Source organism: Pelodiscus sinensis, chromosome 15, assembly GCF_049634645.1.
Source record: "Pelodiscus sinensis isolate JC-2024 chromosome 15, ASM4963464v1, whole genome shotgun sequence".
In the NCBI taxonomy this organism is placed as follows: Eukaryota; Metazoa; Chordata; order Testudines; family Trionychidae; genus Pelodiscus; species Pelodiscus sinensis.
In genome coordinates this window covers 29,431,413-29,633,798 of record NC_134725.1, presented here as the reverse complement: position 1 = coordinate 29,633,798, position 202,386 = coordinate 29,431,413, and the positions used below count along the sequence as shown (strand labels likewise).

General features: G+C 45.2%; 4 protein-coding genes, 1 long non-coding RNA gene and 5 other non-coding genes across 13 annotated transcripts; 3 read left to right on the top strand and 7 right to left on the bottom strand.

The window, feature by feature from the left end:
* Positions 1-4,179: 4,179 nt before the first annotated feature.
* Positions 4,180-5,976, bottom strand: UBB (ubiquitin B). The gene is made up of 2 exons (XM_006134649.4): positions 5,838-5,976; positions 4,180-5,171 (listed from the first exon to the last, which is right to left on the bottom strand). Exon 2 carries the CDS (start codon positions 5,164-5,166, stop codon positions 4,249-4,251), a length of 918 nt encoding a protein of 305 aa, XP_006134711.2. The 5' UTR covers positions 5,167-5,171; positions 5,838-5,976; the 3' UTR covers positions 4,180-4,248.
* A 117-nt stretch (positions 5,977-6,093) lies between these two features.
* On the top strand, positions 6,094-19,611 carry LOC142818503 (uncharacterized). The gene is made up of 4 exons (XR_012895998.1): positions 6,094-6,220; positions 6,989-7,060; positions 18,808-18,933; positions 19,232-19,611. It is a non-coding gene; the product is annotated as an uncharacterized LOC142818503 (long non-coding RNA).
* A 4,016-nt stretch (positions 19,612-23,627) lies between these two features.
* TRNAA-UGC (transfer RNA alanine (anticodon UGC)) lies at positions 23,628-23,699 on the bottom strand. The gene has a single exon. It is a non-coding gene; the product is annotated as a tRNA-Ala (tRNA).
* A 417-nt stretch (positions 23,700-24,116) lies between these two features.
* Positions 24,117-24,188, bottom strand: TRNAD-GUC (transfer RNA aspartic acid (anticodon GUC)). The gene has a single exon. It is a non-coding gene; the product is annotated as a tRNA-Asp (tRNA).
* A 482-nt stretch (positions 24,189-24,670) lies between these two features.
* TRNAF-GAA (transfer RNA phenylalanine (anticodon GAA)) lies at positions 24,671-24,743 on the bottom strand. Its single transcript has one exon. It is a non-coding gene; the product is annotated as a tRNA-Phe (tRNA).
* Positions 24,744-37,228: 12,485 nt separating this feature from the next.
* On the bottom strand, positions 37,229-37,300 carry TRNAD-GUC (transfer RNA aspartic acid (anticodon GUC)). Its single transcript has one exon. It is a non-coding gene; the product is annotated as a tRNA-Asp (tRNA).
* A 710-nt stretch (positions 37,301-38,010) lies between these two features.
* Positions 38,011-38,082, top strand: TRNAG-UCC (transfer RNA glycine (anticodon UCC)). The gene has a single exon. It is a non-coding gene; the product is annotated as a tRNA-Gly (tRNA).
* A 1,888-nt stretch (positions 38,083-39,970) lies between these two features.
* DHX37 (DEAH-box helicase 37) lies at positions 39,971-84,264 on the bottom strand. Of its 3 annotated transcripts, none has more exons than XM_075898476.1 (27): positions 84,135-84,264; positions 75,594-75,763; positions 73,903-74,015; positions 73,287-73,614; positions 71,117-71,265; positions 69,811-69,903; positions 67,791-67,887; positions 66,383-66,496; positions 62,758-62,859; positions 60,772-60,886; positions 60,311-60,406; positions 59,648-59,718; positions 58,301-58,445; positions 57,903-57,979; positions 57,333-57,565; positions 54,583-54,694; positions 53,670-53,776; positions 51,971-52,159; positions 50,023-50,147; positions 49,584-49,700; positions 49,132-49,304; positions 48,584-48,698; positions 46,291-46,428; positions 45,784-45,878; positions 45,615-45,688; positions 42,192-42,289; positions 39,971-41,118 (listed from the first exon to the last, which is right to left on the bottom strand). In XM_075898476.1, exons 3-27 carry the CDS (start codon positions 73,962-73,964, stop codon positions 41,036-41,038), a joined length of 3,108 nt encoding a protein of 1,035 aa, XP_075754591.1. In that variant the 5' UTR covers positions 73,965-74,015; positions 75,594-75,763; positions 84,135-84,264; the 3' UTR covers positions 39,971-41,035. The 3 variants fall into 3 exon arrangements, with proteins under 3 accessions (XP_075754591.1, XP_075754590.1, XP_075754589.1); XM_075898475.1 differs by lacking the exon at positions 84,135-84,264 and adding an exon at positions 79,693-79,959; XM_075898474.1 differs by lacking the exon at positions 84,135-84,264 and adding an exon at positions 78,094-78,318.
* Positions 84,265-86,688: 2,424 nt separating this feature from the next.
* BRI3BP (BRI3 binding protein) lies at positions 86,689-97,379 on the bottom strand. The gene is made up of 3 exons (XM_075898477.1): positions 96,993-97,379; positions 94,562-94,664; positions 86,689-91,538 (listed from the first exon to the last, which is right to left on the bottom strand). The coding sequence occupies exons 1-3, from the start codon at positions 97,167-97,169 to the stop codon at positions 91,120-91,122; spliced, it is 699 nt and encodes a 232-aa protein (XP_075754592.1). The 5' UTR covers positions 97,170-97,379; the 3' UTR covers positions 86,689-91,119.
* A 10,372-nt stretch (positions 97,380-107,751) lies between these two features.
* On the top strand, positions 107,752-201,654 carry AACS (acetoacetyl-CoA synthetase). 2 transcript variants are annotated; one of them, XM_075898473.1, is made up of 18 exons: positions 107,752-108,238; positions 118,554-118,657; positions 126,858-126,978; positions 130,830-130,943; positions 145,110-145,207; positions 147,517-147,631; positions 149,046-149,127; positions 151,966-152,113; positions 159,023-159,103; positions 162,447-162,571; positions 168,252-168,316; positions 168,477-168,599; positions 170,439-170,552; positions 171,434-171,559; positions 177,325-177,394; positions 181,398-181,456; positions 185,142-185,344; positions 186,393-186,425. In XM_075898473.1, exons 1-18 carry the CDS (start codon positions 108,121-108,123, stop codon positions 186,408-186,410), a joined length of 1,884 nt encoding a protein of 627 aa, XP_075754588.1. In that variant the 5' UTR covers positions 107,752-108,120; the 3' UTR covers positions 186,411-186,425. The 2 variants fall into 2 exon arrangements, with proteins under 2 accessions (XP_075754588.1, XP_075754587.1); XM_075898472.1 differs by lacking the exon at positions 186,393-186,425 and adding an exon at positions 200,041-201,654 and having other exon boundaries at positions 107,758-108,238.
* Positions 201,655-202,386: the final 732 nt, after the last annotated feature.

The following is a 202,386-nucleotide window of genomic DNA, read 5'->3' as shown; positions in this document are numbered from 1 at the left end:
CCTGTCTACACCGGCGGGGAGTTCTTGCGCAAGAATGCTGACGTTCTAATGTGTGAAATCAGTGCTTCTTGCACAAGAACTATGATGCTCCCGCTCAGGAAAAAGCCCTCTTGCGCAACTGTTCTTGCGCAGGAGGCCAGTGTAGACAGGCAACATAAATTTCTTGCACAAGAAAGCCTGATGGCTAAAATGGCATCTACATTGGCACAGATGCCTTTGCACAAAAGCACATGCCAGTGTAGACTCTCTCTTGCGCAAATACATTAACGCAAAAAATCTTGCATTAAAAGTATTTGCGCAAAATCTTGCCAATGTAGACATAGTTGAAATTACAGCTAAAAATCACTGAAATGTGTTTCAGTTGGTTAATGTTATAAACCTGCAACCTCTTTGTGGCCATTGCTTATCTGGGGAATCATTCAATAGGAGCCAGGACCAAAAGCAGCAAGTTCACTGGACTAGCTGCCACCTGGAATCCACCAGGACACTCCTGGTCTTTCATCATCTTAATTCTGAATAATGGTCTACCCACAAGGCCAGTAAGCAGAAGCTCAGATGACATCACCATTATCACTAGCATTTGCCTAAATTACTTGTGGACACTACAGAATTGACATATAGTCATTTTAATAATTAAAGCAGTGGTTCTCATATACACTTGTTCCTTCTGTCCATGATGCACGTCCTCATCAGGAGCACTTCCTCAGACTGAAATATTGTGGGACAGTGACATTAGAAATCTGATAGCCTCAGCTGTAAGCATGGGGCTCACAACTGCTGTTCTACCCAGCTATCAGCCCAGTGCCTGAGAATTTGGTAGGGGCAGGGTGGGGCAGATCTCAACTGTGAGCCTAACATCTGGCTGATAGCTATCAGCCCCATCTGATGCTTAGTCAACAAGTAATTTAAGTAGCAGACTCCACGCAGGCACTGTATCACCATAACTACATTAACATAAGCACTAGTATGTTAATATGTTGGTGTAGTGCATCACTTACATTGGTTTATTAAGGGCTTTTATTCAATAAAAATACATTTTAAGCAGTTATTTTTAGTTAATTTTACTTACAAATCATGAACAAAATTTTATTACAGATTGGACCTGCTTGGTCCAGCACAGTTCACCAGGCCAGGAAAGGTCAATTCCAGCCCTTCTGCTGAGCTTCAGAGGTATTTACAGGCCAATTTGGCTGGGCTCTCCTTGTGGCTGCTGGGCTCTGCTGACCTTAGCTGCACTGACCCCAGGTCACTACCTTGCTCTGCTGCCAATGTGGGCCACTGGACTCCCTTCCCAGCTTTGCTCCCAGCTCTCACTCCCATCAGCTGGGACTCTCTGGACAGAGGTTGCTGGATCAGAGAAGTTCAACTTGTAGTAAACAATCAATATATCATTCATCATTTTCTAACAATGAAAAAACATACATAACAATTCAAAAAATATTAAACTATAATTGCTTAAATGTAGTGTTCCCTCCCAGAAAGCAAAAATAGGTGCCAAATCTAGTGTAAAGGCTTTATTTAGTTTAAAATCGGTATGTTCTAATGCTCACAATGAGAATCCACCTCTAAACATAATTTAAATACAAATGAAAAAATCTGGGTTTATTGGATTTAAATATTTAAATCAATATCCTGATTCTTAGTAAAGTTTTTTATGTTTAAAGCATTGTAATACATTAGCATATCATGCAACTAATCTTAATCACATCAGAGGTGCTATTAGAAAGCACTGCTTTGAAGAATGGCACAAACCCCATATGCTGCTTAGGGCAGGAGTTATGAAAGAGTTTTAATTATGTAGTTATTTTATGTAAGCTGAACTGAGCCAGATGACCTTACCTAGCCTTTTTTCAAGGTTCTCCCCCCTCCCCTCCCCAAGCATATTCCCCCCTGTGGTCAGGACACTATTTACCCATTTATTCAAATCATAATTCTCTGATTTCCTCCAGGCATCACCATCAGCACGATAACAGAAGGAAAGGTTGTATTTTGAATAATGCAGATCCCAAAAGACCTTAGGGATTTTTGCTTACAAGCTAAACAGCAGGGTCCTGACTCCTGCACAGAAGAGGAACAGTAAACAATGTAGTCACCATAATCTCATTAAGCAACTTTGTAAGTTATGCATACTCTGTTCACTGACAAGTCAAAGTGGGATCCATGAACAGTCAAAACTATGTTCCACATGAATCACTACCACTGATTAAAGTGAAATCAGAATTTGATGCATGTTAAGGCCTGAACCTATTTTAAAACATTTACATTGAAATATGCTGACTCCATGCCTCTTATGGAAAAACTAAAAGGTTTTTTCCTAAAGAATGAATCAGGGAAGAAAAATCCAACATTTGGATTATAAACATGTCACAAAACCTGTAACATATCCCCACAAAAGAGCAGATAATCTATGAAGAGGCAAAAAGATAATCACCATGGCCAGCAGTATTCACATTGCATGTATCCATAAGGAGCTTAGTAGCTACTGCAGTGCAATTGGGACTGGTGAGCTCAGTGTGATCTTATAAAACTAAATAGGAAGTAGAATTTATTTTGTAATAGTTTGTGATTGAACATTGACTTGGATTTTTTTTTTAAATGTAAAAGGCTACTTGATCTTATGCCTGTTATGTAAGATCACTGTTTTAAACATGCACCTCCTGAAAAGCACAGAAAGCTAGAAGGTGCTATTGGATATATAAAAGTATACTGCAGAATTAAAGTTGATTGTTAGAAAAGTGTGGGTCTACATACTTATCTGTACAGGGCTACTAGTACTACCAAAAAAAAAAAGGCAGTTCCTTCAAGGAGGTTGCTTTTCAATAGATGGCTTGGTGAAGCAGCATCTTTCTTTATAGGCTAATACTTGGATCAGATTGTAAGAAACTGTTTTCTACAACACCTACTGTTTAAGATACTTTGCAGTACATGTAGGATGGCACATCAGTTTTCACTGTCATGGCTTGTATTTGAGGAGACAAAATTTAAGCCAGTATTCCAGCTGTACTATTATTCAGAGTAATATACTGCATTTAACTGGAAAAATGCCACAAAATGCAGTTATTTCATGAATGCCTTTACCTTTCAATTCTCACCTAAGCATCACTGGAATTCCAGTGATGCTTATCAAACCCTGATTGTAATCAAGCCTGGGAAGTAAGACTGTTAAACCAATTAACTGATAAGCATCAACTTTTCAGTTATGGTATCAGTTAAACTCTGCAGGCTTCCCTGGGAGCCAGGAGGGCAGGAGCTAGTAGCTCCACTCCTGAGTGAGGCTTCACTGTGGGCTCTGCAGTATGAAGCACAACTTAATACTGCCAAGCCTGCAGCATGTGTAATCCTAATATAGTGAATATATTGTTGTCCTATTAAACTATTTCACATCCCTACTGAGAACCAGTGTAATTTACATCCCTGTACAAAGATTTCAAATTAAGCTTCCTCAAAGAGAATAACTTGCCTTAACGTGCACATTTTATAATTAGAAAAGGGGATTGAAACAGCAACCTTTAATAGTCTATTAAAATGTACCTGCTCAATCACAACAAAGTGGCTGTGTTTAGACTGACATGTTGCTTTTGCGGAAAAGCAGTTGCTTTTGCGGAAAAGCTTGCCAGCTATCTACACTGCCTGCTTGAATTTCTGCAAGAACACTGATGATCTCATGTAAGAAATCAGTACTTCTTGCAGAAATACTATGCTGCTCCCATTTGGGCAAAAGTCCTTTTGCACAAAGCTTTTGCGCAAAAGGGCCAGTGTGGACAGCTCATATGTTTTGCGCAAAAAAGCCCCAATCGCGAAAATGGCAATCGGGACTTTTTTGCGGAAAAGCACGTCTAGATTGGCATGGACACTTTTCTGCAAAAAGTGCTTTTGCGGAAAAGCGTCCATGCCAATCTAGACACTTTTCCGCAAATGCTTTCAACGGAAAACATTTCCGTTGAAAGCATTTGTGGAAAATCATGCCAGTCTAGACATAGCCAGTATGTTACCAAATCTCAGCATCTCAAAAGTACCTTGAGATTTAGTGGTCATTTTTAACTCTTACCAGTTCAAGCTTACCAGCTAGTAATGGAATAAAAGGTCTCATATACTAAGGGAGTCAGTTAAATAATCCTAGCTCAATGAATGAAATCAAACTAAAGTAGTGTACCTATACATTAAAGACAAACAAGGAACTTGTGAATGCAACAATTTTATTGGAACAAGGTGAAATGAAATTTTATTCAGATGCTGGTAGGAGCAAGTTCAGTTACCACCCCGGAGGCGTAGGACCAAGTGCAGAGTGGATTCTTTCTGGATGTTGTAGTCTGACAGGGTGCGCCCGTCTTCCAGCTGCTTCCCAGCAAAGATCAACCTCTGCTGATCTGGAGGAATGCCTTCTTTGTCCTGGATTTTGGCTTTGACATTCTCAATGGTGTCACTGGGCTCTACTTCTAGGGTGATGGTCTTGCCTGTCAAGGTTTTCACAAAGATCTGCATACCACCCCGGAGGCGCAGGACCAGGTGCAGAGTGGATTCTTTCTGGATGTTGTAGTCTGACAGGGTGCGCCCGTCTTCCAGCTGCTTCCCAGCAAAGATCAACCTCTGCTGATCTGGAGGAATGCCTTCTTTGTCCTGGATTTTAGCTTTGACATTCTCAATGGTGTCACTGGGCTCTACTTCTAGGGTGATGGTCTTGCCTGTCAAGGTTTTCACAAAGATCTGCATACCACCCCGGAGGCGCAGGACCAGGTGCAGAGTGGATTCTTTCTGGATGTTGTAGTCTGACAGGGTGCGCCCGTCTTCCAGCTGCTTCCCAGCAAAGATCAACCTCTGCTGATCTGGAGGAATGCCTTCTTTGTCCTGGATTTTGGCCTTGACATTCTCAATGGTGTCACTGGGCTCTACTTCTAGGGTGATGGTCTTGCCTGTCAAGGTTTTCACAAAGATCTGCATACCACCCCGGAGGCGCAGGACCAGGTGCAGAGTGGATTCTTTCTGGATGTTGTAGTCTGACAGGGTGCGCCCGTCTTCCAGCTGCTTCCCAGCAAAGATCAACCTCTGCTGATCTGGAGGAATGCCTTCTTTGTCCTGGATTTTGGCCTTGACATTCTCAATGGTGTCACTGGGCTCTACTTCTAGGGTGATGGTCTTGCCTGTCAAGGTTTTCACAAAGATCTGCATTTTCTCTATAAAAACAAACAAACATTTTAAATACCAAAACACTCTTACACCACTGAAAGTCTGAAAACCATTATTGGGCCTTTTTACTTAATTATTATTAGCCACAGCAGACTAACACCAGCACTCAGTTTGAACTGCAGCTCCACCACTTCCCACGTAGGCCCTGTGCTCCTGACAAAGCTCACACCAGGGCTCTGCTTGGAGCTGGAGCGCAGGAGAGCACCAGCGCCACATGTCAGTGGCGCCCCATTGGCTCGCACAGCCCCTTCCAGCCAACGCAGCTTGCGGCCGCGCGCCCGGCGGTCCCTCGCCCCGCCCCCAGTCGCGCATCAACGGCAGCGCGCGCGGGAACCGCCTCTTCTGGCCTCTCGCGCCCTGCGCGCCGTTATAAGGCAGCACGCCCCGCCCCCACCAGGGAGCCGCCATGCCCCGCGCCCAACGGACCGAGCCGTTTCCCTCAGGCGCGCCTCTCTCTTATGTGGGTGACCGCCCAGGGCGGCCTCCTCGCCTCGCCGGCCCCCAACGTGACCCCCAGCCAACCCCCTCAGGAGAGTCCGGGCCGAACGTGCCTTGGGCAGGCTCGCTAGCCAGCTTCGGAGCCGCTTTTCCCTCATCACGGGTTCGCCCCCACTCCCGCCCCCCCAGCAAGCCAGGCCCGTGCCCCTACTCACCGCAGCGGCGATGCTCCAAACAGACAGCACACAAACAACCACTAGATATCTAGCTGAACTAACTGCGTCACATAACGCACGGGCGGCCCTTATATAGTCTTCCTTCCCCCCTCCCCGCCTCCTCGCTGAGATCCCTCCGCTGCGGACTATTTGTCTGCGCATTTGGCGCGCACACCCTGTGTTGCGGTAGGCAAGGCGGAGGAATCAGCGGGACGCTGTGGGAGTGACTTGAAATGATGACGCAGCAGGCAAAGGCCCGAATCGTGCGGCGTGGACTAAAACCAGGAGTGAGGAGTTATGCCTGGGACGGGGTCTCAGCTCTCAGCCGGGTTCCATGAGCAGGGAACGGACGTAGAGGACAGGAGTGTGTGACTGTGAGCTGGGTCCGTGTGTCTCCTCGTGTGTTTTCTTCTGGAACGTGTCTGGCTTGTTGCGTATCTCTGCATGGGTTAGGTTCAGTGTGTAGTTGTGTGTCATCAGGTGTGAGGGAAGAGTGTGTGCATGCATGTGATTTGTGTGTGTGTGCATGTCTAGATTTGGGGAGTGGGATAGCTCAGTGGTTTGAGCATTGGCTTGCTAAACCCAGGGTTATGAGTTCAATCCTTGCGGAGGCCATTTGGGGCAAAAATTTCCTCCAAAATCCTCACTTTCACCAGGCTGGGACAGGAGGTTGGGGTGCAGCTGCAGGCTCTGGGCTTGGGCCAAGGAGGTTGGAGAGTGGGAGGGGTTCCTGGCTTAGCCCAGCCTGGGAGGTTGAGATCCATGAGGGGTTTCAGGATGCAAGCTCTGGGAAAGAATTTGGGTGCAGGGGGATTCATGTCTGGGGCAGGAGGTTGGGTGTAGGAGGAGGTTCAGGGCTGGGATGGGTTCAGGAAGCAGGCTCTGGATGGGCACCATTTAACTGAGACAGCTTCCAGGTGGTGGAGCAGTGGGATTAAGGCAGGCTTACCCCTGCCCTGGCCCTGGACCACTCCTGAAAGCAGCTAGTATGTACAGCAGTGACTCCATGGCGTTATGTGTTGCCCCTCATCTACAGGCACTGAGCCCACAGCTACTATGGGCCATGGTTCCCTGTTATTGATCAAGGGGAGCATCTGGAGTGGTGTGTGCAGGCAAGGACAGCATGAGATTTCCTGCTCTGTCTTTCTCAGGGGCTGCAGGGACATGCCAGCCACTTCAAGGAGCAGCAATTACCATCAGGATTTTTACTCTAGCCACGACAGGTTAAGCATTTGAGACCTCACTACTAAAATAATTAAATTTAAGCTTAAGAGAGAAATGAAAATTATGAAATGCACAGCCCAGTCACAAACCAAAACTAACCCACTTTGCAAGCAGTAAAAGAAGTAACAACAATTCCCCACATTTGGGTGGGATTGGAAGATGAGAGTGAAGAACAGTGTGACTACGTCTACACTGGCCCCTTTTCCGGAAGGGGCATGTTAATTTCACAGGTCATAATAGAGAAATCCACGGGGGATTTAAATATCCCCCGCGGCATTTAAATAAAAATGTCCGCCGCTTTTTTCCGGCTTTTAGAAAAGCTGGAAAAGAGCGTCTACACTGGCCCCGATCCTCCGGAAAAAAAGCCCTTTTCCGGAGGATCTTATTCCTACTTCAAACCAGTCAGGATCACCTGTCAGAGGTTCTAGATCTACTGGTTGGTGACCACTGGTGTAAGGTGTCTTGCATGAGACCATGAAGATTGGAGCATAGATCCAGATCGGCAGAAGCCCAGCTCCACTCTCCTCATCTAACTCACCTGGCCAGTGAAGTTAGGGGGAGCAATTAGTTGGTAACAACAAGACGGAGTGTGTGTGTGTGTGTGTGTGTGTGTGTGTGTGTGTGAATGCAGTTTTTTATGCACTACATTTTGGTGGAGAATTATGAAAGAGGGAAGGATATCATAAGTATTTACTGAGTAATAAACCATAAATATTGAGAAGTGTGGAAAAGTCATCATAAAACTTCAGAAAAATATTGGAAAGTGACTGATTAATCAGTTGTGCAGACCACCAGCTGTAGAATTCACTGGTTAGGAAGAAGGATTAGAGTCCTTGCTTCCCCCTCACTGGGTGAGGGTACTAAGAGAAATTGGTAAAGAAATTGTTTCTAGGTATCTGTACCTTCAGCCATGGGAGTCCCAAGAATTGAGGAGGTTTAGGATCCCTTCCCCAGCCCACGAATGGGTGTAGTAAATTGGTACAATATACCCTCGGCCATAGAGTGCTAATACAAGAACAGGGCTTAAGTGATACAGTCATATTATGGATTTACAGCACTGTGTGTTAGAGATACTTCACTGTGTGTTGGGAATATTTACTTTATAACATTGTGGGCACATTATGGGAGGCTTTGCAACATTATGGGAGGCTTTGTAACAAGATGGGTTGCTTGTAACATTGTGGGTGGCTTTATATACTGTGGGATACTTTGCAACAGTATGTGCTGGGCATATTCTTAATGTTTAGAAAAAGGGAGTCAGGGTAAGGGAGAGTGTTGTAACCCCTAAAAGAGCAGGAAGAATTAAATTATATAAAAGAAAAGACACCTTTTAAAGAAACCCTACATAAATTTGGGCATAACCTATGGATGGAGCAGACTCTTGCTGACAATCGGCACTATTTAAGGTTGCCAGGTGTCCAGTATTCTACTGGACAGTCTGGTTTTTACGCCCTCTGTCCGGTAAAAATATGCAGAAAATACCAGACACGTGCAATGTCTGGTATTTTTTGTTTTTCCATCTGGGCACCAGACGGAAGCCTGGTGGAGGCGGAGGAGTGGCTGGGAAGCAGGGCCGCGATCGGCACTGGGAGCCTGTGGTAGCATGCAAAAGCCACTCCCCCCGCCTGACTTCTGCATACAACCACAGGCTCCCAGTGCTGATCGTGGCCCCGCCTCCAGCTGGGAGCCTGTGGTTGCGTGCAGAAGTTGGGCGGGGGGAGTGGTTGGAAGTTCCAGCCACTCCCCTCGCCAGACAACTGCACGCAATCAGAGGGAGTCCCAGGCTGGGAGGTGGGGCTGCGATCGGTGCTGGGAGCCTTTGGTTGCATGCAGAAGCCGGGTGGCGGCGGGGGGAGTGGTTGGGAGGCGAGGCGCAATCGGCACTGGGAGCCCTCAGCTGATTGCATCTGAGGAGGAGTGATGCCTTGAGGAAGAGGAGAAGCCCTGTCCCTGCTCCTGAGCTCTGTTCAAGCGTGTTGTGGTGCGAAGCCCGCAGGTGCTGTGTAGTTACGTTTAGGTGCTTTTCATGGGCTTTCAGCCAAAACTGACTGGGGTGGAATTTCTGCTTCTTTGCACTGGGTCACCCAAAGACCTGGCTATTGGGGAGTCATCTTCCTACCCATGATTGCCCCACCCCCGCTGCCCTGCCATTTTCTGGCCCCGGGGTCTGCCTCTCTCTGCTTTTGGTAGCAGGTGGTTGCTTTGCAGAGCAGTCTCCCCTGCCTTCCCCCTTGTTCCCAGCTTGGTGGCTCTTGGTAGTAGCCACACATGTGTGTTTGGTATGGGTGGGGCTTTTTGTTTTTGCTCAACAAATTTTTAGCCTGTGTGTTCAGTATTTTTTGGGAAACCATTTGGCAACCTTAGCTACCAATACCAATTTACCTTCCTCATTCTTTTTTTGGGTAGAGTAGCTGCCAATGCTAGATTGTTGCTAATCTGATTACAAATGATTGTGACTGGTCTGGGAATTGAGGAGCAGGGGCCATCAGGGCCTTTTGTCTAAGCCAGTGGTCCCTAACTTTTTGGGACTGCCGGGTGCCCAGGGGCAGGGTCGCTCATGCACCGGGCGTGCAGGGGTGGGGCTGCACAGGCGCTGTGCACCCAGGGGCAGGGCTGCCCATGTGCCACATGCCCGGGGCTGGCACCACGCATGTGCTGTGCGCCTGGGGCAGAGGCCATGCACGTACCGTGCTCCCGGGGCTGGCGCTAACCATGCGCTACGCGCCTGGGGCCGGCACCACACATATGCCGCACGCCCAGGGCGGGGGCTGCCCATGCGCCCGGGACTGGCACTGCGCATGCGCCATGCACCGGGGGCAGGGCCGGCCCAGATCATTTGCAGGCTCACATAAATACCCTGGTGGGTGCCATGGCACCCACAGGCACCACATTGGGGACCACTGGCAAAGCCTTTTCTTGCTCTGCTCTCTGCTGCCATTGTGCCTTTTTCTTTAGCAGTTTCCATAAGGGCAATGTAATTTCAGCATATTTGTAAATATGAGGTCTCAGAAAATTAAACCCTCCCAGCAGGACTCTTACTTTCTGTTGATCTACCTGCCCCCCTTCCTTTCTTATAACAATGTCTAGGTGAGTCATTTGAGATTGGACCAATTGGGCTTTTTCTAAGCTAACCTTAAAACCAGTCTCTTGAATCAGAGCCAAAACATTCTCAGTTAACTGTTGTACCCGTGCCTCAGTTTCCCCGAACTTAAAATATCACCTACATAGGAAAAGACAAAGGGCTGGTCTTATGGCTAAAATATTCTAGCATATCAATAACATGTTTATCAGCTATAGCAGAACTATTATGAAAGCCTTGGGGCAAACATTGAAATGTCCACTGTTGCTCATTTATAGTGAAGGCAAATCTATCCTGTGAGGTTGGGTGAAATGGAATGGGAAAGAAACAATTAGCAAAATCAATGTCCGAGAACTATTTTGAAGTCATTTGCACCTTTTCAATTACTTGTGTCATTGAGCTATAGGGGCCATAGGGATTGTGCCTTTAGTAATACGCCTGTAGTCAATAGTTACATGCCAGGACTTGCCATCTGCTTTAAGAACTGGCCATATGGGAGAATTAAAAGAGGAATTAGCTTTTTGAAGGTCATTCCCCCCTCCCATCTTTCTAAGTTCTGGATTATTTGTTGTAACTGTGTTTCAGCCTCCTTAAGATGGGGCATTGCTTTTGAGGGCGTACCAAATCCCCAACAATTTTTACACACCCATGTATTTTCCTACATTATGTCTTTTGTTTAGTCCAGATCGCAGGAAACTTAGAATTCCCCTCCCTTATCTGTAATTCAGTGAGTGCTGCCACTGTCCCTCCTCTCCTTTTTGTTAACTTAATGTCTGGGGAAGATCTGCCAGAGTGTGGTAACAGCAGCTCCAGCTTCCATAAAGAATAGGCATATCAATGATAATGTTATTTTTAAATAGCCAATCTGGTCCCAAAATAATTTCATCAATCATGTTTGGGGTTTGAATAAGATTCTCTTCTGTTTTCCAGTCTCGTACTAAAAAGGGGACCCTGACCCATTCCCCTCCTACACTAGCCTTCCCCTGGAATGACTGTAAGATGACTGGTTTTGCTTCCCCCCCTACTTTAGGTGTATGTTTAATGAGGGATACTGCTGCTTCTGTGTCAATTAGATCTTTAGTTGGAGATCTCTGCTGGACACTTCATGCAAGATCTCCCTCCTGAATACCAGGAGACTTTGCTGATGAACTTCCAATATTGTGTTCCCATTGAAAGTGTTTCATCATCCAATGGGCACCCCAATTCATTATTGGAGAATAGCAGAGGGTCCAAAGAGGGGGTTAGACCAGCCACCTCCTTTGGTGGATACAGTAATTGTATGGCTTCCCTTTGGTAGGAGCCTTATCCCACTGTCTATGGTTTGCCCCATGTTGCATTAGGGTCCTCAAAGCCCATTTTCTAGCCTTTCTGTCATTAGAAGGTCTGTCTTCCCCTCTTGCTTGTGTGCTGGGGTGAGAGTAAGTTTTCTGGGTATCAGGGTACAACCTCTCTCCTGTTCTATTCCATTGTCTACCACAGTTCCAGGATCCTTTTTGACTCCCACCCTGTGCTCTGGAGATTCCCTAGCTGCCACTTTCATTAGAATAGGTAACAGTGGTTCCAGTGCCACAATATTATGCTGCTTTTTCCTTGCTTAATAGTGGGAAACTGTAATGATTTACCTCACCATGCCCCATAATTCTCTTAAGGAAGTGGGGTCATCTTGTCACATGCCTCATTTTCTGGCATAAAATGGAGTAAAGCCAGTGGCAGTTTGCCACAGGGATTCTACTGAAAAAGGGATATCATCAATAGTATTCATAGCCCTGGAAGGGACAAGGCCAAAAATAATCCGCATGGCTACATCTACATTGGCCGCCTATTGCGGAATAGGCATGCTAATGTAGAACTTTGGAAGAGGCAAATGCACGGGGGATTTAAATATCCCCCGCGGCATTTGCATTTTCATGGCTGCCGCTTTTTTCCGGCTTGGAGATAAGCCGGAGAAAAGCGCCCAGACTGGCATGATCCTCCGGAATAAAGCCCTATTCCGGAGGATCTCTTATTCCTTGCAAGTAGGAATAAGACTGGCGGAGCGCCCATCCAGTGCCCAGCTGGAAAAACAGAAAATACCAGATATTGCACATGTCCGGTATTTTCTGAATTTTTTTACCGGAGAGAGGGCACAAAAACCAGTCTGTTCAGTAGAATACTGGACACCTGGCAACCCTACTGGTAGCCTATGAATCCCCGAAATTACAAGGACCAGAAATAAATTTTGATCCATGATTACGTTGCTAATAGAAGCCTGAAGATGGCGCCCAAGGCACGGAGCACTTGAATTCCAATAACTTTGATGGTGTTTCATGCACTGAAAACAGAACAATGACTGGATGGGGAATTCAGTGGCATAATTGAACCAGTTGGAACACACAGTACAGGAGACACCAGTGTTCAACAATACACTGCAGGAAATCTTTATACTCATATCAGTCCAAGTCTGGGTAAATATGACCCCTGGTGAATATGGATGCATCTATGCCATGTCTGCTCCAGAAGATTCTCGGGGGCACTCCAACCCCTCCTGCTAACCTGGTCAGCCTGGAACCCAAACCAAACCCTTTTAAACAAGAGCCAACAGAAACTAGAACAATAATGATCTGGGTGAATGAAACAATTTTTGGGGGAGGGGTAACCTTTTTAATTATGAATGGCCCAGATCCAGAAACTGTGAAATTCCCCCATTTACTCTGGAGATAACCCTGTATTCAGGTGCAAGTGACTCCCATGATTTCTACTCTACATGTCACAATGAGTTGGAATAAGAACAGCCTGGCTGTGGCTAATCCCAAGTGCACCCCAACAGTGCTTCCATATTTGATGTATCGGTCATTATTGCAAGAACATTCGAAAAAAAGGATGGCTCGAAGTATAGCAGATACTATATTTTGAGGACAGGAACAGGGACTGGTATTCTGAACTCCATAGACTTTGAAGCAAATACAGAAAATGACCAATCAGGAATTGTTCTTGACAAGTCTATATATATATAATTCCCTAAGAATAATAAAGGTAAAGAAAATGTCTTTTTACTTGATTGCCCTGTTGAATGTATGAGATGTGAATGAATAAGACAAGCACCTCTGAACAGCTGCTACAGTTGGAGAGGGGAATAGACCAGATCCAAGGACAATAAAACCAATCAAATGGACCCATTGAGAAAGATCAAACATATTGATGGCCTTGGGAGTCAGAACCAAGCACCTTCTTTGGAAGAAAAAACAGGACTGTGTAGCACTTTAAAGACTAACAAGATGGTTTAATAGGTGATGAGCTTTCGTAGGCCAGACCCACTTCCCCAGATCAAATAGTGGAAGAAAATTGTCACAACCATATATACCAAAGGATACAATTTAAAAAAATGAACACATATGAAAAGGACAAATCAAATTTCAGAACAGAAACGGGATGGGGGGGGGAGACGGGGAGGTAAATGTCTGTGATCTAATGATATTAGAGGTGATAATTGGGGAAGCTATCTTTATAATGGGTAAGATAATTAGCGTCTTTATTCAAATTTGCATATAAAGTGTCGAATTTAAGCATGAATGACAGTTCAGAGGATTCTCTTTGAAGTGAAGTCTTAAAAGGCCTTTGAAGCAGGATGCAGGTGACCAAGTCATTGAGACAATGTCCTTTCTGGTTGAAATGGCAAGAAACTGTTTTTTCTTTGTGATCCTGTCTAATGTCTGTTTTGTGGGCATTGATCCTTTGACAAAGTGTCTGGGACGTTTGTCCAATGTACATAGCGGATGGACACTTTCGGCACATGATAGCATAGATTATATTTCTTTGGAAGCACTTTTAAAAACCCTCTTTCAAGATGAATGTGGCAGCATTGAGGATAACACTCAGAAGAAGGTGCCAAATGACTAACTGACACAGCTGGAGTGCATAGATTTGCATAAGATGACTAACAGATTTGCATGAGAGGGAAGCTACTATAAATGTAAGGTGTCTTGCAGGGGACCCCAGGTCTCCTCTTGTCAGCCTTGATCTGGATTGGCAAAAGCTTGGCTGCATCCCTCCCCCATCTAATTCTCCTGGCCAGTGAAGTTGAAGGAGTAACTAGTTGGTAACAACAAGACAAAGGCTACATCTGCACTGACATGAATTTCCGAAAATGCTTTTAACGGAAAAGTTTTCCGTTAAAGCATTTTCAGAAAAGCGCATCTAGATTGGCAGGACGCTTTTCCGGAAAAGTGCTTTTTGCAGAAAAGCGTCCGTGACCAATCTAGATGTACTTTTTCGCAAAAAAGCCCCGATTGCCATTTTCGCGATTGGGGCTTTTTTTCGGAAAACAGAACTATGCTGTTTACACTGGCCCTTTTGGGAAAAAGTCTTTCAGAAAGAGATTTTTGCCCGAATGGGAGCAGCATAGTTTTTCCGGAAAAGCACTGATGATTTTATATTAGATCGTCAGTGCTTTTCCGGAAATTCAAGCGGCCAGTGTAGACAGCTGGCAAGTTTTTCCGGAAAATCAGATGATTTTCCGGAAAAACTTGCCAGTGTAGGCACAGCCAAAGTGTGCTTGTGTATGTGTGAGTGCAGTTTTTTAAGCACAACATTCAGGCAGGACTGATTTTAAAATAATCAAATCTAAACACTTAAGAACAGTCTTATTTTATTGCAAGAGGGAGTTTCACAGAATGATTAGATAAATCAGCTGTGGCCAACCTGAGGCTCTCGAGCCTCATGCAGCTCTTCTTCCATCCCCCCCCCCCCCCCCACCGGCTCAAAAGCTGCCCCCAAAAATTACCCTCTTCTCCCGGCTCCTTGTGCTGACCTGGGCAGGGGAGCTGTCCGGCACAGCCATGAAAGCTGCAGAAATAAAGATGGTGGCAGGCAGCAGGAGCCTGCCGTGGCCAAAAAGCCTCAAAACCCATTTAAATGTGGTTTCTTAAAAGGGCAGATCCTCTTTTAAGAGGGTTTTATTTTATTTTATTTTTTTGTTTTGTTTTGCTTTGTTTTTGCTCAACCAAACGCGACTGGGGGCTCCTTTTAAAGGGGCAAAAGGGGCAGTCATTTTTGGTTTTTTGCTCAACAACTTTGCCCCAGCCCTTCGTGGTGGATCCACTGCTATCTTGGCTCTTTGCCCAGAATGGGTTGGCCACCCCTGAGATAGATAATTGGTATCTGCCTAATTTTCATGCTCTACATGCTGTCTATAGGGCTTGGTGCCTGGCCCTATGACTGAATTTCTCCCTACATCCTGACTTGAGCAGTCCAGTGTTGGGGGTTCCTCACTGGTGAAGGGATTTGTAATAGAGGTTTTCAGACTGTGGGAAGGGACCCCAAGTTGGTTACAACATTAGAACTGACTTAGACTTGTTGGGACCCAGGACCAAAGCCTGACCCCCCCTGCCCTGGGCTGAAGTTGCAGCCCTTTTTGACAGTATTCAGCTTACAAGTCCTTTCCCTGGGGCTGACGCCTTTGGGTTTCTGGTTTGCCCCCAGACACCCTGGGTAGTGAGGCTTGAGCTAGGGTTGCCAGCTGTCCATTTTTCGACTGGAATGCCTTGTCAGAAAGGGACCCTGACAGTTCTGATTGGCACCACTGACGGGCCATTAAAAGTCTAGTTGGTGGTTGTGATGTAGTGTTGGTACCTTGCTGGTTGCTATGCTGGGTGGTGGGCTGTGGGTGACCTCCGCTGGCTGCTGTTTGTAGCACGGCCCAGCAGGACAGAGGATGAGTCATTATGCAAGGGGCTTCCAACCTGTCGGACCAGTTGCCTTCCAGGGAGAGAAACAAAGGAAGAGGGGAGGCCAGCCCCTTGCTGGGGGGCAGGGCTGGAAGGGACTTTTTTTAGTTTTCTGTCTGGTATCATGAAGGAAGCAGCCGAGGCAACGGGCTGGGATTTAGGGGCCCAGTCTCCCCCATCTCAAGGGGGGCTGAGGCATCCTAGGCCTGCCCTGTAACCAGATTACATCTATGCTGTGCTGTATCCTGGAGAAGCAATAAACTCCCTATATTCTACTGGCTGGTAGAGTCTGTTTGTGCCACTACAGGGGTGCAGGAGGTGGGTGAACCCCGACGCGCTGCCACAGTGGTGCAGCAGGGGCCCAGGGCTAAGGGAGGATCCTTATCTATCCTGGCTCCACACTGTTCCTGGAAGCAACTGCCTGGTCCCTACAGCCCCTTGACACTGAACAGGGAGGCTCTGCGCACTGGTCCTTCCCTGAGTGCTGGCTCTGCAGCCCTCATTGTCTGGGAATCATGACCAAAGGGAGATGCGGGGTGCAGTGGCTGCAGAAGTGAGGGCAGCGCAAAGAGCCTTTGGGCCTCCCTAGCCACCCATGGTCTTAGGGACTCCAGAGACTTGGCAGCCTCTTCCTGGGAGCATGATAAGTGCTGCTAGGATGCCACACTCTGAACCCTTTGCACCAATCTGGAGTCCCATCCCGCACACCAAATCCCATATCCAGAGCCCACACCCCTAGACAGAACCTGCACCCCCCCGCCTGCAATCCAAACCCCTCATCCCTATCTCTACCTCAGATCCCCACCGCCAGAGCCCTCTTCCCCTCTGGCACCCTAAACCCCTCATTTCTGGCCACACACACAGATTGTATTCCCAGTCCAAAGCCCATACTCCCTCCTGCGTCCCAACCTCTTGCACAGCTGGGTGAAAGTGAGTGAGGATGGGGAAGAGCAAGACCCAGAGGGAGGGAGAATGAAGTGAGCAGGGGATGGGGCCTCAGAGAAGGAGTGGGGCACGTGCGTGTTTCATTTTGTGTTTTTAGAAATTAACAGCCACACAAGGCAGTGGTTCTTAGGCAGATTCAGGCTTCCGTCCTTCCTCCTGATGTTTGATAGTAATTTTTGTCAGATGGGAGTTACTGTGCAGTGGATTTTGAGAACTCAGATTGCAGGTCAGAGACCTTAATCCAGTGGTAGTACGCAGACCTCAGACCAAATCTTGACTCCCAGACACTTTTGAATGGACCTGGACATCTTTTTATTTGCATATTATTATATCATTGTTGTTATCAGTATGTTCTCCGGAGTCTATCTTTGATTATACGTTGTTAACTAAGGAATTTGAACATTAGCAAACAGTAATTGATTGCCCCGCCTTAAACTCTGAATCAGAAAAGCACTTAAACTGATAGGTGCTGGAACTATTTGTAGCGTGGGGGTGTTAGGAGTTTTTGAAGCAAACTGTAAATCCTGTATTTGATGGAAACCACTTCAAGCCAGGGGCTGCCGCCCGGCTAGCTTACCTAGTTCTAGCACCTGTGATTAAATATGTACTTTGGGATACATCTGAAACTAAGATTTGGGACTTGTTAGAGCAGGCTTAGTTGTAAAGCATTTTTGACACCATACAATTATGACTCAATAGTACATAAGACCAATTCTTACCATGTAGAAATATCATGTTAAGGCTTTGTCTATATGTGCATGTTGGTATGGCACACCAAAAGAAGAAGTTACTCACCTTTGTGCAGTACGATGTTTCTTCAAGATGTGTCCCTATGGGTGCTCCACTGTAGGTATTGGGCTCGTCCCACCGCTGCAGGTCAGAGATTTTCAGTAGCCATAGTCAGCCGGACTGCGCATGCGCAATCAGCGTCTTGCACCGTTCGCGCCCTTTGTTCATCACGTGCAGTCCAGCTCCCACCAGTTCCTCTCACTGCTCGGTTATCTGTAACAAAAAAGAGACAAAGCTCCAGAGCAGGGAGGAGGGTGGGACTTGGAGCACCCCCGGGGACACATCTTGAAGAAACATTATTAATGCACAAAGGTGAGTAACTTTTTCTTCTTCTTCAAGTGGTCCCCAGGGGTGCTCCACTGTGGGTGACTATACAGCAGTACTCAGAATGTGCTCCAGAGTTAAGGTTTATCCATAATCGAAAGTACTGCTGAGGCAACAATGGAATCAGCGGCCAACCATTGTACGATTGCATAATGGTCTCTGAATGTAGCGTTTGATGATCAGATAGCCACTCAACAAATATCACTCAATGGGACTCCTCGCATGAAGGCTGTAGAAGTAGCTACTGCTCTGGTAGAGTGGGCTTTTGGTTGTAATTGGAGAGGTTTATTGCGAATGGCATAGCAGGTGGTAATTCATGTCACTATAACCTTGCAATACGTTGGTTGGATAAGGCGTTTCCTTTGGATTGTTCTACAATTGATACTACCAGCCAATCTGTTCTACACCATTCTTGGGTTCTGTCAGTATAAAAGGAAAGTGCTCGACGTACGTCGAGTGTATGGAGCAGAGCTTCTTTTGGAGAAGAGTGAGGTTTCGGATAAAAAGAAGGTATCAGTATGGGTTCACTGATATGAAAATTAGAACAAACTTTGGGAATAAAAGCAGGGTGTAGACATACTATGACTGAATCTTTGGTAAATGATGTGAATGGTGGTATTGACTTTACAGTGGCCAACTCGCTGACTCTGCATGCAGATGTGATTGTCAACAGCAAAACCAACTTCATTGTAAGCATTTGGAGAAATGTCATGGCTAACGGTTCAAACGGAGGATACATTAGAGTATCCAATACTAAGTCTAGGTTCCAGGAGGGTGGTGGTGGTCTACATGGGGGGTTAAGGTACATCAGACCTTTTATGAATCTTTTAGTGATTGGGTGAGCAAATACCAATACCCCTTCTATGGGATGATGAAAAGCACTGATAGCTGCCAAATGTACTTTCAGGGATGAGCTAAAAAGCCCTGTTCATTGAAGGTGAAGGACGTAATTGAGGATCTGGTGGAGGAGCAACATATCGGGGTTGATCTGATTGTCGGAGCACCAGAGCGCAAATCTTTGCCATTTCACAAGGTAAGTTCGAATAGACTTCTTTCTGCTATGCATTAAGACAGCTTTTACTTGCTCTGAGCAGAGCTGCTCAGCTGCCTTGAACCAGTCAGGAGCCAGGCTATTAAATGCAGAGTCTGGCGTGGAATGGAGGAGAGAGCCACGATTCTGAGAAAGAAGGTCTGGCATGGGAGGAAGAGGGTAAGATTGCTGCACCGACATTAGGCAGAGGAACGAGTACCACAGTTGTCTCACCCATGCCGGAGCTATGAGTATTACTCGTGCCAAATCCATGTTGATTTTCTCTAGTATTCCTTTCCAGTGCCCACCCTGGAGCAAAAGTGCTGGCATTTTGTGTTGTTGGCAGTGGCAAATAAATCTATTCGAGGAGTTCCCCACAAGCAGAAAATGCATCAAAGGATGTCTGCACATATTTCCCATGCGTGATCGTGAGGAAAATGTCTGCTCAGAGAGTCTGCAATACCATTGTTGGTGCCAGGTAAGTAGGATGCTATTAAGGTGATGCATACAGGGACCGTGAACGTGCTCCTCCCTGCCGAGTGATGTAATACATCGTGGCAATGTTGTCGGTCAATATTCTGATGATTGTTCCAGATATATGAACATTGAAATGTCTGCATGCATGAAAGACAGCTCTGAGCTCTAGAAAATTTATGTGAAGAGCCCCTTTGGAAGCTGACCACCTGTCCTGGACCTTCATGCCATTCATATGTTCACCCCAGCCAGTAAGGGAGGTGTCTGTAGTTAGCTGGTTGGTAGGTTGAGGGCGATGGAACGGGATACCTGCCATGAGGTTGTGCAGGTTCATCCACCATGACCGGGAGCTGTGGACGTAGGTTGGAGGAGCTACTGACTTTTGAATGCTGTGCTTTGTGGGAACATATACCAAAGCCAGCCAATGCTGAAGGCAACAGAAGTGTAGTCGCACATGATGTACTACAAATGTGGTAGTGTCCCATCATTTGCAGGAAAGTGAATACCAATATCGTAGGGGTGTGTACGAGGATGGTTACTAGATCTTCGAATCGGTCTACCAGTAAATACTCCCATGCCGAGAAAGAAGCGAGACTGGCGCCTATGAAGTTCATGGTCTGTGTCAGCTCCACCGTGGACTTCATTGATTATGAGGCCCAGGAAGTCGAAGGTCTGTCTGACTAACATGACCATGTGGGACGTCTCCTGTCGTGATCTGCCCTTTATGAGACAGTCCCCCAGGTAAGGGAATATAATGATGTCTCTGTGGTGCAGATATGCTGCCACCATGGAAAGCGTTTTCAAGAAAACCCTGAGAGCAGATGCCAGAGCAAATGATTGTATGTGATGTTGAAAATGATCGTCGCTGATTACAAAACGAAGGAATTGCCTGTGTGCTGGATGAATGGCAATGTGGAAATAAGCATCCTGGTCCGTTGTTCAGTGATGGTATTATGGTAGTAAGAGTCACCATTTTGAACCGTTGCTTCTGGAGGTGGCAATTCAACTTCTGCAGATCGAGAATGGGCCTCCATCCTCCCATTTTCTTCTGAGTAAGGAAATAATGACAGTATAAGCCTCTTCCTCTGAAGGGAGTTGGGATCTTCTCTTTAGTCCTGATGGAGAGAAGGCGATGAACCTCTTGTATTAAGAGATCCTAATGAGATGGGACAGGATTGGTAGGATGGTGGGAGGAATGGAGGTAACCAGGATTGTGAATCTGGATGCCACAAGTTCTAGATGTTATACTGGCCCAATGATGGTAAAATGGCCATAAGCAGTGGTGAAACAAGAGAGGGATCTGATGTTGATTCTCAACAACGTAAGCTGTCTGCACGCCCTTCCCCTCGACACAGGAGTCAAACCTGCTGCTTTGTGGCTGGCTGATTGGTCGCGTGGACTGCTTAAGTGCATCTGCACTGAGGACGCTGTTTCAGGCAAGACTGGTTGTATGGGCGATGTTGATGCCTTTGATACTGATAATTGTATTTCCTCTGGTACGGGTAATATCTTTTGCATCTAAAGGGAGAGGTATACATCCCTACAGTACACAAGGTTGTGCATGAATTCTTCCCCAAGTGAAGGACCTCATCAGTCTTATCTGCAAACAGTTTCTATTTATCAAACAGAAGATCTTCTTCTTTGCTCTGCAGTTCTTTGGGGACTCCAGCTATGGCCAACCAGAATGATCTCTTCATAGATATGGTTGTAGCCATAGAACGTGCTGCTGTATCCCCCACATCCAGGGCAATTTGTAGCCCTGCCCTGGACGATGTGTAGCTCTCCTGTACAATGGATTTGAAGAATGGTTTCTTGGAATCCGGAAGGTATTGGGCGAGCTCCGTCAATTTTGAATAATTATTGAAATTATGATTAGAAAGTAGGGCGGCATAGTTTGCAATGCGCAGAAGTAGAGTGGCTGATGAATATACCTTCCTGCCAAAGATGTCTAATTTTTTTGTGTCTTTGTCTGCCCCGGTGTTTCTATACTGTGGCATTTTGGACCTGTGCTGGGCCGTATCCACCACCAGAGAATTCGGCTATAGGTGAGTGAATAAAAACTCCTTAGAGAGGACAAAATACTTTTTGTCAGCCCATTTGCTTGTTGGTGCTGTAAAGGCTGGAGTCTTCCAAATTTCCTCTGAAGCCTCCATAATCTCTTTGTCGATCGAAAAAGCAATTTTCAAGCACTGTTGAGGGTGGAGATTTTTGAGCAGACGGTATTGTTTGGTGTGCACCTCTGCAAACTATACATCCTGAGACTTGGCAGCTTGCTTAAAAAGTTCCTGAAATTGTTTCAGGTCGAGAGGGGACATGTCCCCTGGAAAAACAGCCTCATCAGGGGAGGATGAAGACTGGTCAGTTGACGGAGTATCAAGTGATTGATCCTCACTCTCGGATAATTGACCTTCCTCTAGCTCGGACTGCTGAGGTTGTGTTGGAGGATTGAGTGACGGTGGGGCTGGAAGGTACTCCTTCTGCTGTGTACGTGTCACTCCTGGGACATGGTGATAGTCAGGAGAGTGACAGCAGCATGTAGATTGGCCATAGGAACGAGACCTGTAATAATGTTGTGGTCTATAGTAGAAGTCATAGTAGCGCTTGGAGCGGGTTGGTAATAATTGCCTGGATGATGTTACACTGCCATGTTTTCTGTAATAGATTGAGTACGGAGAGTGCGCCAGCGAGCGAGGTAAACGAGGCGAGCACCTGGCGGATGGTGGAGGAGAAAGTGGGCTGTGCCTATGAAAGTGTGTCACATGCTCTCATGGTGGCTCTCAATATGGTGATCTAGGGCTGTATTGAGGCGAGTAAGAGAGGCGGCTATCCTGGTACCAAGGATCACTCTGTATGGGGAATGACACATAGGAGGTGAGAGAGATGGTGCCAGTGAGAAGACTGAAGATGGGGAAATAGAGCTCCAACGAGTGCCTGTCTTATGAGTGGCTTTTCTTGGTGCCGATGCGGTGTCGCTGTCGGAAGCTATCCCTTCACCTCCATTGTCCACCAACATCGGTGCCAGTGCTTGCTGCGGTTCCTCCATTTGCAATGCTGGAAAGTATGGCAACAGTGCTGATGCTGAGTGCCCCGGTGCTAACAGCGCAGGAGATGCAGATGGCACGGAAAATGCCAACAGTGCCGATGGTCATGTCGACACCAGTGCTGAGGAAGGTTTCTGAGTGGTTCTCGGTGCCAGTATTGCCTTTGGTGCTGGCGGTGCGCTGCCACTTAGTGCCGGGGTTGACAGCTTTTTGGATTTGGCAGCCAAAGATGTCTTTGAGGCCCCAGGGGCAGTTCTGGATGTACCAGGTTTATCCCCTCTGCTGACTCTGATGCTCGATTCAGCAGGTAAAGAGTGTGTGAGGGACATTCTAACTTTCTTTTCTGCGTTCACCCCTGGGGATGAAGCTCTTCACTTCTGCTCCACACCCACCTCTGAAGTCAGCGGTGGGGTGTTGGCTGAAGGCTGTAGGACCTTATCAAACAAGATCATCTTCAGGCACATCTCTCTATCCCTGCACGCCCTGGCCATTAAGTTGGAGCACTACCCACACTTCTGTGGGATATGTGCCTCCCCCAGGCAACAGATACAGGCCAAATGGCCGTCTGACATTGGCATGGCTTCCCGGCAAAGGGAGCACTTTTTGAAACCTGATGAACCAGGCATTATGAGGTTCGACCAAGGTATTATGCTGAACCTAAAGCAAAAGTATTTTTCTTTTTTTTTTCTTTTTTTTCTTTTTTTGAGGTAATGCCACTAACAGTTGAACAAAGGTTTTTTTTTTTGTAACTAACAACTACTCTAACAAGATACAACTATTAAACTAACTACTATATAATTAACTATTGACGGGAAACTCTGACTAGACAAAGAGAAGAGGGGAGCTCCATCTGCAACCGAGGATGGTTGAGAGGCACTGGCAGGAGCCGGATCACGCGCAACAATCAAAGAACACGAATGGCGCGAGACACTGACCATGCATGTGCGGTCCGGCTGACTACAGCTACTGAAAATCTCCGACTTGCAGCACCGGGACGAGCCTGACACCTACAGTGGAGTATCCACGGGAACTACTAGGAGAAGAGGCAAAGGTTTATGCCATTGGATGCTGTTACACTACACTCACTTTTCGCAACGTTTCAACCTTTGCCTGTTTAAGAGTTAAAGCCAAATCCTTAGTAAAAGAAACACAAAATATCTGGAGTGGAGGAGGGAAAAGAAATGGAGATGCCGGGGATTGAACCCGGGGCCTCATACATGCAAAGCATGCGCTCTACCACTGAGCTACATCCCCCTCTTGTTCCTTTCTTCTTCAATGAATTAAATATACTTTCTCCTGGCAGTGGCAAGAGCAATAAGAAGGGGCAGACAAAGATGAAAAGTAATGCAGGAAGAAAGACACTGGGAAGTGCAATACTAAGCTGACTACGCCTAGCTGTGACACAGAGGGAAGCATAACCCCATGCAAAGGCATGTCCGATTGATGGATTTTGTAGCCATGTTTGCAGGGGAGTTTCTGACTTTGCACGGCTCTGTGCCATGCTGGTTTTGGTGGACACAGAATAAAGTTGCATACAGCTTGATAAGACCCCCCCCAATGGAGGGCACTCAACTCATGTGGGATCACTGTGGGGGGGATTGGGTTGCCTTTGCCTTTTTTTTCTGCCTAAACATTTCTCAAAGTACTAGCATGTGTTAAAAGTTAAGTAGCCTCCCCGTCGGGGAATCGAACCCCGGTCTCCCGCGTGACAGGCGGGGATACTTACCACTATACTAACGAGGATGAGCTATAAGTTTTGTTCCTAGGAAGGCTTTTTGAAAGTTGCCAGACCTGCTAGCCTCAGCAGGGTGTAGTTGTTTCTGTGTGTACATTGGCAACAGCCTACATGGAGACCCTTATGGCTGCCCAGCTGCGCAATGCAAACGGGCACGCTCCAGGCTTCAGTGATGAGCTTTGGGGGGAATGCAAGGGAGCCAAAAGCCCTGATGTCTTGTGTGCACTGCCCGTGGCAGCCCATAAACAAACACCAGTTTTGTTAGGCAACATGATTACAAAGCTCCAGCAATGCCAGTGCAAGGAGCTCTCTTCCCTGGCCAACCCAGAAGCTAAACGTCACAAAATATAATAGCCCATAAAACTGAATCAGAGGTGGGCAGCTGCCCTTTTCTGCACAACCAGGGCATGCTATAAGGGGCACTCTCACCATGCCACTTAACAAACTAAACAGAAGACCTTCACCTGCTTCTGAAAAAGAGAACCTAATTTGCCGAAACCCGGGATTGAACCAGGGACCTTTAGATCTTCAGTCTAACGCTCTCCCAACTGAGCTATTTCGGCAGGCATAGAAAAGGCTGGCTGCTTGTGAACAGCACCCTGCTGAATAATGTATTCACATGTTTTTGGTTCATTTTTCTGTCCTTTTTCTTCCACCTTACTCCAACTCTAACTACAATCTTCTTTGAACACACTTTGAAATGCTCTTTTCCCTTGTACAATAAAAGAGTTTGAAGGATGCCAGCTGTAAAGGATATGGATGATTTATTATTATGATGATTTATGAATTACTTCAGCATGATGATTTGTTATATTAAGCACATTATGTTCTGTTGCAGTCTTATTCTTTTGTTGTGGGTTGTTTCATTGTGTTCCCTCATGGCTACATCCCAGAAAAGAGAAGTTCCTTAGTTCTGTGGTCTCCGGTCCTAACAGGAGTAGAGGTAGAGAGCAGCTGCATCTAGGGCAGTGGTCACCAACCAGTAGATCTTGGAGCCTCTGACAGGTGATCCTGACTGGTTTGCCCAGAAGCTATCAAGTGCTGGCACTTCATCTGCCCCTCCACCCACTATCATGCTGCTTCTGCCTCTGCCTTAGAGCTGCCCCCCTGCTTGGTGTGGAAGGGAAGAGGGGGGCACTGATGTCAGGCTGTCTGCCCTGCCCCCACCTCCAAACAGAGAGAAGGGGATGGAGGAAGCTTGGCAGTGCAAATCTCCAGCACTCTCACACAATCTGTCTGTCTGGCATTCTCACAAACACACACTGTCCTTCCTTTTCATCTCCAGACCCAACATGTACATGGGTCAGAGAGACCTTTATCCTGCTTTCCTAATGCAGGAGCCAGATCCATCCCTGGGGAAACTGGTGTTGGTTGCCAGGCTGCTGCCTGAACAGGTGGAGTGGGAGCTGGCAGGGTCTCGAGTCACCACCCCATGCTCCAGACACTGATGTCCTATCTGCTAGGCCACTCCAGAACCCACACCACCACCATCTCTTCAGCAGGTCCCTTATCCTGCTTTCCTAATGTGGGAGCCACCTCCATCCCTCCCTGGGGCAGCCTATGTTGCCTGTCCAGCCACTCCCAAGGCTGGTGGAGTGTGGGGAGGGACTCAAGCCTCCAACCCGGTGCTCCCCAAGCAAATGCCCTAGGCCTCTCCAGAACTCACCCCAGCTCCCTACCTTCAAGGTGTCACCTCTCACACTCTGAACCCCTTGGCCAGTAGTAGAGGGTCACCCTTCTCCTCACTAGTGGCAACAGGAAGTCAAGAGACCTGGCCCCAGCCCACTGTATCACCCCAACTACCAGCCACGTTGCTGGGGGAAAGGTGTTTGGGGAAGAGATGGGGCTGCTTCCCACACTTACTGAAGCAATGTGTCTGGGTGCCAGGGGAGTCGAGTGGGCTGGGTTGCTCTGCTCTCCCACCCACCCCCAATCACTGGTGAGTTACATGGGGGATACCCTGATCCTTGCTGCCAGTGCCTGGTGCCCCCCAGCACTAATGACCGACCTTGCCAGCATTATTCAGGGGGAAGAGCCTTGGGGGAAGAGGTGAAGGCAGAGCAGGGCAGGAAGAGGCAGGGCCCTCTTCTAGGCTAGAGTGGTGCAAAGGAGGAGTCATGTATCAGGTGGCCAGTGGCCTCCTTGTGTCCCTCCCTCGCAGTCACCACTGCCCACCAATGTTACTGTCCAGAGATACTGACTTAACTCCACTTCCACAATGTCTACTGGTACTAGCCCACAATGTCCTATTGACAGTACAATTGATACAAGTGCACTGGGGGAGGATGTACACCACTGTCACAATGAGCAAAGTGTAGATATGCACAAGCAATGTAATTACTGCCATACCTATATGCCGACATACATTAGGTTGACTAATTCTGTAGTGTAGACAAGCCCCTTTGTTTTTGTAGAATTAGTGTTTAACATTGCAGACCTTATTTAACATTAATTTTTTTTTTTCCTAGGGAACTTTGTTCAAAGAAGCTAGCACTTTATTTTCAAAAATATCAAACTGATCATATAACTTCAGAGTAATATTTAATAGTCAGCAGAGTTTGGCATTTCAGTGACTAACCCAGTGTTCCATGCTCTAGTTGTTCTAATAATTCCCACTAATGAGACAGTTACACAAGGCCTAGGTAATCAGATAACAAACAATACATTCACTGATGAAATATTGCAGCATGCCCTGTGCCAGTAATTATAAATGTATAGATGATGAGGGACTTTTATGACATACCCCTGCTTTGATATGTTCATACGTTTTCTAGATAACTTTGTAATGGTTGGAATTCTTGCTCTTTGTCCAAAGGAGCATTTTGTGTATGTGCAGAGCAATAATTGTTTAAAGTTATTATTATTATTATTAGTAGTATTATTATTAGTAGTATTATTATTATTAATAATAATAATAATAATAAAGCAGCTTGACATGATCAGGTACAGATCTACTGTGTTTAGCTATGCCATTCAAGAAACCCACCCTCATAAAGATTGCAGTCTAAAAACTTGATAATTTATGATACTTCTGCAATAGAAACCAAATAAAAGACCTGATACTGTAAATTCTCTATGCAAAGAGAGCCTATGATTTTAATGGATGCTCCTAATGCATATACCTTGCAGAATTGAATATTGATATAATATAGAATAGAACAGCGTTTCCCAAAAAATACCGGGCCTCAGCATGCCTGGTGGCTGCCAGCAGGGCCGATTCGGGCCCACGCCCCTGAACCCGGAAGTGCCGGCAAGTTACAGAGCCGGGGGCTCTGCTCCACCAATACGTGGAGCTGGGTCTCTCCCCCAGCTCTGCCTGGAGCGGGCTGGCCCCCCCATGTGTCCTCCCCGGGCGCGGCTCCTCTGCACCGCCTGCTGCTGCCCATGCGCGGCGTTGCACATGGGCAGGGAGGACGCCCGGGCGTGACGTGATGTCACGGCCCGGGATTTTAAAACTCTTCGGAGGCACGTGGCGGGGCCACGCTGGCTCTGGGTTCGGCCTCCGGGGCCTGAGCGCGGCCTCCGGCCCTGCAATGTGGAAGGCAGAAGGTAGGGAACAGGCTTGGGTGGCGAGGTGAAGGCGGGCTTGGGCTTGGGTGGAAGGAGAAGGGGCACCGGGGAGGGGGGGGGAGGCACCAAGGGACAGGGTGCAGGAGGGAGAGACAAATGCCAGGGGGCCAAGTGCAGACAATGAGGGAAAGGGCAGGAGGGGAGGTGTCAGTGGGAGGGGGGACAGGGTGATGCTGGGAGAGGAGAGGAAAGGGGAAGGGCATTGGTGGCTGGAGGGGGAGGTGCTGGGAGAAGGCTTGAAAGAAGGGGTGGGCATGAGGAAGGCCAGGATGGAGCAAGTCATGTGTGAGGGCACAGAGGGGCAGGAGGGGAATGGGGAAGAGAGTGGTGAGGGGGTGGGTATCAGGGAAAAAGAGGGCAAAGGGGCCAGAGGCAGTAAGGGAAGGGGAAGGCACCAGGAGGGTGCAGGGCTAAGGGAAGGTGCAGGTGCCAGGGGATTCTGGGGTGAGGAGGAGGGGAGAGCTGGCCACCGGAAGCAGCACTGGATGGGGGAATCAGGGCAGGCTGGGGAGATTGGGGGGCCGGTGGAAGCAGGGCTGCCAGGGGATGTGAGGTTGGGGGCAGGGAGCTGGCCGGGGAAGATGTGGAGGGGGTGGGAGAAGCGGGCGCGGGAAGGAGGGCTGGACAAAGGAGATTGGGAGGAGAAGCGGGGGAGAACTGGCAGCCCGGGAGGGGGTTGGAAGTGGGGCTGGCCGGAGGCACAGCGAGGGGAGCAGGGGGAGGAATGAATCAGCCTGCAGGGAGTGGGACTGACCCGGCCATATGTAGATTCTCATAGACTCATAGACTCATAGACTTTAAAGTCAGAAGGGACCAATATGATCATCTAGTCTGACCCCCTGCACAGTGCAGGCCACAGAATCTCGCCCACCCCTCTTAGAATAATCCTCTCACCTATGTCTCAGATACTGAAGCCTTCAAATACTTTGAAGGCCCCAACATGCAGAGAGTCCTTCAGCTGTGATCTGTGCCCAATGCTACAGAGGAAGGCGAAAAACCTCCAGGGCCTCTGCCAATCTACCCTGGAGGAAAATTCCTTCCTGACCCCAAATATGGCGATCAGCTAAACCCTGAGCATGTGGGTAAGACTCACCAGCCAGACACCCAGAAAGTTCCCTATAATGAATGGTCAATTAGTTACCAAGATCATGTTATTTCATCCAACCATGTTATTTCATCCAACCATCCTCTTATCATAGAATCATAGAACTGGAAGAGACCTCAGAAGGTCGTCAAGTCCAGCCCTCCGCTCTAGGCAGGACCAATCCCATCTAAATCAACCCGGCCAGGGCTTCGTCAAGCCGAGACTTAAACACCTCTAGGGATGGAGACTCCACTACTTCCCTAGGTAACCCATTGCAGTGCTTCACTACCCTCCTAGTAAAATAGTTTTTCCTAATATCCAATCTGGACCTCTCCCACCACAACTTGAGACCATTGCTCATTGTTCTGCCATCTGTCACTACTGAGAACAGCCTCTCTCCATCCTCTTTGGAATCTCCCTTCAGGAAGTTGAAGGCTGCTATCAAGTCCCCCCTCACTCTTCACTTCTGCAGACTAAACAGACCCAAGTCCCTCAGCCTCTCCTCGTAGGTCATATGCTCCAGACCCCTAATCATTTTGGTTGCCCTCCGCGGGACCCTCTCCAATGCGTCCGCATCCTTTTTGTAGTGGGGGGCCCAGAACTGGACACAGTACTCCAGATGTGGCCTCACCAAAGCCGAATAAAGGGGAATGATGACATCTCTGGATCTGCTGGCAATGCTCCTCTTAATGCATCCTAATATGCCATTAGCCTTCTTGGCTACAAGGGCACACTGTTGACTCATATCTAGCTTCTCATCCACTGTAACCCCCAGGTCCTTTTCTGCAGAACTACTACTTAACTGGTTGGTCCCCAGCCTGTAACTATGCTTAGGATTCTTCCGTCCCAAGTGCAGGACTCTACACTTGTCTTTGTTGAATCTCATGAGATTTCTAGTGGCCCAATCCTCCAATTTGTCTAAGTCACTCTGGACCCTATCTCTGCCCTTAAGCGTATCTACCTCTCCCCCTAGCTTAGTGTCATCTGCAAACTTGCTGAGGGTGCAATCTATCCCCTCATCCAGGTCATTAATAAAGATATTGAACAAAACTGGTCCTAGAACCGAACCTTGGGGCACTCCACTAGAAACCGACCGCCATCCTGACATCGAGCCATTGATCACTACCCGCTGGGCCCGGCCTTCTAGCCATCTTTCTATCCATCTTACCGTCCATTTATCCAATCCGCATTCCCTTAACTTGCTGGCAACAATATTGTGGGAGACCGTATCAAAAGCCTTGCTAAAGTCAAGGTATATAACATCCACTGACTTCCCCATGTCCACTGAGCCAGTTACCTCATCATAGAAGCTAATCAGATTGGTCAAGCACGACTTGCCCTTTGTGAATCCATGCTGACTATTCCTGATCACTTTTCTCTCATTCAAGTGTCTCAAAATGGATTCCTTTAGGATCCCTTCCATGATTTTTCCAGGAACCGAGGTAAGACTGACCGGCCTATAGTTCCCTGGATCGTCCTTCTTCCCTTTTTTGAAGATGGGCACTACATTTGCCTTTTTCCAATCATCCGGGATTTCGCCCGATCTCCACGACTTTTCAAAGATAATGGCCAAAGGCTCCTCAATGACATTTGCCAACTCCTTCAGTACCCTTGGGTGCATTAAGTCTGGACCCATGGATTTGTGTAAGTTTAGTTTTTCTAAATATTTCCTAACCTGTTCTTTACCCACCAAGGGCTGTCCATCTTCTTCCCATCTTGCGTCGCTTAGCACAGAAGTCCAGGAGCCGACCTTGTCCGTGAATACAGAGGCAAAGAAAGCATTGAGTACTTCAGCTTTCCCCACATCCTCTGTCACTAGGTTACCTCCTTCATCCATTAGGGACTGCACACCCTCTCTGGTCACCTTCTTCTTGTTGACATGCCTGTAGAAACCTTTCTTGTTATCCTTTACATCCTTAGCTAGTCGCAACTCCATTTGCGCTTTCGCCTTCCTCATAACCCCCCGGCATTCTCGAGCTATACATTTAAACTCCTCCCTAGTCATTTGTCCAAGTTTCCACTTTCTGTAAGCTTCCTTTTTGTGCTTAAGTACACCAAGGATTTCCCCTGTAAGCCAATCCGGTCTCCTACCAGGTTTGCCTCTCTTGCTACACATCGGGATGGTTTCTTTCTGTGCCTTCAATAAGGCTTCTTTAAAATACTGCCAGCTGTCCTGGACTCCTTTCCCCTTCATGTTAACATCCCAGGGGATTCTTTCCATCAGATCTCTGAGGGAGTCAAAATCTGCTTTTTTGAAGTCCAAGGTGTGTATTTTACTACTCTCTTTCCTTCCTTTGGTCAGGATCCTGAAATCTACCATCTCATGATCACTGCTTCCCAGGTTGTCACCCACCTCTACGTCCCTATTAGTTCCTCCCTGTTTGTGAGGAGAAGGTCAAGCTGTGCACGGCCCCTGGTCGGATCCTTCAGCACTTGTACCAAGAAGTTATCCCCAAGATCTTGGGGCCTGCCCCCATTCCCTCCCTCCTCCCCACAAAGGATGAGTTAGTCCGGCCCGGGGATTCTATTGTTGCCCCCAAACACACACCCTCGAGTAGTTGCGAACTGGCTGGCTGGTAGACACACTCATGCAACCTGAGCACATTTACCAGCCAGGCAGTTCGAAACTACAAACTGACACATCTAGTAATAATACAACTTACCTAATGAGAAAATACCAGACATGTTATATGTCTGGTATTTTCTCAGTTTGTTTTTTATGTGTTTATATTTTTGGGCTGCAAAAAGCTGTACTGAAAAAAAAGGGTTCCAATTAAAGTAAAACGTTTGGGAAACCCTGGTCTAACCAGCTTTCTGTCTTACAGCCCATTTATCCAATCCATATTTCTTAACTTGCTGGCAAGAATATTGTGGGTGACCATATCAGAAGCTTTGCTAAAGCTGGCACTGGGGGTTTTGGGAGGACCAGAAACAACTTATTTGAATATTCATCATTTGATTAATGAATATGCAAATATGCAAATGAACATTACAGGTCCTCCAAAAGTTTGTGAATGGATTTGCTGGTCCCCGTGTCAAAAAGTTTGGGAACCCCAGGAATAGAACATATCTCAGTGTACAGTAGCTGAAATATGGGAGTGTTCAGAAGTTTTTGAAGGGCAGGAGAAAGCTTATTGCCTTTTAAAGAGTTTGGTGATGTTCAACTTGTCGGAGCTTAACAACAGTGGGTTTTTTATGTGTGTGTTTAAGTAACTGAAAAAATGCTTCCAGTTTAACACTTTAAGCACTGCATAGCATATGCATAAACTTCAGTGAGGACTGCAACTCTGTTAAAGCAAACATGATTAAGAAATCAAGAAGCTGTGAACAAGAGGAAACGGAGCTTCTCACCATACAGTTTTTCTTAGGCTATATCTACACTGGGAAGGTTTGTCAAGGAAAGTACTGTTGACATGCAAAAGTTGTTAAAAGTGAACACTTGTTAAACCATTTTTTCTGCTCCCCATTGTTGACATTTCATGGCCATATTGCTAGCACCCTGTTAACAGAAAAAGCAACGCAAGTGGATAAGTGTCCCAGAGTGCCTGGTGTTACCTTCAGTCACTAAGCACTATTGCAGCGGTTCTCAAACTTTTTGGTCCATGGACCATCTGGCTCAATATAAACCTTTCTGTGGACCACCAGTTGCTAATAGAAACACACCATTAATTACATAATTATGCCTGAGCCATTTGCTAGTGCTGCAGCTAGGGAGACTGGTTTAATTTAAATTATTAACCAGATTAAGCACTTTACCTTTCTCATGTTAGTTTATCAAACTTAATTTTAAATAAAGTAAAATATTAATTTATGTCCAACATGAAAGGTTTCAATGTTTTCTTTATTTATAGCAGGGGTGGCTTTTTATGGCCCCCAATGGAGGCACCTCACTCCTCTGGCACACCAGGGGAAGGGAACGGACAGGGAGGACTGAGGTTCAGGGCTTCCCATAGACCAGATTTACTTTTCTGGGGTTCCGGAGTTTGTGAATTTTATGGACCCCCCCTTAGGCTCTGGGGTGGGGGCAAAAATGAGGAGTTCAGTGTGCAGGACAGGGCTGCTAGCGAATGGGATAGGGATGGGGTGCTGGATCTGGCAGGGAGATGGGGTGCAGAAGGGGGTAAGGGTACAAGGTCAGGGTAGGGGTAAGGTGCAGGCTGGGAACAGGGTATCTGGCCAGGAGAGAGGGTGCAGGGTCTGGCCAGAAGGGAGGGTGCAGAAGCTGACTGGGCATAGGGTGTCTGGCCAGGGGCAGGATATGAGGGAGGGAGTCCCTGAGGCTAAAACTGGGGAGATCAGAGTGGCTGAGGGGGTTTTGGGAAGATGGAGGGCAGGGCGCCCCTGGGAATAGGGCTGGGGTCAAAGTGGTTTGGGAGTATTCAGGAAAATAGGGGCAGGGAGGCTGGAGGGCAGGGCGTGGAGCAGCAAGGTGGGGGTGGGCAGGTAAGTGACCTTGGAGTGTCCAGCCCTGCAGGGGGTGGAGACCCGCAGGGCTCCAGTCTATGGTGTCCTCTTCCCAGATTGAGTCCCTGTGGGTGCAAAGCCCCAAAGGGCCCCGAGTCCCCACCTGCCTCCTGCAAGTGCAGGGACCTCAGCTGCAGCGTCACCTCCCCCCACCATCGCCAGACCCTGAGCAGCCAAACTTGCCATTGGGGAGTGGGGCACTGGCTGCTTGCACACCATGAGAGCCCAGCTGAGCCCTGTGCAGCCTAACCTGCTGCCAGGAAAGGGGAGGTGCCAGCCACTTGCGCACCATGAGAGCCCACCGCACCAGGCTGAGCTCTACGCAGCTAATCTGCTGCCTGCACCGTGGGACTAACCGAGGGATGTGCTGCTCTTCCCATGGCGGCAGCACTCTTCCATGTGTAGCTCCATGGCTTGCATAGGAGAGGGAAGGGGGAGTTTGCTTTCTTCACTTCCCTGCCTGCCAGCTAGAGCTGGTGCTGCAGCTTCCCAGCTGCGTGCCGACCACGAAGTTGCAGCAGCAGTGCGGGCAGGGGCGGCAGGTTTGTATAATTTTTGGTTGTGCCCCATTAGCCACACCCTCTGACCCCTGTTAACCCCGCCCTCTGATCCCCATTAACCACGTCCCCTGACTCCCATTAACCAGGCCTCTGGAGGTAACACACTCGCGGCAAGATGGACACATGACCAGAAGTAAAAGGTGTCATGTCACCCCTCTCGAAAGGCTTTTCCCACCATCCTCCTACCAACAGGGATTAGTTTGGCCCCCACTAAACCCCCTTCATGCAACTATCCTGCAATTGCATTTGCCCAATGTGTGTGACATTAACTCAGGGGTAGAGAGGCTGGGGCAAGTGTTCCCTCTAACGCTATGTCTACACTCGTGGCTTCTTGCGCAAGTACAGCCGTTCTTCTGCAAGAACCCACAGAGCATCCACACTGCCCGCCAGCTCTTGCACAAGGAAATTTACAGTACGGCGTGGTAAGAGAGGGTGTCTTGCGCAAGAGCTATGCTCTTTTCTAACAGGTGTAAGCTCTCTTGCGCAAGAGGGCAGTATTGATGCTCGGCAGGAATTTCTTGCACAAGAGTCCCCTATGCTAAAATGGCCATCGGAGCTTTCTTGCACAAGAGAGCGTCCACACTGCCATGGATGCTCTTGCGCAAAAGCACAGCGCGCACATGGCAGTGTGGATGTGTTCTTGCGCAAGAAGCCGCCAGTGTAGACATAGCCTAAGAGTTTCCTCCCATGAGCAAAATGAATTTTGTGTTGTGCACCAGTACAGAGTTCATGTGGCTTGTTTGGATGTGCCACTGTGGCACCCAAGTTATTAATAAATATTTTATAAACCTTTACCTTTTCTCTCTGCTGCCATGTCTCCTCCCCTTGCTCCATCAGCTCCCCTGGTGCCTGCTGCCCCCCAACTCCTCACTCTCCTCTGCTGTCCTGACTCCTGCCCTTCTCACTGCCCTCAGCCCTCCTGCGACCTGCCCCCTTCCACCAGCCTTCTCTGCCCCATGCCTGCTCCTCCAGTAGCCCCACTCTGATCATGTGAGCTACCTCTCCTCATCCCCTCTTCCAACACCTCTCTCTACACACCTGCCCTGCCTCTCTCCTCTGGTGCTGGTCTCTCCCCTGCAGGTGTCTGCCCTTCTGTTTCACCCCCAGAGTCACCTGGCACCTGCACCTTTCCTTACCCTTGCATCCTCCTGGTGCCCCACATTTCCTTACTACTCCTGCCCCCTTTGCCCTCTTTTTCCCTGATGCCCACCCCCTTCACCACTCTCTGCCCCCATTCTCCTCATGGCCCTCTCTGCCCTCACACATGACTTGCTCCATCCCCACCTTTCTCATGCCCACCCCTTCTTTCAAGCCTTCTCCCAGCACCTCCACCTTGTCCCTCTAGCCCCCAATGCCCTTTGCCTCTCCTCTCCCAGCATCACCCTGTCCCCCCTCCCACTGACACCTTCCTTCCTGCCCTTTCCCTCATTGTCTGCACTTGGCCCCCTGACATTTGTCTCTCCTCCACACTGTCCCTTGGTGCCTTCCCCTTTCTTTCCCTTCCCCCTCCCCCTCCACACAAGCCCCTTCCTCTCCCACCCTTCCCCTATTTTCTCCCTCCCCCTCCACACAAGCCCCTTCCTCTCCTACTCCTTCCCCTATTTTCCCCCTCCTCCTCCGCACAAGCCCTTTCCTCCCCCTCTCCTTACCTTTCCCCTTACCTTACTTTACCTTCTGCCTTCCACTTTGCAGGGCTGGAGTCTGCGCTCAGGCCCCAGAAGTCCCCGGACTCTGAATCCGGAGCTAGGCCACGTGGTGCAATGCCGCACCAAGCAGTTTTAAAGTCCCGGGCCTTGACGTCACATCAAGCCCAGGCATTTCCCTGCTTACCTGTAAACGCTGCACATGGCAACAGCAGCCAGCAGCGTGTGCGGGCAAGGGTGAGCCGGACTGAAAGTTGCGCACAGCAGGGATGGTACGGGATGGGGGGGACACTCTGGGGCCGGGGTGGGAGGATGCACGGGGGGGCCAGCAGGTGGGGGCTGGGGCCTGCTCCAGGCAGGACCAGGGGAGAGAGCCAGCTCCAAATATTGGTGGAGCAGGCTCTGAATATTGCTGGAGCATGGGCACCATGAGCCCATATAACTCACCACCCATGAGTGCGGGCTCCCCACGCATAGGAGGCAGGGGGAAGGGGGAGCTCTCGCCGTGGACCACCTGGAAAGCAGCTGTGGATCGCACCTTGAGAACCACTGCACTATGGGAACGCACAATGTAGCACTATGCATTTTGGGAATGTGAGAAAATGTCCTATCAGCCATCTCATTGCTTTGCAGCCCTACTAAAGCTTTTGGCCTACTTTCACACCAATTGAACGACTGCGCTTGCTGCACATGCCAGTATCTGCTGTGAGAATCATGGATTCCACAATTCTCTCCTATGCTGTGGTCAGTGTGCTTAGGACATTACGCCATGAGTAGAACTACTTCTGGTTTTGAAAGCTGACAACAATTTGAATGAAGGCAACAATGCTAGGAGAGACACTGATGAATTGGTAGTGTATTGGACTGCCACAGATCACTTGTTTCTATTGATCACTGTTTTTGAGCAAGGGAAATCAGTACTGAGTGGTGGGATTGCATTGTTATGCAGGTGTGGCATGAAGACCAATGTCTACACACATGTTGGATGTATAAAGCAACCTTTCTGGAACTGTGTAATGAGCTGTTCCTTGAACTGAGTCGCAAGGACATCCCAATGAGAGCTGCTCACTCAGTAGAGAAGCATGTTGAAATTGCCTTGGGGAAGCTGGCGACTCAGGGTTGGTACCGTCCAATTGCAAATCAGTTTGGAGTGGGAAGTCTACCATCAGTGGGTCCAGCGGAGCTATAATAATGCTTATCTTACATCCCTAGTTATTAAGTTTCTAAATGGTACCTCACAAAGCACATTTTGTACAAAGATTATTACAACAGCCTAGGAGGTGTGACTCCACCCTGTCACATCCCCTCCAGTTTATTACTCCATTAATTTTAAAGCTGTTGCAGGCCTTATATAGTTTCTATTTCTCTAATGTGTCATCCAGGACTTATATAGATAGTTCAGTTATCTCTACATCAAAGCAGAATTATGGTTTTAATGGAGTTGCATCTCTGTCACTGCAGCAATGTGGCTTGCAATAAATGACACAAGGAATCCATTTCTGGCTTGATCCGACTAAGAGGATATAATTTTTAGCTATATTTCATTAAAACAACATAATTTCAGAGCAACAATTAAACATGTTATTGGCCCAAGATGTTTCTGTGCTGAGAGTGCCTGGCATGTTGCAATGCCAACACGTTTCAGGAAGAGTTTGATTTTAACTCCCCAGTATCAAAGCAAAATGCCCCCCTTGGAAAGATTAAATTAAGAAAAAAAATTATGTTATCTCCCCGTCGGGGAATCGAACCCCGGTCTCCCGCGTGACAGGCGGGGATACTTACCACTATACTAACGAGGAGCTACCTGTGAAAAAGCTTTTCCACAAGTGGTGCTATACCTGCGCTAGCAGTGATATGGGCTGTATCTTTGGCGCTTTTCCTGAACACACTGTGGAACCATCAGCGGGCTTGCGCCTGTTTCACTTCTTAGACTCTCGATCACTTCCTTCTATTGCATGCACCGAGCAGCCGCTCCCACTCTTGGGGCGCACAGTCCGGAAGCCCCCCCATAAACACCAGCTGCAAAGCCCAACGCGCCCCGGGGCCAGCCAGTGCTGGAGGGAAGGTTCGGACAGCCTGGGCAGCGCTGCTGGCGCTCAGGTGGCACCGGCGCTGGCCTCTTTGCAGCGCTGATCTGCGAAGGGCGGCTCAGGAAAGGTGAGGCGGGAGCCACGAGGCTGTGTAGGGAAAGCTACGGGCTGGTGGGGTGCTGAGCGTACTTGCTAGACCCTGCGCAATGCGGGGGCGCCGCTAAGCTGTGCATGTGCATAGGGATCAGGAAGCACAGAGCCTTGGGCGAGAAAGCTGCTAGGTGCAGTCTGGCTAAGAGCGGAGGGAGCTAGCGCCCTGCTGCACAGAAAGCAGGGCAGAGCTGCTGCCTGGGGAAGGCGTTGAATGAAAACCAGCAGAGCAGCAGCAGCACCACCTTCCTAACAAGACTTAGTGCTTTGGAGAACAGGCGCCTCTTGCATCGCTGAATTTGCTGTGTGCGGAAACTCTCCTAAATGGGGGGCGGTAAGCTCAGTGGTAGAGCGCATGCTTTCCATGTATGAGGCCACGGGTTCAATCCCCGTTATGTCCACTTTTAGGACCACCAAAAAACAAGTAAAATCCGACTCACTCTGTCGGGTTTGGCCGTAAGTAAGCCGCTCGGGGTAGGAGAGCTGATGCAACGCGATTGCAACAAGGTCTGACTCCTATTCCCCGCGAGGGAGCGGTGCCACTCTGGCCCCCACTGACTGGACTCAGTATAACAACCAGTGTAGAAAACCAATTAGGGGTTCCCTTAGGACACGTCTTTTTAGTTTCAGTCTCACCATGAAGTCATGTCAGTTAAATCCTACAAGCCAAGTGTGACCAGAGATGATGGCTTTTGTTTTTGGTGTCTCCCATCTCAGTCAACCTTAGTCACCTTCTTGCATAGCATATTGTGCAAATGTTAATTGCCCAGGGATCTGCAGGTGAGCCTACATCACACAGACATGAACACATTTTGGTCACTGACTGCTTTCTTTGCTCATGCTTCCCTTTGGCCTTGTTCTGAAACTTTAAGTGGCTTTAGAGCAGCAGCAATTCTGACCTGTGGCCATAGCATGCCATTACATGGTTTTCATTGACCTCCCACCATCTACACTTCCATTTTGAACTGTACACATCCTATGGTTTGGGGATATATTGTGCCATAACCAGGAGATGACCAATCCAGTGAAGCTTCCAGGGACTGGGTGCTAATCATGCAGCAATGGTCAGGACTTCTAAGTTTTTACAGATGAGATAGCATGTGAAAATTATAGAATTGCTTCAAGTGCCCAATGGCAATATATCACAGGCAAACTAGGCAGTGATGATGTCAAGACTGTGCAGGCAGGGGTGCCGGCCTCAGGCCACTCCTGAACACAGGCATTAGGGAAAAGTGTGCATGACAGCACAGAAGACACCAATATTAGTGTGAAGTCAAATGTCTTAGGCAGAACTAGACTTAGAAATGCACATTGTGATTGTGGCATTATTCAAGTGCTGCTAAGCTAGCACTGTTTTTTAACTGCATTTATACCAGCTTTTGTAGATTCAGACTAACACAGCTACCTCCTTTGATACTATTTATCAGTATGTCATCAATTGCAATTTCAGGGGCAGAATACCCTTTTTCATGGAGCAGGCTAGGAAACCACATTCATTTTCGTGAGGCTTAGGGTGTGTCTAGATTATAGGGATTTTTCAAAAAAAAGTAGTGATTTTTTGAAAAAACTTCACTGCATCTAGACTGCAGCCACATTCTTTCAAAAGTAACTCAAAGAACGCGCAGTTTTTTCGATCGCGGTAAACCTCATTTTACGAAGAATAATACCTTTTTAGAAAGTATTCTTTCAAAAAAGGTGCTATTGAATGCAAACTGCTTTTTCGAAAAAGAGCGTCTAGACTTTTGAAAAAGCGGCTCGCTTTTTTGAAAAATCTGTTTGTAGTCTAGATGCTCTCTTTCGAAAGAGGCTTTTTTTGAAAGATTTTTTCGAAAAAGGCTTGTAATCTAGACGTGCCTAAGAGTCTAAATCACTTTGCCTGTCCAAAAAAGTAATTGATTAGATGTTGCATGCATTGGATGGTATATGCTAGGAATGAACAGCTGGGCTTTTAGCTGAAGTTGACCTATCTTATTTGTATATTTTGATATGACATTGAAAATTTGTGTTAACTTACAACATTTTAGCTTTTTAAATTTAAACATTTGCTGTCAATCACTGGCAACCATGATTTCTCACAATTGAGAATTTAAATTGATAAATAAAATGTTTAGAACCAATGATTTTGCAAAACTTCAAAAATTTAAATTCTGAGGGACCATTTAATTTGTCATTGGCAATAATAAAGAAGGGACTCTTTGGAATTAGCCAAATTTGTATCCTGCTTTGCCAGTGTGTGTAATAATGGCGTGCAAACCCTGTTACAAAGAATTTGAAAAATTAGCCAGCAAATATTAAAGACAACAGTTTAATTCATATAATCCCCTTCCAAAATATAAACATTTTTTATAATGTATAAACAATTTCTAATAGCTATATATAGTCATATTTCAATAACTGAAGGTCCACAGTCTTTAAGGATAAAAGCATCTATTTTATATACAATAGCTAGCCACATTTCTAGAAATGCATACTAAACAGTCAGAGCCCAAACAAACATCAGCTTTTCCCACACTTAAATATAACTCTGGTTTAGTGTGGGATGCTGACTTGTCTATGCAAGGAAATCAAAATGCCCTTTTATGATGTTTTAATCAAGTTTACTTTCTATATTAAATATTAGATTATTTTACAGAAATAAGGCACCTCTTGCATATTCTTCCCTCCCTTGCCGTACTATTATTCAAAAGGAGTTTTGCACTATATAAATTGACAATGCAAATAATCCTACAACATTTGTCGACCAAATGAAATATGACCAGCAACTGGATTTTTGGCAAGACACGGTGTGTTGGTTAGCAGTAGACAGTCGTCTCGGAACTTCTTCTCCACTGGGGCTAAATGCGGGCGGGGTGCAGAGGCTCATTGCAGAAAAAAAAACAAAAAACAAAAAAAAAAACCCCCACTGTTGAACAATGGGACAGGAAGGGAATTTCAAAAAAGAAAGAAGTGGCTTGAAGGTGTGCAGTTTATGGCTATCCTGGTTCTGTGGTGAACTGTCTTGTATTCAGGTGTGCATACAAATTGTCCATTCTGGATGGCAAGAACACTAGAGAGATTTTTTCTTTTTTTTAAGCTGCCACATATAGGCCCCTTATTTGCCCAAGACATGTACTCTATTTATCTGCTGTAGTCTGATTGACTAATATAGTCGAAAAAGAAACTAAAAACAAATTAAGTACAACAAATAAAGTTACCCAAAAGATAATAAATACTGCAAAACATTCTAACAAAACAGATGTAAAACAGTCTCTTCTCTCCAAAATATGTACTTTCCTTTTTATTCCGAGTCTTTCTAGAAAAAATGAAATTTTAAGCGATGTCTTCTACATATATATGTAAAACAGAAATCTTAATTCATGTTGTCACTGGTGGCCAACGTTTGGCTACGTCATCATGCATAACTTCAGGAAGCCACTGACAATATGCAGAGAGCAAGTCTGAAACAAAGATATGTATCATCAGAAGGCGACACAAGTCAAAAACAGCTAACAGTGGAAGAAGGTGTCCTAGTGCTTCCAGAGAATATGTATAAGAAGCAGACTGCTTACATACAGTGAAATAAAAATACAGTTAATGGAAACCTAGATTTCAATTTTACTCTTGCACTGTGTCTTCCCATGGAAGACTAAAGAAGAAACTCCTTTGCAAATATTCATTCCAAAATAAACCTAAGTGTTCAGGGCCATAAATTTGAGAGAGAATTTTTCTCCTTGGGAAAGTTGGAGTTTTGGGGCATCTCTATTTTTTGTGTGCTAAAGAAAATTATCTTTTAATAATCAATGAGTCCAATGTAAGGCCCTGATCCAATAGAATTCTTATACGTGGGCGTAAGGGTGGGGTTTAAAAGTGAACATGAGTACAGTACATACAAGAGGTACAGGATTGGAAACCAAAAACTACTGCTCTCTCTAAGACCTTAGAGAGGCCCATTAACCTCTGCCTCAGCTTTCCCACCAGTAAAAATAGGAAAATATTTGTCTGACAATTAACACTTGTAAAGTGTTTTAATGATCTAAAAGTATGAAAAAGAATGAAAGAATTATTGCTCAAGTTAGTACTGGGAATCCTATAAAAAACGATGTGTTACTCCTTGCAGCATCTGGTATAAAGGTCAGATTATTTGATATGCTTACAACTATCAAAATAAAATTTAATTGGTACAGGATTCTTTTTACAACACAGCCACCTTGTGACAGAGCTGCTGTAAATCTGCTTTTCATCCATCAATCCAGACAAATGTACTTTGGAGAGAATTACAAGAAAAAAATCTTTCAAATATTAATTTTTCTAAAATGACAATTTTAGAAATTCTCTCAATAATCTTGCTGAAAGACTGAAATCACAATACAAACTACCCCAATGGGAAGACGCTGAAAATGATTGTTGCTTTATCTGGTATAGTATTGTCTATTCCTTTATTAAAGTTTGAAAGACCAGGTCTGCTTGAAATCAGATAAGAACTCCATGCTGTAATGGTTAATAACCACCACCCAGCAAATGGAACACTTACACTTGGGATTTTTTTTCCACGCGGACAGCAAAGCATCATGACTATCCACACTTTCTGAAACAAGAGCCTTCAGCAGGATTTCCGTTCGGGGTTGAAGCCTGAGTGAATTCCAAAATGAAAGGGGATCAAATATATATGTGGGCTTAGTTCCTTTATCTAACTGTATCATGGATACATCTCTACTTTAGTGCTTACAGTCTAGCATTCTGCTTTTGTTTTATAACAATATTGATTAGATGTAGACATAAAACATCTAACCCCTGAATAAAGGACAGTTAACTTGAAAATCTACCACTGTTATATGCAGGACTGCTGTAGCCATGTTGCTCCTAGGACGGGGTGGGAAAAAGGGCCTCCTTGGCCCAGATCCAGACCACCAAGTGAGTTGATCCAGCCCACAGAGGCCCTGCCACTCCCCCTATCCCCCCGCCAATCAGGGCCTGGGGGTGGGAGGAAGCACACATGGTCTCCTCCCACCCTGCAAGGAGTGCATGGCACTTAGAAACACCATGTACTCCTGGAAGGGCGGGAGGAAACTTTGCATGCTCTACCTACCCACAAGACCTGACTGGCTTGGGAGTGGGGGTGAGCGCACACAGTCTCCTCCTGCCCTGCGAGAGATGTGGCGCTTCTAAGCACCGCACGCTCCTTGCAGGAGGGGGGCAGGGTGTTAAGAGATTTCAAGTGCTCCTTGTGCCCCCAGGCCAATCAGGACTTGGGGAGTGTGTGAAGTCTCCTCTTACCCTGCAAGGGGCAAGCACTAAAAATCAACTGCCAGCTGCTGCTCAGCTGGTGGTTGACTAAGCACAGAACTCCCTTGAAGGGCAGAGGTAGGGAGCAAGAGACTTCATGTACTCCCCCTTCCCGAGCCCTGATTGACCTGGGGACAGCAGTGGGAATCATGCAAAGTCTCTTCCCACCACCAGAATCATGGGCACCTAGAGGGAACCACCAGCTGTTCAGAACATCTGGCAGTACTCTCTGGGGGGAAGACTTCGCGTACTCCTCCACCCCCAGACCAATCAGGGTCTGTGGGTGGAGAAGCATGGAAGTATCCTGGCCCTGCCCCTTACACCTGAGGCCTTGCCCCTTCTGGGGCAGCCCAGGGCCACTTCAGACCCAGGTCAAAAATTATTGCCCATCCAGGTCCTAAGATATTAGAGAAATAAGCTGGAGAGGGAATATCTTTTATTGGACCAATTTCTGATGGGGTGACAATTTTTTCAAGCTACAGAGCTCTTCTTTCAGTCTAGGAAAGGAACTCAGAGTATCACAGATAAATACAAGATTGAACAGGGAGTTTAGCATAAAGCAGTTAGCAAATATTCTTAAGGGATATAAGGTGAAATAGGCGGTTAACATCCCCATTGTCATCACATAAAAGGGGACTTGTTCCAGATTCTTGTAATAAGCCATACATCTGGTGTTTTTATAGTTTTTAAATGTCTTGCAAAGTTATGAACTGAAATTGCCATACTTTCAACAGATGAACCTGGGAGTCTCCTTTGGAATGAGGTCTGATAGGTCAGTTACAGAGCGATTGCTCTGTGAAGTGTTTGTCCACAGGTACTAAGGTGTTTCTGTCTTTTATCAGTCTCCTGTGTGAGTTCATTCTTGAGTGCAGAAATAGTTACCCACATAGTTGTTAATGGGGCATTTAGTGCACTGGAGGATATACACAATCTTGAAAAACTTAAACAACAAATAGTCTAGTACATGGGTTCCCAAACTGGGGTGTGTGAAGAAATTCCAGGGGGGCATGAGGCAACCCAGCCCCCCCCCCCCCCCATCAAGTTTTGATGCCCTATTCAGTTCCTTTTTTCTTGGTTCAACAAGTTTTGCTGCTATTTTGGGGGGGCCATGAGTATTTTTCAAAAATCAAAAAGGGGGGGGGCGTGATGCCAAAAAGTTTGGGAGCCACTGGCATGTTAAAGACTAACAAAACATATATATGGTATCATGTGCTTTTGTGGGCACAACCCACTTCTTTAGATGACCGGAGTATTAAGAGCCCAGATTCAAGAATAAATAAGGGAGAAGGGGAAAAGAAAAGTAGAAAAAAGACAATGAAGAGTTTGTTCAAGTTACAAGAGACTGATAAGAACAATTAGCACTTCCGTTGTTTGGTTGATTGGTAAAGTCATTATGACAATGGACACCAACCAGTAGATCTTGGAGCCTCTGACAGGTGATCCTGACCGGTTTGGCCAGGAAGCTATAAAGTGCTGGCACTTCAGTTGCCCCTCTACCCATTGTCATGCTTCTCCTGCCCTCTGCCTTGGAGCTGTCCCCCTGGAAGCCTCCTGCTTGCTGTACAGGGTATGTAAGGGAGAAGGGGAAGGGGCGCTAATGTCAGGGTGTCCCTCCTCCCCCCACTTCTGTGCCCCATCTCCACACAAAGAGAAGGGGATGAACAGAGCTTCAGAAGAAGTTGTGAGTGAGGACAAAGTCGCAGAGCTCTGTAACCAGGCATGCAGTGCTGTCATCAGGGATGGTGTTCTTGACAGCCTGTAATCATTCTTCATATGGAATGTTGGTGTAAAGAGCTTCTATGTCCGGTTGTTTTCAAGAAGATTATTGATGTTTTGTAGTTTCCTCAGGAACTCGGTGGTGTCTCAAAGATAGCTAGGAATGCTGGTAGCATAGGGTTTGAGGAGAGAGTCAATATAGCTGGATAATCCTGTTGTAAGTGTGCCAATGCTTGAGATGATGGGTCGTCCAGGATTTCCAGGTTTCTGTATCTTGGGTACCAGATAGAAAATTCCTGGTCGGGGACTAACAGGGGTGTTGGTGTAAATTTGGTCCTGAGCAGCATCAGGGAGCTTCATGAGCAGTTGTTTTAGGGTTTTTCTGTAGTCTTTAGTGGGATCAGAGAGAAGCTTGTAGAATCTGGTGTTGGTGAACTGTCTGGTTGATTCCTGTTCATAATCTGTTCTGTTCATGATGACTACAGGCCCCCTTGCTGTTAGGTGGGGAAGTGATCATGGATCATTGTACTTCTACAATGTCATTGCCTCAACAGGCAAAACCAGGTGAAAGAAGGTACAAAGAAGTTTGTCTATTTCATTATATGACCAAAAATGGTTTAGTTGGCTAAGCTGTGAAGGCTATTAAATGGGAAAGTCTGATTCTGCAAAAAGTTATGCACAAGTAATTTTACTGATACAAATAATCCCAGGGAAACCAGTGTAACTACTCAGATAACCAAGTGTTTACAGGAGCCTTACAATTCAACAGCTTGATAAAGGCTATTGACCTTAGATTTGGTGAGATAATTTTTCTTCTCTTACCCCTTAACAACTGAGGGTAAATACTTGCATAATATTTCCAGTTAGGAAGTTCCTCTCTTTTCAGAAGGCTCAAGTGATTGGCACCACTGTTGGGCGGCATGGCATCTGTTTAATCAGTGTTTTAACAACTTACTTGGACCATGTCTTCAGCATTGTGAGTGGACTGGACAGCAAACATCGCTTGTAAAAGCCCAGCTGTTTGATGATCTAAAATAAATAATAGCCTTCATTAGATACTTGCCATAAAGTAAATGGATGCTCTAAAATGTATGTGGAAACCATGCAAGTTGTAATATGCTTACCTTTCCTTCCAGTAAAAATTTGGCAAAGTATTTGTAACGATCAATACCCTCAGGGTAATCTACCTCCACTGCAGGAAGCTGCCAGCCTACTCGATCTGAAAATACAGGTTATATTATGTCTTCTATTTAATCCTCAAAGTGGACTTTGTCAGTTTGCGTTCTGCAAACTTATACAGACATTGCTGGCATTTAGAGAAACACACAGCTTGTAACAGTAACATCAGAAATCCTCCAGCATAGGATAGGATGCAACAAACATCACAGCAATAGTGGGACCAAGAGGTTGGCAGCCCAGCAGCTCTATACTAACTCTAGAGAACCCAATGGAGCTATATAAACCATGACAAGGTATGCACGATATTAAAAGTTATAGGGTTCAGTCCTTTTGGACATACAAAGTTTTTATTCCATGACCTTATAGATGATGAATCAATGCAAAGCAGTTTTCAGGTGAATGTGATATTCATCAGAGTTACACTACAACATACAATGCTTCAAGAAACTTACAGAAGACACTTGGTCTGTGGCATCTTATTCTGCCTGTTTCAGGGCAATAAAATGGAGGAGGAATTGCCAAAGGTTTCTCAAAGTGACAGTAGGGCGGCAGCAGGATTGGGATCCATTCAGATTCAACAGCTGAAACACCTTCAGAATGGAAACACATAATACAAAATGAAATATGTTTGATCTGAGAACAATTAGTTCAGTACTATTTATGTACATGTAATGTTCAGTAAAACTCACACCCCTTGGAAGTGAGCTCCTCAAATGGATCGCCTCAGGCTCCCCATAGATTCCAGAGTTTTGACTGACCTACAGCAGTGGTGGGTAACCTGGGGCCCATGGGCATTCTATGTGTGGCCTTCCAGACATTTTGTTTACCGTTGCTCATGCTCAGGGATGCCAGTTACCACTGATGTCTGCCCATGCTGTTTTTTCTTATCAGTATTACTAGCGTACATGTAAAGCAAGGACATGGATAGTGAGGTGCGTGCTGATTGCATACATTAACTATGAGAGCCATGCATTCCCTCTGCACCCAATCAAAGTGCTGCAATGGCTCATTAGGCACACCCTGCAATTCTAGGTACACAAGCACAGTTAGTCTTAGTTATGACAGTTTTGTGCCCCACTGGAATGAAGGAGGGCTACACATGTGGCCCACTCACTAACCTAGGTTGCCCATCACTGCCCTAGAATCAAAAAGTCAACGCAGCAAGGAAAGCGAAGGGGAACTCTAAGCCCTTGTTTCAGAGTCCAAGCCTCACTCTCTTTCCCCATTTTGCAAGATCTAAGGGCACAATTGGAGTTGGCCAGGGCCCATTTCTCATAGCCTGGTCCCTGGAAAGCAGCTGCTAGTGTTGGGGCTTCAAGCTCCTCTGTTGGTCACATGGCTTCTTTGAGAGTCTTTTTTTGACAGTCAATTGGGAATGGGAAGAGAATGACCCAAGCAGTAGGAGAGGACACAATGTATATCAGGATGTCATTTCCAAAGCCAATCCAGCTCTGCATTTAGGAAGGGAAAGACTACAAGGAGCCTGGGAGGATGGTCTGGAATATAGCTGCACAAGAAGGAAATCATCAGTAATTTCTATGGCTGCCTCAGGAGGCCCAAAGCCACTAAGGCAGTGGTCATCAACCAGTAGATCAGGATCTTCTGGTAGATTCTAGAGCCTCTGACAGGTGATCCTGACTGGTTTGGCCAGAAAGCTACCTAGTGCTGGTACCACAGCTGCGCCTCCCTCCACTGCTCTGCTTCTTCTGCCCTCTGCCTCGGACCTGCTTTCTGGGGCCTCCTGCTTGATGGGCAGGGTGGGGGAGACAGAGGAGGGGGATGCTGAGATGTTAGAGCAAGGGTGCGCAAAAGGGTCTGGGGGCTAAAGAGCACATGAAGGGTCCTCCTGCCCTACCAGGAGCACATGGAGCTTTGAAGCACCGTGAGCTGCTCATGGGGCGGGAGACTTCATGCGCTCCCCTGCCCCTAGGCCCTGATTGGCCTTATGCTCACGCAGGGCAGGGGCAGGGCGAAGCCTCCTTCCGCCCTGCAAGGTGAGCAGAAGTGCTACATGCTCCTGGCGGCAAGGAAATGGAGGGGAAGTACGGCGGGAGGAGGCTTCGTGCACTCCCCCGCCCACAAGCCATGATTGGACTGGGGGTGGAGGAGCATGTGAAGCCTCTTTCCATCCTGCCTGGGGTATGGGTGCCTAGTGGGAAGGGGGAGCAAAAGGGCTCCCCCATCCCCCAGACCAATCATGGTCTGGGGAAGCCCAGAATCATCCTCTCCCCGCCCCTTCCAGTTTAGGCCCCATCCCTTCCAGGACGGCTCAGGGCCACTTCAAAAATGTTTGAAGTAGCCCCTGGCCAAAAATTATTGCTCACTCCTGTGTTAGAGTGTCCCCTTTCCCCCACCCCTGCACCCCACTGCCACAAAATGAGCAGAGTGGGACCTCAGAGAAGGGGTGTGACAGGGACAGGACCTCAGGGAAGGAGGTGGGGCAAGGCTGTTGGGGTTTGAAGTAGATCCTGGATTGACTTAAATTCAAAAAGTGATCTTGGGCTTAAAAGGGTTGGAGACCACTGCATTAAGGGCTGGCAGCTCCTGAGATTGTTTCCAAATGGGCACAGCTCAGTGCTAGGGATAAATGCCAAGTCAATGAGAAATGAGACGTTGCTCTCTATGGATCCCCATCCCTGGCCAGCACCAAAAGGACTTGTGCTGTGAGCAAGTGAAATACTCTTCTGATTCCATAGTGAACTGCTGAACAGATGTGAAGAGGGAGCAGAAGCTGAGCAAGCTTACCTTTCATGTACATTTTAGTAGTTTCAATAATTTCTTGATACACCACAAACTCTGGGAATTGTTTGAACAGGGCAGAATTTGGGTGGATAAAGACTGGGTCATCCAGCAAAGGAGTCTTAAAAAAAGCACAAAGGGCTTGCAGTGAATAACAGCATGGAAGGAGACAGTGATTATTAGCAATTAGGTCTTTGCGAGTACCTAGTTTAAATTCTTCTACAATTTACCATCTATATTCTCTGGAGACTGAGATTCCCTTGTTTTCTGCATCCCCTTCCTTCTACGGACCTCACTGCACTCTGTTAATAGCCATTCATTCAGTTTCTCAACATCTTTATGAGATACAACAGAAAATAATCATCCTACACTGAGTGGGGGTTACTCTAGCATAGAAGAGTTAACTTCTTATAGTGATACTGATGCAGGCCTGAGAACAAAGCCTTAGTCCTGTATTTGGGCCATCAGACCAAGCTCCGCATACAGCTCTATTTCTAGGTCAGTGTTACAGAACGACAGTGATAAACAAATTGACCCATGTCACTAATCTTTACCTTGTAGGCATTTTTCCATTTCTCATCCAGAAGTTCCTCTGCTTGGATCCTTCGAGCAATATGATCACCTAGTCCTGCCAACACTATCTGTCTCAAATAGATCACCTGGGTCTCCGATGGGGGCTTCATTTTTGGATCAACGAAGAGGCCAGCATCAGGACAAATTGAATTCACTGAAGAAAAGAGTAGTTAAGATTCTCACCAAGTTGGAAAGAAATGGGCATGACTAGAGGATTCCTGTCAATTTACACAGTATGTGAAGATAGGTAAATATTAGCGCTCTCTTTCTCTAAAGCCATGGCCATTTGCCATGGAGACTTAATCTTTAGTTAAAATGACTTATCAAAAATACCACTTATGACACACAGAATACAGGCTACATTGATGGCAATCTAAAAGGCTGTATGTGCTGAGCAGAGAAAACTGAGTAATATCTACTGCTAAAATTTTACCTGCTGTTGTCAGCTGCCCTCGTAAGCGCCTGATTTCCAACATAGCTTTGTATCGCAACCCATTCACTTCACAGAATTTAGGAGTACACCCTGCATACTCACAAGCCCCAACGGCTCCTGGAAGAGAATATTTATTCAGCAGAGAAAGAACAGAGAGCCTTAAAAAAAGCCCATTATCTTCCCAGAGGTGAAATTCATTAGGCTGCAGAGCATTTTCCTCGAGGGGGTAGCGAATCTCAGTTTTATCTATTCAGGTTTGCTTATCGGCTGGAAGGATGCACTGGTAAATATATTAGAGAACATTTTCTTCTGGTGGACAAGAGTTAGACTATATGATCTGACTTCTATGAAAAGAAAGTAATCCTGGTTATATTGCACTGACCGAAATAAACCACCTCCCCACAATAAGCAGCATGTTCAAGTTTTTGGCAGTAAATACCTAACATCACCATGAGGTCTCCTAGCTTTTGAGAAGCTCCTTGTCCAGCCCAGATCCTTTGCATCTGTATAACTCTTGCTTTCTTTCCCTTGAGCTTTTCTGTCTCTTCTTCGCTTACAGCTGGTCTAAACCAAAAGCACAATCAATATAATTTATAGCTTTCTAGTAACCACAATAAGCCATGTCATCAAAGTAGCTCTGTATATTCCCATCTAGTAATACTAAACAGCAAACTGATATCAAATTGGTACCAAAAGCCTGTATAAAATTGGAAGATAAAAAGAAAACCCAGGGATCGGTCAGTTCATCTTCTGAGGCTAATCCAAAATAGATAAAATTAGGTGACTAGGAGAAGAAAGTTCTGTCCCCACACTCCAGTGGCTGTCCTACGACATGGAGGAATGAAATGTGAATTCACGTCTGGTACTCCATCCCTAGTGGGTATTAAGAGGCTATAATACAGTGGTCCCCAACCTTTTGGGGTTGCCGGGCGCCAGGGGGCGTGGCCGTTCGCCCGCCGGGCGCCGGGGGGGGCGGAAGGGGAGGTGGGGGCGGGCCCCCCCATAGTCAGGGGCGGGCCCCCCCCATAGCCGCATTCCGGGGGCTGGCGCTCTCCCATCAAGCGCCGCGCACCCGGGGCCGGCGCTCTCTCACCCCCTCCCCCAAGCGCCGCGCGCCGGCGCTGGCGCTCTTTACCCCCTCCCTCCTCCCAAGCGCCACGCACCCGGGCCGGCGCTCTTTCCCCCCTCTCTCCCCCAAGCGCCGCGCGCCCGGACCGGCGCTCTTTCCCCCCTCCCTCCCCCAAGCGCCGCACGCCCGAGCCGGTGCTAGCGTTTCCTGCCCCCGCAAGCGCCACGCGCCCGGCGCTCTCTCCCCCCCATGCGCCGCAAGGGGTGAATCCGCGGCGCCCCTGGGGCCGGCGCTCACTGTGCGCCACGCGCCCGGGGCAGCTCCGGCACCGCACATGCGCCATGTGCCCGGGACCAGGCCAGCCCTGAGCACTTGGCGGGCGCAGAGAAATGCCCCCGCGGGCGCCACGCCCGCGGGCACCGTGTTGGGGACCACGGCTATAATATAAGAGCAGGGACACTGTGACTGGTGGAGCCAGTACTGCATCCTATCAGAGAGGTATATGTCTGAACAGAGTGTTGAAGAAATCCTGGCACTAGAGACTCAGGGTACGTCTACACTAGCCCCCTAGTTTGAACTAGGGAGGATAATGAGGGTGACCAAAATTGCAAATGAAGCACGGGATTTAAATATCCCGTGCTTCATTACCATGTTCCCGGGTGGTCGCCATTTTGGAAACTGACTAGCCCGGAATAAGGTGTAACAGCTAATTCAAGTTAGGGGTTTACTTAGAACTCCCGTTTCACTGCCACGTGTAGACGCGGGCAGTTATTCTGGGCTAGTTAGTTTCCAAAATGGCAATTGCTCAGGAACATGCTAATGATATTTAAATCCCGCGCTTCATTTGCAATTTCGGTCGCCCTCATTAGCCTCGCTAGTTCAAAGTAGGGGGCTAGTGTAGACATACCCTCAGAATTCACTAGATATGAACTTGATTCCTGGTCCAGCAAGTGGGACTGGACAACAAAACACAAACATGCTAATTATATTTAAATCCCGTGCTTCATTTGCAATTTCGGTCACCCTCATTATCCTCCCCAGTTCAAACTAGGGGGCTAGTGTAGATGTACCCTGAGTCTCTAGTGCCTGAGAGACCCTGAGAGTTTTTATAAAGGTAAACTGTTGGTGGCAAACAGACAGACAGACGTGCATCATGCTGGTCATATTTAACAGTATCTTGCCTTGCACTCATTTCATGGGGTTACCATTAGAGATGTGGTACGTTTTGGCTGATATTTCAGAAAGCAATACCCAGGCCCTCTTTTAATAGTATCTGGTGCTAAGGGAACCTATTTTTGCTCCAGATTAAGCCACTCACCTCTCAAACTCTTCAAAGAGCTCTCGAACGGTCATTGCAGACACTATGGTAATGGCATATGGCAGGCAGCCGTGCTGTTTACTTAGAGCAAGCATCTTTGCGTAGCGTGGGGCCACAGGAAAGGATGCCATGGTTATTCCCAAGGAACTAATTGGACAGCTCAGCTTTGCTACCTGAAGCTCTTTCAGTCTGGAAGAAGGGAAATCCATCATGCAATAACAGCATTTTGCACCTTTATCACAAGATTGTTCTGTAAATTTTGACTAAGCCATCTCTTTGTTGCACATTTGTACTTTTCTCTAATTGCACATGTGACTTTCATAGTGATGAAAGACTCCAAATTCAGTACAAATTCCTCTCTTCCCGACATTGCATCCATTCATCCCTGAAGGAACCAATTCCAACTATCGGGAAGATTCATTCTGATTGATGAGGCTCTCAAGGTGTAAGCAAGGATACCTGCTGTGAGGGTGGTTTCTCTCCCACTGGCAGCAGGAGTCAGTCCGGCTGAAACACCAATTCATTTCACAGAACAAGAATCACATGGTGACAGTTTCTGATCCTTAGCAACCTGACCTGCATTTGAAATGGTCATTATGGGCTGATTTATCCAAATTCACAGCAAAGGAAACTGTATTGGCTTTAATTCATCCTTTTAGCTATTTCACTGCCAGTCTGCATGCAAACACTCATTTCAGAATAAAATTTTGATGTAGCTTAAAATATGTTGGGTGATTTAAGTGAATATGAAAAAGGGCACTAATTCCAGGATGGTCATGTAGAGACTTGTGACAAACAACAAAAGGGGTGAATTAAAACTGATCATGCAGCAAATTGGTGGGTTAGCTAAGGCTTCAGAAATTAAAAACGTCATATTCCATTATCATTACACTAAGGGCAAGTCTACACAACAGGACTAAAGCTGAAATAATCTGCGCAATTTGAGCTATGTGAATTGTGTAGCTGAAGATGAAATAGCTTATATTGGCTTTTGGAGCTGTCTACACAGCAAGAAGTCCGAGTTAGAGCACTCTCCTTCCAGCTTCCCTTATTCTTCACAGAAAGAGGGTTACAGAAATCGGAGTAAGAAGTTCTCCAGCATTATTTCAACATTATTTCAAAATAAATGCCTGCTGTGTACGAGGACTATGTTATTTCAGAACAAATGACATTATTCCAAAATAATGCATCTATGTAGACATACGCTAAGTTATTGGGCTCTCTGTTTCACCTTTATAGTTATCGGCACAAACATTACAAAGCTTGGAAAGGCCCTCTGAACATTAACAACCAATATTTCAGAGGCACATGAAATGTTCCTCACCTGTAGGGTTTATACAGTGCTTCAAAAACTGTCTGGATTCAAGGTGAAATGGAAATACAACGGAGTAGGAAGAAAAAATAAGCCAGTGAAGTCTCAGTCAGTCTCAACTTGGTTGATTTAAAACACCAGTTTGATGACAGACTATGAAGTGCAACGGATTCTGGGAAGCGGGCCAGCTGACAAATCTGATATAGCATCGATACCAAGGGAACGGTCAAAAAACCAGCATAGTAGGGAGACTGGCAAAACTCTGCCTCCCTATCATATAAGAGATGATATAGGGGAAAAAAACCACTTATTGCTGTCTATAGCCATTGCTCTAATTCTCAAGTCATCACTGTGGAGAAACTTGTGAGAGTCCTGAAATACTCTTACCTTCCTGTCTTTGGTGGTTTCTGTAGGGCTCCGAGTGCTATGAGCAGCTCTTCAGCAGCTGCAAGTGCCTCTGTTGGAGGTGGGGTTGGAAAAGGGAAGTTGATTACCTAAGAACACATGAAGAAATGAACATATAACTGACACTGCAATTGCTGAACAGGAGAGTTTAGATGTAGTTCATCAATAACAAGTCCTTTTTGGTTCCAGAAGCCAACAGAACTCCCTAGCACAAAAAGAAACAGGCACATGGAAGGGAGTGGCTAGAGCACACAATTAGGAATTGGGAAATAGGGAATTTAATCCCATTACTGAATGAAAGCATTGCCTTTGACAAACTTCTTGAAAGCCTTTTCAGAAGTGCTAAGCACCCAGAACTCTCCATATAAGGCAATGGGAGTCTGCGAGTACTCAATGCCTCTAAAAAAAAGTAGTCTGTGTTGCTCAGAAGGCTCCTCTGTAAAATGGAGATATTGCCCCTCACCGGGGAGGCAAGAGACTTAGAGGACACTAGTAAAGCTAACATACACAAAAATGTAAATGTAGGCTTTACTGGTCCTTATTTATGGACATAACCTCAATTCTTTTAAGGAACAAAAGATTTCATTATTTTCCTCCCTCCATTTTTTAAATCTTAGGTCTGTGCTTTGCTAGCTGTATTAATGAAAATGATGATGAAAATATCACAGTTCATGCAGAAGTGGAGATGAGGCTTTAAAGCCCATTGAGGAGGCCTGATGCAATGCACTGCAAGACCAGAGCCGAATGTAAACCAAGCCCCGCTAGCAACATAGCATTCAGCTCCCTCTCTCAAATGTTTCCTCAAACAGGCAATGGTCGGGCAATTTATGCTTATTTCTGGCTACCATCAGACATTTAAAGAGTGCTATAATGCAAAGCTGGATTTTTGGTTCACCTTTTCAATGTTTAAAGCTTTCATCTGCAGAACCAAATCTTCTACAGGTCGCCTTGTAATTTCTGGTGGAGAAAATTTCTCAAAGTCACTGAAAACTGCAGATGAATAGAGCCTAAAGAAAGAAGTGCTATTTAGAGACTTACATGAATCCACAATATACACTTCAAAGATGAAAACGAAAGCAAATAATTTTTTGTTATTGTTTTCTGCTTCGGATTTAAAAAAAGTGAATTTTTAAACTTTTAATATTCAGATTTTAAAGCATCTTAACCACATTTGTATCTAAAACACAGACACAAAGACGAATCTATTGTGGGCTGCATCAACCACCAACAAAGTTGGAGCTGCATGGGTGAACAAAAATTCAACCCCTTCAGTAGTAACATAATATTTTCTGTCAGCTCTTTTTGACACTGAAGAGATGGAAACTGGCATTAGCCACAAGATTTCTGCAGGGTCCAATATGGTCTCATTAACTGGCAGGGCTATTTTCTAGGAAGGTGAGGCATGCAGGATGTTAGTAAGTTTGTGCTGAATCTCAGGCAGCTTAACTAAAAAGATGTCCAAAGTATTGGCCACTCGCTTGCATAAGTCTTGAAAATACCTGAAGTCATCCCAGTCATTGGTGGGGTGCGTGTGAGGGCATTATCGACTCATCCAGAGAAGATGATAATATGTGCGAAGGAGGCACTGCATCTTCCTCCTGTGAGTCATCCAGATCTTATAGACACAGGTGGCCTGGGGACCATTGTCTGAGACAAAGGTGGGCAATAATTTTGATGGGGAGGGGGCACTTCACAGATTTTGGAAGTGGCCGTGGGCTGACCCAGAAGGGGTGGGGCCTCAGGCGGAAGGCATAGGGTTGAGAGCTACCTTGCTGGGAGCTTTGCTTGGTCCGGGGTCCCTACCTCCTGGCCAATGGAAGGGACCTGGAGCAGAGGGGAGCGTGCTGGGGACTAGACTCCTCCCAGAGTTGTCTGGAGTGAAGGCTTAGAATTCACATAACATGGCTGACAGCTCCTGGCCCTGCTGCTAACCTGTTGCCTGGCAGCCGCCCACCAGGCACAAGCCTCACTCAGAGGCTTTTGCCCACCCCTGGTCTGGGGTCTAGGTGGTGCCAGTAACTGTGGTGTTGGTGCTTGATCTTTTGTTGAACTCCATGGATCCCATCCCTGCTAGAGTTGTAGGAGTGGAATGGGGGAGAGCCAAGGAAAAGGCTGCCACATCAGGGTTGAGTCATCTGTTGTTGTAGCTAAGTGTCTGGTTTTGGAGAAGAGGGTTGTGGGGTGGGGAGAAGGTGATCTCCTTGTCCTCTTTACTGTCACTTGAGAAGGGAGGGGCTATGCATGATGGCGTTGCAAGCCTGCTTGGTCCCTCTAATGTTGGTGTGGCATTGGTACCAAACAACAGTGTGAGATCCTGATGAGTAGTCAGCGGCCTTGGTGGAGTGAAGATCAGTACCGCCAGTGTGGAGGGCTGTCTTCGCTGTGCTACCGTGTCCCTCCATACACTCGATGCAGTAGGTACAGGGGAAACTTTGGTACTTGGAGTCGGTACCGACTTTGTCAGTGACTGTACCATTGGCTCCAATCAGCTGTTGACAGCACTGTGATGCGGTCATTTGGGCACCAGTTTCATCGATGCTGATGAGGTTGGTACTGATGGCACAGTAGCAGTTTTCTTTGGTTTGGGTTCCGAGACCATAAGTCATGTGTCTTTAGCATACAAGGTCCCTCAGGTTTGTCTGTACCAGTCTTCCCCGGTACCTGTGCATCCCCTGAAACTGGTACCTTGGGTGAGGAAGGCTTTCACTGAAGGGATATTCTCTTTGATAGTCTTTCCACCAAGGGTGAGGTATGCTTTTTCTTGGCCGTCATTCTGGCTGAAGCTTCCTTTGGTGGGGATGGCCCTTGGTTGGAAGCCATTGTTGGTGAGTTCTGGGTTGGAGAGGTGTGCAATGCCAGTTCCTAAGCTGGCCTCTACCTTCTTTATAGTAAGGAGCTTTAACTGTAGCTCCCTTGTCTTCAAGGATCTCAATGAGAGCTTCTTGCAATGGTGGCAAGTCTTCGGCACGTGGACCTGGCCCAGATAAGAAATACATTGGGCATGCCCACTGACGATGGGGACAGACATTCTGCATGTCAGGCACCATTTGAATCCGGGTGAGCCTGGCATGCCTACTCTATACTAACAGCTATGAACAGAGAGAAGGTTTTTTTTTTTTTCAAACTAATAAACAAATAACCACGAGGAAACCTTGAACAGGAATAAGATATAAACTATGAATACTAAATACTACTATAAATATATTGTCTAAGATCTATTACAGAGTGCTGTTGTGTTCTGACCAAAACAGGAGCGGTAGAGAAGGAACTGAGGGACAGCTGACAGCGCACACGCGCTGGCACATTTGTCCTGGCATGGGCAGTGCTGCACGTGTGCACTGGCACCCACGGGGATACCGCAGCTAAAAAGTTCCAATTTCAAGCACAGGTGTGCCAAGACACCTACAGAGGAGTGCCCGCAGGAACACTCCTCTAATAATACCTAGTTACAGCACTGCTTGAATACCTTGAGAGAGGAGCATTCTAAATAAGTTAGCTGCATGAAATGAGAACCAGGGGAACTGTCCAATACACAGCAACAAGTTTTGGTATTTTCCTTTCATTTGGCTGATCAACAAACAGAAAATGATTTTCAGACACTGAAGTCTCCTTAACACAACGTCAATAGAGAAGAAAATGGCTAACCTGTAACAGTGCCCTGGCTCTGTGCGGCCAGCTCGTCCTGCCCGCTGGTTTGCAGATGCTTGAGATGTCCAGGTGACTCTGAAAGATGAAACCCCGGTAACTTTATCATAGAAGCGTTTCTTGACTTTCCCGCAGTCAACCACGTATTTAATGTTGGGGATAGTCAGAGACGTCTCAGCCACATTGGTTGCAACCACACACAGTCTTGTTCCAAGAGGAGGAGGTCGGAACACCTGCAGCAAACAGAGTTTGGAAGATAAAAATTTATTGCCTGCAAAATATATTAGTAAGGTCACTCACATGAGCTAGAAAGACAGAAGCGATCACAATGAGTGTGGCTTCACATCATGTCTCCTGGGATGTGAACTGAACACACAAGAAGCAACACAGGTCAACAGAGGCCTGCTTTCTCTCCTACCTGAATCTCCCATTGGAGATTTACCCCTTCACACCTGCCCACTGCAGGTTATTTTGAGATGCTAATTAAGCACACACACAAAGAGCTGCTGCATATATTCTAAAGTCAGGTATTCAGAACAATCACTTATTCCTGTGCAAATAAACCTTTACCTTGGCTTGCTTTTCTGATGCTAGTAAAGAGTAGAGTGGGAGCACATAGAGTGGAAGGGAAGAGTCAGACTTCTCACCTGTCAACAAACAACATTTCTTAAAAATATGGCAAGCAAACACTAGGTGTTTCATTCCCAACAACATTCTTGCAAAATAAACCTTTATTCACATTTCAACATAAAAAAGTCAACATTTTGTAAATCTCTTCTTTTAAAATTGCCATCAGAAAACTGCTATAAGAAACCTGTCCTTTATAAATAACGGTTTACACTATACACTCCAAAATACTAACACACATTTAGAAACAAAGCAAACAGGACAGGTATCCAGTAACAATTTAATGTGTTGGTAAGTGAGATTGAAATGAAAATCACATATGTAAAACCAAAGTGTCAAACCTTCTTCTAGTCCATCATCCCCCAAATCTAGGTCAAGGTCAGAGCCCACAGCATCCTCCTCATCATCCATTTCAGCTTCTCTGTCCTCATCACCTTCATCCACTGGCAAAACGGAGTAATTGTTCAGATCGATTTTGGGTAGTGGCTAAGGCCAAGAAAAAGGGGAACTATTAAACCTTTCTAGATTTAATATTAACAACTGTGCAAATGGTCAGTAAAAGCAAGTAATAAATACCACTGTAGGGTTCCAATCCTGAACTTTTATTGGCCTCAAGATACATAGGTCTTGGGCCCTAAATGTTTTTATTTGTACTACATAGTAGGAGCATTAAATCAGTAATTGATAACCAATGGGATCAGGAAAGACACACCAACTAATTTTTTTAAGTACATTCTGTACAGAAATTAGAGATGACAACATGTAGTCAAGTACACGATTAACTGATAAGCCTGGGTTTATTGGCTACTCTTACTGACTACATGCATTACCACTTTGCTGTCTGTGTATCTATGGTAGCAAGAATGGGGGAGTGGGAGCTAGTGCTGTGGGGAAGGGTGAAGAAAGGGATGCAGGGTCTGGGAGAGAGATGTGGCCTGGAGGAAGAGGGGTGCAGAGAGTTTGGGTTGTGGCTTGGGGCAGCAGGGGGTAGTGGCTTGGGGCAGGGAGTTATAGAGAGGGAGGGGTTAGGGTGCAGAAGAGGCTCTGAATGGAAAACGCTTACCTAGGAGGCTCCTGCCTAGCAGCTCTGCAGGACCCCAAGGCAGGCTCCCTGCTTGCCACAGCCCCAAGCTGCTCAAAGTGGCTAGGAAATGGGAGCCGAGAGATTTTGCTAAGAGGCAGAGACAGCACGCAATGCCACCTCCTTTCCCCTGAGCACTGAGCCACAGGAAAAGTGGCTGGTTGCTCTGTGCCTGAGGTCCTGGCAGGGCGACCCAGATCTGGTAGTGTGGGCAGGCCATATCTTGCCTGCCCCTGATTTATACACTAAGCAGTGAAACACCAGCTTTCCTCACAAAGGAGTCCTGGAGCTACCAAGTCCAGTGCTCCTATTCTTAAAGTGCTAATTTATTAGTGGTTATTAGCAGATATTCATCTCCTTTCCTCTTAGTGCCCATGGATGCAATCAAGGCCCTCTCTCTTAAACACTCATTTAATGCAGCAGCTAACAAATACAGATCCAAGTGGGATGGAATTCGTCAGTAAAGGGACAGCCAGACAACTACAAGTTTCTTATAAATCAGACTAAAGTTTAAAAAAAAAAAAATCTGAAATCTAGATCCCTGCTCTTTTGCAAAAATTATCCACTGACCCAAGAGCCAGTTCTATTCAAGTTTAAAAGATATTACCATAGTTTTCTTCTGTTTAGATTTCTTAAATTTCTTTGTTTCTTCAACAGACTCTTCATTCTCTTCGCCTCCTACGAAGAAGCATATGGGATTATCAGAGCTGAAAGCTGTCTCAGCTGAGCAGAGTATAACATTGCCCCTGTCCTAAAGGAAAAAACAGCAAGTGACCAAGTTGGTGAGGGGGCCTCAGGAGCATTTTTGTTTTGTTAAGGAATCACAGCATACCAGTGCCTGAGAACTGGCAGAATGCTGCAAAGTGGTGCATTTTAAGGAGGACTCTGAAGCAGAGGCTTAGCCAGCTGCACCTGGAAAGGATATGAAAGTGATCTTCCATTTTGGGAAAGTGCACCATTCCTTCCAAGAGCCAAATATCCTCTTGTGGCTTCTGTCACCCACTCCTATAACCAATGCAAGGCTGAAACAGTGGTGAAATGCAGTGGAGCTGACGGGAATTGGGGGGGGGGGGGGGGGGAGAAATCACACGCAAAGATCTGTTTTCTCAAAAGTTATTTAGCTGAAGCTGAGTTCTCAGCATGTCTCAATAGGACTTTTCCCAAGTTTATTTCTGGAACACTCATTGCTTAAATTATTAAAGGTAAACTCATGTCTCCATATGATGGAACAGTTCAAAGCTAGCATTCCCTTGAGTCTTTCTGGAGTTACCTTCAGTTTTATTTTTATGGAATGGAAAGGCTTTTCTGAGTCTTCTACAGAGTGAGTGAACTTCTGCTTGACCTGTTAAGAACACCAAAATCCCTCCTGCAAAAGAACAGATCACTGTAAATCAGAAGATCGCTTGTTTCAAAAGGGGAATCACAGAACTAGTGCTCACTCTTCAAAAGGGATGTCAAATATACCACAACTGTGGAGCATGCAGTGTGACTCATTGCATAACTTCTTAGTAACACACGTGAAAAGGCATGCAGAATACCACAGCATATTTAGGTAAAGGCTAATTCCCCCAACAAAATCTCTTGCAGGAAATAAAGTACAAGAGACAGGACTGCTGGCTTGTATGGCTTTTTTTTTCCCCTATTAAAATATTTTTTAGTTCCTGAAAGCAGTTAGATGCTTCTGGCAAACATTTTAAGTGTAAAGAATTTGAGATGCTGAAGAGTTCTCACCTGCTGGTAGCATTCGATGGATTTTACAGACCTTTCTGAAACACTCCCCACTGTAGTCATCTACTGGAGTTTTCTTATTAAAATGAACAGTCACAGGGAACTGCCTTGCATCTACCTAAAATAAAACAGGAAACAAGCCCCTTTTTATGATTACAGCAGAAGTGAGTTTTATGTATTGTAATTCAGGGAGAATCAGAAAGCTCATTAAAGCCTTGATAAGGTATCCTCTCACACAGCTAAACAAACATTTTATCACGCTTCACAAAGTAAGTATTCTATCTGAAGCCCCAGAGTCGAGTGTATATCTAGGTTGAGACCCTGAGGACTGGAAGCTCACTACAGTCAATTTGTGTGGCTTTTCTCTAAGGACATAATAGTATTTTTCATACTACAAAGACATTTCCAATTATTCTTTACTTTCAATTAACCAGAATTACCTCTTTGAATGGAGATCTCTCTTTCCGGTATAACTTTCTAAACACTCTGGGGTTTAAGATTTCTTATATCTAGCTTGCTGTCCACAAAAATGCAGCTGTACTATTTAGTGCAGCAAACAGACTCATCCCTAACAACTTGCTCTTCTACTAAAGGTTAAACCTTTAAACTGGGACTCTCTGGTCTGGCAACACACCACGGATGCTGCATGGCCAAAAAGTCCCAGTGGAGGGCTGCCTGATGGTGTTGGGAGTCCAGCATGGCGGCAGCAAGGCTGGTGGCAGGCTCCGGCTGGCAGCCAGGCCAGGACTGGGCGGTAGCAGAGGGGCCAGAGATGACTTTCCCTAATCTGGCAAAATGCCTCATCCGGGACGTGGGGTTGCCAGACCTGGGAGGCCCAACCTGTAAACACAAACAGCACTTCTGGCACTAAATAAACGTAAGTGACTTCAGACTTCAAAGTAAGAAGGAAGGCTGCTTATGTGCCTTCTCAATGCCTTTCACCTTCTGTGCATTGACAATGTCTTCACAGCTCTGAATACAGGCAGTCCCCAGGTTACGTACAAGATAGGGACTGTAGGTTTGTTCTTAAGTTGAATTTGTATGTAAGTCGGAACTGGCGTCCAGATTCAGCCGCTGTTGAAACTGACCAGCGGCTGACTACAGGAAGCCCGAGGCAGAGCTGCTCTGCCCCGGGCCTCCTGGAATCAGCCACTGATCAGTTTCAATAGCGGCTGAATCTGGACGCCTGAGACAAAGCAGCTGGGGTGCTGCCGGGTAGGTCCCCGCAGCGCCGCACCTTGGCGCTGCAGGGACCAACCCAGCAGCATCCCAGCTGCTCTACCCCAGGCGTTCCCAAGTCAGCCGCTGCTGAAACTGACCAGCGGCTGACTACAGGAAGCCTGAGCAGCTCTGCCTCTGGCTTCCTGTAGTCAGCCGCTGGTCAGTTTCAGCAGCGGCTGACTTGGGGATGCCTGGGGCATAGCAGCTGGCGTGCTGCCGGGTTGGTCCAGTAGCGCCGTCCCTGGTCGGATCCACGTAACTCGGGGACTGCCTGTACTATGTTAACTGCTATAGCAGAGCCAGAATGTTGTACATTACCAAAAAATAGCTGGCATTTCTCCAGCCCTTACCACACAAATTAATGACAAGTCAGTAAACTCAGAGCCCAAAGAGAGCTACTTAGAATCCAAAAGGATTTTTAAAAGTATTATTTAGTGTCAAAACGTGAGGGATTCCACTCTATGAAAAGTAAAACTCCACTTGAATCATTTTCTAAACAGTACAACCTTCAGTGTTTGACACCACTTTCTTCAGTAGGTGCTGGAATTCTTAAAATAGAAACCTTAATATACATAGCTCAAAACAAATTACAAGCAGGATAACTGTTTGCAGAACCATCACAGAGATTACTGCAATGCTGGCTAATAGGACATAACAGACAGCAAAAGGAAAACACCTCTACAGGCAGCCAGCTTTATAAAGGAAACCCAATCTGGACCCCATTCATTAAACCATTGGCAGCAGACCCCCACCAGCATGAACCATTACCTGTATAGCAGGAGGAACAGTAGGGAACAGTTTCTTGTTATCAGTGAAGTCTTCAACACGAAGGGTGGCAGACATAATGATTAGCTTCATAGGCTGCCCTTTCTGTGGAAGTGCAAATGTACAGTGTTACACTGCAGTCTGACCACTTGTAATCATTGATATAGCACTAGACATGTGCAAATGCATTGTTGTAATAGATACCAATGAACAAAACAGGTAATCATCAAGTGATCCCTCCACTGTCACCCATTCCCAGCTTCTGTCACCCATTCCCAGCTTCTGGCAAACAGAGGCTAGGGACACCATCCCTGTTCCAACCTGGCTAGTAGACATTGATGGATCTATCCTCCTTGAACTTACCAAACTCTTTTTTGAGTCCTGTTGCAGTATTTGCCTTCACAACATCTTTTGGCAAGGAATTCCACAGGTTATCTGTGTATTGTGTGAAAAAATACTGCCTTTTGTTTGTCTTAAACCTACTGCCTATTAATTTCATTTGGTGATCCCTAGTTCTTGTGTCATTTCCTAATTTACATTTGCCACCCCAGTTATGATTTTAGACCTCTATCATATTCCCCCTTAATCATCTCTTTTTCAAACTGAAAAATCTCAGTTTTATTAATCTCTCCTCATGGCAGCTGTTCCACACCCCTAATCAATCTGTATCATCTGCAAATTTTACCACCTCATTGTTTAATCTTTTTTCCATACTATTTATGAATATGTTAAGTAGGAGTGGTTCTTATGCAGACTACTGAGATCACTATTATTTATCTCTCTCCACTCTGAAAAATGACCATTTAGTCTTACTCTCTGTACTATATTTTAACTAGTTACCAGTCCCCGAGAGGACCTTCCCTCTTATTCCATGATAGTTAAAATTGCTTAAGAGCCTGAGGTAAGGGACTTTGTAAAAGACTTTCTGAAAAATCTAAGTCATAAGACAGATGTGCTCTAACAGGATGTGAGTGTTGGGAAGAAAGCCCACACCTCTGATTGTCCTTGTTAAGGGTGTATTAGTCTAGGCGAGTAACCGATAAGCAAAAGTTTATAGGTTAATGCTATAGACTACACGGATTTCCCCACCAAAAATTTTTTTCCCAGCAGCCTGTCTCAGTCCCAGCTGGTGCCAGGTCCAGGAACTTGGATCTGTGGATAGGAGCTGCTGCCACTCCTTGTTACTGCCTCTGTATCAGAGGTAGCAGCATGGGGTGGCAAGCAGCCGGTCCACATTGGGAGCTGGTTTTTAAACTGACTCCCCTTGTTGACAAACTCCCGCCTGGTACCACGCACTTCTGCTTCTGATAGAGAGGCAGCAGCATGGAGTGGCAGGGGGCTCCCCAGGAGTGGGGCTGGAGCACATTGGTTGCCAGCCCCACCTCCGGGGACTATAGAATAGTCAACTAACCAATAAGAATTCAGGAGGTTAATCAACTATTCAATTAACTGATATTTAACATCCCTAGTTCTCACAGCAGCTATAAATGGTGGTCAAAGAGAACTCCTTATTGATAGAGAAGAGCAAGAACAATGCCCCAGGGGAGAGAGGCATGTGGACGTCTGAGCTGCAATGCTGTACTCAGTGACAAGTTGTGGTAATCATGAGAACACACAGCAGAACAGTGGTGGCCAGAGGAAACTCCATGAGATCTTGAGGAGCTTAGTGTCAATGGAGGGGTCATCAATACTGGTGGATAGATTTGTGGTTGCAGGCTTGGTGAACAAGGAAATGGCTCAACAGATTTTGACTTCACTTTTGCTAGCACCACAGTCTTATCTGCCATTGGTATCTCTGGCGCTGCTGGTGTTGAGGACCTATTCAGTTCCTTGCCACTTGCCTTTTTTGGTGCGGGTGGTGGTGGTACAGTTTTCTGGATGGTGCACAGCTTCCGGTCCATTACCATCACAGCACGGGGCGTCCAGTACCGGAGATGCCCAGCTGATATCCCATACTCACTCTCAAAGGTAGGGAGCGGACTGGCGAAACCCTTTTCTTTGTGGACTTGGGTCTGAGGAGCAGGAGCGGCTCAAGGAGAGCTGCCGGCAACTGGCACCCTAGGCGGAATGTGCGATTGGTGCCCCTGCCGTCATAGCCCTCAATGGTGTGACGTCATCATTGGGTGCCGCGTTAGACGCGGCACCCTAGGCAACTGCAGAGGTTGCCTACATCCATGGGCTGCCCCTGGTGAGGAGCCAAGTCTTTAGCCTGCCTACTAGTCCTGTCAGCCTGGCTGCATTTGTCTCCACTGGTTTGGGGCTCTAGAGCCTTATCGAAAAGCAGCATATGCAGCCTCAGCTCCTTGGGCTCTGGTGGTGAGGCTGCAGCAGTGAACACATTTCTGGGGAACATTGGCTTCAACCAGACAATGTATGCAAGACCCACGGCCATCTGAGGAAAACACTGGGTCATGGCATTTTTCACATTTTCTTGAAGCCTGGGGACCCGGATATGACATCTGCAAGCCTTTGTCTTCTGCCTTCTTTTCTTTTTCGTACTGCTCTGTGAGAGATGGGGTTTTTTTTAAATTCGGTATGAATCAAAGTTGGTTCAGAGGGTTTTAATTTTGACTTCTTATTTACTATTCTCTACTTATCCTTCTACTCTATTTTTATTTTATTTTTTTAAACAAAGGTCTGAGGGGGCCACTGGCCAGAGACTAATGGGCAGCCATCTGAGAAATGTTGAGGCAACAATTTACAGGAAATTTTTTTTTGGGGGGGGGGGGGGGGGAATAACTAAACTAAGTAGTAATAACAATTGGAAACCATTTTAAAAACTAGCTCTAACTAAACTCTTGTCTCTAGGAATCACAAGAGTGGAGAGGACTCAAGCTCCATCTGTGACTGAGGTTGGTAATGAAGAAACTGAAGACATGTGGATTGTGTGCATGAACTCCAAAGGCATAAACGGCATGCAACCTATGCCTAGCCACGCATGCACGGCCCAGCCAGACATGGCTAGAAAAGTCTCTGATCTGCAGTGCCAGGACGAGCTAGACACCAACAATGGAGCACCCACAGGGACATCACTCAAAGAACCACTAGTGGATCCCCCTTGTTTACATGCTTGTTGGTGCCTCAAAGAATTCTAGTAGATTGGTGAAGCATGGTTTCCCTTTACAAAAACCATGGTATGAAGTAGGTGCAAGATTCCCATAGGCCTAGGGGAAGTTTCTTCCTAATTGTTGGCTTCTACCTTGAAAGATGAGGCTTTAAATCCGAATGTAATAGTGAAAGTCCTCACTTTCTCTATAAATGTTGAATTTTAAATCCCACTCAGTTCTTGGACTTGATGTCTTGTGGTAGAGTTTACACAAGTTAAATGGGTATTGTGTAAAAATGTTGTATCATTTTTATCAGTGTTTAAGTATATTACCTGTCAGTTTCACAGCACATCCTCCAGTTCTTGCAATATAAGAAAAGACAAAAGGGCTCTTTACCTCACTTTATTTGCTATGAACTATTTAATCTAAATGAATTTCTCTCTCATTTCTGAGCAAAAGACTTAATTTTTCCACTCTCTCCTCACAAAGAAGCCTTTCTATGCATTTCCCCATTTCTGTCCCCCATTTTTTAACACATATGCGTTCCAGATAAAAAGCACAACCACCTCTGCTTTTCTTACCTTTCCACGAAGAGGGACGATGCGAGATAGGAGGCCAATCAGGATATCTGTGTACACACTTCTTTCATGGGCTTCATCAATAATGATCACTTTGTACTTCAAAAGCAAGAAGTCCTGGAAATAAAAGAGGGAAGCTGAGAAATCTCTTCACATCAAGCCAAGCCCTAAGCAGATCTGTCTCTATCTTAATGTTGGGTCAGTAATCTCAGTCTTCATTTAGTAGCTATGTAGCTTTATATGATTCTCCCCATTACTGTGGTATCTGAGAACATCACAGTCTTTAGTGTACTGCAGTGAATTGTCTTGAAACTGGTTGTGCCTCATGGGGGTAAGAGGCAAGGTTGGTGGCACAAATTAGGGATCATATGTCCTCCTAACAAGACTGTGAAGTAAGGAAGTGCTATTATCCCCATTTTACAGGTGAGAAGCAGATGTACATCCATAGCCTAGCCATAGTTCATAGTCTAAATGACTTGCCTAAGGTTATACAGGAAGCCAGTGACAACGGGTTTTCCAAGATGCAGGTCGGTGCCTTAATCCTTGGACCAGCCTGAGGGCTTGTCTAAACTAGTGGTTGCCAACTTTTTTTATACTGTGTCCTGGCAAGCCCATTCACAATTTTTTGGCAGACTGGTAACATTTTATTTTGCATATTTATTATACCAGTTGCGACCTCCAGAGCCGCCGCAAAAAGCTGGTTTCAGCTCCAGCTCCTGGTCACTATACAGCAGCTCAGAGGGCTCGGGTATACTCTGTCCCCAGCCCCCAGAGACGCCACAGCCAGCTGGCTTCAACTGCAGCAGCAGCTGTGGCCTGGCAGTCAGCGGTTTGTGGCCCAGCACCAGTCTGCTGATTGGCAGTTAGGAACTATTGGTCTAAACTATGGGCTGAATAGACAGTGCAGTGGATCAATCCAGCGGGATTTGATTATCACATCTGGTATAAACACAATAAATCAACTACCCATCCATCTCCCATTGGGAGTACTCCACTTCAACGAGAAGTACAAGGGGAATTTATGGAAGAGTGTCTCCAATCAACACACCGCTGCAAAGACACTGGGTACATAGATCAGGTATGTTGACTTCAACTATGCTGTTCAGCTATGCTATTCACTTAGCTGAAGTTGCTTAACTTAAACTGGTCTCCCACCTATACTGTAGACGATGTGATAAAGAAATCCCCATACCTATCATGGTTAATGCAGCAGCTGAAACAGGAAGTATACCTCCAACAAGCATAAAAAGAATGATCATAATCATCTAGTCCTCAAAAATACAACTGCTGAAAGGGGTTTTGTTTTAGAAAGAAATGCTTGTTCTCATGGCAAGTCCTACCAAGAATGTGTGGAATTTCTCTCTAAAGACATTAAATCCCTTCTGTTTTTTCATTGCAGAAAGCAATTTACCTTCTGAATTTCTTTGAGTAGCACACCATCCGTCATGAACTTAATTTTGGTTTCATCTGTAACATTTCCTTCATAACGTATTTGATATGAAACAGTCCTGTAGAGAAAAATGCATCTGTATTACACAAAGCAACACTCTAATTAAAAAAAAAAAGCATTATAGACCAAAGGTTAAAAACTGGGAAAGGAAGGAAAGTCAGAGTTCAGGTTAGAACTAGGGATGCCAATGCTAAAAATCTTACTAGTTACATACACTGTGAGATCTGCAATATAAAGCTTAAAAAAGTTGTAAACTGCATAGTCCACAGCAAAGCCTCCCTGGGAGTGGGGCAGACAAGGGCTACCAGGCTCCACTCCTGGTAAGGAGGCTTTCCTGCTGCATCAAAGCTACCTCTCCAGGAGTGGGTCCAGCTGGCCCCCCTGCCCTACTCCCAGGAAGGCTTTGCTGCAGGCTCCATAGCTGGCTGCCTAGGAGCAAGGTCAGCTGTCCCTGTTGGCCCCACTCCTGGGAAGCTAGCGTGTAACCTACAGGGGAATCAGGTGGGCCCACTATGGACAGGGACTGGGCCAGAGCAGTCCCTGCCTGCCACAGGCCCCACGGGGCTGAAGAGTCCCCTTCATAAGAAGCTGCTCCAATCACCACCAGGCTTAGCCATTAATCATTTACTTCCCTCGTTAGAACGTTGTCTTCAACATAATTCAGCTATGTCTTGATACCACAGCATAAAGTACATGGCAGATCACAGACTGCCTGAGTCCCAACTCCCCAGGCTCTAGCACAGAGCTGGGCAAAATATTGCCCGGGAGCTGGATCTGGCCCACAATGCCACAGGATCTCATCCACGGACCACGCAGCTGCTTTAGTATAAAACACAGTCCATGTGGCTCTCTACTCTGTATGGAGTGGGAGGCTTTGTGCTATCTCCCCTCTCCCAGTCCAATCCTCAGCTCCGAATGGCCAGAAACAACTGGCCAATAAGAACAACCTCAGCCAATCTCTCAGCTCATATTGGCTGGAAACAGCCAACCAATCAGAGCGGAGATTTTGGCCTGAGAAACTGGGTCAGCACAAGCCTCTTTCCGCACCCAGAGTTGAGAGCCAGGTGGAGAAAGCAGCCTGTATTTTCAGCGCTGTGGGGCTGCACCAGGCACAGAAAGTCTAACCTGCTTTGGGGATGCTGCAGTCTGCTGGCCAGGAAACACTTAGGTAAACTCCTCCCAGCCCGCACCTGCCTCTGGCTCCCCAACCCTGCTGCACCCCAATTCCCTCCCCCAGGTCACCATCCAAACCCTCTGCACCCCATATCCCAGGTGACAACTCCCTCCCAGATTCTGTAGCCCTTTCTCCACCTCTCCCCCATGCCAGTATCCTTTCCTGTACCCAAAACCTCCCTCCCTATACCCCAATTCCCTGACCCAGATCTCAACACCTTCTCCACCCAAACACCCTTTCAGACCCCACACCATCTCTTGCACCCCCAGTCCCTTACCTCCTTGTGCCTTTCTGCACCCAACCTCCAACCTAGACCCTCCACAGAAAAGTGTGGCCCTTGACGACTTACCAAAATCTTGGTGTGGCTCTCCCAACAAAAATTATTGCACACCCCTGCTCTAGCACATGCAGGATGCTACTGTCCTATATAATATCTTTTCCCTTTAAGGAATCAGGATACAGAAAAGCTTCTTTTAAACTAGCCCAATGTTATGGCACACTTGCTTTCACCCATACACAGCATAGCTACATCTCCTTCCCCATCTCCTCAACAATTCACTGATGCCCCTATAAGGGCTCATGAACTTCAAAACCACTACAGGATTTTCTAGGCAGCAGCAGAGCTGAGTTCACAAAAACTACCTATGATTCCTCTGTGGAAAGGCTAGCAAAACAGGCTGCAGCTAATCTGACACCAAGATAACATCTCTCTAACTTCTCCCACTCAGCAGAAGATTTATACTAACAATAGGCTGCATTTTATTGGTTGTGACTTTCCTAGTTAGCTAATGATCTTTCAGCCCTTACCTGTGTGATAAATTCATTTCCTTAGCAACCCGATGAGACATAGATACTGCGGCCACACGCCGTGGTTCTGTGATTCCGATGATGCCATTGGAACTAAACCAGAAGAAAAAAAGCTTTTACAAACAAATGTAGGCAAGAGGATAGGAGGATTTCCTCTGGGTGGATTTTGAATAGGGATGTCAATGTAGTCAATACATAATTAACCAATTAGTCTGCGCTTATTGGTTAATCCTATCGACTACACTCACTCCCCCACACCCTCACCATGCTGTCTCTGATACAGAGGCAGCAAAGAGGAAGCAGGAGGCGGTGCCTGTGGGGAGTTAGCTTTTAAATCAGCTCCCCACGAGCACTGGACCCTATGGAGCTGCCTGCCTCCATCCACCCCTGTGCTACTGCCTCAAAGAGAGGCAGCAGCGCAGAGGGCAAGGAGGACAGACAGGAGCCAGTACACATGGAAAGTGGCTATCAAGCTGGCTACCCACACATTTTGGCTTGCCCTCACACAGTGGCAGTGGCGTGGGGGTGACACAGGGAAGACTGCTGCAGAGCAGCCTTTGTCTGTAGTGGACCCAGGCTTGCTGTGGACAGAAGCTGTTTCATGGGATGCTGGCACAGCCTCTGTCTGCGGGGAGCTTTAGCTTCCCCCTGGATATGGGCTGCTGCTACTCTGCGCTGCTGCCTCTGGGGGCATGGTTTATCAGGTTTTCCTTGGTGGTTGGGAGGACCAGGCGATCCCTATCAATCTGGCTTCTCTGGGGAAGATACTAGTGCTGGAGAGGCAATACTGCAGAAGTGGTATGTTTACTGGAACTAAATGGGACTGAGCTGCAGCATCTTGGCTGCACTATCTAAAACTGTAAAAGGGGCCAACGCACACGGCAAGCTTTTGATGGTTTTTCACTATGTATTATGGAGTTTATTTCAATTTTGCAGTAAACCTAGGTAGAGTGTCTTGGAGACAGCTTTCCCCCTTTCCTACTTTCATGCTTAATGGCAATTACGACAGCCTTACTGTGACAAATAAACCAGTCATGTTTAAAACAAGGCAATAGTTTAAAAGCTCAAAAATAAATTATCTGGAGAGATTTTTGTGCAAATTAAGGCCTGCCCATATGGTTGTTTCCTAGATTTTTCTCCTTCAAGTTCATTTCAGCACCATCTAATGTAGGTACTACTATTGCTCTTAGCAGATACGGCATGAACAAAGAAGTCTGAAGCAGAAACAAAATTCTAAAACCAGAAAGGGATGGAACTTAAGTAAAAACAACACATCAATTTTTAGTATAAAAGAGCAGAATCCTACCTGGCATAGCCTGCTTCATACAGAAACTGAGGTACTTGAGTGGTTTTACCACTCCCAGTTTCTCCGCATATGATCACAACAGGATTCTCATTAATGGCTTCCATGATAACTTGTTCTTCAGCAAGGATAGGAAGTTTTAATCTTGCTTCCTATTGAAAACAAAACAGAAACTTTATTTCAGTTTGTGTCTCTTGATCCCTCTTTCTGCTTGGCCTTTTTAATGGGTCAAGTTCAGTTTTAAAAAAAGCTTTATGAAAAGTCAAAGAGTAAACGATTTTCCACCCAAAGTCATGAATGATATTTACTCATACAGTCCAATAATGTAGAAACAGAAGCAGCTGTACACCACTTTGTGATAATTCTTTCCCAATGCTTTATGAAAACTGGCTTATGACTATCAATATGCGTAACTCAGATATGCTTTTCAGAAAATACCTCATGTAATATGTCAATTTTAATGTAACAATCGGCTGGATCTGTATATCCTATTTTAGTGCAGGTATCATGTATGAGAGGTTAGAAATATGAGCATGAGACTGTTTATAGTTTTAAATATGCTAGTGAGTGCCATTAATGGTGCTCCCTTTTCCCCCAAAAAGCTTTAATGTGACCAACTTAACTTGTAAACAGCTTTGTTTGTCCTGTAAGACAAAAGGTGATTGGACTAGTAAAACATGTGACTATACCATATGGTACTGGGATTACACTTTGACCATATTATTTTTCTGTGGAAGGGGTATGTAAACGAAAAGATTTCCACCTTCGGGGAAAGTCCATTTAAGCAATGCAAAGCTACCAGGCCTTTGTCTTGGGCTGGCTTGACACACTTCAAGGGAATACAAAGAGGGCTGGAGACCCAAGATGGAGTAAAAGTTTGTCTCTGACTTGAAGACTATGCCTGAAATAAGAACTTCTCTTTAGAATAAGAAACTGCTTGCCATAAGTATCTTAATGAATTAGAACTATCTATGAGTTTTCTTTTCATTTTAATATAGTAACTTACTTGAGCTGACTGATTTTACTTGCAACCACTTAAATCTTACAGTTTGTACTCAATAAAAAACACTTTTGTTTACTATGAAGCCCAGTGTAAATAATTGTCTCTCTCTTTTATTGATAAAGAGGGTGAACATCCTCATGAACTTTCCCCGTGTAGAACTTTTACACAAAGAAATGTGGATTTATTTGGGAAATTTTGGTCCCATATGGGGGTTGGTTTCCTGGGCACTATGCCCTAGAATTGCATCCTCCCAGAGCTGAAGTGGTTCAGTGTCTGCACTGATCTGTAGGAGGATGGTAATCCCAACACTGTGCCTTATCTGGGGGAGATCAGAGGATCTGGCCCAGCACACCAGGATGGAGGGGAGCCTCAGTGACCAATGCGGCAGGTGTTAATGGCAAGATCAACATATTGGGGAACAATCCCATGGGGACTTTCATGTCCGCACCCCAACACACCCTTATATCTAGCATATTCTGGTAATATTCTATCCTCTTCAAAACCTGAAAGGTTTTACAATGAACGGTAAAACACTGCCAGACCAACCAAGAACTAGGGTCAGCAAAATATTCCATCCTGACTTCTCAAAAGGTAGCTTGCAAGCATGCAACTAAACCAATGCTCTTATTAATGCCATGTAGTTATCTAAGATTCAATTGAGTTTAACATTTCAGACATCCAGTATTTCACATGAAAACGTGTTCCATAAGCCACTGTTATATACCTGCTCAATGATAAGTGGACCCTTTCAAAGTTCTGCAGAATGAAATCTATCCAATACTACAGTTAGCATAATGGAGAATGAAACCCAGTTTAAGAAGGAAGATTTTCAATTCATTACATCAGAAGGTTTAAGATTCAGATCATTAACAGATTACATATTCAGAATTAGTAACAAATAGGTATGTTTTAAAACAAAATTTAAAGTCCTTTCCTTCTTTACTCGCTTGCCAAGTTCAAAGACCAATGTTACATACATGTCTAACCAGCAACAGCTAGTATCAATAACACTTAAAGCACTGCTAGAAATGCACTCTGCACTGTTGACTAATGCAGATGAATCCCAAAAGTCTGCTGTCAAGTATTTGCCTGCATTAGTCTGATGGCAAATACTCTGATTTTTCCTCCTTGAAGAATGTTTATTGTGATGAATCACTAACAAACACTGACCTGTATCTCAGGAGACCTGTCCACTGGGATGAAAACTGCAGGCTTGGAAGATGGCTTATGAGCAGCTTTTTGATGAGCTGGCATGTTAGGAAAAGCCTGATCACTATTCAATGGTTTCTTAATGCATTCTTCCACCTTTCCAAAGTTATAGCTGTGTGTGGCTATCTTTTCAATTGCTTCTTTAATCTCTTCCTCCTCATCAGAACTATCAGAAGATTCAGACTTTTTCTCAGCCACCAGTTCCAGATCTAGTCTGCGCCTTTTTTTATTTGCACCACTGACACTATTAATCTTCTCTGGAAATGTGGCACTTGCTTCTTGTATTGTCCTAAAACAGAATGTTTACACAACATGGGTTTTTGCCAATATAGTCAGTGTTTTCACACTTCAGATCAGATACACCCTACTCCTCCAAAAGTACATTAGGTTGTAATAAGTCTAATTTTCCTTCTCTCACCACAACTGCCCAACTATTTTAACTTTAAATAACTTACAATCAAGCAAAAGGAAGGGAATGAGGGAGGAAGGAAAGAAGGAAGGACCTATGTGCAAAACCAGAGACTGAGAAAGCAGTAATATGCCTCAGTCACAACAGCAGCAACAGATCGAAGTTTACCGTTTGGTCTGGTATATGCGCTCTCCAATACCCAACTTGGAAGTGGTATATAGAAGTTTCATTTCAGCCTCAGAAGCCTGGACCTCATTTAACTTACTAAGCAATTCGGCACGCTACAGAAAAAAATATATAATCACTGTTAGAACTGTTGTACTGACAAAAAAAGATTTAAGTTCTATCTTTTTCAGCTACCAAATCAACTGGAGTTTAGCTGAAGTAAACACAAGAGGGCCAGAACATACTATATTTGCAGGCTGGGAAAAACCACAATAAGTTAAAAAGGGTGCTATGGAGGTGTCAGCAGTGAAATCACGAGCAAGGTTGGTCAAGAATCACCATCCTACTTATTTCTCTACATTTTAATTAATGGAATTTTATCTCATATTTTGGTACAATAGGGGTATTGGAGCTTTTCACTCCACTACTCATCTTGAAAAGGCAATGTATGCCCAATTTTCTCTCTTTCTCTATTTAAAAAAAACTTTCTCTGTGGGATGACAGAGTGACATCACCACATTAGTCTATGTCCCACCTGCCTCCACCTTCCCCAGTGCTTGCCTGCTGCTTGGGGAGGTCCCAGAGCAGCCCCCTTGCATGGTGCTCCGGGGTGGACAGAGCCATGCAGTTCCTCTCCCATTCTCCCTGGTGCTCAGGGGGGCCCCAAGCCAGGAGCTGTATGGCCTTTCCTCTCCCCTCTCCTCCAATGCTCTGGGAGGGGGGGCTGAAGCCATGCAGCCCAGGAGCCACACGGCTTTTGCCCTCCCCGATGCTCCCAAGCTCATGCTCAAGGTGAAGTAAGCCACAAGTCATGAGGCCCTGGGAGCCACATGGCTTCTCTCCTCCTCCTGCCCCACTGTTGGATGGGCGGAAGCTGCAAGCTATGAAGCTTCACTCCACCCCCACCTCTGTACTCCTGGGCCTCCCCCTTCCCCACTCTGGTGATCTGGGGGGAGGGAGCCGCACACCTTTCCTGCTCACCAGCCCCCCCTAACACACACACCCAACGTTGGGGGGAGGCAGAAGAGAACCAGACCAACCTTGCCCCAAGGGCCCTCCCTGGCAGCTGAAGGGAGGAAAGAGCCAAGGCTTGAGGGTGGAGGGAAGCAGCTGGGCAGGGGCAGAGGATGTGTGGAGAGCAGAGGCAGCCTCAGATCTAGGGGGCAAAGAGCCAGGCCTGGGGTGGGCTTGGTCTCTCCCTGAGGGGAAGAGTCTTGGTCCGGCCCAACCCCCAATGGCCAGAGGGAGAAAGCCAGGACACCTTTGGCCTGGTCCAACCCACTAGCAGCCCGAGGGAGAGAGCCAGGCTTGGCCCAACCCTGCCAGTGGTCGGGAGTGGGGAGAGAGACGCAACTGGACTGGCCTGGCCTCAGGGGAGCCCACCAGCCAGGGAGGAAGAGCCGAGACAGGCTGCAGTGGCAATGTGGACTCCCTACTGCATGGGGAGGAGGGTGAACTCCCACCACGAGGAGCCACCTGGGAAGCGGCTGTAGACAGCACTTGGAGAACCACTGGTCAAGAGACACTTCTCTGCTCACTCAAGCTGGTGATAGGCAATGCTATAAAGGAGAAAATACTTGCTTATATTCCCAGAGAAGCTACTCTGGAATCCTATTGACAACAATCCTACTCAAACACTTGTTTTCTTTATCACTTCCTCAACCATTACTGAGCAAAGCCAAAATGCAACATACCTGGGTTTTCTTTTCTTTCTGCTCTAAAACTTTTTGTAAGATTTTCCTCTGCCTTTTGCTCAAAGGCTTCTTCTCTTGTTTTGTATCACAAGCTACTTTTTTCGTCTTTGTCTTTTTAGATGGCAGGACCAGGGCATTACTTTCATCCACTCCTTTTAACTTCACATCATCTGAAAGTATCAGTTTTTGTCAGTCACAAGGCCTAAACAGCTTATTCTTAACAGAATTCTTGCAAAGCTTGCTGATTTTAAATAAAAGAGCAATAACAACAATTATATTACTGATTAAGCCATTATGATGGCTGCACAGGGAAACAATGCTCCTCCTTTCCTTATGCATGCTTTCATGATAAAATCTGTTTCATTTTTTAAAGGAATATCACCATGAAAAAGGCTGAGTTTTCATAATCAAAACATTGGACTAAATAATCCTTCCATGGGAAGTGAATACTACATTGATTTCCATAATTAAGAGATGGTACAAACTAGGGCTATTAGCATGTAGTTGTTAACATGATTGACCGATAAGCCCTGGCTTATCAGTTAATACTAACAACTACACACAGCTACTCCCTTGCTGCCTCTATATCGGAAGCAGCAAGGGCAGGGGAGGCAGGGGCACCCGTTCTTCACATGTGCCGGCTCCCACAGAGCAGCCTGCCCTTCCTACCACTTTCCACAGAGGCAGCAGGGGGGTAGGAGGTGGAAGTCAGTGCTTGGGGGAAGCCAGCTTAAAAGTATCAGCTCCGGTGCAGTTGTCTGTCCCCCCCCCCCCCCCCACCATCAGAGGCAGCAGCATTGGCAGGTGCAGGGGGAGAGTGCAGGTAGAAGCCAATACACCTTGGAAGTGGCTTTCAAGCGGGCTCCCTGAAAGTATCAACTCCTGTGGAGCTGCCTGCCCCCACATTGCTGCTTCTTTATCAAAGGTTTAAGCACCCTGCCTGCCCCTCCACCCACATGCAAACGTTTAACAGCTAAAATTTCCAGCAGTTACAAGTTTGCACAATACCTGTTAATTAACCTCACTAATACAAACTAGAGATGTTAAAAATAGTTTAATAGGGTAAAAGCTGAGCATGGTTACCTAGGTTGTGGGCTCTGCAGTATAAACATTAGCTTTATACTGAAGAGCTCATGGTGAAGCCTTCCTGGGAGTAGGGCCAATAGTCCCTGCTGACCCAGCTTCCAGGGAGGAGGCTCTGCTGCCGCAAAACACATTTTGAATACAACCTCTAAAATAAAAGGGAGATAGGATAAACTGACATGGGACCACATAGCTGTTATCAGCCAAGATGTCAGTACAAGCTGCAATTATCCAATCACTGAGAGTTTTACTGTTTCACCCCGAAAACAAGGCAAGGGAGACCAGGTCTGTTCTCCTGATGGAACTTGTTGCTGCAATTCGGGGCCCCCAACAAGAGAGACAGGTGTGGGGGAAGAGAGAGGAAAGTAGAGATGTTAGATAGCATGTAATGGAATAACTGAATTCAATTAAAAATTTCAGCATCACATTTTAGCAGTCACATGACTATTTGATAGTCCCTGGGGGCGAATCCAACAGCCCCATTCCCAAGGAGCCTCGTGCAACCCCGCACTACTGCCTCTCTATCAGAGGTAGCGGCACAGAGTGGCAGGCAGGAGTCAGTGCGCAGACCAGCTCACCTGCTGCCCCCACATTGCTGCCTCTGTCCCAGGGTACCTGATCTTCCTTGCAGACAGAGGCTGCCTTGTGGCAGCAGCCCCAGCCTGTGGTAGGCCCAGGCCCAGAGGCAGCAGCATGAAGGGTGAGGGGAGGAGGCAGAAGCCAATACATGCAGGGAGCTGGCTTTTAAGCTGACTCTCCATGTGTGCTGGCTCTCTCGACCTGTCTGCCCACTCCCCTTACTGCCTCCTACAGAGGTAGGGGTGAAGGGCCACCTTCCCTCCCCTGCCTCCATGCTACTGCCTCTTTTAGAGGCATTGGGAAGGGGTGGGGGGTGGAGAAATGCAGGCTGCAGTGAAGCAGCATCTGTCAGCAGGGGCTCTGAGGTCCCACAGACAGGGGCTGCTTCCCAGCAGCAGCACGAAGATGGGTAAGCCAGCAGATGTGGTGCTCATGGGGAGTGTGCTTAAAGCACTGGCTCCCTCCTCTGCATGGGAATGCGAGCAGTCAACAGGATTAACTGATAAACCTAGGCTTATCGTTAATTGTATAGTTGTCTACATACTGGCATCCCTAGAGGAAAGAGGCAACAATTCATTCCCAACCCAATGGTAAAGGCAATTCAACCTCTCAACAAGGTCATTCTTTTCCAAAAAGGAGACATTAGGGTCCAGCTTGAGTGTCTTAGTGTACAAAGCGTTCACCCATTCGGGAAGGAGTGAACGTGCATGGGGCGCCTACTAAGGAGAGAGTGCCCGGAGATGAGGATACAAGCCTGCGCTCAATCTGGTGTGCACGGCGGGAAGTGGTGCGCATTCCAGCCCCTCTTTCCCGTCGCGGTCAACGGCGCCGGACTCACCTCCGAGCTCTAGCTGCACAGGCTCAGTAGTGGGCGGCGGCTGTAGCTGCCCACCGCTACCCGCCGGCAGCCGCGCTTTCCAGTTGTGCCTCTTGCGAGCTTTGACCATGGCGGAGGTGGACAAGCAGCGCCAACAGGAAGGTACCTGTCCGAAGCTGGGACAGGGCTGCCAGCCTGGCCGGTACCCACGTGCGCTACGAGGAGCAAACACTTCCGGGGTCGCAGAGCCAGATTACGTCACGCGACAGCGACAGGGTCAGATTATCAGGGGGCGGGGGGAAAGGAAAGAGTAGGGTGGCATGGTGCGTGGGAAGGGGGAGGAATGATCCAGAGGGGTATGAGAGGAGAATGGATGGACGGAGTGACAACGAGCAGGAGGAAGAGGGAAGGATTTAGGGAGAGTGTAGGAATGGAGGCAGGCGGCAATGGGCAGAGGTAGGGCTGCAATAACTGTTCCTGGGTTTCCTTTCCTCTCGGTTGTATATACCTATTTCCCCTATATTCTTGAAAAAAAAACTGGCTTTTTCATCTCTTGGAGAAAATACAGCTACAGGGAAATACCCTCCACATAAATGTGTGTTTATTGCCAACAGAACTGTAGTGTTCCCTTTAATCTTTTCCTTCCGTGTGTGGAATAAATTTTGTCATGTGTACCAAGGCATGTGCAGTTGTGCACCACCAGTAGAAACACATATTTCTGGTTCTGGGCACAGTGGGCACTCTGCTAAACAGCTAGATGGCATTTAATCTTTCCTGGGGGCCAGCACAAGCACTCAGCTTACAGAGAACACTGGTTTTATTATGGCATCTTGGAGTAGGATGTGAATGAGTAGTTAACTAGAAGATTAACTGATATGCCTAGGCTTATTGGTTAATCTAGTCAACTACTCGCATTCCCCACCTTGCTGCTGCTGTATCGTAGGCAGCAAACGGGGAAGCAGGAGCCAGTGCTGGGGGGAGCGAGCTTAAAAGCCAGTTCCTCCCAACACCGACTACATGGTGCCACCTGCCCTCCCTCCCTGTGCTGCTGCCTCTGCCAGAGGCAGCAGCACAGTGGGTGGGGAGGGAAGGCTACTGTGAAGCAGCCCCTGTCTGCGCGGGCCCAAGCTCTCTGTGGACAGGGGCTGCTGCTGGAAAAGCCTCAGTCTGCAAGGAGCTCGGATCTCCCCTGCAGACAGAGGCTGCTGCTATCCCATGCTGTTGCCTCTGTATCAGAGGCAGCAGTGTGGGGTGGCAGGCAGCTGGTCTGCGTGGGGAGCTGGTTTTTAAACTGGCTCCCCTCATGGACCAGCTCCATATGGCTCCCTACACTGCTGCCTCTTATACAGAGGCAGCAGCTCAGCGCAGCAGGGGCCAGAGTGCCCTGGCTGCCATCCCATCCCTGGGGACTATGCAATAGTCAACTAACCACTAAGAATCCATGCGTTTAGTTGACTATTCTATTACCCACTAACATCCCTACCTTAGAGACTAACATATATATTAGAAGGATCGTGAGCTTTAGTGGATAAAGCACACTTCATGAGATGAATTGCAGTGGAAATTACAGAATTCAGGATATATATAACAGCAAAATCAGTTACTTATCAATTGTAGTACCAGTACTTATGAAGCTAATTAAGTCAGGCTGGATATGTCCCATAAATACCATTTGATGTGGAAATGCAAATATCAAATGCAGAGGAAATTTCCTTTTTAGTGATAAGCTGGAAGGGTTTCAGCCAGTGGCTGTAGGTGAAGACTGGCGGTGTTCTCTTATTTTCCTTGTTGGCCTGTCTTGAAGTAGGTGAAATAGGTGGCTACTTGTTTGGATCTGTTTCTTCACTTCCTCTGGTAGATATGTAAGTTTTAAGAATGTTTTGTAAAGATCTTGTAAGTGTGAGGAAACAGACTGAAAAGGCCACAAATCAGACATCAGGAATGGTAACACATAAACCTGTAGGGCAGTGGTCTTCAACCTTTTTACACCCAAGATCACTTTTAAATCCTTCCCCAAGAACCCACCCCTTCCTTGAGGCCCCACCCTCTCTGTTCCTCTCCATCATTTGCTGTCCCCAGCCCTTACTCACTCTCACTGGGTTGAGACAGGAGGTGCGGGCTCTGGAGTGGGAATGAGAGATTTGGGTGTGGAAAGGAGTGAGAGGTGCAAGCTCTGGGAGGGAATTTAGGTGCAGCAGAAGGTGGAGAAGGGGATGCTGGCTCAGGGAGGGGGCTCTAGAATGGAAAGTGTTGGGGTCAGGTGGAGGGTTGGGGTGCTGAGCCAGCTACAGGCTTGTGGATGTGAGGGTGCAGGAGTATGGGTTGGGATAGATGAGGGGCTCAGGGCACAGGTTTGCGGTGTGTGGATGGTACAGAAGTGTTGTGGCACAAGACTGGGGATGTGGGGGTGCAGGAGTTTGGGGATGTGAGAGGCTATGGACAGGAGGTTCCAGTATATGATAGGCTCAGATTTGGGGTTTATGGGGGGTGCAGGACTAATTGGGGACAAGCCCCATCTGGCTGCAGCATCATAACACTTGTGGAAGAATTATGATGCTGCAGCCAGATGGGGCTTGTCCCCAAATGGGGGCCTGTTGGCCAGGCTTCATTTTTAAATAAAATATTATGTCAAACACAAAATGTTTCAGCATTGTCTTTATTTATCAGAGGGGCGGGGAACCTGTTTTGAGTCACAGATTACTGACCCACAGAAAAGTCAGTTGGGGCCACACAAGTAAGATTCAACCCGTCCAAAAAAACCCAAGACTCACTAATGTAGCCCCAACTGAGACACTTCACTCCCGTGGCATTCCAGCCTCAGGCCAGATTAATTCTTCTGGGGTTCCAGGCTTAGTGGAATTTTTGAGCCTCTTTACACTCTGAAGTGGGGCCAAAAATGAGAGCTGTAGTGTGTAGGACAGGGCTGCCAGTGAGTGGGATAGTAATGGGGGTGCAGAATCTGGGTGGAAAATAGGGTACAGGAACAAGCTGGGGGTAGGTGTCTGGCCAGGAGGGAGGAGACAGGAGCAGGGTGCTGATGGGTGTCTGGCCAGGAGACAGGTGGTGGTGGAAGTCTGGCCAGAGGGCAGGGGCAAGATGCTGGTGGGTGTCTGGCCAGGAGGCTGGAGCAGGGTGTTGGTACAGGTCTGGCCAGGGTGCTGGTAGGGGCCTGGGCAGGGGGCAGGTGGGAGTTTGGCCAGTGAGCAGGGTGCTGGTGGAGGTTTGGTCAGGGGGCAGGGTGTTGGTGAGAGTTGGGGCAGGAGGCAAGATTCTGTTGCGGGCTGGGGCAGTGTTTCCGGGTTCTGGAGCTGGAGACAGGGTGCTGAGGCAGGAGGCAGGGTGCTGGTGGGTGCTGGGGCAGGATGCTGGGGGCATGGTGTTGGGGCAAGATGCTGGGGCTAGAGGCAGGGTGCTGGTGGGGGTTTGGCCTGAGGGAATGGACAAGGACAGCTTGGTCGGTACCTGGGGATCCCGCAGCTGCACACCAGGTCCGGTGTCTCAGGAAGAAATGCAGGCTGCTCTTCCTTCTCCCAAACAGCCAGGTCTGTTGTGCCACTGGGAACTTCCTTCCCCCTGCTGTGTTCCTGTGCGTGGGTGGGAGTAGGAGTCCCGGGACTTTGCACCAGCTCCAACTTCTCAGGAAGTTGGCTGTTGTGGGGAGCGGAGGAAGACAGCACGCTTCCTGAGAAGTTGGAGCTGACGTGCAGTCCCGGACTCCTACTACCTCCCCTCTTCCCTGCGCATGCAGGAAGGCAGCAGGGGGAAGGAAGTTCCTGGCTGCATGACAGACCAGGCATTTCAGGAAGCATACCATCTGTTTGGGGGAGGGGAAGAGCAGCCCACGTGCTTCCTGAGACCTGGACCTGGTGCGCAGTTGTGGGACTTCCCCCCCATGCCGCAGGAAGCCAGTGCTACTTCCATTTTTGCAGGAGGTAGGGTCAGCACGGGCTCCTTCTTGGGGTGGGAGGGAATGGGGGGCCAGAACGCCTCATGATCAACTGGTCATTCCACCACAATCGACCAGTTGATCATGATCGATGGTTTGGTGATCACGGTTCATGGGGAACATTTTAACCTCCTGGCATTTAATAATAATGGACTTAAAAGTAGCCATTCTTCTACTAAGTTATTTTATCACCCTATTATGGGAGACAATTGAACTGGAGTTCATTTACAACAGGGGTGGTGAGCCTTTCTTGGATGGACGCAGCTGACTCATGGAAAAATCAGTCAGGGGCCGCACACAAGTGAGAAAAAAACTTCACTGATGTGGCGACTAGTTGACTATCTTGTCGACTCTCTGATAAGCATTTGCTTATTGGATAGTTGGCTAGTCAACTAGTCCTTTACATCCCTACACCTCATATGGATTTTTTTTAACTAGCAGCATCTGTTGGGGTTTTTACCAACAGAAGTTGATCCAATAAAAGATATTACCATACCCACCTTATCTCTCTGATATCCTGGGAGCCATGCGGCCATAACCGCATAGCAAACTAAAAATTGTATGTGTGAACTCAAATGCAATCATGTCTAGCATGGAAACAAACTGGCATACTACTGTGCAAGAGGTAAAGACTGCCCTTACTTGAATGATCTAAGTATAACACAAGAAACCATGGATATAAATGGGGACAGTAAAAACCCAATAAGACAAAACAGTTCATTCTAGAAAGTAAGCAGAAAGTAAGTCTTTGTCCTCACATATCTATGTCTCACTGCCAACACCAAGTGTTAAAAAATCACAAGTCAGACACCTTCAATAAGCATGAGAATTTATTTAAAAATAAATTTGGGGTTCATTTTATTTGGCTTCTGTTTTTTTGAAGCTTTATAGTGCATGAAGGTCACATTTTTAAGCTTTTCTCCACAACCATGAGTACTAGAAACCTACTGAAGGTGTTAGCTAAGAACTGACAATCTCAGATCTGGGGACCAGGTTAGGGTCACATATACTGTATGTTTGTTTTGCTTAAAATAGGTATTTGTGTTATAAAAAAGCATATAGTGTTTTGACTCTGTGACATGCTTGTAAATTGCTACAAGCCTCAATCTCATTTGTGTATCTGTATTCTATGCAATAAGAACATATGTAAATGTTGCTTCATAGCTTTACAAATGTGTGCTCTAAACTTGTGAATTTAGGAACGGGAATCATCCCTCTTCAGAGGGCCAGGCCAGGGGATGCTATCAGAAAGTGTGGACCTGCAGGGCGCCCCTCAGCAGCCTGGCCTCCCTGGGCAACTCTTACTATTGTCTGGCTCAGGCTTCCAGCCTTAGAAGAAAAGGATAAAGAAGGAGCAGGGCCTCAGCAGAAGGGCAGAGTGGAGCTCCTGCATGTTTGCTTACTTTAATCTGTAAATAAACTCGTTTATTTTTCTTAGTTAATAAAACTTTAGATATTATTACCAGATTGGCTATGGATGTTGTCTTTAGTGGAAGATCTATAAACCAAAGGAACTCCAAAATACAGCTTTTATAGCCTAAGGGTATTGGTACCACTGGTTGAGAAACACTCATATAGGGTACCAAATGATCTGGAAGAAAGTGACTGGCTTCTTTGGGCCTGGGAACAACCTGATTATGATGTGATTTTTTTATGTCAGTGACCATTTGTCATTCAGTCCAGTTTGTTTGGTTGGCAGACAAAGGCAGTTGTGACTCCATGTAGGAGTGTTTGAATGACACAGGAGTTCACATTTTTATTGGCTTGATGAAAACTAGTGATATGACACCCCACCCGTTTGGCATGTTTGCTCTATTTTTGACTGTCCTGAGCCTGACAGTGTGATGGGGTGGAGGCTTTAATATAACCAACATTGAGAGATAGTAAAAGAATTAGGAACACTGCTGTTCCTAGGTGTTGCTTCATTGGGAAGGCTCTGTTGCAATGTTTCCTCTAATTTTTTCCAGCCATGTGCAGAATACTTTCTTCTTTGTGCCTTGAGGCATGTGGGAATGTGCGTTGCCCATAGAAACACAGAACCTAGCAGAAGGACTCTGTCAATGTGTTGCTAGCATTGTAATCTCTCCTGAGAGGGCTGCACAAGCCCCCAGCTTACAGGGATGGCTGCTTTGGATGGAGCAGCTTTCCCTCTTTCCTGGGGCACGCTGCTCTAAAACAGCAGAAGGCTTCCCTAAGCCCCATTTCAATCACTTCACCCCGCAGTCCTCCCGTCCACACAGCAAGCCCGAAGGATTCGCATTGGCTTCCCTCCCCGCTTCAGACGTTAATCCCCCGGGGGGCGGGGGTCGGGGCAGCTCGCGGGGAAACGGTTTGAAACTCGCGCTCGCAGCCGCGACAGTTGGAGGCTCGCGCGCCGCGCCTTCTACCTGCGCGGGAAGCGGCTGCTATCGGCCCGGACTTTGGCACCAGGTCGGCTCTGGAGCGGGCAGCAGCGGCGCTGGGTGCGGCGGAGTACTTGGGCCTGGCGGGGGATGGGAGGGAGCCGCAGCGAGTCTCCGGCCCTGGAGTCCCCGTTTGCGGCGCTGTTGACGGGGAGCCACGAGGCCGCGTCCCCTGTTCTTCCAACGCCCGGCAGCTGCTCTCCGCCCCGCGGCCGTTTAGCCGGGCAGCCCGCGTAACCCACCGACCGCGGGCCAATGCCACCCCTCCCCCCCACAGGGAGCCAAGTGTCAGCCAGGGCCCGTCTAGCCCAGCCCGCGCTCACTGCTGTAAGCCTGGCGGTGGCAGAGTGAACCAGAGGCGGCCAGCCCGACACTACTCGGGCGTGGGGAACATCGCTCTCTCCACAGAGACGCAACGTGCACGGGATTGGTGCTATTGCATGGACACGAGCAAGCACCTGGTGGCATGGAATCGTGCTTAGAAAGGAACAGGCGCTGAAGAAAGCGTTAGTACTGCAACATGGGTATAGGAGGCAGCGATCCAGTTTCAGTTTTATGTGGCCAGTCCACAGACTATGTACTAATCCTATGTACACAGTCTGGTCACTTAGTCTATGCACTGTAGGGGTGGGGAACCTAAGGCTTAGGTGCCAGTTGCATCACACAAAATCTGCTAGTCTGGGCTCCCTTAGATTCTGGTGTGGGAGGGAAATGTGGGGAGGGTCTTTCACCTTTTCAGTCAGGGGCTAGTGAGGATTTTTTGTTTGCCAGTTGCCCCTAATCCAAGAAAGGTTCCCTATGCTGTTTTACAGACCCTGTGGCTACATCTAGACTGGCATGATTTTCCGCAAATGCTTTTAACGCACTTTATGCGGAAAAGCGTCCGTGCCAATCTAGACGTGGTTTTGCACAAGAAAGCCCCGATTGCCATTTTCGCCATCATGGCTTTTTTTGTGCAAAAGTTTTTAGCTGTCTACACTGACCCTCTTGCACAAAAACATTTCCTGAAAAGGGCTTTTGCCCAAACAGGAATGTCAAAGCATTTGCACAAGAAGCACTGATTTCGGACAGTAGAACGTCAGTGCTTTTGCGCAAAATCAAGCGGCCAGTGTAGACAGCTGGCAAGTTTTTGCACAAAAGCGTCCACTTTTGCGGGAAAAACTTGCCAGTCTAGACGCAACCTGTGGGTATAGCTGATTGTCAACAAAGCTATATGCAATTACCAAAGGACAGAAGTTCCCAACAACTTTTATTGCTAAACAAGTGTCTGCTTCCTTTAAATGATTTTAAGGTGGAGGGTTATCATTACATGATGTGTGATGCATATTTTCTCTAATTTAGACAAAAAGGCAGGTGCATTATACCTTTCTCAAATACAGACTGGCCCTCCCTGATTCAGCAGAATGAGGGAATTTGCTGATCCAGAGGAAGTCCCCCTACCACCAGCCCCTCAGCCCACCAACCCTCCCCACTGCTGGCTCCACTTCTAGCTAGGGATGTTAAATATCGCTTAACTGAATAGTTGAATAACCTCATGAATTCTTATTGGTTAATTGACTATTCTATAGTCTGCAGGGCCAAGCCCAGCAGCTAGTGCACTCCAGCCTTATTCCTGAGGAGTCCCTTGCCACTCTGCACTGCTGTCTCTGTATCAGAGGCAGCAGGACAGGGTGGCAGGTGGGAGCTGGTCCACAAAGGGAGCTAGTTTAAAAACCACCTCCCCTCTTCAACAGGCCACCTGTCACCCTGTGCTGCTACCCCTGATAGACAGCAAGCCCTTGTCAGGCGTATGTGTGTTTGAGCTCCCGGACCCTGTGTGAGCTGCAACTGAGACAAATTCTTTGCCCACCAGGATCCTAATATACTTTAAATGCAGAGCTGCAGTGGGGGTAGGTCCTGGACCCAGTGTGAGTCAGGACTGAGCCAAGGTCCTGGCCAGCCTGCTAAAAAAATTACTGGCTGCGGAGGGAGGCAGGGATGTGTGTAGTGTATAGATTAACCTATAAGCTTTTGCTTATCATTTAATTGACTACACTATTACATCCCTACTTCTGGTCCAGCTGGCCTACGTGCCTCTGACCCAGTTTGGTGGCTAGCCTCAGTCCTGTAGCCCGCTGCCACTGAACTCCTGGTGTGTGTTTCTCTGCCACACCAGAGTCCCAGTTTAGGGAGGTATAAGTGGTAGTACAACCAGAGTTCCAGGCAGTTACTTTCCTCCAACAGATGATTTGCAACAAATTAGTCGTAAGTGTAGTTCAAGTCTCAGTGCAAAGTTTCAGTAAACATTTATTTTTACCATACTATAATTCATTTGTGAAATCACTACAAATATTTAACTATATAATATACTGATCAGGTGGTCACAAAAGTAATAAATAAAGACATGTAATAGCTCTGTAAAAATAAGTTTGATACTCATAACGACCTAAAATATCAGCAAATCTAGTATTTCCTTAAAGGTCACATGTAAAAAGAATACATACACCATTTTCTTCAGAACAAATCATTTTACATAACACCATTTGCACAAACTTATAATGTGATTTAAACTTTAAATCTCATATACAAAACAGGATGTGAAATTAAATGATTGACATCAGTGCTGATAACTAGTGCTATAATAGCAAATATAATTACTTCCTTGTTAAAAAGATCAATTTTTAATGTGCTAATTGTAATCACAGTTCAATGGAATTATTCAAAAGTTTAAAATACATGCAGATACAATAAAATCTTTAGTCTCAAAACAGACAATTAGAACTTATGATCAATAACATCATTAGCTGCCCAATATGGATTATCAGTATGTGAGGCAAATCACATTAAAAACATTTTACATAATCAAAAAGCTAAAGTTGGTACTGAGTCTATTATCCACACTAACTATGCAACAAGTCTTTAAAAGCAAATGTAGAACGCACTATTAAGTACCAAGCTACACTAGATTTTGTACATTATACTCTGACATTCAATACCACTTTTGAAAGCATTACATTCTGAATACAAAACAGTTAACTATAGGTGAGATGTGTACTTGTAGAGAAATTGCTACTAATGTAAAGCTATGCAGAATGCTAATGTATTGAAATACACACAGTAGTTTCAGACATTAGATCCTAAGCATGACAAACACTTAAGACCTTAGTGGAATGTCTTGTAAAGCTAGACAGCTTTAGGTCCATCATAAACTATAGTCAATTGATAAAGTAAGATGACATTTTTCTAAATAACTGCTGAAGACAGGACAATAAAAAGGCACAGTTCAATATTACTAGCCTCTAGAACCGATGACAGGGTTTGTTAAACTATGCCAAAGAATGCAAAGATACTACTGCCCATCTCAGAATGAACCATTTAGTGATTAGAACAAAGTACTGGAAGTCATGAGATCTCAAGTTTTATTCTGATCTCTGATAGGAGTTGCAGTTCAATCTTGGGCAAATCACTCAAACTCTGTGCTTCAGTTTGTCCATTTATAAAATGGGGCAATTATACATCTTTGTAAAGTTACCTGAAGCCCTCAGATAACTGGCAACATTAACACACTCACTGCCTATGGAATGAACTATGAAAAATGGAGTAGAAGAATTTAGTAGGAAAATGGCATATAATTTTGTATGGAAAAATATTTGTAAAATGTGTTTACAAAAGTAACTTGAGACAACTTAAATACATCATCAGATAAGCCTCCTGCCTACTACTGTGCACCTTAAATTCAGAGCATTTTCAAGTACAATCATTGAATTTTTGTTTGTGCTCTTTCAAAATAGCTTTTAAAGTTAGCAGACTATACACTGAGATATAACTGAGTACTGAGAAACAATACTGATTAAAATAGCCAATTTTAAATAAATGCCTAAGCATATATGTCTTGTTTGCTTATAATATTGTAAATTTTTCTACTGTGCTTAAAATAAAATATTGAATTGTACATGGGATGTAAGTAAATACAAAAATATATTTTCCTGGATACAGAAGGTTGGGCAAGTTTGGGAGAAGAGTGTTGATACAAAAGGGCTGGTTTTACCTGAAACTAAAAAAGTGACAAAGACATGGGAACAATATGAATATAATCCAAAATTAAATTTTATGGCGGTATTTTAATGTAAATTGATAATATGCAACTCTTTATTCTTATATTAATCTTTGTGTTTTTATCTTCAATAGTAAATATGATTTATATTTTGCATAATGTTTGTATTTTAGGTAATCTATAATAATAGGAAAGAAAACAGACATGAATGTACAGACATCGGGTGACAGTACATTCCTTATTTAGAACACGATTATATAGAACTGACCCATGAGGATCAACTCCTCTATGAATTGTCCCATTGAAAACAATGAAACTCTACGCTCTTGTAAGGTTTGCAGGCTTCAGTCCTTAGATCCCAAATTCACAAAGCATTTTGCTAAATTGGGGCTTTAATATCTAAGTTGAGTCTACTTTGTACTCAGATCTTAAGCACTACTGAGGGAAGTGAGTTTTACTATGAATAGCTCCACTGATGTTAACAGCACTACATCTATTAGAATTCACAGGGCTAACCTGTCCTTTAAGTCTTAAGAAAGAAGAAATGAGTTACACAAAATAGTATCTTACAGTTTAAATATGGCATTATTAAACTGGAAGCCTCGCACATACATTTATTTTTTATAGGCATGTGTATTTAATTTTGTTGTTAAATCAGATACTTGTGCAATTTTCAACAAATATTTCGTAAGGATTCAGGATGCTTGCATTTGCATAGGTGGCCACTCATAGCATGAAAGATGAAAATGGCTCACACAATATACTGTCTATTGCACGTTATACCAATTAACTAAGTTTTAAGTGATCACTTGACACGAAGTTAGTGCCAAAGGTCAAAACCCATACATTTTAAAATGTCCATAAACATGGATTTAAAAATAAATCATAGTGCGATAAGTTTAATATGGCAGACCAAAAGAGATTAGGCAAGTAACATGCATTTTTAAAATAATCTTGTATGCTTCAGCGTTAAAAATTAAAAGAAAATTTGCAAAAATATTTATTAAATGAAATTAAAATCCTATTTAAACCCAAACCCAGAAAGTTGAAGACAGAATGTCAAATTATGCTCAGGTGGATATATGCAACTCCTCTGAAGAAAACAGGGATACTCACGTGAAATAGATTTTGGCTCAGCACCAAATTTTACTTTAATACAGTTTTTTAAAAATATTAGGAATAGATTCTTCTGTAATGAGGGTGCTTTTATCTATTTTGGTATTTATATTGTGTCATCACTATGACATAAAGGCTTTCCAATCACACATCCCCATAACTTGCTTGAAAGCACTGCATTACAAAAGTTAAATGATTTCTCAGACTTTCTTCCCTGAGGTTACTTTGTCTCAACACACTTCAACAAATCTTACAGTCAGTGTCATCATTATCTATCTTGTTAGCATGATGAGGGTACAAATATATACACCCACCAAAATATAGTTGCTTCAAAGCACTCTAACATCACTTTTAAATAATCCCCTAGTTTATATACTCCTCATAATATGACTGACCTCCCCAAAGATCCACTGGGGACAAGAACTTCAAGCAAAAAGCACCTGTAAGACTATTAAAATTTTAGAAAAAATCCAGATCTTCCTCAAAATAGATTATTGCTGCTTATTGGTCCTGAGAAAGCTTTAAGCAGCAATATATTTGCAAGTATTTTATCTGCTGCATGTTTTGATCTGAGGAAGCATGTGGGTCCTGAGATTTTTTTTAAAAAAATCATATTTCTTCCTACGCACTCCCTTGTGGAAAGTATTTTACTACGAAGATCAAATATAAACTTCTCTGCCACTGAAAATTTGCCAGCACACTGCATTTCTTATCCTCAGGCCAATTTTTGTTTTTTAAAATGCACTTAAAGAAAAACAGTGAGGCAAAGTCCGTAATATGAAAAACTAAGAAAAAAACCCCACATACCTGTAGAGAGTTACGGGTTCTTCAATTTGGAATAGCTTTAAAGGGCTTCTGATTTATGAAGTAGCCCCTTTCTTGCCAATAAAAGAATGATATTTTTGGCCTGAATGTGAGAAAATTCTTCATTCTATATGTAAAGGCAATTTAAGGCAATGAACTAAGTCAACAGTAAATTAGGATGATCACAGCTTTGCAAAAAATAAAACTTGGACCCACAATCACTACTTCTCAAGAAAATCATTTGGTAAGTTTTTTTTATGTCAAATTTGCATAATGCTCACCTTAGCTTCAGTATTTTAAATAGATTACTCAATTTGCTTCTATAAAAACTACAAAAAGATGTGTTTAAATGCCTGTAAAAGTAAGCGCTTATTCACTGATAAAATTCTAGTCATGGACAAAATTCTCTAAATATATGGAAGTGGGTTGTGCCCACAAAAACTCATGATATCATCTACATTTTTTGTTAGTCTCTAAGGTGCTGCATGACTGTTCGCTATTTTTTAAGTTTTTTCAGTTACAGACTAACATGGATACCCCTCTAAAAAAACCTTGTATCTTATTTTACAAATGTAAAGATTCTGAGTATATAGTCTAGATAAATTACTCTTATTCTTAACACATGATCTAAAGTTTTAAAATTGCACATTTTTACCATGTGATGTTTTGTTGCTTATTAACTTTCAATAAGATAGTGCTTAGTAACCTTCTAGTGAGCTGGTATAAAGTGATCTATAGGTTTTATTTCATTGGTCATTGGCTCTGTCCATGTTTTCAATTACCCTAGTAAGACGTATGTTCAGAAGTCTAACTTGACTGTCAATATGGTCAATCTTCTCTTCCAAGCTGTTGCTGCTATTTCTCCTCCAGTAAAATCCAACTGGTCCTGTCATGAAGTAAACGGCTACAACAAAGCACAGCGGCAAGACTGCATGCTCTGGTTCTCCTTCATACTTCTGGAGAATGTACACACATGAGAGGGCAAAAAGAGCAACTCTTACAATCCAGAAGAAGCGACCAAACAGCATATGTAAAAGACAGAAGAAGAATCCAAGGAAGACAGACAAAAACCAATAGGCAAGTAAAACAGCACCAATAAGCAGAAGAACACGGGTAGGATTGTTGGCAACTGCTGCAGGGCTGAAATAATGAGTCAGGTTGGAAGCTGAAAAATAAAAACAAATTTATGAGAAATTAAAAGATAGTTGAATTCTGTAAGGCAAAGACAGTAAGTGATAAACTGTGAGCCTAGCTAGTGAAGGGCCATATATCTGCAGAAGTTTCAATGCTATGCTTATTAAAAAGGGAAGGGGGAATGACTAAGGATAGTGAACCAATGGCTCAGGGGCCAGATCCGGCCCTCAGGCTGCCTGGATCTGGCCCCTGAGGTTCAGCCTTCCTCCTCCCCTGTGGAGTTGCTCCAGTCCTGTGGTCCCCCTTCTGCCTAGACCCTGCCTAGACCCCTCAGTCTGATCCTACACTCTACCTCCTGTCCAGCCCTGCCACCCTCAACCCATTCCAGCACCTTTCCTCCCAGCGATTCCACATCCCAAACCAGCTTTCCTGCAACCCCCTCCCACATACTGAACTCCAGAGACCGTAGAGGGGCCCACAAAATCTACTAGTCTGGACAACCTTAGGCTCTGCTGTGCAAGGGGAATGTGGAGAGTGTCTTTCTGCTTCTCAGACAGTTTTTTTTTCTTTTTGCTTCTCACTTTTGAGAGACTGATTTTTCTGTGGATCAGTGGTCCCCAGAACCCAACCCAAAAAAGGTTTCCCACTATGGTTCCCCGTAAGGTGTGCACCTGTGCTGGCACACACCAAAAATTTCGGTCCCACCCAACCCCCTCAGCAGAGCCACAGTGCTCCTGTGGGTGAGGCTGCATGACCAGTGACTGCCCTGCTTGGAGCAGCTGGGCAGCCACTGCCAGAGCTGGAGCCTGGGCCACAGTACTAAAAATAGCACAGCAGCCCTGGCTCCAGGCTCAGTACACAGAGCAGCCACCTGCCATGCAGTCCCACCCTGGTGAGCAGCGGCTGCTGGGACCATAGTACTAACAATAGCACCACAGCCCTAGCTTGCATCCTGGCACACAGGATGTGCTGTTTCTGAAACTGCCCCATTTCTGAAGGTCTTCTCCCAGCTCTGCAGTGACCATCTGCGCCTGCTTTGCAGCAGGGCCAGCTGAGGGCTGAGCTGTTGTCAGGACAAGCTAGTTTCCCTTTGGATTACGACTGGTGGTATGTAAAGAGCTGCTCCACATCAGATGGTGCTTGACCCTACATCGCGTCTTCCCCAGCTAGTGCTTGTGCCAGGCTCCATGAGGATCAAACCGCTCGAGCAAGGAATGGGGAGCTGGCACTGATTGGTTAGCACTGTAGTGACAACATAACCATGTCGCCTCACAGGAGGGAGAAGCATGTGGTGTGAGCAGGTTGGACACACAGCAGTGCTTTGGACATGTTTCAGGCAGCCCATCAGTCAGCAATCTGGGGCCTGGCTGTCTCAGAAGCACTCTGAGAGATTTGCTTGGCTCTGCATTGCAAGGGAGCACTGAGCCTTTCCTCTCAAGGTTCCCTGTTCCAACCTGGCCAGAGATCCTGTCTAACAGCCATCTACAGACCTATCCTCTATGAATTTATCTAGTTCTTTTTTGAACCCCGTTTAAGTCCTGGTCTTCACAATGTCCTCTGGCAAAGATTCCCACAGGTTGACTGTACATTGCATAAATAGTTCCCTTATTTGATAAGAGCCCTTATAGACTAATCAAATAGTAGATGCAAACTGCACTGATTATTCAATTAGTGAAATAATAGAAATTTTACATCCCTGCTTCTTACTCTCCTTGATTGTTCCTTTAGCATATTGACCATTTGTGATACCACTGGTTGTTTAATAGGCTTCCTGCTTAATTTTTTTCATATAATTTTTTGAATATTTGTTGGTCAGCTTTCTTCAAATTCCTTTTTAGCCTTCCTGATTATATTTATACATCTTATTTGACAGAGTTTATGCTCTTTTTTATTTTCCTCACTAGGATTTAATTTCCACTTTTAAACAATGCCTTTTTATCTGTCACTGCTTCTTTTATTTGGTTGTTAAGCTATGGTGGCATTTTTTTGGTTCTCTTACTATATTTTTTATTTTGGAGTATATGTTTAAGGTGAGCCTCTATTATGGTGTATTTGAAAAGTTTCCATGCAACTTGCAAGGATTTTACTTTTGGCACTGTACTTTTTAATTTCTATTTAACTAACCTTCTCATTTTTGTATAGTTCCCCATTTTGAAATTAAGTGTTGGGCTGCTTTAATGTTTCTCTCACCACAAAGATGTTAAATTTAAATACATTATGGTCACTATTTCCAAGTGGCCCAGCTGTAGTAACCTCTTGGACCAAATCCTGCAGTCCATTTAGGACTAAATCAAGAATTGTCTCTTCTCTTATGGATTCCACAAGTGATTAAGCTACACAAACCCTTTGAAAGTTTTATTACCCAGACTCCTGTCCAGAGAATTTAAGCATTCAGTCCTGTTTACAGAAGAGATATAGCAGCAGTGCAAAGCTTTTCTCATACTGCTTTACCAATATACTTCACCCATTTGTTGTGAGGAGAATTAGGATAGATGGAATTTGGGAGATAATATTATAAGAAAAGGAGAAACAAACTAGAGGTAGGAAATAGTCCCCATCAATGTACTGGAAGGGTTAGCTGCCTAAACAAGTCTTCCCAGTTGCATACTAGGTACTCTGGAAACTGTCCTCTCCATTTTTTTTTAGTTGATGACATCAAATCACAAGTCTCAAAACACTTGCTGAAGAACAAAGATTAACCTCTCCAGATTTAGAAAGATGTGCATGACATCTCTGTGCCCAGATTTTCAACTCAGGGGATTTTTAAATCAGATCTCTTTCCATTCTCTGCTTTAAAGCTACAGAATGCATATTTGCAGGATTGTATTACTTCTTTTGTTTGGAAGTATTAATGGCAAAATGTAAACTGTAGGAAGTGCTCCCAGAAACTGCAGTAATGGATGATTTGTAATGAATATAATAAACAGGTATGAAAGGTAATACAAAAGCAAAGATAATACATAATTTATTAATATTCTCCACCCTCAACATACATGTAAACACATCCATATAGATTAACTACATAATTCTGGGTTTAATAAGATTCATGCTTACCATCAATTCCAAGAACATCCAGCACATCAGTCCATATTCTCCAGAATGTGTCTACTAATACATCTACACTGTAAACAAATCTTTCTGTCAGCCTAGAGAAAAACTGTAAAATAAAATAAAATGCTGCTGTAAAGAATGACCATTGGAAACCAAGTTTGAGGAGTTTATACAGTTTACTAAATTTTCAGTCTATCAGAAAATATTCCTCAGTGATCAATCAAGATACATATATATTTTCTATTACCATAGTATCTGGGGGCCTCCAAAGATTTAAAAATAAATGTAGCAACGCTCTCTTCCCTTTCAGATCACAGGAAAATCTGACTTACAGTTTTTTGTTCACCTGCTTGTTCATATTTGGATGTTATTTGCAAAAAGTTCTTAACTGGTTGTGAAAAACACTCTTTCAATGCAATTCTCAGATATTTACTGAAAACCTGACATGTCTAAAATCAGTATCTACACAAAACTTTACTGACAGTGCAAATTATACTCATTCAATTCAGTAAATTAACATACCATTATGTTACTATGATACAGAGGGAGTTAAGGTTGGGAATTGTGAATTTAGAAGACTGAATGAGAAAATGAATTCACATAAAGGCTGGTTTGGTTTCCTTTGGGAACAACCTAATCTAAATTTGTTTTCAAGATTACAATACTTGATAGTCTTATTTCAGTTCTTGCTTGTACCCCTACAGAATAGCAGTTCTTGAGGCATGAATCTCTGAGAAGGGTCACACAACACTGTGGAAAAAACACCTGCACCATCTCAATGCTATTGCCTTCACTGTACAAGGTATACTGTGGCTGTCTACACTATGAGTTTTCTTGACAAAAAATATGCTAATGAGGGACTCATTTGCATGAGTTGCAATCTCATTTGAATATTTTCTGTGGACCCGTTTTTGCACAAAAACAAGCAGCATGGACATTTTCTTTTTGTGCAAAAACCCCTTTTTCTGCATAATCCTTATGCCCCCAAAAAGGAGGTACACTGATCTTGCGGGAATAGGGGTTTTTGCTCATAAAGAAAATGTCCACACTGCTTGTGTTTGCACAAAAACCCTAGCACAAAAACAGATCAGAAAATATGCAAATGAGATTGATGCATGCAAATGAGTCCCTCATTAGCATATTTTTTGGCCCAGAAAACTAGTAGTATAGACCATAGGATTTCAAAGGTCCAAATTTTGCCAACATACTAACAACCTCCAGAAGACTGCCACTATAAACTTCCGAACAAAAAGCTATCAAGGTTATAGTTGAGAAATACAGATATTAGCCTGTTTTGTTCCTGTAATCTAGCAACTGTATATTCCATGCTGCTTCCTAACATAACTGTCAGCTATTATGCAAGAAACTTCTTCTGGCCTGCTAATAACATCCCACTCTCTCCTCCCTCCCTCACTATTTCAATAATCTTATCTGAACATATTTTATTCTCTTCCATCCTGATGTGTCTTGATTCTTTCCCTCTGATACAGAAATGCATTCAATACAATAAAGTAACTGTATTTGAAAAAGCACTGTGACAAAACTGAAATATATTCTCTATAAAAACTGTCTACTATTACTTCTAATTTACTCTTTCAGCACCAGTTTAATAATTCATCCACACTTCTATTTGGGATAGAAAGAACGAGGAAGCAAAAGAGTTTTCATTCATTTGTTGATTGAGATGGAAGTTTTCCTTTGCTTTAGAATACTAGAGGTCAGAGGGACCTCTGCATTACTACCATTAAAATAGCTGACTTCTGTGAAAACATTAAAAACACTTGCTCTAAACTAATCACATGCTCTAAAATGGCCACATTTAATCAAACTGCAGCTGGAAAGTAAACAAGACACAGATGCGGCCCACTGACTTTGACCACTGCTTCAATAAGCAGTACGATCCTGGTGGATGAGAGATGCAGTGTGGCCACCCTCAGCGGGAGCCAGGCAGCTCATCGCTCGCAATGCCCTGCCCGTCCAACCCCGCGGTGGTATTTCTGAAAGCTTTTTTCTTGTGTTTAATCCTTACGACCGGGTTCAGATTAAGGTTTTTATTCGGGGAAGGTGAGAAATGAGCGGACGGGAGGGGGAGCTTTCTTTGCTCATAAAGCACATGGAAAAGTGCACGCGCCAGACCTCCCTCTTTCCAGCCTTGACACATGCAACCAACCCAGAGACGCTTCGGGGTATGCAAGCCACGAAGTGGAAGCTGCCCCCGGACAGCTTTAGGCGCGGCCGGTGGTCTACACACACCGGCTCCGAGCAGCGCAAGGACGGCGAGGAGCGCCCGAAGGCGGGAACAGGGCGGGCGCCGACCGGAAGGGTCATTGGGCGGGGCTGGGATGTCCCGCAAGGCCCGCGAGCTTTCTGCGGTCCGCTAGCGGGTGCTCCTACGGCAGGGGAGGGGGCTCGCTGGAGGGGGGGGGGTTCTTACCTTCTGCAGGGCCCGCACGTTCTCCTCTCCGAACAGGCTGCTCACCCCCTGGTAGACGCCGCTGGCCGCCCGGCGCAGGCTGTTCTGCTTGTCACCGCCGCGGCTCCGGGCCGCCCAGGTGCCGGGTCCCAGCAGCAGCAGCAGCAGCAGGAGCCGCCCCCTGCCTCCCAGCGCCATGTCGCTCAGCCCAGCCAGGAGCACCTAACGCCGCCCGCCGCCGCCGCCGACCCGCGCGGAGTCTGGAATCGCCGTTCCCAGCATCCTCCTGCCAAGCGGCGGCTGCAGCGCCCCCTGCGGGAGGGAGGCGGCGTGCGTGAGACACCCTCCCTCCCAGGCGCAGTGGGGAGCCCGGCCCCCGGCTTCCCCATCACGGGGCGCCTCGCCTGGCCGAGTGACGGGTCCTTCAGCGCAACACACACACTGAGCTCACCTCACAACACACACACACGCACTGCGCACCTCACCATATATACACTGTGCACCCTGCACTAGACTTACACGTTGTTCAACCCTCACCACACCCACATTGCACAGCCCACGCTATACACATGCTGTGCATCCCTCGCCTCACCACATACTGCACATCCTGCATGTCACCACATACTGCACATGTCTCTACTGCAGTGTTTCTCAACTTTTTTTAATAAAGTACCCCTTTAAATATATATATATATATATATATATATATATATATATATATATATATATATATATATATATATATATATATATATATATATATATATATATATATCCCCAGTACCTCTAGTTTTCAGACACACATTTTTTTCTACCATTGCAACACATTTGTTTAAACAACTTAATCATAGCTGGGCTGGGGGGATGACATTTTGGATGTAAAAAGTACAAAAATAATAAAGCGCTGTAAAACCTAAAACAAAAATTCAGTTTTCTCTAAATTTCAGTGGTGTTTAGGTACCCCCCAACCCCAACTTCTCTCAAGTACCTCTATAGAGGTACTTGTACCACTAGTTGATAAACTCAGCTCTAGTATATGTTATGCTTATGTTTGTGCATCTGTCTGTGAGTATGTTTCTTCAGAAACTCCTCCTAAATGGTAAGAGCTACAACCACCAAATTTGGTATGCAGTTTCCTGTTATCCTAACTTAAAGCAAGGCCAGAGGTTAGTTGTGGTAGGAAAATGGGGTGTGTCTGGAATTCAATTGTTTTCCATAACATAAAAAGGGAGGAGGCTGAGCAGAGAAATGCTATACTCAGACTCCCTGCCCTTAGTGGTGATTAACAGTTATATTGCTGTGATCACTGGGACAGCTGCACCACCAAAGGAGTGGCCAACTGAGGATGGGGTTTGCCATCTTGTCTGTCACCAGCCCAGGTAAATGGCCCCCCTGCTCCAAACCTCTGCTCCCTGGCCTTTGGCCAGAGTGCTGGACTGGGGGAGGGGAGAAGCCCCACCAATCCCATCGTGTAGTCCCCCCTGGGAGTACTACCAGGGCTAAGTAGTGCAGCCCTGGCCCCTGCCATAGCAGCTTCAGCCCGCTCTCCCCCAGCACTGCTAGGCCACTCAGGCCACTCAGCACAGTGTCTGGCCAGTCTGAGCAGCCCCTTCTGTCTTGCCCTGGGCCAGGTCAATGGCGCACCAATGTGAGGCCTACATGGACCTCTTGCCTCCCTGTGTGCTGCCCTCCAACCCTGGGCCAGACCTCCGGGGTCAGGCCCACATTACCTACCTCTGAGCTGGGCTTGGGTAACGCCAATGGGAGGCCTTCATGGAATCACCCTCCTTCCCCGCTCCCAGACTAGACTCAGGCAACACTGGATAAGTCTTCTAGTTTATTCATATGAAAAAGATAATTTCCCCTTATTTATGGTATAAAAAATTCTCTCTTGTTTTCCTGTGACAACATAAAGCTTTCGTGTTTGTATATTCAATGTCCTTTACAAATAATAAACTTTTTTTATTTACTGTATGGAGCCTCTTATTCTACTCTAGACATAGTTTAGGGCCTTAGAATGTCATAATTCAGCATTGTTGCACATCCTCCCCTCACAGCACAACACTATACTCAACAACACTATACACAACAACAAGGGTGCTATGTTTTGAGAAGAATATAGTGGTTATACTCTTTTCAAAGCACACCACGCTTGTTGTTACCACTCTTTCCAGAGCAATACACACCCATGTCACCTCATCCCTCACAGCACAATTTACATCTATCCTTTTCAAGAACAAACACACCTCAGAGAGAGACAAGCATCTGGACAGTTGGAGCAGACTGATACATAACACACATTTCCACTCTTGTATGCTTCTCCTCTGACCCCAGCACTAAGCAGCCATGGCTAGGGGAGAAGTACGCTCCTCCACCACCAGGAGGGAGCTGCCATTGCTGAGCGAGAGGGGCCCTCTGGCAGCTCTGTGTACAGTAGCTCCGTGCCTCTGTGTGGGGCTTATTAAGCAGCTGCACAGACATGTGGCTGTACAGTTTAGAAGGAATCCTGCTGGGAAACTCACTTTTCTCTCTATATAAGTGACATAATAGAGGATACAGACAGTTTGAGACTAAGGCTACGTCTAGACTGGCATGATTTTCCACAAATGCTTTTAACGGAAAAGTTTTCCGTTAAAAGCATTTGCGGAAAAGAGCATCTAGTTTGGCACAGACGCTTTTCCACAAAAGCACTTTTTGCAGAAAAGTGTCCGTGCCAATCTAGACACGCTTTTCCACAAAAAAGCCCTGATCACCATTTTCGTGATCGGGGCGTTTTTGTGCAAAACAAATCTGAGCTGTCTACACTGGCCCTTTTGCGCAAAAACTTTGCACAAAAGGACTTTTGCCCAAACGGGAGCAGCATAATATTTCTACAAGAAGCACTGATTTCAGACAGTAGGAAGTCAGTGTTCTTGGGGAAATTCAAGCAGCCAGTATAGACAGCTGGCAAGTTTTTCCGCAAAAGCACTTGCTTTTGCGGAAAAACTTGCCAGTCTAGACACAGCCTAAGGGTATATCTAGACTAGGTTTTTTTCAAAAGGAGATATGAAAATTAATGCCAAATTTGCATATCTTCTTCTGATCACATTTTCAAAAATGGGTCTTTCGAAAGTGAAAGTAGTCTGGATGTGGGTTTTTTTGGGGAAAAAACCCTTTTTCGAATAAAACCCGCTCTTCCTAAAAAAAGGAGGTTTACACGGTTTTTCAAAAAAGGTTTTTTTCCCAAAAAACCATGTCCAGACTACTTTCACTTTCAAAAGACCTGCTTTTGAAAATGCAATCAGAAAAAGATATGCAAATTAGCACCAAATTTGCATAGCTCCTTTCAAAAAACAAAAACAAAATTAATCTAGATGTACCCTTACTGTAAAACAGCTTAAATACTGTGAAATAGGCAGACCATTTACTGTACTTCTCTGGCTCAGAAAAATTGATTATCTTTCCCACTCTACAGTTTTTTTTATAGAGAAACAAGCTGATTATATGTTTATGATGAAAACATTTAAGTGTTTGCCATATATCTGAACCACTGAAGAGCTTCTACTTAAGAGATACTGCTGCAGGCCTGCATGAAATCTCCAGGTATGCAGAGAGTAAATATTAGTTTTCAAAAATTAATATACAGGCCTGGAAAATTTCTGCTCAGTGTTCTTGGGGTATCACAGACTTTTGGTATTCCAATTATATGAATGTTGTTTGCACTCTGATTTACAAAATTATATTAAAAAAATAAAAAAAAAGCTAAGTTTACAAAGTCAAGCATTCAGATATTAAGAAATACCTGAATTAAGGTTGTTACGGAGATCAAATTAAGATTACCCGGTGCATATGTATTATGATGCAATCTTAATTACATGATCATAATTATTTTTCCATAGGACCCCTGCTTCATTCAGTGCCCTGAAGAAGAGTCAAAATAGTTATCATTAGGGATCTTTAGGTCCATCACACAGTCTTTTGTCACTTGAACTAAGAATAACTGGTAGTTGCAGATGATTATTATCGGGGGGGGGGGGGGGGGGGGTTGGGACCTTCCATTAGAGATAGTGAAGATACACATTTTGCCATAGCTATTTTCTAGAGAGCAAAGGAATGTTGAGACTTCTGAATAAAAGTCAATTCCAGCAATGTTTCCAACAAAATTGTGCTGGTACAGTCATAAGCCTCCCACAGCCACAAGCAGGTACAGTATTTTTCAGTGCAAGTGGCTATGCTATCACTGGTGGAGTTCCAATAGGGAGTAAGGATATTAAAATGTGTTTATTTAGGTAAACATGTAACGGCTGAAAATTTCAGCCGTTACATGTTTACATGTGGAGTGAGGGGGTGAGGCAGCTCCAAGGGAGCTGGTATGCATGGGCATTGTGAACATGGCCTTCTGCCTGACACCTGTATCAGAAAAAAAAAATGGTCTGGTAGCACTTTATAGACTAACAAAACATGTAGATGATATCATGGACTTTCATGGGCACAGCCCACTTCTTCAGATGACTGGAGTTTTGAGTTTAGGATGTGCAGACCCAAAATAAATAGGAGAGAAGGGGCGGGGGGAGGGGATAGGGATAGGTGAGAGACAGGAAGATAGAGGGAATCAGTAAGTATCTGAATAGTGATAGAAATGTAGCCGTGTTAGTCTGGTGTAGCTGAAACAAAATACAGGACTATGTAGCACTTTAAAGACTAACAAGATGGTTTATTAGATGATGAGCTTTCGTGGGCCAGACCCACTTCCTCAGATCAAATAGTGGAAGAAAATAGTCACAACCATAAATACCAAAGGATACAGTTAAAAAATGAACACATATGAAAAGGACAAATCACATTTCAGAACAGAAGGGGGATGCAGGGCGGGGTGGGGAGGGGGAGGGAGGAAGGTAAATGCCTGTGAGTTAATGATATTAGAGGTGGGGAAGGGGAGATGTCTGTGAGTCAATGGTATTAGAGGTGATAATTGGGGAAGCTTGGGATACTTGGGGTAGAGGAAAGAAAAGATATAAGCAGGGCTGGAATTACTGTAAATGTTGAAAATATGTGTCAAGATTGCATTAGAACATATGATCAAATTAAAAAACTGCTCCCTTCTCTTTGATCATCGTGTGTAAACGGGATCACTTTCTTTTCAATTAAAATCCTCTGCAACTCAATAAAAATTACACTGTTTGTTCCTCAGTCATTTTGTACTGGTATTATTCAAGTATGGGCTGCTTTCCGGTGGAGAAAGGGAGATACAGTTTCTTTTTTGTTATTTGTAATGGTGTATAGATTTAATGATCCGCTGGTATGGCTAGACTACAGCGTAGGCTAGAAATTCTCTTTAGGTCACTGTCTTGCTGAACTCAGATAGATGCTGTCTGCACGAGCACCAAGCTAAGAGCTTTCCTCTCTGATTGGGCACACCTCCATCCCATTCTTCTGCTCATTGGTTCACAGAACATTAGTTTTTTTAAAAGCTATTAGGCAATTAGTCTGTCCTTGTGTCAGTTTCTTCATTGTCTGGCTAGCCTCACATGAGGTGGGTTCTGGGCTGATGCGAGACCAGCCAATCATAGTTAAATCTGATTGTGGTGCGCTGCCGCAGGGAATCAGTCCGCGGTACACAGCTCCGATACTTGGAACACATGGGACAGGTGCTATTTAAAGAAAAATCAGCTGTTTTAAAAGGGAATTACAGGATTTTAAAAAATATATATATTTCCTCTTCTACGCACAAAGCATGTCTGGGGTACTTTTTTCTTGCCGGATGAATAATAGAAAGTAAAGAGACTATTGATCATTCTGCAAAACTGATTAATTAGAATAATTGTAACACATACAATGCAAGAAAGCTTCACTTGAAGAGAAAGAGAAAAGTACTTTCAAAATTGACTAAAAAATCTTTCAAAGTGAGAGTGATATATGGCAGCTCTGATTAGAAGCATGCTAAGATACATGCAGTAAACTATTTGCCAGACATTTACAACAGTTTAGTTATATGACAAGCAGCATGTCTTAGAAGTAGGAAATAGCATAAATAAATAAATTAAATAACAAAAAAAATGTTTGCAAAATACTTACAACCTGATCTGGACACTGGAGAGAAAAATAGTGTGACCTGTTGGAAAAAGGTAAAATTCTCATTTAATGAGAGATTAAAATTATGATTTCCTTAGAATACTGCTAAAACTGATTTGCTTTGTTGCTTAACTACTCCTGTACCAGCAGCAGCAGAGAGGGAAATTATCTATGAGCTTCCACTAACTGAAGCTGGAAGCTAAGGTTTTGTTGTTCTGTCTGATTTTATTTAGGAAGTACTGTATTGGGGTTTCATACACTTATTTATGGATTAAAGAAAATTAAAGAGGTAATAACGCCCCCATCTTAAACTTATATATATATTTTCATGTGCATTATGAAAGTCATAAAATAGATAGTGCAGACCCTGTTCAGAGATACTGTTTCTGTGCCAAATGTAGCTATCTTTACATTTGTTTACATTTGGTCAGATTTTTAAAATTATCTTCACACTAGAAGGCCAAGAGACTCAGAGCCAGATTATCTGCTTTCTACTTTGAAAAGCGGTGGGAAGAGATTTATAGGGAATCTCCAAAAAAAGACTACCCCTACTACAAGCCCTGGACCCCAAATCTAACAGAACCCACAGGCCTTATAGGAGGCCAAGAACATCCAAATGGACGCCATGTAACTGCACTACTTTGTCCCTGTCCCCTGGGATCCCAATATGGTTTATCTGGAACTGAGTCACCAGTAGCCCTCTTGGTCCGTAGTGTTCCCAGGACAGGAAGGGATCTGCAGAAAAGGTAATATAGCCTTTCATTGCACCCTTTCTTTGTCCCATTGTGCCCTCCCCTCCTAGTGTGATCCAGTCCATGGAAAGGATCTTTTTGGTTTGTATTTTAAAAGCAGGATTTCAAAAATATTGGTAGGGGCAAAAGGAGAATTACAACATTATTCCAAATGTTTTCTACCAACCTTCAAACTTTCTAAAAAATGGGTATATTCTAGTCTCAAAATATCTTCTAGAGTTGATATCAAAGTTATATTCTGTGATTTCTATTCTACTCTTCATTAGGAGACAAAGTGGGTGAGGTAATATAGTATCTTTTACTCTTTCTGTTTGTGAGAGAGACAAGCTTTCAAATTATACAAAGCTAGGAAATGTACTCAAAGGTATATCTATACTGCAGACACCCTGGCTGATCAGTGCCAGCTGACTCAGGCTCTTTGAGACTGGGGTTAAGAGGCTATTTAATTTTGGGGGAGGCATAGGGCAGTGGCAGCCCATCAGCGTGGTGGTGGCCCTCTAGACATTTTGTTTACCATTGCTCATGTGCAGGGTTGCCAATTACCACTGGTTTCTGTCCATGTTATTTTTTCCTACTGATATTAGTAAAGTGACATGCATGTAAAACAAAAGCATGTGAAGTGAGGTGCATGCTTTTTGCTCATAACATTGACTGTGAAAGCCATGTGCTCCTTCTGCATCCAATCAAAGTCCTCCTATGATTCAGTCAGCACACCCCACAAATTCTAGGTACACAAGCAGTTAGTAAAACCATCTATCCTGGGAGACTATCTTGGTTATGACAGTTTTGTGGCCCTCTGAGATGAAGGAGAGCTACTCATGAAGCCCCACTCACTAGGCTAGATTGCCCTTTGCTGGGATAGGGTCTGTTTAGGCTGCAGCCTGAGTTCTGGGATCCTCCTAATAGTGCAGGGTCCTAGAGTCTGGGCTGTAGCTGTAGCCAGACCAGCTACTCTGCAATCAAATGTCATATGTCTGAGGTCAGCTGGTGCCGGCTAGCATTAATTGCAGATACCCAGGTGTTTTCAGTAAAACCAATTGCATAGCCCAGGGGTTTTCTACCCTTTTCACTTAAAAAATTGTTAATAGTAGTACTGATGCCTGTGGAAATTTTAGCCAGAGTCGGCAGATCCCCCAAGTTCCATGGACCACTGATTTAGCATAAGCGGTTAACACATACTTCAAAGAACCATTCATGGTTCAGTGCCCCAGGACACCTTTCTAGTCAGGGGTAGTGTTCCCTCTAAGCCCGTGGTCACCAACCGGTTGATTGCAAGGCATTCGGGTCCCCCACCCTCCATTTTCCCCCACCCCCGAGAAGCCCCACTACCTACCTCCAGTATAGTGCCGACTTCCCAAGGGATGGACAGAAGTCCTGCCTGCAGCTTCACGCCACTTCCAGGGGTTCTGGAAGTGCACTGGCTGCTCCCCTCCCACAGCTCTGTGGTGTGCTGGGTGCACTGTGGGAGGGGGCGTTGGCCCCGGAGGAGGAACATGGCAGCTTCCCTGCACCACAGGAGGGGTGAGTTGAGCACAGGGGTTTCCCTGCACCGCGGGAGAAGGGGTTGGCCCCGGGGTTTGGCCCTGAGGCAGCGCGAGTGGGGGTTTGGCTGTGCCATGGGAGGGGGGTTTGGTCCCAGGGCAGGTGCGTGTGGGGGTTTGGCCCCAGGGCAGGCAAGCGCAGGGATTTGGCTGTGCTGTGGGAGGGGGGTTTGGCCCTGGGACAGGCAAGTGCGGGGGTTTGACCTCAGGGCAAGCGCGCATGGGGGTTTGGCTGTGCTGTAGGACAGGGGTTTGGCTTCAGGGCAGGCATGCACAGGGGTTTGGTCCTGGGGCAGGCACGTGCGGGAGTGTGGCTGCACCATGGGAGGTGAGTTGGGCCCTGGGGCAGAAAAACACCTCCTCTCCAAATGCATCAAGTTACAATGCTGTAAAACGCTGCTGTGAAGCAGGTCTCAGGACTGTTAGCTACTCCCATTGCAAAGGAGGTTTAAATAGAGCACGTGGAAAGCTCTCAGTGCTCATGCCATGACCACACTGTTCAGTTTAAGGCACTGCTGTGGCTGCGCTTTACATTTTTAAGTGTACCAGAGCATTTACGTCCACCCATCTACCTCCTCCTCTCCCTGTTCTGTGGCTGCTGTGCATGGTGAGTCTTCTTCTGGAGATGAGCTAATTAACTTAAAAGTGAAACACCCTTCTAACAGGTTGACTAGCAGAACATTGAAACTGAAAAAGTCATTCAAGTAGAGCCCTGTGCAGATACACAATTTTGTATCTGAATCCACATCCATGGATGCGGATACCCATGGATATAAAGCAGATTCCGCAAATTTGCAGGGTTTTAGATACAAAATTTGTATTCACATCTGCATCCATATCTGCATAAATGAGCTGTAGGTGTCCGCATTGACATTTATGGATGTGGATACCTATGTATATAAAGTAGATATTTGCGCATCTGCCAGACTCTACATGCAAGTAGTAACAAAGCCGATTAAAAGGTATGTATTTTCAGTTTCTGAATTTACTGTGTTAGAGGACCTTAGATTAAAATTTGCTTTAGAAATACTAAGGAGCAGTGCCCCCTGCTTATTATACTCACCAACCCTTCCCCCATCTTTGGGGATAGGCAAGGCCTGTTTTCCCCCTGGCAGCCAGGGGCTGTGCCAGATCTGACCCTACTGACAGCTGCGTGCATGCTTCTCTGCAAGCTGCCTCTGGCACAGAGCCTCTGGGTTTTTTCCTTCCCTCACTCCTCTGCAGGAAGCTGGCACTGGCAGGCTAATCTTGCGGGTGTAGGGGCAGGGTTCCAGGTGGAAGCAGTAGGTATGCAGCAGTTCCAAAGGACCTGAACTGAGCATCTGGAGGTGGCTGTACCCTGCTGGGTCCTGGAGGGTCAGGGCCCTCAGCGCAGTGAGGAGTGAGTTCAGATGCCCCCTGACCCTCCTTCAGGGGAGACAGGTGCCAGCGGGGAGCCCAATGTGCCCATCCAAAGGGGGGGTAAGAGAACTCTGAGCCATGACCACCTCTTCCCCTTCTGGGGACTCTGCTGTTGAGGCTGTGGGACAGGGTGATGTAGAGTGACGTGATGTTGTCATTCTGTTGCCCCTCAGGAAAAACTTTCTTTAATACATTCATAGAGATTAGTGTATTGCTGAAGATTTAAAAATCATGACATCTCCTCGTAGACTGCCATTTGGCATACAGTTGCCAGTTAAATAGTATTGCATAGGGTCCCCATAAATACTTCAGATGGCCCTGTTTGGAGCAAAGGCTTAGGGTGGTATTGCTTCCTATTGTGACTACATCACTGATGATGATTATTGGTGGCAATAGTAGATGCCTGTTCTCCATTAAATTATCACTGATTGCTTCTCTCCATTAACTATGTTCAGTGCTTTCTTTGCCTATGTATAGAATATGCAGCTGCATAGGACACCTGAACATTTGGCTCACCATTAGGTCTTAATGTCCACATGCCCTCCTTTTCTTATCCCTGTTCTGTGGCCCTGCTTCTCCCTTTAAAACTGTGAAAATCCACCAGAGCTATTAGCAGAACACTGACCCTGTGCAAGAACTACTCAAGTGGCAAAGAAAGCCATTAACAGGCATTTGCCAACCCCAGGGACAGGGGCAGTTTCTGAATTTACTGTGTGAGCTGATAGGATCTGAATTTAAATATTTTTAAAGCATATTTTAATTTTGTGTTGCTGAAGATTAAACAATCACAGCTCTAAAAAAATCATCCACCTCTCTCCACCCCCCCCCCCCAGTGGAGGCATATCTAGGGTTGCCAGATGGTTTCATCAAAAATACCAGACACACTTGGCATGACATCACAATAGACATTACATTTTATTTAGAAAACACCTGACATATATATGTTCTCAATTTATTTCCTGAACAGAAAGCTCAAATACTGGACTGTCCAGTTCGAAACCGGACACCTGGCAAGCCTAGGCATATCCGCTCCAATGGAATGGTACTGGTGTTAAATAGCACCCTACTGTACTGTTTCTCATTCGATGCTGAGCGCTCAGGCTGCTGCGGACCCTGCTCTGCATCTGCCCCAGCTTTCTGCTTGCTTGGTGGTGCTGCGGCTGTGCGAGAGCCGCTGGACGCAAACCTGCCGCGAACCCCGCAAGGCAGGCGGGTGGGGCGCGCTGCTCTCTCAGTCCCTGGCGGCTGGGGGCCGGGCCCGCCGCACTCCTTTTTCCTGCCTGCCCGGCGGAAGGTTACATCAGGGGAGCAGCGACTCTAAAGGCCGGGCCGCGAGGCGGAGCCTTGCAGTGCCGGCTGAGCCGCCGCCGAGCGTGGAGCGGGAGCCCTGCCGCCGCCACCGCCATGTCCCGCGAGCCGGAGATCCTGGAGTCCCGCGTGATGTGGGAGCCCGACTCCAAGCGCAACACGCAGATGGACCGGTTCCGGGCCGCGCTGGCCGGCGCCTGCGGGCTCCGCCTGGGTGAGCGGGGCGCGCCTCGAGGGCAAGGTGGTCCCGGTGGGAGGGGGCGCCGGGCGGGGGCGGGGCCCTGCTTGGGCCCACGCCCGTGGGGGGGGGGCGGGACGCGTCAGGGCTGCAGCACATCAGGAGGGGGCTGGGCTGGGGTAACCCCTCTGGGTACAGTCCGGTCAGTGGGGGTGGGCAACCTGTTGGGTACCACCCCATGAGTGGGGGCGGGGACAGGGCTGGGGTAACCCCTCTGGGTACAGTCCGGTCAGTGGGGGTGGGCAACCTGTTGGGTACCACCCCATGAGTGGGGGTGGGGACAGGGCTGGGGTAACCCCTCTGGGCACAGTCCGGTCAGTGGGGGTGGGCAACCTGTTGGGTACCACCCCATGAGTGGGGGTGGGGACAGGGCTGGGGTAACCCATCTGGGCACAGTCCGGTCAGTGGGGGTGGGCAACCTGTTGGGTACCACCCCATGAGTGGGGGCGGGGACAGGGCTGGGGTAACCCATCTGGGTACAGTCCGGTCAGTGGGGGTGGGCAACCTGTTGGGTACCACCCCATGAGTGGGGGTGGGGACAGGGCTGGGGTAACCCCTCTGGGTACAGTCCGGTCAGTGGGGGTGGGCAACCTGTTGGGTACCACCCCATGAGTGGGGGTGGGGACAGGGCTGGGGTAACCCCTCTGGGCACAGTCCGGTCAGTGGGAGTGGGACAGGCGCTGGACTGGCCTGTTGGGGTATGGTCTAGGGATGTAAGGGACTAGTCCACTATCTGATAAGCTGACAGAAAAGCCTGCTAGTCACTTTCCACCTCTCCTTGCTGCCTCAGTCCGACAGAAGCAGCAAGGGGGAGTGAGAAGACCAGGGGTACTTAAAATCAGCAGTGCTGCACAGAGCCTGGGTTCCATGGCGCTGCCCCTTGGAAATGCCGCTGCGGTGTTTAAAAGGAGCAGCGCTGCTCTATCGAAGAGTTGATGCAAAAATGCATCAACTATTCGATTAAGTAGCATGTAATTGACAAATGGTCCTGTCAATGGTGAGTGGGAGCAATGGCTGGGTCGGGGCAACCCATTGTATGGCTTCGTGTGGGGGGCATGGCAGGGTGTGAGAAATCAGTTGGGGTATGTCCCTGTCATCGGGGTGGGAGTAGTGGCTGGGGGCCATCTGCTGGGCTGGGACAACTTGCTAGGGCTGCAGCATATCAGTGAAGGGTGGCAGTGGCTGGCGGGGGAGGGCTGTGGGAGGTGGTAAGAACCAGGAAGTGTCACTGAAGTGAGCATACTAAGGAGCTTCCAAGGAATAGCAGGCTGCCCTACCCCGCCCCTGCTCTGCCCCACCCCTACACGTGTGCTGCTGCTCCGCTTGCCCCAGTTCCACCAGCATGAAGGGAAATTGGGGGAAGGAAGCAATGAGGTGGGGAAGTCCTACCCCGCACAGAGCTGTGGGATTGAGGTCCTGCCCCTGCATGTGTGCTGCTCCTGCTCTGCTTGCCCCAGCCCTGCTCCTGGGGCCTGGTTGGGACGGTCCCTGAGCAGCTGCCACCATGAAAGATAGGTAGGGGGATCAGGAGTGTTGAGGGTTGGGGTGTGATGAGGCAGTGGAGGTACTAGGGAAGAAGAAAGCATTGGGGTCTGCCCCCTTGTGCCCTCAATATCCAACTCTGCTCCCCGCCTGTGCCACCACGAGTGGAACAGGGAACCCGTGCAGAACTGTAACCCCCACCCCTGAGGGAGGGGTGAAGGGCTGGGGAAGCGGGGCCTGGATGAGCAGGCAATGGGGAAATTGGGGACTTGACTGTCATGAGGTTATGCCCAGAGACTATAGGACCTGGGGGCACATGGTAAAGTGTGACCCCCTCCCCACAGGCAAGGCTGTGCAAAGAGCAGACCCCAGGGACTGCTCACAGCTTGACCCAAGCCAGGGAGCAGGGTGCAGACAGAGCGATAGAGTACATCGATGCACGGGGAGAGCAGCCCTGGCCTGCTTTCAGGAAGGACAAGGATGCCCAGGTCAGTCCGTTGCTCTGAAATCAACCCCGACACAACTGGGGACAGAACATCGATCCTTTTAGCATCACATCAGGGAACTGAGGCCAGCATCAACCAGCAACAGTACTTCCTGAAACCCTCTGAACAGCTATGCAGTGATGCTTTTACACAGCTTCCCCCCAGAGGTGTCTGCATTGCAGCACTGAGCATCCCTACTTGTTTAGGATCCCTGCCTAAACAATTCCCCTAACAACAACTCCTGTATCAGCCCTAGTGTCAATGGTGCATAGTCTCTGGCTGTCTTGTAGCCTGTGATGTGAGAGTCTGTTGCTATGGGGGGATACTGGGAGCCAACATCTCTGGCACGATAAATGAACTGGAAAGTCATGAGTGTATGGGAGCCCAGGAGCTACTCACTCTCCAGGAGGGAGCTGAGCTTTCTCCCTTTCCTCAACTTGCTGGGGAAAGGGCAGGGCAGCGATGTGCTGTCCAGAGGCTTTCCCCGCTGCAATGGAGCATAAAGCCAGGTAAGCATCTCCCTTCTTGCCCAGATCCCCATGCCCCCCTCTCCGCCCGCCTGCCAAAACCCCACACCACCAGCTTGCTCCTGCACCCTCCCTCCTGGCCATACACTGCACCCTCCCTTTCTCTTGTACCCTCCCACTTGGCCAGACACCCTATTCCCACCTGCTTCTGTACCCTGCTTTCCACCCAAACCTCGCACCCTCACCCCCTCCGGTATCCCACCTCCCACCCAGATCCTGCACCCCATCCCTATTCCACTCACTGATAGTCCTGTCATGCACACGGAACCCTTCATTTTTGTCCCCACCCGCAGAGCCGGAGGGGGGGGAGGGTCCACAAAATCCTCTAACTCTGGTACCCCTGAAAAATAAATCTGGCCTATGGGAAACCCTGAACCACAGTCATTTCTGTCCCTTCCCCTTGCCTTGTGAGGCTGGAGCACCAGAGGAGTCTCAGCTGGGGGGGCTCATCAGTGAGGATGTGGGGTTTTTGGAGGAGTCTTTTTGTGGTCCGCAACTGATTTTTTTTTTCCGGTGGGTCAATGGCCTTTGCCCCAAAAAAAGTTCCCCATCTCTGCCATAGAGAAAGAAAACATTGAAACCTTTTGTGTTGGACATAAATTAATATTTTACTTTATTTAAAATGAAGTTTGATAAGCATTTTAGTTTTCTCATGTTAGTTTAAATCTGTTTAATTTCGTAAATTAAACCAGTTTCCCTAGCTGCAACTCTAGCAAAATGACTCAGGTATAATTATGTAATTAATGGTGAGATTCCACTAGCAATTGGTGGCCTGTGGAAATGATTGAATTCAGCCAGGTGGTCTACAGACCAAAAAGTTTATGAACCACTGGTCTAGAGAGTCACCCAGCCTGAGAACAGTCTCTGGTGCCTTGACAGTGCCTAATACATGTGGAGGCTTCAAAATACAGCATTGTGTTCTCTTAGTGTGTGTCTAAATTACACCCCTCTGCCGACAGAGGGATGTAGATTAGGCACTTTGAAAGTGTAAATGAGCCTGGGATTTAACTATCCTGGGCTTCATTTGCATACTCACGTTTGGGCGCTGTGCCGATCACACACCTTTTCGAAAGTGCAAGTAAAGTCTAGCCGCGGCTCTGCCCACAGAGGGGAGCTTTTTTGGCAGAACCTGTACTCAAAAAATGAGTATTCATTGGATCAACTGGAGGAATAAAAGATGAGAAGAAAGGTATAGATCAGAGAGGTGTAGGCTGGAATGATGTAAGATGTCTTGAGTCAGCTCTTTTCAGTTCCAATGTTCAATTTTGTATAGAGCTCTTTAGAGCCCTACAAATTCATGGTTACCAGCTTTATATGTAGATGTGGATATCCACAGCTAAATTTTGTGGATATAAAATGTTGTATCCTCGCTAAGGATGTGAACATGTACCCATATACAGTTAACTGATGTGCCTGGGCTCATCAGTTAACCTTCACGGTGGAGATGTTAGATTCTATGTAATTGAATAATCAGTGCAACTGCATTGAATTTTAGTGGTTATGCAACTATTTGATAGTTCCCTGGGGCAGAGACTCAATGGGATCCAGTGCTTGGCCGGAGCCTGCTTAAAAGCTGGCTCCTCATGGGCACCAGCTCCTGCACTCCCCCCTGCTACCTCTGTATAGGCAGCAAGGGGAGGAGATAGTGAGCAGTTGACAGGATTAACCAGTAAACACAGGTTTATCAGTTAATCATGTAGTTGACTGCACACTGACATCCCTACTTCATGGTTATACGCAGCTGCCCCCTCCCCCCCCCACACCGCGCTGCTGCCTGTGATACAGAGGCAGCAGCCAGGGTGGGGGGGAGGGGGCAGCTGCGTATAACCATGAAGTAGGGATGTCAGTGTGCAGTCAACTACATGATTAACTGATAAACCTGTGTTTACTGGTTAATCCTGTCAACTGCTCACTATCTCCTCCCCTTGCTACCTATACAGAGGTAGGGAACAGGATTTTAAGCCCGATACAGAGGCAGTTGATACATGCAGGGAGCCAGCTTTCATGCTGCCTCCCCACGCTTACTGGCTCCTGCATAGCCATCACCTCCCACCCCCCACCCTGCTGCCTTTGTATAGAGGTAGCAGTGTGCGGAGGAGCAGACAGGAGCTGGTGCTCATGGGGAGCTGACATTTGAGCTGGCTCCTCATGTAAACCATGCCATCCCCATGTTTAAATGTGTAACCTCTAAATTTTTCAGTGGTTACATGTTTATCTAAATAAATACATTTTAACATCTCTAATGCACATGGGACTCGAGAGACCTTTAACAATTGCTGATAGGATTTGGCAATGGCCTGGGTATGAGGAAAGAGTGAAAGTCATATGATCTTCATGTGCGTCTATCAGTCAATTTGATATTTCCATAGTATGTTATGCAGTTGAAACCCTCAATTAGAAAAATTGACAGTTATTTCCCAGCCAATGGCATCAAAACAAGAACTAAACGATTGTAGCACTTCCAGCTCTGTCGAACAGCGACAATGTGGTGGTAACTGCTTCTTCCTAGGTAACTGCTTCTTTCGAAGAAGCTTATGATGATGATACTTAAAATTTTTATTCTGTTTCAAAGTGCTTTGCAAAGATGGACAACTATCTTTTTTATTTACAGATGGTGAAACAGAAACTCTGAGGCTGAGATCCAAATTTCAAGAGTAATTAATAAATGTGGGTTCCTCAAATGTTGGGTGCCAAGCTTGAAATAACTGGGACCTGACTTTCAGGGGTGCTAAGGATTCTGCTCCATTTGAAGCCATCAAGGGCTGAATGTTCTCTGTTGTGGAGGAAAGTAGAACTAGCTCATTAACAAGCAGAACATGTTGTTCTTTAAAGTCTGTTGATGCATCCTATTCAAGTGGCTTGACAAAGGAGGGGGCTTAAAATCTGTTCTGAATAAACAAATACATATTTTACAGTACATTAGTTAATAGCTTGTAGAGCACTCAGGTGAGCTGAAAACATCTGTTACTAATGTTCTTCCTTCACTAGAAGCACTACAGTGGCGCATGTTCAATGGTACGGATGTGGGACTGTAGCACTTCTTGTGCAGATACTCGACAGCTGATGGGAGAGAGCTCTCCTATCAACTTTAATTACTCCAGCTCCTGCAAGTGGTGGTAGCTGGTGTTGGTGGGAGATACTCTTCTAGTGAGTATCTCTAGTGAGAGAGTGCTGTCCCCCCTGGTGTTCAGGTTCGATGATTTATTAATACCAAGTTACATAAGTTATACTAAAGTAGACACTTAGTCTATTGTCCATATGGGTCAATCGTGTTGAAGTCATGTACTCAGGTGATACCATTATGCATCCAAAATAAACAGCCATTACTCTATTAGGGGTACAACTTACTATGCAGAAACTTGCCAGTGTAAGATACAGTAGTGCTTGGAGAGCACTGAAGGAAAACTGCTGTTGTGTATTCTATCAGCTGCTTGAGTAATAATGTGTTCACGCTTGCATCTGCATTTGACGTGGTGCACTTTGGACACCTATCTCGCAAAGAATCTCTTCCTCTTCTGCTGCTAAGTGTTGTGGGAAGATGATGGGAGGCCTGGGCGTCCTGGGTCCTGTCCCAGTGTCCCATGATGCTTAGGGTTTCCATCCCAGCAATTCCTGTGTTTGTCTGCATGTGATGGGGGTGTGTGCACTGTGCCTCAGATCAGTGAGCAGGAATGGGTCCTATATTGCTGGCCGATACAATGCTTGAACTCACTGGCATGTCAGGAGTGGCAGTGGAATTATTTCGTAAACTACAAAGGCAAGAGGTATCAGACATTGATCTTGTCATATGCAGTATGTAAGACGTGAGTGATTGTGGCACTCATGGAGGTGCTGACCACAGTGGAACACTGCTTTTGGAGATAAGTATGGAGTATTGGGATCACATCATTCTGCATGTGTGGATAATCAACCATAACTACAGAGCTTTCAGATGAGGAAAGCCGCTTTTATGGAACTGCGTGGTGAGCTCACCCCCAGCCCTGCTGCACAAGGACACTAGAATGAGAGCTGCACGTGATGATTGCACTGTGGAAGCTGGCTACTCCTGACTGCTGTCGGTCATTTGCGGAGTGGGAAAGTTGACTATTGGACTTCTGTTAACAGAGTGCATCCTGCTGCAAAAGACCATAACTCTAAGCGATGTGAATGAAGTTGTAAGTGGCTTGGCACAAATGCCCTTCCCTAACTACAAACAGGTGATAGTAGGGGTGTGAATGATAACCACTTTCTGGTTACAATGGAGTCTGCTCCTGCCAGGCAGGGGGGCAGCTCCAGCATGGTAGGAGCAATGTGTGGTGGCAGAGGCCACTCCAGTCTTCAGGGTGTCCTTTATTCCGTCTTTCCCCTTGCTGGAGCGGGCTCCAGTTCTGTCCGTCCAGAACGCACCATCCTGCGCACCCTAGGCCAATGCCATATCCGCTAAGCCCCCTTTTATCTGCTCCTGTTAAATGGTTAACAAGTTAAATGTAATGTTTAACCTGTTAACTGATTAAATGTGATTGTACATCTCTAGGTGATAGATGATGCATATATTCCAATTCTGGAACCAGACCATCTAGACACCCAGGACATGAATTGGAAGGGGTGCTTCTCCAATTTGTGGATCTCTGTAGGTCTTTCACAGACATTAACATAGGTTGGTCTGGAAAGGTGAATGATGCACACATCTTTAGGAACATTGGCCTGTCTAGGAAGTTCCCAAACCAAAAGATCACTGTAGGGGACGTTAAAATGCCCATTTTGATCCTGGGAGACCTCACCTACCCCTTAATGCAATGGTCCCTCAGTGACTGGATGCAGTCTGCCCCCTCTTCTGTCCCCCACCTGATCCACCCTGCGCCCTTTCTTCCCTCCCAGCCAAAACCGATCCCCCTCCCCACTGGCCCCAGTCTGCTCTCCTCTCCCTCACCCCCTCCTCCGCTGACCGAACTCCGTCTCCTTTCCCTCTCCCTGCCAAACCCTCGGGTCCCCTCCCCGCAGCACGCACGGAAATGTCGGAGCGCCCTGGGGGAGGGGTGAAAGTGGCACAGGTCCCCCTGGGGATGCGTGCAGACACAGCTGGGAAACATAAAGGGCAAGGCCAGGGACACCTCTCTCCCTTCTTCCCTCCCACCCCCCAAATCTCTGAGCTGGGGCAGGTGAGGCCTCCTCCAGCGGCTCCTTGCTGCCAGACCAACCAGATTGGGCTGCAAAGTACTTCTCCCCTCCCCCTAGTCTAGGCACCTCTGCTTGAATCATCCTGGCCCAGGCAGGGCCTTCCTTCTGCCCGGCACCGCCAAGGCTGCAGCTCTCCTCTCCCTCCGCGACCAGCACTGAGGCAGAGAAAAGGGGGAGAGAGTTGCTCCCCATTTGCCAATGTGCGCTAACCCCTCCTCCCTCACACACTCCTGCAAACTTCTTGGCCAAGGGTGCCCGCTCCAGCTGGAGGGGTCACTAGTAAGCGCAAGGCAGCCGGAGAGATGACCAAAGGCACCTGGCTTACAGCGTGGTCCCTGGCTGCAGTGACCCGGGCTGCCCCTTGCCCGTCCCTGGATTGCTCTGTGCAGCCTGCCCCGCACAGCCCAGGGAGAGCTGCTTGCCCACCAGGGCTGTAGCAGTCCGGCGCCGCTGCTGTTCTCAAAGCCCATGGTGCGCCTCCCTGCACGTTGGGCCACACTGGCTGGCAGACTATTCCCGGGCGCTGGAGTCTGCTTCATGGATAGGAGGCTCCCTCAGGCATTTCCCGCTCCGCGGCCGCTGGGTGCTGGGCAGCAGCAGCTGTGCCAGAAAGGCGACTAGAGTGGCGTGTGGCCAGTGCCCCTGCTGGAGCTGCCCCACCGCGATGCCCTCTCATGCTAACCAGAGGAAGCACTTTTCTCCCTGGTGCCGAGGGAAGGCAGCGAGGCAGCTCCAGAACCATGATGTCATGGCACCTCAGCCAGTCAGGGCGGGGCTGCTAGCGTGACTTGCCCCACGCACCCCTCCTGGCGAGGGTGGCTTGCTGCTGGCCCATCGCACGCTCCGCTGCTCCTCTTATTGCTTTGGGCGGCCACACGGAGGCCTACATCGGGTGGTAAGGATTAGGAGTTCAGGAGTTCTCTGGCCAGTGTCTCACTAGTGGCCGGAATGCCACCCCTGGCAATGTGCCACCTCAAGCACGTGCTTGGTTGGCTGGTGCCTAGAGCCGGCACTTGGCGGGCGCACATAAGTTCCCCGGCAGGTGCCATGGCACCCACGGGCACCGCGTTGGGGACCAATGCCTTAATGCATTTGGCTTATGAAGCCATATACGAGGCACCTAAACAGCAGCAAGGTGTGTTGTCTGCCTCTGTGTCCTCCTCCCTCTTCCTCCTCATTGAGTCAGGAGGAGGAAATCCTATACAGTCCACTCTTGACTGGCTCCTAGATCTCCAAAATATCCATGGTGGTCTTTGCAGTGAAGATGGGGTTGCCACTGAGTATTGCATCCAGTTCTTTGTAGAAACAGAAGTTCATGAGTGGTGGTTTACCTCCTGAGCTTTGTGGTAGGTGTTCTGCATCTTTCACTTGGACCCTGCACTGCATTGTGTCATGATCATGACTCCTTTCCACCATGAAGTGTGATACCTGTCCATAGATATCATAATTCCCATGGCTCGAGAGAAGCTGAGAGTGGACAGCTACCTTTTATCAAATATTAATGAGGTCCCACAATTTGGAATTTTTCCAAGAGAGCAGAATTACTTGATGCATGGAGCAGCCAAGACACCTGGAAAGATGCATTGAGATCATTGCTGAGCAAACCAGAATGGCACTTCACATTCTTAGCCAATTTTGAAAGGGTGGCAAGTGGGGGTGGTGATCAGCTGAGGTTAGGGCAGTAGAATTCAAACAGATTAGAGAGATGAGAACAGGCATTGTGTGATACTTTGGAGGGACAGTTGCAATACTGTAATAGACCAGGGTGCCTACACTGGCACTGCAGCACTGTAACCATGGCACAGAAACCTGTATGCTCCCTCTTCCTCCTCATTGAGTCATTTCAAGAAAGATGTGGAGAAATTGGAAAGGGTACAGAGAAGAGCGACAAGAATGATTAAAGGTTTAGAGAACATGACCTATGAAACCAGGCTTCATGAACTGGGCTTGTTTAGTTTGGAAAAAAGAAGATTAAGGGGGGACATGATAGCGGTTTTCAAATATCTAAAAGGGTGTCACAAGGAGGAAGGAGAAAATTTGTTCCTCTTGGTCTCTGAGGACAGGACAAGGAGTAATGGGCTTAAAGTGCAGCAGGGGAGGTTTAGATTGGACATTAGGAAAAAATTCCTAACTGTCAGGGTGGTCAAATATTGGAATAAATTGCCAAGGGAGGTGGTGGAATCTCCCTCTCTGGAGATATTTAAGAACAGGTTAGATAGACATCTGTCAGGGATGGTGCAGACGGAGCTTGGTCCTGCCTTGAGGGCGGAGGGCTGGACTCGATGACCTCTTGAGGTCCCTTCCAGTCCTATGATTTTATGATTCTCATCTGGGTGGGTTTTTTTACAGTGCTGCAGGTATGCAGTTGCTGCACTAAGTTCTTGGCAGCATGTAACCTCTGCAGTTGGAGCCCAAAAGCGTTGCTTTACTGTGCTGATACTTACCTGTGTAGACATACCCACTTCAGATTGTAACTTGTTAAACTTATTTATGTATATTCATAATCAATCTTCTCTTTCCATTTATTCCACTTAAAAAGTCAATGGATATTGGTTGATAATACTACTGAGGGTATGTTTTAAAAATATTTACTTTTTTGTAATTCTAGATAAGTTCACTAATATCAATTTTTACTTTTAGTTAACTACAACGAGTTGTATCAGTGGTCTGTGGAGTCCTACTCAGATTTCTGGGCAGAATTTTGGAAGTTCAGTGGAATTGTGTACTCTCGTCTATATGATGAGGTAAGTCAGTGCTTAGTTAATTTTTGATGGCATTTAACTTGGATTTAATAACCATTATAGGTTTTGTAAAAGTAGATAGATGTAAAGTAGATATTTATGAAGGTATTTTACTACCGAATTAGTTTAGGAAGTGATCCTTTCTTTAGATGAAAATTGTAAATTAACAGGAAAATAACTTGGTTCCATTAGTGACAAAATAATAGGGGACTGAATCCAAATTGAAATAACTCTGGTTAGTTCTTTTAGTATAAACAGAATATGAGCATGTAGTCAGAGAACTGTTTAAAACCAGGAGTCCATCCTAGTGAATGGTCTACTCCTAGTGCCAGGTGATGAAATACTTACTACAACATCTCCTTTCTCCATGGGATAGGACCAGGGGGCATACATTGAAGATATGATAGTTAATTAAGAAATGTATATCCAGCGGCTGGACCCCCCCCCCCAGCAGACCAGGGGGACAGGAGCAAAGCCGCCCAGGCGGCGGGGGTCCCGCTGCCTGGGCGGCTTTGCTCCCGGGCAAACGAGCAAAGCCGCCCAGGCGGCGGCTTTGCTCAGGTGTCCCTGGTCTGCTGGGGGGGGTCCAGTGGCTTTGCTGGACCCCCCCCAGCAGACCAGGGAGACCGGGAGAAGCTTTTCTCACCCCGGAGGACATGGGCGGCGACCTGCCGCCTGTGAGCTCCAGGGCGAGAAAAGCCCCGTTCGTAAGTGCGGATCCGACATAAGTCGGATCCGCGTAAGTCGGGGACTGCCTGTAGCTTAGTATCATCTGCAAATTTTGCCACCTCACTGTTTACCACTTTCTCTAGATTTATAAAGAAGTTGAATAGGATAGATCCCATGACAGACCTTGGACACCTCTCTCCATTCTGAAAACTTGCCACTTATTAGACAATCTTTCTATTAAGTAATCGCCATTCTTGTCTGTCTTTCATGGGATTTTTAACTTGCCCTTCCTGCTCATGTATCGGCTGCATCCGTCAGCTCTTGCAGCAGCTCCTGCAGGCATGCACATGTGTGCTCCACCATCTGGCTCCCCTGACGAGGCAGGCCGCCCCTACAAGATTCGACTCCTGGCACCTCCTCTGCAGCAGGCCCTGCAGCTTCTGAAGGCAGCCCTATCTGCCTCCGTGCCAGCAGCTCAAGGTCCCAGCCCCCCCAGCAGGCCGCTGAGAAGGCAGGCAGCCCCTGCGAGCTCCAATCCTAAGCCGCATGTGTGTGTGATCACTGAGGCACACTACATTTAAGACCAAAAAGACAATGTAGGAGATGGCTAACAGATAGCAAGTACCTTAATTCATACTTAACCATCCAATCTTTCTCCTACGTTGCTAGCTGCAAACTTTATTTTTAGTCTTTTGCTGCGCTTTTAGAGTTTTTTTTAACATTTTTTATGCATTTTTTTCTTACATTTGCTTCCTGTCTTTTAACCAGTTATCGATCCATGAAAGTGCCTTCATTCTTATCCTATGACAACTTACTTAAGAGCCTTTGGTGAGGAACCTTGTCAAAGACTTTCTGGAACTCTAAGTACATTATATCCGCTGGATCCCCCTTGTCCACATGTTTGTTGATCCTCTCCAAGAATTCTAGTAGACTAGTAAGGCATGACCTCACATTACATAAATCATGTTGACTTTCCCTATTTGATTAGTCACTAGGGTGCCTCTGTCTTTGAAGTGTAGCAACACTTCAGGCTGTTGCTACACTTCAATGGGAAAGTGCTGTGTGGAGCCAGGGGTCAGTTGGGAACTCCCCCGCTGATCCTGGTCTTGCAGTGCTGCCTCTTTGAAATGCTCCATGCAGCCTGACGCTCGGCTCGTCATGGCATTTTAAAGCGGCAGTACTGCATGGAGCCTGGGGTCAACTGGGGAGTCCCCAGCTGATTCTCATAGACTCATAGACTTTAAGGTCAGAAGGGACCATTATGATCATCTAGTCTGACCCCCTGCACAATGCAGGCCACAGAATCTCGCCCACCCCTCTTAGAATAATCCTCTCACCTATGTCTCAGATATTGAAGCCTTCCAATACTTTGAAGGCCCCAACATGCAGAGAGTCCTTCAGCTGTGATCTGTGCCCAATGCTACAGAGGAAGGCGAAAAACCTCCAGGGCCTCTGCCAATCTACCCTGGAGGAAAATTCCTTCCTGACCCCAAATATGGCGATCAGCTAAACCCTGAGCATGTGGGCAAGACTCACCAGCCAGACACCCAGAAAGTTCCCTATAGCAACTCCTATCATCCCTCCATTGACCTATTTCCAACTGGAAATGAATGGTCAATTAGTTACCAAGATCATGTTATTTCATCCAACCATCCCCTTATCATAGAATCAGAACTGGAAGAGACCTCAGAAGGTCGTCAAGTCCAGCCCTCCGCTCTAGGCAGGACCAATCCCATCTAAATCAACCCGGCCAGGGCTTTGTCAAGCCGAGACTTAAACACCTCTAGGGATGGAGACTCCACTACTTCCCTAGGTAACCCATTCCAATGCTTCACTACCCTCCTAGTAAAATAGTTTTTCCTAATATCCAATCTGGACCTCTCCCACCACAACTTGAGACCATTGCTCCTTGTTCTGCCATCTGTCACTACTGAGAACAGCCTCTCTCCATCCTCTTTGGAACCTCCCTTCAGGAAGTTGAAGGCTGCTATCAAGTCCCCCCTCACTCTTCGCTTCTGCAGACTAAACAGACCCAAGTCCCTCAGCCTCTCCTCGTAGGTCATATGCTCCAGACCCCTAATCATTTTGGTTGCCCTCCGCTGGACCCTCTCCAATGCGTCCGCATCCTTTTTGTAGTGGGGGGCCCAGAACTGGACACAGTACTCCAGATGTGGCCTCACCAAAGCCGAATAAAGGGGAATAATGACATCTCTGGATCTGCTGGCAATGCTCCTCTTAATGCATCCTAATATGCCATTAGCTTTCTTGGCTACAAGGGCACACTGTTGACTCATATCTAGCTTCTCATCCACTGTAACCCCCAGGTCCTTTTCTGCAGAACTACTACTTAACTGGTTGGTCCCCAGCCTGTAACTATGCTTGGGATTCTTCCGTCCCAAGTGCAGGACTCTACACTTGTCTTTGTTGAATCTCATGAGATTTCTAGTGGCCCAATCCTCCAATTTGTCCAAGTCACTCTGGACCCTATCTCTGCCCTTAAGCGTATCTACCTCTCCCCCTAGCTTAGTGTCATCTGCAAACTTGCTGAGGGTGCAATCTATCCCCTCATCCAGGTCATTAATAAAGATATTGAACAAAACCGGTCCTAGAACCGAACCTTGGGGCACTCCACTAGAAACCGACCTCCATCCTGACATCGAACCGTTGATCACTACCCGCTGGGCCCGGCCTTCTAGCCATCTTTCTATCCATCTTACCGTCCATTTATCCAATCCGCATTCCCTTAACTTGCTGGCAAGAATATTGTGGGAGACCGTATCAAAAGCCTTGCTAAAGTCAAGGTATATAACATCCACTGACTTTCCCATGTCCACTGAGCCAGTTACCTCATCATAGAAGCTAATCAGATTGGTCAAGCACGACTTGCCCTTTGTGAATCCATGCTGACTATTCCTGATCACTTTCCTCTCATTCAAGTGTCTCAAAATAGACTCCTTTATGATCCCTTCCATGATTTTTCCAGGAACCGAGGTAAGACTGACCGGCCTATAGTTCCCTGGATCGTCCTTCTTCCCTTTTTTGAAGATGGGCACTACATTTGCCTTTTTCCAATCATCCGGGATTTCGCCCGATCTCCACGACTTTTCAAAGATAATGGCCAAAGGCTCCTCAATGACATTTGCCAACTCCTTCAGTACCCTTGGGTGCATTAAGTCTGGACCCATGGATTTGTGTACGTTTAGTTTTTCTAAATAGTTCCTAACCTGTTCTTTACCCACCAAGGGCTGTCCATCTTCTTCCCATCTTGCGTCGCTTAGCACAGAAGTCCAGGAGCCGACCTTGTCCGTGAATACAGAGGCAAAGAAAGCATTGAGTACTTCAGCTTTCCCCACATCCTCTGTCACTAGGTTACCTCCTTCATCCATTAGGGACTGCACACCCTCTCTGATCACCTTCTTCTTGTTGACATGCCTGTAGAAACCTTTCTTGTTATCCTTCACATCCTTAGCCAGTCGCAACTCCATTTGCGCTTTCGCCTTCCTGATAACCCCCCGGCATTCTCGAACTATACATTTAAGCTCCTCCCTAGTCATTTGTCCAAGTTTCCACTTTCTGTAAGCTTCCTTTTTGTGCTTAAGTACACCAAGGATTTCCCCTGTAAGCCAATCTGGTCTCCTACCAGGTTTGCCTCTCTTGCTACGTGTCGGGATGGTTTCTTTTTGTGCCTTCAATAAGGCTTCTTTAAAATACTGCCAGCTGTCCTGGACTCCTTTCCCCTTCATGTTAACATCCCAGGGGATTCTTTCCATCAGATCTCTGAGGGAGTCAAAATCTGCTTTTTTGAAGTCCAAGGTGTGTATTTTACTACTCTCTTTCCTTCCTTTGGTCAGGATCCTGAAATCTACCATCTCATGATCACTGCTTCCCAGGTTGTCACCCACCTCTACGTCCCCTATTAGTTCCTCCCTGTTTGTGAGGAGAAGGTCAAGCTGTGCACGGCCCCTGGGCTTCACATGATGCTGCCACTTTGAAGTGCCGTGTGCAGCCTGGGGATACCCAGCTGACTCGGGTGCATTTGGCTTTTCAAAGTGTGGAGCCTGGGCTTTGGCCCCAGACTTCAAGGGGCACTGCTGCTTTGAAGTACCCTCTTTTTCCCCCCTCTCCCTTGCTGCCTCTGTCTGATATAGACGCGGGGTGGGGGTGGAGGTTGCGGAGAGAGCGACTAGTTGACTATCTGATAAGTAAATCCTTACTGGATAATTGAGTAGTGGATAATTGACATCCCTAGTGTAGGACTGGAAGCATTTCAGAAAATACTACCATAGAGGGTCTGGATTTCAGTCTCTTTCCTAGCAGCCTAAATTTGGCCTCCAGAACTTCTCTCCTACTCTTCCCTATGTCATTGGTACCTACATGTACAACAACCACTGGCTCCTCCCTAGCACTACTCAAGTTTATCTAGATATCTCAAGAGAGCTGCAACCTTGGCATCAAGCAAAGTCACCATACAGTTTTCCTGGTCATCCCAAACCCAGCTATTTTAAGTTTCTAATGATTGAATCCCTCATTACTAATGCCTGCCTTTTCCTAACTACTGGAGTGCCCTCCGCCGGAGAAGCGAGAGGATATGATAAAGTCATTGGAAGGAGGGTCCCAACTATGGGATGGTTTCTTTCTGCTCGTGTTGAATGTTTTACTTCCCTGAGCCTTTCATTCTCCTTAACAGCACAGGGGCTGTCTGACTAGAGGTGGGACAGTCCTACAGTGTTCCAGAAGACCTCATCTATGTACCTCTCTGCCTCCTTTAGCTACTCCTATTCGCCATCCTGGCCTCCAAAACCCGTATGTGTTCTGAGGGCCAGGAGCTCCTTGCATCGAGTGCACACCTGCGCAACCTGTCCATTGGGCAGGTAATTATGCATGCTATATTGGGTGCAATGACAGGATAGCCCCCATTCTGCTGCTAGTCTTCTGCCTGCATTCTCCCTTTCAGACAATTTGATTATCAATAGGGTTTTTATTTAAATCAGGTAGTTTTGGTTTTCGTTTAGTTTAAAAGTTTTAAAGAATACCAATTGTACCTAACTCCCTTCCAACACCCCCTCTAAATTCCCTCTCAAAACTTAGAGTTAGCTGCCCCTGTATGCAAAGCTACTGTTGGGGCTTTTGTTGCTTCAGGAGAGGAATTGTGCCTCTTGAAACACAGCTGGTCACCACCTCATTCTTAATTTATGTAGTACAATCCATTATATGCAAATGAAATACCTACTTTTTTTTCCTGCAAATTAGCTGGTCAGTTGTCTAAATGCTAGCATATTGCTTGCTGCTAATTACAAGCACAGAAACTTGGGCACAGGTGAGGCTTCTTTCAAACCTGTGGCCCCAAATACAGAGAAAAAATTGGATGCCAAGTTTGTAGCTGGCTTGTAACATACACATGCTTAGTAGTTACAACTATAGTCTTTTTTTGAAAAAAGCCCCATAGCTGAAATCTTATCTAGCCTTTCTTTTTCTTCTTACTGCAGTACCTGTACTGTCCATGTGATAGGACTTGGGGGCATAAATTGAAGCTCTTAAAAAGAGAACATTATAGAGTCATGAGAACATTTTAACTTGGAAAAATAACTAATATGTACCCTGCATGCAGCTTGAATCAAAACGATGGAACCATTGAGAAACCTTGAAGTAAAACTAAGCATCTCTCTTCCTCTTCCTCTTCCTCTTCCTCTTCCTCTTCCTCTTCCTCTTCCTCTTCCTCTTCCTAGGAATTAGAGAGATTCCTAAAGTGTGTCCTTATTGTAAAATAGTCAGGGGAAAAATTGTGAGATGGGAGTTTGAATAATTCTTTGAACTGAGAATTAGTTCAGCATGTTGCATGGGATAAGTGTTTCTGTAGCACTTTTTTTTGAGGATGACTTCTTTCTATTGGAAAAGCACAATTTCATAGGGGGTCTTACATACGTTGGTGAATAGTCTTTGGTGTGGAGTTGCTTAATGAAAACTCCCTTTGCAGATGCATGAGCAAATGATAGATGATGCAAGTATTTACTTATATACATAGGGCCCTATTGTGCCTTAATAATTGAAGCCAAGAGAGAAAATTACCTTTGCAACCTCACCTTAACAGTGCCCCTACTTGAAAATTTTATTTGATGGCCAGTAAGACCTTCTCAAAATAATTATTTAGTTAAAACTGATGCAACTTAAACAATTTAAAATACCCTACTGTGTGTGTGTGTGTGTGTGGGGTGGGGGGGGCAAGCCCTAAATTTAACATCTGTACTTGGATTTATCCCTGAAGTGCAGTTAATACCTACTTCTTGTCAAGCGGCTTGAGATCTACAAATATCTAGTGCTTCTTCTGGATTTCATAAGCAGAGCTAGGGGTGTTAGACATCACTTTGCTTCAGCCCTTTGCTTTGGTGGCACTTGAGCTTTGCCTTCTGGCGGGTAGGACAGCATCCCATCACTTGGGTAGTAGGCTAGATTACTCCTGTGAAAGAAACACTGCACTCAGTTCGGGTGCATCTACACTGCATCTTTACCTCAAAATAAGCTACACAATTTGCATAATGCAAGTTGCGTCGCTTATTTCAAGGTAATTTTGAAATAAGCTATCCAAAACTTCTCTTAACCCTTGTGGAATGAGGCTTACGGGGAAGTTGGAATAGCAGGCCCGTTATTTCAGAATAATGGGCACACTCAACTGATGTGGAATCACAATTTCGGGATACTTTTGGTATCCCAAAATAACTCCGCAGTATAGCTGTAGCCGTAAGGCTAGAGGTAAATCTTTGTTGAATTCAGTGGGGGAGGGGAAACCCAGGGCACAAAATGTAAATACAAGTTTGCTTTGCTATGTGTTTCCACCTTTTTTTAAAATTTGAAGAGTAAAAAGCATGCTTTTTAGAAAGACTTTAGTTGTATACAGTCCAAGAAGTCTCACAAACTAGTCATAACTCATACTAAACCAATTAGCCATATGAACCTCAATCAATCTAGAACTCCAGACTGGCAGACAAACATTTTGAGTTCTGACCTTGGCTTGAACCCTGATTCTAGACTATGGCAGTGGGCAGGTGACTAAACTTCTGTGGCTGATGTAGCCTGTTTGCTCCTCTGGAGATTAGAGATGTAAGGGACTTGTCGAAGTCGACTATCTGATAAGCAAGCCTAGGCTTGAGTAGAGTCACTACTGAACTAGATGCTTCCCCCGCCCCCTTTGCTGCCTCTGTATCAGGGGAGTAGGGACCGGTGCTGGGTGGGGTGCTGGCTTAAAAGCCCACTCCCCCAGCGCTGTCTCCACGGCAGGGTGGAGAGGCAGAGGTGCAGTAGGGGACCCAGAGGTTGTGCCGGGTCCCAGAGCAGATCCACAGCAAACCCCATTATTAACTAATAGGTTAGCGTACTACCTGCTATTGAACATCCCCTATTGGAGACTGGGAGTAATGATGCTTGACTGTTGCAAAGAGGTATTAGAATGATTTCACTAGCTAATGCCTGTAAAGTCCTCTGAAGATGAGGAGCTGCATGTTTTCCTAGTTTCCAAAGATGTCTGCTATTATTACTGCAGGTAGTTGATCCATCTAAGGGAATTGCCGATGTTCCAGAGTGGTTTAAAGGCAGTCGACTCAACTATGCAGAGAACCTTCTGAAGCATAAGGAAAAAGAAAAAATTGCTCTCTATGCAGCAAGTAAGTATTTAATTGTGATTTTATCTATTCTTCATTTGTGATAAAGTGAATTTGGCCAACTAAAATGAGCTTGCTGCTTTTTTTTTTTTTTTTTTTTTTAAACTTGTGCTCCGCTGTGTCTCGATTAAACCTTGGGGTAAAGTTGACTTTGATAAAGGGGCAGGCAGAGAGAAATTCAGCCAGCATCTGCCCATATTTCCTACCGTGGACGAAGGTGAGATGTCTCAGAGGGGTAGCCGTGTTCATCTGTAACTTTAAAAACAAGTAGTTCTGTGGCACCTTAGAAATTAACAAAAATAGATATCAGGCATTTCCTGGGTAAAACCCACTTCATCAGATGATGAATCAGCTGTTTGTGGCATTCCAGCTCAGGTACTTGTAGTGCATGGGGCACAGACAGGTGGTTAATAGGGCTGAAGGTGGAACCCCAGTGGGCCACGGGCTACTGCGGATCATTGAGGTGAAGGAGGGCTACTTATTTGGCCCATTCCTGATGGCTCCTCCCTGCCCTAGGGACTGCTCAAGCTTTGCTGAACCAGGAATATGGTGGTGTTTTACTGTTTTTGGTTAGCACCATCAACCCTTTCATTTAATTGTCTCCTTCCAGCATGGTTGGGATTGCTATTATAAGTACTAGGATCTTTCTGATACCCTGATCTACTACCTTAGATATGGTCAGATTTGGGGAGTTTAAAATAATTTTTTGGTATTACAGAAAGAAAGGATTGGGGGGGAGGAGAACTCCAAACTTCAATGTGCAGGAACATTAAAGCTCAGTACTGATAAATCTTCCCCATTGTAACAGGGTACATTTTCAAGAAAATCAAAGTTTCAGGATAATGGATGGAATCCTTTATTAAGGGATGTTTATTTCTCTATTCATAAAATTGAGGTTTAGTTGTGATTTTTACAAAAATGCTGAACCAATGCTTGCTGCTTTTTAAGTCTTTAAATCACTAATAAACATCAAAGTGAATTATATGAACTGAGCTAGGGCAGGGAGAGTCCACCAGGAATGGGCCACAAGTAGCCCTCTTTCACCTCAGTGGGCCGCAGCAGCCCATAGGCCAGTGGGGTTCCACCTGCAGCCCTATTAACCACCTGTCTGTGCCTCATGCACTGCACTTACCTGTTCCTCCCCCCACCTGCCCAGAGCTGGAATGCCAGAAACAGCTGGAATGCAGCAGCTCCTATACATTTGAATGGGAACCGGCACTAGTGGAGTGCAAAGCAGTCCCCACTAGCATGAGTTCCCCTCTGGGAACTCCAGCTGATCCTGGGCTCCTGTGGTGTTGCCCCTTTGAAACACACAATTAATCGCGATTAATTTTTTAATCGCTTGATAGCCTTAATATATACAAAACAAACTGAATAGTGCAGTTCACTTTTTTCCTTTAAAAAGCTCTAACCCCTTCTAGTCCCTCATGTATATCAGGTTTGTATCTTATTTTATCTCCTTCCCTCGCAATTTTTCGTACACATACCTGATAAGGAGATAATCTAATTCAGTGGCTCTTAACCTGGGGTGCACACATGCCCTTTCTGGGGGTGCGAGACATGGCAGATTTTTATCTTAGGTTTAAAACTGACCTACTTCAATGATTTTTAATAAGGGGTGAGAACATATTTTGAAAACCAAAGGGGGGTGCAGGCTGCAGTAAGGTTAAGAACCACTGATCTAATTTTAGGTGTGTGGTAGCTCCTTACTGAATTGTATTCTCAACTCTCTCTGTAGCGTTAGTCAGACCTAATCCTTCTACTGAGGACTGGCTGAGACACATGCGCCTTTAATTGCTTAATAATAATCAAAGACCCTGAACGCTTCAGTTATACAAAATACAATTTAAATTGTAGACTTGTTATTGGAATTGTAGAGTCTGGGTGGCATTCTTCTATTTTTGAATATGAACAATTATTTTTTTCCCCTTTAGATATATTGCTGATTACAATAAGTTAAAGCACAGACGAACCATCTGCAGTATGTATGCTAATTCAAAAGGACTAGTATTAGCAGCTGCCTTTAGTTTCTTCATTTAATTAAAACAAATATCTATAAAATCTATGCTGAGCTGAGAGAGTGGCAACATCTATAACCTGGTTAAGCTGCAACAAGAAGCTGTCTGGTAAAGTGTGATTAAAAATGAGACTTTTGTGTAGTTGAATATTCAGAAATCAACTCATCACTTAGATTTTTGCTTAAGAGCTTTAGAAATATTTTCCATGTATTAAAAAATATGCAGTTGTTTTCAAACTCTCTGCAATGGCTGCAAGGCAAACAGCAGTAGGTAAATCTGTGAAATCGACTTGACTCTCGTCTCAGTGAAAAAGTTAAGCAAAATGGTGTAATTAGTGAAAGGAAAATAACTTCTAAAATTCTTTCAGCTCTAACAATATAAGCAATTACTAGTTGGTTAACATATGATGTCACTTATGTAGTGATTAGCTTTGTTTGTTCTGTTAGGTGTATCACTTTGCTTAGCTTAACTCCATGAAACGTCAGCAGAGAAAATATTTCCTGGATGTCAGGATAGTTTTCTAAAACATCGTTATAAATCTACACTATTATTGATTTTCATCATGGACAAGTACTGTGTGAATGCCATGAGTATCAGTACTGGGAGTATTGAGTTGCAGCTGCATCTCTATTCCAGACCATTTTCTGTGTATAATCCTTTTAAGTAGTCTTAAATCAGTATATTTGAACTTCTCACTGCTGTGTCAGAATGGAGCTTTGGGAATGTGGTGGTTTTTAGCAGTCACTGGTGGTAATCTTGTAGAATGACAGATTATTAAATGCAACTTTTATTAATGTCTGCCCTTCTATACAGACCTTTAATTTGGATTGTATCTTGGCTCTGGTAAGATTTCACACATTTGGCTGTGTGCTTTTCTTCCTCTTGCAAGGTTAGCTGCTGATGGACTCTACTTCAGTAGTCTATGGGCAGCTAAACTTGCCAAAAAAAAAAAAAAAAGCAAATATACTCTACTATAGCAGTTACACTGAGTAAAGCCAGTTTTCTAGTATACACACTATAAGACTCAACATCATTAGTGCAATTTAATTGCCCCAATCCTGGCCTTGTTTATATTTGTTAAGAATTCTAGGCCTTTGATACAGACGGGGGAGCCAAGAGAAGACAATTACAATTCATAACTTAGACATTTAGTTATATTATTTAGCCAATTTATTAAGGCCTTTTGTAACACCTGGCCTTGAATATAAAAAAATTAAAACTCCTGACAGTTTCTCTTGTGAGATTAAACCTGGTCCAGATTAACATAATTGCATTGGAGATGTGCCAAGAAGAAAATTCTGCTGTATTTTTGGGGATCCTAAAATGCTAGGTGTCCCAAAGTAGATCCTAACTGAAACATAAATAACAGTATCAGACATTTCTTTCATCACACAATGACAGGAAAATTTAAATAAAATTTAACTTTAACAAACACCTGATTTTTTGTTTGTTTTGTTTTTTGTTGTTTGTTAGCTTTAAGAAAATCGGACAGCAGACTTTTCTAGGTCAGAATGGCACGGGAAAGTTTATGCTAGAAATTTTACACAAATGCTCTCTGACTCTTGCCTAGCTACAATCAACAATTTACAGTTATACAATCCTGCCCTGCAGGGAGTGAATCCTATCCATTAATACAGAGGCCTTATTACAACAGGCTTTGCCCAGGATAAGAATATTGTTCAAGGCTAGTGTTAACAATAGTCAGAGCTTTTTCCTCAAAATAGCATTTTAATCTCTGTTTCCCTCAGGATGAATACTTTGCAGTGTACCGCAGTGATTCTTAGATTGCAGTGTACCGTTTCTAATTGATTTCTGTTGTAAACCTTGTTTCTTCAGAGGAAGGCAAAGAAGAAATCTTGAAAGTCACTTTTGAAGAACTAAGACAGGACGTTGCTTTGTATGCTTCAGCCATGAGGAAAATGGGAGTGAAAATAGGAGACAGAGTTGTTGGTAAGTAAACTTTTGGACAGGGCTGGTGAGGAAATATCCCTGAAGTAAAAGAAGTGAGTTGTTGGACATACAAATATAGGAGAAGCACACCAAAGAAAAGACCCTTGTGCTGGTTCATTTATATTGCTATGAATTATGGTTCTGGAGGGATGGAAACTGGTTCAGCCTCATGTTTTTGGTCTCAAGAGGAAAAAGTAAATGATTTTATTCATAACTTTATACTGAGGGCTGTTTCACAACTTAATAAGCCCTCTGTTGAAGTCAAAAGTGAGCAAGATGTAAACAGCCAACTGGTGATTCTGTTAGCAATTGGAGCATGTTAATATTCTCATTGAACTCTCTGCTATTATGTCTTTATTTTGTACCTTTTTTGTCTCATGAACAAAATTTTGGCAAGTGTTATGCAAGCTTCTCTTGTTCCACTGTCAGCATACCTCATTGGTGATTTTTTTTTTTTTTTTGCATTCAGTTTTCTGATCTGTATAGTATGTCTGAAATATGAGTTTGATCTTTGAATTGTGGAACCCTACCTCTGTTAACACATTGCATGTCATGCTAACTATACAGGCAGTCCCCGAGTTACGCGGATCCGACTTATGTCGGATCCGCGGTTACGAACGGGGCCCTCCCTCTCCCTGGTCTCCAGCAGACCAGGGAGAGGAAGCAAAGCGGCGGAACACGCGGACAGCCCAGACGCGTCTGTGCTGTCCGCGTGTTTCGCCGCTTTGCTCCCTGTCCCCCTGGTCTGCAGACCAGGGGGACGGGGAGCAAAGCAGAGCAAAGCCGCGGAGCCTGGGGTTCTTAAGTTGAATCTGTATGTAAGTCAGAACTGGCGTCCAGATTCAGCCACTGTTGAAACTGATCAGTTTCAGCAGCGGCTGAATCTGGACCCCAGTTCCGACTTACATACAGATTCAACTTAAGAACAAACATACAGTCCCTATCTTGTACGTAACCCAGGGACTGCCTGTACTTGCAAAAATGATGCACAGTTCTTTCATCTTAGAAGATCTGGGTTCAAATTCTTGCATGTGCTCCACTGCCCATCACCATGCACATCTTAACATTCAATGTACTGTTATGCCACCGCTGCCATCACTCCCAATTCTGAGATGTCTCTTGAGCAGTACTGGAGAACTATGATAAACTTGCATGTTGGTCTTGGGGAGAGGAGTCATAAGTGAGAGTGAGTTTAATTAGTTAAGTGAGCATCAAACCCAGATCTTCAGATAATATTTATCATTATTTACATTGCACTAATGGTAATTCCAAAATCTATAAATGGAAGTAGAGATGAGATCCATGCCTCAAACCTTTTAACTCTAAATGGAACATATACTGTAATATAGGTCAGATAACTGGACCTTCAACTGATGTATCAGCCTCTCCCGTAGTGAGAGGGAAGGGCCCTTATTTAATAATACAAGAAAAAATACTAAGGCCTTAGTTGTATGAAAAGCCTGTCAAATTCATTGGAACTTTTGCATGATTAAGATTTTACATTTACATTTTACATGATTTACATTTTATCCTGGTGGTGTCAGGTGCACTTGCATCTGTATGGTTACCATTCCACCATTTATTTGGGGCATAGAATATCTAACAAGCACAGGCCACGTATGAACTCAGTTCAGGCTTTCCTCTTGCTACTGATTATCACTCCTGCAACTAGTCAAGTCAGTAAAAGTAACAGGAACCTAAACTAATAAAACATGGTTAACTCCAAGCATTAGTGTCCCAATCCTGCAGTCCTAGCATGAGACTCTTCTCATTGGCTTCATCTAGAGGCTTGAATCTTAAGAACTATGACAGGAGGCATATATTGGAATTTCTTTTCTTGTGTTTCGAAAGTAGGAAAAATAGCAAATAAAATTGAAAATTTTAGGAAGAAATACTTGAGTAATCGTGGAAAGAGCAAAATGTTTAATTTCAAGACAGTTTTATTTTTGATACAGATGAATTAATAATTTATCTTCACCTTACTGGGGTCATTCTGTTTACATGTTTTATTCCTTTCTCTTCATAAACCCACTTTTTAATAGCCGTTCAAATTATCTCTCAAGCTATTTCTGCCAACTTAAATTGATCTTCAAAATCAGCACAAAGGGAGTGTCTCTTCCATTATACTGGCTACATTTTTGATGTAAAGATCTTAGATGCACCAAAAAACCCAATTTTTTTCCTCAAGACTATGCAAAACACTAACAGAGGTTCCTATATGAAGAACAGGTATTTCAAGGGAAACTACATAGGAATCAGTGTCATACATGCTTCCTTATTGCAACCCTAAGAAAAATGGTCCTTTTAGTGATTTATGGCCTGACTTCAAATCCTGAGCATCTAGGAGTTCGTGTCTGACCTTTAATTTTGGGCATCTTATTACATGTGTTTTTTTCAAAATGCCTTTTCCAAATAATAAGGTCAGTTGGATTCAGATTCCAGAACAACAACAAAATAGGAATGGGCTGGGTCAGAACTCTTATGGGAGACCTTCAAAGAGAATCCTAATGTACTGAAGGAAGTGGTGGTGATGCAACTGAATGCAGTCTACTAAGTTAGTACAGAGCCAGTGACCTGCTGCAGTGTTAGGGTGCATTGGTGAAATGAGAGCCTGATATGTACTTTCCAAAGATGAGCTGAGTTTTCACAGAAATAGGGAAGTTAAATAACTACATGGCCTTGGTCAAATTCCAATTGGTATCTAAGTCTTGGAAAGCATCTTCCTTTTTGATAGATGTGTGGAGGGGAGAATTAGATGTCAGTTAATATTTAAAACTACATGTACTCTACTACTACCTTTATAATCAGCTTGGACCTTTGATTGCCTAGCTTCATGTGTTACCCCAGCAATTTATAAAGTGTTACAATTCCTGTCGTAAAATGATATTAGATAGTGGTCTGTTAAACAGCAGTGCACTTCATTGGCATGGTGAGTGATGTGTATGTGTGAATTAGTTAGATGAAAGCTCATCCAGAAAGCTGAGCTCTTAAACCAGAGAACACGATCTATTATCCTATAAAGATGTGCTATGAAGCAAATAATTAATTGCTCTCCATGATGTACAAAAGCAACTTCAAAATAACTCAAAGTATTATATTTTTAATTTTTATATTAGAAAAGGAAGTCTGGTCTTGGCCCTTTCCCTCCCTCCCCTCAAGAATTTTGGCAATCTGTGGAGGGACTGAATTATGACATGAGTGCTGGAGGCTGAAATGAAGGTGGCAGCTGTCCAAATTCTCACTAGAAGATGAGGAGGTATTGAGTATGAATCTGGGAAAGCTGCAGCTCAGATGTTCACACCCACGTGCAATATCCTGTCCACGTCCTCCCAAAGATTGCCACAGTCCACCAAGACCTAACCTGTTTCAAATATTAAAAATAGCATGTAGAAAACCTTTAGTTTGGCCAACCAGCTTTCTATGTTTAAGAACAGCAGTAATGGGCATATTTTTTTTCCCCTCTTAGCTATTGTTTCAGATGGGAAGAAGTGCTTTCTGAATGAATGTTAATTAATGCTTTCAATCACCCTCCTGTGATTTGGATGTCATTCTGTGATTTGGATGTCATTCTGGCTCCAGACTCCCTCTTGATCTGCAACCACAGTAGCACAGTTTTGGAGTGTTAGAATTGTAATTGCTTGGAAGCCTAATCTATGAGAGAGTAACCAGCCCATCCAGTTGACATGTTTTTGTAAATGTTTTATTTTTGCCTAGTTGTATCTTGGACTTCAAGCTCTTCAGCATAGGTAAAATGCTCTAAGTACAATGAACACTTGCATCACTACAATAATAAACATGAAGATGGGTGAAAAAAGGCAGCACTCTCAGGGCTTTCTCCTTCAGTTTCTGATCATTATTGATCAATAAGGATGTGAAGTCCTGTTCAGTTGGTTAACTGATTAAACAAGGGTGGGCAGGGTTGGAGTGGCCCCACCTCCCCGGCCGCAGGCTGCTCAGGGTCACCTGGAGTGGCCCCAACAGATTAGCTGTAACCAGTAAGAATGCTTATTGGTTAACTATATACATCTCTATTGCTGGATGTACTTAAAAGCTTAGTTGTGAGGAAAAGACACTTGCAAGCAAGCATTGCTTACCACTGGCTGTGGTAACATCTACCTTTTTTGTCTGGGGATGTTTTGCAGGCCTACTGGGATCTTAAAGGAGGTCATGGAAGCTACCATTAGTACATACAGCATGAAAATAAACTGAGGGTCCCACCTGACTAATTCTGATTATACTGATCTTGTGTTAACCCATGGTCCTTCTGCCACTTGAGTACCACTATTAATGTAGAGCAGGAAATAGCTCTAGCTGGCAAATAATTATGATATCAGGAATAAAATAATGTCCAATTTATTTTTATTTCTTAACTCTGAGTAAATTACTTTTACTGTGCTCCTGTAGAAGGTCTTATCAACCAACAAACTCTCAACTGTATTCAACAAAAGAGCGTTGCATTATATTGTTTAAAGCTAGTACAAGTTGCTAGGGCTAATACAATGTTTAATAGTCTTCACAACAGTAATTGGTGAAGTACTACATTTTGCAGCATTTGCACTGAATGAATTTTACAGGTCAACTTAAGTCCATTTCAAGGCAAAATGAATTTTACAAGCTAATTGTAAACTTCACTGTATCCTTGAAATTGACTAAGATTGCTTTTTGTATTTAAAGACTTTAGAGACTTTAAGTAAATTAAAATCCATTGTGTGGGGCATTTTCACTCTCTCCCCACAGTCATGGGTCCTCAGCTACAGATGGAGACTGAATGACAGGGACAGACTTTCCTCTTGCTTCTAGCAGCAAGGGTAGTTTCCTCCTTGCCTACTGACTTCAGCTGTGTGGTAGGAGAAGGCAGGAAATGTGGTAGGAGCATGCAAGCTGGCTCACTAAACATGCTGGACATTTCATGGTAGTAGAAGAGTGACCTGGTTAGTTTAACCAATATCTCTCTCATCTGGGTTCTACCATGTAAGAAGTGTTACCTTCCCAGGCATAGCAGAGTTTCAGTTCTCCTGCCAACTGAATCTCTGTGGCAAGACCCCCAAAGCTTGTAGCATGTGGGCCAGCTCCTACGTCCTCTCTACCCAGAGTACCTGGGGTAGCTTGCTTGGGATGAACTTATGGAAAGGATTAAGTAATACAGTTGCCTGAGATAGCAGGGGATTGGATTTGATCCAGGCTGTCCTTGACAGTTGTGTATTCTTTAGCTTCTTAGGTTTTTCCAACCTACATAGGTTATAAATATGGTATTAAACCATGAGACATGAGAAAATAATACTGTTGCTCATGCTGAGTTTTGTTTTCCATCACTATCAAGTGAGTTCACCAGAACCTGATTTCACATAGTTCTTTGTGTAGTGCAGTTACAGGAAAAAGGGACATTAGTCTGAAATTTCCTCTTGGCTGCTCAGGATTTGTTTAGATGGATCTGCACTCTTTCCCTAATGTCATCTTCAGTGCTTACTCTCCTCAAAATCAAATGGAGTGAAGTGACTACCTTTTTGTGAATCTGGCCCTACTTAGGTGATTGTAAAAATGCTACTTTCTCTCTCAACAGATTGGCCCTTTTTTTTAAACTTAGCCTTGCAGATCCAGTACAGCTGATTCTGTTCTTTTCTGGGTATCAGTAAAAACTGTCTGACCAGGTATCAGTCACTTACAACTGTGCAAACCTTCTAAAAAAGCATGAGGGAATTCAAAGGACATTAAGGAGCTCATGATTTGAAAGCAGTAAGTTGCACAGATGTGGCCCTGCAGGATCTTTTACTGATGGTGATTTGAAAGCCAGGGTGTTTCTACTAAAACCCCCGCAACTCAAGGTGAACCTGTTTATACAAGCCTTTTTCCAAGCACTTGATTTTGAAACTGCGACATAGCTAACATAAGGCTAGATGGTACTGTGTTTGGAGAGTGATGTATCAATGTGGAGCCGCACTTTAAATTCAGAGCCATTCTGCAATATAGGAGGGGTGGGGAAAGCCCAACAAGTTGATCAGACTTTACTCCTCTGATACAAGGAGGGGAGCCACACAGATTGGGCTGCATAATTTGTGTTAAACGTATTGGCAATTTAGTCTGGCATCCAATCAAAAGAACAGTCTAAGATGAAAGGTTTGATTGCAGCCTCCCTGCCAATTTACAGCTGCAAATAAAAAAAATTAAGTATTTAAGAAAAGCCTTATATGTAGGTCCTGTTGAGACACTTTCACTGAAAACAATGGGAGGAGAAAGTGTATGTTGTATAATAGACTTTCAAGCTATATTGTATGGTGGGCCCTTGAGTGTGTTGAGGTGTTCTATGGAGCAGCATCTGGTGCTGCTGAAATATCTGTGTTTTCAGACATGTCTAGTTTGCTGTGATGGTATCTAATGTGCATTTGTGTAGATGTGTAACTGCTGGATTTATTTTAGTGATTACATGTTGGGGAGGTCAGGTAGAAGTCGGTGCTTGTGGAGAGTCAGCTTCCCCCTGAGCATGAGGTCCCTTCTCTCGCCCCCACCCTTGGTCTGTGGGGAGAGAGGGGCAGGCAGCTCTGTGGAAGCCAGCACATGCATAGCAGCTCCCTTTGCCCCCCCGCACTGCTCCCTCCTATGGGAAGCAGTAGTGCAGAGTAAAGGCAGGTGGTTCGATGGGGGCAGATACACGCAGAGTGCTGGCTTGAAAGCTGGCTTCCCACATGTACAGTCTCCCGCCTGCACCCCTCCGTGCGCTGTTGCCTCTCTATCATGCTGCAGCGCACAGGGGCAGGTGGCTCTATGGGGAGCTGGAGTTTAAGACCCCTTTCCTCCTTTCCACATGAGCACCGGTTCCCACCTGCTCCCCTCCCCCTGCTTCTACTTTTGATACAGAGGCAGCAAGAGGTGGGATATGTGTAGTCATTAAAATTAACTGATAAGGCCAGGCTTATCAGTTAATTATGTAAATGCTAACATCCCTAGTGTCTTAAAACTCTTTGGGATTGTGGAGCACAATTTGTTACTGATAAACATAAAAATATACCATACAGAATGAGTGGGCAGGCATGAGAATCAATGTTTACTCTGTTTTCTATCCATTTGTAGAATAAAACTTGCTTTGTGCAGAGATGTGAGGATGTGTCTCACCAGTAGAAACACATCTTCCTGGCTGTTGGTGTTCTGGGTGCTCTGCTAATCAGCTAGGTGGCCTCTGAATCTCTCATCAGTGGCTGCCCAAGCTTATAGGGAACCCTGTGGGAAAGAGCAGACAGGTGTTAGCTCCTTATACTGAGAATTTTGGGCAGTCTTCTTAATTCTCTGGCATGTAACCAAATGGTGGCATTGCTGTAAGGAAGATTTGGGCTTGGGAAGGAGAGAGCCAAGTAGATTTCTAACTTTTAAAAAGTAGTTCTGCTATATGAGCACCTTTTGAAAGTATGGTAAGACTCAGTGTTCCTTAGCCCTGATCCCAAGGGCAAGAGCATGAGTCTATTAAATGAGCCTTTATGCCTTTGAGCATGTGACTTGTAATATGAATAATCAAAGTCAAACATGGTAGAAACCAATGAAAACTTTATGTAGGCCAGTGTGAAGAGATTCAGTTTTGATGTATTCTCTGAGACTTGTAGCAACAGTCCAGAACTCCCTGTGTCAAGGCGCATAATCTCTGATCAAGCAGTAAACGTGATGTTCCTTAACTAATGGCAAAAAGCACAATTATCCATAAATTACTGGTCAAGTCTGTTTAACATGGCACACTGCTGTGATATGAAGGGTGATGCAGAAACATCTGTCTGTATCAGACACTTCATGCTTTCCCTTCCAAGCAAATTTAAATCACACAAGCTAGAAACAGACAATAAAACAAACAACTTCATCCTAGTGTATGCCTAAAATTACCAATACCAATAAGTATTAGTTAAAGTTTAAAAACACACACATTTTTGGGGCTGTGTTTTCAGAAATCCCACAGAGCAAGGATTGCTCTCCTCTCTTTTGTAAAGTGGTTCATTTCACTTGTTAAGAAATGGTAGTTTACTGCATTGTAAATTGAACCCATCAAAATGAATGGAAGCTGCAGGTACTTGGCATCTTTGAAAACCTGATCCTCTAAAGAGCATTTTTGTAATTATATGTAGAGTTGTACCAAATTCATGATCCATTTTTGTAAATTTCAGTTGTAGCATTTAAAAAAAAATGTCATGGAGTTGTACCAAAGCGTGAATATATTTTGCCATTATTCAATAAACATGGAAAGCCCTTAAATCAGCATTTATCAAACTGGGATTCCTGACCCAAATGGACTGGAAAACTATTGGGGTAGCAATACTGAGAACTGGGTAGCTGGGGCTGGGCAGCTGCTGGACTAATACTAAACCAGGGATGGGCAAAAGGACCTCTGTGGGCTGGATCCATGGAGGCCCTGTTGCTCCTCTGCCCCCAGGCCCTGATTGATCTGGGGGTGGAGAAGTGTGCCAAGCCTCTTCCAGGGCATGGATGCCTAGTGGGAAGGAGGGGCAAAGGGGCTCCCCCATCCTTTCACCAATCATGGTCTGGAGGTGGGGTAACCTTGCCCCTCCTGTTTAGGGATGACCCCTTCTGGGGTGGCCTGGGGCTATTTCAAAAATGTTTCAAGTGGCCCCCGGGCAAAAATTATTGCCCTCTCCGTACTAAACTCTGAAGGTAGCACTGCTACCAAGAGCAGTGCAGCCTTCACAGCTGGATTCCTGGACATCAGCTGCTGCTCTCCGACCACCCAGCTTTGTCAGAAGCACAGAAGTAAGGGGGGCAATACTCCAATCCCTTTACTAGAGGCTTGAAGGCCTCCTTTTGGGTCAGGACTTTCAGTTCGAGAAACGCTTTATACATACTTTAACCCTATAATATAAAAGTACACAAGACTATATTTCTATGAGTTTTTCATAGCTGTGCATTTGTTAGGGCCCTAGATGTATACATATGCTGTATTTTAAACTTTAGGGTACCTAATAACATGCCCATTCTGCATTTGAGCATTGTTGCTTACTTGAATGTCATTTAGCTCTTTAAAACAGACAAATGTACAAAGCCAGGTTTGGTACCCTAATTTAGATTTCAGGTAGAAATCTGTGCTTTTAGTCTCTGGGCTCAAAACTGATAATTCAAGAATAAAGCTCAACCTTCCAATTGACTTTGGTGGTGGCAGGGTCAGCCTTTTGAAAATCTACCTCTTCTGGCTCTTCGTCTTGTCAGAATATATGACAAAGGGTATCTGTGTTTTTAAATCTCAGTTGTGTTGCAAGCTGATGCTTGTATTTCAGGTTTTGAAAGCTAATGTATTTTGAATGACAAGTGGAAAAAATGCATACTTTTCAAGCAGGAATGCAGCATGTATGTACACAGAATATATCACCTTAGGATCTGTTGTATACTTTCTCATATAGGAGGGATTTGGCTTTAAGGTATTGCGATATGCTGTGCCTTTAAGGACACAGTCCTGGGAAATAGGAACAAAAATCCTGCAAAAAGATCTGCCCCAAACAGGGCTGGATTGACATCTTTGGGCCCAGTGCCAAACATTTTTATGAGTCCCCATGTAGTCATTATCAGTAGAGCCCTGTGCGGATACAAAATTTGTATCCACATCTGAATTTGCAAAAATGACCTGGAAATATCTGTATCCACATTTGTGGATGTAGATATCCACGGATTTGCAGAGCTCTACTTAACAGCCACTTCTGAGTGTGGGCCTGGTGTGGCAGTGCTGTAGTATACCCTGTACTAAGTCTCAAACATTTATTCATTTTGATCATACGCTGCTCCGATATTGTATGCACTGCTATGCACATTCCTCAACCCCTCTGTTTTTCTCAAATTGAGCCGTATACCCATGTGAACAGAAATATCCACAGTGAACAGAAATTTCCTAGTGATCAAAGGAAGCATCCCATAGATTTCTCTTCCTCAACCAAGTGTTCTGTGGCCACATCTCCAGGATCATTCTGTTTCCTCGGTGATTGTATGTAGTCCTGATCTCAGGTTAATAAAGTTCCAGAGCAATCAGTTGTGACAGATCCCTTCCCCAGCACCAAGTAAAGTGGAACAATTTTCAGTTTGTGTGTTGGAGCGTATCTGGATCCCTAGTGTAAGACTCTCCCATGTAATGAGGAAAAGTTGAGGTGCCCATTTCTGCTTTCATGGCTGTAGAAATAGTAAATTCTTTATGTGTGTCTGATATTGTACCTAAAGTTGCATAGGCCCTCTAGTAGAACCTTCCTCCCGCCTTTTACTAACTTTAATCTCTGCTGGTGGAGTCCGCATACCTCCCTTATAGACCAAGCACTGTCTATATCATCCCTGATAGGTGTCTGTTTAACCTGCTCCTAAATATCTCCAGTGATGGAGATTCCACAACCTCCCTGGGCAATTTATTCCAGTGTTTAACCACCCTGACAGTTAGGAAGTTTTTCCTAATGTCCACCCTAAACCTCCCTTGCTGCAATTTAAGCCCATTGCTTCTTGTCCTATCACCAGAGGCGAAGGAGAACAATTTCCCCCTCCTCCCTGTGACACTCTTTTAGATACTTGAATACTGTTACCATGCTCCCTTCTCAGGTACGTCTACACTGTAGCTTGCAATAAGCTGTGTAATTTGAGCTACACAAGTTATTTTTGAAATAGCTTATTTTGAAATTTGGCACTGTCTATATACAGCACTTATTTTGAAATAAATTACTATTCCGAAATGTCCCTTACTCCTCTGGAATGAGGTTTACAGGGACGTTGGAATAGTGAGCCTGTGGTATTTTGAAATAACTGGTGCGCTTTAAAGACATGGAATAGCTATTTTGGGATATCTCTGGTATCCCAAAATAATGTTGCAGTGTAGATGTAGCCTTAGTCGTCTCTTTTCTAAACTAAATAAGCTCAGTTCTTTCAGTCTTCCCTCATAGGTCATGTTTTTTAGATGTTTAACTATTTTTGTTTCTCTTCTCTGGACCCTCTCGAATTTCTCCACATCTTTCTTGAAATGTGGTGCCCAGAACTGGACACAATACTCCAACTAAGGCCTAATCAGTGCAGAGTAGAGCAGAAGAATGACTTCTCGTGTCTTGCTTACAACACTCTAGTTAATGCATTCCAGAATCACATTTGCGTGCTTTTTTTTTTTTTTTTTTTTTTTTTTGCCAAGTGTCACACTGACTCATATTAGGCTTGCTAGGATTCAGACAGAGGTGCATTGTCCGTTCAGTTCACACCAATTCCTTCTTTGGGGGCAATGAACCAAGGCCACTGGCATCCCCTAATCCAGTCTAGGGAAGGCTTTGTAGGATGAGATTTAAGCCAAAGCTGCCTACTTCTCATGGGTGGTAGGTGAAGGTAGGGCTGAGGGAAGCAAGCCCCCAGCTCCACCCCTTCTGCCCAGGCCCTCCCCATGATGGGAGCCAAGCCCCACCCTCAGGACCATAGGGAGGATAGGTAGTGCATGGCCCTAGCCTCCCTGGCCCTGGAACATGGGGGGGCGGAGAAGCTCTCGGTGGGAGGGCGGGGGCAGCAACACTCTTCCCCCAGTGTGCCTGCAGTAGGCATTCTGGGGCGGAGGGGAGTATGGGTGGGCGCAGGCTGGAGGTTTGGGAAGGTATACTCACCAGTCTCTTCTAGTAACCAGCTCTCCATTCCCAACATGGGTCACTGCTTCCCCCACTTCTTCCTCCTCTCTTTCCTGTTGCTACTGGCCAACGGAATGCTGGAAAATGTAGTCCCTTCCCTGTTCCAGGCTAGCTTTCAAGGCAGGGAGCTGGCCAATGAACTACAGCTCCCAGAGTACCTTGGCTTCCCATCGTTAAATGGTGGCCCTTCTGGGCTTTGGCCTGGGGCCAGGGAACAGTTTGCCCAATGGGAAATCCGCTGCTAGCTGCACACCTTACTTTTGCAAAAACTGCAGTAGGCTTAACGCCTCTGGGCTGACTCTTATCACTTCTGCCCCTCTCTAAGACATGGTGAGGGGGATCCAGGAATAAAGGGCCTGTATCCGATTCTTAACCTCATTTCCTATGCCCAGGTCCTAATTTTGCCTCTGGGTCCCTTTCCTTCACGTGCCTCTAGCTGTTGGACACTCCTGTGCATTCAATTTGATTTCTGCTCATCCTTCACTTCTCATTTGCCCCTTTTTGCCTCTAAAGGAATAGCTAGGAGCTCTTTGTCAATCCAAACAGGTGCCATGTGAAGGAAGGGGTGATATTGTCAGATCTTAATGAGCATCCTCTCTTCACACCAGCAAGGGCAGTGCATAGTAACATTATGCTGACTCCTATATATTACCACCCATATCATGTCACACTCTCTTTCTTCAGCACTTCCTGGTAACAACGGGAGCAGGTCGCCAGCATTCTTGGGCAGAGGGCAGGAAGTCACAGCTAGCTCAGCTGGGAGCAGCCTAGGGCAAATCCATCTTCCTGCAGCCAGGGTGTAACCAAGCGGCTCTGTGAGCTGTGGTGTGGGAACATACATAAGTATGGAGGTGCTGACATCCCTCGCCCTACCCCAGCTGAGGCTGGGATCAAAGCTCTGACATGTGGGACAGTGGCTGGCAGTATAGCTCCTAGTGTGCAGGGCTGAAGTAGATCCTGTGTCATGCAGGACTGGCACCTGGCACACCAGGCCTAGAGCCCATGCAGCACAGAGTGGTAGCTGGGTCCCCCCAGATACAGGGCTAGCAGCAGATTCTGTGGCATATGGGAAGTCAGCTTGGACCGTAAGTGCTAGACTGGTAGCCCTGGGTTACTGTAGCACCATCCTGTACCTCTAGTTCTTGTATCTGTCTGTGAGGTGGGAATGGGAAGGTCTCTTAACTTCCCTCCAAGCAGTGCACTCCTTGGAGCAGAGGACTGGGTCCCAGGAAGGGGTGTCCTGGGCAGGGTGGGCTCTCTATACTGGGAGAGTATCCTGGGGAGTAACAGGACTGTTGCTCTTTAATATTAACCTCTTTTGGCTGCAGCAACACTCTGGGGACCCCAGCAGCAACCGTGAGGTTTGGGGATCTTGCAAGGGACAAGTGCAATTGATTTCCTGCTTCCACTGGGACTCTGCATGCTAGGTTCCTGGAGGGGCTTGGATGTAACTCTGGGAGTGATCACTGGGTCTCAGTTGCGTGATCTATAGCCAGCTTGTGCTACACTGTGCCTTTTGGGGGTTCCACATTCTCTGGATACAGGGATGATTCACAGCTGAAGCCCTTTATTGCAGGTGTTGGGGCTCAGACTCCCACGGTCTCACTTTCAGAGCTGGATGGGCGGGGGGGTGGGGGAGGAGGCTCCTGCTGTCAGCCTTAATGTTGACTGAAAGTGAGAGTCCTCCAGCGATTTGTAATTTAACTTAATGCAGACTCATGCCCTGACATGAGAGTTCTTTTGTGAGATCATGAGTCAGGCTTAATTTCACTTACAAATTATCACTCGAGTTACATTAGCGAGAGTTGGCATGTCTGACCCTGACTCACTTATTGATTAATATTAGGAGACTGGAGCCAGAAAGAAGTCTGCTAACTGATGGGAGATGAGTCTTGTCAGTTCTGCGTATGTATGTAGTGTAATATTGCTTCTGGCCTGGTAACTGGCTTTTGCGCAGAAGTTAAGTTAGCAAGGGTGGGTTGGGAGACGTGATCCGCATAGAGACCATTTCTTCTTTCTTCCACATGCCCTGACATGCATGTGTGGAGAGGGATGCTGGTAACTGAATTTGCCTTACAATGGAATACAGGGCATTTTGTAATCCCACCCTCTAGACAGGTTTGTTTTCCAGTACTACTTCTATGTGTTGGGTAGCCTTTGGTTCTGGCTAATCCTATGCTTTCAGTAGAACACATTTATGTTGGCTATTAAATTACTCTTCCTGTCCTCCTACAAATCAGAGCTCTCTCTCCCCCCTCGCTCTTCAGGTTTTGTTTAATAAAGATCTGGATCTTTGTGATTGCAGTGTAATTTGGAAGGCACTCTATGGATATCAACTTTGGAGTAATTTTTGTTAGTGCAGTTACAGCCAACTTTCCCCAATGTCTATGGTCACTGTGATCAATGTCTATGGAGGGGAGGCATTTGGAGGTGTAGTAACGTTTCTGAAAAGACATTTTGTTTGTTTTGCTTGCACATCTATATAAACTGACTACAGTTTTAAGATGTGCAGATTTTAGGTCTCTTCCATCTTTAAATATTTAAATCCTGTTTGTAGGTTATCTACCTAATAGTATTCATGCAGTGGAAGCAATGCTGGCTGCTGCGAGTATTGGTGCTATTTGGAGTTCAACTTCACCTGATTTTGGAATTAACGTAAGTAGTCTCTGTATTACCTATTGCAGGGAAGTTATGAGCCTGCCTAGTGTAGATGGTGATTAGGTCTGGGAGCTACATGTTTAACGTTGTTGACATATGTTTGTTTTACTTCTACTGCCATCTTGTGGCAAACCTCCTGAAAAGCTAGGTTTCCTTCCAAAATTTAGAGGAAACTGTTTAGTGGAGACTTTTGTACCTGCCTTAGGACCTGGAAGCCCAATTATCTTTAATTTAATAAAACTAGGTGTCCAAGTCCATGAGAAGGCTTTGAAAGTCTCAGCCTTAAATTGCTTATTTCCAAATAAAGCCTGGTTTAGTAGTCAATAGCTAGCAACAGCTATTACACACTTCTTCCTTCTTGTATTAAAAGAATCAGTGAATAATTCACTCTATAAAGGACAGCTCTCACACAAAATCGGTTAATACTGAGGGCACTCATGTTGACAGGCCAAGGATTGAATAGGTCATGGAAACTGACAGTCTTTGTGGTGTCAGGATGGCCTCTCCAGAATATGGCTCCAGCTTTTCAACACTGAAAGAATGGACTATAGATGGTATGAGACTCCTTCCTTTCCTCCTCTCACAATCCTTTCATGGCCCAAAACATTCAGATCAATAACCCTTATTCTAGCTAGGGTAACTTAGAACTAAGGATGTAAAATCCCATTTTAATCAGTTAATAGCTTAAACATTATCCACTTAACTAGGACAGACAGGGGGGCTGCTTCTGCCTGGCTGGGCCACCAGGTAATTGGTAAGCATCACCTGATAAGGGTGATATTTACTGATTAACCATTTGCATCCCTACTTACAACTGTGGAAGCTATTTCTAGTCATAGGTTTAATCCTCTTGAATTATACTGAGGTGTTTACCTGCAATATGCACTACCACAGGATGGTTTTGAAGGTGTTATACATATGACACAAGAAAAAAACCTTCTTCTGATAGTTGGGATCAGTGCTGCAGAGACTGATGCATTGGAGGTTGATTTTTAGCAGATCTAGTGGAGACCTGCAAAATTGACTGTAGATTGCTGTGCAGTTGATTCCAGAAATATACCCCAAAATGAGAAAAGTAAGGTAAGTCTCGTTGATCCAGCACAGTGTAGACTTAAGCAAAGTTGACTTCAGTTACATTGTTCACTTTGTTGGAGTTGCGTACCTTAGATCGATTGAATGATTTAGTGTAGATGTAGCCCTGACTATAAATCACAATGGTAATTTTGAATTATCATTGAATACTGAATCCTTGTTCATTCTTACAAGATATTTAGTTTGTGTTTTGGGGTAAGGATTGTTATGTTTGTATTGTAGAAATCATAAGTCAATATAAATATTTAGTAATAATGAGGCACTGCAGATTGTAAAAGTATCAAAGTGCTATGCACAAGGAGGATTAGAGAGCATCATAATTCCATTTTCTTGCACAAAAGTATTTTTTTCAACAGTACAGTGATTTTTTTGAAGGGCTCTGTGCTTTGTAATGACAGAGTTTCCTTTGCAGTATGATTTAATCCTTCATCGGGGAAGATTGATTATTTTATTTGTATTACAGCTTATTTCTCTCCATCCCAATGGGCTATATTCAGTGCCCAGTTTTAATTGTTTGAGCTTTTAAACCATGCTTAACTTTGGGGTCTCTTTAGACATCAGTATCACATATATGCCTTCTATTGGTTTAAAGGCTGGTTTGGCTTAAATTCAAATCAGTCTGAAGCCTTGTGATGTGTAGGGAAGTGGCAATATCCATTTCCATCCTAAGGGTCGATCTTGCCCCTTCCATGCATTCATATAACTCCCACCAACACAATTAAAGTTTGCATACCTGCATTTTGGGGTGCAAATATGCAAATATGCCTAAATGGATTAGGGACCTAATGATCATTGTTTGTAAAGGAAATAGGTGCATATCTAGCACGAGGCATCTAGCTTCTTTATAAGCAATGATTATTAGGTCCCTAATCCACTTAGGCATATTTGCACTTAGTTGCATTGTTGGCACCTGAATACCTTTTGTAAATCTGGTCCTATATCTAGTAGTGTTGCTATATTCTGGATAATTAGTCTAAGACACAGTAGTGCTTTTTGAGATATGCATTGGGATTATTGGCTCATACATACTATGTGTTCCTTTAAAATGTTGGGGGTAGATGGAGAAAACTGAAGTAGCTTGGTCTCTTAACATTATACCTGTGTGCTGCCATAATTGTTCTCTTTCTTACATGGCTTGGACCAATCAACCAGTGGCTTTTTCATCTTTGCAGTGTTGATGGTTGTATTGCTTGTTCTTTTTCTTTTCTACCCAGGGTGTGCTGGACAGGTTTTCCCAAATTCAGCCCAAGCTGATCTTCTCTGTGGAAGCTGTCATATACAATGGCAAAGAGCATAATCACATGGAAAAACTGCATAATGTAGTAAAAGGTACTTAACATCATACCATATTACCTCACATGGAACACTTGGGACATGGAACATGTGGGACACTTCAAAACAGTTTATAAATGAGGAGGAAATCAAATCTTATTTAGGCAAAACTATTTATCCTACTTTTTAATTTTTTTAAATGGAAAATCAGCAACTAAGAATCCTTCTCTCTTGTTGAGAATATTTCTGTAGGGTTGGAGGTAAAGAGCATATTGCTGATCTGACTTCTTCCTCCCACTACTTGTTCCTTACTCAATCGCATGGGATTTGGGCGTTTCTTTACTCTAACAAGTAGACAGAGCATGGAACATTTAAATACTTGTGAGGAAAAACATGTACTTGTGCTGAACAGATGAAGCAGTGTTTGCTAGTGAATAGAGCACTGGACTCAAACCTGTATTACTGCAGTCCCTGCTGGTTGACCTTGGGCAAATCACTTCACCTCTCTGTGCCTCAGGTTTCTATCTGTAAAATGGGTAGGGGGCGATGCTTTGAGGCGGAGGCACAAGGGAACTTGCCCCTTAAATGCCATGGGCAAGAGAGGCAAGGGTCCAGCCAGCAGCTACAGGTCCAGAGCTTCTGGTGTACTACAGAGCTAAAGGGGGCCTGTGGCCAGACTCCTGTTGCAGTGGTGGGGGAAGCAGTGCAATGCAGTCCCAGTTTGTTCTGCTCTGCTCTCCTGTGGTGTTGCTTGGAGTGGAGATAGGACACCTCTCTCACTTTCTGGCAGGAAATGGAACAGTGTGTGTAAGGGGGCCATGTTGCTCCACTTACCCTGCTGCTGAGTGCAGGGTGGGGGGCTGGAGCCCCCATAGCTGGTGCTGGACTCCTGGCTCTTGTAGTTCCTCAGGCTTCGTTGCTTAGGGGAGAGGGGTGCAGGGGAAGAGGCTGGTTCTGGGTGTTATCCTGGCCTTTCCCTGAGGTGGGGGAGGGTCATGTGTCTCTCCTCCCCCATGCCGTCACCCAGCCATGCCTGAATGGATATAATGATACTGAATTTTTGTTAAAGTATTTTGAGCTCTCCTTATGACCAGCAGTCTATAACATCTGGGTATTGCTATATATTTTCATATGACCAAACTGGGCTCTCATGTAAGGTCATGAAACCTGTGACTCACTGGTGTTGTGTGGATTTTTCTAATGAAAAACTTGGTCTGGGGGACCAGTTCTGTTCTTCCCTGTGTTGATATTACACTGTATTTACATCCACGTTTCAAACTCTTATTGCTGGTACTGTTTCTGTGACCTAACAGAAAGATGGAAGTTGCAAAAAGATTGAATTGTTTCCATTACTCAGTATGTACACTACACAAACTAACCAAACCGAAGAGGCCTTTTATTTATGTAACTTCAAATAAATAGAAAAAAATTGTTCCTTTTTCCTCTCTTTTTCTTCTCCTCCTCCCCCCAGGACTTCCAGACTTAAGAAAAGTGGTGGTGATTCCATATGTGTCATCGAGAGAAACAATAGATATTTCTAAAATACCAAACAGGTAATGGGACAATTCATGATTTGGGCACATGTTGTTGTCTATCAACTAGAGATGGGACAGATCCAGAATTCCCCGTGGATTTTTTTTCCTCATCGGTGCATTCCTGAATGTTGGGAAATTTTAGTATTTGATTGTTAGCTTAGTTACAAGCTTTATATTCTCATCTGGGAATAACCTGTGAGGATCAGGTTCCTTTTATGTATATGGATCCTTAGGCATGCAGCAATACAAATCTCCTGGAGAAGAGAATGGACACCGGATATAACACACACAGCTCTTGTCTTAAATTTGTGGGATAATGTTGACAAGATACTGTAAAACCATATTTTTATAGGTTATTTTCTTAATCGATTAGATTTTAAATTTCTTTTCATTTTAGCTTGTTTCACTTGATTTTCTGTTAAGGATATTAAGAGGTGGGTAACTTGCTAATTGTGTAGTTGATAGAAGTTTTGACTGTATAATTAGTTGCTAAGGGAAGAAGCACTCAGTCCCATTTTGCATCAAGTCCAGGACCTACCTCTGCTGTGGCTCTGCAGTTTAAATTTAGTGAAAGACAGGCGGGCAGCCTGGCTCCTACTATATTTGAATTGCAGTGGGGGTAGGTCCCAAACCCGGTGTGAACCAGGACTAGGCTGGGCTGCCTGGCTGTGGGCAGAGGCTGCTTCATGGCAGCCTCTCCCCTCCCCGCTGCTGCCTCTGATTACCGGCAGCAGTGCAGAGGTGGGAGATGGGGAACTGGCTTTTAAGGCAGTGGGAAGAAGGGGGGAAATGCGAATAGTCGACTACTCAGTTACACCCCTATTTTCTATATTTAGCACATTTGCAAGCAGTTTTCTGAAACCAGAGTTTTTCTTTCTTACACTTTGGTACGTCAGAATGCAGGACAAATTGTATTTTGTTCCTAATGCATTTGTAAATCCAGAGAGTTTAGCCCATTGACTTTATTGGAATAATTCTTATTTCTGGGCTTTAGGCTCATGCTGTTAACTTGGAAGTTCAATTAGACAATTATGTTTTTAAACTTTTTTGTTAATTTCACTTTGTGTTGCATGCTGTAGTATAGTGATAGCATGTTTAGGTTTCAAGCCCTGCTTGAGAATGCTGTATGTAGTACTTTAAAAGAGAATGTTTTGTTTTTAAACCCTTATTTTATAAACTGTCCATTCAGCAGATTTTTTTCACAGACTTGTGATAGAAGAATGGATGGGAGCTGATGCAGAGAGGGCTTTTGTCAGACTTGTAAAACTACTACAGTACATTTTCTAGTGGGAGTTGGCTAATATAAGCAGTGCTGATAAGAATGAAGCTAAATGAGCAACTGATTTGCTTTCTTTCATTACAGCACTTTTTTCCCCCCAGTTAGTATTGACACAGCAAGAAATCGCTCCATAAAGAGATGGAATTAGTTTGCTTATAAAATGTATCTGTTTTCAGCTTGTCTGCTATATTTATAACTGCTGTATCCCTCTCATTCTTTCCTCACATACATTTGCAATATCTTCTTCTCAGTCATATTTCACGGTGTCTTAGTAATTGCTATAAATAGGCGCATCCAGTAAAATACTACCCACTTTATTTAGCTTTATACAAAGCAGCAAGCTATCCTTGTTAGACCTGAATTTTATTTTCATTGCTGTTGACTTCTTGACATCTTGATTGCTGGATACTACAGATCAACTTGAACATGAAAAGTGCCAAGAAACTTTAAGTCAAACTCAATAATTATCACTGTTTTGCTTTTATAAATCATCTAAAGAAAATGTTTGCTCTGTGTAATAGCTTATTAACACTTTTTATATAAATGAAAGCTGGTATAATGGGGAGAGGAAAGCATACTAAAGAATTGCCATTTAAATTGTTCTTGCTCACACAAAGGGGTCATTTGTTTATTTACTGTTCAGGGATAGGCTGCCCAGGTATCTTTTTGAAATTGCTAACATTACAAACTATGTGAAAAAGGCTAGATTCTTTGTCACTCCAGAACAATTTCATTGAAATTGATAGTAGAAGCCAAAGATATGTTCACAGCTGATTCAAGGGAGCTGGGTACAGCATAGCTCCCTTCTGATTTTCATAATAATGTACTAGTTGGTAGTGCAGCCATTCTGTCTTCACTCCACAGTGAACCCATATTACAAATTATGTTTAATATTTCCCTTGAGGGCTTCATCCTTGTTCCAAGCCATACACCAAAGATCTTTCTTAGGCCTGTGTATCTTAAGGCCCGTATACATGGTGAGTTCCTGCCTTGCTGCACAGTGTGTTATTTTACAATGCATCAGCTTGATGACCAGTAATGTTTCACCTGGACTTAGCTACAATACAGAGAGTTCATAGTGCATGGCTTAGTATAGTTGGCTAACTTGTACTCTGGGACTTCCAGTATGCCTGTAGCAGAAGCTGCACAGAATGGTTAACTGTATTGCAAGTTTGTGCACTGTAGATTGCCACCTGGGCTTTCTGTATGATGATTTACTGCATAGATAGGGTCTGTACAAGCACTGATCTGCTACCTCTACTGCTATAGGGCTTTCAAGGCGATCTGCTGTTTATATGTATAGATTTGTAGGCATGTTAGGACATCGAGATAATATTTTATTCTTAAACAATTTGTTGACTCTTTTATTTGGGGGAAAAAAAACAAGCTAAGAAATTTAAACAAAGGTCTGAACAGCAAAAAAGAATTAAAATAGGGCTATAGACCTATTATAGTATTGTAAGAGTGCTGGTGGCTTTGAAAATGATCTCAGTTGTCTGTGGTTGAGTAGCATTTAATTTTTGTTTTTAAAGTTAAAAGTAGTTAAGTAGTTGCTCTTCCCTCTTTTCCTTGCACAGTGTTTTTCTAGAGGATTTCCTTGCTACTGGGAAAGGAGAGCAGGCCCCACAGCTGGAGTTGGAACAGCTTCCCTTTAGTCATCCTCTCTTCATCATGTATTCATCTGGCACAACAGGAGCACCAAAATGCATGGTTCATTCAGCAGGGGTAGGTTTTCCCTTTTGGGGCTGCAGTCTCACAATGTCTGTCTCTAAACCTCTGAGCTCCATTCCCCTTTTTTCAAGTGCATATGATAATTTAAGATACTGATAGCCAACCTTTGCAACTAAGTGGATTTTGATAACTGACTGTACACAATCTTTCAACTTTAGGTTAGTAGTCGAAAGTTGAAAAAGTCAATAGGGACCAGAAGTCTTACTTTCTAGGGCTTGTTTTGGTTGTTCACAAAAAGCCTTGATGCACTTCCTAGTGGACAAATATCCATCACACAATGGATTCTCTTGTTAGTAGAGATGAAATACTGAATGAGCCTTAAAGACTGCAAGCAAACGGTCTGGTAGCACTTTATAGACTAACAAAACATGTAGGTGGTATCATGAGCTTTCATGGACACAGCCCATTTCTTCAGATCACTGGTCAGTCATGAGTCTCCTTTTCAGAGATGACATGGGGAAGTTTGTGGTTCCACTGCTGGGCTTTTGTTGTTAGAAGATTTCAGCCTCCTGTGCTGTCAATCCAAAGCTCAATTGCTATTAGTAAATTCACGTAGTGTTTTAAATGTAGACAAGCCCTATAGCTGAATGAGTCTGCTGATCTAGTTCTGTTTCGTATTGGGGTTAGGTTGGGGACTTGTCAGACTCCTCCTGAGTGATGTAGTTAAACCAGCCTATTTTAGTTTTTTGTTTTGTTTTTTGTTTAAAGATTTTTTTTTTTTTTATAAAAGAGTCACAAGTTTCCTCCTTAGAGTATGTTTTGCTTTGGGAACTTTGCTTTGTGGAGTGTCTACTGAAGTGAAGATTGCAAAGGATTTTCAGCCAAAACCACCCATTCTTGCTAATATTTCATTAATGCTGAAATGTTCCTATGTTTAATCTCTATCAGTTAAGTTTGATTAGAGTTTGAGCAAGAGCCCACTAGCCATGTTCGAATTTGGTCAGTGAAAATATTCTTCCTACATAATATATATATATATATATATATATATATATATATAACAATCATTCCAACTAAACTTGCCTACATCCGGCTATCACAAAAAGTCAGATATTCAAGACTTGAAATCTGGCATGGTTCTAGTCCTTGCCAAGGTTAAATTTTCTGCCTTTCGCTGAGTGTTGATTTAGGAAAGTGAGAATTGTTTGAAAATCAGTTACTGAGCATGTCTGGTGACACATGATTATAGTCAAACACTACAATGTGAATGAGAGCACATCTGGTTAAGAGTAAACCACTCTTGTTTGCCCCATGTCCTTTTTTTTTTACTTTTTGAAACTCTAGGAAGAAGGTGGCATGACTGTGTATGTAGTGCAGATGGCCTATATAGCCCAGGCAACCTTATGAAGGCTGTATCTTTTGACTTCAGAAAGCTTTGGATCTGTCCCTAAGTGTCCCTGTACACTTCCTCTCCCCCCCTCCCCCCATTTCCCCTTGATGGGAAGGACTGGAGGGTTTGTAGAGAGGTGAATCCTTTGGGCCTGCCTTTGCCCCAAATGTTCATTGTTTGCAAGTACCTGGGATAGGGATAGGCAATAATTTTTTGCTGGGGGCCAGTTCAAATATTTTTGAAGTGGCCCTGGGCTGGCCTGCAAGGGAAGGGTCCTAATTGGGAAAAGGTGGGGCCAGAATGCTTCTGGGCTTCCCCATCCCCAGACCATAATTGGTCTGGGGGCAGGGGCACACCTCCCCCACCCACCCACTAGGTACCCATGCCCCTGGCAGGGCGGGAAGAGGCTTTACGCACTCCCCTGCCCCCAGGCCCTGATTGGCCTGGGGGTACGGCAGCACATGAAGCCTTCTCCCACCCTACCCCTGCTCTGTGAGGAGTATGTAGCACTTCAAAGTGCCATGCGCTGCTTGCAGGGCGGGAGGAGACCTGATGTGATCCCCACCCCCATGCCCTAATTTGCCTGGGGCGGGGTAGTGGCAGGGCCTTGGCGGGCTGGATCAACCCACTTGATGGGCTGGATCTGGCCCGTGGAGGCCCTTTTGCTCACTCCTAAGCTGGGGGATCTGCAGAAACCTCATTGTGCACAGGACAAAGTAATTTTGGAGGCACATCGCATGTTTGTGAGAGAATGAAATAAATATTTTTGTGACAAGTTGAGCAACTGTTGGTAGCTGCTGAGAGTTCAGACTGTTACAATAAGCACTTGTGAAAACAGGTTAATGAGCAGAAGAAGTGCCAATGGGTCATGACAAATACAGTTGACCAGTAGGGTTGCCCGATGGTTTCAACAAAAAAACCAGACACACTTGACATTATATCATAATCGACATTACATCTTATTTAGAAAATACCGGACATTTATATTTTCTCATTTGTCCTTTCTCAATTTGTTTCCCCAAACAGAAACTCAAATACTGGATTGTCCGGTTCAAAACCGAACACCTGGTAACCCTATTGACCAGATGGATAGATTTGAAAGGAATTTTCCCTCTTTAAGGTTCTTTTAATCTCTATATTATTTACAGACGTGGTCACCAACCTGTTGATCGTGATTGACTGACTGGCCAATTGTTAGGGCTCGATCAGTTGATCGCGAGGGGTTCGGGGCCCTCCCATTTCCCACCGCCCCCAAAAAACCACACTACCTACCTCCAGCGATAATGGAGGTAGCGCCGGCTTCCTGTGGGGTGGATGGAAGTCCCACAGATGCGTGCCACTTCTGGGGTTTCAGGAAGTGCTCTGTCTGCTCCCCCTTCCCCAGACAGCTGGCACGGTACCAGCACCCAGGTCTGTGCCGGGGACTTGCTGAGAAGGGTGAGGTAGGAGCCTCCCGAGGAGGTGCATGCTGGGACATCCTTCCCCTTTGGGGAGAGAGAGGCGTGAGGAGTGGAGGGGGATAGGAGTCCTGGGAGGAGGTGTGTGCCGAGCACTCCCTGTTACCTGCCCCAGCATCCACTGACAGCCTGTCCCCTGCCCCCACTGGCACCCTGTCCCCACTCCAGCACCCACTAGCACCCTGCCCCAGTCCCATGTCCCCTGCTCCCACCAGCACAGTTGGGGGCCACATTAGTGAGGTGCGGGGGATTTTGTAGGAGGGTGGGGTTTTTGTTTTTTGTTTTTGTTTGTTTTAATTCCATCTTTCTTGTGTGGCTCCAACTAACTTTTTTCTGTGGATCAGTGACCCCTGACTCAAAACAGGTTCCCCTCCTCATAAATAAAGACAATGCTGAAACTTTTTGTATTTGACATAATATTTTATTTCAAAATGAAGCCTGGCCAACAAACCCCAGTTGAGGCCAAGCCCCTATCTGGCCGCAGCATCATAACACTCCTGCACCCCTTCCCCCCGACTCAGATCTAGGGTCCTTCATACACTGGAACCCCCTGTCCTGAGCCCCTCTTATCCCCCAAACTCCTGCAGCTCCACATCCTCAGTCTTCTGCCATAACACTCCTGCACTATCACAAATCTGTGTCCTGAGACCATCATACTCACAAGCTCCCTGCCCTGAGTCCCCCTCACATCCCAACCCAAACTCCTACACCCTCACATCCGCAAGCCTGTGGCTTGTTCAGCACCCCAACCCTTCACCTGACTCCAAAACTCCCCAGCTTGGAGCCCCTTCTCCCAACCAGCGTCCCCTTCTCCACATCCTCCTGCATCCAAATTCCCGCCCAGAGCTTGCACCTCTCACCCTCATTCCCACCCCAGAGCCCATACATCCTGTCTCAACCCAGTGAGGGTACGAGTAGACTACAAGAGTTTTTCTGGGACATCAGGAGTATCCCAGAAAAACTCTTCTGTGTCCAGGGATGCGTTCGTTCTACCACCTTGCTTAGCAGAAGAGCAAACATGCTCTTTTTAACAACCCCTGTATTCCTCGTTCCACGAGAAATAAGGGGGCTTCTGAAAGAAGGGGTTTTTCTGACATTTGGCCCAGTCTAGACAGGCCAAATGTTGGAAAAACCTCTTCCTACAGAAGACTTGGGGAAAGAAGGGGGGAAGCAGTAGTGTAGCCATACCCTGAGAGTGTATAAGGGCTGGGGATGGCAAGTGATGGAGAGGAGGAGAACAGAGAGGGCAGGGCTTCAAGGAAGGGATGGTGTCTTGAGGGAAGGATGGGGCGGTAGATCTTGGCTTGTTCTGACATTTAAAAAGTGATCTTGGGCATAAAAAGATTGGAGACCACTAATTTACAGAGTTGCTTAGCTTGCCCCAATTCCTCCTCCTCCTTCATCTCCCTCATCCTCCCGGCTTGGCTGGAACCCCACAGTAGTGCTGATATAGCTGAAGTGTACAGTAGTCAAAAATACATGAGATGAAATGACAGCAAAAGTGTATGAAATAATGCTGATTGCCATGGACTTAATACAACTTGACTATATACCCAATCTTTATAGGAAATGATTTTCTTTAACTAAATTTACTCTATTGCAGGGGTTCCCAACCTTTTTTGGTCCCCATATCCTCTTGGCTTTTAGTAAATCTTCCCGTACCCCCTATTCAATATGAAAGGAAAGAAATTCTAGATTCTAGAATCCACAACTTTTTTCACTAACGCTACTACTTTTGGAATATTTCAATTAGGATAATCTAGTTATTTCCCAAATATTCCCCATACCCCCTTGACAAGCTTCTCGTACCCCCTGAGGGTATGCGGACGCCAGGTTGGGACCCCCTGCTCTATTGTATGTGCTAAGCTCATGTGCTAAGCAATGTGCTGAGCTCATGTTTTTTTTCCTGTGTAGCTGTTGTGGGGTATATTTAAATTATAGCCATAATTAATATAATGGAAGCCAGACATTTGAAATGATTTAAAATTCATTTATATTGCTGGCAGAGGTAAGTATGTATGTAAATATAAAGTTTTTGTTTTGGAAGCAAAGATCTAGTGTGTTAACAGCTTTAAGAGAAATGTTTTAGGATTTTCGTTTTACTGGATAATTTATTAGATATTTAGTTTTTTAAAATAATTTCTAAATCCTAGAAACATAGTCCAGAATGCTAATTTCCCTTGCACTGGTTTCACACACAAGGAGAATTGGGCTCTTCAGCTAGAAGCCGAGACAGATATTTTTTTTAAGAGTTCCGCAGTCTTCTACCAATCTGCCTTGGTTTATGTTCCATTTTTTCTATAATAGTGGTTATAGTTTGTGGGTGGATTCATTTTTATTATTTCAGAGCCTGGGAATCACAATGAAAATTTTAAACTATAAATTGGCAATAATAAGGGCAACAAAACATTCAACTGAATTTTATCCAATGGGTGTATAGTCTCAATACTTCTACAGTACTGCAACGGTAAGGCTCCCATTAAAAATCCTGTTTCTTGTGAATACCTAAGCCTGCACTGTGCGCTGTCCCAATAAACTTAAACATAAATGTTTGTGCAAGATTGCATCTAAATTACTGGTTGTGATATGGTAAAGCTCTGAATTCAACTTTCAGAATGTAAGTAAATAGTCCATAGCTAGATGGCAGCATCATGACATGTCTGTGCACAGGAACATTAGCAGGTAAAATCCAGACATGGATGTCTGAGATGCTAAGGGAAAATTGGATTTTGAATATTTTCCTTTCCATCTGCAAAAGCATGTGCCATTGTACGTTTGTTTCTTTGTTTTACATTTTTATCTATAATGGATTTTCTTTCAACATACATATTTTGCTTGATTTATATGAAGTTCTTAATAGCACAACCACGAGCACTTGCAAAAATGCAAAGCATAGCTTCTGTATTTAAATCAACCACGTTAATGTGTCACTGTAGTAAAGTGACACAAGAAAGCAGTTTATAAATTCATTGATCCTGGAAAGTCACTCTTGAATGATGATCCAAAAAGTACTCTACCTACATTTCCAGCAAATGAAATAAGTGAGTAATAGCATAGTTCAGTGTATTGTCATTTGCCAGCACTAGTTAGAGCAGGGGAATTTTCCACCATGCCAGCTGTACAAATGCTTAGTTAGTCTATGCAGTTCTGTCTGTAATCTCCAAAGAGTTAAATTTTGGGACATTTTGAGCTGTTATGGCCTCGTATGAGATGAGAATGCTTTGTGCTTTGACACTTAAGTCAAGAACATCTTTGTGTCTGTCTCTTTCCAGTCATCTGGGAGTACTATGAGCATGAAACCTTGTCAAAGGACTTGTTCACTTGGGGAAATGGACCTGCAGCACTACAGTGGTATATAAACAGATATAGATGTAGAAATGTATTGCAGTACAGGTTGAACCTCTCCAGTCCAGCACCTTCGACACCTGACTGATTCCTGAGGAGAGAATTTTCTGGACCATGGAAGGACAATATTGTCTAGCAGCATTGCCAACATTTCCACTGCTTATTGGGCTGTTAGAGGTCATTTAGGAGTAAATTAGAGCTAAATAACAGGACAGAACACTTAGGACCGGTGGCTATACACAAACTTTTTGGGACCCTGGGGAACTTGGCCACACCCATGATAAGTGGACATCTGGCTAACTGAAATAATTCTGGATGACTGAGGTTTCTGGACCTGAGAGTTCTGGACTAGAAAGTGTCAACCTTCAGTTCTTTTGGTTCATTTCCCTGTGTAAACACATCCTTATGGGCTGCGCTATTCTGGTTGCTGGCTGTAGAGGGATGCTGCAGTCCTGTTGGAAACTACCTGCTCCCTCTGTTGTAGTTTGAGTGTAGACACTGCTGAAATTCTGATGGAGGTTGGAAAGTTAATGAAGGGGGGAGGTGAAGAATGCTATCTGTGATGATATGGACAAGTGTGGGAGTTGTTGCCTGTTTGGTTTTTTGCTTTGAAAGGGATACAATTCAGTAACTGATTGTAACCCTAAAATATTTCCTGGTGAGGGCTGTACAGCATTAGAATACTGAAAAATATATTTTACCACCAGTTCTTTGCTTTATATTTACATAAATATAATTTCATATATTTTTCTCTTCACTTGTATTTTTCAGGGCACACTAATTCAGCATCTGAAGGAGCATATTCTTCATGGCAACATGACCAGCAACGACATTATTATGTACTATACAACGGCAAGTGGGGCTTAAGACATGTGTATAACACTGTTTATAAAGAGGGAGGTACTTTCCACAGTACTATCGATACAATCCTACCTATTTCTAGTGGTGCTCTCTGTAAGAATAGCAGTTCTCAACTTGAATAGTAATAGAGAGGTAGCAGTGTTAGTCTGATCTTCCTAAAACAAAAGGAAGAACTATGTAGCACTTTAAAGACTAACAAGATGGTGATGAAAGCTCATCACCTGTTAAACCATCTCGTTAGTCTTTAAAGTGCTACATAGTTCTTCCTTTTTTTTAAAACCCAATTTGAGAATCAGGTGTATTAATAAAATGCAATTGGACATGTATTAAATGTTCCTGCTAATTAGCAACCAAAATGGATTGTAGGATTTTTTTGGACTCTACAAAAAGTTTATTACAATAATGACATCCTCAGTTTGATCTTCAAAAAATGCTCTCCACTCCTGATCATGTGGGGATCCAGCACATGGAAGTGACAGTTAATTTTACCTGTTCATCTTGGTGGAGTGGCAAGAATCTGTGCATTTCTGGAGGGTGGGAGAGGGAATCTCTAGAAGGCTATGAACCTTCATGGTTTGAGGCATGAGCCAATCTCTGACTCTCAGCTTCATTTGGGAACTTCATAAGTGCACTGGGACACTTTTCCTGTTTGCATCTCCCTTTGGGGTCACTGTCAGAGATGTGAGAGTGGCCATCTGGCCCACTTTTCTTACCCATTGTTGAAATGCCTATGTTCTATATTAGTGATTCCTTTTATATTATTAGTATGAGAAGAAAATGGAGTGGCTGTTCTGTGACTTCTTGGAGTGTAACAGTCCTTGGTACTAGTGTAAACAACGTAGTGCAGTTTAGTAACTCCTTTTAAAGGGGGAGGGGGGAAGCCTAAAATGGGGATACATGTAAAATCCATTTTATATTAGTACAGGGGGGTAAAGAGGAGAGGAAGGCACATGATCTCCTCACATTACTCTCACATGACCCATGTGACTCCTCACTGCCCCCCCCACCCTCCCCTCCAGCCGAAGGCCTCCCCACATCCATCTCATATTACCAGGGTAGGAGAGGGAAGGCCCTTTGACTACTTCTGCCATGCTGAGACTTCAGTCTGGGCTTTCCTGGGAACTGCAGCAGGGATAGGAGCAGAAGCCTCAGCCCCTGTCATTCCACATAGCTGAGGTCTCTGTCCTCCCTTTGTCTATGGTAATAGCAGCCTTGCCAGAGGACAGGACTGTGAATGATGCAGATTTCTGCTCCTTTCCCTGCTGCTGCCCCCAGCAGGATGGCTGCCAGTATGCCATACTGGTTATAAATAGCTTGCTGGTACGGCATACTGGACTACTTGCACTTAATGTTGTACTAAACCATGATACTTTGTGTTTTCAACAGTCATGCATATGCTGTTGAAGGTTTAAATTGCTCTCTGCTGGTGTTTTTCCCACCATTTTGGGACCATAACAGAGAGAATATCTGCAGTACTGTGCAGGTATCAAAGGAATTTTTGGTTGGCTAGCCTGTCTGTGTTTTGAGAGCTCCTGTATTAACTTGTGGCAGTAACAGCTAACCTATGGTGCCTCCAGTGAGGAGTCTGGTTATTTTCCCCATCATTTGTTAGGCTTGCACCTTAATGACAAACAAGATGATGATTGATACAAGTAGAGGAGATCATCAAAGTTGTATATAAACTAAGATCTTCATTGTAAACTCTTAAGCTGTAGCAGTTTGAGGCAGGGAAAATGAGAGATGTGGAAAAATTACTCTGCTTATTTGGTAAGAGTCCTACTGAAGGGCCAGCATAAGAACTGCTGTGGCCCTTGAAATAAATTAAAGCAACCCCTGCCTTTTCCTGGCTACATTTAAAAAAAAAACTTATCTCCAGTGCTCCTAGCAGGACTTGTGTGCTGGGGTTTGCAGTGGAGTTCGGCAGATAGGGTCATTTACACATGTCCTACTCAGTGCTTGGGCCATGGAGATTCTTTCCTAGACAGCAGAAGGCCCTGGATGCCAACAAAGTGGCATGCCTGGTTGGAGAGGGAAGAATCCTTTTCTCAGGTGTGTGTTTAGCATAGGCGCTGTGCAGGTGTTCTGCAAGGAGTTGTGTACATACTGTTAATCAGAAATGCTGACATTTCTAGCATTCAAAGTTTTTAAAAAGTCAGAACATATTGCATTGGCATATGAAGGGGTTCAGTGTAAAGCAGTTATGGAGTGTCAAAATACACACTAACTACTATAAACCATGTCCGATTTGTTTTTTTTATTGTCAAACACCTGATGTCACTTCTATTCTGTGAAGTATTTGGGTATTTGTGAAAATTACAATACAGTTTTATTTTGTGTAGCATTTTTGGTCTGTAATTAGCAGATAAGTTATATTCCAAATTAGTTATTATAGGGTAGAAGTTCATGGGATTCTGATGTTCAATGTGACATCCTCTCTTAATGTCTTTGGAGCAAGACTGGATGCTGCTCTGGTTGATGTGCTTTGATTGCATGCAAGTTACTGGCATAAGTACAGGAATAACTGGATAAAACTCTGTATGGTGTATTATACAGGCATCAGGGCTGCATGATCTAATGGTCTCTTCTGGCCTTAAACCTATGAATATATTATTGGGGTAATTTAAAATGACACCCACGTTTCAGGCCCCACATTAGTTGTGTGTCTTTTCTCCCCTAATTATTGTGAAGACCCAAAATAAGGTTACTAAAGCAGAAGCCAGGTTCTAGTTTAGCTACAACCATTGTAAATCCTTAGTAGCATCATTGACATTACCCAGAACTTAGTGATGATAACAGTTGGAACTGTTCCGTGGATTCTGTTGAATTGACTCTCTCAGTAAACAAATTCATGTAGTGGTAATCTCAAGTAACATTGAGATACTGAATACACAAGTCAGCAATTGGGAGGGATGTCTCCCTCATAATGAGCTCACAAATATAGAAACTACAGGTTGCACCTCTATAATCTGGGATTCTCTGGTCTGAGCAGAGTCCTGGCACACTGCAGGGAGTTCGCATGCTTCATGGTGTTGGGGTCCTGGGAACTGGTGCACGGCACAGCTGGTGCACGGTCCAGCTGGGCTGTGGGGAGGAGCCAGAGTGTGGCTCATCTGGGCTGTGAGGGGAGGATGGGCCTGGGCTGCAGAAGCAGGAGCTGGTGTGCAGCTCAGATGTTGATGTGCAGCTAGGCTGTGGGAACTGGTATGTGGCTCAGTTGGGCTGCAGGGGGAGCAAGGAAGTTGAGGCCTGAAATGATCTCTCCTGGTCCAGAAAAATCCCTCATCTGGGACCTACGGTGCTGGACCAATAACGTTAAGAGTCTTGTCTATTCTAGACTGGCTGGATGATGTGGAATTGGCTAGTGTCTGCACTTTCTACAGGAGCTTCAGTTGTCTTATATGATGGATCTCCTCTTGTTCCATCGCCGAATGTGCTCTGGGATTTGGTTGACCGACTAGGGTAAGTAAACAAGATGTTAAAGTGAACTATAGAACTCCTCATTTTAAGCCCTAGAAATAGCTGTCTTGACTCATTAGTCTGTTACTAATCCTGCATAAAACCAGCTTCATTAGAGACTATTTACTTGATCTGAAGCCAACCCATAGGATGGCACAGTTTAAACTTTGTCTTAATTTAGGATAAATTATTGAAATCTTAGACTGAAATGGTCCTTTTTTTGTTTGAGGGAGTGAAAGAGACACAGGGTTCAATGATGTGTTTTAAAATTCATTGTCATTTAGATTCCTAGTAAACAAAGAATGTCAGTTCAATAGTCAGTTTAAGAGCCCAGCCTTTTGAAAAGGCAGTAATTGGTAGCAGTCTGAAGAGTAATTTCTTAGTGCACTCAATTTGTGAAATAATAATCCTTTATTTCAGATAACTCAGGATAAACCTGAATATGGTGCTTTATAGAATTTGAGAGTGGAACTGCCTGTTTTCATATTTTGTTTTCTAATCTGTTTCATTCTTTGTCCAGCAATTTCTTAATTGTCCCATATCCCTGTGAGAACATAATGAGCTTTTGAGTGCCCTCTACTGTTACAGAAAGAAATAGAAAAATTCAAATGAATTGTTTTAAGACCCTTCATAATTTACCTTTTGTGTATGCTAGACAGAACATTGTTTTTAATTATTCCATCTTACAAACCAGAGTTAAACAGGAGGGGGGTGTGTGTGTGTGTGTGTGTGTGTGTGTGTGTGTGTGTGTGTGTATATGTTACTAGCTTTTAAGTTAGTGTTCTGTTTTAGTGCATTTGTGATTGAAGCGTGCTGCACTTCATTTCCCTTTTTATTGCCGCTTAATAATTAAAATGCAGCTTTGCCTTTTATGCTACATAATACTTAATGATTGACATCAGCATTGTCTACTATAATAAAAAGTTACATCCTAGTGAAATTCTGGTGGAAGGCTAATATCTGTTGAAACTTAGAGGGATTCAAGAGCAGAAATAGTGGGGCAAAAAGTTAGTTTAAAAATAAAACAGATTATTTTTGAGCATCATCTGGATATATGGAAATCTATTGCTAAAAGTGTTAGCCAACTCTAATAACCTTCTAATGTAGTTTGTTCCAAAATTGCCTTTAATAGCTAACATGAGTTACTTCCTGTTACGAAGGTGCAGTATACTACATATAACTGATATGACATCTTTATTACAATATCTCCCAGAGAATAGTTTCCCCTGTTGGCACTGAAAAACAATAACAACTTGATTGGGATGGTTTTAATAAAGATTCTGCCCAGTATGGTTGGATTTAGCCAGTACCAAAAGGTTAAATAGAGATAAACGTTGAATGTAGATGCGGGGTAAGGGGGGAGGGAGTGCTGGGAAGGAAGGAAGGAAAGAGAGGGGAACTACTGCATAGGTTTCTAAAAGAGTATACCAAATAGTGTAAGAAACCAAGATAAGCACAGAGTATCCTTGCTATATAATAAATTACTCAGAGGATGGCAGTAAGTAAATATTGCATAAGGATAAAAATACTTCATATGATTGTAGTATACCACAGCTGAAGGACAAGATTTTACCGAAAGTCTGCTTGGCTACCTTGCCTCAGGAAACCATTCCTGTGAGTTCATAACATTTTATTGGAGTGCAGTATATGTGCAAATAAGGCTGTCACTATTTAACAATGGCAGTTCCTGAGGTTCCCTTGATCATCTGAAAGTAAATGGATAGGAAAAGCAAGGAACTCCCTCATAAAATAGTACCCTTTAGTTGTGGAAAAACTGACATTTGCCTCTAGCTTTTGATACTCTACCAGAGGGGAGGCCGAGCAGTTAGAGACGAAGAACCAAAATAGTGGTGGATAGAGTGAGAAGAGCCATGTATTTTTATTTATCTATAAAAAGATATAGTACATAAAATGTAGTGATTAAAAATGTTACAGGACATTTTTGATAAAAATCAATGAAGTCTCTAGTCACTTCAAAAATTCATGACCACTCATAGATCTTCAGAAAGCTTGACAAGGAACAAATATCAAATTAAAAAAAAAAAACCTTTAAAATGCAGTAATATTTTCACACTAAACAGAAAGCATCTCCACCATGTATTTTAAATTTAACACTACTGCACTATTCTATCCCATGAGCTTTTTTTAAAAAATTAAATAGAACTGAGAAGTAAATTAGCATAATTTGAAGTGCCTGTCCCAGACTACAAATATGAAAGGTTAAAAAACAATAAGGGAAAGACTCACATCTCAAATAATTGCATCAGCCTGCCAAACAATAGTCTTTGAATTTTTTTTTAAAGAAACACAGTGTAAACCAGGTACATTCTGATTCTTTTTTTGCTCTAAAACTTAAATATGAAATTTGTGTTGGCTGCTTTATTCTGCATCCATGAAGACTTTTGAGTTTAATGTGCTTCCGCCCTCCCCTTCCTTCCCCCAGAACCAAGCATTCTCAGCCCCACCCACTCTAACCCAATGCCCTTTTTCTCCCCCAGAGCCAGACACTCCCCTGCTCTAACACAATGCCCCTCCTACCTTGAGCCAGGCACTCCCAGCGCCTCTCTCTTCCCGCCCCTCCCCCCCCAGCTCTAACCCAGAGCCAGACCTCTCTCTCACACACACGGCTCTACCTAATGCTCTAACCTAATGCCTGGGTTCCAGAGCTGCTGCCGCCACATGCTTCTCCCTCTAGGTGCTGGGATGCCATGCGCAGAGCGGCTGGCGGTGAGCAGTCCAGGCATGTGGCTCAGAAGCGGCAGGAGCCGCATTTTTTTTTAATCAAAGAGCTGCATGTGGCTTGGCCACTTTGCTCTACTGTTTTAGGAACTATTCTCTCTTCTACCCTTGGGAATATCTTCATGCAGTGTTGACTGTTGAGCCAATCACCATTTGTAATAGGGAAGAGAGTGTGATACGGTCTTTATGATAATGTCCCCATCCTATGCTCTGGGCATTTGAATGTCTAAACAAGCACCATGCATAAGTAATTTTCATACCCTTCAGCTTCTCAAGGGAGTTTATTGCTACCATGTAAAATGCTTCTATGATGAACTAACTGGCTCTGTGGACATGGGAAAGTCAGTGGATGTGATATACCTTGACTTTAGCAAAGCTTTTGATACGGTCTCCCACAATATTCTTGCCAGCAAGTTAAGGAAGTATGGCTTGGATAAATTAAACTGTAAGATGGATAGAAAGCTGGCTAGACTATCAGGCCCAATGGGTAGTGATTAACGGCTCGATGTCAGGTTGGCGGTTGGTTTCTAGTGGAGTGCCTGAAGAATCGGTTCTAGGGCAGGATTTATTCAACATCTTTATTAAGGACCTGGATGAGGGGATGGATTGCACCCTCAGCAAATTTGCAGATGACACTAAGCTAGGGGAAGGGGTAGATACGCTGGAGGGCAGGGATAGGATCCACAGTGACCTAGATTAGAGGAATGGTCCAAAAGAAATCTGATGAAGTTCAACAGGGACAAGTGTAGAGTCCTGCTCTTGGAATGGAAGAATCCTAGGTGTTGTTACAGGCTGGGGATTGAATGGTTGAGTAGCAGTTGGCAGGAAAGGACCTGGGGATTACAGTGGATGAGAAGCTGGATTTGTCTCAACAGTGTGCCCTTGTAGCTAAGAAAGCAAATGGAATATTAGATGGCATTAGGAGCAGCATTTCCTGCAGATCTGGAGAAGTGATTATTCCCCTTTATTCTGTTCTGGTGAGGCCACATCTGGAGTATTGTGTCACTTTCTGTAGTGGGGGTCCCAGAACTGATGTGGACGCATTGCCCACTGGAGGGCAATCAAAATGATTAGGGGGCTGGAGCACATGACCTAAGAGGAGAGGCGGAGGAATTGGGGCTGGCTTAGTCTGCAGAAGAGAAGAGTGAGGCAGGATGTGAGTTTCCAGAGAGGATGGATAAAGGCTGTTCTCTGTAATGATGGATGGCAGAACGAGGAGTAATGGTCTCAAGTTGCAGTGGGGGAGGTGTAGGGTTGGATATTAGGAAAAACTATTTCACTGGAATGGGTTTCCTAGGGAGGTGGTGGAATCTCCATCCCTAGAGATTTTTAAGTCTTGGCTTGATAAAGCCCTGACTGGGTTGATTTAGTTGGGATTGGTCCTGCTTTGGGCAAGAGGCTGGACTCTATGACCTGAGGTCTCCTCCAGCCCTATGATTCCATGAAAATGAATAGTGCCAGCATTAATCACTTAAGCATTACTTTATATGGGAGCAGGGTTTCTTGGAGAAAGTTAATGTACTAACTAATATTTATACTAATACTTCCAACAATAGATGGACTTTGGGGGAGGCTTCACTTTAACTTTTTAATTGGTGTGTGGGAACACACCTTCTCAACTTCTTTGTGATAAGAGAACTGAAAATGAATTTTATGCAGTCATTTAAAAATCTGTTTCCTGGTTAGATTATTAGCACCATAGAATTCCTATATTAAAGCAGTAAGTAGGCAAATAAAGCTCTTGCGATTCTATATCAGTCCCAGTTATGTTTTAACTTATGTAGACAGATTATCACACCCCGTGTTCTGTCTCCAAAGTTTGAGGGAGATTTCCTTTTACTTGGTTTGCTGTTTGCTATGTTAAGCTTCTAAAGTCCATTGAATAGATCAGGGTGATGGAGCCAGGATTCCTGTGGTGTGTTTTTTTGTTTTTTGTTTTTTTCCCTTCTTCCTGGTGCAGGCCTTGAGTGTGTCACTTTTGCCTCTCAATATCTGATCAAATGGGCATTGCAAGAATTTTTAACTTGTAGGGATGTTGTGAAGCTTGATTGTGGAGTGAGGGAGAGGAGTAGCATGCAAGGAAAATGTTTATGCTTGTGGTTAAAATGTTTTGTTTGTTTCTTGCATTGGACAACATTCTCCAGCTATATATCTTACTTATTGCATAAATGGAAATATTTATTTCACACTGTGCCTTCAATTTTGGCATGAATGCCTTATGTATTGCGAATAGTTATGCTGCAGAGCTGATTCTGTTGTCCTAAAAAGCCATAATTTGCAACCGAGAGATTGAAGAGGCAGCTTAAACTTACATACTAAAAACAGTGACTCAGCCTTTTAACTCAAATGTAGGAAACCATTTCAGTTGTTCACAAAAGGCAAGCTGCTGAACCAGCGTTTTCTCCTTATGAGAGCTCTCTATTCTAGAATTCAGTATGTACCAATATATAGAATATACTGTGAAGTTAACTTTTCCAGAATGTAATGGCTCTTGAAGGTCATGTTCCATTCTCAGATATGCAACTCTCATTGACTTAAGTTGGAATTGAGTGTGTACCTGAGAGCACACCTTGGATTACTATCTTTTAGATGAGGTATTTTTCACTACATTGCACTGGAATAACATTAAAATATGAGAGACTGTAACAAGGCAATAGTTTTCTGTTAAACAGGGCAATGGCAATTATGGCAAATTAATGACTTAAATGTTAGGCAATGTTCTGTAGCTGTGGATTCTTGTAACCTGTAAGTGAATGCTTACAGGTTACAATATTAAAAGCTTAATATTTAAAGCCAGAATAAAAAATTTCAAAGCTATAGAAGTGACTCCAATGACTTGCCTACTTTTAATTGCTGGGAATCTTTAAAGCTTTAAGCAACCACAATAATTGATCCTGTAAGATACACAATGTGCAAAACCATTGAAAATGTTTCTCCTTTCTAGGATCACCATCCTTGGAACAGGTGCAAAGTGGCTGGCTGTGCTAGAAGAGAAAAATTTAAAACCATGTAAGCTTCAAACGCCTATCGATTTCTTTAGCCTTGTAGTCTAGCCACAGGGTTGTATTTGGCAACTTGCATTTATCTATTGGTGAATAGATAAGATGTTTAAATGTTTGTAATGCTTGGTTTTCTTCTTTTTGTAATGCTTGGTTTTCTTCTTTTTGAGGTGATACCCACAACCTTCATACACTTCACACTATACTGTCTACAGGGTCACCTCTTAAATCTCAAAGCTACGAGTATGTCTACAAACATATAAAGAGCAGCGTCCTCCTGGGGTCCATTTCAGGTAAATGTTTACTCCAAAAGCTTTTTACATTTGTATTCCTTCTGTAACCAGTTCATGTCTTTGTTGCCTCTTTGCAATTTTTGTATATGGGGGAAATGAAGCTGCGGATCAGTCAGCCTCAGTGATACTTATATGGCAACTAGCTTTGACATGTGCAGGGTTTTTCTGCATAATTCAGCATGCCCTTGCATTAGTATAATGAATTTGATACACTCACTTTTAGATGGAATTATTTTGACAGAGTAGATCTAAGGAAGAAGGATTCTTTATTTTGATTGGTTATCCGGGGGAAGGGCAGGGGACAGGCAGAATGAGAGGGAGGATGAGTGTCTGTTCAACCTACAGCAATTACTGTTCTTTGCATAGCTAATTTAATCAGGAAACGCCTTCTGAGGAGGCTTTTGCCAGAATCCTACTTCAGTTTAATGGACACGGTAAACAGGTCAGATTGCAGATTAGGTAATTAACACTGGAGATGTGTTAAGCCTCATCCAGCTTAGTGTGATATCAGGAAGGCTCAATTGGGCAGTTTGCACTCCTACAGGACCTCATGTTCAGGGCACCAAGGATCAGGACTTCAGAGGAATCTAGTATAGGCCCCAGATCCAGAGCCCAATCTTTCCTACTTTAAAGTCAATGGAAGTTCTTTCTCTGACTTTATTGGGAGTAGGTCTAAACTTTAAGATAACAGTTGTTAATACAGGCAGTCCCTGGGTTACATACAAGATAGGGACTGTAGGTTTGAATTTGTATGTAAGTTGGAACTGACCAGCAGCGGCTGAATCGGACACGCCTGGGGCAGAGCAGCTGTGGGACCAACCCAGCAGCCCCCCAGCTGCTCTACCCCAGGCGTCGGCGAGAAAAGCCTGGTCTGCTGGGGGGGGGGGGGGAGGTGCACTAGCTGCGCACCCCCTCCCCCCCAGCAGACCAGGGAGATGTGGAGCGGCTTTTCTCACCGCGGAGGACACGGGCAGCAGGACCGCTCCGCGTCTCGGTGGTCCTGCCGCCCGCGTCCTCCACAGCGAGAAAAGCCGCTCTGTGTCTCCCTGGTCTGCTGGGGGAGAAGCGCCCCTCGTGCCGCCGGAGGCGGTGACAGTGGGGGAGGCACCCCGCAGTAGCGGGGGGGCCCCCCCGGTTCGTAACTAGGGGTCCGACTTAAGTCGGACCCACGTAACCCGGGGACTGCCTGTAGTCTCTGATGCCAAAGAATAGTCATATGTGTGAAACTTGCAGGTTTGGGCCTTTTGTTGCAGCTGTGCCTTTTATTTAAATATGACTAGAAATATCCCAATCACTTGCATGAAAACTGACTTTTTGGTAAATTAAGGCTTAAATATTCTCCATTAGTGCAAAGATCTCAAACACAACTGCAGTTGTATTAATGCACAAGAACAAGCAATAGAAACTGACCCATAGCAACTATCTAGTCCAGCTATATTTGATTGCAAGAAGCCACAAGGAACCAGGTGGCATTGTGTCATTTCCTAATTTTCAACATCTCTAAATCTCTGACCTAGCTGTAGACTAGGAGTCTGAAAGGCCACTCCCACTCTGTGTAATGTAGGAGTTACTCCCGTGAAGTTAATGAAGTTGTGTAACTTGAGTAGGAGACACAAATTCAGCCTATACAAAGGGCATGCATGTTGTAAGAAAAGCCTCTCTAACTTCATTTATTGTTAATTGCATAAAAATGTAAACAATCTTACAGCGGTATTATAAATTTCATTACTTAAATTGGGTAGTTTATTTCACTATTGTGTGAAAATAAAATCTTCATGTGGCCTTTTTACATTTTTTAAAGCATGTGACCTCTAAGTGTCTCTCCTTTGCTATATATAGGTGGAACAGATATAATTTCTTGTTTTATGGGTCAGAATGTTACAATTCCAGTTTACAAAGGAGAGATTCAGGCAAGGAACCTGGGTATGGCAGTTGAAGCATGGAATGATGAAGGTAACTATATTTTCCAGTCAATTCCATACGAACTTCTAACTAAAATGTATGACTATAGGAACTTTACGATTTATGGGACTGATCTATCCTCTCTTGATCAGCTGATATTCCAATCCAATGTCCAGAAATGGCTATCATCTTATGGAGATCTCAATACAGTTTCATGTTTACAGTTAGCCATCAACTCCATGCCCTTAGTGGGGGGTAGTCTATGTTGTGGAAGCTTTTCCCACTAAAAACTGGACTGAGCCAGTCTGATGGCTGTTCGGAACCCTGTATTATGAGACTATATCCCAACTTCTTGTATTTGAATTTACTAGTTACATTCCTGTCTAATTAAAGAGTGTCTCTACCAGACAATGGACTAAATTCTCTACTGATGTAAGTTCATTAAAGTTTAATGAAGGAAAAAAATTCTCTGCAACTTGGATAATGATTTGCCTACTGTGATAATTAGGTAATGTACACCCAGATTGGGTTTCTTGCCATTCTAGAGACCTTGGGCGCTTGGCAGCACTTTGGTCTTTCCTGTTCTGTCCCTGTGTCTCAATGCTTCATCTCCTGAGGGCTGAAATACATTGGTCTAACTGAAGTTTTTGGTTTAATATAGAGGTACCTGGGAGAGGCTTGTGATAAATGAGGCTAAATAAGAAGGGAACATTAGACCATATAATCTTACACTCGGAAGTTAAATCAAAATTGAGTTTAGTCCATTGCCATGAACTCTTTAGATCTGCCACTAATGCCTGGAATGACAGGGCCTCTGGGTGTTACCATTATGCAAATATTAATCCTGGGTGTTTTGCTTTGGTACGTAGCAGTAGGCCAAAGGGAAGTACAAAAAATCTGTGTTTTTTTTTATTTTTTTTATTTGTAAACAGGCAAACCAGTCTGGGGAGAAAGCGGTGAGCTGGTTTGTACCAAGCCTATGCCTTGTCAACCGACACACTTCTGGAATGATGAGAATGGAAACAAATACAGGAAAGCTTATTTTTCAAAATTCCCAGGTAGGTGGCGAAATGCTTAGCTCATTATTAGAACTGGCTAGGCATATAGAAAAGGTGATTGTTTTAATAAATAATAAGCCTGCTCTTGCCCATGGATGTATCTAGATTTACAAGGGTAACAAATGTTTGATAAATACCTTGCTATCTATTTCCTGAGGCCTTGTTCTGAATTTCAGTCTGGATTAGTTGAATTTGAATTCCTGGAAAACTTTTTCTCATACTGTTGTCATTAGATAAATAGGGCTGTTACTGCAGCGCGATCTGACGCAGGTCAGGTGTACACTATTGGGAGTATAAGTATGAGAAGGAAGTGAAAGGAGCAATCATCCATTGAGTTTCTACTGTACCGTTGCCAGACTGCTCCTGTCTAGTGTCAGAAATAAGTCTTAAGAGGCAAGCCATGGCCTACTACAGTGGTCACCAAGCAGTAGATTGGGATCTACTGGTAGATCTTGGAGCCTCTGAGAGGTGATCCTGACTTGTTCGGCCGAGAGGCTATCAGGTGCCACCACTTCATCTGCCTCAGAGCTGTCCCCTCAGGAGCCTCTTGTTTACTGGGCAGGGGAGGGTGCTGATGTCAGGGTGTCCCCCCACACTCTGTATCCCATCTCAACAGAGCAGAGAGGAGACACAACAGGGCTTGGGATGGGAGGGAGTTTGCCGGCTGCTTTTGAGAATGGTGCGGGGCCAGGGCAGGGGTGAGCCTGCCTTAGCCCCACTGCATCATCACCTAGGAGCCACCAGACGTCAGCAAGGCCTAGCTGGAGCCCACATCCCAAAACTCTACCCCAGTCATGAACCCCTCCTACACCCTAAGCCCTAGCTCCAAGCACCTCTGCATCCCAACATCCTCCCAGAGCCTGCACCTAGCATCCCTCCTGCACCTCCACTGCCTGCCCCAAGCTCAGAGCCCCTCTCTCACTCAAGATTGCTTCATCCAAGACCACAGTCTGCACCCTAACCCTCAGCCCCAGCCTGGTGAAAGTGAGGGAGGATGGGGGAGGAAGGGAGGATGGAGTGAGCAGGAACAGGTCCTCAGAGAAGAGACACACAGAAGGTGGGGCAAGGGCATTAGGGTGTGAGGTAGATCGTTGATGGCATTTAAATTCAAAAAGTGATCTCATGCTTTAAAAGGTTGGAGACCAGTGGCTTAGTACTACTTTAATGTGAGGGGAGCCAGTATCTTGTTTGTCATGCTCTTTTTCCACTCGCACACCAGCCTTGTGCTAATAAGAATAAAGGAACAGATTTGAAGTGGGTTACATGCTTGCTTGTCCTTATCCTGGAGGATGGACTGGGTCTCCACATAGTCTTTTCTCAACTTCCACTGAAGCATAGCAACTTGCCCAGCATGGAGTGCAAGGCCTTGTGGGATCAAAGCCTTGAGTCCTTCTCCCTCCCCCTCCCCCCCCCAGAGCTAGAGGGAAGCCTTGCTAAGGTGTCAAATGAGTCTAAGGAAGAGTGCCTTTAATTGTGAGAAGTCATAGTAAGAGTGTCAGAAGGGTAGCCAAGTTAGTCTATAACTGGAAAAATTTAAAACAACAAATAGTCTAGCAGCACTTTAAACACTAACAAAACATGTAGATGGTATCATGAATTTTCGTGGGCACAATGTACTTCAGCTGAAGAAGTAAGTGGGTTGTGCCCACAAAAGCTCATGATACCATCTGCATACATGTTTTGTTAGTCTTAAAGGTGCTGCTAGACTATTTAAGTTTTTTTCCAGTTATAGACTAACTTGGCTACCCCTCTGACACTCTCTTACTATGACTTCTCACAATTAAAGGCACTCTTCCTTGTACTCACTTGATACCTTAATAAGGTTTTAAGTTTTTCCAGTAAGAGAGTGCTCATTTGTGAAGTGGTAACTTGCACTTAACCACCGGGATCAGTTGACTGTTCCAGTCCTTGTCCCTTTTCTTATTTTATAAGCTGTATTAAGCAGTTTTTGCTATGTTTATAATTTATAGCAATCTTTTCTGTCCCATTGTTTATATGGAGTGACAAGTTTCCTTCCTTGGGGGTAGAAAAGAGGGACAACTTGAAAATACAATGTTTGGTAAGACCCCACACATTAAAACTTCGAACACAGACACTTGTGATTCTACTATAAATCTTTCTTCCTGGGAAATAATCTGTTTCATTGTGTGTGAGCCTTGCTAACTCCAAGTACACTTAAAACAGGTCTCTGACAGTTTTCTACACACACTGTTCTACAGTCACAAATCAAAATAGTCTTTTTATTCTTCCGTTGCTGTCTCACTACAATTTAAAAGACTGCATAGAGAAACAGAGCACAAACTGTGCCTAACAGTGGCAGTAGTTACCAATACACAGACATAGCCTCTGTCCTTTGTTTGTAAGCTTTCTGCTGGAAAGAGGTGTGCATTTATTTTTAACAATAGATTATTTCTTTCTTGGGCTTTCCAGTACTATGTTCTCTGTCTTGATGCTTTGGCAGTTATAGTACATTTCACTTAACTAGCCAAGAACAAAAGAGACCACTGAATCCATGTAAAAGCACATGTGCATGCACCCATAGCAACCACAACTCTAAAAGGCTAGATCACTGTGAATGACAGCAGTCATCCCTGAGAAGCCAGTAGCAATAGTGATTTCAGTGAATTGCTGGAAACATCATTTGTGTTCTGTAGAAATGTTTTACTCTGAAGCTTTGTCTAAAACTTGTCAGTTGAGGAATGGAATGGTGCTTGCGCATGTGTGGTTGATGTTTTGTCCTTAGGCAAAATTTGGGGGAAAAAATGGGTCACATTTCTGTTACTAGCACTGGAGTTTCTCCATGTTCAGCCCCACTGTAGCTAAGAAACATCTGGCCCAATGTGTTTGGCCCTGCTTTTATAGTAGGGTGTCTCAAACTCCTGGCCTGCAGCTCATCCCCAGTGGAGGGCAGCTTCTCTCCATTACCACCCCCAAGCTTTGCCCCCTCTCAACACTGCCCTGCCTCCCATGGCACTCTCTTCCCAAAGACATGGCTTTAGGGATCACTGGGGGGTGGGGGTCTGGCACTGTGTTCGCAGCATTTTGCTCTCCCCACCCCTTCCTCCCCCCGCTTGGAATTCACCATGGTGGCAGGAATCATCAGAGAAGTGGAAAGAGAGGGTGGGATGATGACGGGAAGGGGCAAAGCTTGAGGGCTGGTAACAGAGCCCCCGGGCTACTAGGAGTTTCGGGCCAGATAGTGCAATGACTTTGGCTGGGATTAGCTTGCAGGCTGAGAGTTTGAGGCTCCTGTTCTGTGGGTCCAATTCTGTGTGTTTTTGCCCAGTGTAAATGCAGAGTATAACTCATCAAGCAAAATGGGAGTCCACTGTAAACTCTAAGGCCTGCCACAGAAAGCCCATGCCCCAGAATTACTCATAGGGCAGAGGAAGACCCCTTTAGGGGTGTTATCTAAACTGGAGGGGTCTCATACCTCACTATGGTTGGTATTCAAAACATTGACTCATTGAGGGTCCTGCATCACACTCTCAGTGAAGCTTTTAAAACAAGACTCCAGCACCTCTGTGTGTAGTGAGGAGTTGACTGAGCATGCTCATGCCAATCAATTCTTCTCCCCCACTCTCTGAAGGGGGAAGGGCAACATCCCAGCTCTGGGTCCCATACAAGTACATGTTGTGCAGCCTGCTAGAACAAGCCTCTGTTTCAGTTAGTGGAGTTAAATTACTGTATTGGAGGATCAGAATTGTGCCCAGAATCTTTAGGGTTAAATAGTGCTTCTTGGGGTAAGTAAGGGCTATACATGTTCACAATAGTCCTTTGATTCTTCTTGGCAAAGTGTCCATATGGGTGCTCCACTATAGGTGCCTTGGCACTCCTGTGCTTCAAATCAGAACTTTTTAGCTGCAGCACCCCCTTAGGAACCGTCCCTGAGTTCCTTCTCAACTGCTTCTGGCTTTGGTCGGAACCCTAAAGCACTTGGTGTTTGGTTTAGATGGTGTTAGTTGTTAGTAGTATATTCTTAGTGTTATGAGTTCAGCCCCTCTTCTTAATTATTTTTCTCAAAAAAAAAATCTTTTTTAGTAGTTTATTAGGAATAGAGTAGTGATCCCAGGCTCCCCAGGATTTAAGTGGTGCCTGACATTCAGCATTCATTGCCTGGGCCAGGATCATTCTCCCAAGGGTTGCTACCACTATAAGAAGCTCTCTTCTTGATCTTTGAAAGCGAGAGAGCTTCAGCTAAAACTCCTCACAATGGAGAAGACAGAGACCAGTCTTGGAAGCAGTATCTCAACCCTTTCCACCTCCTACCTCTTGGAGAATCTTCTTTCCTTAAATAAACAAAATCTTTCAAATTCTTCAGTAAAGGTCCACCTAGCAACTATTTCTAGTGAGCATAATATAGACGGTCACACCATTTTTTTTGCATCCGACCACTAGAAATTATTAAAGGCTCTTCTCAGTAATATGTTCCCCCAATAAAGGCCATAGTGCCATCTTGGGATCTTAATCTGCTCTCCATTTGAACTGATAGCAGCATGTGTCTTATCGCACCTTTCCACGAAAGTTGCATTCTTGCCATCACAACAGCCAAAAAGGTCAGTGAGTTGGCAGCGCTCGTGGCAGATCCGCCATTTATGACCTTTCACAAAGACAAAGTGGTGCTGAGACTATATCTGAAATTTCTTCTAAAGATAGTTTTACAGTTCCACCTCAATCAACCTATATATTTCCGTTTGCCACCAACAGCCTCATTCTGGCGCTAATGCATCTTGACTCCACTCTTTGGATGTTCAATGGGCGGTTGCTTTTTACCTAGATAGAGCAATTGAGATGCTCTTCTGGATTGCTCCAAAAGGCCAGGCAATTTTGAAATGGAGCTCTCAAAATGGATAATAAATTGTATTAAAACTTGCTCTGATATGAATACGGTGTCATTAATGATTCAGTTGCAGATGCACCACCAGGGCAATAACCACTTCCACAGCTTTCATCCATAATGTGCCCATTACAGATATTTTTAAAGCTGCAACATGGCCTTTACAAAACATTATGCAATAGATACTTACACTGAACAAATTGTTAGGTTTGGGAGGGCAGTCCTGTCTGCCATTGACAGGTCAGGTCTGAATCCCCTCCTTCCAGATGCTCAGGGCACAGCTTCATAGTCACCGACAGTGGAACGGCAACAGGGACACTCCTTGAAGAAGGAGAGGTTACTCCCTTTATGCAGTAACTGGTGTTCTTCAAAATGTGTCCCCCTGTGGGCGTTCCATGACCTTCCATCCTCCCCTCTGCTTTAGGATTGTAACATCTCTCCACGGTAGAGAACGAACTGAGGGACAGTTGATGGCACTCATGCCTGTTGGCACACTTTTTGCAGCATGTGCGTTGATACCCAAGGGATACTTCTGCTAAAAAGTTCCAATTATAAGCACAGGAGCACCAAGGCACCAACAGTGGAGCATCCCCAGGGACCCCCATCTCGAAGAACATCAGATACTGCACAAGGTGAATAACCTCTGTTTTCTGTCAGCAGGACTACTCATCTGTCCTTTGCCTTACACCAGGGGTGGGGAACCTTTATAGGTCAAGGGGCTGCCAACTTACAGAAAAATTAGTCAGGGGGGCGGCACAAGTGGAAAGCACAAACACCTCCTGAATAAACAAACCATCCCACCAAAACCAAATCCTCACTGATGTGGCCCCCAGCTGAGAAGCAGAAAGACATGTCCCACATTCCCCTTGCATACTAGAGTCTAGGGGGCCCCAAATGAGCTCGTTAACACTTTTTCACCTTCTGACAGGTGTTTGGGCTCATGGTGACTACTGCAAAATAAATCCTGAGACTGGAGGAATAGTCATGCTTGGCCGCAGGTAAAGTATATTTTGGTAAAGCTGTTCTGCGGGAATATGCAAAAAGTTGGCTGGTTCTGTTTGGCTGCAGGAGAACATGTGACTATTTCAGATGACTTCCCACTCTGGCTCAGTTTCCTGATCTGATGAGGAAATCTACTAGGATCCTGTTACTTTCAGCAATGTAAATTTAATTGTTTACAATAATAGTCAGTAGGGATGTGAAAGTGTAACCATGAACATTGCTACATCCATAATAGCAATGTTATAATAGGCAGCAGGTTTAAAAAAAACAAAAGGAAGTATTTCTTTACAGAAGGCATAGTCAATCTGTGGAACTCCTTGTCAGAGGAAGTTGTAAAGGCAAAGAATATAACAGCATTAAAAAAATAACTGGATAAGGTTAGGTCCATCAATGGCTTTTGGCAGGATGGGCAGGGATGGTATCCCTAGCCTGTGTCAGGACCTGGGAATGAGTGATAGGGGATCACGTGTTGATTACTTGTTCTGTTCATTCCCTCTGGAACAACTGGCACTGATCCAGTATGATTGTTCTTGTGAGCAACTGAAAAGTTATATGGCAGTTCACAAGCTAATGTAAGGTATTTGTGCAGGATTGCAAGCCTCTAATCTCTTGAGCTTTGAGAGGGCATGCTGCTGAGAAACTGGGATTTCACAGGATGCAGGCTAGAGATTTGGACACTAGATAGTCAAAACTGGGCTGTATTCGGATCAGAATTGTTACATAATTTTGAGGAAGTAACAGTAATTTTGAGGCTTGTAATTGTAAAAGTATTGTGGGGGGTTTTTGTGGTCAGGTGTCCAGCTTGAGGTGCCATGGGCCTGATTTTCAACAGTGCTGAGTAAAACTCCAGTGAGCCTCATGCCTCTGAAAATTAGGCCTTACAATGTCTCTAGTTGGACTCTCTGAAGTGGGTTGTGCCGACGAAAGCTCATGATACCATCTACATGTTTTGTTAGTCTATAAAGTGCTACCAGACCATTTGTTGTTTTTTTCTGACAGTGAAAGGACTGGCAATGTCTCCCTTAACTAGGAATGTAAAAGGTTAAATGGTTACCCAGTAAGCATTAGTCTTACTGGAATGCTTATCCAGTGACTGGCTAACTAGAGGATTGCCTGGCCAGAGCAGACCGGGCAATGGGGCCCCTGTCTGGAGCAGCCCCCACCATAGGACTCGAATTGTCCCTGGCTAATTGCTTAAATGATTAAAATTTTATTGTTTAACTTTTTAATTGGTATTTACGTCCCTAACTTCAATTTCTTTTTGCCACAGGTTCCTTTTGGTAGTGTGAGAATGGCACTTCCCCTCCCTCCTTTTTTTTTTTTTTTTTTGGTTAAACCACTGTGAAAGCTAGGGATCGGAAGTGTGAGGGAGTGTTTTATTCTGAGTTGCTGTGCTCATTTTGAAGAGTTAATAGAACTTCAGGCTCAGGAGCATTGTTATCTTCTATGGCAGTATTTACAAATCTGCTGTCAGTTTTAATGGTGAGTTAGTGGTACAGGACTGGGCATGAAAAGCAGGGCAACAGGCCTGGTTCAACTTTTAGGACCAGCTCATGGAGTCCTTTATCCTCAGAGTGAGAGATGCTGGGGAAATGGAGCTAACCCACTCCAAGGAAAGATACCATCGCAGTGCGAAGGAGTGCTACAAGGCACCTGACTCTTACTTTGTGGCTGGATATTGGTGGCTACTTTGTGAAGGCCTGTTTTTTTTCCTAATCAGGAAAGAGATCTTGGAGTCGTCATGGATAGTTCTCTGAAGACATCCACACAGTGTGCAGTGGCGGTCAAAAAAGCAAATAGGATGTTAGGAATTGTCAAAAAAGGGATAGAGAATAAGATGGAGAATATCTTATTGCCCTTGTATAAGTCCATGGTACACCCACATCTTGAATACTGCATACAGATGTGGTCTCCTCATCTCGAAAAAGATATACTGGCATTAGAAAAAGTTCATAGAAGGGGTTTGGAACGGGTCCCATATGAGGAGAGATTAAAGAGACTAGGACTTTTCAGGTTGGAAAAGAGGTGACTAAGGGGGGATATGATAGAGGTCTATAAAATCATAAGTGGAGTGGAGAAAGTGAATAAGGAAAAGTTATTTGCTTGTTCCCATAATACAAGAACTAGGGGCCACCAAATGAAACTAATGGGCAGCAGGTTTAAAACAATAAAAGGAAGTCCTTCACACAGCGCACAGTCAACCTGTGGAACTCCTTGCCTGAGGAGTTTGTGAAGGCTATGACTATAACACGGTTTAAAAGAGAACTTGATACATTCATGGAGGTTAAGTCCATTAATGGCTATTAGCCAGTATGGGTAAGGAATGGTGTCCCTAGCCTCTGTTTGTCAGAGGTGGAGATGGATGGCAGGAGATCCCTTGAGCAGTACCTGTTCAGTTCTCTCCCTCTGGGACACTTGGCATTGGCCACTGTCAGCAGACAGGGTACTGGACTGGATGTACCTTTGGTTTGACTCAGTATGGCTATTCTTATGTTCGTAGCTCTAAATGAGAAAAAATCAGTATTGTCTTTTGGGGCACCGAGGAAACAAATGAGGAGAAGAATGTGGTTTGTTTAGGTCAGGGGCCTCATACTCCCGGCCTGCGGGCCATCTACAGCTGGAGCGACTGAGCAATCTGGCCTGGGACTCCCAGCAAACTGGGGGAAGGGGAGTTGTCCATTACCAGGCTTTAAGCCAGGGGTGGGCAATAATTTTTTTTGGGGGGGGGGAGTGGGACTCCAAGATTTTGGAAAGTGGCCAAGGGCTGCACACTTCCAGGATGTTAATGGAGGGATTGCGGAGTCTGGGATGAAGGTTGAGTGCAGAAGGAAGCTTGGGGCAAGGGACTGAGGTGCATGAAGGAGACTGGAGTCTGGGAGGGAGTTGGGAAAAAGCAGGCGGTTGTGACCTAGGGCAGGGGACTGGAGTACAGGGGTTTGGGATGTGACCTAGTGTAGGAGGGGATTGATGTGGGGCAGGAGATTGGGGTGCCAGATCTGGGAGGAGGTAAGGGTGCAAGACTGGGAACAGAGGGTTTGAGTATGTTGAGTGTGTGTGGGGAGCAGGGGGGAGCAGAGAGTTGGGGCAGGAAAAGGCTGGGATGTCAGAAGCAGGTTGTGGCCAAGAGACTTACTTGTCATTTGCCAAACTAACCTGCCTGCAGAACTTAGTGTTTCCCAGTCTGCCTGCTTGCCTGGCCATGTGCTTCATGAATAACTGAACTGAGGAGAGGGGGCGTGATTCTTCTTCGGTTACTCCAACAAGCAGCTCCCAGTGGGAATGTGCTGGGAGCTGAGTGGCTCCTAAAACTTCCCCCATCTCCTCCGGTTTTAAAACAAACTGAGCCCTGCATCAGTGTTTCTGCACAGTGCGTGAGGTTGAGGGGCAAGCAGCTGAGTCTGCCTGGGGCTCCCCGCTGCTTCCACAGGCTGGATCTGGTGGCTTTGTAGGCTGTATTAGGCCCGCAGGCCAAATTTTCCCAGGCCTGCCCTAAGCCCTGCATCTTCACACCATTACGTATCTATTCTCCCCCTTGGCAGCCTGTCCCCTGGGGATATGGTGATGGGGATCACCGGTGGAGAGGGGCGTGGCACAGCAGGGAAAGCTGAGTGCAGAGAATGCAGGGGAGTAACTGCTGCTGTTGCACCCCATCAGGCCCCCACTTCCTAGTTATCCCCTAAGCTGCATCCTTGGGACACGGGGTGCCATGTGGGAGAGAAAGCAGGGCAACGATGAGAAGGGGCAAGGCTGGATTGTGCCGTCATTCTGTTTGGGGATGATCTATGGTATGGGAGTTGAGACCCCGGTTTAAGTTCTGTGCAAACATTACTTTTAATGAGGGCAGAGCTTCTTTTATACAAATCTTATCCCATTTCTGATACAACTTCCTGCATATTTCAGCACATCAGATATTGAGAAACTTTGTAAATTGCATAATGTTTTCACTTTATCAGACTCTAATTGCATTTTAATACTCCTCTGTTTGTGTTTACCTTTCAGTGATGGTACGCTAAATCCAAATGGAGTGAGATTTGGAAGTTCTGAAATCTATAACATAGGTAGGAAAAACTTTCATCTACTTTTTTGCAATTGTGACGTGTAGCATCAAATCTGAAATGTGAGCATTTAAAGAACAGAGTTTTATTAATTCTTTCAACATGTTATATTTCATTGGATAGGTTCTAAACAAGAGCATATTATCATTAACAGTGAAATACTGCTTTGCTGGCCATGAAATTACTTACCTTTCAAAAGAATTTACTACACTAAGGGAGGTTGCCATCTGAAATGGGCTGCATTTTTATTAAGATGTTACATGTTTGTATTAAAGCTTATAAGAATTGTGAACTCTTTTATGTTACTTTAGAAGAGAATCCCATATTTCTGAGGTTTGTTTTCTCCATACAAATTAAGACAGTGCTTGGTTGTTTTTATCAAGTCATTGTCAGTAGCTGGAATAAATTCTTGGGGCTTTTAAAAAAAAAAAATTCTTTTCTGCCATAAGTGAATCTGTGCACAAAGGCAGTATATGACCCTATGAAATCAGCAGAAAGTTAACTGTAACGAGAGAGGGCGGAGACCTGCAATGGTGTCACATTCCTCTGCAACAGAACAATACTTTGATTCACTGTTGCAGAAGACCACTGTTCTTGTACAGTGTGAAATCTGAATGGTCTGCTTCCCTTTGTGGCCGGTGTGGCAGATTTCCGAAGATTTATGGCTATTGCCTTAGGTTACATTTCGCTTAGTTACTCCCTTACGGTATGTAACTTTAATAGCGTCTATACATGCAAACCTCTATTTCGAAATAGCAGGGTGCTTAATTCGAATTTGGTAAACCTCATTCTACGAGGAGTAACGCCAAATTTGAAATAGCTATTTCGAATTAAGTGCTGTGTTGACACTTAATTCAAAATAGGGGGCCTCCAGCCCTTTCCAGGGAGGCCTGGTGGCCTCTCTGGGCACAATCAGGAAAACTTACTCTCCTCTCCCCTAGCCTCAGAGACATTAAAGGGGTAGACCCTGGCCACAGTGCCTGTGCCATCTCCAAGCCTGCCAGCCCAGAGCCAGCAGTGACCACCGGGGCTCCTGACCCAGTGGTCCCAAAACATGAGCCAGCAAGCCACTGGCAGCCAGCCCTCCACCACTCCCCAGGAGCAGTTTGCCAGCTCCCAGGAGCCTGATGGACTGGAGAAGTTGTGCTCCTTCCTGGTCCAGGGTGGAGATCACGGACCTCATTCAGGTTTGGGGGGGATGCCCCCAACATCCATGATCTCCGCACTAGACGGAGGAATGCAGCCATCTGTGGCAGGATAGCTGCCAGCCTGGCCACCAAAGGCTACATGCGAACCCAGGAGCAGGTTTGCATGAAAATCAAGTTGGTCCGGCAAGACCCCCAACCCTGGGCCCTGCTTTTTCCCCTTGCTTCCCCTTTTTCCCCTTGCTTACCCCTTTTTCCCCTTGCTTCCCCCTTCCAGCTCCCCCCTCCCTTTTCCCACCCTCTCTTCCCTCTCCCATCTCCTTTTCCCAGTCTCCCCAGAGGTTCATCCCTCCCCCAGTTTTGTTCAATAAACCCAGTTTCTATTTTTGAACATATGTGTCTTTTATTTGACATTAGGAAGGGGGCTAGGGAGGGATAAGTGGAAGGACATGAGGGAAGAATGGGGCACAAGCCCCTGGTGGGGAGGACCAGGGTGGCTCTCAGGGCTCCTCGGGGTGGACGTTCTCCTGCAGGGCCTCCTGGATCCTGACAGCCCCCCGATGGGCCTCCCAGATGGCAGCCTGCAGCAAATGCAGCCGGGCTGTTGGCAATGACCCCACGAGAAGCACCGGCATGCCCAGGCGCAGCTTTGGCTCTATGTAGCCGAGTGCTGTGGTGTCCTGAGTGTGGGCACTCAGGGCACTCCAAGACAGGACTGCTTTGCTGTCCCTCATCGAGGTAGACAAGCAAGTGGGGAACCCTGAGAACTGTTTGTCTGGGGTGGGGGTAGGGTCCCTTTAAGCACAGAGCTCAGTTAGCCTCAGGCAGCAGCCCCACACACTAAGTCCTAACCTGATGCCCTGCCGGCACTGGTTCCAGCCAGCCTTAACTTCGGTTCAGGGTCCACTCAGTGTGGAAGCGCTATTTTGAAATAGCAAAACGTTATTTTAAAATAGATTTTGTGTGTAGATGCATTAATTCAAATTAGCTTATTTCAAATTAAGATAATTTGAAATAGTGCTGTAATATAGACATATCCTTACTTAAACTCTGGAATATCCTCTCCCTTTTGTCAGTTCTGGAACATACAAGCCAGATTTTGATCCAAGTTAAATTGGTGGAAATTATTCTGGCTCCCTGGGTTCAAGGACTTTACTATATAACTATCAGTACATTCACCTCCCCCCTTCTGTTCTGAAATTTGATTTGTCCTTTTCACATGTGTTCATTTTTTTAAATTGTATCCTTTGGTATATATGGTTGTGACTATTTTCTACCACTACTTGATCTGAGGAAGTGGGTCTGGCCCACGAAAGCTCATCACCTAATAAACCATCTTGTTAGTCTTTAAAGTGCTACATAGTCCTGTATTTTGCTTCAGCTACACCAGACTAACACGGCTACATTTCTATTACTATAGTAAATACAGTTTGTTTCAGTTGGGGTTGTAGATGAACATTGGAGCAGTTAGTGATCCACTTGTATTTGATAATGCCCCATCGCTATTTTTTAAATCAAGGCAATACACTCTGTACTGGATTATCCAGATGGGGAGGTGCCAGAATTGCTGGGCCCCTCGGCAATATGTGGGGGGCAGCTCTGTGCTCTTGGAAGGGCCGAGAATAGGAGCCATCTTCTCCCAGTCAGCCCTTCTGCCCTACACAGAGCCCTCTGGCAGAGAGTTAGAGTCTGGGGCTCTGGTGGCTGCTGCTATAGTAGCAGCAGCAGTGGCTAGAAGCCTTGGGCCCGGGTGTTAGGGTGGTTGTCCCCTTTGCTCTCACATCTCAGCCCACCACGTCAACAGTGGACCTGCCTGATGCTTACAGAGACATGTGCTTCAGACATCATGCCTCGTGACTAGTTGAAAAGCAGTCATGTAAAGAGAGAGGAAGGCTGGTTAGGGCTAGGGCTTGAAAGCTTAGATTCTGTTCCCCTGCTCTAGCACAGGCTTCCCATGTGACCTTGAGACAGCCATTTACACTCTCTGGACCTCCATTCCCTATCTGTAAAACGGAGATAATAGCACTGTCCTACTTGACTTGCTCTTGAGGCTAAATACATTAACACCTGTGAAATGCTCACTCTGTAGTAATAGAAGATAGACTGATAAATCTTTTTTCTCAACACAGAGAAATCAGCAAACATGTAGCCTATCAACTATAGCAAAACTATAGCAAAGTCAGTATTTATTGGGCCTATACATTTTTATATTCACTTGAAATCAATCAATGACTGGGATTAAATAAAAAAAAACTTAAGGGAATTAGACATCAAGTGCACTGACTTTCAGTGTCAGTTACTTATCTGATTTCCTTAAACAATTTTGTAAGTCTTACTAGCTACGCCACTCCCACCAACAGTGTTGTTTTTTGGTTCCTGATTCCCTTAGGCATTCTCTTTAAGAATGCCAGTCAATATCTGCTTGTTTGCTTCCTCGGTGAAGGAACATATGATGGGAGATGTTTCTTACTGTAAAATTAAAAAATACATCTGATGGAAAAGACCAGTGCATGCCCTAAAGAAGCACTCTATTTCTCTTTCAGTGGAAGCCTTTGAAGAGGTTTCTGACAGTCTCTGTGTCCCTCAGTACAACAAAGAGGGGGAGGAAAGGGTGATCCTCTTCCTGAAGATGGCGTCGGACCAGGTGTTCACTCAACATCTGGTGAAAAGGATTAGGGATGCGATACGTATAGCACTTTCTGCCAGACATGTTCCGAGCATCATTCTGGAAACCAAAGGCATTCCGGTATGTCATGAAAACACTGCCTAACTTTTTTTTCTCTTTGTTACCTTGAGGAGTAATTAAGGAGCAGTTGTCATCACTCTTCAAACCCACGCTCCTGGAAATTTTTAGCATCTTAAAAAGCATTTTCAAGTTTTATAAATAGTTTGTCTATGTTGCTTAGTAACTACTTTTTTTTGCTTTTTTTTTTTTTTCTTCCTCAGCTAAGATAGTTTAAAAACAATCTCTATCCATCCTTGGCTTATAAATACACATGTGCCCTGCTGAGCTTAAGGTTGGGTTCTATTTTCTTACAAAACACTTGGGGTGCTTTCTCAATAAGCATTATAAAGCTAATTTTAGCTTTTTAGGTGTGCCAAAAAGCTTTTGCTAACTTTTCAGGGCTTTTCCCACTTTAGCTAGTATAGTTTTTGAAAGCTGAGAGCTTTAAGCAAATATATTAAATGCTAACTGATGTAGAAGCAATTTCAGTGTTAGGTCCATACATATTTTAAACAGTAGCAATAACTACATAAGGGCCTTTTCTCTGCATGTGCCTAACAAATATCTAATTACAGTCACACTCTATCATTTTAGTGTCAGACACAATCTTTCTCTGCCTGTCATGGGCCCAGTGGAAATGAGTTGTCCCTCTTCAGCTATTATAAATCTGATCTTAATGTAGTGTATCTAACAGGGCCAGGGAGAAAGACAGAGTTCCTGGTGTCCCTATTGATGACCTCTAACCTGTTTAGTATTCTATTTTGAGAGCACAGGTGTGACTGACTGGTACTTTAATGGGTGTATTTGCATGCTATTTAGAGATACAGCCATCTTGCCACTGTTCTCAAGTGTGAGGAAACATTTTCTTCTGATGAAGCAAAGCTGGACATCAGCCAATACTTTCCCTGGTTTAACTTTTATCTGAATTCAGAAAAATATAAGCCAGTAGGAAGATCTTTCAGTAAGTCAGTACCGACATAGAAGACTAGAGCAGGAGTCCCCTGAGAAGAGTACACTGATAATAAATGATTAGCAATAAATGACTGACTCTGTCATTGCTAAATCATAGGTTCTCTCTGCAAGGTAGAACAAGTTATTCCTTCACAAGGAAAACCTAGCTGCTTTCAGAGTGGTGAGTGCTTTTATATGTTTGTTGGCGAGAGATCTTCCATTTTCAAACCTGGTGAAAATGCAGGGGCTGATTCTACTTCACTGTGTAGTGCAGTACCTTATCTGTCTTCAGGGGAGTTACTGACTCACCTTGTTGTAAGTGAGCTTACACTTTGGCTCACAGAGACAGCTTGGTGCTCCTGTCCTTCTCCCAACTCTGCGACGGAGCCTCTCCATTTTAAAAGCCCTGCCTGAGCAGCTTGCTTGTTGGCAAGGTGGGAAGGTAGTTCCTGGCAGGCCATTTGCATATAGGCTTAAGTGTTCAAGCATTTCCTCTAAAGTAGTGTGGGCTTTGCAAACCATAATGCCTACTAAATCCAAATACAGGTTCTTAACTGAGTGGCTTGCCTTTCAGAGGTGCTGAGCACCTGCTGCTTCCATTGGGTTTGTACTTCAGACAAGGGCCTGATTCTGGTGACTCATGGCTTCAGTGGCATTCTGCCTGGTTTGCACTGCTATAAATAAGTAGAATTGGGCTCCATTTGACTTGTTTGCATGGGAGGGGGGGGGAGGAGGAGAGTGGAAAAACTTTCATGACTTTACCTCCTGAGGTGGTGATATAGGCTTTTATAGATGCAATTTCAGCTTCTACATAAAATGTTGAATTTGTGAGTTATACAAATCACTTGAATGTAGAGAATGAAGTTGATGGCAATGAGGTGCTTGACAGTCAGCCCCTTAGGAATGCCTGCTTAGATCATTAATGAGTTCACACTGTGATTGAATTTACAATTGAATGAATTTTAATTGTATTTCAGGTAAAGTGTACCAGCAGTAATGTGATCACAGCTGACTCCTTGCTTTCTTTGAAGGTTTTACTTGAGGAAACAAAGTCTTTCTATATACTGCTGTTTCTAGATACAAATTTTCATTAAACTCCCCCCCCCCCATCTGTCCCCATCCAAACTATAATTTTAGGAGCTTGATGTCATTCCCAGTTTGGACCAGTGCAAAATAATTCTGTCTTCAGTGGTGTAAAGGTGAAATCAGGATCAGGCCTATATTTTAGAAACTATAAAAAAATAGACATGCTAAAAACTCTGGAAATTATTTCATGCTTATAATTAAAAGTTTAAATAATGCTTTTGCCCATGCGCAGGTAATCTATGGTGATAAAGGGCTGAGTGCAAAAGCATAAATTTATTGTAAAATTTTGCATTTGATCTGATTGGAATCCCTGTTCCACTTGGAAATACTAATACAAAACTGTGTAGAAATCCCATATCAGGGGCAATGTGTGAGGTGAGTCTGAGGGCATGCATGACTCTACCTCCTCATTCCTCCCTGGCCCCCCCCCCCCCCCCCCCCCCCGCAGACACTATGGATGGGAGGTATAAACTACCAGAGCCTTTCAGCAGCCTGGGGCACTAGTGGGGGGAGGGTGCATTGGGACCTGCAGCAGCAGTCCCTCCCTCACTTGCTGGCAGTGACAAGGCTGGGGAAAGCAGAGCAACACGGCTTCACTCCCCGGATTCCAGCTGTGTCACTGGAAGCAGAAGTGGGACTGCCTCATCCACACTCACTGGCGGGAAGCAGAGTGACATGGCTGGGAGCTGGGAAAGTAGAGCAAGCTAAGGCTGCATTGCACTATTCCACTTCCCGTGCCAACTGGTGTGTGGGGGTGTTGGGCTGGTGGGGGGGGAGGGGCGGGGAGGCGGGAGTGCCCAATCCTTGCTGCTGGCAACAGGCCTGTACTAGTTCTCTGGGCTATATTTCTTGGGGGAAGAGATGAAGTGGGGACAGGCCTGGAGTGGGAGGGGGCATTGTCCCAGCCTATCCCCAGGCTGGTGTGGAGGGGAGTCACATAGCCAATGTCCTCCCTGTCCCCCAGTGTCATTCCTCACCAGTTGCCCTGCCTATACCATTCTGCCTGATGGCTGTTTGGTGTGGATGATCTGTTCAGGGTTAATATTTAGGCAATTAGAACTGGAAAAGGTTTGTCAATATCTTGCCTGAATGAACACTGTGGCCCTGACTTGGCAAAACACCAAAGGATATGCTTAATTAAATCCTCGCTGCCAACTTTTTTGTAATGCGGTATGACTAGTTCCTCCCCCCAGAGAAGTGAACTTTCAGCAGCTACCACTGGCTTCACTGGGAGTTGTTTTTAGAATCTTGCTCATGTCCATGTCACAATGGGTGTGCATGCTCACCATGTGTGCTGTTGCCAGAAGTTTTTCTCCTAGCAGTACCCATAGGGAAATGCCTCTGGTAACTTTCCCATCTCCAGGTGCCACTCTGAAATATAAGGGGCACTGCATTCCCCTCCCCCCCACACCATCTGTTCCTTCTTGCTGCCAGTGAATGTGCATCAGAACAGCTCTGCTCTGGCCTTGGCTTTTGCTTCTCCCCATTGCTAATTTTCTGCGTAGTGTAGTTTAGTTTGTTTCCTTCGGGACTTTGCCCCGACATGGACGTGCCCCGTTCTTTGAGGTTTAAACCTTGCAAATCATGCTACTATTCCATGCCCATCAGTGACCTGCCTAGAAGCTGCCTGCGTTGTCTCAGTGAAGCTCTTATCAGTGACAGGTGGAAAATCTGTCCATTAAGCACAGGACTAAGGAGTGGAACATTCAACTTAGACCGACCCTTTTATGGAGTCAGCTCTAACTTCAGCACTGGCACACCGCTTGGAGTCTGCAGGGCACTGAACAATCAATGTGTGATGCTCAGTTGGTGCTGTTGACTAGTCGGCACCACTCCCCCCTCCAACCATTAGTCAAGAAGCCAGGGAGGATGGCAAAGGGACGTTCCCCGAGTTCTGTAAAAAAGGAGACAAGACATCAGAGCACACACCTATGTTGAATGGCTGTTGGTCTCCATGAGTCTCATGGGGCCTCATTCAGGCAGAATACCCCAGCTCATTCTATTTCTCCTTTGCCAAACAGTGAAACTTTGAGTCACATTCAGACACTCTCCATGCTGGAGGCAGGAGCAACCACCTCGAGTGGGTCCCTTGGCAGCACTGCCACTGTACCCAGCAACATGGTCCCTGGTTAGCCCTGTAATACCAATAGCCCTCTTGGAGTCTGGCCTGCCCATGTCACATGATCCAATCGATTGCTGGGGTCTCAGGCATGCAGCTCCCTCTCCACAACCCTGTGTGGTGCCCTAAATGATGGGTTCACCATGAGCACTGGTGCCAAGCAGGGATGTAAGTGACTAATCAATTATCTGATAAGAAAGAGCTTATTGGATAGTTGACAAACTAGTTGACTAGTCCCTCCCCCGCCCTTGCTGCCTCTGATAGAGGCAGCAAAGGGTGGGGAAGAAGGGTGTGCTTGGGGGCAGCTGGCTTAAAGCCGGTTCTCCTCAGCTTCAGCTTTGTGGAGGGGGCAGGGGTGCAGCAGCGGTGTGCCACATTTGAAATGTACAAGAGTCCCCACTGGGCTCCACGCAGTATTTCAGTTTTTGAAATGCACAAGAAATCCTTCTGGGGCTCTTGTACATTTCAAAGGCAGAACGCTGCTTAGCGTTTGCACCTTTGAAATGTAGCAGCAGCTGGGCAAGCTCTTGCTACATTTCAAAGCAGAAGCACCCTTATCAACTAATCAAATAGTTGATGGAAATTCCATTGACTAGTTGATTACAGGCAGTCCCTGGGTTACGTACAAGATAGGGACTGTAGGTTTGTTCTTAAGTTGAATCTGTATGTAAGTCGGAACTGGCATCCAGATTCAGCCACTGCTGAAACTGATCAGTTTCAACAGCGGCTGAATCTGGACGCCAGTTCTGACTTACATACAGATTCAACTTAAGAACCCCAGGCATCCCCAAGTCAGCTGCTGCTGAAACTGATCAGCGGCTGATTCCAGGAAGCCCGGGGCAGGGGCTTCCTGTAGTCAGCCACTGGTCAGTTTCAGCAGCGGCTGACTTGGGGACGCCTGGGGCAGAGCAGCTGGGGTGCTGCTGGGTTGGTCCAGTAGCGCCGCCGCTCCTCGGCGCTACTGGACCAACCCAGCAGCACCCCAGCTGCTCTGCCCCAGGCGTCTTGATTCAGCCGCTGCTGAAACTGACCAGCAGTGGCTGAATCAGGACGCCTGGGACAGAACAGCTGGGGTGCTGCCCGGTTGGTCCAGTAGCGCCCAGAGCGGCGCTACGGGACCAACTGGCAGCGCCCCAGCTGCTGTACCACAGGTGTCCGGAGCAAAGCCATGGAGCATGGGGGCAGCGGGACAGCCCAGACGCGCCGTGGCTGTCCTGCTGCCCTCGGGCTCCGTGGCTTTGCTCTGCTTTGTTCCCCGTCCCCCTGGTCTGCAGACCAGGGGGACGGGGAGCAAAGCGGCGGAACACGCTGGCAGCGGACAGCCCAGACGCGTCTGGGCTGTCCGCTGCCCGCGTGCTCCGCGGGTTGGCTCTGCTTTGCCCCCCCCATTCCCCTGGTCTGCAGACCAGGGGGATGGACAAAGCAGAGCCAAGCCGCGGAGGACGCGGCCAGCTGACAGCTGTCAGCTGACCGCGCGCTCCGCGGCTTGGCTCTGCTTGGCTCCGCTTTGCCCCCTCCCCCGTCCCCCTGGTCTGCAGACCAGGGGAACAGGGGGAGGGGGGGCAAAGCGGAGCCAAGCAGAGCCAAGCCGCGGAGCGCGCGATCAGCTGACAGCCCAGACGTGTCTGGGCTGTCAGCTGGCCGGGCGCTCCGCGGCTTGGCTCTGCTTTGCCCCTCCCCCCCCCCCCCCCCGGTCTGCAGACCAGGGGGACGGGGGGGGGGGGGGCAAAGCAGAGCAAAGCCTCGGAGTGCGTGGGCAGCGGACAGCCCTGTCCGCTGCCCACGTGTTCCGCCGCTTTGCTTCCTCTCCCTGGTCTGCTGGAGACCAGGGAGAGGAACGGCCCTGTTCGTAACTGCGGATCCGACATAAGTCGGATCCGCGTAACTCGGGGACTTCCTGTATATGATTAATCAAATTTTCACATTCATAGTATCAAGTTGGCACTGGAAGCAAAGACATCTTCCTCCTCCTCATCTGATGAAGAGATCATGGGAGCCCCCTCCATCTGCCCTTCCATATCCCAGGAAGACTCCAAAGCACACCAGGAACTGCTGAAAATGGTATCCTCCAATCTGGACTTGGGGGCAAGGGAACTGAAGGAACTTTCTGATACCCTGTTTAATATACTCTTGGCTGTGTCGCTGACCCCCCCATGACTGAGTGGCCCACATATCTCAAGCCCCGTGGCAAACTCCATTCTCCCTAATCCCTATCGCCTAAGCAGGCAGAACACACATAGTTTGTCCCATCGAAAAGTCAGGAATATCTTTACCCCTACCAGCCCCCAACTCATTGGTAGTGGAGACAGTGAATTCCAAAGAGCGACAAGGGGAGGCTGCTGCCTCATCCAAGAATAAAGACTCCAGGAGACTGGATTTATTTGGGAGAGGTTTATTTGTCCTCTAGTTTTCAGCTGAGAGTTGCAAACCATCTGGTACTGGTGCAGTATGATTTTTAACTTGTGTCCAAAGCATGTCCAAGTTTGAATCCTCCTTCCTGGAGCTGGAGAGGAAGGACTTTATGGCAGTCCTGGAGGAGGGCACAGCCTTCCAAGCAGCCTCTGAAATGGTTGCCCAAACCACAGCCTCCATGATATCAAAGTGCAGAGCATAGAGGTCTATCATTTGAGACTCCACTTGCTGCAGGATCTACCCTTTGATAGCAAGGCCCTGTTTGGGGAGCAGATGGATATTAAGCTCCACAGCCTGAAGGCTTCTACATGCTGTTCCCCTTCTGCACCAAGTTCAATACTCCAGAATGCCGGGGGGTTATCAGGAAGGTGAAAGCGCAACTGGAATTGCGACTGGCAAAGGATGTGAAGGATAACGAGAGGTTTCTACAGGCATGTTAACAAGAAGGTGATCAGACGGTATGGGGCCCCTACTGGATGAAGGAGATAACCTAATGACAGATGATGTAGGGAAAGCTGACGTACTCAATGCTTTCTTTGCCTCTGTATTCACGGACAAGGTTGGCTCCTGGACTAATGTGCTAAGTGACACAAGATGGGATGAAGATGGACAGCTCTTGGTGGGTAAAGAACAAGTTAGGAACTATTTAGAAAAGCTAAACGTACTCAAATCCATGGGTCCGGACTTAATGCATCCAAGGGTACTGAGGGAGTTGGCAAATGTCATTGAGGAGCCTTTGGCCATTATCTTTGAAAAGTGGAGATCGGGAGAGATCCCGGATGATTGGAAAAAGGCAAATGTAGTGCCCATCTTCAAAAAAGGGAAGAAGGACAACCCAGGGAACTATAGGCCAGTCAGTCTTACCTTGGTTCCTGGAAAAATCATGGAAGGGATCCTTAAGGAATCGGTTTTGAGGCATTTGGAAGAGAGGAAAGTGATCAGGAATAGTCAACATGGATTCACAAAGGGCAAGTCGTGCCTGACCAATCTGATTTGCTTCTATGATGAGGTAACTGGCTCTGTGGACATGGGAAAGTCAGTGGATGTGATATACCTTGACTTTAGCAATGCTTTTGATATGGTCTCCCACAATATTCTTGCCAGCAAGTTAAGGAAGTATGGATTGGATAAATTAAACTGTAAGATGGATAGAAAACTGGCTAGACTATCAGGCCCAATGGGTAGTGATTAATGGCTCGATGTTAGGTTGGCAGTTGGTTTCCTAGTGGAGTGCCCCAAGAATTGGTTATAAGGCAGGATTTGTTCACTATCTTTATTAATGACCTGGATGAGGGGATGGATTGCACCCTCAGCAAATTTGCAGATGACACTAAGCTAGGGGGAGAGGTAGATACTCTTGAGGGCAGAGATAGGGTCCAGAATGACTTAGACAAATTGGAGGACTGGGCCACAAGAAATCTAATGAGGTTCAACAAGGACAAGTGCAGAGTCCTGCACTTGGGACGGAAGAATCCCAAGCATTGTTACAGGCTGGGGACCAACCAGCTAAGTAATAGTTCTACAGAAAAGGACCTGGGATGAGATGTGGATGAGAAGCTGGATGAGAGTCACCAGTGTGCCCATGTAGCCAAGAAGGCTAATGACATATTAGGTTGCATTAGGAGGAGCATTGTCAGCAGATCCAGAGATGTGATTATTCCCCTTTATTCGGCTCTGAAGCCACATCTGGAGTATTGTGTCCAGTTCTGGGCCCCCTACTACAATGTGGATGCATTGGAGAGGGTCCAGCGGAGGGCAACCAAAATGATTAGGGGGCTGGAGCACATGACCTATGAGGAGAGGCTGAGGGAGTTAGGTCTGTTTAGTCTGCAGAAGCAAAGAGTGAGGGGGGATTTGATAGCAGCCTTCAACTTCCTGAAGGGAGGTTCCAAAGAGGATGGAGAGAGGCTGTTCTCAGTAGTGACAGATGGCAGAACAAGGAGCAATGGTCTCAAGTTGTGGTGGGAGAAGTGCTGTCTGGATATTAGGAAAAACTATTTCACTAGGAGAGTGGTGAAGTACTGGAATGGGTTTCCTAGGGAGGTGGTGGAATCTACATTCCTAGAGGTTTTTAAGTCTTGGCTTGATAAAGCCCTGACTGGGTTGACTTAGTTGGGATTGGTCCTGCTTTGGGTAAGGTGCTGGACTCTGTGACCTCCCGAGGTCTCTTCCAGCTTTTTGGTTCTATGATTCTCAGAAAACCTTGATCCTAGGAAGCCAATCCCACCAGAAGTCTTTGCAAAGATAGTTTAAGCTGTAAAAGAAACTTCTCCCAGCACACTCAATCTCTCCAGCACCCAGTCTCATCCAAGACCAAACTGGCCAGTAAGCATTCATTTTGATGGACCAGGCTGTTCACCAGATCCAGGCTCTCACCTTCTCCAACTGTCTTGTCTGTTTCTATCTGGCATGGACGTCTGTCATCTTGGACTACTGGGTCTTCCACTGTCATTGCCAAGGGGTTACACTCATCAACTGCTCTCTACCCCTTCTACTCATCCCTCCCTCCCATTTCGCTTCAGGAACCCTTGAACAAGAGGCGCGGCAGCTCTTTTGCTCAGCAATGGTGGAGGTGGCCCAAACAGAATTCAAGTATATGAGTTTCTACTCCGGGTACTTCCTGATTCCCAAGGCAAAAGTGGGGCTTAGGCCCATTCTTGACCTATGAGGCCTCGTCTGGCACCTAGCATGTCGTTTGCTTGTTCAGATGTGTGCCTCTGTGGCACCCACCAGTTACTGTGTGTGTGTGTGTGTGTGTGTGTGTGTGTGTGTGTGTGTGTGTGTGTGCGCGCGCGCCCTGTTACAAAGCTAGTACCTGTCTCCTCCTCCATCTCCCCCTACTATCCAAGGGCTCCAACTCCTTGTGGCAGTAGCCACATGCCAGCCCTATGGCCCCAATCCCAGGTGGCAGCAGCCACCTCCAAGCATGGCTTCGGCTCCAGCAGCAGCCAGAGCAGCTGCCTCTTGCCATGGTTGTGGCCAAGGCCTTGTCTCTTCAGCCATGAGAATAGCCATGCCACTCGCCTTCCATGTCTAGGTGGGTGGGCTCAGAATTTTTGTGCGCAGTCATGCAGTTATGGGCCTTGAAGGGAACATTGTTTGGCATTTTCTTTGCTTAAAGTGCATCTGGTAGCCATTTCATTATTCCATTCCCCAGTGCAAGAGCTCACGATTTTCTCCCATGACATGACGAGCAGGTTCCTCAAGGGGCTGGCATGTCTTTTCTTCTCAGGTCAGACCCCTGATTCCACCAAGGAATTTGAACTGTGTGTTATCTGGACTCTCAGGCCCCCCATTTGAACTGCTGGCCATGTGCTTCTGGTCACACGTGTGCTGGAAGATAGCCTTCCTTGTGGTGATAATATCAGCCAGATGCATTTCAGAGCTTCAAGCCCTGATCTCGGAGCTGCTATATACAGTCTTTCACAAGGACAAGGTCCAGCTCCACCCACATCCAGAACATTTTCCTTCCATTTCTCCGTCCCAAACGTCACTCCTCTCATGAGGAGAGGCATCTTCACTCATTGGATGTGCATTGGGCTCTGACTTTCTACCTGAACAGAACTAGACCATTCTGGAAATCTGCCCATGGCTGAAATCATAAGGGGCCATCTTGTCTCTACCCTGCAGATTTCTAACCAGATCACTTAGGTCATAGCAAGCACAGATACATGAACTGGCATTCCCCTGCTGAAAATTGTGTGGGCTCACTTGATGAAGGTAGAGGGCTCATCAGTGGTGTTCCTGTTCAGGACAATCTGTAGGGTGGCTATCTGGTCATTTGTGCAACATGTTCACTGCTCCCTAGTGTCTCCATCACTAGAGATGACATTTAGTTGGGTAAGGTGATCCTGCAGCCTTCTTGTTCTTGACGCCTACCTCCTACTGCTGGTCGTCACCAGTTTTGGAATGGTTGCTCATGTCCATTCCACCATTTCTGGAGAGAAGGAACTGAAGGTAGAGGGAGCACAGTGCACCTTATACCTCACCAGAGTTGGGCTAGGGTGGGTCTCTGGAGGCACCCCCCCCTACAGGTACTGCTGGGGGAAAATTTCCAGCACTGGTACACATGTGGCAAGCATGCACACATTGTGGAATGGACATTAAGCAACACCTCTCGAATACCAGTTAGGGAGCAGGTAACTGTTTTTTTTTTTTTTAGGGTCCTTATTGCTTCTCAAAACCAGGTTAGTGATCACTGAGGAAAAAGAGTGGCTTTTTAGGTTAGATAAGATGGGAAAAGAGTTATGTAGTATTTAAACAAGGAAAAATTAGACCAAATAAATGAATAACTTTCTAACTATACAGTATTGTTAAAGACCATTTGGCCTGCTCAGAAAGACTTCTAATGAAAAGTTGTCCCAGGAATTAGTCTGAGAAGGGCTATCTCAGGGAGATTTGCTTACCTCTGGGCAATTAGCTGCTTTGCTAGATGTGCGGTTTTGTCTGCTCAGTTTGTTTGCTGTAGTCTTGACTTACCTTTAACCAAGATGAAATTCGATTAGAGAAGATGGTCATTGGCCTGATTTTCAGTATCAGTTGATAGTTATTTGTGAAGCTCTTGTTCTTTGGTGTCCTTAGTGGAGAGATGCACTTTGTTCCCTAAGATGAGCATTGGCCATCCCTGCCAACAGAGACAGGTCTTCCCTACTGGCCTTTACCAGCCATGAATTACGTTGTTCTGCAGCACAGATTGGGAATTATTCACCAGACAATAGCTGTAGTGCTTCTGAATAACATTGACTTAAACCCAAGCACAGAAAACCTACCTCCTCCCCCTTCTATTTCTTGTTTCAACAAAAGCAGAAAGTTCTGTCTGAATCTTGCAGAATTGAAACTGTCACACACGTGTGTGTGTGTGTGTGTGTGTGTGCGCACGCGCACACAAACGTTGTGAAAGGTTGAATCACAGAAAGCCCCTTGGGGTTGGCCTCCCAGTGTGCTAATCATGCCACTGATGCCAACCTTCCTGCACTCTGGAGTTCCCCACCACTCTGTATTGCTTAGCCAGATCCTTTGGTCTCTCCCAGCCAAGTCTCAGAGTTAGGATAGCCACCCTGTGCAGAGCAGCAGACACAGAACCAGATCAGCTTTGGGAGGGCTCAGCTATAAGGGCTCAGCACCCAGGAAACCAGCCCTAAACCCCAAACAAATCAGTGTTAACTCTATGTAAAAGTTTTATACAGAGAGCTTATAAGGGCCACCCACTTTATCAGAGAGATACACAGTGGTTACTCATCCTTGCCCCAGTTAACAATTGTTTACACTGGATTTGATAATAAAAGGTTTTTTTAAGTATAAAAACTAGGATTTAAGTAGTTGCAAGTGAAAACAGTTAGATCAAAGAAAGATAACTTAAAATGAACAAAAATGCTTAGCTACTTCTGATCCACTAACGAACTTGTTATATGCAAATTCTTATCCTCAACAGCTGTTCTTTTCTCAGGTAAAAAGCTATAAGTCAGAGTTATCTTTATTGTCTCCTGGGTCTATGGCTTCTTCAAAGTTCTTTGTCTTCAGCTGGCCTTTGAAACTGCCTGGTCCACTCAAAGGCTACGTCTACACTGCAGCCTTTTGTACAAAAAGGACCGTTTTTGCGTAAAAACTTGTGGAGCATCCACAGTACAAGCATGTTCTTGCACAAGGAAAAGTACAGTTAATAGTAAGAACACAGGGCTTTTTGCGGCGTATGTATTCCTCTTTCTACGAGGAATAAGCCTTTTTGTGTAAGAGCTCTTTGTGTGGATAGGCAATGGCTTTCTTGTGCAAGAAACCCCTATGGCTAAAACGGCCATCAGAGCTTTCTTGCACAAGAGAGTGTCCACGCTGCCATGGACGCTCTTGCGCAAAAGCACATGGTTGTGGGGATGCACTGTTGCTCAAGAACTTTTTGTGCAAGAACTGCGCAAGAAGCCTGCAGTGTACATGTGTAGCCCAAGAGGCTACAAAGGCTGATTGCTTCCCATGCTTAAATAGACTGTACACCCAGTGTGGGAACCTTTTGTTTGGCATACCAAGTTCAAGATGCATTCCAGTACCAAGTATTTTTTCACATGTCTTTCTAGGACCCACCACTGGTTGGCTTGTAGGATAAACACAACCAGTCACATGTTGTTGGTACAGGGTACCAGTAATGGCCCTCATTAGCATATTTTAAACTATACACAGATCTACACCTCATATTTCTGACTTCACCTACAAGAATGATACATGCATAAAAATAGGATATACACATTCAGCAGATTGTAACATTAAAATTGATGTGAGGTATTTTGTTTAAAATAATCGTCACCAACCAATAGATCCTGATCTTGGAGCCTCTGACAGGTGATCCTGAGTGATTTGGCTGGGAAGCTATCAAGCGCTGGCACTTCACTTGCCCCTCCACCCACTGTCATGCTACTCCTGCCCTCTGCCTTGGAGATACTCCCCTGGGAGCCTCATTCTTGCTGGGCCAGGTTGTGGGAGGAAAAGGGGGAGGGAGGTGCTGATGTCAGGGTGTCCCTCCTTTCCCCACTCCTGTACCCCAACTCCACACAGAGAAGGGAATGGAGGGAGCTTCACAATGCAAATCTGTCACTCTCACACACTGTGTGTCTGTCATTCTCACAAACACACACAATCCTTCTCTCTCATCTCCTGACCCAGGTTGTTACTCCTTTCACTGCTTGCAAGGTGGGTTATTTTGGGGTTTTGATTGGTCTGTGCATTTTGTAATTTTCATTTCTCTCTTATTCTTAAATTTAATTCTTTGAATAGTGAGTTCTCAAATGCCTAACCTGTCATGACTGGAGTCCTTATCCCTGTGGTAATTGCTGCTCCTGGAAGTGGCTGGCATGTCCCTGCAGCCCCTGAGAAAGGCAGAGCAGGAAGTCTCCACTTGCTGTCCTTGTGTGCAGACACCACACCTGCAGCTTCCATTGATCATTATTGGGGAACCGTGGCCAGGAGAAGCTATAGGCTCCATGCCTGTAGATGAGGGGCAGCATATAATGCCATGGAGCCATTGCTATACATGCCAGCTGCTTTGAGGAGTGGTACAGGGCAGGAGTAAGCCTGCCTTAACCCCATTGCTATACCACTTGGAAGCTTTCTCTGTTAAACAATGTCCAGCCAGAGCCTGTTTCCTGAACCCATGTCCTAGTGCTGAATCCCCTCCTGCACCCAACCTGGTGCCCAGGTGTGAGACCTTTTGCACCCAAACTCCTTGGAGCCTCTGACAGGTGATCCTGAGTGATTTGGCTGGGAAGCTATCAAGCACTGGCACTTCACTTGCCCCTCCACCCACTGTCTTGCACCTCAGTGCTTCTCCTGGACCTCAAACCTGCACCATGGACTAAGCTCAGAGCCCTTACCACACTCCAAACCCCTTGGCCCAAGACCAGAGCCTGCACCCGAACCTCCTAACTTAGGCTGGTGAAAGTGAGGGAGGATGGAGGAGAAAGGGATATGGAATGAGCAGGGTGAGGCCTCGGAGAAAGGATGGAGCAGGGGCAGGGCCTCAAGGATATGGGGCAAGTGTATTGGGTTTGAGATAGATCTTACTAAAGTTGGAAAAGTGACCTTAAAAAGGTTGGAGACAACTGGTATAAAGCATGTTTGAGTTATGCATATTCATAAGTCAGTTTTCATAAAGCATGTAGGGTGCCCTGTGACATGTGTATCCAGACTTTCATGGATTTTGATTTGGCCCTTCATAGAAGTAAATGGGAGCTGAATGAATGGTATTGTCTACTAAAAACAAAACTAAAACCTATAATCAAATTCAGTTTGCTTTTCAAGCTATTTAAGAAACTGTTTGGTGTCAGGTGTAGCAGTGGAAGGAGGATTTCAGTAACCGGCTACTGATACTGTTCCTATCTTGGTGGCAGCTTTTACATTAGATCAGAGGTTCTCAAACTTTTTGGGCTCTGGAGCCCTTTACATGAGTAAAATTTATGTGGAGCCCCAGCGGTCCACTGAGTGTATGTGTTGTACCCATTGATGTTTCTAGTTTGTCAACCTCGCGGAGCCCCTGGAGATGTCTTGCGGAGCCCTGGGGCTCCGCGGAGCGCAGTTTGAGAGAGACTGTATTTGAGAAACCCTGCATTAGATTATCCATAAAGTCATCAGAATACAGCTTCATTGTTGCCTTTGTTTAATTTTGCAGTACACGATAAATGGGAAGAAAGTTGAAGTGGCTGTGAAGCAGATCATTGCAGGGAAGGAAGTTGATCAGCAGGGATCCTTCTCAAATCCAGAGACATTGGACCTGTACCAAAATATTCCTGAACTTCAGAACTTCTGAATCTTTTTTGCATCTCTGTATTCTGTGTGTGTTTGTTATTGTATATATGAATACTGTATGTAAAGAAGAAACTATTTAAATACTAATAGTTCTTTTAAAGGAAAAATATTTCGTTAAGTGCATTATGAATGGCTTGGGTAAAATTTAGCTACTTTTTACTAGTTGAATATGCCCTATATTTTGGATTCTGTCTTTAAGCTTGGAAGAAGAAGCTGCCTATTGGGTTTTTTATACATATAACACATGGATCTTTTCTGATTAGACTTGTATCTAGAACATGAGAAGCAAATTGTTTCCAGTTGATTGAATACTTGTGTTCATAAAGCTTTCACTTTCCATTTTTAAATGGATTTTAAGCTAGTTAGTTAAAAACTGTTAGAGCCATGTATAAAGATTGTGGCTTATTTAAACACTTGATGTTTGTGTTGTGAAGGAGGGTAAAGGCAGGTCAGCATGGCCACGAAATACAAAAGTATGGAATAGTTTTTAATATGTTCCAGTAAAGCCACATCTAAATTCATTGTATCTTACTTGACTGTGTGTGGTCTTGAAGAATAACATTACACTTGGAGGGAATTGCTGCTTCATGTTGTGATGTTACCTTTACATTGTTTTAAGCTTTTTAGCTGATATGTTTTTGTAGATGGGTGGGAGCAAATGCTGTCACTCTTCCATTGGATGTCTAATTTTCAGTAGAATTGTTCTGGGTTTGTCAGTGTAACTGAGGCTAGAATTTGACTTATTACTCCAAAGTCCATTATTGGGAATCTATAAGCAAAAATCCAGTTCTGTATTAACAGAACAGTTCCAGATTATTAATGTAATAAACACTAGTGGTTTTTGTAGCCTTTTTTACTAAATGTGATGAAAGTGGAAAAAACTAAAGCATCTTTTCAATTCTTTATCCTTCCACTTACTAAAGGGACCCCTCTTCCCCCATGTATGTTGTCACTACAAAATGGAAACAGTAATACAGTTGTTCACAGAAAGATACAATGGCAGTAGCTCTACCTAATCCATGACATTTAGTATCCTGTGCACTATTTGACTGTTGAGTGAAGTATTTACTACATTAAAATAATGAGCGTCATTAATTGTGTTCAGTGTGTTCAACGCTTTATGTTAAACTTAATAAAAATAGAACCTTAAGTATTGATTTTAATTTTTACTCAATTGTCTTTGACCTACTTCTCCCCTCACCCTCCTCTTCTGGTGTAATCCGATTCTTACCTCAGTTTCCTTCACCCTTCCATTCTTTACTCTACTCACTTCCCTCAAAAATCCTACATTGGAAGTACTTCAAGGCAGGGGTTCTCATCTTTGTGTTATGTGCAGCACTAAGCATGTCTTACATTACTGATTTGCATGTTCATGCATGGGGTTTGGGGCATATGACTAGACAGAAAAGTAAACCTGCTAAAATGTCTGTCATTTACCTCCTCCATTACTGTAATAAAATAGTATGTCAAGCTGTAACTTCATAACAAAAAGTGTGTATTTTTGTACCGTGTTCACACATCTATACTAGTGCCATCATCACAGGACCTAACCTTATAAACCACCACATTAGAGGCTGATATAACTGCACATCCACCAATATGCTCTGTGCCATCAAGTACCAACAGTGCCCCCTTGCAATGGATATTGGTCAAACTGGACAGTCTCCACAACAAAGGACTAATGGACACTCATCAGATATTCAAAAAGGTAACACACAGAAACCTGTTGGAACATTTTAACTTGCCTGGGAACTTATAAATGCAGCTCAAAGTTACCATATTATTACAAGCCAATTTTCAAAAACCAGCTTGAAAGGGAAGCTGCAGAACTTAATTTCATTTACAAGTTTGATACCTGCAATACAGGTTTAAACAAACACTGTAACTGAATTACCTGCTAAATTCCACAACCTAATGACATAAAAAGCCAAGCACCAGGTACTTAAGAGTACTTACAACCCACTCTAATTGACCATTCTTTTCTCATTTTTTTCCCCTCCCCATCCCCTCTGTTTCTCTGCTATTTATTGCAACCTGGATGAACTCCATTCATCTGAAGCAGTGGGTCGTACCCACGAAAGCTCATGATACCATCTACATTTTTTGTTAGTCTCTAGGGGTATGTCTGCACTACAGCGCTAATTTGAACTAAGTTAGTTCGAATTAGTTAATTCGAACTAAGCTAATTTGAACTAACACGTCTAGAACT

Excerpts from the sequence above, each read along its gene's own strand:
- UBB (XM_006134649.4), bottom strand. The coding sequence starts at position 5,166 with ATGCAGATCTTTGTGAAAACCTTGACAGGCAAGACCATCACCCTAGAA.
- DHX37 (XM_075898474.1), bottom strand. The coding sequence starts at position 78,202 with ATGGTCAAAGCTCGCAAGAGGCACAACTGGAAAGCGCGGCTGCCGGCG. Across the intron at positions 74,016-75,593 it reads AGAAAGAAAAGAAAACCCAG|CGTGCCGAATTGCTTAGTAA; the intron begins GTATGTTGCATT and ends TTTTTTCTGTAG. Across the intron at positions 69,904-71,116 it reads TATGAAGCAGGCTATGCCAG|TTCCAATGGCATCATCGGAA; the intron begins GTAGGATTCTGC and ends CTTCTGGTTTAG.
- BRI3BP (XM_075898477.1), bottom strand. The coding sequence starts at position 97,169 with ATGGCGCTGGGAGGCAGGGGGCGGCTCCTGCTGCTGCTGCTGCTGCTG. Across the intron at positions 94,665-96,992 it reads ACGTGCGGGCCCTGCAGAAG|TTTTTCTCTAGGCTGACAGA; the intron begins GTAAGAACCCCC and ends TTTATTTTACAG. Across the intron at positions 91,539-94,561 it reads GGATGTTCTTGGAATTGATG|CTTCCAACCTGACTCATTAT; the intron begins GTAAGCATGAAT and ends TTTATTTTTCAG.
- AACS (XM_075898472.1), top strand. The coding sequence starts at position 108,121 with ATGTCCCGCGAGCCGGAGATCCTGGAGTCCCGCGTGATGTGGGAGCCC. Across the intron at positions 171,560-177,324 it reads TTATTTTTCAAAATTCCCAG|GTGTTTGGGCTCATGGTGAC; the intron begins GTAGGTGGCGAA and ends ACCTTCTGACAG. Across the intron at positions 177,395-181,397 it reads ATAGTCATGCTTGGCCGCAG|TGATGGTACGCTAAATCCAA; the intron begins GTAAAGTATATT and ends TTTACCTTTCAG.